General features: G+C 39.2%; 25 protein-coding genes and 2 long non-coding RNA genes across 47 annotated transcripts; 13 read left to right on the plus strand and 14 right to left on the minus strand.

Annotated features, from left to right (window-relative positions):
* The first annotated feature begins 14,024 nt into the window (after nucleotides 1-14,024).
* On the plus strand, nucleotides 14,025-17,759 carry Nup58 (nuclear pore complex protein Nup58). 5 transcript variants are annotated; one of them, XR_013082076.1, is made up of 9 exons: nucleotides 14,025-14,301; nucleotides 14,415-14,767; nucleotides 14,854-15,058; nucleotides 15,144-15,517; nucleotides 15,583-15,807; nucleotides 15,895-15,969; nucleotides 16,086-16,108; nucleotides 16,205-16,280; nucleotides 17,517-17,704. XR_013082076.1 is itself a non-coding variant. In XM_076786164.1 (9 exons), the coding sequence occupies exons 1-7, from the start codon at nucleotides 14,237-14,239 to the stop codon at nucleotides 16,100-16,102; spliced, it is 1,314 nt and encodes a 437-aa protein (XP_076642279.1). In that variant the 5' UTR covers nucleotides 14,025-14,236; the 3' UTR covers nucleotides 16,103-16,108; nucleotides 16,250-16,280; nucleotides 17,517-17,704. The 5 variants fall into 5 exon arrangements, 4 of the variants coding, with proteins under 4 accessions (XP_076642279.1, XP_076642280.1, XP_076642281.1 ...); XM_076786164.1 differs by having other exon boundaries at nucleotides 16,250-16,280; XM_076786165.1 differs by lacking the exon at nucleotides 16,205-16,280.
* A 27,580-nt stretch (nucleotides 17,760-45,339) lies between these two features.
* LOC143353119 (E3 ubiquitin-protein ligase MARCHF5) lies at nucleotides 45,340-50,284 on the plus strand. Of its 6 annotated transcripts, XM_076786189.1 has the most exons (9): nucleotides 45,340-45,662; nucleotides 45,775-45,833; nucleotides 46,309-46,527; nucleotides 46,711-46,864; nucleotides 46,958-47,166; nucleotides 47,685-48,003; nucleotides 48,082-48,247; nucleotides 48,360-50,121; nucleotides 50,154-50,284. In XM_076786189.1, the coding sequence occupies exons 3-8, from the start codon at nucleotides 46,350-46,352 to the stop codon at nucleotides 48,516-48,518; spliced, it is 1,185 nt and encodes a 394-aa protein (XP_076642304.1). In that variant the 5' UTR covers nucleotides 45,340-45,662; nucleotides 45,775-45,833; nucleotides 46,309-46,349; the 3' UTR covers nucleotides 48,519-50,121; nucleotides 50,154-50,284. The 6 variants fall into 6 exon arrangements, with proteins under 6 accessions (XP_076642304.1, XP_076642302.1, XP_076642301.1 ...); XM_076786187.1 differs by lacking the exon at nucleotides 45,775-45,833; XM_076786186.1 differs by lacking the exon at nucleotides 45,340-45,662 and having other exon boundaries at nucleotides 45,676-45,833.
* A 238-nt stretch (nucleotides 50,285-50,522) lies between these two features.
* On the minus strand, nucleotides 50,523-52,606 carry LOC143353120 (2-aminoethanethiol dioxygenase). The gene is made up of 3 exons (XM_076786193.1): nucleotides 52,258-52,606; nucleotides 51,743-52,077; nucleotides 50,523-51,647 (listed from the first exon to the last, which is right to left on the minus strand). Exons 2-3 carry the CDS (start codon nucleotides 52,040-52,042, stop codon nucleotides 51,255-51,257), a joined length of 693 nt encoding a protein of 230 aa, XP_076642308.1. The 5' UTR covers nucleotides 52,043-52,077; nucleotides 52,258-52,606; the 3' UTR covers nucleotides 50,523-51,254.
* A 51,068-nt stretch (nucleotides 52,607-103,674) lies between these two features.
* Nucleotides 103,675-105,565, plus strand: Rswl (tRNA methyltransferase roswell). The gene is made up of 3 exons (XM_076786194.1): nucleotides 103,675-104,209; nucleotides 104,337-104,889; nucleotides 105,084-105,565. The coding sequence occupies exons 1-3, from the start codon at nucleotides 103,830-103,832 to the stop codon at nucleotides 105,366-105,368; spliced, it is 1,218 nt and encodes a 405-aa protein (XP_076642309.1). The 5' UTR covers nucleotides 103,675-103,829; the 3' UTR covers nucleotides 105,369-105,565.
* A 5,802-nt stretch (nucleotides 105,566-111,367) lies between these two features.
* LOC143353122 (uncharacterized protein C05D11.1) lies at nucleotides 111,368-116,178 on the plus strand. Its single transcript, XM_076786195.1, has 15 exons — nucleotides 111,368-111,413; nucleotides 111,497-111,715; nucleotides 111,822-112,063; nucleotides 112,159-112,327; nucleotides 112,696-112,859; nucleotides 112,935-113,450; nucleotides 113,536-113,790; nucleotides 113,866-114,039; nucleotides 114,116-114,352; nucleotides 114,429-114,609; nucleotides 114,681-114,930; nucleotides 114,997-115,183; nucleotides 115,238-115,381; nucleotides 115,463-115,773; nucleotides 115,896-116,178. Exons 2-15 carry the CDS (start codon nucleotides 111,544-111,546, stop codon nucleotides 115,954-115,956), a joined length of 3,063 nt encoding a protein of 1,020 aa, XP_076642310.1. The 5' UTR covers nucleotides 111,368-111,413; nucleotides 111,497-111,543; the 3' UTR covers nucleotides 115,957-116,178.
* Nucleotides 116,179-116,224: 46 nt separating this feature from the next.
* LOC143353123 (uncharacterized) lies at nucleotides 116,225-117,401 on the minus strand. Its single transcript, XM_076786196.1, has 3 exons — nucleotides 117,238-117,401; nucleotides 116,600-116,936; nucleotides 116,225-116,498 (listed from the first exon to the last, which is right to left on the minus strand). Exons 1-3 carry the CDS (start codon nucleotides 117,297-117,299, stop codon nucleotides 116,289-116,291), a joined length of 609 nt encoding a protein of 202 aa, XP_076642311.1. The 5' UTR covers nucleotides 117,300-117,401; the 3' UTR covers nucleotides 116,225-116,288.
* A 1,773-nt stretch (nucleotides 117,402-119,174) lies between these two features.
* Nucleotides 119,175-123,002, minus strand: Rab14 (RAS oncogene family member Rab14). Its single transcript, XM_076786205.1, has 7 exons — nucleotides 122,662-123,002; nucleotides 121,837-121,949; nucleotides 120,959-121,085; nucleotides 120,759-120,876; nucleotides 120,487-120,605; nucleotides 120,278-120,346; nucleotides 119,175-120,206 (listed from the first exon to the last, which is right to left on the minus strand). The coding sequence occupies exons 2-7, from the start codon at nucleotides 121,940-121,942 to the stop codon at nucleotides 120,089-120,091; spliced, it is 657 nt and encodes a 218-aa protein (XP_076642320.1). The 5' UTR covers nucleotides 121,943-121,949; nucleotides 122,662-123,002; the 3' UTR covers nucleotides 119,175-120,088.
* LOC143353128 (uncharacterized) lies at nucleotides 122,900-126,978 on the plus strand. Its single transcript, XR_013082080.1, has 3 exons — nucleotides 122,900-123,030; nucleotides 123,768-123,886; nucleotides 125,494-126,978. It is a non-coding gene; the product is annotated as an uncharacterized LOC143353128 (long non-coding RNA).
* An 86-nt stretch (nucleotides 126,979-127,064) lies between these two features.
* On the minus strand, nucleotides 127,065-134,007 carry Mew (multiple edematous wings). Of its 2 annotated transcripts, XM_076786201.1 has the most exons (18): nucleotides 133,835-134,007; nucleotides 133,388-133,515; nucleotides 133,060-133,083; nucleotides 132,120-132,223; nucleotides 131,917-132,044; nucleotides 131,599-131,807; nucleotides 131,242-131,446; nucleotides 131,012-131,158; nucleotides 130,323-130,464; nucleotides 129,984-130,252; nucleotides 129,674-129,899; nucleotides 129,182-129,413; nucleotides 128,683-129,079; nucleotides 128,363-128,592; nucleotides 127,980-128,209; nucleotides 127,811-127,905; nucleotides 127,563-127,692; nucleotides 127,065-127,468 (listed from the first exon to the last, which is right to left on the minus strand). In XM_076786201.1, exons 1-18 carry the CDS (start codon nucleotides 134,005-134,007, stop codon nucleotides 127,238-127,240), a joined length of 3,300 nt encoding a protein of 1,099 aa, XP_076642316.1. In that variant the 3' UTR covers nucleotides 127,065-127,237. The 2 variants fall into 2 exon arrangements, with proteins under 2 accessions (XP_076642316.1, XP_076642317.1); XM_076786202.1 differs by lacking the exon at nucleotides 133,060-133,083.
* Nucleotides 134,008-134,053: 46 nt separating this feature from the next.
* Nucleotides 134,054-137,963, plus strand: L(2)k14505 (ATP synthase mitochondrial F1 complex assembly factor 2 homolog l(2)k14505). Of its 2 annotated transcripts, XM_076786204.1 has the most exons (7): nucleotides 134,054-134,189; nucleotides 134,794-134,879; nucleotides 135,033-135,226; nucleotides 135,302-135,412; nucleotides 137,339-137,516; nucleotides 137,600-137,715; nucleotides 137,817-137,963. In XM_076786204.1, exons 2-7 carry the CDS (start codon nucleotides 134,822-134,824, stop codon nucleotides 137,961-137,963), a joined length of 804 nt encoding a protein of 267 aa, XP_076642319.1. In that variant the 5' UTR covers nucleotides 134,054-134,189; nucleotides 134,794-134,821. The 2 variants fall into 2 exon arrangements, with proteins under 2 accessions (XP_076642319.1, XP_076642318.1); XM_076786203.1 differs by lacking the exon at nucleotides 134,054-134,189 and having other exon boundaries at nucleotides 134,646-134,879.
* Nucleotides 137,964-137,983: 20 nt separating this feature from the next.
* On the minus strand, nucleotides 137,984-147,090 carry Eys (eyes shut). Of its 3 annotated transcripts, XM_076786198.1 has the most exons (15): nucleotides 146,955-147,090; nucleotides 146,276-146,428; nucleotides 145,650-145,798; nucleotides 145,105-145,215; nucleotides 144,749-145,057; nucleotides 143,427-144,261; nucleotides 142,054-142,504; nucleotides 141,020-141,342; nucleotides 140,524-140,734; nucleotides 140,199-140,350; nucleotides 139,492-139,628; nucleotides 139,015-139,260; nucleotides 138,739-138,939; nucleotides 138,196-138,424; nucleotides 137,984-138,121 (listed from the first exon to the last, which is right to left on the minus strand). In XM_076786198.1, the coding sequence occupies exons 2-15, from the start codon at nucleotides 146,425-146,427 to the stop codon at nucleotides 138,025-138,027; spliced, it is 3,603 nt and encodes a 1,200-aa protein (XP_076642313.1). In that variant the 5' UTR covers nucleotide 146,428; nucleotides 146,955-147,090; the 3' UTR covers nucleotides 137,984-138,024. The 3 variants fall into 3 exon arrangements, with proteins under 3 accessions (XP_076642313.1, XP_076642312.1, XP_076642314.1); XM_076786197.1 differs by having other exon boundaries at nucleotides 138,739-139,260; XM_076786199.1 differs by lacking the exons at nucleotides 145,650-145,798; nucleotides 146,276-146,428; nucleotides 146,955-147,090 and having other exon boundaries at nucleotides 138,739-139,260; nucleotides 144,749-145,037; nucleotides 145,105-145,213.
* Nucleotides 147,091-149,756: 2,666 nt separating this feature from the next.
* Nucleotides 149,757-154,361, plus strand: LOC143353133 (SET domain-containing protein SmydA-8). The gene is made up of 8 exons (XM_076786213.1): nucleotides 149,757-150,075; nucleotides 151,072-151,344; nucleotides 152,547-152,915; nucleotides 153,236-153,370; nucleotides 153,624-153,810; nucleotides 153,884-153,979; nucleotides 154,059-154,159; nucleotides 154,230-154,361. Exons 1-8 carry the CDS (start codon nucleotides 149,851-149,853, stop codon nucleotides 154,329-154,331), a joined length of 1,488 nt encoding a protein of 495 aa, XP_076642328.1. The 5' UTR covers nucleotides 149,757-149,850; the 3' UTR covers nucleotides 154,332-154,361.
* Nucleotides 154,362-154,396: 35 nt separating this feature from the next.
* On the minus strand, nucleotides 154,397-161,062 carry LOC143353131 (uncharacterized). Its single transcript, XM_076786211.1, has 11 exons — nucleotides 160,436-161,062; nucleotides 160,179-160,254; nucleotides 159,652-160,052; nucleotides 157,911-159,560; nucleotides 156,849-157,190; nucleotides 156,387-156,695; nucleotides 155,960-156,293; nucleotides 155,715-155,878; nucleotides 155,342-155,622; nucleotides 155,157-155,274; nucleotides 154,397-155,090 (listed from the first exon to the last, which is right to left on the minus strand). Exons 1-11 carry the CDS (start codon nucleotides 160,615-160,617, stop codon nucleotides 154,982-154,984), a joined length of 3,966 nt encoding a protein of 1,321 aa, XP_076642326.1. The 5' UTR covers nucleotides 160,618-161,062; the 3' UTR covers nucleotides 154,397-154,981.
* A 158-nt stretch (nucleotides 161,063-161,220) lies between these two features.
* Nucleotides 161,221-190,552, plus strand: LOC143353139 (uncharacterized). The gene is made up of 2 exons (XR_013082081.1): nucleotides 161,221-161,348; nucleotides 190,380-190,552. It is a non-coding gene; the product is annotated as an uncharacterized LOC143353139 (long non-coding RNA).
* LOC143353138 (mitochondrial import inner membrane translocase subunit Tim22) lies at nucleotides 162,759-164,863 on the plus strand. Its single transcript, XM_076786218.1, has 5 exons — nucleotides 162,759-162,880; nucleotides 163,371-163,710; nucleotides 163,780-163,964; nucleotides 164,462-164,534; nucleotides 164,601-164,863. Exons 2-5 carry the CDS (start codon nucleotides 163,476-163,478, stop codon nucleotides 164,684-164,686), a joined length of 579 nt encoding a protein of 192 aa, XP_076642333.1. The 5' UTR covers nucleotides 162,759-162,880; nucleotides 163,371-163,475; the 3' UTR covers nucleotides 164,687-164,863.
* Nucleotides 164,701-167,688, minus strand: Septin1 (Septin 1). Of its 2 annotated transcripts, none has more exons than XM_076786214.1 (6): nucleotides 167,337-167,688; nucleotides 167,027-167,219; nucleotides 166,675-166,933; nucleotides 166,228-166,593; nucleotides 166,045-166,149; nucleotides 164,701-165,964 (listed from the first exon to the last, which is right to left on the minus strand). In XM_076786214.1, the coding sequence occupies exons 1-6, from the start codon at nucleotides 167,358-167,360 to the stop codon at nucleotides 165,829-165,831; spliced, it is 1,083 nt and encodes a 360-aa protein (XP_076642329.1). In that variant the 5' UTR covers nucleotides 167,361-167,688; the 3' UTR covers nucleotides 164,701-165,828. The 2 variants fall into 2 exon arrangements, with proteins under 2 accessions (XP_076642329.1, XP_076642330.1); XM_076786215.1 differs by having other exon boundaries at nucleotides 164,701-165,961; nucleotides 167,337-167,687.
* On the minus strand, nucleotides 168,609-171,026 carry Eif4h1 (eukaryotic translation initiation factor 4H1). Its single transcript, XM_076786217.1, has 5 exons — nucleotides 170,937-171,026; nucleotides 170,157-170,327; nucleotides 169,815-170,071; nucleotides 169,418-169,627; nucleotides 168,609-169,332 (listed from the first exon to the last, which is right to left on the minus strand). Exons 1-5 carry the CDS (start codon nucleotides 170,966-170,968, stop codon nucleotides 169,190-169,192), a joined length of 813 nt encoding a protein of 270 aa, XP_076642332.1. The 5' UTR covers nucleotides 170,969-171,026; the 3' UTR covers nucleotides 168,609-169,189.
* Mybbp1a (MYB binding protein 1a) lies at nucleotides 171,509-176,189 on the plus strand. The gene is made up of 10 exons (XM_076786212.1): nucleotides 171,509-171,700; nucleotides 171,809-172,006; nucleotides 172,095-172,490; nucleotides 172,581-173,167; nucleotides 173,252-173,364; nucleotides 173,484-174,007; nucleotides 174,072-174,719; nucleotides 174,792-175,040; nucleotides 175,121-175,554; nucleotides 175,642-176,189. The coding sequence occupies exons 1-10, from the start codon at nucleotides 171,524-171,526 to the stop codon at nucleotides 176,048-176,050; spliced, it is 3,735 nt and encodes a 1,244-aa protein (XP_076642327.1). The 5' UTR covers nucleotides 171,509-171,523; the 3' UTR covers nucleotides 176,051-176,189.
* On the plus strand, nucleotides 176,327-177,718 carry LOC143353135 (uncharacterized). The gene has a single exon (XM_076786216.1). The coding sequence runs from the start codon at nucleotides 176,656-176,658 to the stop codon at nucleotides 177,667-177,669; it is 1,014 nt and encodes a 337-aa protein (XP_076642331.1). The 5' UTR covers nucleotides 176,327-176,655; the 3' UTR covers nucleotides 177,670-177,718.
* On the minus strand, nucleotides 177,883-185,734 carry LOC143353129 (nucleolar pre-ribosomal-associated protein 1). The gene is made up of 15 exons (XM_076786206.1): nucleotides 185,330-185,734; nucleotides 184,949-185,140; nucleotides 184,328-184,607; nucleotides 183,658-184,252; nucleotides 183,292-183,585; nucleotides 182,910-183,200; nucleotides 182,500-182,820; nucleotides 182,096-182,414; nucleotides 180,833-182,017; nucleotides 179,929-180,768; nucleotides 179,733-179,860; nucleotides 179,444-179,653; nucleotides 179,108-179,334; nucleotides 178,625-179,021; nucleotides 177,883-178,543 (listed from the first exon to the last, which is right to left on the minus strand). The coding sequence occupies exons 1-15, from the start codon at nucleotides 185,418-185,420 to the stop codon at nucleotides 178,007-178,009; spliced, it is 5,907 nt and encodes a 1,968-aa protein (XP_076642321.1). The 5' UTR covers nucleotides 185,421-185,734; the 3' UTR covers nucleotides 177,883-178,006.
* Fbxl4 (F box and leucine-rich-repeat gene 4) lies at nucleotides 185,876-189,742 on the minus strand. 3 transcript variants are annotated; one of them, XM_076786210.1, is made up of 8 exons: nucleotides 189,539-189,742; nucleotides 189,097-189,202; nucleotides 188,602-188,695; nucleotides 188,027-188,480; nucleotides 187,695-187,950; nucleotides 187,252-187,612; nucleotides 186,667-186,994; nucleotides 185,876-186,600 (listed from the first exon to the last, which is right to left on the minus strand). In XM_076786210.1, exons 2-8 carry the CDS (start codon nucleotides 189,097-189,099, stop codon nucleotides 186,264-186,266), a joined length of 1,833 nt encoding a protein of 610 aa, XP_076642325.1. In that variant the 5' UTR covers nucleotides 189,100-189,202; nucleotides 189,539-189,742; the 3' UTR covers nucleotides 185,876-186,263. The 3 variants fall into 3 exon arrangements, with proteins under 3 accessions (XP_076642325.1, XP_076642324.1, XP_076642322.1); XM_076786209.1 differs by having other exon boundaries at nucleotides 189,097-189,431; XM_076786207.1 differs by having other exon boundaries at nucleotides 189,097-189,742.
* A 10,087-nt stretch (nucleotides 190,553-200,639) lies between the features above and the next one.
* On the plus strand, nucleotides 200,640-202,916 carry LOC143353141 (cell division cycle 7-related protein kinase). Its single transcript, XM_076786221.1, has 9 exons — nucleotides 200,640-200,782; nucleotides 200,830-200,893; nucleotides 200,978-201,191; nucleotides 201,301-201,394; nucleotides 201,485-201,627; nucleotides 201,704-201,818; nucleotides 201,893-202,223; nucleotides 202,332-202,456; nucleotides 202,567-202,916. The coding sequence occupies exons 2-9, from the start codon at nucleotides 200,854-200,856 to the stop codon at nucleotides 202,687-202,689; spliced, it is 1,185 nt and encodes a 394-aa protein (XP_076642336.1). The 5' UTR covers nucleotides 200,640-200,782; nucleotides 200,830-200,853; the 3' UTR covers nucleotides 202,690-202,916.
* Nucleotides 202,907-206,933, minus strand: Unc-45 (unc-45 myosin chaperone). The gene is made up of 5 exons (XM_076786220.1): nucleotides 206,640-206,933; nucleotides 206,031-206,470; nucleotides 205,611-205,940; nucleotides 205,051-205,491; nucleotides 202,907-204,966 (listed from the first exon to the last, which is right to left on the minus strand). The coding sequence occupies exons 2-5, from the start codon at nucleotides 206,451-206,453 to the stop codon at nucleotides 203,341-203,343; spliced, it is 2,820 nt and encodes a 939-aa protein (XP_076642335.1). The 5' UTR covers nucleotides 206,454-206,470; nucleotides 206,640-206,933; the 3' UTR covers nucleotides 202,907-203,340.
* A 5,614-nt stretch (nucleotides 206,934-212,547) lies between these two features.
* Nucleotides 212,548-213,309, minus strand: LOC143353830 (uncharacterized). Its single transcript, XM_076787438.1, has one exon. It carries the CDS (start codon nucleotides 213,307-213,309, stop codon nucleotides 212,548-212,550), a length of 762 nt encoding a protein of 253 aa, XP_076643553.1.
* A 6,524-nt stretch (nucleotides 213,310-219,833) lies between these two features.
* Nucleotides 219,834-222,874, plus strand: LOC143353831 (uncharacterized). The gene is made up of 3 exons (XM_076787439.1): nucleotides 219,834-219,887; nucleotides 221,165-222,386; nucleotides 222,501-222,874. Exons 1-2 carry the CDS (start codon nucleotides 219,834-219,836, stop codon nucleotides 221,795-221,797), a joined length of 687 nt encoding a protein of 228 aa, XP_076643554.1. The 3' UTR covers nucleotides 221,798-222,386; nucleotides 222,501-222,874.
* A 790-nt stretch (nucleotides 222,875-223,664) lies between these two features.
* On the minus strand, nucleotides 223,665-227,406 carry Sccro4 (DCN1-like protein SCCRO4). 5 transcript variants are annotated; one of them, XM_076786225.1, is made up of 7 exons: nucleotides 227,282-227,406; nucleotides 227,111-227,203; nucleotides 226,676-226,852; nucleotides 226,070-226,208; nucleotides 225,401-225,767; nucleotides 225,120-225,327; nucleotides 223,665-225,043 (listed from the first exon to the last, which is right to left on the minus strand). In XM_076786225.1, the coding sequence occupies exons 4-7, from the start codon at nucleotides 226,195-226,197 to the stop codon at nucleotides 224,961-224,963; spliced, it is 786 nt and encodes a 261-aa protein (XP_076642340.1). In that variant the 5' UTR covers nucleotides 226,198-226,208; nucleotides 226,676-226,852; nucleotides 227,111-227,203; nucleotides 227,282-227,406; the 3' UTR covers nucleotides 223,665-224,960. The 5 variants fall into 5 exon arrangements, with proteins under 5 accessions (XP_076642340.1, XP_076642337.1, XP_076642341.1 ...); XM_076786222.1 differs by having other exon boundaries at nucleotides 226,676-226,882; XM_076786226.1 differs by having other exon boundaries at nucleotides 227,111-227,339.
* A 43,469-nt stretch (nucleotides 227,407-270,875) lies between these two features.
* On the minus strand, nucleotides 270,876-276,074 carry LOC143353832 (uncharacterized). The gene has a single exon (XM_076787440.1). It carries the CDS (start codon nucleotides 276,072-276,074, stop codon nucleotides 270,876-270,878), a length of 5,199 nt encoding a protein of 1,732 aa, XP_076643555.1.
* Between the last annotated feature and the right edge of the window lie 7,839 nt (nucleotides 276,075-283,913).

The following is a 283,913-nucleotide window of genomic DNA, read 5'->3' on the forward strand; positions in this document are numbered from 1 at the left end:
ATTCGTTCGTATGTCTTCTGTATACCGGGGTGTCCTATCAAATCATGATTTTCTTTTAGTACAGCTTCCGTTTGCTCATCAGTTAATGGTATTATGCTTTTGGGTGCAAAAATAAATTCTTTTACTTGGTCGTTAAAATAGATCATCATTCTGTAGATCATATTTCGTTCTGTTTCGTTAAAGTCTTCTTCTTGTAGGCCAATTTTATTGTGTTCTTTGATTATTTCATGTAATTTAATTATCCATTTCGATTTGTTGTATTCTCCTAGAGTTCCTTTCGTTATCTGGTAAAATGTCAAGTCATTGGGTTTGAGGGGTAGTATTTTGGGCAGTGCGGATTCTTTATTCCACTGATCGAATAACTGTTCGTGGCTAATCAGTACGTTGCCTTTAAATGTCGTTGTTCTTGTTATCGCGTGGACTCGCGATAAAGCGTCGGCGGCGGTATTGTCTTTCCCTTTGGTATACTCGATTTCGTACTCGTATTCTTCTAATCTCAATCTCCATCTCATTAGTCTCGAGGAGGGGTCTTTGCAGTTATGTAACCATTTTAATGCTTGGTGGTCGGTTCGTATCGTGAATTTTCGTCCTAATAGGTGCTGTCTTAATCTTTTTATTGCCCAAACAATTGCTAATAGCTCTTTCTCGGTAGTCGTGTAATTCTTTTCTGGAGGGTTCAATGTCCTTGATATATAGCAACACGGGTGTCCGTCTTGTGATAGTATAGCGCCTAGTCCCTCGTTACTTGCGTCGGTTGTCAAAGTAAATGTTTTACTAAAGTCTTGGTATTTTAATACTGGGTGTTCGCATAAGGATCTTTTTAATGTATCAAAAGCGTTCTGAGTCTTGTCCGTCCAATGGAATGATACGTCTTTCTTTGTTAATTCTGTCAACGGTTTTGCGATTTTTGAGAAGTTACGTATAAATTTTCTGTAATATCCTGATAGTCCTAGGAATGATTTTATGTCAGTCGGATTCTTTGGTAATCTAAAATTTTTCACTGCGTCGATTTTCTTTGGGTTTGGCTTGACTCCTTCGGCTGTTACTATATGTCCTAAATATTCTAATTCTGGCTTTAAAAATTCACACTTGTCTGGTTGGATCTTTAGTCCTAATTCTCTGAGTCTTTGCAATACAATTGCTAAATTCTTATTATGTTGTTCGATTGATTGTCCAAAAATTATAATGTCGTCTAAATATACGAAGCAGTTGTTGTTTATTAATCCTCTTAATGCTGTGTCCATCATGCGTTGGAATGTTGCTGGAGCGTTCTTTAAACCAAATGGCATTCGGTTGTAGTGGTAATGCCCTTGCGGTGTGGAAAATGCAGTGTATTTCTTGGAAGCGGGGTTCATAGGTATTTGATGGAATCCTGAGGATAAGTCTAGTGCGGAAAAGTATTTGGAATTTCCTAATTGGGAAAGGATGTCGTCGATTTCTGGGAGTGGATATGCGTCTTGGTCAGTTAATTCGTTTAAGCGTCTAAAGTCGATTACAATTCTCCATTTTTGTTTGCCTGATGCGTCCGTCTTCTTAGGTACAACCCATACTGGTGAATTATAGGGTGAGTCCGATTCTTCGATGATTCCTTTATCTAACATTTCTTTCATTTGCCGGTTTATCTCTTGCTTATGGCATTCTGGTGGTCTATATGATTTTGTGTTTATAATTTTGTCTTCTTTGAGCGTTATCGTGTGTTTTGTCAAGTCCGTGCATGGTAAAGAGTCTGATTCTAAATTAAATACGTCTGAATAATGCAATAAAATTTTTTCAATTGGTTCGCGTAATTCATGTTCGATGTGTGAAATTCTCACAAGTTCCTTAAATTTTGCAATATGTTCGATTTCTGAAATATTCGTAATATCATTAGAGATAATGCAATCTTGCTTACCAGAGTTGATAAAGCATACTCGTGTGGGTTTTCCTTCTAGGTATACGGTATGAGCGGTGATTTGACCTGGTGGTGATACGATCGGTTTCTGCAAATGAATGGTGTTCCCGTCTAAGGTTAACGTGTTATTGGTTAAAGCATATTCATAGTTTTCAAGAAATGGTAGGCCTGCAATGGCGTCTTCTATTAACGGAAAGTTTTGTTCAACAATATAAAACGTATGTTTCTTATTCATGAAATGTATGATCATGCTTTCGTTAGTATGGTATTTGTCGGTGCCCATATAAAATGTTCGTGGTTCACATTTCACTGTTTTAAAGTCTGATCGTCTTTTAATTAGATTAATGCCTGAGCCTGAGTCAATGAGTAATTGTTCTGTTCTTCCGTCGGTGGTTCGTTGTATTGAAAAAGTGGGCAATCTTCCTGTTGTTGTGTTAACTCTGATTCGTTCGAGTCGGGGTTTTGGTATTCGTCTGAATTCTCCTCGTATATGTTGTTCACTCTCCGTGGCGGTAGGTTTTGTTGGCTGGGTACACGAAAATTTGCGCACTGGTTAGCCAAGTGTCCTATCTGATTGCACTTAAAACATTTCATTTCTCTGCGTTCTATCACAGCTCGTTGTTCTGCTCGCTGAAAGCTGTTGGTGGTTCGTGCTGGTGCAGCTCTTGGTTGGTTAAAGCTGTCGTCACGCCTGATCGGTGCAGCTGTATCCCGGCGATTGCGTAATATTGGTGGTGCAGTTGTCGGTACTCGGTATTGTGCTGAGCGTAAGCGTTTCTTTTCGCTGATGGTCGTCTCTGCCTGGAAGGCGGCTTCCTGTGCTTCCATCAAATCTTTCGGTGATGCGGCGGATACTCTTGTTTCGATGTCGTCCCTGAGGTTCAAGATGAAAATTTTCACTGAACGTCTGTTCTCCAAATCGATTGCGACTCGTCGTTCGATATCGTTTTTGTGTTCATATTGCAGTGCATATGTCAGTTCGTTGAGTAATTTTCTGAACCGGATAATGTAACTGTGCACGCTTTCTGTAACACCTTGTCGTATTTGTCGTAAACGATCTCTCGCACTGTCTGCTGTGGTTGGAATACTCACGAATTGTCGCAATGCGTCGTACAGTTCTGCGTATGTTTCGATATCAAGGTGGCGGATGCTTCGTTCTGCGTCATCTGTTATGCGGGTGGCAATGATCAAATCCAATAGTTCTTCCTTTTCTCGGCATCGGGAGCGGGCTTTTCGGATTTTCTTTATAAATCCCTCGACTCCTATGTCGTCTCTTCCTTTCAGTATTGGGATAAACTGTACTGATAATTTTGCCGAATGCGTTGATCTTTCGTAGGTATCTCGACCGGGTTCTTCTTCTTCGTCCTCGTCGTCGGATGGTTCTCTTCTTGGTTCTTTGACAGGCTTTGTCAGGTTATTCTGTTTAGAGTTCCTTTTTGTATGAGCAGTGCGTACACTCTCGTCCTCGGTCATAAATGAACCGAAATCGGATGGCGCAAGGCTTCCTGCAACTCGTAAGCTTGCTAAGCTTTTACCCAACGTTTCGATTTCTCTGGCTCGTTTGCTGTTTTCTTCATTTGCCATGAGTAACATTTTTCTCATTTCAGCAAGGCTTGTTTCTGTCTTCTCGCTTTGTATTTGCATCAGGTCAAGGAGCTGTCTAATTTCAGTCTTTTCTTCCTTTTTTTGTGCGCTTGCCATTCTTACTGATTTTCTACTTTCGCTTGAATTAGTTGAATCTTGACTGGAGAAGCTGTCCCTTCTCACTCTATATTTCACAAATGAATCCAGTATTTACCTGTATAATTCTTCGTAGTAGGTGCTCCGTAGAGTTGACCGGTTGAATCAATAGCTTTCACTTGGATTCTTTCTTCACATTGGTCGGCCCGTAATAGTGTGTTCGTCTTCTGGTGTAGCGCGTAGCCCTGATCTTATTATTCTCTCGTAGTAATAATAAATGGTCAGTTTTCCGAAGAACAGTAAACACTATCCTGGCAGGATCGCCAAAATGTCACGTAATTAATCGCGAAACTTCACAAAAAAAAGGAGATGTTGAGCCGCAGCCCAACACTCTAACTTTTATTCACAGTACAATAATACTTATCGTTACGCGCGTCCTCGCCTCCAAATCAAGACTAAAGGAGTTCGCCTTCGGGTGGTCCTTATATACTAAATTCGTTATCTTAAGCTTATCGATACTAGGAAGGGAACAGTACCGAGAACAAAGGGTTAATCATGTGCTAATTACAAAGGTGACGTTATAATGTAAGTCGTCACAAATACGCGGTCCTCCCGGTACTATCGTATTCCCGAAGATTCTACGATACCGACACAAAGAGCCTACTGCTCGGGCGCCAGGCACCGGAAGGGTGCCACGCGAAATGTAAATCTCCGGGAACCGCGAGATGGACGGAAAGCGCGGAAGGGTCGGCGGTTCGGACACTGGGATAGCGGGGGCAGCTCTCACGGCACAGCGGGTCTCGCGGGGCGGAAATAACAACGCGATAAATGGGCTCCAGTCGTGTATTTTGGGTGGTCAAATTTACAAAACCGCGGCCACGTGGCCGCACCCGAGAGCCCGCGCTCTTCATACACAGTTGCGAGAGGGTGGTCATATCGCAGCGCGAGGTGGTCGAATTTAATACAACAAATGTCCGCGCTCGTGCGGTAGTTCGGCACGAGAAATTCGCGCCCGCGGGAGCGAGGTGCGGCGGGACGCAGATGGTCGGCGCAATTACACAGGACTGTCGCGATAACCCCGAAACGGTACGGTCGCGGAGATGGTCGACCGCGGAACCGTACCGGAGATCCGGACGGCGGAATGCAGCTCGCGGCGCGAGGCGATACAATATTCGGCGAGCGAACCGACAGTAGGCCGACGCGAGAGAACGCAAGCGACAGCAAACAAAAGCGGCGTGAAAGACTGCAAATTGCGACGGCTGAGGCTCCTCCGAGGAGAGGCTTCCGTATCTTTTTCCGACGGGAAACTACGACATCACTCAAAGCACCGACGGCCGGCGCGAGAAATATGTGCGAGGCGTGAAACGCCCCGGTACACGAAAGATGGAGAACGAGCCGTGATGGCAACGGGTCCGCCCACCGACCCGCGAGCTCGCGTGGTAGCGAGGGCGCGAGGTTGACGTCGTACACTCGGGCCGTTCTCCTGCGAAACTTGCGAACCAACTCGCGATATTCTCTGAACGGACCGATAGCGTGAACCACTTACGCTTACCGTTCTTCCGCTACGACTATTTACTCTCTCGAGCCCTTTCTGCTCGGACCGCTGGTGAACGACGGGGATCCGCACCGGCACGAAAACACTACGCTCTCGTCGCGGTATCTCGGTCGCGAGTCGGAATTTCGGCGCGTCTAGCGGCTCGACGGATCCGCGACGACGGGGTCCTCGTTATCCCCACTCTTATTCCTAGTCCTTATTTTTCCTACGGGGCGCGCTTCGCACGCGGAAGTCTCCGAATACAGGGCCGTGCCCACGACAGGTCCTAGGGCCCCGGACCATGCGCGAAAAAACCTTCCGGTCGCCTGTTGCGGCCGGGAGAAGCAAAGGGGTCCGTTCTACGGTCTCCCCCCGGAGACGGCACGCTCACATCACCCACGCCGAGGCCCCGCGGTAAGTGGCGGGGTGAGGCGGCGGCAGGACCGCGAAATTCGTTTTTAGATGTTCGACGGGACCTCCGCCCCGCGTCGTCACCTCCAAGTTGTTTGTCCCGGGTGCTGCGTTCTATCCCCTTAACACCTGTGCACAGGACTTTGGTTGTTTTCTCGAAATCGGCCATAATTCGTCGTGGGAATTCCCGTGAAGCGAGGCGCCCTTCTGGGCCTCCCAGAATCCGTCGGTGCGTCGTACTCGCCCTGAAACTCGGCCGTGCTCGGCACACGCAAAAGACCTCAGTCGTCGATCGATAATCAATACGGAAGCCCCTCTGGGGACGCTCGCCGACCTCACGAGCCGTCACTGCAAAACTTGCAACGTCACAACTTATTTAACCGATAATACCACTTCTAATGCTGGACTGCAATTATTCAAGTAGAGGTAGTAACGAAATAAAAGTGTTAAATAATGAAACTAACTTTCGACGGATCTTATCCATATAATGCTATTTGGTGGCAGTAATATTGCTATTTGTACAAACGCACAGATACACAGATTCTTATATCTTGCAATGCACGTTGGTTTTTTCTCCGTCAACCGATATCGATGAAATTTTCAGTTTGTGTACCACTAACATAGAGGTAAAGACACATATTTTAAATTTTTATTGCGAATTTGAATAAAAAAGTTTTGAAAAGTGTCTAAGTCATTTTAAGTTTTAATTATAATTGTATTGTTTGCTATTTTTTATACCTTATAGTATTGTTTCTTTACATTTTATATTTTTTATATTTTATAAGCAATAAACTTTATGTATAATCATATTTATTAATTGTATTGTTAAATTTAATTTTCTGTGAGTAATTGTCAACACATATACATTAGTAACCACATCTAGACTTTTGCCCGAAATTCGGCAATTTGTCCGCACTGTGCAACGCGGCGAAAAGCGAGCAGTCGAACTCGAGGCGAGAAGGACTCTCCCCGTCTCTTTCTTTTCATATGCTGTCCTTCTTTGCGTCCGAAACTTCTGTCGTTCATTACACAAGTAAATATCATCGGAATTTTGTCATATTTGGTACCGTTTTCCTTAGAAAAATGCCACGAGTATGTTGGTGAAAGTCCGATAGAAAAATAATTAACAATGAAAAAGTTTATGTTTTTATTTAAAGGCCTGTGCTCACGCTAATCTTTCATCTTTTCCGAACGCTTCGACTCTCCACGGCTCTTTCTTTCCCATACGCTGTCCTTCTTCGCGTCCGAAAATTCAATCGTTCATTACACAAGTAATTATTATCGACATTATATCATATTTGGTTTCATATGCTATTAATCAGAAAAATGCCACGAATATGTTGGTAAAAGTTTCATAAAAAAAACGAAAAATAAAGAAGTTTTGTAATTGGATTAGTAGTGGTCTTCTGGTCTCACACCGATATAGCCGACAATGTGTGGCCCACTTCTCGGCGACGACGGTTCTCGAGTTTCGCTGACCGCTTCTCTGTGCAACATTATATCGGAAACGGATATTCTCTCCGTTTGAATGGCAGTCATTTTGGTGTGTCATAGGTTACTTATGGCAGAGTTGAGCAAAATATTTATCTAAATAAAAATTTCGAATAACGAATAAAAGATAAAAAAATGTTTATTCGAAGGTTCGAATAAAAAAAGTATCTTTATTCGACGAGTATCGAATAAATAATTTTATTCGACGAGTATTTATCCGACGAAAAAAGATAATTTTTTTATTCGAAGCGGATTTATTCGAACTTCGAATAATTTTTTCATCTTTTATCTGTATCTTTTATTCGAAGGCTTCGAATAAATCTTGGAATAACTTTTGCCGAGCGCCGAGCTTCAAAGACCCAGCGACGACAGACGACATACAATGTAAGCGGATGGAGAATCGCGCACGTATGAAAGTTTAAATTTTTAGATTTTCAACATATCCTCATAAAATTGTGACGAGCGAATGGAGGGGATTTTCCTGATGAAAATGAGGTCAAATTGCAGTGTAATCGAACAAGTTTCACTGATACGTAATGCTACAATAAAAATTACAATCTCATTAAAGACAGTCCAAATGATGTCGTGTTTGGACTCATTTTGATCGGGATAAGCTCTTCAACTCATTCGTATTAACAATATTGTTCTGATTAAAAACATAAAAGCATAAATTGCCAATAATACACGATTCTCCATCTGCTTACATTGTAGGCTGTTGGTCGGTCGCTGGTCTTTGAAGTTCCGAGCTCGTAGAGTCGCGAGATATCGGTGTGAAACAACTACCAATCCAATTGCAAAACTTCATTATTTTTCATGATTTTTTTATGGGACTTGCGCCAACTAATTCGTGGCATTCTTCTGATTAAAATGACACTAAACACGGTACAAATTGGACTGTATTTAGTATTTTTATCCGTAGATTTATTCGAAGGCTTCGAATAAATCTTCGGATAACTTTTGCCAGCTCGACGAATAAACCGCGACGACGCCCGACGAGGACCGACGAGCGCCGAACGTCGAAGACCAAGCGACTGCTAAACGGCATACAATGTAAACGGATGGATGATCGAGCATTATTAGCAATTTATGCTTTGATGTTTTTAATCAGAACAATATTGTTGATACGAATGAGTTGTAGAGCCTATCCCGATCAAAATGAGCCCAAACACGACATCATTTGGACTGTCTTTAATGAGATTGTAATTTTTATCGTAACATTACGTATCAGTGACACTTGTTCGATTACACTCGAATTTGGACTCATTTTCATTAGGAAAAGCCCCCCAATTCACTCGTCGCAATTTTATGGTGGTATATTGAGAAATCTAAAAGTTTAAACTTGCATTCGTACGCGATTCTCCATCTGCTTACATTGTATGCCGTTTGTCAGTCGCTGGGTCTTTGAAGTTCGGCGCTCGTCGGACCTCGTTGCTGTTTATTCAAGCTGGCAAAAGTTATTCGAAGATTTATTCGAAGCCTTTGAATAAAAGATACAGATGAAAGATGAAGAAATTATTCGAAGTTCGAATAAATCCGCTTCGAATAAAAAAATTATCTTTATTCGTCGGATAAATTCTCGTCGAATGAAATTATTTATTCGACAAAGATACTTTTTTTATTCGAACCTTCGAATAACGAATAAAGTTAAAGTATCTTTTATTCGAATCGTTATTTAAATAATTTTTATCTAAATAGTGCCCAACTATGTCTGGAAGTAGCGCATTCGATTCCCGGTTCGGCGAGGCGCACATTTTGCTATAACTTTTGAACTAAAAAAGATATCAAAGTGAAATTTAAACTGAAAAAATTAAAAAGAATCGGGTTTAATGGTATGTACTGAAATATATTTTGTATTTTTAAATAATTCTTTTTGTTTTTTAAATTTAATTACCCTTAAAAAATGTTCAAAACTAGTTATTATAAATATTGTTGTTCAATCTTTTATCAATCCCAAATAATTAAATTTATTAGAATATATATGCTGCAAATGAAAAACAATATCAGAAGTAGATTGAATAGGTAGCTATTAAATAGTCAAATGAAATTAGTGCTATCAACGTCGTATTTTATTAAATTAAATTTAAACTACGTTCTTACTTTTGGCTAATATTGAACTAATTTAATTTCTTATAATTAAGTTATTACATTGTTGTAGTTGTAATTGCACAGGGAAGAAGACTGATGTAGTAGAAAGAACAAGAAAAAAGTGTTTAACGAAAAAAAAAATCATTCCTTGCGGGATTCGATCCGGGACCAAAATATTCTCAGCCGGAGACGTTATGTTATTATTATTATTACATTACGTCTCCTTCGATGCACTCGCGTAACAGCCGTAATGGAATTTAGAGGAAACAACATTCTTTTGTTTCATTCATCATATGAATCCTCGACATGAGATTTAAAATTATATCAGCAACAGCGCCATTGTAGAATATCGGTTCCACAATATTAGTTCTCGATGATATGGTAGGATGTGACACGGAATGGTACGGGGGCTCTAGAGTAGGGCTGTGCGAGTACCCGAAAATGCGAGCCGAGCTTAGCTCGGCTCGATTGTGCGAGTCGAGTCGAGTACTCGCACGATGCGAGCTACCCGCACCGATGCGAGCTGCTCGCAACGAAGCGAACGGCTCGAAATAAAATCAGGCGTAAAATGACATGATGCGAGTTACAGCGGGAAGATCAGCACATCGATATTATCAAGCATTTTAGTATATTGACAATGCTAAATGTTTGCGATGTTTTATTATATATTTTGATAGTGAAATGTTGATTCAGAATTTGTATAACCCTTATTGAAAATAATTATGCAATAACAACTATTTCCTAGATTTATGTAAATAACTAGATATGAAGAACGGTATTTTATATATTCCTTTATATTATACTCCGGGGTTCAGTGTACAGTCGTAAAAATGTGTTGTTGCAAAATTGTTTATAATGTTGAAAATTAACGTTAAACTTCGTTAAATAGTTTTTGAAGGAATGGATATATAAATATTGTATAATATTGATGTGTATTTATACGAGGTCGCCGCCGCGTCTACAATGTATGCTGGCGGTTCGTCGGCGTGCTCTTTGATCGGCGTGATCTTTGGTCGGCGTGACAGCTACTAGATGACATGTAATGAAAACTCAGGAAAAATTGCGTTATATAATTGCGTTAATTGTCTAGCTAGGAAGTAGATTGAACTTTGCTGCCACTACGAATTATTTGGTAGTTAGCATGATTTTGGACCATCGTATAAAAGATCGACTGTTATCCACGGAGAAGAGCCAACAATTGCAAATTGAAAAATGATTTCGAGATGAAAATCGGTAAACTTTTTACAAACATTAAAATATTAACTAAACAGAAAGTATGACGAGTGTTGAACGTAGACATCAGATCCTTTTAAAAGGACCTAGCCTATTTATGGTCAAAACTGCCCTTAGAGGTTTTTCAATGATTAATGAACAATTCGAAAGCTGACTAAGAAAAACCCCTCTGAGTAAAATTTCAACCCCCTATCTTGCCCATGAGGTTGGTTACAGGGTAAATTAGATTTCGCGCTTCTCCGCGTATTTTCCGCACTCTGATGCTTCCTAAATTTTCTGAAAAAATGTGACATATTTTGGATTCTAAGGCTGACTTTTGATAATTTTTTCAGATTTTTTTGTTACAAACTGTGGTCGTAAAAAAATGAAAAACCTCCAAAAAATCGGAAAAATGCAGGTTTCTCAAAAATATGAAAACATACTATTCTACTGTTTAGTTCCTTGTTAAAGTACTATAACAGGCAGTGTCGTCAATTTTTTTTAGATTTTTTGTTGTGAGACATCATCGTCAAAAAACAATAAAAACCGAATTTTTTCGACGTTTTTGCTATTAGGAGGAAAGTTACATTTGTTGGTTTTATCGCAGATATATATTAAGTAATTTTTAGCATTATTAAATTGAAACAAGTAATTGTTTGACCTAAGAAATGTGATTTAAGAGAAAGAATAAATTGTATTTTGTGTGATATATACCAGAATGTTCGTAAAGTTTTGTAACATCGCCAGACGTCGAACTAAGGAGCGGATATGCTGGGGTTCTTATCCCGTCGGTGGTAAATGTTTTTTCCCATACATCATTTTTATTTTTTCAATTTCTTATATTATTTATTCATGTGATTTTAACAATATTTTTTTAATGTTCTAAAAATATTGAAGTAACATTGATTAGGCAATGAATATTTATATTATTGTGTTCGTCCACGATTTCCGCCAGATATGAAATTGCTTGTGAAAATTGGTAAAATTCCGTGAAAAGAATTTTGAAATCCACTTCTGTCATTTCCAGAAAATCAAGAAATCAATACTGTTTGAAATGGAATCTTTTTGCGGTTCCAATTGTTTTGACCATCTTAATCGGCTATGCCCTTTTAAATCTTATCACCTATACGTGCACAGTACCGAATGACAGGCTGTTGGAACTTCCAACTTGTGTGAAAGGTTGTAGACTGGCACATATTGGCACGAATGCGTACAAATATATATCAATATTATACAATATTTATATATTCATTCCTTTCAAAAACTATTTAACGAAGTTTAACGTTAATTTTCAACATTATAAACAATTTTGCGACAATACATTTTTACGACTGTACACTGAACCGGAGTATAATATAAAGGAATATATAAAATACCGTTCTTCACATCTAGTTATTTACATAAATCTAGGAAATAGTTGTTATTGCATAATTATTTTCAATAAGGGTTATACAAATTCTGAATCAACATTTCACTATCAAAATATATAATAAAACATCGCAAACATTTAGCATTGTCAATATACTAAAATGCTTGATAATATCGATGTGCTGATCTTCCCGCTGTAACTCGCATCATGTCATTTTACGCCTGATTTTATTTCGAGCCGTTCGCTTCGTTGCGAGCAGCTCGCATCGGTGCGGGTAGCTCGCATCGTGCGAGTACTCGACTCGACTCGAGCTCGGCTCGCATATGCGAGCTTGGCTGCAGGCCTACTCTAGAGCCCCCCGAGCGTGAGACAGAAAAATACATTGGGTGATTGGTCTACTCCTATACCTCGTCTGTGATAGTGACTGCTGACGACGACAATGATCGGAAAGAGAATACAGCGCTCGTAGCGAAAAATGCCGGAACTATATTTGAGCAAAATAATAGCTGTGGGATGGTTTTTCGGGGGCGGCAAATCCTTTGTTTAATACGTAATTATACAATATAATAGGCGTTGCATTGACATTGTATATGTCACCGCTAGAGCGCTCGCCGTCAACATTCTCACTAAGAACCCGGTTATTTAAGAAAATGTGTCCTTATATCTACATTCTGCCGAATATTGCAAATTACGCCTAGAAAACGCAAAAGTAGGACCTGTTCGTTCGCGAGCGCTCTAGATTTATCTTTTATCTAACGCTTTTCACCCCTGGAAAGCCCCATCTTTGCATTATCGAACAATGATTTGCCGCCTCTCGAACCCTTGCAATCTTTTTCGTTCTTGCGGATCTAGCGTTGTGTGGGGCATACCATGGCACACGCACACGGCACGCCCACGGCACACACACTGTCATTTGAGCTTCTCCTAGCGGCCGTTTGTAGCGTGAAGATCGCTAGGAAGCTTCTCCTAGTTCCTGTTTGGAGCGTGGCGACTCAAAGCCACGTAGGAAAACTGGCCCGTAAGGCTGGCAGTCTTTATATACAGGGTGGCCCACATAACTCTGAACAGCTCAATATCTCGAAAACTATGCCATTGATTTTAAAGTTCTTAGTCTTAAATTGCATGGAACTGAAGGGCCTTTCTGACTACATAAACGTGAAGTGGCCTCCCTTCCCTTTTAACGGGGGAGGGGAGGTACCTTTATAATTTTAAATGGAGCCCCCTATAAAATGTTACATATTTAGATTCTACAGGAAAAAACAAGTCAATTTTGTCTGAAACATTTTTTTGTCAGATACTTCCATGATGAGATATAACAGTTTGAAGTTTCGAGTTGTAGGTACTTGAAGCGCTCGGAAATAGCGTTATGGAATTATACGCGCTTGAGTCCTTTGCTTATTCATGAAGAAACACAAACAATAATATTTACAATTCTTGAGTTTGACTCACTTATCTATGAAAACGTTTTCAGTTTAGAGCTGTTATTCAAGCAGTAACATTGTGATTATGGCTACTTTTGACACAGAAGTGAATATGTTATTAACGTTAGGTGAATGCCAAAAAAATTATCGGCGTGCAGCAGTGATGTTTTTTGAATGTTATGGGATCAAACAATGTCATGCAACATTTCATAATTTAGAAAAGCGGGGATATGTAAAGGACAAAGTTATGTTTGAACCACCGACGACAAAAGAGGATATGAAATAAAGAATACGTGACGCTTGCGCTTCAGTGACTCCCGAAATGTTAAAAAATGTTAGAACAACTTTGATGTTTCGAGTAAATAAATGTTTACAAGCCCGTGGTGGACATTTTGAACATTTAATTTAAAGTACATTTTATTTCTTCACGAATAAGCAAAGGACTCAAGCGCGTATAATTCCATAACGCGCTATTTCCGAGCGCTTCAAGTACCTACAACTCGAAACTTCAAACTGTTATATCTCATCATGGAAGTATCTGACAAAAAAATGTTTCAGACAAAATTGACTTGTTTTTTCCTGTAGAATCTAAATATGTAACATTTTATAGGGAGTTCCATTTAAAATTACAAAGGTACCTCCCCTCCCCCGTCAAAGGGGAAGGGAGGCCACTTCACGTTTATGTAGTCAGAAAGGCCCTTCAGTTCCATGCAATTTAAGACTAAGAACTTTAAAATCGATGGCATAGTTTTCGAGATATGGAGCTGTTCAGAGTTATGTGGGCCACCCTGTATATCTCGTCGGTGGCCCGGTTCTGTTTCAGGGAAGACGACACGGTTCTGTGCCATGCTAAGGCTGAGCAGATGTCAGCACTATATCGGGAACGCCGAAAACCCGGACGTGAGCACTCTCCTATCCTCTCTGCTTTGAGGCTCGCATTTTAACACTGGGGCTGGCAGTCTTTGTAAATATCTCGTCGGTGTCTATACGTAGTCTATTTTGGAAATGGAAAGTGCTGAACAAATAAAGGTGGTGCTTTTGAATAGCTGTTCCAACGTGATTTACTTTTGAAAACAGTTTAAGGATTAGAGAAAATCTTCACGATTTAGAAACAAAAAAGTACGTATTTACTATAGAAGAATATGTTGCCTTTTAATCTCGGAACACCTGCAACATCAAGCAATACAAACTACGGATTTGGACAGAAGTAAATATCTATAAACACTTTTACATTTCCTTCTAACCTCAATATGATATTATAATACATATCGGGAAACTAAATCTATTACATAAAGTGAAAAATTGATTCGAATGTTTCAGGCCAGCAAGTGGTTTTAACTTAACTAGTACACCTTTTGGCGCAACTACATCAGCATCAACATTAACTTTTGGACCTACTTCAACACCAACGACAACTGTTAATCTTAATTTTGGATTTAGTAGTACTCCTGCAGTGTCAAACACACAAACACAGTCTACTGGTTTAGTTTTAGGAGCTAATACAAATTCCACAACTACTACTAATAGTTTATTTCCAACAACAACTATTTCTGCACCATTGTTCAGTGGACTTAGTTTTGGAGCACCTACAACAAGCAATAATTTGACATTTGGTGGTACATCGAATATACCCTCTACAGGAAACAGTACTTTTTCTGCTCCTTCTAGTACAAGTACATACAAAATATTAGATGGACTGTATTTTTTTATACTACTGTTTACACTATGAAAAATACATGTACATATTTCTCATTTTTAGCTTCGCTTTTTGGTGGACCTGCTACCAGTGATGGTTTGTTGACATCAAAAACAGTTGCTAGTACTGTAACTGCTACAAACAAAGGTTTGGGAGGCTTAGATGTATCTGCGAGTAATAAAGGCCTCTCACAAGGAAACAGTAATCCAACAACTTGCAAGGAAAATGTTTGGCCACCAGAATTAATACAAACAATAGAAAAATTTAAGTAAGATTTACATAAAATATTGAAGAAGATATACATCATATATTAAAATGGAATAAAATTAATTCAGCGGAAACTTTTATTTTAGGGAATTTGTGAAGGAACAGAAAGTATTGTCTTCTGACATAGCAAGAGGTTCTGCGAGACCATTACATAGATGTGCAGAAGACACAGCATTACTGATGGAAATTTTAACTACATTAGCAGGTTCTGTCCAGCGAGATCGTTCTGCAGCTGATAAATTGAAACAGGATACAGCAAAATCATTACAAAATGCTGAAATAGCACAAAGAACACATGATACCCCACCAGGACTACAATATGAAAATAATGCACCACTGTTGTTTTTCATGGAATTGGCTGATAATTTCGAACATGATTTAATGCTCTTTAGATCTCAAATTGAATCAACAGAAAAACATATACAAACGATGATGACCCCAAAAACTCTAACACCACAAGGTAATTTTGTTAATATTTATTTTCATAGTTTAAAAATTTTACTATAGTGTTTCATTTTCTTTTAGAGTTAACCATGGCTATGAGTAAACTTCATGAATCCTTGGTAGCTGTTGCTGGTAAATTACAGGGAGTGCATTCAAAAGTACAACAGCACAAAGAGCAATATCTGAATTTTAGAAAATATGTTCTAAAAGACAATACAAACGTTTTCGAAGATATTAAAATAGAAGGAAAAGCATCTCGAAGTAATATTGGAAAAATTACAAGTGGCCCAACTCCATTTGGACCAGGTATCCTTTTCATTGAAACTAATTAATAGTCAAAATATTATATGCCTTATATTTGTTCCAAATATTATTTATTTTTTATTTTTGCAGGAAATAAAAGTTTTCTCTCGTCAACAACATTAAATTCTAACAGATCTGGAAGTTATGAAACTCGAAATCTATTAGGTAAATAAAACGGTTGTGCTTTCATGGTATTGATATATATTTATGTTGAAAAGAAAACCCAAAAAACAACGTATTTTCGTTGTTTCAACTACCCCATAAACATCTCCTACCTTCAGGTCTTGCGTGGATTTAGTATAAGGTAGATTTACTAACATATAACACCCTTTTAGTAGTTAGTATACTTGTCTGTTAATAATGTTTGTAAACTTAATTTACAAATATTTTTTATTTCTAGCCTTGTTTCTCTTGTTGGATTTTGATTTTAATTTTGCCTTTCCAGGAAAAATGTAGAGGATCTATTTTAATTCGAGGTATTAAACTTTTACTTCAATTCTTTTGTGTATTGTCCTTTATGGGAAGGAATGTAAATTTTGTGCATCTAACATATTCCTTATATACAAAAACATATCTTTACTCGTATTATAATAAAAATAGGCATCAAAAAACGGAAGTGTATGTAGAGGCAATGAATGTTATGTTTGTTATGTGACAGCTGTGTCTTTTGTATAGGATGTCCTGCAGTTTCAGAAATTCGCCACTTCAGCGGTGGATTTTGCACACGAAAACAATAAAAAAAAGTTCATAAATAAATGCCTTATTGGACATTGTTTTCGAGTTATAGAAAGTCTTTTGTTAAATACACTGTATTTACTTGCCTTTACAAGAGTAATTTTCCGATACAATTATTCCAACATAATTCACGTTTTAACTCGAAAAGAAAAGCAAATATGACATATTATTTTCTGAACTATTTCTGTTATTTTCATGTGAAGATTCTATCGCTGAAACCCTTATGGGGCACACTGCATATGCTTTTGTGTATCTGTTTCCTTTGTGGTAATGAAAAAACATTTACTTTGACTAAAAAGTATAACATTTCTCTAAATATGTGATATCAAATACAAAAATTCTTTTAATACCTTATGTATCTATCATTTTTGTCAATATTCGTAAACACCCACATAAACACAATTCAAACTAAATAAATGCGGTCTAAAGAATTTTGTTACTTCACAAGTTTGATCCTCGCGTCATTTATATACATAAATGAGCGTATGTTTATATCACGGAACATTTAATAGTAGTAATGCCAAAACAAATAAGTATTGGGTTGAGATGAAAATTCCTGCCGTCTTTTGCTAATCGATTGACCCAAGCAACCGCATGAACTTTCCACTCAATCCAATAAAAGGTAAAAAAATTCAATACCCAATGATAAGTTTATAAGTTTAAAAAAAAATATACATTAAAATTATACATTAAAAATATACATTCAATATACTTAGTTTTTGTATTAAACAACATTAAAATATGTTTTTAGTAGATGAAAAGATTAATTTTGAAAAATCGTGAGTAAAACCGCCATATAAAAAGACATTCCAGCGACCATTTAAAAGTAGTAAACTGTCTAGTGCTGTTGATATTGTTAATAATATATTACTTTCAATAATAATTATTGGAATTTGTGCAGAGCTTTAATTATAGTATGCTAGTCAAACTATCATTTTAAGTAGATTCAAAATAATTCGGTATACATGTTGTTACAGTTTGGAGAAATACAATACCAACATCGTCTGCTACTAACATTAATCTAGGCCCATCATTGAAACCACCAACTGCAAGTTTGACTTTTAATATCCCAACAAATCTCACTGCACCTTTGCCAACAAGTGAATCAAGTTCGAGTTTTCAACTTCAAAAACCTCCTATTGGTAATAAAAGAGGGAAACATTGAATTGCGTCTACATTTATTTTTGTACTACTCTGAATTATACTTACATATTGTTTTCTACTTGATTTCTTTATTATTATGTAACATTACTTTTTCTTATATGGTAACAACCAAATCTTTTTAATGCCAAGAAAGTGTTTGCGTTTTATTTTTTTACAATAACTATAAAGCACTTTTGTTTAACTTGTATCTACAGTAACACAATGAATATTTTATATTAGAAACATAATGTGTAATCGCACAATATTTAAAAAATTTAATTTTGCAAATTATTTCATTAATTAGTAAGTTATCACAAGATATTTACCTTAATCTTATATAATACTCCTATTATAAATATAAAATTATGTTATATTTACATAAGATGTATCCTAATACATACATACATAGAACCCTTCCAGGTATAAACAATAGAAACTTTCAAGATTTAAAGCGTGGTTGTGGTTTTAGCCTTCTATGACAGTAGAGATCTAAGTCTTGATCTTGATGTGTCCTCTCTATGCTTCTATGAAAGATATACTTGGTAAAAGAAAGAAAAATTTTTTTAATTCAAAACGAATTTATTTACAATTTGATTAAACTCTTTTTGTCGGGAAGGGAGAGAAATGCTTTGTACATACTCCCTGACATGCGTCGGATCAGTTATTAGATAATATTATAGGGGAGGGGAGTACCCTCACCCAGGCTATAGTGCAAGATCAAACACACCCACTAAAATTGTCTTCTCTTGCACCTGACAAGGGAATACAGTGAATCCGGGTTAGGATCGAAACAAACAAGATAGGCAAAATCCCGAAGTTGTATGGCCGCCTAGATTCAAGAACAGGGTTTCGAATTCTATCGGCCGAAGAAGGGTCTTCATCCCAATAATTTTTTTCGACGTCGTTGGGGCCATGACTTTGAACGTCTTATTCCAAATGGTCTTTCGAGAGCGCGTTGATAGTTCCTGTTGTGCATGACACAAAAAAAATGTTTTTATGGGTTCCACTGCTGCTCAGGTAAACTATCAGTGTCTCTCCTCTACAACATCATGGAGATAGGAATCGTTTCTCTTCTTGAAACAGCTCTTGGTGAAACAGCATCACACATCCTTATATTATAGGAATATCCAAATTAGGAAACGGATTATTCCATGTGACTTAAATCATCTTTTTGGAACTATGTTTCGAATTTTGATGAAATTTAAATATGTATGTGTAGTTCAAGTGAAAATGGGAGGCGGGGGTTCAACCATCATGTTTTAATCTTCGAAATTGTAAAGCAGACCATAAAATTGTGCCATTTTGGACGTGTTTTACTAAAACTGCCTCCACAACACAATTTATATGATAGTTATTATTAAAGATAAAAACATTTTCTTCTTTTTAAACATCATCGCAAAAGACTGTTCTTCTTAAATAATTTATCATTTTACATTCGAATATCATTTCTTAATGCAAAAATATTATTAATATCTTTGTTTTGCAAATTTTACCACCGGCTCAAGTGTGACAAAATTTGAAAAAATATGGCCATATTTTACGATTCTTCCTCTTTGACATACCGTTTTTTAATTCGCGGAGCCTCAAAACTATTTATTATTTTGGATCCATAAAATTGCTGGATATTCTTTAGACATTCTGAAGTAAAGCGTTTGTCCTAAAATTACAATTTTCACGTAGTAAAAAAAAAGAAAACGGGGAAAGAGGACACGTGATATCATCTACATAATATTTTACCTAAACTGTTGGGATGTTATGCACTCCGAGCGTACAGTATAGGGTAGTACAAAGGACATTGGTTTTTCCAAGCCTGCCTGTGAATACATAGCGGTCGATCAGTCGGTGCGCTTACAATTAGCTACCTGAATCGCCGAACGTCGCGTCCTTTGCCAGTCTTATCTGGTCGCAATTTTTGAGGCTGCGCAAATTAGAAAACGAAATTTTAAAGAGGAAGCATCGAAATAACATTTTCTACCAATTATGTAAAAAAAAAAACTATTATATTCACTTCATCACCAGGTCAAATCTTTCCAGCCATGAGAAATGAATAGGCACTGTTAAAATTGGGTCATTCCACGCAACATCGAACACCTTCCTGAGGTCTTTGGGATTTTTTAAAAATTTGAATATGTTGTAGTCTTTAGTGACCTATCAACGAATCTCAAAGGATATTTTAATTTCTTAAAAATTGTTGATTTTACAAATCGATGAAAATGAGTTTTTTACAGCTTATGGTGAAAACGTAAGAGCATCTAATGAAAATGGTGTCAATTGAAAAAGATGATATTTTCTCCATGTATCCTGCAATTGCTTTAAACAAATGTTGGGAAAAATAGCAAGGGGATATTAAAAAATTTGGAAAAAATGGGGATATAGTCCCAAGTGTCCCCATGACTTGTTTTTAAAAAAGTTGACACTTTAAAATCGACGAAATTAGAATTATTTGAAGAGTGAGCACGTCGGCCGTCCTGGGCGGTATATGTATCGTATGTTTACCTTGATTATTAAGAAATTATTTGGTATGTGGCACTGTCTTACGAAAGCGGTAGCTTTAAGTTCTTAATATGCACGTTGTGTTTGGCGTCGACCGACGACGGTCGGAGTCGCCTGGGGGCCGGGATCACTCAGAAATGAGCCCGCGAGGAGGCAAGGAGAAGACGGGAGAGTCAGAATGTTGTCCTGTTGGTTTTAAATGCACTTTATTTTGTCTGTAAAGACCGTAGCCCTGCCAGTCGCCGAACAATGCACGGAAATCTTGCAGCGTGATTGCCTCTGCTTCGAATCGCGCCGAAAATCTTGAGCGGTACCTTGACGAGGGCCGCCGCGATCGGAAAATCTTCAACGCGAGTTTAGGAAAATCTTGTCGCGAGCAGAGTCACGCACCGCGATGCGGAAATATCGGCTGGTCGAAGAACAAAGTCGCGAAAAGATAGAACGAGAAATGAAACTGAATTTGACTTGAGCGAGAACTGCGAGAGAAGAAAGCTGCTCCGCCAGGGGAGAGCCTTAAATGTTCTTCGACCGGCAGACGTGGTTGTACGCTATTGGCTATGATCGATCGTATGATACCGGTAAACAACTTGGTCGAGATTCGAAGAGAGGAGGTTTACCGGCAATGAGCTCTGACAAATATTATGCGACCTCGCCCAACGGTAACGAGCGATCGCTACGCGACTCGGTACACATTACGGAGCGAACGTTCGACGGTTGTCGTTGTCGTAACGGCCAGCAACTCCAGAATTCGAATCCCGAACACGTTGGTTTGTTAGAGAAGTCCCACACAACTCAAACCATAACGCAGAAGGACTAATAGTACACGAATCAAAGCCATATTTATACATTCTTAAGACTACTTTACATTTCCCTCTCTTTTACCCTAATAATCAATAGAAATTCTTGAAAATATTCGTTTCTGCTACAAATGCTGTAATGTAAATGATCGAGGTAAAACTGTAGTGTCCGGCATTTACCTCCAGCTCTTTTCAGAGCTACCATATACAACGGGGAAAATTCCAGTGTTGATTATCTTAAGAATATACAGTTTAAAAAGGTTCCAGATTTATTTTGACCGAACGCCCAATGATCGTTGAAATTCACAGGCAAATTAGCTATAACAATTGGTATCCTTACACCGCCGTGTCGCGGTGATCAGCACCGCGTCACGCTGCTATCTGCGCCACCTTCTTTAGGTATTAATAAAATAAAAAACGACATATCCAGTAGTATTGTTCAAGATACTATACACGTTTATACTAAAAGCTTATACTTCTTCCATAACAGGCCATAATTCCTTCCTTCGCACGCCACATGCAAGACTACCTTTCATTATGCATAATTATTGTTAAATGGCAAAAAGAAAAAATCCTAAAACACGTATCCCCTATTTTAGATCAAAGATCACACACTCGAGTTTACATTCAAATGAACTAACAATAAATAAGAAAAACTGCAAATACAAATAAAATTTTTAATATATTGTTTAAATAAAAAACTTTTGTCAAAATTTTCTTGCGCGACTACATTTCCCACTAGAAAACACACAATTTAAAAAATAATTTAATTTTTTCGACCTCTGGTTTCTGAGATATCTCAAAAAATGTGGTTTTGACCCCGAACTTTGAGGGCTGTTTTTACCCCTTCAAAGTGGAGGGTTGCCTATATAAAAAAACACGTGTCAAATATTTTTCGAAGAACTACAGTGACTCAAACAATTGATCAAATGTTCGAACAAAACGAAAACAAGTCACAGTACACCTTTCCCAGAACCTTGCTGCTTGTTGATATTGTTACGAGTATCGATATGTTTCGATATCGAGACGTCGCGCCGAATGGTCTTCGTTGCCGCGTCGTCTGATTGACGACGACACAACGGAGACAAGAGAGAGTCGGTTGACGAACGTCGCTGAGGGATGTCGCAAAGCTAAGTACTCGTCCTCTCTCTTTGGTATTTCACTCGTTTTATTCTTTAAAGATGCCCCGAACCCGTAACAATATATATACGAAAAAAGTAAACATTGCGTCGGTACTTCACGACAGTTTAAGCCCTGTAATCGTACAAAGCGGACGTGTATTACGAATTTGTATATTCTGTGCATTATTTGATCGATTATTTGTGTTAAGTTCAATTGTGAAAAATTCTTATATTTTTGGCATTCCTTAGCACAAATATAATTACTGGTGAGTCATAACGTTATATTTAAACATTTGAGAATACGTTTGTGATCAAATAATTAATAAAAAAAATATTTTTAGTCATATTTCATATTGAGACCAATAAAAGCAAGTAAAATATAAGAAATTAAAAAACTATTAATATCTGGGCTTTCTCATCGCGAGATTTCTAAGAAGGTACTGTGTCTTCAGTACGTAAAACTTTAAAAGAAATCATACTAAAAAATAAAGCAGGACGAAAATCAAAGTTGTCCACTACCACAAAGCGATTAATCATACGATCAATCCGTAATGGTAGCGTTGATAATGCTGTACAGATGCAAAAAAATTTAGTCAGACACCATAATATTAACGTAAGCGCTGAAACAGTGCGTAATGCACTGCGAGAAGTGAATTTAAGAGGACGTGCAAAAATAAAGAAACCTCTTCTTACAAAGCGGCACAAGAAGCTTCGACTGCAGTTTGCCGAAAAATATAAAAATTATACAGATCTCGATTGGACACGAGTGATATGGTCAGACGAGACGAAAATGAATCGTTTTGGGGATCCGCTGGGAGATGGATGACTCACAGACGCATCTGATGCGAAATCAGGGAGCTGTAGGATGCGGAAGAACCCAATACAAAATTTGGGAGCCGCTAGGATGGTATAGTTTTCGTAACCCCGTCTATTCTACTACGTTCATTACGTTTGAGTACGTTAAGTAATTCTACGTCTCTTTCGGTTTCTCGAGATTAATTTTACTATTTCGCGGGGGCCGGTTACTACACTAATTTCTCTAAGCTCGTGAATTCCCGAGATAAGATGGATTCGTGCCTCCAGGCACTGGAAAGCGGCGTGGTTTGGACGAGATAAATAAAGTATTAGAGACCCAGATAGAGTAACAAAAGGAAGAATATTCTGTGAAGAAACTATTTACAAACGCGTAGGGCAATAAATACCGCTGTGGTAACGCGTAGAACAATGGTTGTCGGCCTTCCGTACCGAAACCTCGCAACACGTAAGTGGTTCGCAACCAACGCGTGACAAACGCTCGCTGTACGCTCGCTCGACTCTACGCCTGATTCCTGAATCTAACTAGAATGACAACTCAGTACGGATCGCGCCCCGCGATATAGCAGTTCCTGACCCGTCTGATCATCCATGCACTCGGCAAAATAATCGTACGAGTTGTCTGGATGGAGACTCACACAAAATCGCAGTCACTTCACACAACCAAGGAGTCTTCCCTTCGGCACGTTATGTGATATCCGAGCAAGCTCTCACTGAGGTAGCGGTAGAGTGGCATAGATCGTGCACAATCCGATCGAGACAATCGTTAATTTGAAATATGACTTACAAAACGATTTTGTGGTGTCTGTTCGACGCGATTATTGTTCGCTACGTGACGCGTTTCTATTCCTGCGAGACGCAGGGCACAAACTTTTACTAAAATGTGTCATACGGACACACGGCGCTTTCCATTCGCCGTCGCTTATCGATTTCGCGGCTTGCTCGCTGCAAGTTACATACATTCACGATTTAAACAAATTTCCTATTCAATATTCGAACACGGAGCAATCCCGTGATTGCTAATGACTTCTACGCGGTCGCGACCGAAAGTCACGGAGCTTCGGAATAGCGTTTCGACAGTGTCACGACGCGGTTTGTGCTCGTGACGCCTCGGTTTGAAGCGCGTACGCATTGAGAACAGGAAGGACAGTTTGCCTATCTCTGCTAGGTTAGTATGACCCCTCTAATGTTAGTTTGACACCTCGCGAACGCGTGTTTTCCGGACCGCTTTCAGACGTAGAGTGCCGCATTTGCGGCTCGCATCGACCTCCTTCGATCGTTATCGAGTGGGGATCGATGCGTGCGCAATTCGACAAGTGTCGCGATATCTCGCGGTCCTTCTCTATGTCCGGACCCGCGGTAAGATTGTATCGTGTGGGAGCGTTCAATTACTAGATTAGGATATTCGGCAATAATTAAGGGTTTATAGATTACGCGAGTTAACAAACAAGACAAATATATTCTGAATTGAAATTTGTTACAAGTGTCGTTGTTGGTGTCGCGAATGAATTTATAGGAACTATACAATTGAAGAAATTGTACCTATGATGCACGTTTTGACGTACTGGCAATGCGGGGTCAGAGAGCAATTATTGAATGCCAAATAGAATCTATACCGAACTAACGGAATCTATAAGGTTATGATTTGATTCGAAAGGGGCTTTAATCATTATCGATAGAAAGTCTCCCAGTGGTTCTGTGCAGAGTAGGCTGCATCTTGGTTCCGCATTTATCCGCGGGACCCTTAAACCTACAGTTCCCGATATAGTGCTGACATCTGCTCAGCCTTAGCATGGCACAGAACCGGTCAGTCTTTCCTGGAACAGAACCGGTCCGTCTTTTAGCATAAAACTGAACGCACTTTATTTTTTTAACCAGGATTAGAACGTACAGCTTAATTGTTTTATATGAAATATGTAACTAACATGTAAATCTTGTGTACAAAATCTCTAATTAATATAAATTAAGAATAATATTAATTGTAATGATACGTATTTTATTTTTTTCCAAGTTTGTAGTTGCATACTCTAGTTGTCAAAAATGGAAAATCCGGAAAAATTCGAACAAATACAGATCTCATATCGAAGTTTAAAAGCGACCAACCTGAATATTAATTTCATTCATTCATGTCATTTATTGTTTCCCCTTGGGGTTTACAATCCTTTATACAACTCCTCCACCCTTCTCTTACACTTACTCTAAACTTAAGCATAACCTTAACCTAACTTACCCTAACTTAGCCTACTAATCCTACCTACGCCTTAAACCTACACTTACTCAACCTTAACCTAACTTATCTTACCGCTTAACTTATATTTACTTTACATTCTACCGCCAGAAAGAGAGAGAGATCCCACAACGCCCTGTGCCTCACACAATCCCTCACTCATACATTCTCCCCCCTCCCCCATCCCTTCTCACCCCTACCCCCCTGTGGACCTCCTCTTCCGGTTGCTCTCCCAACTGTCACTCCATTCCTTTACCATTCACTCCTTTTCCATTCACTCCCCGGGCCACTCACCCACACGCCCTTTCTCTCCACTCATCCACCCTCCTCATCCATTCCTCCCCCTCACCTTCGTCTCCCAGCACCTCCCCCACCATCCCCTGCCAACCCCTTCCCTCATCTCCTCTCATACAACCCTCCCACACGTGCTCCCACGTCTCCTTCTCCCACATCTTACCAGACCCTTCCAGAATTCCACGTCCTTTTTCAGCAGCCACGCTACATTCCAGAATCTTACCTTTGCCCCTTCGCTCCTCCTCTCCCCCTTCCACCTCTCCTCCCTTCTCCCTCCCCTCCTCCTTCCCCTCTCCTTCCCTATTCTCCTCCTTGTTCCTCCAGCCAACATTCCTCTAACTCGTCCCATCTTCTCAATTTTCCGTTCACCCACATCTTCATGTACCCTATTTGTACATTCTTTCCCTCCCTCCTTGCTGCCTCCGCTTCCTTCTCGATTTTCCACCTCGCTCTTCTCTCCTCTTCCGTCATATCGTCGTCTATTCTTTCCACTGACCCCCTAAGTTTCTTTTTTCCCTCCATAACCTCTCTTTTGTGTTCTCTGCCCTCCAATCTCACCAGCACCATTCCCCTACCGTCCTTTCCTACCCTCCCTATCTTTCCTACCTCCCTGATCCCCTCGGCCTTCAACTCCATCTTCTCCCAAAGCCTGCTAATTTCCTCTCTTATGTCCACTCCCTCCACTTTCAACCTCCTGACAATCACATTGTTCCTCTTCCCCTCTCTTTCCCTCTTGTCCATCCTCAATTCAATCCTCCTTATTCAACTCCTGCTCTCCTCCCTTTCCCGTCCCCCGCCTGTCTCCTCCCACTCCCCTCTTGACTCTCCTGCGCCTCCCTTCCCTCCTTCTCCAACCGGCCCTCTACTTTCTCCACTCTTCCCTCCAACCTTTCCATCCTCTTGTCTGCTTCCTCTCTGTCCCTCTCCCCCCCTCTCCTCGCACCATCTCCTCCATCCACCCCTCTACCTTTGTCATCCTTCCCTCAATGCATTCCAGCCACTTCCATGTCTTTTCCCTGCTTGCCATCTCCTCCCTCTTCTTTTCCCTCCACCTCTCCCTCTCCCTCCCCCAGTCTTCGATCAGCTTCCTCCCTGCCTCCCTGTCTCTCCACACTGCATCCCTCAGTTCCCTCACCTCCTCTATTAGCCCCTTAAGGGCCCGTACCATCTCTCCGCCTTCCCCTGTCCCCCCCCCCCCCACCCTTTGGCGGGGATCTCTTCGTCAGGTCGCTCCTCTTGAACGTCTCCTGCTCAGCCTCCCCCCTCCCTCCACCTCCCCTATACTCCGTTTCCTCCCTACACTATCCACGCTCTCCGAACTAAACCACCTCTCCAAGTTTCCTTCCCTCGAAAGCGTCCCTGCTCTGCCTTTTCCATCCCTGCTCTCAGCCCTACCCACCCCCAAGCCTGATTCCCCGCTCCCCCACCCTTTCCGCCTTTCGTCCGTCATTCTTCTCCCCTTATACCTTTCAAACCTTCCCGCCTTCTCGTACACCTTTCCTCGTCCCCTCTGTCTCCCACCAGAGCTCGCCACCTTCGCTCCTGCTCTCTTCGCGCACGCGCTCCTGACTCCCGTCCGCGGGACCTAACCTCTTCTCTTCCTCCTCTTTCTCCCTGCCCTCCTGCTTCCCCCCTCGCTCCTTCTCCTTTCACCCTACCTCACCCTACTATCCCTTGCTCCCTTCTATCCCTTTTCTGGCACCTTTGTCCTCCACCTCACTTTACTCCACTCTCTCTCGCACTCTCATTCACACAAGCTATCAGTCACTACACACTCCTACTCAACCGGAAACGGAAGTCCCTGAATATTAATTTAATAATGAGCTATTGTCATCAACACTATCTTAAATTTTTTCATATATTTAGCTACTGTTATTATTAATTTAAAAAATTTTTCTTTCACGAATAAATATTTTTCCACCTCAGCACCATAAGATTTTTACTAGATGACTTTAAAAACACATTATAACTATTTTTAAATAATTTTACTCGAAAACATTCTAGTTTACTCTTTATTTCACCGTTCTACTAATTTTGTATGGGCTGCATTGCAGCTCTGTTTAACACTCTTTTACAACTCAATACCATGGTACCATCCATATTCAAGGAAGAACAATTTTTTGCGACGATCATTGAAAAAACAAAAGTGTTTCCTTCATTTCAGTCCTTTAGTGCGTTGGTGACGTAGCGCCCAGCACACCTACCTGTGTTCTGTGTCACATCTGGAGTTTTATGGTACGCTAACAATCCCTATTGAGTCGCAAGCCAGACCATACAAACGAATGCATCCACAACTTCCAGAGACCTGCCTCCAAAAGTAATTAAAGGAAGGCTAGGCATGCAGTGTGTACTAAACTCCTCAAAAGAGGCGGATTCCAGTCGCTCGTGTTATAAACCTCATTCGATACTTCATCGAAAGGGTGATCTTACATATTTCTGTAACAGTTCCAAGTGCATGCACTTTGTTCACTCTTCTAATGATACACTTTTTAAATATTAAGTAAATCTTTCACGCTGCTAACGGCCCTCGCAGAGTTGGGCATTATTTGGGATAAAAAATTATTTAAATAAAAATTTGAATAAAAGATACTTTATCTTTATTTGTTATTTGAAGGTTCGAATAAAAAAAAGCATCTTTATTGGACGAGTGTCGAATAAATAATTTTATTAGATGAGAACTTATCCGACGAATAAAAATAATTTTTTTTATTCGAACCTTCGAATAACGAATAAAGATAAAGTATCTTTTATTCGAATCGTTATTTAAATAATTTTTTATCTAAATAATGCCCAACTCTGGCCACAGGTGCCTTTTGGAAGGACAGCCCACCTGTTATCTAAACATTCTTTTAAAGTACTTTTTTTACAGTTGCAGAGGAAGAAACGCTCTGTATTTTAGATTTCAAGTAATTGTAGACACTTGTATGATTCTGTTATATATACTACTTTGACAAAATTAGAAAATAAAAATTATGTGGCGTGTGTAATGTCGTACAAAGCAGTTCCAGATGAATGATAATGTGTTCAGGAACTGTTACAGATATATGTAAGATCACCCTGTCGATGAAGTATCGAATGCGGTTTATGACACGAGCGACTGGAATCCACCTCTTTTGAGGAGTTTAGTACACACTGCATGTCTAGCCTTACTTTAATTAGTTTTGGAGGCAGGTCTCTGGAAGTTGTGGATGCATTCGTTTGTATGGTCTGGCTTGCGACTCAATAGGGATTGTTAGCGTACCATAAAACTCCAGATGTGACACAGAACACAGGTAGGTGTGCTGGGCGCTACGTCACCAACGCACTAAAGGACTGAAATGAAGGAAACACTTTTGTCTTTTCAATGATCGTCGCAAAAAATTGTTCTTCCTTGAATATGGATGGTACCATGGTATTGAGTTGTAAAAGAGTGTTAAACAGAGCTGCAATGCAGCCCATACAAAATTAGTAGAACGGTGAAATAAAGAGTTGTGGCGGCGACAAGCTGGCGCCACGTCTCCGCCATGTGTTTAGTTTAAGAAAGTATGTTTGTACGAATGAATATCGGGTTGCGTGCTGCGCGATAGCGTCGAGTGGATGTTTAGATGACTGGGTCGAGTGTCGCGTAGGGTGAGTGTGTTTAGTTTAGTTAAGAGTGAATGCAGACCGTGAGAATGAAGAAAGAGGGATTGTCGTGAGGATGCGTTAGCGAGCGAATGGTTAGTTCGTAAGTTTAGTTCTGTAAGAGAATTCGTCGAGAGCGGACACGCGGGCAACGCGGGTGTATCGTCCCTCTCGGAATAAAAACTAGTCAAACCACGAGCGGTACACGTTTAATTCCCGGTCACCTATCCCGACAGTAGTCACCATCCACATTGGTGACCCCGACGTGATTTCTCGGGAGTGATTTTTACGGGAATACATCGCGTGTGTTTCGGACGTGGACACAATTTCGCCTAAGGACACTCGGACATCGTGCGTAGTGCGAAGAGTGCCGGCGTGCGTGTTTTCACATTTATTTAAGTAGTGTATAAGAGTTTTTTTTAAGACAATGTCGACGCCCGATCTTTCCCCGGCAGGGGGTAGCGCGCCCGTGGTCAACCGCGTCGCGGTGAAGATCCCGAAATTTTCGCCGGCTGACCCAGAGCTGTGGTTCGCCATGGTCGAACGCAGTCTGGACGCGAGCGGGGTGACGACCGAAATGACTAAGTTCGGGTATGTCCTAGGAGCGCTGAAACCAGAGTACGCGGCGGAAGTCCGCGATAATATTCTGGCTCCCCCAGCCCAGCCGTACACCAAGCTGAAGGCAGAGCTCATCAAGCGACTGGGTTCGTCGCAGGAGCAGAAGACGCGGCGCTTCCTCGAGCACGAGGAAATGGGCGACCGGAAACCTTCGCAGTTTCTACGTCACCTGCGGACCCTAGGAGGAACGACCGTGTCGGAGGAGATCCTGCGAACCTTGTGGTTGGGTCGATTACCTGCGAACATGCAGGTCATCCGGGCGACGCAACGGGATGTGGAACTCGACCGAGTTGCCGACCTGGCCGACACCATCGCCGACACAATGGGACCTCGCCCGCAGGTAGCCGAAGCCTCCGCGTCTCCCTCGGTGCAACCTGCCTCGGGGATTTGCGAGCTGGAAGCACACCTGTGCACGAAGATGGCACAGCTGACAGCCACGTTCCAGCAGGAGCTTGCCGCAATTCGACGCGAGATGAATTCGGGACCGCGCCGTTTCAGTCAGCGACGAAACGTTCCAGGCCGGGCACGATCGCGATCCCGGGAACGCCGACTCCAACAGCGTGGTGGAAAATGTTTCTACCACTTTAAATTCGGGGCGAACGCGTTGCGTTGCGAACCCCCGTGTAATTGGTCCGCGGCGGGAAACGTGATGGGCAGTCGTTGATGGCGGCCAGCGACCAGTGCCCATCGTCGCGCCGTTTATTTATCACCGACCGGGTCTCCAAAACGCAATTCCTGATCGACACAGGCGCCGATCTCTGCGTTTTTCCCCGAGCAAAGACTCGCGGGTTCCGCGAGCGGTCTACTTACGCGTTCTATGCGGCAAACGGGTCGGAAATAGCCACGTACGAGACCATCACGTTGAGCCTCGATTTCGGGCTCCGTCGCGCGTTCGTATGACGTTTCGTGGTGGCCGACGTGTCTAAGCCGATAATAGGCGTAGACTTTCTCGCGCATTACGAACTCCTCGTGGACGTTCGTAACGGTGAAGTTTTGGACCGAGTGACATCGATGACGGTGCCAGGACGCTCAGTGCGCGGGTGCCGGCCGTCGGCGCCCACGGTGAAGACAATTTTCGGTGACTCGAGGTTCCACGGGTTACTGCAGCGGTTCCCGAACATTACGCGACCAGTGGGAACACCCGTGGAAGTAAAACACGGAACGGTGCATTACATTCGCACAACGCCAGGACCGCCTGTGGCTTGCAGGCCCCGGCGTCTCGCGCCGGACCGTTTGAGGCACGCGCGACGAGAGTTCGAGACAATGATGCGCCTCGGCATCACGCGACCGTCAGAAAGTGCGTGGTCGTCGCCGTTGCATATGGTGCCAAAAAAGGGTCAGGACGCTTGGCGACCGTGCGTGGACTACCGAGCGTTAAATGCGCGGACAGTGCCGGATAGGTACCCCGTGAAGCACATTGAGGACTTTACTCATGCGCTTCACGGGAAAACAGTGTTTTCCACCATAGACTTAGTGCGCGCCTACAATCAAATCCCAGTGGCCGCGGAAGACATTGCCAAAACCGCAATAACTACTCCCTTCGGACTATTCGAGTTCCCCTGTATGTCGTTCGGGTTACGAAACGCGGCACAGACGTTTCAGCGTTTTATCGACGAAGTGTTACGCGGTTTAGACTTCGTATACGCGTATATCGACGACATACTGGTGGCATCATCGACAGAAGAGGAGCACTTGGCCCACTTGGCGGAGGTCTTTGCGCGCCTCAACAAATACGGCGTAACCATCAACGCGGCAAAGTGCAGTTTTGGCCAGGCGCAGGTCAAATTCCTGGGATACGCCGTATCATCAGGAGGCACCAGCCCGTTGGAGTCCAAGGTTGAGGCCATCACAAACTACCCGCAGCCGACCACCGCAAAGCAGCTGAGGTAGTTCCTGGGTATGCTAAACTTTTATAGACGTTTCATGCCCAGGACTGCCCAGGTACAAGCGCCTCTTAACGACCTGCTTCGGGACAACCTCAAGGGCAGCGCCAGGGTGAGCTGGACCAGTGAAGCCGTTGCCGCCTTCGCCGAAGCGAAGGAAAGCCTAAGGCGGGCAACGTTATTAACGCATCCCCGGGACGACGTGCCGCTCGCCCTGTTCTGCAACGCGTCCGATTTTACAGTCGGAGCGGCCCTGCAGCAGCAGATCGGAAAAGATTGGCAGCCGTTGGCGTTCTTCTCCAAGAAGCTCAGTGCCACCGAGCGGAATTACGGCGCATACGACTGAGAAATGTTGGCCATATATTTGGCGGTCAAACATTTCCGGCACATGGTGGAGGGGCGAACGTTCACGGTCTACACAGACCAAAAGCCCATAACGTTCGCTTTTCAGCAGAAGCCCGAGAAATGTTCACCCAGGCAATTCCGATACCTGGATTTCATCGGGCAGTTTACCACCGACATCCGCCACATCGCCGGGGAGGAGAACGTCGTCGCCGACGCGCTGTCCAGGTTGGAGGAGGTCACAGAGCCCTTCAACTACGTCGAGTTGGCAGACTCTCAGCGGCACGACGCTGAGTTCCAGGAGTACCTGTGCAGGGAAATAAAAAACAATTTGCGCCTCGAATGGACGCGCCTTTCCGGTTCGGACACCGAGGTGGCTTGCGACGTGTCAACCGGAACTTCGCGACCTTTCGTCACGGGACCTTTCAGACGAGCCGCGTTTGACTCCGTGCATCGCCTGACGCATCCAGGTGTTAACGCGACTGTAAGGCTCGTGACGGAGCGATACGTGTGGCCGTCCGTCAAAGCCGACTGTCGGAGTTGGGCTCGCGGGTGTATTCCGTGCCAGCGCGCCAAAACAAGCAGGCATGTTTCCGCGCCGCCGGGAAGTTTTAACGCGCCGACCGGAAGATTCGAGCATATCCACATAGACATTGTGATTCTTCCGGTCTCAGAAGGGTTCAGGTATTGCCTAACCTGCGTCGACCGATTCATGCGTTGGCCTGAGGCTTTCCCCATCAGGGATCAAGAGGCTTCGACCGTGGCACGGGCCTTTTACGAGGGATGGATTTCCCGGTTCGGAACCCCGTTGCGCGTGACGACCGACCAGGGTCGGCAATTCGAATCCCGTCTGTTCCAGGCATTGTCGCAGCTGATAGGTGCGACCCACTGGCGGACAACGGCCTATCACCCGGCAGCAAACGGGATGGTGGAGAGATTCCACCGTCAATTCAAGGCGGCAATCCGCTGCCAGCAGAACGTCCGCTGGACAGAAGTTCTTCCCACCATTTTGCTGGGCATCCGCGCAGCTTGGAGGGAAGACTTGCAGTCCACCGCAGCAGAGCTGGTCTACGGCGAAACGCTGCGCCTACCAGGGGAATTCCTGACCCCACGAAGCGGAGAGTCACAGCCGCTGCCAAGGGATTCCGTCACGGGGCTGCACGAGCATTTCGCGACCCTCGCCCCAACGCCTGGCAGCAATCACTCGGCAAAACGGGTTTTCGTTTTCAAGGACCTTGCCACAGCGGACCACGTGTTCCTGCGGAACGACGCCGTGCGGGGAATCCTCCAGCCACCGTACGACGGTCCATACAAGGTCCTCAACCGAGGTGCTCGGACCTTCTCCTTGGACATCAGGGGCAAGCCAGTCACCGTCACGGTGGATCGCCTAAAGCCGGCGTACCTGCTGGCCACAGATCCAGCACCGCCGACAACAACCCGGGCAACGCGGTCAGCGTCACCGGGGCAGTTGGAAGGACCACCAACGCCCACGCCAACCGAGAGCACGGGGCAACCGCTCTCATCATCGCCATCATCGCGGAGGCCGGCGCTGCCGCCTCCCATCCTGACCTCGACAAATGCGGGCACACGCACTACACGGTCCGGGAGGAAAGTTCGATTTCCGGACCGTTTACAAATTTCGGGATCGTACAAGTGACGTTTACAAATTTCGTGATTTACAAGTTTTGTGTGTCAATCACTGGCGGGGGGGGGGGGGGGGTGATGTGGCGGCGACAAGCTGGCGCCACGTCTTCGCCATGTGTTTAGTTTTAAGAAAGTATGTTTGTACGAATGAATATCGGGTTGCGTGCTGCGCGATAGCGTCGAGTGGATGTTTAGATGACTGGGTCTAGTGTCGCGTAGGGTGAGTGTGTTTAGTTTAGTTAAGAGTGAATGCAGACCGTGAGAATGAAGAAAGAGGGATTGTCGTGAGGATGCGTTAGCGAGCGAATGGTTAGTTCGTAAGTTTAGTTCTGTAAGAGAATTTGTCGAGAGCGGACACGCGGGCAACGCGGGTGTATCGTCCCTCTCGGAATAAAAACTAGTCAAACCACGAGCGGTACACGTTTAATTCCCGGTCACCTATCCCGACAGTAGTCACCATCCACAGAGTAAACTAGAATGTTTTCGAGTAAAATTATTTAAAAATAGTTCTAATGTGTTTTTAAAGTCATCTAGTAAAAATCTTATGGTGCTGAGGTGGAAAAAATATTTATTCATGAAAGAAAAAATTTTTTAATTAATAATAACAGTAGCTAAATATATGAAAAAATTTAAGATAGTGTTGATGACAATAGCTCATTATTAAATTAATATTCAGGTTGGTCGCTTTTAAACTTCGATATGCGATCTGTATTTGTTCGAATTTTTCCGGATTTTCCATTTTTACAACTAGAGTTTGCAACTACAAACTTGGAAAAAAGTAAAATACGTATCATTACAATTAATATTATTCTTAATTTATATTAATTACAGATTTTGTACACAAGATTTACATGTTAGTTACATATTTCATATAAAACAATTAAGCTGTACGTGCTAATCCTGGTTAAAAAAATAATGTGCGTTCGGTTTTATGCTAAAAGACGGCCCGGTTCTGTTCCAGGAAAGACGACACGGTTCTGTGTCATGCTAAAAGACGGCCCGGTTCTGTTCCAGGAAAGACGACACGGTTCTGTGCCATGCTAAAGCGGCGATGTCACGAAAGTGGGAACGCCGAAACCCCGGGCGTGAGCACTCTTATTCCTCTCTGTTTATATATATATCTCGTCGGTGATTGGGGCCGTTAACGACCGCTCCCAGCACCCACCTGGCACCCACTTTGAGACTCGCAGTTTAACACGGGGGATGGCAGTCTTTCTAAATATCTCGTCGGTGCCACAATGTCGAGATATTCTCGTCGGTTGTGGAACTAAGGACGTGGAACTATTACTGATCTCAAATACGAACATCGCTACACATGCCGCACTCGCTACCTAAATAGAACATTTGCTCGTGAACTATGGAAGAAACGACAGTGACATAGGCAATAAATAAACTTAGAATGCTGACATAATGCATTCTGTAATTTCTTGGAAAATAATTATTTTTTATTGTATAATTTCATTAAATTCTTATTGCCTTCTTATTTTCCAAATTGTTCACCATTCTAATCATTGTTTTATAATCGATAGCTTATAGGTGTAGGAAATATGAAAGTAACATTACAAAAAAATAACAGAATTTAAAATTAATTTGGAGATTATTTCGATACAAAATAATGATTATTCAACAAAAAATATTCTGTAATAATTATAGAATAAAACAAAGAATAAATACATACAATCTACAACTAATGACAAAATTCAATCGTTCTTATTGTGATCCTTAGTAAAAAACAGAAAACTCATTTTTTTACTTATTTATCCGATAATACCTCTTCTAATGCTCGACAACACTGACTGCAATCATTACAGCAGAGGTAGTCACGAGGTGAAAGTATTAACTAATTGTAAGTAAATTAACTTTCGACGGCTCTTATCCATATAATGCTATTTGGAGGCAGTAAACGCACAAATACAGAGATGTTTATATCTTTCAATATGTATCGTTTTCTTCTCCGTCAACCGATTTCGATTCAATTCGTGTATCACTAATATACAGGTAAAGACACATATTTTAAATTTTTATTGCGGATTTAAATAAAAAAGTTTTGAATAGTGTCTAAGTCATTTTAAGTTTTAAGTATAATTGTATTGTTTGCTATTTTTTATACCTTATATTATTGTTTCTTTATATTTTATAAGCAATAAACTTTATGTATAATCATATTTATTAATTGTATTGTTAAATTTAATTTTCTGTGAGTAATTGTCAATACATATACATTAGTAACCACATCTAGACTTTTGCCCGAAATTCGGCTGTTTGTCCGCACTGTGCACCGCGGCGAAAACCGAGCAGTCGAACTCGAAGCTAGAAGGACTCTCCGTGTCTCTTTCTTTTCATATGCTGTCCTTCTTTGCGTCCAAAACTTCCGTCGTTTATTACACAAGTGAATATCATCGGAATTTTGTCATATTTGGTACCGTTTTCCTTAGAAAAATGCCACGAGTATGTTGGTGAAAGTCCGATAGAAAAATAATTAACAATGAAAAAGTTTATTTTTTTATTTAAAGGCCTGTGCTCACGCAATTATACACTTATTACATTCATTCGCGACACAGACAACTACACATGTAATTATCTTCAATTCAGAATATATTTATCTTGTTTGTTAACTCGCGTAATCTGCAACCTTTAATTATTGCCTAATATCCTAATCTAATAATTGAACGTTCCCACACGATACATTCTTACCGCTCGGATTGTATCAATTAAGATACATATAAGTTACGAGGCTTACTAATCTTAGATTCAATTCAACAAAGATTTATCCAACCTAGTGGCTCCCCGGTTTCGCATTGGGTGCGTCCACGAAAAGTATACCATCCTAGCGGATCCTTCATTTCGTATTGGGTTCTTCCGTATCCTAGCAGCTCCCTGGTTTCGCATCAGGTGCGTCTGTGAGTTATCCACCTTCCTTTCATATCGGGTTCGCCGCGTGTCTCTCCCAGTGACTCCCCGATTTCGCATTGAGTGCGTTCACGAAGTTTCATCCTCCTAGTAGCTCCCCGATTTCGCATTGGGTGCGTCCGCGTACCTAACTAACAAATTGAAACCATATTCCTGGGGTAACAACCCCTCGCTGGCCTCTCGCGTTGCTCGCAGCCCTGGCTCGTAACAAAACTGGTGACAGCGGTGGGATGCATTCAATTATTTTAGGATCGCTTTAAGGGGGGCGGACCGACCGAACCTGACTCCGAAAAATAATGATTGTCACGCTATGAAAGAACGGCCGCTAAAAGAAGCTAAATAGTAACATTTCTGTCCAGTAGGGGAGCTAGGAATGTTTTCCACAGTTCAATATCAATAAAATTTAAAAAAAAAAGTTCAGTATCGAGCAACATACTGTATTGGTAAAACAGAGGCCTATAGGAGCATGCACGGCGCGACAACGTGGATGGCTCTGTCGTAGCTTCGTTCGAATAGCCGTGCCGCGGCACACTCACACACCGCCTGGTCGGCGTGTACGTGTGCCTACGCCGATCGCAAGGGTCCGGTATGCCTCGAAAAATTTCCCAATAATGCAGAGACGGAGGAGAGGGTAGCTTTAGGAGAGAGAGAGAGAAAGAGAGAGAGAGAGAGAGAGAGAGAGAGAGAGAAAGAGACAGAGAGAGAGAGAGAGAGAGAGAGAGAGAGAGAGAGAATTTTCACACTGCTCATTGCAATATTGAAGCTTACAGACAAATTTTTGATCGGATTTGAAGTCAGCGTGATAAAATCTACGAGAAAAGATGTACAGAATGTCAAGAAAAATCTAACCGTGCATGGCATTGGATAAATCACAATTTTGTTTAAATATTCCAAGTTTATTTTCAAAGTTAAAACATGTTTGTACCATAGTCTCTCTATTTTTCCCTTATTTTGCAATATTTTAACTTCTAAAAAAAAATCGTAGCTCTATCTCATTTCTATCGAAAGTTCTTTGATTTTGACAGAAACTTCGTCACTTTGTCAAATATAGTGTTACGAGTATCGATATGTTACGAAATCGAGACATCGCGCCGAATGGTCTTCGTTGTATCGTCGTCACTAAGACGACGCGGCTAACTTCTCGGTTTTATATATTGTATACATATATAAAACTTTCGAAAATGCTATAAACTTTTATATATATATATATATGATATTATTCAAGTTTATTTTACGTTTAGTCTTTAGTTGTAAATTTGTATTTGTTTGTTTCTTGTCTTCAGATTTGACATCTAAAGTAAAAAAAATATGATCAATTTTGTCTAATTTTTTATGCGCTTCGTGGCATAAAATTTCATTTTGAATATAATTTTCTTTCTGACAGGAAGTAAATTCCGGCTCATTTTCTTTTTAAAAGAAGTCCTGGTAATATATGTGGTATCGGGAATATGCGGGCACCCGGTACATAGTTTTAGGATATAGACTTTAGGTGTAGACTTTAGAGACACTTTAGAACAGGCATGCAGCGAAGGCCGGAAAAAGGCCATAAAAAGGGAAAGCGACAGTGACCAGCGTTAGATTGCGAGCGACGATGGGCCTTCGGCCCATTGACGATGTTCATGCCCATATTTGGGCATGGTGAAAACTCCGGAAGGGGCGAGCGTGGGGATGAACCGAGTCTTGCGAGATGAGGGATGAGTGAGTCGTAGCAGTAGTCGTTGTCTGAGAGTCGTGTCCGAAAGTTGTAGAGTAAGTTGTAGGAAGTTGAGGGTTTTAGTTGTATAGTTGTCATCGCGTAGTTTAGATTAACAGTTAGTAGCTAAGCGCGCATCTATTGTACACCTAAGTTTATTTCTTTTCGGTTCCTTAAATAAATAATTAATTATACGTGATACCACATATATGTATAAAATTATTATAATGTTAAGAATAAACTGATTCAATATATAAATCAAATGATTTCCCTAGCTTTTGCATACACGTGACCGCCGTTCGAGTTTCATTTCAGAGATATTAGCGAAAAACTGCAAAGGTAATGTGACCACGAGTCCTGCATATACCTACGCGCCCGTGGCAATGCACGTGTTAGCATGTGTTGGTCGGCTGAATCGGGCTCATGCAGAAATCAGTTTCACGAAACGCTTGTACATTTACGGGATTGATGACATGGCAACAGTGAGGCGAAGGATGATATGTGGCAACCATGTCTAGTCGCTAGCTATCTCTCTCAATTTTCGTTTCTCTCTTCCGCGACTACTCAAGTCGGCATTTTCGAAAGTTTTATATATGTATACAATATATAAAACCGAGAAGTTAGCCGCGTCGTCTTAGTGACGACGATACAACGAAAACCATCCGGCGCGATGTCTCGATATCGTAACATATCGATACTCGTAACACTATATTTGACAAAGTGACGAAGTTTCTGTCAAACTCAAAGAACTTTCGATAGAAATGAGGTAGAGCTATGATTTTTTTTTAGAAGTTAAAATATTGCAAAATAAGGGAAAAATAGAGAGACTATGGTACAAACATGTTTTAACTTTGAAAATAAACTTGGAATATTTAACTGAAATTGTGATTTATCCAATGCCATGCACGGTTAGATTTTTCTTGACTTTCTGCACATCTTTTCTCGTAGACTTTATCACGCTGACTTCAAATCCGATCAAAAAATTTGTCTGTCACCTCAGGATTTTGAAAAAAATCGATTTATGCGAAAAGAAACTAATGAAATCACAATTTTCCCGTTGCAATGATTTCATAACCCTCTAGTTATTTTGATTCAGAGGCCAAAATGTGAATTTTGCGAGGCGTTCGAAACATGCGTGACGTCACGAGACGCTCATGCTCCTACAGGCTTCTCTGGCGGACAACATGCTGCCGAATATTGCTAATCATTTCTCGATGATGGAAAAGTAGGACTGCTGAGGAACTTTCCCGCCTAGATTGAACTTTTATCTAGCTCTTTTCACTATGGAAAAGTCCCGTCTCTGCATTATTGGGAAATATTTCCAGGCATCCCGGACCCTTGCGATCCGCGTAGGCACACGTACACGCCGACCAGGCGGTGTGAGTGTGCCGCGGCACGGCTATTCGAATGAAGCTACGACAGCGCCATCCACGCTGTCGCGCCGCGCATGCTCCTATAGGCCTCTGTTTTACCGATACAGTAACTGCTGACGATGAGAGAGATCGGGAACAGAGTACAGCGCTCGTAACGAAAAATGCCGGAACTATATTTTGATAAAATGTCAAATTTTCCTCAATGATGCAATGTTTGTGGGTTCCCGCAATCATTTGATTAATACGTAAGCATACAACGTGATTGGCGTTGCATTGAGATCCTATATGTTCCCGCTAGGCGGGAAAGGTCCTACGAACTCCATACGAGCTCTAAATCTCTCGATATTTACGATAATGTCACTCGACAACACACGAAATCAGCATGCTGCTGATATTGCAAATTACGGCAAAAAACGCAAAAGTAGGACTTCTGAGGACCTTTGCCGCCTAGATTGAACCTTTATCTAACGCTTTTGACTACAAAACAGTATTATCTTTGCATTATTAAGAAATGAGAGCGGGACTCCCGTACCCTTGCAAACTCGTGTACGGTGTACGGGATGCGCGCCGGGGCCACCGCCTTAATTTTGGGTTTTAACACGTTAAATTACTCGTAACTGAGTATCGACAATATACTAGTTTTCGCTAGTTACGCTTTTTATTAAAAATTATATACTAGTTTTCGCTAGTTACGCCAGAGAGGAATGAGAGTGCTCACGCCCGGGGTTTCGGCGTTCCCACTTTCGTGACATCGCCGCTTTAGCATGGCACAGAACCGGTCAGTCTTTCCTGGAACAGAACCGGTCAGTCTTTTAGCATGGCACAGAACCGGTCAGTCTTTTAGCATAAAACTGAACGCACATTATTTTTTTAACCAGGATCAGAACGTACAGCTTAATTGTTTTATATGAAATATGTAACTAACATGTAAATCTTGTGTACAAAATCTCTAATATTAATTGTAATGATACGTATTTTATTTTTTTTCCAAGTTTGTAGTTGCAAACTTTAGTTGTAAAAAATGGAAAATCCGGAAAAATTCGAACAAATAAAGATCTCATATCGAAGTTTAAAAGCGACCAACCTGAATATTAATTTAATAATGAGCTATTGTCATCAACACTATCTTAAATTTTTTCATATATTTAGCTACTGTTATTATTAATTTAAAAAATTTTTCTTTCACGAATAAATATTTTTCCACCTCAGCACCATAAGATTTTTACTAGATGACTTTAAAAACACATTAGAACTATTTTTAAATAATTTTACTCGAAAACATTCTAGTTTACTCTTTATTTCACCGTTCTACTAATTTTTTATGGGCTGCATTGCAGCTCTGTTTAACACTCCTTTACAACTCAATACCATGGTACCATCCATATTCAAGGAAGAACAATTTTTTGCGACGACCATTGAAAAAACAAAAGTGTTTCCTTCATTTCAGTCCTTTAGTGCGTTGGTGACGTAGCGCCCAGCACACCTACCTGTGTTCTGTGTAACATCTGGAGTTTTATGGTACGCTAACAATTGCTATTGACTCGCAAGCCAGACCGTACAAGCGAATGCATCCACAACTTCCAGAGACCTGCCTCCAAAACTAATTAAAGGAAGGCTAGACATGCAGTGTGTACTATACTCCTCAAAAGAGGCGGATTCCAGTCGCTCGTGTTATAAACCTCATTCGATACTTCATCGAAAGGGTGATCTTACATATTTCTGTAACAGTTCCAAGTGCATGCACTTTGTTCATGATACCCTCTTTGTAATTATTAAATTCAATTAAATATTAAGTAAATCTTTCACGGTGCTAACGGCCCTCGCAGAGATGGGCATTATTTGGGATAAAAAATTATTTAAATGAAAATTTGAATAAAAGATACTTTATCTTTATTTGTTATTTGAAGGTTCGAATAAAAAAAAGCATCTTTATTGGACGAGTATCGGATAAATAATTTTATTCGTCGAGAATTTATCCGACGAATAAAGATAATTTTTTCTATTCGAAGCGGATTTATTCGAACTTCGAATAATTTTTTCATCTTTTATCTGTATCTTTTATTCGAAGGCTTCGAATAAATCTTGGAATAACTTTTGCCGAGCGCCGAGCTTCAAAGACCCAGCAACGACGGACGACATACAATGTAAGCGAATGGAGAATCGCGCACGTATGAAAGTTTAAACTTTTAGATTTTTCAATATATCCTCATGAAATTGTGACGAGCGAATGGAGGGGATTTTCCTGATGAAAATGAGGTCAAATTCGAGTGTAATCGAACAAGTTTCACTGATACCTAATTTTACGATAAAAAATACAATCTCATTAAAGACAGTCCAAATGATGTCGTGTTTGGACTCATTTCTATCGGAACAAGCTCTACAACTCATTCGTCTTAACAATATTGTTCTGATTAAAAACATACAAGCATAAATTGCCAGTAATGCTCGATTCCCCATCTGCTTACATTGTAGGCCGTTGGTCGGTCGCTGGTCTTTGAAGTTCCGAGCTCGCAGAGTCGCGAGATATCGGTGTGAAACAACTACCAATCCAATTGCAAAACTTCATTGTTTTTCATGATATTTTTATGGGACTTGCGCCAACTAATTCGTGGCATTCTTCTGATTAAAATGACACTAAACACGGTACAAATTGGACTGTATTTAGCATTTTTATCCGTAGATTTATTCGAAGGCTTCGATAATTTTTGCTATAACTTTTGCCAGCTCGACGAATAAACGGCGACGACGGCCGACGAGGACCGACGAGCGCCGAATGTCTAAGACCCAGCGACTGCCAAACGGCACACAATGTAAGCGGATGGAGAATCGTGCATTATTGGCAATTTATGCTTGTATGTTTTTAATCAGAACAATATTGTTAAGACGAACGAGTTGTAGAGCTTGTTCCGATCGAAATGAGTCCAAACACAACATCATTTGGACTGTGTTTAATGAGATTGTAATTCTTATCGTAACATTACATATCAGTGAAACTTGTTCGATTACACTCGAATTTGACCTCATTTTCATCAGGAAAATCCCCTCCATTCGCTCGTCACAATTTTATGACGATATGTTAAAAAATCTAAGAGTTTAAACTTTCATTCGTGCGCGATTCTCCATCCGCTTACATTGTATGTCGTCTGTCGTCGCTGGGTCTTCGACGTTCGGCGCTCGTCGGTCCTCGTCGGCCGTCGTCGCCGTTTATTCGTCGAGCTGGCAAAAGTTATCCGAAGATTTATTCGAAGCCTTCGAATAAATCTACGGATAAAAATGCTAAATACAGTCCAATTTGTACCGTGTTTAGTGTCATTTTAATCAGAAGAATGCCACGAATTAGTTGGCGCAAGTCCCATAAAAAAATAATGAGAAATAAAGAAGTTTTGCAATTGGATTGGCAGTTGTTTCACACCGATATCTCGCGACTCTACGAGCTCGGAACTTCAAAGACCAACGACCGACCAACAACCTACAATGTAAGCAGATGGAGAATCCAGCATTATTGGCAATTTATGCTTTTATGTTTTTAATCAGAACAATATTGTTAAGACGAATGAGTTGTAGAGCTTGTTCCGATCAAAATGAGTGCAAACACGACATCATTTGGACTGTCTTTAATGAGATTGTAATTTTTATCGTACCATTACGTATCAGTGAAACTTGTTCGATTACACTCGAATTTGATCTCATTTTCATCAGGAAAATCCCCTCCATTCGCTCGTCACAATTTTTTGAGGATATGTTGAAAAATCTAAAAGTTTAAACTTTCATTCGTGCGCGATTCTCCATCCGCTTACATTGTATGTCGTCTGTCTTCGCTGGGTCTTTGAAGCTCGGCACTCGGCAAAAGTTATTCGAGCATTTATTTGAAGCCTTCGAAAAAAGATACAGATGAAAGATGAAAAAATTTCTCGTAGTTTGAATAAATCCGCTTCGAATAAAAAAAATTATATTTTTTCGACGGATAAATTCTCGTCGAATAAAATTATTCGATACACATCAAATAAAGATACTTTCTTTACTCGAACCTTCGAATAAGGAATAAAAATTTTTTTTATCTTTTACTAGTTATTCGAAATTTTTATTTAGATAAATATTTTGCCCAACTCTGCCATTTTGCATTATCGAGCAATGAATCGCGGCATCCCGGACCCTAGCTATTCTCGTAGGTACACGTACACGCCGACCTGGCGGTGTGTGAGTGTGCCGACGCACGGCTGTTCGAACGAAGCTACGGCAGGCACCATGCGACCGAATAATGCAAAATGTTGCTCGAAAATGCAAGAGTCGGACCTGTTTGATGGCGAGCGCTCTAGATTTATCATTTATCTAGCGCTTTTGACTACTGATGAACCCCATCTTTGCATTATCGAGGAATGATTCGCGGCATCCCGGACCCTTGCTATTCTCGTAGGTACACGTACACGCCGACCTGGCGGTGTGTGAGTGTGCCGAGGCACGGCTGTTCGAACGAAGCTACGGCAGGCACCATGCGACCGAATAATGCAAAATGTTACTCGAAAATGCAAGAGTCGGACCTGTTTGATGGCGAGCGCTCTAGATTTATCATTTATCTAGCGCTTTTGACTACTGATGAACCCCATCTTTGCATTATCGAGGAATGATTCGCGGCATCCCGGACCCTTGCTATTCTCGTAGGTACACGTACACGCCGACCTAGCGGTGTGTGAGTGTGCCGCGACACGGTTGTTCGAACGAAGCTACGGCAGCGCCGTCGTTTATGATGTCGACCACGCATGCTCAGATCGCCTCTATTGTCAGAGATCATGCGACCGAATCAGAGAGGATACTCGGAAAATGCCACTCGACACTGAATGTGGAAAGTGCACCCAGCTCCCCATACTGGACGAAAATGTTACTATTTAGCTTCTTCTAGTGGCCGTTATAGCGGTACTATCGATTGTTCAAGGCCACCTGGGAAAACTGTCCCTTAACACGGGGCCTGGCAGTCTTTCTAAATATCTCGTCGGTGGTACGGGTGCTCTAGAGCCCCCCGAGTGTGAAACAGAAAAATACATTGGGCGATTGGTCTATTCCTATACCTCGTCTGTGCGACGACAATGGTCGGAAACAAAATACAGCGCTCGTAGCGAAAAATGCCGGAACTATATTTTAGCAAAATAATAGCTGTGGGATGGTTTTTCGGAGGCGCCGAATCCTTTGTTTAATACGTAATTATACAACATAATAGGCATTGCGTTGATATTTTATATGTTCCTGCTAGAGCGCTGGCCCCCTACGTTTTCCATAAGAACTCTTAATCTCTGGTTATTTAAGAAAATGTGTCCTTCTATGTCTACATTCTATGTCTACGCCTAGAGAACGCAAAAGTAGGACCTGGGAGGGGGCGAGCGCTCTAGATTTATCTTTTATCTAACACTTTTCACCCTTGAAAAGCCCCATCTTTGCATTGTCGAGCAATGATTCGTCGCCTCCCGACCCTTGCAACCCTTGCCGCACACTGTCATTCGAGCTTCTCCTAGTGGCCGTTTGTAGCGTAAAGATCGATAGGAAGCTTCTCCTAGCGGCCGTTTGGAGCGTGGCGGACACGGAAAACTTGTTCGTAAGGCTGGCAGTCTTTCTAAATATCTCGTCGGTGCCCAGACTCTGTTCCATGCCAGAGTGGAAATTTCCTCTTTGTCCATGATAAAAATTGCCAAGGTTCTGTTCCATGCTAAAAGTTGCTCAGGTTTTTGTCCATGCTAAGAATAAGTAGGGGGCAGCACTATATCGGGAATACTGAAACCTCAGGCGTGAGCACTCTCATTCCTCTCTGTCATAACTACGTTCGCGTGGTCACCAGTGGTCACGCAACAACACATTGAAAAAAGTACTCAAAACGGTGTGAAGTTTGGCAATTAATTTCAGAAGCGAATTTTCAGTTTAAAATATTGGCAATATGAACAGCAATTCACATAACTTTTAGTCATTACTAATATTGGTATAAAAAGGAATTAATCTATTTGTAATGTGAATTTTAAAAACAACCATTTTTTCAGAATTGTAAACTATCAATAAAGGTTACGACATACACGAATCTTTTTTATTGTCATGTAATTATTTCTTGTTGTATTTTTAAACGATGTTAACGATTTCGTCACTTCATCGTAAATGTGCAACAGTGAATTACATATGAATGTTACTTCAGGTATAAATTAATGTTTTTTTAATTTCGATAGCATACTTGTATTGTCATTCTCTTATAATATTCTGAATATTGTTTTTGAGCTGAGATCAAAATAATACATATTAAATCGTAGAATTAATTCATCATTGAAGAAACATTTCGTGTAGTTTATAATGACACGTTAACCAGTCGGTAAGCAACTTTTAACCACATTTCGCTGGTTAAAAAAATGGTTCTGTATTTGTTATTTCAGTGTCGCGGCTTGATGTGAAAAAATCAATTGTTTCACCTGACAGAAATTTCGTTTGAGCATACGATTTTGATGTACCATTAAAATTATTTTTGCTTGTTTGCAATAAGAAATAACAAAGCATTTAATCGTAAATAAAAATATGTAGAAAGGTAAATAACCTTTAAATTAAAAAGATTCTGATGTGCAACAAAACCATATAGTGTATATGCATAACATCAAGAAATGTTCTTGAATTTTAATGCAAGTACCTGATATGACTACTGACAGTCATGTGGTCACATATACGTATTCTTAGTAATTTATTACTTCCTCTTTCTTTTCCAATGTGTCATTGAACAAATTGTCAATTCACAGTGTTTTGTAAAAGTGCACAATAGTATTGTGACATATGTTTCATAATACTTGTTTTTACAGGTGTAAAATGATAACAGAGTATTGAAAAGCTCATAGATACAATGTCAGACAACGATTCATTTCACATTTATGGGATCGATCGTCCTGGAGGAATAATAAGTATAGGATATTCTGGTATAACTGAGTCTAATATTAATCGTCTTCCAAATATAGAAGTAACTATAAGAAGGCATCTTTCTAATATAAGACCAGAAAGACAAGCTAACGCATCAAATAACGGTAAAAATTTTCATTGTTTACATTATTGTTAATGGATTCATTTGTAATCCATGATGTGTGCGAAGTACTTATTGTACATATTTTTTTTGTCAATCTAGATTAGTGTAAAAATATAATGCTACAGTATTAAAAATACTAGTATTCTAATTTTATTCTAACAAAAACACTATTAATTGTTAATAGAAGTATCCAATGTTCAAGTTGAAGAGGTTTTAGCCAATGAAGAACCACTGCCAGAACCTGCAGGAAGTACACAATCAGCAAGTGATGTAACCGATGGAGCATCTTCTCCAAATCAACCAGAAGTCAGTGTTCCAGCGGTAAACTCAGAAGATGAGTACGTATAGTATCCTATACTAATGTTTGATATGACATGAAAAACTAAATTTAAATGCATGTACATTGCATAAATAATTTTTATTCAATATAGCAGGAGATACTGTTGGGTGTGTTTTGCGACAGATGAAGATGATGCGACTGCATCCTGGGTAAAACCATGTCATTGTCGTGGTACAACTAAATGGGTTCATCAGGGTTGCATTCAGAGATGGGTTGACGAAAAACAGAAAGGACGTGCAGGCGCTAATGTAGCATGTCCACAGTGTAACACAGAATACATCATTGTATATCCAAATATGGGTTTGTTATCGTTTAATTATTCTTTCATTTGTTATGCAGGCTTTCCAAAAAGGTCAGGACCAAACTAGGTCAAGTAGGTAAAAAAAGTTCATGTAAACTTATGTCCAAAAGTCGAAGAATTATAAAAAATAGTTATAAATAAACTTTCATTGATGAAACGCCAATTACGTATTTACACGACTGAAAGTAAAACGGACGTCACAATAAGTGATAGAAGCTTTCAGCTGTAGGCCAAGTCATGTAAACATTAACTGCCAATGAGAATTATTTGTATGTGTCTGTGATTCTGTATAACGAGTCTTAAGAATAACTGCCCTGGACATCTTTGAACGCTTATAACTCTTCGGTAAAGCATTTTCAGACATAAATTTATATGAAATTTTTTTACCTACTTGACCTCACTAACACGTGGTACAGGTTTTGTCCTGACCATTTTGGACACCTTTTAATTATAAAAATGAAAACAATATAATCTTATGAAAATGGTATTTATAATAAATATATGTAAAATATTTTAGGACCTTTGGTAGTAGTATTAGACAACATTGACGGAGTAATTTTCCGAATTTGTCCGTACATAGCAGCCAGTATAGTTGTCGCATCTATGTATTGGACGGCTGTGACATATGGAGCGGTAACTGTAATGCAAGTAGTTGGGTATAAAGATGGTTTAGCCATGATGGAGCAAGCTGACCCATTAGTGTTACTAGTTGGTTTGCCGACGATTCCGATACTGTTGGTATTGGGAAAAATGCTAAGATGGGAAGATCAGGCTCTTAGCCTATTCAGACGACATGCATGTAAGGTTCCTATTCTGAGGTATTTTTTGCCAAATAGGTATGTAATCATAAATGTAAATGACTTCGATCAATAATACGTACATTGAGTTAATAATCTGTATATTTGTTATTTCAGTTATTCTAGTGATGATAGAGCCCAATTTGAAGAGATGCCACCCATGAGTGATCCAGTATCAGCAACGCGCATTCTTTGTGGAGCACTTCTACTACCCAGTATTGCCAGTATATGTGGCAAAATATTTTTCGAAAGCATACACTCCAATTTTCAAAGGACGTTACTCGTATGTGTTTGTTCGTTTGTTTTGTGTGTGTGTGTGTGTGTGTGTTGTGTTGTGTGTGTGTTAGTAGTCAAACTTTAAATAATTCTTAAAACTGTTTTATGGAATTTTACAGGGTGGTATAGCATTCATAACAATAAAAGGCGCATTCAAAATATATCATAAACAACAACAGTACGTGAGACAATGCCAACGACGTATAATGGATTATACAGATGATAATATTGCATTGTACAGAAGACAACAAAATTCTGACACCAATCAAACAAGTTAAATATGAAAGTCCGTGTGCTATTCTCGAAACACTGTACTTCCTCAGATTTAGAGGAATTCAACTTCTTAGTGTACTTTTATTATAAAGAGAAATGTCCAATGCTTAACTTTTATCTAACAATGTAAGTTTATGGGTACTATGATCAGATTTAACAAATACGTAAGATATACACATATGAGGATGGGAAATTGTTATTATACAGGGTGGACCATATAAATGGGGACACCTAAATATCTTTCGTATTTTCGATCCCATGAAATAACTTCTCAGGATAAAGTTATAATATTATAAGGGGCAAATGTAGTGAAACACAAAAAAATTTTCAGGTCATTTTTTTAATAAAATTTCAAGGTCATCGGTATTTTTTTAAATGCAACAGTATTTTTGTTTTACAATAGCATAATGGATAATAAAAAACTAAATTCAGTGGATACCATCTTTCTGATCTCGACGTGACCTTGAGCAAAAATAATCATGTTGGAGCAAGAAAAATGTAAAAGTTTAAAACTTAAGTGTTTCAGCCTGAATTATTTATTGTTTACGTCGTGATTGACAGCTATTGCTTTACAAATCATAATAACGTTCGATTTGGTGGCCATTCTCATTGATGCAATATTGCAATCTCGTAATAAATAGTTTGTAAGAATAGTCAATTTCCTGAGAGGTAATTAAATCACATGCTGCAATATCCATTGCCGCATATCTACTGGCATTGTAGGTTTATTCTTGTAGACAACACATTTTATTTTGCCCCATAAAGAATAATCTAGTGGTGTCAGATCCGGAGAACGGGCTGGCCATGCTACGGTTCTTCGTCCAATCCAGCGTCCAGGATATTTCATATGTAATACAGTTCTGGCAACTGTAGAATAATAAGTTTAGAAAATGAGCTAAAAAATAACATAAGTTAGGCTAAAACACGTAAGTTTTAAACTTCTACATCTTTCTCTCTCCAACATGATTATTTTTGCTCAAGGTTGTGTCAAGGTCAAAAAGATGATATCCACCAAATTAGTTTTTTATTATCTATCATGTTACGTAAAAAAATATACTGTTCCATTTTAAAAAATACTGATGACATTGAAATCTTATTTTAAAAATGACCTAAACAATTGTTTGTTCACCATTACATTTGCCTCTTAAAATAGTGTAACTTCGTCCTGAGAGGTTTTTTCATAGGACACTAAATACGGAAGATATGTAGGTGTTCCTATTTATATGGTCCACCCTGTATATATAATTCTAATTAGTAAATTATTATAATATATGTCTGGCATGAAATAATTAACTGTAAGAAATGTTATATCTCTTAAACATGTTAGTAGAACAACAATGATGTCTGTTCATCCTTCCTTGAATAGTAAATAAGGCGTATAAATTGAACTATGCTAATGATGGTTTTTTTTAGTGCAATTCTATTTCTTTATTACATCAAATTAACTTTTTCGCTGCAACGTTTTTTGTAATTAAGGGAGTTTATGGTTAGCAGCGAAAAGATTAATAGCTAAGAAAATAACGAAGTATTGTTTACTATATTAAAACTTTAATTTATTAGTAATGAAACTGTATATTTTCTGAAATCTGGAATGCGTACGTATCCTCTGTATCGAAAAAATACCTGAACCTACGATGTAGTGATTGCCTGTAATTTGCCAGATGTGAGAAAGAGAGCATATTCTTTGTAGAAGTTCATTTTTATTATGGATAAGTTTTGGAATAGATAACAAATTATATAATATATCCAATAAAAAATTTTACAAAGGGAACATTATCTTATGTAAATGCTTTATTTTCTGTAGATATAAGAAATTAGTAAAGATCGATTCAAATCAATAAACTGTGTTATTTTTGTAAATATAAGCAAATATGACATTACTGTGAAGATCCATCGGTTGACTTAAGTTTGTGGCACTCACAGTCGCTATTCCCAAAAATGTTCCTGGATAAAAAAAATCGCCATACAATACAAAAACGCAGGTGCTAAAGGAATTTTTCAAAAAAGAATTCTATAGTATACAAATATATTTATTAATATATTATTTTTCCGGTGATGTAAATTTTGAATAAATTAAGTACAATATTTATTTGAAAAATACTTTGCCTCGTTATTTTTAAACATTGTAGTTGTTTTTGTTTTTTCACATGTACCACACAGATAGTTAAATTAAAAAAAATATGATAATTTTTACATTATACAAAGACATACATATCTTGCTATACTTAAAATAACTACTTTTATACAAACAGAAATGTTGTTTCTATCCTATAACTAACAGATGTTCTTTTATCGCGCTTTACACATCAATTCTATGTACTATAATACATTCTTTGTTTACATCCTAGTTTTGTATGCCAAGGAAATAGTAAATTTAAAATAATGATTTATATGTAACATTTTTAATAACTATCAAACCAATAAAAATACAAAACAACATGCAAGTGATTCGTAAAAAAGAAAACAATTTTTGGAACGTTACAAAGTTTTAGCAATAATCAATAAAACTGAATACAATATTATAAAATGTAAAACAATTTTTATCGTATGAAACTTATGTGTTACTTTTAATTGATAACAAACTCATTAAAAATAAACAATAAGAATATACATTCAAGTAGAAATTAGATAATCATAAAAGCTCCTGGTACAAATAAAATTGTTCTTCAATTGTAAATGAATGCTGTAGAATGTACATTTCTTTAACAAATTGAACATAGGACACGTTTTGATGTTTCACGTCACATTAAAGGTGGCCCTGTGTACTTAAGACTTTCAGAGTCAAAATTTGGTGGTCCTTCAAATGCTAGTAATTTAACTTCTTCGATTATATCTGGCAAGTCCATGCATGATGTAGAACTAATAGTTTTGAAGAATGTGCATGGTCTTGGACCATTTCCAGAATCATCTTCGTCGTAAGGTGGACTAAGTATATCTAAAAATGCAGCAGGACCTTCGATGCATGAAATTTCATGCAAATTTTTATCCCAGGGTGTAAGAACACAAGCAGGTGAATTACTGTGCAAAGATATTGGTCGATGTCTAAATGCATCTTTTTCTTTATTTAACTTGATTATATGATCATCGTTTGTTTTCAAGGTGTAACTGTTCACTTGAACTGTACCACTAATTACCTGTATACACATTAAAATTAAAAGATACATTAGTCAACTCAGCATATATTTATATATATTTATATCTGAAAAAAGATAATATTTCATGTACATACCTTTAAAAAGCCATGCATTCCAGGGTGATCATGCATAGGCATTGTAACTCCATGTTTCAATATAAAAATTGAAATAGTCAAATCTTTATTTTCAAATATATTGATAACACACATTGGTGCGGATTGTATTTGTATAAAATCAAGAACTTGTTTGTTTAAATTGACATCTTCAGCTGTAATTTTATTCATTAAATTCCATAATTTATCAAAATTCTTTTGGCAAAGTTTGAATCCGACGTTTCTTCGTCCATCAAATGTTTTCAATGCTTGTTTCCATAAAATTTCGATCGCCGATGCCATGTTTCGAGTTTGTACTACTATTCTTCTAGAAACACCTTGTAAAAACCACATTGCTATTTCAATAATTTACTGGTAAAATATTTCCAAATAACTGGTAACTAAAGGACTAACGCTATGTAATCTTGATTATTATAATACAGACTCTTAACTAGCGTATAAAAGGAAAAATCAAAATTATTTTTAATTACAATTATATTAAAAGTTTGAATAAGTACCGTTAAATTATTATGCACAAATACGATTCACATTCAATGTTCTCCACCAAAATTTCATTGAACAAGTGTTCTATATAGAAATCAACAAAATTGTCACATTTAGAGGTTAAACGAGACGTATGTAGATTTCACTGTAGTTATGCATAACAATTTCGGAAGTGATATTACTATTTTTAAACAACAATAAACGATATTGATATATATTCCAGTCTTTTATGTACTTAATGTTTGGTCCTTGCTAATATCTCACACTTAATATGTGATTGACTACTCCATGCTAACATGGCTGTGTGATTTGATATCAACACAAGTCATGATATGTAAACATAAACAAAAACTTGGCTGTTTAAAGTCAATGCTATGTAAGCAAATATTCTATATTTTCTGATAATACATCACTGTATTAAAAAGTATTTAAGAAGAAAAGAAATCTTATTTATAAAAAAAATTTAATACATTATTATAAATATTGAAAAATGTGTATAACTATGTTGTACATATATCTGCATTGTTCAATCAAATATATAAATGCTGTCCAATCCTATAAGTTTATGTATATGCATTGTCACGTTGTCCCGATTTTCGGGCCCGTCCGACGGGAGAAAACCTGGGAAACGGCGGGTTTTTATAGGCCGTGAGGCCGGGCCACGCTCGGCCGCGCGATACGTGGTCCACCCGTGACAAACGGTATCCCGTAGACTCGATTTTCCGACGGATTTTATAAGGTTCGGGACTGGAAACGGGCGCCAGACACGCGCAAGTGTCACACGAACAATTCGTAACGAACGCGAGACGCGAATTACAATACCGAACCTACGTGACCCGCGCGAGGGCCTGAATAGCGGCAGCCGGGGCCAGGATTCTACGCGGAGGGAATACGGGACGTTTCCCGCGGCGGAAAGGTTTCTCACAATGAAGCGTACACGAGTTTGGGGCTTCGAGTTAACATTTATTTCATCCGGTCTTTACAAGGAGCTGCCGGGATCGCCCGGCAGCGGTGTAATCGAAGCCCGCGCGATTTGACAAGTTTGTACGACAGGTAGACGGTCGCTCGCGCTTTTTGCACCCGGGTATGCTTTCCTACGCGTCGAACTCGATCGCGGGCGCGATGTACGGCAGCCTCTATTGACAATTAGCCGGTCGAGAAGCGCCCGGGTTCCGATGATATACGCGGCAGCAAATGCTAAATGACTGTGGCCGTCGGAAGTAGCCGGAAAGGGCGATACGGCTTTCGTCGCGTCGTCCCACCGTGGGACGTCCCCAGATTGGATTCGCCAAAAATCGGTAACGGTACGGGCCCCCCGTCCGTTCACCGACCGACGGCCTCACCCCCTGCTCGATTCTATTCTGATCGCGATTCACGGCGAGCGAGGTCACGTCTTAAATTCGACTCGAAGTCCGGCCGATTCGCAAAAACGCTAACCGAGCCAACGCGAAAATCACAATAGTGTGGAAAAACCTGGTCGGCGCTTACCACTCGGCAACGTGGTCTAGTTCTGCTCCGCTGTCCCGGTGTTCAGCAGCCCTCTCTAATCGTATGTCTCGGCAGAACTACGTTTTCCCAAAATTACTATAAGACTGAAGCAATAGTAAAGCAACTATTCCGTACGAATTTCGGCAGCACAGTGACCTACTTCGCGAAGACTCGCCAACGCGGAAATGAGGCGTCCCCCACTATCCTACTTTTCCCTGCTCCCGCGCGACGCTCGAATCTATCGCTCGCTTTCGCGCGGCAGGGCCGCGCCCGGCGGTCCGGAGCCCTCGGCTACGGATCTATCGGCTAACGCTTTCCTGATGACACGCGTTGATTGGCCGCTTCCCTTGGAGAAAGACATCGTGCCATTCCCTCGACGGGTGCTTGTAGCTTTCCGGGACGAGGCGGCGACGAGGTCGAGATGATGTACGCCTCAGACCCGTAATTCCTCGGCGGCGCCTCCGGGTTGGCAGGCCCGGGGTCCTCCTCGTTGTCTTCCTGTAGGGCGTCCCCCGTAGCCGTCCCCTGAACGTTTTCCCTTAGGATTTTCCGCGCTCCTGGGAGGGTCGGAAAAGGATCCGGGTCCCCCTGGGACCCGGCCACGGTCCTGCAACTTCTTGTCGCGCCAAGTGGCGCGGCATTTAAACCGCGTCAATATCCAATCTGGGATCTCGGACGCTCCCAGGGAGATCGATCACGTCCACCGTTATCGCGGTGGTGCTGCCAAAGGGCGGCCCGGTCTTTCGATCTAAGATCTGAGGAACGTGGACAACTTTGCCACGTCACAACTCCTCCCCCCCCCCCGGGGAAGACCGGGCCATACCGGTGGCAGCCACCGACCAGGCTTCCGCGGGCTCGGCAGCGTAATCTCAATCTGGGAGTGTCCGCCGGTTCACAAAAAAAACTGAATTGTCACAGACAAATACCCATCACCAATATTATCTACGACAAATACTTACGGAACGAGTCACAAAGATTCGGGCGTGACATCTGCTTCCGGCCGGCACCAACTTACACCTATTCGCGAGTGCTTTAGTCGCGCGCAGAGGGAGTTCGAGGGGTTGGGTACGGTAACGCGAAATAGATAGCCGGTTCCTTTCCTTACGGCCTTTCTCGCTCATTACTTTTCGCGGCACTTCGCATCCTCGGCATTCTTATCTCCCTTCATCCTACGGCAACTCAACTTAATATACGGGCCTATTGGCGACGATAACGAACTTATCACTTCAATAAAAAGAATTTTCCTTTCGGCATCGATATAAGTCTTTACCAGGCACTGTTCTGCCTGCCCGTCGAACTTGGGGCCGCGGTTGGGGCGGGCGAGGCGGTCGGTTCGGCATCGTTCCTACGCGTTCTTCTTAGGGCCACTAAGCTTGGTGACCCCAGAGGTGATCAGGTCCACCCGCCTTCCAATTCTGTCCGCCTTTCGGACACGTCTTGATGGTATTTCCTAGGCGGCCGCAGCGAAACAGTCCGGCTCGTACAGTAGCGTGCCTTATGGTCGCGGGCTCCGCACCTCCAACACCCGTTCTGCCGGTTCCGTAGCTCCGGGGTGATCGGTCGTTGTACGGCATCGGGTGGAGGGGCCACTTTCGGCAACGTCCAGACTGTGGCTTCTCTTCGGGGTTCCCGGGAGTACGTGTAAGCGGCCGACTCCCAACGTGGCTCTACTCGGGCCTTTCGGCGCTGGTCCGTCGCCTCCTCTGCCTGGCGTCGACGGAAACTCACTAGCCCGATCCAGTATTCCTCCTCAACGGCCTGGAGGGCCCGGCTGCTGCCTCCCCCAGGGGCTGGACGGGGTCGTAAGCGACTGGTATGTCTGTTTGCCCGACCTGGTGGCGACTAACACCGCGGGGTCCAGAACTTCTGGGGGCCGCTCGTGTATTGGGGGAGCGGCACGGCATTTCGCGCTGATTTGCGACTGACCCTTCCCCTGGCGGGGTGGCCACCTCCTGTTGGCTCGGAGAACCGTCCAGCGGCAGATCCTCTATGCGATTGTCGATGGTGTCGTTTAGTCCCCCGGCTGTGGGGTCCGGCAGCTGGTCCGATTCCGGGCGCTCGTCGGCGGACTCATACGCGATGGCAGAGCTTTGTCGTTCATATGACGAAGGGAACGCTTTCAGGTCACTTATGTGGAGATCTTTGCCCAAATCCTTGCTTGCTTGCGTGGCTACTCGATACCCTACCGGCGAGATCTTTTTCGTTGCAATCACGGGCCCTACATACTTCGGCACTAATTTCGCCGCACCATGCTGCGCTGCCGTCGATAGGACGCGTTGCCGTTTTAAAACCCGGTCCCCTTTCCTCGAACTCCCGATCGCGGTGTCGCAAATTGCAGTGACGCGACTGACGGTTGTACGCGTCTGCTAAATTTTCTATTACCCAGCTCCTTAGCCTCGGCAGCTGGGCAACCCGCTCTGTCCACTTCGTTGTGGGTCCTACCTCGAAGTCTATAGGCGGTTCCGCATTCGCTCGTACGCATTTGGCCGGTCGCGGTTCTCGCCCGAAATTTAAAAAGGCTGGGGAAGCCTGTAATACCGAGTGTCGTGCTGTTGTCGGTCGGCAGCACGTCCGGGGTTCCCCATCGGGAGAAAACTAACCCCTTACGAACCTCGGCAACTTTCGGACGGGCCGCACGTCGTAGCGGGGCGCACTCAATCCATTTTGTGAACAGATCTTATATCACGAGGAGGTACGCGTGACCGGACCTGCGAGGAGGGAACGGGCCCATAATGTCGGCAGCTACCACTGACCACGGCGTGTTGATACGGCGCCGACCCATCAATCCGGAAGGGAGTGTCTGCTCCACTTTCGTGAGTTGACAGGTAGTACAGCGTCTTACGTATTCTACCGCAGTACGATACATGCCGGGCCAGTAGTAGCGAATCGCGATTCGATAAGAGGTCTCATCAATGCCCCGGTGTCCCGCTTGCGGGCTGTCATGCGCCTCCTGCAGGATCTCGGTTCGGCGTTCCTCGGGGACAACTAATTTCCATTCGTCCCCGTCTTGCCCTAATGTTTCTGCGATCAGAGGATCGGTTCTTCGGCAAAATAATTCCCCGCTACGAACGCACCAGTCTTTAAATTTTTCCGGGTTTTTCTCGACCGCCGCGACTTTTCCCTCGTACCAGCTCGCGCGTACTACGGCAGCTATCGGAGTTCCCCCCCCCCAATGACACCCCCACCTTCCAAAAACGCGCGAGAGTGCATCCGGCACCCTTCTAAATACGCGCGAAATTTTTGTACCGCCCAGACTACCGCTAGACATTCTAATTCCTTCGCGGAATATTTTCTCTCCGGCATCGTGAGAGATCTGCTGGGAGCGCGATTACTTTTTCTATACCCTCTACCTCTTGTTTTACAATGGCGCCTAACCCTACCGTGCTCGCATCCGTCTGCAATGTGAAAGGGATTTCGAAATCAGGGCACGAAAGAGTCGGTGCGGTCGCGATCGCATCCCTTAAGGTTTCAAAGGCGGTTTGTTGTCCGTCCTTCCATTCCCATTCCCGATTTTTCCGCAATAGGTTGTTCAGCGGTTCTGCAAGTGTTGCGAATCCCGGGATGAACCTCCTATACCAGGATGCTATTCCCAGGAATCGCCGCACCTGTTTCACATTTTTCGGAGAAGGATACGTCAAGATTGGTTTTATCTCATCGTTATCGACCTTTAACCCCTCGTGACTGACCACGAATTCTAGTTAACGGACTTGCTGTCGGCAAAATTCGCATTTCTCGGGATTAATTCTTAATCCGGCATCTTTAATTCGTTTTAGCACGCGGTCTAGCCATTCAAGATGTTCGTCGAACGTTTTTGTTACGACCATTATATCGTCTAAATATTCGAATGCGTGGGGTTCCATTTCTGGCCCTTTTAAACGATCTAACAAATGTTGGAAGGTGGCCGGTATTCCCGTGAACCCGTACGGTATGCGGCGGAAATGAAACAATCCTTTTCCCGGTACCGTGAACGCCGTGATTTCGCGACTTCCCGGTTCTATCGGAATTTGGAACTACGCCTAGCTGAGGACTAGAGTCGAAATGCATTTCGCAGCTCGCAGCTTGTCTAGTATTTGCGTCGTGAGTGGTAGTGGGTACGCGTCTTTCCTAAACTTTGTTTCTCCGTATCGCTTAATTTTTCAACCCTCAGCATACGGTCGCGTGGGGGTGTCTCTGAACGGAAACGTTTTCTCCGGCCGCTTCGCCAAGTACCGTATTGCCCGATGGTATTCTGCGACAATTCCTAATGACGATATTACCTCTGTTCTTAATAATATCGAAGTTTCTAGGAAAGGCCATTAATACCCGGTGTTTATGTTTTGGTTACCTCGCTCGGGCCTATGGCCTTGTCGCGGTACACATCCGAACAATGGACACCTTGTCCCAATCGGCAACACAAAAACTATCTCTAAATTCCTCGCTAATGTATCGAGTGTGTTCGCGTGTTTCGAAATTCTATCCCGGCAGCACGAATTTATCTTTCGCTACGCAGGGCTTTCCCCAGCAATTTTTACAACGTTAATTATAATTTGTCGCTAATTGAAAGGATTCGAGAATAAAAGGCTCTGTTTATAACTATAACTGGAAAAACTAAATTAACTTTATTATAAAACACAACGTCTGAGAAACTCTTCTATGACCATACAGCTCGAACGCCGGCCAACGAATAAGAAAACAAAACACTGTTCGCTTACCGGTCGCATCATCTGCGCAGCGCTTCCTGCGCAGCGTCTCCACACACACAATATAAATGTACCATATATCTTAACACGCCTCCTTACATTTATATTGCACACTTGATCTCATACATATTTGCTTACTCTACGTTTAATAGTTTCCTAAACTTTTCGAACTTTTCTCTACATAATGCTTTTGTAAATATGTCCGCAATATTTTCGTCCGTTGCAACCTTACATACTTTAATCAAATTTTCTTTTACGCTTTCGTGCACATAATGATAATGGATCTCTATATGCTTAGAGTTTTTTGTAAAATTTCCATAATTCGCAATTTCTATTGCTCCAGAATTGTCCTCAAAAATCTTTACAGGATCACACACTTTGACATTAAAAATATTAATTAACTCTCGTATAAACTTGACTTCACTAACTGCTTCAGATAGTGCTACGTATTCAGCATAAGTAGATGCTTTTGTTACGCTCTTTTGTTTCCTTGATTTCCAATCAATTACATTTCCGTAAAATCTAATAACATACCCGGAGGTGGACTTCCTGTCTACACAGTCATCAGCCCAACTTGCATCTACATAGCAGTCTATAATTTCACAATCTTTATTTCTTTTATAATTCAAACTCAATTCTTTGGTTAAATACAAGTATTTCAATATGCGCATAGCATATTTCCAATGTGTCTCATTATAACTATTTTGATATCGGCTTAAATAATTTACACTATGGCTTACGTCAGGTCTGGTGTTTGAGCTTATATATAATAGAGCACCTATTAAGTTTCTATATTTAATATCCGATTTGCAATTTTCACTCTTTTCTAATTTGAGATCTGTTTCCATAGGAGTACTATACAATTTACTGTTCTGCAGTTGATACTTACTAAATAATGACTCTATATATTTAGTTTGGCTTAACATCATTTCGCCTTTTCGATAGTCATACTTCACACTTATACCGAGATATTCTTTGACTTCACCTAAATCTTTCATTTTGAACTTTTCTGAAAGAGCTTCTTTTATACTCTGAATCTTTCTTTTGCTTTTACCACAAATCAACAAATCGTCTACGTATATTAGTAGATATATAGCTTCTACACCTTTTCCATGAGTATATAAACAATTTTCAACATTACTTTTTCTAAATCCTAAGCCTATTAAGTATTCATCAAAACATTTATACCACGCTCTTGGGCTTTCTCGTATTCCATACAGAGCTTTTAACAATTTACAGACTCTACTTGTTCCATCATTATAACCTTCAGGTTGACTGACATATACTTCTGAGCTTATTTTACAGTTAAGAAATGCTGTAATTACATCCATTTGCTCTATAATAAAACCATACTGGCAACAAAAAGACAACATGACTTTTAAAGTCTGTGCTTTTGCTACAGGAGCGTATATGTCATCAATTACATTTTTCTGTTGAAAGCCTCTTGCAACTAACCTTGCTTTAAATGTATCGTCAGACTTCCTTGCATAAACCCATTTTACATCTATGACTTCTTTTCCTTGTACTCTATCGACTAATTCCCATGTTTTGTTTTCATTTAAACTCTCTATTTCTTTGTTCATAGCTCTTATCCAATTTTTAGAATTTTTACTATTTACCGCCTCCTCAAATGCACATGGAGTGTCTATTCTACAATAGTTTACATAAATATTACTTGAACTATTCTCTGGGTATCTTATTGGACTTTTTCTTTCGCGTGTAGATCTACGTGGAAACTTTAACTCTAGGTTTTCAGTCTTTCTTTTTTCTTCCTTTGGTTCGACAGCATCCTCAAACACATCAACACTTTCATTATCACTATTATCTTCCTCTAGACTAGCATTGCTTTCAATATCATCATTGTAACTAATACCAATACACTTTTCATCCTTTTCTATAATGTTTACATGTCTAGCAACTACTATTTTGTTATTTAAAAGAACCCTATATCCAACATCGCTATATCCCAATAGAATACCCATATCAGCCTTCGCGTCCCATTTAGAAACTCTACACTGTTCTGGCCTTTTTACAAAAACTTTGCTACCATACAAACGTAAATTTTCTACATTTGGTCTTTTTTTGAAGAATATTTCATACGGAGTTTTCTTTTCTATCGTAGACGCTAACGTCCTATTTTTCAAATATGTCGCTGCACAAATTATTTCTGGCCAATATCTTTTATGCACATTTGCCTCTGCTAATAGACAACGTGCCATATTCATTATGGTTCTATTAAATCTCTCTGCAGTACCATTCAGTTCATGTACGTACGTTGGACAGCTGTTTATAATTATTCCCTTTTCTGAAGTAAATTTATAGAATTTGTTATTTAAATATTCTTTACCATTATCGCATCGCAATACTTTAACTTTCTTTTCAGTTAAGTTTTCAACTTCATTAATAAATCGTACTAAACTATCGAATACTTCATCCTTAGATTTTATGCAGTAAACTTTGGCTATTTTACTGTAATCATCGATAAAGGAAACAAAATATTTTTCTCCTTTTAAACCAGTTGTTCGAAAACTACCACAAACATCAGTATGAATGATTTCTAAGATTTCTTTGGCTTTAGTTCTATGATTACTGAAAGGTAGATTATGCATCTTATTCTCAAAGCAGGTCTTGCACTTCATGACTTCTGAACCCAAATCACCCGGAATACCTGTCAACAACTGTTGCTTACTTAATGTATTTAGATAGCCAAAATTTACGTGTCCTAACATTTTATGCCATTTTTCTTTCAAACACATGTTTACTTTATTATTGTTATTGTTGCAATTGACTGTATTTACTATCTTTTCTCTGTTATCTAATATGCTCTTTATCTTGTACGTTCGATTTTCTTTAAACGCTACAGCTATTAACTTATTATTTCCATCTATTATTTTCGCTATATTTCCCGTTGAAATAATCGTATTTTTATCTGTTAATTTTCCAAAACTTATTAAATTTGTATTCATTTTTTCCGCATAGAACACATTGCTCATTATAACTTTATTCCGCTCGCCAAACGCATTAAAATAACTCACTACAGTTCCTATTTTCGTTGCTTGTATATATCTATTATCACCTAAATATATATTGACAGGTTCTTTGAGCACAACACTTTTTTCAAAAAACTTTTCATCGTTGATTATATGATCGGTACACCCGCTATCTAGTAGCCACTCTATTGTATAGTTTTCTAACCTTTTTATCTCACTGTTCTGTGACACGTGCACTGTTGCTACCCAAGCGCTTGCGCCGAATCCGCTCTGCTCATGCGTGCTTGTTCCTTGTCGACCACGGAAACTACCGCGTCCCCTGTCGTTCCTGCTCCTTCCGGCCCTGCCTCGGCTGCGACTACGTGTTGATCCTCGCCATGTTCCACGATTGAAAGCATTATTTCCTGTTTGGCCGCCATCTTGACAGTCACGTGCAATGTGGCCGGGTTTTCCACATTTGAAACAATTTCTCTCTTGTTCCTTTTTCACAGCGAACACGTTAGATCTTGCTTCACCAATGTCATTATTATTTTTCATTTCAGCCAGTTGAATTTTGTTTTTAACATAAGCTGCTGTTTGATCCTCTTCTTTCAGAGTATCTACTAAATCACCAATATAACTGTATTGGCTCGGCAATGTGTTAAGCATATAGTTTAGCTTTTCTTTTTCATTTATTTTTGCACCCGCACTTCTCAATTCATTTATTGATTTTTCGAAGTCACCGAAAAATGTTGCTGTATCGCTATACTTTTCTAACCTCATCTTTTCTATTTTATTTCTACACACTATTTGTAAAGCCGTAGATTCCTTTAAGTATATCTCGTCTAGTTTCTTTATAATACTTCGAGCTGTAGTTTCTTCAGAGACAAATTCCAGTTGTTTATTCGATATGGCGCTATAAATATAATTTATCGCTTTCAAGTCCTTTTCATCCCAGTCTTCTTTTTCGGCTTCCACTTTTTCTCTGGTTATTACTTCTTCACATTTTTTAAGCTTTAGAAACATTGTAATCCTTTTCTTCCACATGGAATAGTTTTCGCCATCGAATACTGGTATCGTGATTTCCTTTTTGTCCATCTTGAATTGTTCTTTGTTCTAGAACGTTCCTTCGTGTTCGAAACCTTTTCTCTTTCACGATACTTTACCACTTAATCAAAAAACAGCCAATTTAACCACGCTCTGCTACCATGAAAGGATTCGAGAATAAAAGGCTCTGTTTATAACTATAACTGGAAAAACTAAATTAACTTTATTATAAAACACAACGTCTGAGAAACTCTTCTATGACCATACAGCTCGAACGCCGGCCAACGAATAAGAAAACAAAACACTGTTCGCTTACCGGTCGCATCATCTGCGCAGCGCTTCCTGCGCAGCGTCTCCACACACACAATATAAATGTACCATATATCTTAACACTAATTCTGTGTTCTTTCGCTAATTGTTTTCGCTATTTTCGCGAGATTATTTCGCCAATTTCTCGTTTCGCGTTCGCGAATATTCCTTTCACAAATGTAACGACTACCCTGACGGCACGTGGTTCCCGTCGGCACAAATTCTACGAGACGTTCCTTAAAACGTCCCTTCCATCACCGCAAATTACATGCCTAAATTACATCATTGCAATAACAAATGAAATAATCAGTACATTACAATATCATATTAACAATTTCATTTCAATATCATTCAGTGCAATTCAATAAGACATCAATAATAAAAAAAAATCTTTCAATAAGGCATCACAAATAATTTAGTTCAATATATCATCGTAAATAATTCTCCACTTCATCAAGTATTATCTTTCTATTTTTACTTGCATTGCCGAAGAAATAAATTAATCATAAAATTACGGTTTTGCGAAAAATGTAACAAAATAAATAGTGGATTGACAAAACACCTATAGACGTTACAGAATAAATTAGAAAACAGGATAATAAATACGAGGTAACAAAAATAAAATCACGGAATAACAAAATAAATTAGAAAGCAACGGAATAAATACGCGATTTACTAACTAAAATCAAAACTTAACGAAATAAATTAAGAAATAACGAAATAAAATGAAAACATAACGGAATAAATTACGAAATAACGAAATAAATACAAGAATCTCGGAGTGACTAAATCGGCAGCCAATTTAATTAATAGTGGAACTGACATTTTTAGCTTTTCATCAGTTGTACTATTTTCCTCGTAATTAATTACTCAAATCTATACTTGATTTCATGGAGGTTCACCTCATTGAATGGTCATTATACGTAGTTTTCTTCCCCTTTCATTTCCCAATTACGCAGAATGACCCTTTCTTAAATATCCATTGAACATTTCATAAATAATTTGACCATGATCGTAAATAGAATTTCACAAATCATATGTCACAGTAAATAACGTTTCATGAACAATATCATATCATCAATAGCATTTCATAAATAAATAGCATTTCACAAATACAATATGCAACATAATATCTCATTTTACATAATTTCGGTGACGTTGGCTCGCCTTGCAGCGTTTCCTATTCGTTCGCGAAACGGGTATTTGTCTTCGCGACGCGACGGTACCGATCACGTTCCGACTTTATTTCCCGGCAACCAGACAGAATTTTCGTGAGAGTCCCGCACTCTCCGCGTATCTCTTTACGATGGAAAAGCCCTTGGATAGTTTACTTTTCCGCGAGATATCCGAATGTTCGGGCGCCAATTTGTCACGTTGCCCCGATTTTCGGGCCCGTCCGACGGGAGAAAACCTGGGCAACGGCGGGTTTTTATAGGCCGTGAGGCCGGGCCACGCTCGGCCGCGCGATACGTGGTCCACCCGTGACAAACGGTATCCCGTAGACTCGATTTTCCGACGGATTTTATAAGGTTCGGGACTGGAAACGGGCGCCAGACACGCGCAAGTGTCACACGAACAATTCGTAACGAACGCGAGACGCGAATTACAATACCGAACCTACGTGACCCGCGCGAGGGCCTGAATAGCGGCAGCCGGGGCCAGGATTCTACGCGGAGGGAATACGGGACGTTTCCCGCGGCGGAAAGGTTTCTCACAATGAAGCGTACACGAGTTTGGGGCTTCGAGTTAACATTTATTTCATCCGGTCTTTACAAGGAGCTGCCGGGATCGCCCGGCAGCGGTGTAATCGAAGCCCGCGCGATTTGACAAGTTTGTACGACAGGTAGACGGTCGCTCGCGCTTTTTGCACCCGGGTATGCTTTCCTACGCGTCGAACTCGATCGCGGGCGCGATGTACGGCAGCCTCTATTGACAATTAGCCGGTCGAGAAGCGCCCGGGTTCCGATGATATACGCGGCAGCAAATGCTAAATGACTGTGGCCGTCGGAAGTAGCCGGAAAGGGCGATACGGCTTTCGTCGCGTCGTCCCACCGTGGGACGTCCCCAGATTGGATTCGCCAAAAATCGGTAACGGTACGGGCCCCCCGTCCGTTCACCGACCGACGGCCTCACCCCCTGCTCGATTCTATTCTGATCGCGATTCACGGCGAGCGAGGTCACGTCTTAAATTCGACTCGAAGTCCGGCCGATTCGCAAAAACGCTAACCGAGCCAACGCGAAAATCACAATAGTGCGGAAAAACCTGGTCGGCGCTTACCACTCGGCAACGTGGTCTAGTTCTGCTCCGCTGTCCCGGTGTTCAGCAGCCCTCTCTAATCGTATGTCTCGGCAGAACTACGTTTTCCCAAAATTACTATAAGACTGAAGCAATAGTAAAGCAACTATTCCGTACGAATTTCGGCAGCACAGTGACCTACTTCGCGAAGACTCGCCAATGCGGAAATGAGGCGTCCCCCACTATCCTACTTTTCCCTGCTCCCGCGCGACGCTCGAATCTATCGCTCGCTTTCGCGCGGCAGGGCCGCGCCCGGCGGTCCGGAGCCCTCGGCTACGGATCTATCGGCTAACGCTTTCCTGATGACACGCGTTGATTGGCCGCTTCCCTTGGAGAAAGACATCGTGCCATTCCCTCGACGGGTGCTTGTAGCTTTCCGGGACGAGGCGGCGACGAGGTCGAGATGATGTACGCCTCAGACCCGTAATTCCTCGGCGGCGCCTCCGGGTTGGCAGGCCCGGGGTCCTCCTCGTTGTCTTCCTGTAGGGCGTCCCCAGTAGCCGTCCCCTGAACGTTTTCCCTTAGGATTTTCCGCGCTCCTGGGAGGGTCGGAAAAGGATCCGGGTCCCCCTGGGACCCGGCCACGGTCCTGCAACTTCTTGTCGCGCCAAGTGGCGCGGCATTTAAACCGCGTCAATATCCAATCTGGGATCTCGGACGCTCCCAGGGAGATCGATCACGTCCACCGTTATCGCGGTGGTGCTGCCAAAGGGCGGCCCGGTCTTTCGATCTAAGATCTGAGGAACGTGGACAACTTTGCCACGTCACAGCATACATGTACATATGTGTACACTCATATATATACAGGGTGAGTCACCAAGCGTTAGCACCTCAAATATCTTTGTTGTTTCTAAAGATACGTAAAATATGGTAAGGACAAAGTTAAATGGTACAATGGGGCTGACACGATGCAAAAAAAAATTTTGTTTTTATGTCATTTTTTTGGAGATATCAAGGTCACCTTGACTTTTTTAAATGGAACCACCCTTTTTTAAACACCTACAATGATAGTCCCTTTCATTAGGAATTCAGTGACTATAATTAGTCCAAAATCATTCAAGGTCAAGGACAGAAAAAACGTATAAAACTAAAATATGGAAGCAGAATACGTTTATCACGGTTGAGACTTGTAGGAAATAGTAAACATACTATGGTCGTAGTTAAAGTAAACATACTAAGGTCCTTCAATGTTATTCAGCATTCTTATTTACTATCAGTATGTTTCCAAACGCGATTCCGCTATGTTATATTCGATGACTGAAAAGTGTGATATGATCACGATTTACTGTGAATGTAGAAAAAATGCAGTGCAGGCCCGACTACTTTATGAAGAAAGGTACCCCGAGCGAAACACTCCTTCTAGACATACTTTCACTAATACGTACAGGTTGTTTCGAAGTACTGGAAGTGTACATGCAAGACAGTACAAACGGAAGAATCCCACGACTAATGAAGACAATGAAATTAATATTTTAGCAGCTATAGCTGTCAATCCTCACGTGAGTACGAGAAAAATTGCCCGGGAAGCAGGCATAAGTCAAAGTAGCGTAATACGAATTCTGGCCCGACATAAATTTCATCCGTTCCACATATCGCTCCATCAAGAATTGCACGGGAATGATTTTCAAAATAGAATTAACTTTTGTCAATGGGGATTGCTTCAAAATCATTCATTTTTTTTCTAATGTCTTGTTTACGGACGAAGCAACATTTACTAATCATGGCTCAATTAATCTACGGAACGCCCATTATTGGTCTGTGGATAATCTGCACTGGCTGCGAGAAATTGATCATCAAAGACAATGGAGCGTAAACGTGTGGTGTGGTATTTTGAACGACAAAGTAATTGGACCATATTTCGTTAACGGAATGATGACGGGACAGAAATACGCTCAATTTTTGCAAAAAGATCTGCCAATTTTGTTAGAAGATGTCCCTTTACAAAATCGCTACGATATGTGGTACCAATATGACGGTTGTCCTGCTCATTATGCACGAGTAGCAAGAGAAACGTTGGATTCTCGATATCCAAACCGATGGATTGGACGAGGCGGAACAGTTTCATGGCCAGCACGTTCGCCTGATTTAAATCCACTGGATTTCTTTTTATGGGGTCTGCCAAAAGAGACCGTGTACACGGATGCTCCAACAACAGTTGAAGATATGCGTCAGCGTATCATCACAGCATGTACGAATATCACGTCGGACACACTTATCAGAGTTCAACATTCCTTCAGAGCTCGTTTACAACAATGTATCGACGCAGACGGCCATCATTTCGAACATTTATAAAATACAGGTATTCTGCTTCCATATTTTAGTTTTATACGTTTTTTCTGTCCTTGACCTTGAATGACCTTGGACTAATTATAGTCACTGAATTCCTAATGAAAGGGACTATCATTGTAGGTGTTGAAAAAAGGGTGGTTCCATTTAAAAAAGTCAAGGTGACCTTGATATCTCCAAAAAAATGACATAAAAACAAAATTTTCTTTTTGCATCGTGTCAGCCCTATTGTACCATTCAACTTTGTCCTTACCATATTTTACGTATCTTTAGAAACAACAAAGATATTTGAGGTGCTAACGCTTGGTGACTCACCCTGTATATATATATCAGAGAGGAATGAGAGTGCTCACGCCCGGGGTTTCGGCGTTCCCACTTTCGTGACATCGCCGCTTTAGCATGGCACAGAACCGGCCAGTCTTTTAGCATGGCACAGAACCGGTCAGTCTTTTAGCATGGCACAGAACCGGTCAGTCTTTTAGCATGACACAGAACCGTGTCGTCTTTCCTGGAACAGAACCGGGCCACCGACGAGATATATATAAAGACTGCCAGCCCCGTGTTAAACTGCGAGTCTCAAAGTGGGTCCCAGGTGGGTACTGGGATCGGTCGGTAACGGCCCCAACATCGAGATACTCTCGTCAGTTGTGGAACTAAGAACGTGGAACTATCACTGATCTCAAATACCAACTTCGTTAAACATGCCGCGCTCGCTACCTAAATAGAACATTTGCTCGTGAATTACGGAAAAAACGTCAGTGACAGAGGCAATAAATAAACGTATAATGCGTAGAATGAAAATAATTATCTTTTATTGTACAATTTCATTACACTCTTATTGCCTTCTTATTTTCCATATTATTCACCATTGTAATCATTATTTTATAATCGATAGTTTATAGGTGTAATTAATTAATTTGGAACTTATTGCCATATTTATAAAATAATGATTATTCAACAAAATATATTCTGTAATAGTTATAGAATAAAAAAAAGAATAAATACAATATTCAAGTAATGACAAAATTCAATCGTTCTTATTGTGATCCGTAGTAAAAAAACAGAAAATTAATTTGTTTACTTATTTAACCGATAATACCACTTCTAATGCTGAACTGCAATTATTCAAGTAAAGGTAGTAACGAAACAAAAGTGTTATGTAATGAAACTAACTTTCGACGGCTCTTATCCATATAAAGCTATTTGGTGGCAGTATTATTGCTATTTATACAAACACACAGATACACAAATTCTTATATCTTGCAATGCACGTTGTTTTTTTCTCCGTCAACCGATTTCGATGAAATTTTCAGTTTGTGTATCACTAACATAGAGGTAGAGATAAAAGTTTTGAAAAGTGTCTGTCATTTTAAGTTTTAATTATAATTTTATTGTTTGCTATTTTTTATACCTTATAGAATTGTTTCTTTACATTTAATATTCTTTATATTTTATCAGCAATAAACTTTATGTATAATCATTAATGGTATTGTTAAATTTAATTTTCTGTGAGTAATTGTCAATACATATACATTAGTAACCACATCTAGACTTTTGCCCGAAATTCGGCTACTTGTCAGCAGCGAAAACCAATCTGTCGAACTCGAGACGGGAAGGACTCGCCGCGTCTCTTTCTTTTCGTATGCTGTCCTTTTTTGCGTCCGAAACTTCCGTTGTTCGTTACACAAGTAAATATCATCGGAATTTTGTCATATTTGGTACCGTTTTTCTTAGAAAAATGCCACGAGTATGTTGGTGAAAGTCCGATAGAAAAATAATTAATAATGAAAAAGTTTATTTTTTTATTTAAAGGCCTGAGCTCACGCCAGTCTTTCATCTTTTCCGAACGCTTCGACTCTCCGCGGCTCTTTCTTTCCCATACGCTGTCCTTCTTCGCGTCCGAAACTTCAATCGTTCATTACACAAGTAATTATCATCGGAATTATATCATATTTGGTTTCATTTTAATCAGAAAAATGCCACGAATATGTTGGTAAAAGTTTAAAAACAAATAATGAAAAATAAAGAGGTTTTGTAATTGGATTAGTAGTGGTCTTCTGGTCTCACACCGATATAGCCGGCAAGGTGTGGCCCACTCCTCGGCGCGATGCCGACGGTTCTCGCGAAACTCGCTGTCCGCTTCACCGTGCAACATTATATCGGAGACGGATATTCTCTCCGTTTGAATGCCAGTCATTTTGGTGTGCCCAGAGTTGGGCATTATTTAGATAAAAAATTATTAAAATAACGATTCGAATAAAAGATACTTCATCTTTATTCGTTATTCGAAGGTTCGAATAAAAAAGGTATCTTTATTCGACGAGTATCGAATAAATAATTTTATTCGACGAGAATTTATACGACGAATAAAGATACTTTTTTTTATTCGAAGCGGATTTATTCAAACTTCGAGAAATTTTTTCATCTTTCATCTGTATCTTTTATTCGAAGGCTTCGAATAAATGTTCGAATAACTTTTGCCGAGCGCCGAGCTTCAAAGACCCAGCGACGACAGACGACATACAATGTAAGCGGATAGAGAATCGCGCACGTATGAAAGTTTAAACTTTTAGATTTTTCAATATATCCTCATAAAATTGTGACGAGCGAATGGAGGAGATTTTCCTGATGAAAATGAGGTCAAATTCGAGTGTAATCGAACAAGTTTCACTGATACGTAATGTTACGATAAAAATTACAATCTCATTAAAGACAGTCCAAATGATGTCGTGTTTGGACTCATTTTGATCGGGATAAGCTCTACAACTCATTCGTATTAACAATATTGTCCTGATTAAAAACATAAAAGCATAAATTGCTAATAATGCTGGATTCACCATCTGCTTACATTCTAGGCTGTTGGTCGGTCTTTAAAAAAAAATCTTTATTCGTCGAATAAATTCATTACGTGTGGAATAGAGATAACATAATTATTTTTATTTGACGCGTAACAAATCATTTTTTTATCTTTTATTCGCTGTTTGAAATGTCTATTTCAATAAAAATTTGCCTATCTTTGCTCCTACAATTATATTATTTTATATTATATTCATTCATCCACGTGATTCTCTCTCAAACTCTATACTATTCGGAATAGTACGTTAAATAAACGCTACTCTGGTTTTCAACATATTTCTGTTCCCACAGATCGATTCTTAGAACAATTATCTATAAAAAAAGTGTAAGGAAATAATGCTTGTTCATGAAATATTTTTAAATTACAATTTAAGGTATCTCATATGGAAGGAGAAATTGATTTCCCTAAAATTATGCTTTAATAATTTCTTACGTAAAATATTTTTACGAATTTTTCGTCCTTGATATTAGTTTTACTTTTAATATTTTAAATCTTAAAAAGCAACACTAAAAAAAATATCTGTTTAATTTGAATACGTTTGTCGGAGAATGTAACATTTGATAATCGATATGGTTCCGTGATGATTCACCTTCTCACCGACGGGAATTTCCTAAGTGGTCTTCTGCACCGACGAGATACCGTCGTTGGCCTTCTGTTTCTTACCCCAGCCAAAATCTATCCTAGAGGGCGGTAGAAAGCACCGCATTTTTCGAGCGACACATTCTCCCGTAAGGCTGGCAGTCTTACGGGAGAATGTGTCGCTCGAAAAATACGTGTGGGGATTTTGGGGAGAGATATGTTGAAGTGGTCTGTCTGTCGACTTCCTCTGTAGTGGTACACACCACATCGGTGAGCGTAGACTCAGACTGTCCTCCATGAACGTGGGGACTGTACGATGAGCACGTAGTACAGAAAACAGGGTCACTAGTGGCCACAGGCCACACGTTCTCGAGAGAGATATATATAGTATCGATTAATGGCGCGGAGAGGCAAATTTAAATGTAAGATGTAATCGCGTATTTCATACATACGTATTTTATTTGGGCACGATAGTTTAGAGTAGGTAAAGAAAGACCGGGAGAGTTCCATAGAGATCCTTGACGAAATTCGAGTCGGCGAGACTAATTGCGGAATCTAGAGAAAGTCACGCAGCCTCTTAGAGTAGCTTCTCCAATTCTACATAAATTAGGGATAGTCGAAGTCCGGAATCAGTTAAGGACAAGAGGTCATAAATTCTCAGTCAAGGACCTCTTGGAACTCCCTCGGACCTCTCTCTTGTTCGGTCCCACATGGCCCCACGTCCCTTGTTTTGGCGGGGCTTCACCCTCATGCGTACCCCACTCCCGTGCGTGCGCTATTAAGATCCATCCACTACCAATCACCATCAAGCAGCAACCGGAAGACGAGTGATCCGACGACTCAACGCCTAGCCAGAAGATCCCAATTTTCCTATTGGCTAAGGAAGCGAGACGAGAAGGAAGAAGCTAGAAAAAGGATTCGAAGCTCCAGGATGAGACAGAACTCATTGTAGAACTGAGGGAGTTACATCTCCAAGTACTTCTAATAAAATCTACAACAGTTTTTCGCCTTTAAACTCTGTGTACAAAGTTTATTTCTTAACTTCCACGAGCAGAGCGCTTCAGCGCTCCACGGGCACTCGAACCCACAACCAAAATCCCTATTCCACCACACTGCGACGCAACAATATGATAGTCCAAGATGGACGCGCCACGTGTTCGCGGCGAAGTCGGAACAGGTTAACTGCGTGAGGCCCACACCTCACGATTAATAAAGGTGTCAGGTAACGATCAAATAACAACGTTTATTCACCGAATGGCAACGAGGAAACTCGCGAAACAGCTAGACGCGAGATGCAAGGTCCGTCCAGTACGGACAGCGTAGTAACACGGTTATATATCAAATTCAACTCCGAAAGACGCAACTAGCTACGGCGGCGTGGTTTTCGCGAAAGAGAAAGAGTCGTCGACGAGACGCTCCTCGCCGCGGGAAACGCAGGCGCACTAACGCGTGCCGCATGGCACATGCGCGTGAGCGCCGCCGGCCCCACATACTTGTGACGTCGCCCTAATCGAAACAGGCGCCATCTCGGTAATAACTAGACATGATACCGCGCGTATTCGAACAGACACGTATTCTATAAGGATAATTTTTAAGAAAGCGCAGTTAGAAAATGTTATGTTAAGTTAAGAGGTCACTCGAGTAGGGAAAGCGAGACGCAAGGAATGCCAGCTGCAAGCGATAACGGAGCGGAACCACTTCTACTAGGACCAGGCCCGCTTAAGCGAAGGACAACGAGGAAAAACAGACCCGAGAGAAGACAGCTCTACAGCCTCCCTCAAGGACCTGGAAGACATAAATTAGTCACCCCCGAACAAGAGGCCACCTACGAAGACATCGAACGGCAATCGAAACGCACGTGGCATGCTACACGCGAGTAACCCCTCAGATTACGTCCCCTTGGGCCACTCCTTCGAGGCCTTACGCATTCTAGGCCCACGCAACTTAGGGGAGGAGACTACCCTTCTGATTGGACCTCACGACGCCCCACTATCAACGCATCCTGGAACCGGAGGTCCGATAAAAGGAACAGAGCAAAGGCCCGCGACACTCGTTTTTGATCTCAAAAATCACTTTGTCGACCCATCAACATTATTAGAAATACAACAAAGTTTTCCGACCAAGTTACGTTATAACATTTTATATCCATTTTCCCTTCCCAGATAAAGCCGCGTTCGGGAGTTTAGTACCTTAGTACTTTGAGGCGTTTGAACTCATGCCGCGAAATTGATAGATTAACCGGTTGTGCCATCTGCAGACAAGTATCGTAATTTCGGGTCCCTAATACGTACATAACAGTGGTGACAGCGGTGGGATACGCCAACTTTCGTGCGCGCTTTTTCAAAAGAACACATTTGTGACTTAGAATTCGAACTGAACTAACAGTGTATTTTAATTAAATAAGGACAATAAAAGAGTGCAGGTGAACATTGAACTGTGAATTACAAACTGAGTTTTCGTGCCACTCTTCCCTCCTGGGTTTTGGCGTGGTTTCCCCAGGGAGCGACGGGTGAATACCGGAAGAGGTGATTATCAGCGGCCACGCAAGCTAGCCTAAAGCAACCCTGAAATCACTGGCAATCACTGGATACCTGCTGCGCACCTGCCATCCTGATAGCTGCACATTCAACGTCCATTTGAAGAAGGGAACAACATCTAGTAAACGAACCTACCCTTCTGGAATTCAGTAGCAGCGGACATCGTCAACTCATCAGCAGCTCAAGTGTAAGACACACGTTCATTGTTTCTATCTCGAGTGACCAGTCAGGATTAGATTAGTTTGGTATTTAGATTAAGATAGATAATTGTCTAGTGTAAACATGAGTAACGATAGTCGATCGACTAGCTCGTGGGTTGTCGCGTGCCCGCAGGGAACCTCACGGTCTGATAGCTCCTCCGATTTCTCTCTTATCCCTTGGCGTGACCCTGAGATCATGCGAAATGAAATTGACAAACCATTTGTTCGGCCACCGGGGTATCAACTCCCATCGATTGTGTCTGAACAGTACGAAAATTCGAATATAGAGGAATTATCTTCTGCTTCCGCTGTCTCTAATGTCGAATCCGTCGGCGGATGCCAAATCTCTTTAAAATTAGCCTCGGAAATTTTGCCTGAATTTGATGGGAAGTCTACACCGGTGAAAGAGTTTACGAGATTATGCCGCGATATTTGGAAGGCGGTAAAGTTGAACGAACGGCAATTTCTTGTTAAAATAATAGAGAAAAAAGTAATTAAGGACGCGAAAAGTCATATCCGACGACAACGAGATACGTATAATCTGGAAGAATTACTAAAATCTTTGGAACGTGCATTTACCCCAAGGCACACTCTCGACACCCTCCAAACGCGTATGTCGAATATGTATCAAGAAATCGGAGAATCTGCACTCCAGTACGGGAATCGAGTCAAAGAATTATTAGACGATATACTTGACGCGATTGATGAAGAATGTGATCCGGACGTCGCATATGGAGTACGGACTAGGGCCATAGACAACGCCTGCGGTTGTTACATCACGGGATTGAGTAATACAATCGAGACTCAGGTTCGTCAAGGAAAACCCGCGATTCTCCAAGCGGCCATTGATTTGGCGATGGACGAGGAGGAACATCAAAAGAATAGAGCTCGTGTTCGTCGAAAAAAAATCGTGCGATACGATCGTCGCGAACGTGGGCAAGAACGAAGATTTGACACGAGACGTCCTCGCGAAGAAATAGAGACAGTCCGGGTAAACGAAATCCGGGCAACACGAGGCGGTGATGATCGTCGTTCACGCCTTTACTGCCATACCTGTCGGAAACCGGGTCACGCGTCAGAAAACTGCAATAGCTTCAAACGGCGGGAGGCCCTTATGTGCACTTATTGTAAACGGAAAGGTCATAACGAGTTTAATTGTTTTACTAAGCGCGATCGGGAACGACGTAGTGATAATCACCCATCATCATACATTGCACCTGGGCGTAATTTAAACTCCAATCTCGCTCTTCGAGACAGCGCTACGAAGAGTGTAGCAATAAAAGCGCGACCCGACTCTGCCAGGTTAACTACGATCTCAGTCGAAAGCGAACAACCCAACTCCCCGTCATAATTATAGATCATTGTTTTTTCCATAACAACCAGGGTTATTTCCTCATTGACACCGGTTCACAATTGAATCTAATTAAAGAAAGTGCGATTTCTCCAGAGGTTCATGTTAACACTAAAATTTCGTATCATTTGAGAGGCATTGGGACAGGAACTCGTCGAACCTATGGAGAAATTACTCTCAATATGCTGAGTGTCGAAATAAAATTTCAAGTAGTAGACCATAGCTTCCCCATAGAACAATCCGGAATTATTGGAATGGAATTCCTTACTAAACAGCAGGCTCTTCTAGCTTTTCGAGAAAATTTGTCAAGTTCACTAATCTTAGGGAATAAAGAAATTCCGTTTTGTAACCACCCTTCGTTCGACTTGCCGCCGCGAACTAAAACGTTAATTAAAATTCCTACTAAAACTCCAAATTTAAGGGAAGGTTACGTTAGGAAAATGGATTTCGGACCGGGAGTGTACGTAGGAGAAGCAATTGTTTCGCAAGATCAGGGTCATGTAAAATTGTTCGCCATTAATTGTACGTATGATCAGGTCAATATTACTCTACCTCCGGTCGAACTGGAAGATTTCGAGGCTCAACCCCCATTAGCCCGTTCTGCTCGAATCGGTAACCCAGGTATAGACAACCAACGCTCCTCTGCCGAGAGACTTTCAAAGCTTTCTGGCCTTCTTAAATTAGATAATTTGAACGAGGAAGAAAGAGTTAGTATTCTATCAAGTGTTGCTACTTACGCATACCAATTTCACTTACCTGGAGATAGATTAGAGTCCACCACCACCGTAAAACATAAGATAATTACCACCGATGAGAGCCCGCTACACACCAAACAATACAGATATCCTCAGATCCACAAGGCAGAAATTCAGAACCAAGTCCAAGACCTTCTTAACAATAAAATCATCGAACCCTCCGATTCCCCATATAATTCACCTGTTTGGATCGTGCCGAAGAAGCCGGATTCGTCTGGTGAACCTCGTTGGCGAATGGTCATCGACTATCGCAGACTCAATGAAAAAACAATTAACGACGCTTACCCACTCCCTAATATAACGGATATCCTCGATCAACTAGGAGGTGCTAAATATTTTAGCACGCTCGATTTAGCCTCAGGGTTTCATCAGGTATCTATGGACCCCTCTTCTAAATCAAAAACCGCATTTTCAACCCCTTTTGGACATTACGAGTTTAATAGAATGCCCTTTGGTCTTTGTAACGCACCAGCCACCTTCCAGAGGCTTATGGATCGTGTCCTCGTCGGTCTACAGGGTATCGAATTATTCGTATACATGGATGATATTGTCGTCTATGCTAATTCACTCGAAGAACACTCTAGAAAACTAAACACTCTGCTAGGTCGCTTGCAAAACGCTGGGCTGGCACTTCAACCGGAAAAGTGCATGTTTCTTCGCAAAGAAATAGCTTATCTAGGGCATCTGATCACTAACGAAGGAGTGAAGCCGGACCCCGGTAAAATTAAAGCCGTGAAATCGTTCCCGGTACCCTCGAATAGGAAAACAATTAAATCCTTTTTAGGATTAATCGGATACTATCGCAGGTTTATCAAGGACTTCGCGAGACTCGCAAAACCCATGACTCGATTGCTAAAAAAGAGTACTCCATTCTTCTGGAACCATGCTGCGCAAGAAGCATTTGAAAACCTAAGAGACACTATCTGCCGGCAACCCCTCCTGCAATATCCGGATTTTCGCAAATCATTTATAGTCACTACCGATGCCTCCAACTATGCCATCGGTGCCGTCCTCAGTCAGGGTGATATAGGCAAAGATCTTCCTATTGCCTATGCATCGAGAACACTGAACGACACCGAAACAAACTATTCTACTACCGAAAAGGAATTACTCGCCATAATTTTCGCTGTTAATCATTTCCGCCCCTATCTGTACGGCCATAAATTTACCCTTGTCACGGACCATCGACCTCTAGTTTGGCTCCACAACACCAAAGATCCAACCTCCAAATTAATGCGATGGAGAATCAAATTGAACGAGTACGATTATAATATCGTATACAAGCCAGGACGCGTAAATTCCAACGCGGATGCTCTTTCCCGTAACGTTCCGGATGAGGTTTTGCAACAAACGGCAGTGGAACTTCAAAGGGATTCTCACTCTAGATGTCAGGAAAAGATGCTTGTCCGCGCGGACAAAACACCGGTTACTGATATCGAAACGGGTGACGATCCTGGCAAAGTATCTCAATGTCTCGAATGTGAAGCTTCCGTTGCCGCCTGCTTCTTTGCTAGCGAGAAGTTGGCGGAAGAGATAGGAAATCTACCCCAGATAAACAACCAACTTGTATCCACCCGAACACCATCCACAATAACATCGAAATCCTGCAACAACATTTGCATGACTACTCAACAAGACAAGACAGTAGATCGTGTCCCGGGGAGTAAAGTGTGGACCCTTCTTCCTGCAACGCTGGAAAATTCGCCTGCACGCTATGTCGGTAGTTCCGGTTCTGCGCGCAAATTCCCAGACCGTCTCCAAGGACAAGCTGCAGTGCAACGAGAAGCGACGATAAAACCCGTACTCGCAACGAGGGAAATCTCGCCTGTACGCCATGTCGGAGTTCCGGTACGCGCGCAAATTCCCGTACCGTCTCCACGGACAGGCTGCAGTGCACGCATCGAGGGAAGGTATTTATGGGACACGGTTGACTCTGACGCTACCCAACCCGACGATAACCCTTTTTCAGAAGAACGAAACATATCCAACCAAGATCCACCGATCGCTGCCCGATTCAACACTAACGAATTATACACTTTAACCCATTCATGTTTTACCTACAGTAAAGATTTCCTATCTCTGAGAAAAGATCACATAGTTCATTTCATTTCGGCAAACTACGAGTTAACTTCTGCAACTAGTAATGAGTTACTCGAACAAGGGAGGTTCTCCATCCATGAATTGCGCAACGTGGATGCCAACGTAGGTGAAGCCATTGCCATCCGATCCGGTCGAACCAATATTTTCCACTTAATTACCCAAGAAACCCCCAATTCACCTACCAGCCTTACAAACATCGAATTGTGCATTCATAGTTTAAAAAATTTAATGAAGGGACTTGGCCTCTTTACTTGCAGTGTATCGAAAAATCGTAACGACTTAGATCAAATTCCTTGGATCGATATAGAAAAACTATTCAAGGCTGGTTTCTCGACGGAAGGGTATACTATCACTATATGCTCAAACGAACTAAAATTTCCCCCAAAGGACGACCAAAGTCGTATCCTTAAAGAATACCACGAGTCTGTGGTGGGTGGTCACAAAGGAATTACTAAGTTATATAACCGTGTTCGTGAAGACTTCTATTGGAAAGGAATGCGAAAAGATACCGCAGACCTCGTAAAAACCTGCCCCAGTTGTCAAAAATTCAAACTAGTAAGGAAAGGGATTAAACAACCTCTTCGTATTACAGACACCCCTCAACAGGCATTCGATAAGGTACAGTTAGACATTGTTGGACCTTTACCAGTAACCGAATCAGGTTACAGATATCTCCTCACTCTCCAAGATAATCTGACAAAATATTCAGATGCTATCCCTCTCCGAGAAATGGATGCAGTCTCTGTTGCTTCTGCACTTGCAGAACAATTTATTTCTCGTTTCGGATGCCCAAAAACCATCCACACTGATCAAGGTAGAAATTTTATGAGCCGAATAATGAAATGCTTTTGCCGCATCTTCAAAATCAAACAAATTAAATCTACAGCATACCATCCCCAATCATTAGGTTCGCTCGAACGCGCTCACCACGTCTTCATCGAATATTTAAAACACTATTGCACTAAGAGAGATTGGGATAAATGGATACGATTCGGCATGTTTTCCTACAATACATCGGTTCACGAGTCTACAGGTTTCACTCCCCATGAACTTATTTTTGGTAAAAAGGCCCGCATCCCTTCAGAATTTGCCGACGTACAACCACCCCGAACGTTTTCTCAATACTTCGACGACCTTTTCTCTACAATAACAACCGTACAAGCATCTGCCGCCCAAACCCTTAAGAAAGCCAAGGCTAAGTGTAAAAAACTTTATGACCGGAACGTCAACCCACACAAGTTTAGGATCGACGACCACGTGTACCTGCTTCACGAACCTCGAACTTCCAAGTTTGACCCCCAATGGAACGGACCGTATAAAATAACCCGATTATTTGATGATTTCAATGCCGAAATCGCAATCAACCAATCACGTATGAAGATAGTCCATACCAATAAACTTAAATTAGCCCATATTAGGCCTGAACCGCTACCCGATCCACAACCAGATCCTTGATATACCTGTAGAATATCGAGTCGAGCATTATAGCAAGGGTGCTTACGTATGTATGCATATGTATCATGAATGCGGAATATAGGCGAATAATAATATATGCATATATCTTCTAAATAAGCTGTATCGTTAGTAACACCTATTTTTATACTTAGTCATACCACATCCTTTTATAATTATAAACATCATTATTAAGATCGCTATTACTATTGTCATTTAATTTCTTTTGTGTTTTTGTATATATGCATACCTTTAATATGATTATGTTACAGTAGTTATTTTCTCTATTATTCTATATATCAAAATAAAATATCTGTCTATGTTACTAAGCATTTTAGTACCTCTGCTTTCTATAATAAATATTATTATAACTACCCCCTTTCTATACTATAATCATACTATACTATATTTTTTTTTATTGTCATCATTACTATTATTATTACTACTGTAGCAATTGGCGCTTTGCTATTATTTTTCCTTTTGCGTTTACCGCTAATTTTATTATTAATCTATTATTATTAATTATTATTGTTCCGCTTAGTTATAAGGTGTTCTACCTAGTATTAAAGTAAAAGTTGTTACTACATGTAACATCCTTTTTATTAAGGGGGGAGGTGTGACGTCGCCCAAATCGAAACAGGCGCCATCTCGGTAATAACTAGACATGATACCGCGCGTATTCGAACAGACACGTATTCTATAAGGATAATTTTTAAGAAAGCGCAGTTAGAAAATGTTATGTTAAGTTAAGAGGTCACTCGAGTAGGGAAAGCGAGACGCAAGGAATGCCAGCTGCAAGCGATAACGGAGCGGAACCACTTCTACTAGGACCAGGCCCGCTTAAGCGAAGGACAACGAGGAAAAACAGACCCGAGAGAAGACAGCTCTACAGCCTCCCTCAAGGACCTGGAAGACATAAATTAGTCACCCCCGAACAAGAGGCCACCTACGAAGACATCGAACGGCAATCGAAACGCACGTGGCATGCTACACGCGAGTAACCCCTCAGATTACGTCCCCTTGGGCCACTCCTTCGAGGCCTTACGCATTCTAGGCCCACGCAACTTAGGGGAGGAGACTACCCTTCTGATTGGACCTCACGACGCCCCACTATCAACGCATCCTGGAACCGGAGGTCCGATAAAAGGAACAGAGCAAAGGCCCGCGACACTCGTTTTTGATCTCAAAAATCACTTTGTCGACCCATCAACATTATTAGAAATACAGCAAAGTTTTCCGACCAAGTTACGTTATAACATTTTATATCCATTTTCCCTTCCCAGATAAAGCCGCGTTCGGGAGTTTAGTACCTTAGTACTTTGAGGCGTTTGAACTCATGCCGCGAAATTGATAGATTAACCGGTTGTGCCATCTGCAGACAAGTATCGTAATTTCGGGTCCCTAATACGTACATAACATACTGTAGGGATATTGGCGCTGCCGCGCCATTCCCCTAGGCACACGCCTAGAGAATATGCTCCGACGAGGTTGGCACTCTCAACCTCGGGCAATGCAGGCGAGAGAACCGCCTATGTACTCTCTCGCCGCCGGACTCTCGATCGAGACAGACGTCTCGATCCTACGCTCTCGAAGTGAAGTCGAATAAAGTTGTTTTGTTACATACACGAGTTTATCCCTATCGATAAAAAGTCTCCCAGCGGTTCTGTGCAGAGTAGGCTGCATCTTGGTTCCGCACTTATCCGTGGGACCCTTAAACCTACAATACGTGTGAGGCGGCGGCACGGTGGCGCGTGTTGTGCGCCTGCGCCAAGCGCATGGAACGAGGAGCCGCGTTTGCCGTGCGACTCTTCCTTCTTCTTCTTCGAGAGAACCTGGCTGCATACAGACGTGTTTCGCTTCGTAAAGATTTCTGCGTAGAACTGTTCAACCGTGCCGGCCTATATCTTATTATCGCGACTCGTTTTGAAGTGTCGCGAACTCTCGCTGTGAGCTTGTTAATAAACCTCGTTATTCGGTCGTTATCCGACGTGTTTATTACTCGTGAGGAGTGGGCCTCACGTGCTTAACCTATATCCGCCTTGCCGCGAACACGTGGCGCGTCCACATTGAACGCAGTCCGTCTGGACATATATTTCGTGCGTTCTCGCCAGAGAACGCGTGGCCTCCGGCCACTGGTGACCCCAATCTCTCGTGTGTTACGAGATCTATGTTCCTAGTCCCCACGTGCGTGGAGGACCGTCGGAACTTGGCAGTGCGTACACCTGTACGCCTCCACCATCCTAAAATCCCCACATACGGTGTTGTCTCCCGCCCTCTAGAATAGATTTTGCCTGGAGTAAGAAACAGAAGGCCAACGACGGTATCTCGTCGGTGCAGAAGACCACGAAGGAAATTCTCGTCCGTGAGAAGGTGAATCATCTGATCATCACGGAACCATATCGATTATCAAATGTTACATTCTCCGACGAACGTATTCTAATTAAACAGATATTTCTTTTTAGTGTTGCTTTTTAAGATTTAAAATATTGAAAGTAAAACTGATATCAAGGACAAAAAATTCGTAGAAATATTTTTCGTAAGAAAGTGTTAAAGCATAATTTTAGAAAAATCAATTTCTACTTCAAATTTCATATGGGATACCTTAATTTGTAATTTAAAAATATTTCATGAACAAGCATTATTTCCTTACACTCTTTTTTATAGATAATTGTTCTAAGAATCGATCTGTGGGAACAGAAATATTTTGAAAACCAGAGTAGCGTTTATTTAACGTACTATTCCGAATAGTATAGAGTTAGAGAGACAATCACGTGGATGAATTAATATAATATAAAATAATATAATTGTAGGAGCAAAGATGGGCAAATTTTTATTGAAATAGACATTTCAAACAGCGAATAAAAGATTAAAAAATGATTTGTTACGCGTCAAATAAAAATAATTATGTTATCTCTATTCCACACGTAATGAATTTATTCGACGAATAAAGATTTTTTTTTAAAGACCGATCAACAGCTTACAATGTAAGCACACGGAGAATCCAGCATTATTGGCAATTTATGCTTTTATGTTTTTAATCAGAACAATATTGTTACGACGAATGAGTTGTAGAGCTTGTTCCGATCGAAATGAGTCCAAACACGACATCATTCGGACTGTCTTTAATGAGATTGTAATTTTTATCGTAACATTACGTATCAGTGAAACTTGTTCGATTATACTCGAATTTGACCTCATTTTCATCAGGAAAATCCCCTCCATTCGCTCGACACAATTTTATGAGGATATATTAAAAAATCTAAAAGTTTAAACTTTCATTCGTGCGCGATTCTCCATCCGCTTACATTGTATGTCGTCTGTCGTCGCTGGGTCTTTCATGCTCGGCGGTCGGCAAAAGTTATTCGAAGATTTATTCGAAGCCTTCGAATAAAAGATACAGATAAAAGATGAAAAAATTATTCGAAGTTCGAATAAATCCGCTTCGAATAAAAAAAAATTATCTTTATTCGTCGGATAAATTCTCGTCGAATAAAATTACTTATCCGATACTCGTCGAATAAAGATACTTTTTTTATTCGAACCTTCGAATAACGAATAAAGATAAAGTATCTTTTATTCGAATCGTTATTTAAATAATTTTTTATCTAAATAATGCCCAACTCTGGGTGGCACGAGCTGCTGGGCCTGGGCCGACGGGGCTCGAAGCCGCTTATTCGAGCTGACGAAAATTATTCGAAATTCGGAAGAATTAGTCGTAGCCTCCGAATAACAGTACAGATAAAAAATGAAAATTTAATTTGAAGCTTCGAATATAAAAAAGTATTTTTATTCGTCGGATAAATTCTCATCTAATAAAATTATTTATTCGACACTCGTCCAATAAAGATGCTTTTTTTATTCGAACCTTCAAATAACAAATAAAGATAAAGTATCTTTTATTCAAATTTTTATTGAAATAATTTTTTATCCCAAATAATGCCCAACTCTGCGAGGGCCGTTAGCAGCGTGAAAAATTTACTTAATATTTAAAGAGTGTATCATTACAAGAGTGAACAAAGTGCATACACTTGGAACTGTTACAGAAATATGTAAGATTACCCTTTCGATGAAGTATCGAATGAGGTTTATAACACGAGCGACTGGAATCCGCCTCTTTTGAGGAGTTTAGTACACACTGCATGTCTAGCCTTCCTTTAATTAGTTTTGGAGGCAGGTCTCTGGAAGTAGTGGATGCATTCGCTTGTATGGTCTGGATTGCGACTCAATAGGGATTGTTAGCGTACCATAAAACTCCAGATGTGACACAGAACACAGGTAGGTGTGCTGGGCGCTACGTCACCAACGCACTAAAGGACTGAAGTGAAGGAAACACTTATGTTTTTTCAATGATCGTCGCAAAAAATTGTTCTTCCTTGAATACGGATGGTACCATGGTATTGAGTTGTAAAAGAGTGTTAAACAGAGCTGCAATGCAACCCATAAAAAATTGGTAGAACGGTGAAATAAAGAGTAAACTAGAATGTTTTCGAGTAAAATTATTTAAAAATAGTTCTAATGTGTTTTTAAAGTCATCTAGTAAAAATCTTATGGTGCTGAGGTGGAAAAAATATTTATTCATGAAAGAAAATTTTTTTAATTAATAATAACAGTAGCTAAATATATGAACAAATTTAAGATAGTGTTGATGACAATAGCTCATTATTAGATTAATATTCAGGTTGGTCGCTTTTAAACTTCGATATGAGATCTGTATTTGTTCGAATTTTTCCGGATTTTCCATTTTTTACAACTAGAGTTTGCAACTACAAACTTGGAAAAAATAAAATACGTATCATTACAATTAATATTATTCTTAATTTATATTAATTAGAGATTTTGTACACAAGATTTACATGTTAGTTACATATTTCATATAAAACAATTAAGCTGTACGTTCTAATCCTGGTTAAAAAAATAATGTGCGTTCAGTTTTATGCTAAAAGGCGGACCGGTTCTGTTCCAGGAAAGACTGACCGGTTCTGTGCCATGCTAAAAGACTGACCGGTTCTGTTCCAGGAAAGACTGACCGGTTCTGTGCCACGCTAAGGCTGAGCAGATATCAGCACTATATCGGGAACGTCGAAAACCCGGGCGTGAGCACTCTCATTCCTCTCTGGCCAAACCACGCTATAAAACTGTTGCGTCGCAGTGTGGTGGAATAGGGATTTTGGTTGTGGGTTCGAGTGCCCGTGGAGCGCTGAAGCGCTCTGCTCGTGGAAGTTAAGAAATAAACTTTGTACACAGAGTTTAAAGGCGAAAAACTGTTGTAGATTTTATTAGAAGTACTTGGAGATGTAACTCCCTCAGTTCTACAATGAGTTCTGTCTCATCCTGGAGCTTCGAATCCTTTTTCTAGCTTCTTCCTTCTCGTCTCGCTTCCTTAGCCAATAGGAAAATTGGGATCTTCTGGCTAGGCGTTGAGTCGTCGGATCACTCGTCTTCCGGTTGCTGCTTGATGGTGATTGGTAGTGGATGGATCTTAATAGCGCACGCACGGGAGTGGGGTACGCATGAGGGTGAAGCCCCGCCAAAACAAGGGACGTGGAGCCATGTGGGACCGAACAAGAGAGAGGTCCGAGGGAGTTCCAAGAGGTCCTTGACTGAGAATTTGACCTTAACTGATTCCGGACTTCGACTATCCCTAATTTATGTAAAATTGGAGAAGCTACTCTAAGAGACTGCGTGACTTTCTCTAAATTCCGCAATTAGTCTCGCCGACTCGAATTTCGTCAAGGATCTCTATGGAACTCTCCCGGTCTTTCTTTACCTACTCTAAACTATCGCGCCCAAATAAAATACGTATGTATGAAATACGCGATTACATCTTATATTTAAATTTGCCTCTCCGCGCCATTAATCGATACTCTATATATCTAGCTATGTTCGCGTGGTCAACTGGCCACGCTACAAAACAAACTTCTCCCTAACGCGCAACTGCTGTAGGGATATTGACGCTGCCGCGCCATTCCCCTAGGCACGCGCCTAGAGAATATGCTCCGACGAGGTTGGCACTGCCAACCTCGGGCAATGCAGGCGAGAGAACCGCCTGTGTACTCTCTCGCTGCCTGACTCTCGATCGAGACAGACGTCTCGATCCTACGCTCTCGAAGAGAAGTCGAATAAAATTTTCGTTACATACACGAGTTAATTATTATCGATAGAAAGTCTCCCAGTGGTTCTGTGCAGAGTAGGCTGCATCTTGGTTCCGCCTTTATCCGCGGAACCCTTAAACCTACACCAGGGGGAGGAAACTCTTATGTATGACCTTGGACCGCGTAGTTCACTTGCGAGGGAATGAACTTAGATGGCACCACGTTCACAGCCATCACGTGATTAAACGTGACTGGACAATATTGATGTTCGAATCTTTGCTGCTATTGGACGCTACTATTGCCGCGAAAACCACTGCTGTATGAATGTGTATGAACGGATGGTCTCGAATTGAGTTGTCAACTGCTGTCAATTGTTTGATTGTTGTTGCTGTGGACCACGCGGACCGTTGCTGATTTTCAACAATCTTCAGAACCAGATTTTCCAAGCTTCTTTTATATTATATATAACTTCTTTATATTATAGAAAATTCGATTAATAAGCTCAGGAAATATTGAAGAAATATTGAAAAAATACTTTGCTCAGTGTTAAATCAATTTTAGAATTAATTTTTCAAAATTGAGGGACACTTAGTGAACTTATTTTTGAGCTTATTTTTCGAATTTTACTTTGTGCATTAATTAGAACATTTTTTTAAGTTTGTTTTAGAATAGTGAGGTGCAGAGTGCAGCAGCAAGTGCAAAAAGTGGATAAAGACATAAGATACATTAAGTGAACAATTATTGTGTATAAGATACAGTGAACAATTATTGTGAAAATTTGAACATTAAAACAATGGTGAAAGCTTGTGCAGTTCCACGGTGCTCGTCGGGTGTTACTACGCTGGCATATTATTTCCCTAAAGACATGAAACAATCTGAGTCTTGGGCCAAAAAAGTTCAGTGTCCTATGATACTTAAACTGGCATGCAATGAAAGGCGGAAATACAGAGTATGCTATAAACACTTTGGAGAAGATTCATTTCTCAGAGAAAATTTTTTTGGATGCATACGATCTTTTGGGCATCAGAACATACATCCTACTCCATACGGCTTCCAGACAGCATATAAAATAATGCTAATCAATAATATTGCCTCCAGCCAAAGTGTTGGCTTCAATTGTGAAGATATCTGCAGTGGACACTTTCTGTTTACCTTAAAGAAGCTTCTAACAGAAGAAGAGCAACAAAAAGGGGACATCCAATCTGCAGTATCTGAGGTAATAATAGAAGAAAGGAGTGCTGCGGCTCAACATACCAAAGATATAGCACAAGAAGAATCGGTGGAAATTGATAATTGTACAATTATAAAGAAGATCATTTCCGTTAGCCCTCATAAGGAATGCCAGTTGTGCAAAGCATCTTTTTGCAGATTTAATGAAGATGCATCAATACAGAATGTATTGAAAAAAATGGATATATTGCTGCACAAAGCCATGCCCCATGTATATTTCAAAAGTAAACTCCAAGAATACATGGAGAACATGTTGCATGCGCAAATGAACTTTTCATTTATCAAATGTGAGCACCATGGAAACCAATTACAAAAAAGGATAATGAGTGTAAAAATTTCAAATTTTATTGGCAACTGGTGCACCAAAATTAATAATATCCTATGTGGGAAGGACGTCAGAAAACAACGAGACGCAGTATTCCAGCAAGCACAGTTGAAACACGTGAAGCTTGGAAGATCCGCGCGAAAAAAGAAAAATTAAAATATAAAAAGAATAAGGATCTAATATCGTAATATTGTATTATATTATGTTATATTTTTATATTGTATTGTATTATGTTATATTTTTATATTGTATTATATTTTTATATTGTTAATAATTATATTATATTGTATTATAATATTGTATTATTATATAGTATGTTTCGAAATAAAATATTGTTAAAATAAAGTGATTACAAAACATTTCATATCATATAAGTTTACTTATAAGTTTGAAGCAGTAATCATACAGTCACGTACAGTACAGTAGGTATATGTGTATGTGTATATATGTATATGTATGTGTGTAGAATCGTGCAGCTATATATATAGCTTTTAGTTGAGGTCATGAGGGAATGGGTCCAGATGGCACTGCTAATGTCCACACATTATACATGGGAGATTGCCCCCCCTGACCAACACTGCTGTGGGGCGGCGGCACGGTGGCGCGTAGGCTGCACGTTGTGCGCCTGCGCCAAGTCATGTAACGGAACGAGTCGTATCCGTTGTCGACTCTTCCTGCTTCTTCTCCGAGCCTTGATGGAGAGAACCTCGCTGCACATAGCGTCCCGCGCTTTCGAAAAGTGTATTCGGCGGCTTACTGCCGCTCGACCGTGCCGGTTCCGGATATGGTAGTCGCGACTCGTTTCCAGTATCGCGAGCTCTCAGTCGGGAGTTGTTAAATAAACCTTGTTACTTTTGGTTACTACCCGACGTGTTCTTTACTCGTGAGGAGTGGGCCTCACGTGTATAACCTAGATCCTCCTTGCCGCGACCACGTGGCGCGTCCATTTTGGACGCAGTCCGTCTGGACATCTATTTCGAGCGTTCTCGCCAAAGAACGCATGGCCTCCGGCCACTGGTGACCCCAATCTCTCGTGTGTTGCGAGATCTACGTTCCTAGTCCCCACGTCCGTGGAGGACCGTCAGAACTCTTCATTACGTACATCTGTACGCCTCCACCATTAAAATCCCCACACTGCATTGCGCACAACGCCACCTGAAAAGTGGTAAAGTGTTGAGCACCGCGGGGGTGAAGAGGAGTACGGGGGATATAGTACACTGGTGTCCACCGGTGTCTAACTAGTCGGCACTGGCATGTAAAGCCAGTTTCAATTCGTTTCACGGCATCTCGAATCCATAGCACAGACGAGGTATAAGGATAGACCTATCATCTTATGGGACTTCGTGTCCGATGTTCTGAAATATCGACCGTTCAAAAAATCAGAGGTTTTGGTATGCCCTCTACGATTTAGAGTGGTGAGTTTAGGAATTATATTGAATCACAAGTATCGAAGGCGTAGTTGCCAAACCACATCGGAGAATATTCGTCGCATAGTTGCCAATTTACTGTTACTGCCGTGTAATGCACAGCGCGTATTTCGGCTATTTTCCAAGTTACAGTTGCAATTCTGGAAAAGTAAACGAAACGAGATATTACATGATTAATTCAACCTGAATATTTCATCTTTGTTTAAGTACAATGCTTTCTGTTTCTATACTCATTTTAAAGCTAAATAAATGCTTTTTCAATTTATATAAATAAACTTTTATTTATTGATAGTAAACATAATAATAATTCTTGTTGAAAATTGAAATACCTATTTAACGCTATTTTTATCTTGAAATTGATTTATATGAACTGTTGTTGGCTCCTTTGAACGTTCTGCTATCAAATATAATTTTGAAAAGGACGGAAAAATATTCAAAAGATTGTCAACAAAAATTTTAATGACAGCTGTTATGCGAGGTTCCATATTAGTTACAAGTTGCAGCGTGTCTGTTATTATATGTGAACATTACATATACACTTATTAGTTCTTTTTTCCAAATATTTTCATAAGTTGTGCCAGAACTTATTAATTATAAACAATAAATCTGTATAAAATTCTGTTTATTGCTGATCTGACTTATCGTTAAATCGTAAAAGCATACAGGAGTTCAGATTTAGTTGATCTCTTACCATTATTGTTATCAGTTTTGAAGTAATTGTTTAGCAATAATAACAATATCGATAATAATTATCGATAATAACAGACATGCCGCAACTTGTAACGAATATAGAACCTCGCATAACAACTGTAATTAAAATATTTTTTTTTAGAAAATTGTATTTGATAACAAAAGGTTCAAAGAAGCCAACAACAGTTTATATGAATCAATTTCAAGATATAAATAGCGCTAAATAGGTATTTAAATTTTCAACAACAATTATTATTTTGTTTACTATCAATAAATAAAAGTTGTAAGGTAAAGGATTGCGGTGGTTGCGGAATGACAGGAGTCGGAATATCTGGAGACATAGGATATATTTTTCCAAACACGTTAGTACAAAGGATGAGGTGATAGGTTTTGTTATAAAATAGATTCTTTCAAAAGAGTGAGAGACAAAGCTAGCAACGATTAATTTAGGAAAAGATTTTATATAATACGTGATACCACCATCGGGCGTCCGCGGTTTATTTCAACCGTACTCTCCCTCTGGGAATACGACGACGACGCGGTTTCGCCTGTTTTCTCATGTCCGATCGGCGGCCGGCCTTCATGGCCGTCCTCTCCGAAACGTCTCAGGCGGCCAGGAAGCTACCCTGTTCTTTCCTCTCGGCGGGCGGCCGGCCTTCATGGCCGTCCTCTCATGTATCCAGAGAGGCGTCCAGGTGCAACTCCTGTCCTCTCCTGGGCTGCTGGGCGTCCGATAGCATTGCTTCGTACTCCCCCATCCTGTGGGCGGCCGTGGTCTTACTCGTCCTCTCCCACAGGTGCAGCTCTGCTGCTGGGCGTCCGATAGCATTGCTTCGTACTCTCCCATCCTGTAGGCGGCCGTGGTCTTACCTCGTCCTCTCCTACAGGTGCAGCAAGAGTGCTTGCTCCGCTGTAATCTACCGATATTTATATGGACTCGTTGCTACCTTTATCAATAACGCGTTACTAGGGGTCTAGAAGGTTCCAGACCCCGCGGTTCCCCTTGAACCGCCGGCCACGCTGCCTCGGCGCAATTCTTCTGTTACATCGGGGGGTGACGAGGGGTCTTGACGCTTTATTGTTTCCTCGTCGCGTTACAAAGTTTATTTATATATATTGAAAAAGCATTTATTCTGCTTTAAATGAGTATAGAAACAATTTAGATTAAAAATGATAAAAAATAATTCCTCTCCATAAAAAAATACTACTTAATTTAAATAATAATAATTTTATGTAATTTAAAATAAAATGAAATAAGAAGAATACGCTTATGTACAAGATTTAATGAAAATTTATGATATAGACGTAACGGTTATTTAAATTTTAATTAAGCTTATTATTTACACGAAAAAGGTATACTTTTTTTTCTTTAAGTAAGAGGAGGAAAGTGCCTTACGCACATCCCAGAATGGTGTAGTGTGGGGCTCAGGTAGCAGATTTTTGGCGTACCTAGACCCACTAAAAACCTGGCCTCACCCGGGACACCACGTTTTTCACCGACATTTCATGAGATAAAACGCGAAGCCGCAGGTTGCCGCAGTTGAATTTTGGATTTATTATTTACTTAGACATCTACAAACGTGTTTTTAGCATGCGCACGTTGGCACACGTTGGCGCAAGAGAGATATCACTTTTTAAACTTCATTAACGTTGCTCTTTTCCACGTTTAATGGCATTACATGTAAAACTACTCGAAGAAATTAAAAATAAATAGTTTCCACGATTGTTTCCGAGTCTTAGTACTCGAAGTAAGCCAGGAAAAAAAATATTTTTCGTATTTCTATTTTTACAGGCGCATACGGTTTCTTCAAACATGCGCTTGAGTTCATTCTGAAACCTAGGTATGCTTAGCATGGCCGAATTTAATTCATTTTTATGGAATTGCCGAATTTGATTCATCCTTGAAACGTGTTGATTTAATCCCCTACTAGTCAAAAATATAACAAATTTCATTTTATAAGACACTTGAAAATATGGAGTTTTAGCCGCTCGCAGACCACTGTGCGGCGGAGTAAGGGTACCGACTTTTATAGCCAATTCGCCTGTGAAATTCCGCAATCGTTGGGCCTTCGGTCAAAATATACCTGCAGCCTTTTTAAACTGTGAATCCTTGAAGCTGGAGTTTCCCTCGTCGTCTTTGGTAGCTCTGAAAAGAGCTTATTTTGAAAGAAGAGCTGTCCGCAAAGATTATTCCACATAATTCTGGCAATATTAATATTCTGCGGTTGTTGGGCCTTCGGTCAAAATATATCTGCAACCTTTTTAAACTGTGGATCATTAAAGTAATCGAAGCTAGAATTTCCCTCGTCGTTTGTGGTAGCTCTGAAAAGATCTGGTTTTGAAAGAAGAGCTATCCGCAAAGATTATTCTACATAATTCTGGCAATAATGATACTCAAGGATAAAATGAGAAAATCATAAATGTTCTTTGCACCAAGAACATTTAAGTACAACTACATTTGAGCAATGGAAACACGTTAGACCATCTAATTTTGTAAAGCGAACTCTACGGGATTTTCAAATTCTCCTGGCCGCTCTTCTATATATCCACTGCGGAACCAAGCATATTGAAACAGCCGTTTATAACGCGCAGCTTATAATTGGTTGTGGATTAATGTGTGTAGTTTAATAATATTATCTCTTGCGTGTAGATTGATATCAATATTTAATAATATTGCAAGATCGGAAGATCTGCCCTCTGGCAGGGCGTTACGTATGATCTCGTCGTTATATCCATTCCATGAATCAAGAAGTAAAACAGAATTTTCTGGAGCAGATGGGAGAAATACTTCAGTCAACCACGTTCTAAATAATTCTTTCGTTAGTTTACCCGATGTGGAAGCTTCAATGTGGACATTAGCTGCCGTGAACACACTTCTTCGTACACGAGGTCCTAACTGCCCTTTAACTTCTTTCAAAACAATATACAATGGCGATAGCCGTTGATTCATAAGCACTTACATAGAACGGTCAGTTCGGACAAAAGGTTGACTTCTCTCTTCAAATAAATTTGTTTACGAACGAAATACTGCAAAATTCTTAGATAAATCTAATGAACACTTGTGCAAAGTATTTTACATTAATCTTGATTGTTTGTAGGGAGGGACATCTTTCAATTTCTTCGAGATAGAAATAACGTCTGTGCGTCTAGTAGTGTTGGTGTCCGAAATTCAATTTATGAATATGTGGCTCAGACATGTAATTTTGAAAATTTTGATAGACGTCAGAAGATTTTATTAGAAAAATAATTAAACAATTTTCTATCAATTTAGTAAAAAAAATGGAAGAACAACGAACGCGATGTTGATAGATTTCTTTTAAAATGACCCGATTGGTTTGAACAACCACTGTTTGAATTTAAAGGACGCAGTGAAGGTGGACGACTAAAAAAAGGGTTTTCTGAGGCAAGTGACATGATAAATCGCAGGCAAATAGAAAGCCTGTTGACGCAGTACACCCCGGAAGAGTTGGAGTACATAGCACGAGTTGCACACAGAGCATCGGGGAATGAATTTATATCCATGGTTATATATTGGTAACTGTACACAAAGTGCTCATACAAGGTGCTGATGTGGTAGAAAGCATCCTATTATCCATCGGAAATCTTTCAGAAGATACCCAGGAAGCAACGCATAAGGAATTACGATCATTTCGCGAGTACCACACTCGGAAAATTTCTCGACGGGCCACCAACCAAGATCTCAGTGACCCAAAAGAAGCCATCTGAGGATGTTTTAAACATTTCGGATAATCTGGCAGAACAATGTTTCCAACAAAAGTTAATCAATACTCAGTTATCTATAAATCCCAATAGAAAAAATTTTTTTGATAAAAAATTATGGTCATCTTAATTTTTTAAGTAAATATAAAACTAAGTATTTTTTATTACATATTGTTGTAGCTGATGTTAAGACGAATCTTTTATTTATTGTTAACAAATATAGTAATAATTTGTGTTCAAATTTCAAAATTACAAAAGGTTATTTATATATAACCAAGTTACGTTCAAAGCTTGGCTTTGTAGTTTTTAGTAAGTTATTAAAACATTTGTCTTGTACTGTTCATGAAAATTTTCATAAAAACCATTTAAAAAATATTTATATAATAATTACTGTTCAAAGCAATGTAGTTAATTAATAATAGGAACAAAATGATGTCATCCTATAACAATAACAATACAGTTCTGAACAATGAATTTATTCGCGTATACGTTACATTTATAAAGTACATATTAATATTTGGCTGTTTACAACATTTCGAATTTTGCAGTTAAACATATTTTTTATTGTACGTACAGTTTCATTCATTTGTTATTTATACCCAACATAAAGTTTAACTAATCATAACCGAAATTAGTATTTGAAATCGTTAAAGCGTTTTAGAAAACAATATTCTATTGTATTCGCGAGACTGCAGTGACTATATATATAGCTATTTTTAATTTTAATTCCTACCACTAACGACGCTGTCAGCAGATTTTAGTTCCAGTTGGTAATACAGGATGTGACACGAAAATGGTAATGGGGTTACGTGACCCCAAAAACGTTGGACACGAAAATGCATTGGATGATAGGTCTATAATTATACCTCGTCTGTGGCATGACACAGAACCGTGTCGTCTTTCCTGGAACAGAACCGTGTCGTCTTTCCTGGAACATAACCGTGTCGTCTTTTAGCATAAAACCGAACGCACATTATTTTTTAACCAGGATTAGAACGTACAGCTTAATTGTTTTATATGAAATATCTAACTAACATGTAAATCTTGTGTACAAAATCTCTAATTAATATAAATTAAGAATAATATTAATTGTAATGATACGTATTTTATTTTTTTCCAATTTTGTAGTTGCAAACTCTAGTTGTAAAAAATGGAAAACCCGGAAAAATTCGAACAAATACAGATTTCATATCGAAGTTTAAAAGCAACCACCCTGATAATTAATTTAATAATGAGCTATTGTCATCAACACTATCTTAAATTTGTTCATATATTTAGCTACTGTTATTATTAATTAAAAAAATTTTCTTTCATGAATAAATATTTTTTCCACCTCAGCACCATAAGATTTTTACTAGATGACTTTAAAAACATATTAGAACTATTTTTAAAAAATTTTAGTCGAAAACATTCTAGTTTACTCTTTATTTCACAGTTCTACTAATTTTTTATGGGCTGCATTGCAGCTCCATTTAACACTCATTTACAACTCGATACCATAGTACCATCCATATTCAAGGAAGAACAATTTTTTGCGACGATCATTGAAAAAACAAAATAGTTTCCACAATGCAGTACTTTAGTGCGTTTGTGACTTAGCGCCCAGAACACCTACCTGTGTTCTGTGTCCCATCTGGAGTTTTATGGTACGCTAACAATCGCTATTGAGTCGCAAGCCAGACCGTACAAGCGAATGCATCCACAACTTCCAGAGACCTGCCTCCAAACCTAATTAAAGTAAGGCTAGACATGCAGTGTGTACTAAACTCCTCAAAAGAGGTGGATTCCAGTCGCTCGTGTCATAAACCGCATTCGATACTTCATCGACAGGGTGATCTTACATATTTCTGTAACAGTTCCTGAACACATTATCATTCATCTGAAACTGCTTTGTACGACATTACAAACGCCACATAATTTTTATTTTCTAATTTTGTCAAAGTAGTATATATAACAGAATCATACAAGTGTCTACAATTACTTGAAATCTAAAATACAGAGCGTTTCTTCCTCTGCGACTGTAAAAAAAGTACTTTAAAAGAATGTTTAGATAACAGGTGGGCTGTCCTTCCAAAAGGCACCTGTGGCCGATCGAGATGAAACTTGGTGAGTATGTAAAACTCAACATTCGGAATAACTTTTTCCTATACATGTAACAGCGGCTCAGCCATAGTTTCGGAGATATTCGCGGAAAACTGCAGCTGCTACTACATTGAATTTTGCCTATACGTGTACGTCCGAGGCGTGCGTATTGTGTTTCCCCGGTGCTTTTCGGAAGTACAGCCGGAGGTATAATTCAAGTTTGTTGGGGTTAGGCCGTTGAGGGGACGGAATCGACACAATGATCTTGTAGGTATGGGGCCTACCATCCAGGTAAAGAACTAGGCACGTGTATGCTGGCAAGAGGAACTTTATTTGTATCTGCACGTGGCGGCAGACTCAGTGCGACTGGTGCCTAGGGAGGACGCCGAGCGTGTCTCGGGGAAAATCCCTAGATACATAGAGTCGTGCTCCTATTTATTGGCGCCCGCTGCGTCGCCTAGCGGATGCACTAGGGAGTCAACGATACTCCCTACACCACCCCCCTCGCCATTAATGGCGGGTGAGACGCAGACAGACATGCTAATTCTGCTCTTTGGTTATCGCGCTATATATATAAAAACAAAATATAACATATATACATACATCCACGGTGCTATAACTACGAAATATATACAAACGACTATTTAAACTTTGCAGGAACAAGAACTTAGATGTAAACATAATATTTATCGGTAGACAGGAAAATTGCTCTGTCTTTGGAAGGCCCTAGCTGGTATTGCACATGATGGTTCGGTACCACTAGTTCTCGCTGACCAGAAACGCTGGCTTAAGCCTGTCCTTGCTAACGTTTACGTCGCGTTGTCCTATTCTAAGTACAAAGTTCTTATCACTACGGCTTAAAACTAAATATGGTCCCTCGTACGGTGGTTGTAGCGGTTTTTTAACCGCGTCGCGACGCACCAACACGTGCGATGCCGTGTCGAGGTCTTTGAACACGAACACCCGTCGATGACCGTGATGCGCCTTCGGAGCCGGCTTAAGCGACTTCATGTGGTCTCGCAGCTGCTCCACGAAGACGGATAGCTCCACCCGGTCGTTGCCCGCAATCAGGTCGCCGGGTAGACGCAGAGTCTCCCCGTAGACCACTTCTGCTGGTGTCGTCCCGCTGTCCTCTTTGACTGCTGCCCGGATGCCGAGCAGGACTGCCGGAAGCGCCTCCGACCAGGTTTCCTCCTGGCGGCACATGATGGCCGCTTTCAGCTGCCGATGAAGACGTTCTACGGCCCCGTTGGCCTGTGGGTGGTACGCTGTCGTTCGATGGTGTTCCGCTCCCAGCGCTCGTGCCCATGTCTTGAATAGCACGGACTCGAACTGCCGACCCTGGTCCGTCGTTATCCTCAGTGGAACGCCGTAGCGCGAAATCCAGCCCGCGAACAGCGTTCGCGCGACGGTCTCCGCGCTGATGTCAGCCACTGGAAACGCCTCCGGCCATCTGGAGAAGCGGTCGATGACGGTCACGCAGTGCGTGTAGCCCCTGGAGTGCGGCAGTGGTCCAACGATGTCCACGTGAATGTGGTCGAAACGCGCGGTGGGAGCTGTGAACTCCCCGACCGGCGTCGACACGTGTCGTGAAACCTTCGCCCGTTGGCACCGCATGCACGTCTGCGCCCAGGTGCGGCAATCCTTCTTGACGGACGGCCAGACGAAGCGCTGCGTGACCAGCCTCACGGTTGCCTTGGGTCCGGCGTGTGCCAGACCGTGTAGGCTGTTAAAGATGGCTCTGCGAAAAGCTGCTGGCACGAGTGGGCGTGCCTGGCCGGTGGAAATGTCGCAGTACACGTCCACGCTGGGCTGCTGGAGGCGGATCTTCTTGATGACCAGGCCTCGGGGGTCTGCCATCAACCGCTGCAGCTCGGCGTCCGAACCTTGCGCGTCGGCGAGCTCGTGAAAATCCACCGGTGCAACCACTTCCTCGATGCGCGATAGGGCATCGGCGGTGGTGTTCTCTGCGCCCTTGACGTGCTGCACATCTGTGGTGAACTGTGCGATGTAGTTCAGGTAGCGGAACTGAATGGGTTTGCATTTCTCCGGCTTCTGGCTGAGGGCGAAGGTCAGCGGCTTGTGGTCGGTGAAAATGGTGAAATTCCTGCCTTCCACCGCGTGGCGGAAATATTTCACCGCCGCGTACATTGCCAGCAGCTCTCGGTCGTACGCGCTGTAGTTCCGCTGCGCCGGGTTCAGCTTCCTAGAAAAGAAAGCAAGCGGTTCCCAGGTACCTTGCCGGAACTGCTGCAGCACTGCTCCCAACGCGATGTCCGAGGCATCCACCATCATGGCCAGTTTGGCCTTGGCTGACGGATGCACTAGTGTGGTTGCAGCTGCCAAAGCCGCGTCTGCCTCCGGTGTCCACTCCACGGGCTCGCTCTTCTTGCCTGATGTCAGGCAAGCCACGAGTGGAGCTTGGATGTTCGCCGCCCCAGGGATGCACCGCCGGTAAAAGTTTACCATGCCCAGGAACCTGCTGAGTTCGGCTTGGTTTACCGGCTTGGGGTAACGAGTGATGGCCTCCACCTTATCGGCCAACGGGCAAATCCCTGCTTTGCCGACCGTGAACCCGAGGAAAGGCACCTCCGGGACGCTAAATTCGCACTTTGCCGAATTTATCACTACCCCGAACTTGGCGAACCTCTGGAACAATTGTTCCAAGTGTCCGAGGTGTTGCTCTTTTGAGTCCGACGCCACCAGCACGTCGTCAATGTAAACATAAACAAAGTCTAACCCGCGCACTACCTCGTCCATAAAACGTTGGAACGTTTGCGCGGCGTTACGCAGTCCAAAAGTCATTACCGGGAATTCGAATAACCCGAACGGCGTAGTGATCGCGGTCTTATGAATGTCTGCTTCCGCGACCGGGATCTGATGGTACGCGCGCACTAGGTCTATTTTCGAAAAAACCGTTTTCCCGTGCAAACTCTGCGCGAAGTCTTGAATGTGCGGCACTGGGTAGGCGTCGGGTACCGTCCTAGAGTTCAACGCGCGATAGTCCCCGCACGGACGCCACTCACTATTCTTTTTGGGCACCAGGTGTAACGGCGATGCCCAGGCACTTTTTGACGAACGAGTGATGCCCTGTTGCAGCATATACTCGAATTCCCGTTTCGCCGCCTTCAGCCGGTCCGTCGTGAGACGCCGCGGTCGCTGCGATACGGGAGGTCCCGGTGTCGTCACGATGTGATGCTTCACATCGTGTTTCACCGCACTGCTACACACTGAGGGACGCGTGATACCCTGAAATTGTTTTAACAGCGCGTATACCGCACTGTCCCGCACCGGTGCCACGCATTGAGCCGATTCAAACCGTGCCGGTCGGTATTGTTCCGGTTACCGATAGGCCGGTGATTTTGTCGATCAACCGACGGTCCTGAACGTCCGGCAGGAGACCGAATCGGGCTAAAAAGTCCGCACCAATAATGGGTCGCGAAATGTCTGCAATAACAAACGTCCACGGGAATGCCCGGCGTAATCCTAAATCTACACTAATCACTACGTGCCCGTAAGTGTTAATTAGTGAACCGTTCGCCGCGGTCAGCAGGTAGCTCGATTTCGTTCGCGCACCGGTTACTTTTTTCCGCGGGAACACGCTGACCTCAGCCCCGGTATCGACCAGGTACTGGGTCTTCGTCGTCGCGTCGGTTACGAAGAGGCGACGTGCTGTCCTCTCAGGGCCGCTTGTCGCCATCGGCGACTCTGTAGGTCGTTTCCCGACTGGAAAGTACACGGCTTCGTGCACTTTGTCGCCTTGTCTCCGAATCGCCCGTGATACCAGCAGATGCCGCTGGGGCGAGATTCGGCCTTGGACTTCGATCGGGAACGTCTACGGTACCGGCTGCTGGGCGTGCTGCTCCTTGGTTGGCGCCCTCTGCCCTCCAGCTTGGTGGTCACGAGTGCGGCAATTTGCTCAACGAGGGCGTTGATGTCGCCGAGCGCTGCGACATTGTTTGCCGCCGCTGCTGGGTGGATCTGCGCCGGCGTGACCTCGCTGATCCGGTCCGCCAGGGCCGCCACTTTCTCGAGCTCGACGCCATCTTGTGTGGCCAGCACCGATTGCATGGCGACGGGTAACCTACTCATCCACAGAGTCCGGATGAAATCCTCCGGCACCTCGTTGCCCGCCAGGCTCCTTATGTGCCGCAGGAACTGCGACGGCGTCCGGTCTCCTCGTTCCTCGTGTTCGAGGAGCTGCTTAATCTTCCTCTGCTTGGAAGTGGAGAGCCGCGCGATTAATTCCTGCTTTAGCCGCGTATACTTATTCTGCTCCGGCGGGTTCAGCAGGATATCCTCTACTTCTTGCGCGGTTCTTACATCAAGTTGCGCCACCACGTGGTGGTACTTGGTGTCCTCTTGCGTTATCCCGCGCAAACCGAACTGGGCGTCCAGGTGCGCAAACCATAATGCTGGTTTTTCCGCCCAGAATTTCGCCATGTGCACGGCTACGGCCATGTTTTGCGCAGGCGGCTCCATATCAATCACGTCGGGGTCACCAGTTGTAGGTATGGGGCCTACCATCCAGGTAAAGAACTAGGCACGTGTATGCTGGCAAGAGGAACTTTATTTGTATCTGCACGTGGCGGCAGACTCAGTGCGACTGGTGCCTAGGGAGGACGCCGAGCGTGTCTCGGGGAAAATCCCTAGATACATAGAGTCGTGCTCCTATTTATTGGCGCCCGCTGCGTCGCCTAGCGGATGCAGTAGGGAGTCAACGATACTCCCTACAATCTGTTTATGTTTTTTCCGCTAGAAATGTGATACGCACGCCTCGGACGTGCACGTATAGGCAGAGAGGAATGAGAGTGCTCACGCCCGGGTTTCCGGCGTTCCCGACATAGTGCTGACATCTGCTCAGCCTTAGCATGGCACAGAACCGGTCAGTCTTTCCTGGAACAGAACCGGTCAGTCTTTTAGCATGGCACAGAACCGGTCAGTCTTTTAGCATAAAACTGAACGCACATTATTTTTTTAACCAGGATTAGAACGTACAGCTTAATTGTTGTATATGAAATATGTAACTAACATGTGAATCTTGTGTACAAAATCTCTAATTAATATAAATTAGAATAATATTAATTGTAATGATACGTATTTTATTTTTTTTCCAAGTTTGTAGTTGCAAACCTTAGTTGTAAAAAATGGAAAATCCGGAAAAATTCGAACAAATACAGATCTCATATCGAAGTTTAAAAGCGACCAACCTGAATATTAATCTAATAATGAGCTATTGTCATCAACACTATCTTAAATTTTTTCATATATTTAGCTACTGTTATTATTAATTAAAAAAAATTTTCTTTCATGAATAAATATTTTTTCCACCTCAGCACCATAAGATTTTTACTAGATGACTTTAAAAACACATTAGAACTATTTTTAAATAATTTTACTCGAAAACATTCTAGTTTACTCTTTATTTCACCGTTCTACTAATTTTTTATGGGCTGCATTGCAGCTCTGTTTAACACCCCTTTACAACCCAATACCATGGTACCATCCATATTCAAGGAAGAACAATTTTTTGCGACGATCATTGAAAAAATAAAAGTGTTTCCTTCATTTCAGTCCTTTAGTGCGTTGGTGACGTAGCGCCCAGCACACCTACCTGTGTTCTGTGTCACATCTGGAGTTTTATGGTACGCTAACAATCGCTATTGAGTCGCAAGCCAGACCGTACAAGCGAATGCATCCACAACTTCCAGAGACCTGCCTCCAAAACTAATTAAAGGAAGGCTAGACATGCAGTGTGTACTAAACTCCTCAAAAGAGGCGGATTCCAGTCGCTCGTGTTATAAACCTATTTCGATACTTCATCGAAAGGGTGATCTTACATATTTCTGTAACAGTTCCTGAACACATTATCATTCATCTGAAACTGCTTTGTACGACATTACACACGCCACATAATTTTTATTTTCTAATTTTGTCAAAGTAGTATATATGACAGAATCATACAAGTGTCTACAATTACTTGAAATCCAAAATACAGAGCGTTTCTTCCTCTGCGACTGTAAAAAAAGGACTTTAAAAGAATGTTAAGATAACAGGTGGGCTGTCCTTCCAAAAGGCACCTGTGGCCAGAGTTGGGCATTATTTAGATAAAAAATTATTTAAATAACGATTCGAATAAAAGATACTTTATCTTTATTCGTTATTCGCAGGTTCGAATAAAAAAAGTATCTTTATTCGACGAGTATCAGATAAATAATTTTATTCGACGAGACTTTATCCGACGAATAAAGATAATTTTTTTTATTCGAAGCGGATTTATTCGAACTTCGAATAATTTTTTCATCTTTTATCTGTATCTTTTATTCGAAGGCTTCGAATAAATCTTGGAATAACTTTTGCCGAGCGCCGAGCATCAAAGACTCAATGAGGACAGACGACATACAATGTAAGCGGATGGAGAATCGCGCACGAATGAAAGTTTAAACTTTTAGATTTTCAACATATCCTCAAAAAACTGTGACGAGCGAATGGAGGGGATTTTCCTGATGAAAATGAGGTCAAATTCGAGTGTAATCGAACAAGTTTCACTGATACGTAATGGTACGATAAAAATTACAATCTCATTAAAGACAGTCCAAATGATGTCGTGTTTGGACTCATTTCGATCGGAACAAGCTCTACAACTCATTCGTCTTAAAATATTGTTCTGATTAAAAACATACAAGCATAAATTGCCAATAATGCTGGATTCCCCAGCTGCTTACATTGTATACCGTTTGGCAGTCGTTGGGTCTTCGACGTTCAGCGCTCGTCGGTCCTCGTCAGCCGTCGTCGCCGTTTATTCGTCGAGCTGGCAAAAGTTATCCGAAGATTTATTCGAAGCCTTCGAATAAATCTACGGATAAAAATGCTAAATACAGTCCAATTTGTACCGTGTTTAGTGTCATTTTAATCAGAAGAATGCCATGAATTAGTTGACGCAAGTCCCATAAAAAAATCATGAAAAATAATGAAGTTTTGCAATTGGATTGGTAGTTGTTTCACACCGATATCTCGCGACTCTGCGAGCTCAGAACTTCAAAGACCAGCGACCGACCAACAGCCTACAATGTAAGCAGATGGGGAATCGAGCATTACTGGCAATTTATGCTTGTATGTTTTTAATCAGAACAATATTGTTAAGACGAATGAGTTGTAGAGCTTGTTCCAATCGAAATGAGTCCAAACACGACATCATTTGGACTGTCTTTAATGAGATTGTAATTTTTATCGTAACATTACGTATCAGTGAAACTTGTTCGATTACACTCGAATTTGACCTCATTTTCATCAGGAAAATCACCTGCATTCGCTCGTCACAATTTCATGAGGATATATTGAAAAATCTAAAAGTTTAAACTTTCATACGTGCGCGATTCTCCATTCGCTTACATTGTATGTCGTCAGTCCTTGCTGGGTCTTTGAAGCTCGGCGCTCGGCAAAAGTTATTCCAAGATTTATTCGAAGCCTTCGAATAAAAGATACAGATAAAAGATGAAAAAATTATTCGAAGTTCGAATAAATCCGCTTCCAATAGAAAAAATTATCTTTATTCGTCGGATAAATTCTCGACGAATAAAATTATTTATCCGATACTCGTCCAATAAAGATGCTTTTTTTTTATTCGAACCTTCAAATAACAAATAAAGATAAAGTATCTTTTATTCAAATTTTCATTTAAATAATTTTTTATCCCAAATAATGCCCATCTCTGCGAGGGCCGTTAGCACCGTGAAAGATTTACTTAATATTTAATTGAATTTAATAATTACAAAGAGTGTATCATGAACAAAGTGCATGCACTTGGAACTGTTACAGAAATATGTAAGATCACCCTTTCGATGAAGTATCGAATGAGGTTTATAACACGAGCGACTGGAATCCGCCCCTTTTGAGGAGTTTAGTACACACTGCATGTCTAGCCTTCCTTTAATTAGTTTTGGAGGCAGGTCTCTGGAAGTTGTGGATGCATTCGCTTGTATGGTCTGGCTTGCGAGTTAGCGTACCATAAAACTCCAGATGTGACACAGAACACAGGTAGGTGTGCTGGGCGCTACGTCACCAACGCACTAAAGGACTGAAATGAAGGAAACACTTTTGTTTTTTCAATGGTCGTCGCAAAAAATTGTTCTTCCTTGAATATGGATGGTACCATGGTATTGAGTTGTAAAGGGGTGTTAAACAGAGCTGCAATGCAGCCCATAAATAATTAGTAGAACGGTGAAATAAAGAGTAAACTAGAATGTTTTCGAGTAAAATTATTTAAAAATAGTTCTAATGTGTTTTTAAAGTCATCTAGTAAAAATCTTATGGTGCTGAGGTGGAAAAATATTTATTCATGAAAGAAAAATTTTTTTAATTAATAATAACAGTAGCTAAATATATGAAAAAATTTAAGATAGTGTTGATGACAATAGCTCATTATTAAATTAATATTCAGGTTGGTCGCTTTTAAACTTCGATATGAGATCTTTATTTGTTCGAATTTTTCCGGATTTTCCATTTTTTACAACTAAAGTTTGCAACTACAAACTTGGAAAAAAAATAAAATACGTATCATTACAATTAATATTAGAGATTTTGTACACAAGATTTACATGTTAGTTACATATTTCATATAAAACAATTAAGCTGTACGTTCTAATCCTGGTTAAAAAAATAATGTGCGTTCAGTTTTATGCTAAAAGACTGACCGGTTCTGTGCCATGCTAAAAGACTGACCGGTTCTGTTCCAGGAAAGACTGACCGGTTCTGTGCCATGCTAAAGCGGCGATGTCACGAAAGTGGGAACGCCGAAACCCCGGGCGTGAGCACTCTCATTCCTCTCTGGCCACGCTACACCTTATTACTCGTCTGTGGTTCAGGCTAAAAATTATACTAGAGGGTAGCACTATACCGAGGACACTAAAATCCCGGGTGTGAGCACTCTCATTTCCTCTCTGGTCTAAGCTTAGAACCGCATGTACATCAATGTACATATGAGCATGTGTAATACTGAAAGTTCGCGTCGAAAAAGATTTTTGTCTCTATATAAATTCTTTGTGATTTTGTAGTTTTTTTGTATGTGAGTTAGTTTCATTATTTTTATTTTGCCGAAGTTCTTTCAACTTTCAAAATGTTTAGTAATACATTTCGTGGATGTGTTACTATTTCAAGAAAGTTTAATCTGAATGCTCTTATTTATTCAATACAAGAAAAAAACATCGACCCAGTATTTACATATACAAAACAAGCACATCAAATTAATTATTACACATTAACAATACGAAACTGCAGTACCCAAACCAGTAAATCTAGTGAAGTGGCCCGTTACTACAAAGAAGAGGATGAGAAAACCTTAAAGCAACTTCTTACAAACCCTAAAATGTTGTTCTTGTATGAAAAATTGGAATTAGAAATGGAAACTGCACGGCAAATGAATGGTAGAGTACCAACTGAAGTGACAGCTACAGACTGGTTAATGTTACTTGCAGCAACTAGCAAATCACAAAGAAGGTTATATATTAAATTTCATATTGAAAGTGGATTATATAGTAATATGTAGTAAATGTAATATAGATAGATAGATAGCAATGTTATATAGATTATGTAGTAAATGTAATTTATTTTTACAAATATTTAGAGCATATCTTGATCATCGTTGGAAAATTGAAAAATGTAACGAAGTAGCAAAACTATCTAAACTGACAAAAGAAGTGAAAGAACATGAAACACAAGTTCCAAATGATGGTACCATATATGGACTATTTCATAATACAATGTTCTTACGTATAAGCCGTAAAGCAATGAACAATTTTTATAATAATAGGTTAATAAATGCTATAATGTATGCGCCAAAAATAGTTTATGATCTTGGGTATGACACAGATATGACAGCATATGAAGCCTTAAATTGTGCAAAGCAGTTACTATTGTCATTTGCACTAAATCGATACCATGTGGATCCTTTCAATTTATACTTATGTAATGCAAATAAATCTAGTTTAGTGATGAAGCAGTTTCATAAGGGAATACCAACTCTATATGAAGACTCTTATCCACTGTATGTCACTGAAAAGTCCTATTTGGATGTATTTGACAAGGACAAGATAGTATATCTTTCACCAGATGCTCAGACTGTTTTAGAAAAGTATGACCCTAATATGGTATACGTAATTGGTGCAATGGTAGATAAGGTAAAACATTTTATCATTTCTATATTAACTGTTTGCGGACTGACACACACTTTATGTATACGCTTATAAGCATGATTGGGCTCTTCCCCATTGAAACGGTTAAGGAAGTTAATAAGATTTGCATGATATTAGTGTATACTACGGGTAACCTATTTTATAGTATTCCCTTATATTCACCAGTATTCATTTTTTAGATCAATCCTCAACGAGTTTCATTTGCAAAAGCTAGGAAAGAAAAAATTAAAATGGCCCGACTTCCTTTAGCTGAACATGTGCCATGGGGATCTGGATCTGCAAAGAATCTCCCTCTCAATCAGGTTCTGGGTATATTATTAGACCTAAGGCGTACAAACAGTTGGAAAAAAGCACTTGAATTGCATATCCCTAGAAGAAAATTGCAACCAGCAAGAATAGCGCAAATGAGTAGACAAATAAGTGCAAGAAGAGAAATGTTAGAGATACTAATGCAAGAAAAATAATTGTTAATCATATAATGACGTTATCGGATTTCAAATAAAATATACATTTTAGTTGAGTATATTTAACTGTCACAAAAGTTAATTTCCTTCTTGTATATTAATAATAATGATATGAAACTCTGAAGTTTAATTAAAAGAATACTAGGTACACACAACAACGTAGCTTTTAAATGATTAAAAACAATGTTTTCAATTTTCGAACTTTGTTTTTTTTTATATTTTCAGTGGTTCTCAAGAAAGAAAAAATTAAAAATCACACTACTTTGAAATATATATCATATGTAATTGAACAAGCTGTATAATTTTGGTCTACACATTTACAATTAAATAATGTAATTAAAAATTGAAATACATATAAGAAAAACTATATTTCCAGTATGGACTTTCTCATCTCTCCTCTACCCGCCGACATATATACTATGGACACAGACGAGGTATAAGGATAGACCTATCATCCAATGCATTTTCGTGTCCAACGTTTTTGGGGTCACGTAACCCCATTACCATTTTCGTGTCACATCCTGTATTACCAACTGGAACTAAAATCTGCTGACAGCGTCGTTAGTGGTAGGAATTAAAATTAAAAATAGCTATATATATAGTCACTGCAGTCTCGCGAATACAATAGAATATTGTTTTCTAAAACGCTTTAACGATTTCAAATACTAATTTCGGTTATGATTAGTTAAACTTTATGTTGGGTATAAATAACAAATGAATGAAACTGTACGTACAATAAAAAATATGTTTAACTGCAAAATTCGAAATGTTGTAAACAGCCAAATATTAATATGTACTTTATAAATGTAACGTATACGCGAATAAATTCATTGTTCAGAACTGTATTGTTATTGTTATAGGATGACATCATTTTGTTCCTATTATTAATTAACTACATTGCTTTGAACAGTAATTATTATATAAATATTTTTTAAATGGTTTTTATGAAAATTTTCATGAACAGTACAAGACAAATGTTTTAATAACTTACTAAAAACTACAAAGCCAAGCTTTGAACGTAACTTGGTTATATATAAATAACCTTTTGTAATTTTGAAATTTGAACACAAATTATTACTATATTTGTTAACAATAAATAAAAGATTCGTCTTAACATCAGCTACAACAATATGTAATAAAAAATACTTAGTTTTATATTTACTTAAAAAATTAAGATGACCATAATTTTTTATCAAAAAAATTTTTTCTATTGGGATTTATAGATAACTGAGTATTGATTAACTTTTGTTGGAAACATTGTTCTGCCAGATTATCCGAAATGTTTAAAACATCCTCAGATGGCTTCTTTTGGGTCACTGAGATCTTGGTTGGTGGCCCGTCGAGAAATTTTCCGAGTGTGGTACTCGCGAAATGATCGTAATTCCTTATGCGTTGCTTCCTGGGTATCTTCTGAAAGATTTCCGATGGATAATAGGATGCTTTCTACCACATCAGCACCTTGTATGAGCACTTTGTGTACAGTTACCAATATATAACCATGGATATAAATTCATTCCCCGATGCTCTGTGTGCAACTCGTGCTATGTACTCCAACTCTTCCGGGGTGTACTGCGTCAACAGGCTTTCTATTTGCCTGCGATTTATCATGTCTCTTGCCTCAGAAAACCCTTTTTTTAGTCGTCCACCTTCACTGCGTCCTTTAAATTCAAACAGTGGTTGTTCAAACCAATCGGGTCATTTTAAAAGAAATCTATCAACATCGCGTTCGTTGTTCTTCCATTTTTTTTACTAAATTGATAGAAAATTGTTTAATTATTTTTCTAATAAAATCTTCTGACGTCTATCAAAATTTTCAAAATTACATGTCTGAGCCACATATTCATAAATTGAATTTCGGACACCAACACTACTAGACGCACAGACGTTATTTCTATCTCGAAGAAATTGAAAGATGTCCCTCCCTACAAACAATCAAGATTAATGTAAAATACTTTGCACAAGTGTTCATTAGATTTATCTAAGAATTTTGCAGTATTTCGTTCGTAAACAAATTTATTTGAAGAGAGAAGTCAACCTTTTGTCCGAACTGACCGTTCTATGTAAGTGCTTATGAATCAACGGCTATCGCCATTGTATATTGTTTTGAAAGAAGTTAAAGGGCAGTTAGGACCTCGTGTACGAAGAAGTGTGTTCACGGCAGCTAATGTCCACATTGAAGCTTCCACATCGGGTAAACTAACGAAAGAATTATTTAGAACGTGGTTGACTGAAGTATTTCTCCCATCTGCTCCAGAAAATTCTGTTTTACTTCTTGATTCATGGAATGGATATAACGACGAGATCATACTACACGATATCAATTGATATCAATCTACACGCAAGAGATAATATTATTAAACTACACACATTAATCCACAACCAATTATAAGCTGCGCGTTATAAACGGCTGTTTCAATATGCTTGGTTCCGCAGTGGATATATAGAAGAGCGGCCAGGAGAATTTGAAAATCCCGTAGAGTTCGCTTTACAAAATTAGATGGTCTAACGTGTTTCCATTGCTCAAATGTAGTTGTACTTAAATGTTCTTGGTGCAAAGAACATTTATGATTTTCTCATTTTATCCTTGAGTATCATTATTGCCAGAATTATGTAGAATAATCTTTGCGGATAGCTCTTCTTTCAAAACCAGATCTTTTCAGAGCTACCACAAACGACGAGGGAAATTCTAGCTTCGATTACTTTAATGATCCACAGTTTAAAAAGGTTGCAGATATATTTTGACCGAAGGCCCAACAACCGCAGAATATTAATATTGCCAGAATTATGTGGAATAATCTTTGCGGACAGCTCTTCTTTCAAAATAAGCTCTTTTCAGAGCTACCAAAGACGACGAGGGAAACTCCAGCTTCAAGGATTCACAGTTTAAAAAGGCTGCAGGTATATTTTGACCGAAGGCCCAACGATTGCGGAATTTCACAGGCGAATTGGCTATAAAAGTCGGTACCCTTACTCCGCCGCACAGTGGTCTGCGAGCGGCTAAAACTCCATATTTTCAAGTGTCTTATAAAATGAAATTTGTTATATTTTTGACTAGTAGGGGATTAAATCAACACGTTTCAAGGATGAATCAAATTCGGCAATTCCATAAAAATGAATTAAATTCGGCCATGCTAAGCATACCTAGGTTTCAGAATGAACTCAAGCGCATGTTTGAAGAAACCGTATGCGCCTGTAAAAATAGAAATACGAAAAATATTTTTTTTCCTGGCTTACTTCGAGTACTAAGACTCGGAAACAATCGTGGAAACTATTTATTTTTAATTTCTTCGAGTAGTTTTACATGTAATGCCATTAAACGTGGAAAAGAGCAACGTTAATGAAGTTTAAAAAGTGATATCTCTCTTGCGCCAACGTGTGCCAACGTGCGCATGCTAAAAACACGTTTGTAGATGTCTAAGTAAATAATAAATCCAAAATTCAACTGCGGCAACCTGCGGCTTCGCGTTTTATCTCATGAAATGTCGGTGAAAAACGTGGTGTCCCGGGTGAGGCCAGGTTTTTAGTGGGTCTAGGTACGCCAAAAATCTGCTACCTGAGCCCCACACTACACCATTCTGGGATGTGCGTAAGGCACTTTCCTCCTCTTACTTAAAGAAAAAAAAGTATACCTTTTTCGTGTAAATAATAAGCTTAATTAAAATTTAAATAACCGTTACGTCTATATCATAAATTTTCATTAAATCTTGTACATAAGCGTATTCTTCTTATTTCATTTTATTTTAAATTACATAAAATTATTATTATTTAAATTAAGTAGTATTTTTTTATGGAGAGGAATTATTTTTTATCATTTTTAATCTAAATTGTTTCTATACTCATTTAAAGCAGAATAAATGCTTTTTCAATATATATAAATAAACTTTGTAACGCGACGAGGAAACAATAAAGCGTCAAGACCCCTCGTCACCCCCCGATGTAACAGAAGAATTGCGCCGAGGCAGCGTGGCCGGCGGTTCAAGGGGAACCGCGGGGTCTGGAACCTTCTAGACCCCTAGTAACGCGTTATTGATAAAGGTAGCAACGAGTCCATATAAATATCGGTAGATTACAGCGGAGCAAGCACTCTTGCTGCACCTGTAGGAGAGGACGAGGTAAGACCACGGCCGCCTACAGGATGGGAGAGTACGAAGCAATGCTATCGGACGCCCAGCAGCAGAGCTGCACCTGTGGGAGGGGACGAGTAAGACCACGGCCGCCCACAGGATGGGGGAGTACGAAGCAATGCTATCGGACGCCCAGCAGCCCAGGAGAGGACAGGAGTTGCACCTGGACGCCTCTCTGGATACATGAGAGGACGGCCATGAAGGCCGGCCGCCCGCCGAGAGGAAAGAACAGGGTAGCTTCCTGGCCGCCTGAGACGTTTCGGAGAGGACGGCCATGAAGGCCGGCCGCCGATCGGACATGAGAAAACAGGCGAAACCGCGTCGTCGTCGTATTCCCAGAGGGAGAGTACGGTTGAAATAAACCGCGGACGCCCGATGGTGGTATCACGTATTATATAAAATCTTTTCCTAAATTAATCGTTGCTAGCTTTGTCTCTCACTCTTTTGAAAGAATCTATTTTATAACAAAACCTATCACCTCATCCTTTGTACTAACGTGTTTGGAAAAATATATCCTATGTCTCCAGATATTCCGACTCCTGTCATTCCGCAACCACCGCAATCCTTTACCTTACAACTTTTATTTATTGATAGTAAACAAAATAATAATTGTTGTTGAAAATTTAAATACCTATTTAGCGCTATTTATATCTTGAAATTGATTCATATAAACTGTTGTTGGCTTCTTTGAACCTTTTGTTATCAAATACAATTTTCTAAAAAAAAATATTTTAATTACAGTTGTTATGCGAGGTTCTATATTCGTTACAAGTTGCGGCATGTCTGTTATTATCGATAATTATTATCGATATTGTTATTATTGCTAAACAATTACTTCAAAACTGATAACAATAATGGTAAGAGATCAACTAAATCTGAACTCCTGTATGCTTTTACGATTTAACGATAAGTCAGATCAGCAATAAACAGAATTTTATACAGATTTATTGTTTATAATTAATAAGTTCTGGCACAACTTATGAAAATATTTGGAAAAAAGAACTAATAAGTGTATATGTAATGTTCACATATAATAACAGACACGCTGCAACTTGTAACTAATATGGAACCTCGCATAACAGCTGTCATTAAAATTTTTGTTGACAATCTTTTGAATATTTTTCCGTCCTTTTCAAAATTATATTTGATAGCAGAACGTTCAAAGGAGCCAACAACAGTTCATATAAATCAATTTCAAGATAAAAATAGCGTTAAATAGGTATTTCAATTTTCAACAAGAATTATTATTATGTTTACTATCAATAAATAAAAGTTTATTTATATAAATTGAAAAAGCATTTATTTAGCTTTAAAATGAGTATAGAAACAGAAAGCATTGTACTTAAACAAAGATGAAATATTCAGGTTGAATTAATCATGTAATATCTCGTTTCGTTTACTTTTCCAGAATTGCAACTGTAACTTGGAAAATAGCCGAAATACGCGCTGTGCATTACACGGCAGTAACAGTAAATTGGCAACTATGCGACGAATATTCTCCGATGTGGTTTGGCAACTACGCCTTCGATACCTGTGATTCAATATAATTCCTAAACTCACCACTCTAAATCGTAGAGGGCATACCAAAACCTCTGATTTTTTGAACGGTCGATATTTCAGAACATCGGACACGAAGTCCCATAAGATGATAGGTCTATCCTTATACCTCTTCTGTGGTAATACTATATTTCAAGTATGTACGCATATATAAATTTCATGAATACACACACACACATATATGTACTTATGTGTACAATATTGTACTAGAAAAACTTTTCGGCCTTCTCATTCCTCCGTATATATACATTCGTACCGTATACGATGATCCCGTATACATATATGAAAGTACAATTATACTATATTGGTATAGAGTCTGGATGAGTTCATAAGTTGAGTAACGAGACGAGTGTTCTAACCATTGGTACTTAATTACCTACATATACGTAGTGTTTGTAACGCCCTCTTGAAAATTTAAGCAATTTACGTATTGTCATACATTCGCAGTTATCGCAGCTGGATCGCTTCGAATATCGGAAAAAGTAGAATTTAACATGGCGCCTGTTGATAGTTCACCTAGAGAAAATATGGGCGGGTTTCAACTCATATGTTCCGTTAAAACTGATGATACAATACCGGTATATGTTTATAAATCTACAAATTCTGGAATTACTATTTCTATAGCAGAAGTTGATGGACCTGTTGTGTCTGGCTACTTTGGCTGTGGTAATTTTTTTTTGCTATCGTATTCATCATATTTTTTAAAAATATGAATTTATTACAATATATTCTTACTTAATATTTATACATTTACAATGTGCTTGAAATTTAGCCACTGAAGCACACAATGATGATGGGTTACCTCACACATTGGAACATCTTGTTTTTTTGGGTAGCGAAGATTATCCATACAAAGGTGTTTTAGATTTATGGGCAAATAGATGTTTGGCGTCTGGAACCAATGCAGCAACGTTCGTTGATTTCACATATTATACTATGACAACTGCTGGGAGTGAAGGATTCTTATCCTTAATGCCTGTATATCTTGAACATATACTTTATCCAACGCTTACAGTAAGTTAATTTAATAATTAATGTTATAATGCAAATATTTAAACTATACTTATCAATGCGATTTGTTTATTAATATTTTTTTAATACTTGAATAGGATTCAGCTTATATTACAGAAGTACATCATATAAATGGTGAAGGTGAAGATGCAGGTGTAGTATATTGTGAAATGCAAGGCAAAGAAAATATAGGTGAATATTTAGTATATACAGAACTAGTTCGTGCAATTTTCCCTGGTCATTGCGGTTATAAATCCCTTGTTGGAGGTAAGATATATCTATTTATTTAAATTTTTTGTTTGTATGTAATACATTACCGCATGAAAAATAACTTTTATACAAAAGAAACTGTTGTAATAATATTGCTTTGTTCAGCGTTACAGCTAAGAATTGGATTTGGTTTACAACATCCTATATTTACAAAACTATCTTATCCATACATTCTGTTCGTTCATTTTCTCCCTCTCTCTCACACACACACACTCTCACTCACACTTACTCTGCCATGCTCTATTATACTTTATTTATTGCATCCTTTCCTATTCTCTTACATTTTTGGTTTAATTTTGATTAGATTACATTCTTTTTGGTGCCCTGAGTTATGCTCTCTAAAAGAAACTATTGTATTTTCATAGGGGCATTGAAGAATCTTAGAGAAAGTACTAATAATGAAAAAGTAAAGCAATACCATAAAGACTTTTATAGGCCTGAAAATTTAACCCTGATAATAGTTGGCCAAATAAAACATGCTGATGTATTCAATGCTTTGCAACCTATAGAACAAAAAATTTTGTCAAAAGTATGTAAATGAAATTGTTTATATCTTAATTTAGTAATGTTTTCAGAAAATTATATGACATGAATAATATTTCAGGGGAATAGAGGTTTATATAATAAACCTTGGCAAAGTCCAGTACCAGCTTTTCTAGAGAGCAAAGACATAGATGTTTTTTATCCTTGTGATGACGAAGATAATGGAATAATAAATGTTGCTTGGCGAGGATCATCTGTTGATGACATATATACTTTTATCGCTTGTGATTTATTATTGAAATATCTCACAGACACTTCAGTTAGCCCACTAGAAAAAGAATTTCTTGAAATTGCTGACCCATATGCTAGTAATGTCACTTATTTTTCTTGCGAGTATGCAGTATCTCTTCTGTGTCTTGAATTTGAAAATGTACCAAAGTCAAAAATTACACTAGTAAAAGATCAATTGCTAAAGACGTTGAATGATGTGTATAAAAATGGCATCGATATAAAACGGATGAAAACTGTTGTTCATAGATCTATTCTTGAAAGATTAAGTTGCTTAGAAAAAGCACCACAGGATGCAATTGCAATGATGCTTGTTAAACATGTACTTTATGGTAAAACAGAAGAAGATGTAAGTAAATTTAATGATATATTATGATCTTTTTATCAGATAACGTTTGCATTGTTACAATCTCCTAGCCTTTAAAAATTTTTAGTTAGATCGAAGATCAAACCAAATTAAAGACCTCAAGAAATTAGAAATGGAACCAGAATCATTTTGGTTGGATCTTTTGAAAAAATTTTTGCTTGATTCTCCACTAGTAATTGTTAAAGGAATTCCTAGCTTAGAAAAACGACATGAATTGACTGAGAAAGAGAAGGAACGCGTAGCTAAACAAATTAAAGATTTAGGTGACAAAGGTCTACAACTGAAAGAAAAGGAACTAGAAAACGCTATTGCGAAAAATAATGTACGTATTCTTTTAAAGTAAAGACATACATATCTATTTCTCTCGTTTTTGATGTTTCACTTTTATCTATTTTAGGTACCTATGCCTAATGAAATGCTAAGTTCAGTACCTATACCGAGTACTGATCTCATTAGTTTTCATCATATCAAACATTTTACAACAGAATCTATCGAACAAAATTCTGGGTTTGTTTTAGAAAATCTACCGTTTTATACGTACTTGGATCATGTTAACACGAATTTCATATACGTATGTATTATCATACCATTACATTTATAAACAACTACATTATCATATTTGTGTGCAACGATAAAATTGTTTTCAGATGTTTGTTATCATGAATACTTCCTCTATTGAAAGAAAATACAGACCTTACATTCCTTTATTACTTGAAGTTATTATGGAATCCCCAGTAAAGCGAAATGGACAACTCATTCCATATGAGGAAGTAGTCGCTGAATTAGAAGCGGATACAGTAACCACTGATACAAGGATTGGAGTTGATGAAACTTCTAGATTTTCATGTGGATCATATAGTCATAGTGCTATTTTGATGTTACATGTAATTCATACATGTTTATACATAATTTTAATATCATAACCATTGATTATATTAAATGGTTGATTTCATTATTTAGCTGGAGATAAAAAAGTATTCCGACGGTGTGAGATGGATTAAAGAATTGTTATATGATACTGAGCTAACATCTAATAGATTGAAGATAATAGCTACAAAAATGGTAAACGATGTAGCTCAAGTTAAAAGAAAAGGAAGTAAAGTCGTAGGTGATCTAATGAAAGGATTATTATATAACAAAGGTAATAAAATATTTTTCATGAAATTACACATTCTTGAATGCAGAAAGTTAATATAATTTTTTTACTTGTAGACAGCAATCAATTTACATCTAGTATGCTACGACAACAGAAGTTTCTTACTAATGTTTTAAACCGTTTAAATGACGTAGAAGAACAAAATTTTGTTATATCAGAAATTGAAATTGTTAAGAAGGCTTTAACAACACCTAAAAATATAACGATGTACATAGCCACTAACGTGGACAAGTTGACTGCTGCAATTCCATCTGTGTATCTTCCGTGGACCACTCATTTCTCTGAGCTCACATCAGAAAAAACTAAGTAAATAATTTTTATCTTTTCAAAATGTAGATGTATGAATTCTAATTACATAATTTAATTATATAGACTTGAAATTATTCCGGACTCGATGCTCATGAATCCTCTAAATGAAATTTCAATTAAGGGATGCATTACAGGATTAGGCTGTATAGAATCCTCATTTTTATTGCAAAGCTGTCAATGTATAAATAATTACCAACATATAGATTTAGCACCATTGCGTGTTTGTTTGCAATACTTAACACAGTTGGAGGTGGGTAAAAAGAAAATTATATATTTGGAGTATGTTAAATTATATTTTTTATAGGGTCCTATGTGGAAACTTATAAGAGGTCAAGGTCTTTCATATGGATATAATATCTATGTTAATGCAAATGAAGGATTATTATATTTGTCATTCTATAGATCAACGAATGTTATTGTGGCTTACAAAGAAGCTAAATCAATTGTAGTAAGTATAGATTCTCATATTTAAATAATCAGAACTATAATATTTATTTAAAACATTAACTCTGTAATTTTTTCATAACAGAATATGCATATTACTGAAAATAAATGGGAAAAATTACTTTTCGAATCAGCGAAATCTTCTTTAATTTTTGAAATTATTGAAAAAGAGCAAAGTGTGGGTGATCTAGTACAACATTCGTTGTTATCGCATTTCAAAAACGTTCCGCATAATTATACACAGAAAATGGTGCAACGCATATCTGCAGTAAAAATTGAGGATATGGGTCGTATGGCAACTAAATATTTGACACCATTATTTGATCCAAACGAGTGTAAAACAACAATTGTTTGCCATCCATCCAAAGTACAAGAAATAGGTGATGCCTTTAAAGCGTAAGTAAAGAAACATTATATTTACATATGTTAACACATATTATTAAAAGTATTCAGATATTTTAAAACATATTTAGTCAAATCTGCAACTACGTCTATATTTATACATATTTTATTTACAGATTGAACCATGATCTTAAACTGTATAGCAGTCTCGAAGAAAACTACTTAAATGATTGGTAATTTGAAAGCACATTAAATTGTTCATTATTCTCTTTTACAAAGCAAATGTTACATTGTTTATAATCAAGTCATTATTATTAACCGCAAACTACACTTACATATTTAAAATATGCTTGCTGACATTTGTAAGTTAGAATAAGAACAAAAATTTAATATCTTTTCAATTTAATTATGTATATCAATGTAATATTTAATAAATTAGCTACTTTTATAAATATTAAACTTCAATACAATTTGTTGTTTTTACACTTATCAAATCTTTACAAAATCAGAATAAGTATTGTGTGTATATTAGTTATTTTTAGTAAATTACATTTAGAATAATATGAATGTTATGATACAGAAATATTTTCTATTTCTAATGATGATACACCTCTTTGTTTAATTTTTGAATATACTCCACCATAAACCTGTAAACCAAGCATTGTAATATTCCCAGTATCTAATGGCTTTGCATCTGGTACTTCTCGTCCACGATAGTATGCTTTAAAATTTGCCAAAGGTAATGTTACGGTTGAAAATGTAGTACTTGACATTGGTGCCTATATCAATAAAATGTTCACATTGATCCCAAATTATAAGTACTATTGAAAGACTATATTGAAAGACTATGCTATATAAAAGTAATACAATGTTGGTTTACCCTGAAAGTCTGTTCATATGTTATATCTTTATTTGTATGAAGACCTTCGTGTCGAAGAACAATTTTGTAATTTTCATTACTTCCTTGTCCTCTACAAGTTATTTCAATATTCTTAAAGTTTAATAAATTTAAATTCGTTCTCTTCCGTACTCCTGCAAAGCCAGCTCCATTCGGTTGTGGATTCAAAAGAGTAAAAAAAATTGCACGCTGAAAAACTTGAGTAGTTTGCAATGTCAAAACAGCTTTTGACATTCCCACTGTTCTCACAGTGTCAGATATTTCCGACCAATCATTTACATTGTCTATAGTTGTAAAGTCAACAAGTATTTCCCGAGATCTAATGAAATATTGTATATAATATCGAAAATTAAAGTGGGACAAATATAAATATTAAATATAAAAAAAAAAGTAAAAAATAAATATAAAAATAAAATAAAAAATATTAAATAAATATTAATATTAATATTTTAAATATTTATATTTTTATATTTTATTTATGTAGTCATACTTATGTAATTATATTATTTCTATTTGAACGAAAATTGGAGTTCATACTTAATGTATACACCATTTTATAACGTAGAATGGTCAAAATATAAACAAAACTGCATTTTTTCGTATTAAAATAAATGACTCACCCTTTTATCATATGGAGCATTGCAAGTATTGTGAAAAATTCAGAGATGCGAGAAAAATTCATAACTGTAGTGCTTAATAAGTAAAATATAAGGTGTGTTGTAATTTATTTACATCAGTTACACTTGCATCACTTACTGCGTATAGTTAACGTAGATATATGACTTCATTAGGAGCAATATTCACAAATGACATTCATGACAAATCAAGGCGGGAAAATTGAACTATTACGTACAGCAAATTGTGATAATAGCACAGACGAGGTATAGTCCTTATATCTTGTCTGTGATAATTGGTTTCTTTTGTAAATATACAATAAAAATAATTTTGTTTTATTCAAGATAAAAAATTAATCATATATCAAATTTCCGAAATCTGTATATGTATAAATTGCATATATCAAATGAAAGAATAAATTTATTCTGATGTTAACATGCGTATTCGTAAAAATGTTATAAAACTGAGAGAGTATAAAAAATATATATTATCTATAATAGTAGAATATTATAATAAACCTGTGATTATTACATATACGATCAGCTACATTTAAGAGGTAATCAAAGAAAACATAATTACCAATAAACACTTACCTACACATTTAATTTGTGATAAAGGATAAAGTATGCTGGAGTTTACAATTTTTTCTTTATTAGAAATAAAGTTGAGGAATTATTATGTAAATATTACGTTTAGCGGACCCAGCTCCAATGATCTGGACTTTCACGTATGTTGTGAAGAACGTCATTTTGAACAACTTTTCCATATACATACATGTACCCGTTGCTCGGCCTTAGGTTCCGAGATAATCGCAAAAAAATTTATGGGTTTGTGGATTTTTAATAAACAATACGACCGATGAGTAAAACCTTTCGGAGGTTACTCAGGAGAATAACTTTGACGACATATGTTAAGGTCAAGGTCATTGGAACTGGGTTCGCTAAACGTAATATTTACCATAAAATATTATATATTGTATTATATGTATAATAAAGTCAAATTTATTTTAACTATAGTTTACTCTCTTCATGACAGACAAATACTTTTACAATATATTAAATGGAATGCAACCGTATTCATTTTTTAAATCAGTTTTTCATTATTAATAATTAATTTCAGTTGTTTAAGTAAGAATAATATAAATAATGCTAAATAGGTACACCTGAAATTATACTTATTCTTTTACTTTATTTGGAAAATGATAATGTAGAAAAAAAATTACAATTAGATTGAAGATTTTGATGCGTTCACAACTAATACTTTTGACTAAAATCCAGTAAAATAGAAATTGCAACAGAGTTGAACATAAATTTAATATTTTGCTTCATGTATCAAGGACATTTATTAAGATAGTAAATTTCATTTTCCTGATTCCTGTTTGTACTGGTTAGTCCTTAAGAACAAGAATTTTCATCAACATCCGCAGTCTACATAATTATGATAAATCTATCTATTAATATTTTCATAATTAAGGAGAAATAATGAATAATAAATTAATTTTTATAAAAGAGAACATAAAATCCAAACAAGTTAAGATAATGTAGCATCATATTATAAAACATGTCTTATTATCAGTATTAATTACTTAAATCTTGGAATAGTGGTAACAATAACAACAAACAGTGTCCTCTCGACAGGAGCTTGGTCTTTATAATTAATGACAACCTAGTAATGTTTAAGTCAAAACCGGTAATTCACTGCTTATAAAGTAACACTGGTCCTAAAGCAGAAATTTGTCTGTGCACAACGTTTTTAAAATCGGAGTGCAAGCCTATTGTTGTAGCACACAATGTATTTACTATATATGTATCTAATATATAGTATATATTCTTCCATTCTTACATATAATGACTCTTACTGTCCACCTACATTTGTTCTTAAACTTATTTAAAGGAACGTAATTCATGCCCAGTATGAACAACTATCATATTGTTCAAGAAGTTTCTGTTTTTTTATATTTTTGTGTTTAGTAAAATATAAAATAAAGAAAAGTAAGAGTAACGAATTGGTAACATGTGTCCTGTAGGACAAAGCTGCTGTCGAGGGAACACTATATTAAAACTTCTCTCTTTCACGAACTTTGAAATATTGCAAAATTAAAAATTTTATTTAGAAACGAAGGATCTAGCGAGCTGAGAATGAAATCTATAGGTTCTTTATGAAAGGTTTATATGATATGAAAGCGGGATTATAATTATGAAATAATACAGGTGACACTAATTTGGTTATACTACTATACCATTTTATGACAACTTTTTTATGCTATTTAGATGTGTAGATGTGTTACCAACAATCTTTTGTATCTAAGCTTATAGTACAGCTTCCAAACTGTAAATTAGATAACAAACACCTTCAGATATACTCAATCTTGTTACATAAACGTACTTTACAATGGTAAATATTTATCTTATTCAACTGTGTCACATTCATGTTTATCATATTTTCATGTGATTAAGTAAATATTTCGTACAATGCACCTTGTACATGTGTATCATAATGTCCGCATGTGCAACATATTGTCTAATATTTCTTTTTTTATGGAACAAATTATAAGATCTATAGGAAATGTAAGCAAATCACAACAATTATACAAAAGCTGTAACATTGAAGAAAAATACAGAATCAGTTTTCAATACAATTTATACGTATACGTTTATACTGAGTCATGTATTCATATCATATATTTTTGTAAATTAATTCTAACTATAAAAGAACTGATGTTTATTAAGTAGATTTGACTTATTAAAGGTTAAGGGATAAAGATCAAAGACTATTTGCTTGCTATACTTAGTATAAATCATATATGCATTAATAGTACCGATGATTTCGAATATCTATATACAAACAAATAAAGACCTAACAGGAGCAAGAATCCTTTCCACCTTGTTGTTCATTAGATACACCTTGAAGATTAGTACGGCCTGGTTGACTTGGATTATGTTGAACACCTGATTCTGCTGCATTCAAGTCCAAACTGAAAGCAACAAATTGATATGTCGAAATTATTCATAAAACAAATAAAAATAGAATCAATATTATACCCACCGTCCATCTTGTATACTTTGGAATATTTTCTTTGCTGTTTCCAAAAATGCTTCTTCAACATTATGCCCTCTGATAAAGAATATAATAAACAATAAATTAATCAAAAGAACATTTATGAAGTGCATGTATATGTTACAATTAATTAGAATATACAAAAACATTATGATTGTTTAGTTAAGCATAATCTATGAATTCAATGAGCAACTTACGTTTTTGCACTAGCCTCTACAAACATAAGACCATTTTCATCCGCGAATCGCTTTGCTTCTTCATAGGTAACATCTCTCTGACCTTCCAAGTCACTTTTGTTACCAATCAAAAATATAACCTGTAAGTATAGAATGTAAAATTGTTTGTTCTCTATCTTGTGAAAATATCTTATTTACAGAATATAAGAATTGTCATTCAACGTTTGTGCATCAATTGTAGTTACACTTTACAGACATAAATACCATTATGTAAAATATCATATTTTGCATACAGTGCTTGGATTTGTTAAATTCCTTGTATCTGTAAGCCAGCTGCTAAGATGATTGTAAGTCGATCGACGAGTAATATCATAGACCATTAACGCTCCAGCCGCACCTCGATAATAAGATCTACAAAACATGGCTAATGTGTAGTTTTGTTTTACTTCTAAATTCGATATTACAAAATTTAAGAGCCGAAAGTATATGACACCTTGTAACTGCCCGGAAACGTTCTTGTCCAGCAGTGTCCCATATTTGTAATTTTATTTTCTGCCCTGCTACTTCGATAATTCTTGTCCCGAACTCTACACCGATAGTATGCGGACAGTCTGCCATAACTAAAATACAAATTTAATTTGGTTGAGAAGATTATTTTTTATTGCATTGTATAAAACAAAGCAAAGTGTATAGGCATAACTTCGGAGGTAAATTAGATATGAAATTATAGTAAAATAAGTATGTAAATATAATACAATTTTCCATACTTAAACTAACTAGGATTTATTTATCAAAATAAAATGATTTGGATAACAATTTCTTTTGTTTATGAAATGTTTTTATATATAAAATAGATACATTTTTTAATTATAAATATGTTGTATTTCACACTAAAGTGTTATAACCAGATTTTAGTTGGTAGAAACATCTGTTACTAGGAGGTACTGCATGTTCAGATAACAGAACATTCAGATAATAGAACATTCCAATATTAAGGTATACAGTTACAGAATTAATAAACTGAATCTGTCTCATAAACTGAAGTAACATAATACAAAAACAAAGCTCTGTTTTCAAAGCAACTGTTAGGAACAATAACTTTAAGTTAAATAAGCTGTTAAATATCTTTTAAATTCTTCATAAATTTAAAAGTCTAAATGTATGAAGTGACATGATACATATCTAAGGAGAATTATTCTAATAAAAGGCTATCTGTGACTTAGTTACAAAGTGAAATAGAATATACACTTAACTTACTCCTGAAACTATTTTCACATGCTTCAACATACTCTACATCTTTTGTGTAATCGACAGAGTAAAATACAGTTGTGAAATGAATATGTATATAGTTCATATAATATAAAAACTTACATTTTTTTTCAGTAAATTGATGCAATAAACAAGATTTTCCTACTCCCATATCTCCTATGATGATGTACTTAAAGATGTAAGAGTAATTATATGGACCGGTTGACATTTTGTACCTATAAACAAAATAATCTATAACATTTTACAATTTACGGTGAACTGAACTATTTTTTTATTATATTATGAGAGCGAATATTTGAAGTTTTATCTACAACATGATGTAGTATTCATTTACACATATTGAGAGCTAATTATCACTTTGATAATTATAGAAACATTTATTAGTAAGTTTTTGTAAAACTATTGTAGCAACTGAATGTATTACAGAATAATTTATAGTGCTGTAAGATATAATTGATTTGATTGTCTGGTAGAATGTTATACAGAATAAAGTATACATTGAATAACAAAATTTTATTAAGACTTCGTACTGAGAATTTTATAAACATTTTACAATGATTCATTAAGAATTTATCCACATTCAATATCATTAAAATTGCTATAATTATTTCTGTGAGTTATTATATTTTATAGAAGCATATACAGATTAACAAAGTAGAAAGCACGGAAACAATATATTGTAATTTGTACACTTGTGGAAAATTTATATTTCTGAAAAAGATACTAATAACAAAATTGTAACAACTTATAAGATCTTTGATACACTGTCATTAAGTGATATTACAATAAGCAGAAACCACGGCAAAAATTGATACGATAACGTTGTGATATTAAACTTATAAATATAGTCGTTCACAACTCAATTTTCTACTGACAACTGTTCAATAAAAAAAAGTTTCTGATGTCAACAATGCAGCTTCCACTTACCGTTTTACAGCTGACTATTATGAAATATTTTCTTATAATTGAGATGTGGGGGTGTCTAAACACTGTGGCTGCTATATAAACAATAGGCACTTGTACCAAATGTACAAACAACAATCGTAATAACGTAAATGTATTACAGTTCTTTATATCACGCGCAATATGGCAGGTCCCTGTCGTTAATAACGATGGCGGCGAATAAACGTCAAACCACCTGTCACTGATTTTGTAGCAGTCCCATGTACTGACTCACACCCATATGTTAAACTTCAATGTTTAATAATATGATAAAATTTTTACAGTGATTAAAATAAAAAATCACTCGCGAATGTAAGGCTTTTTTATTGGACAACTTTGTTAAACCATAGAAAGGTAAAGAGAGATAGGTATCTGCCCGATTATAATGACGGTAATTCTGTTAGATACAAGCGCATTCACCAATCACTCTTTTAGCTAGTATTTAAGACATTTTCCATTATAATTTAGCAATAAAACTTGAAGTATGTTAATGTAAGATTAACATTCGTTTAAATATCTATATATTTATATTATTGATACCGTATAATCCGTAATAATTATTACAAAGTATATTAAACACAAATGTTGATTCCAAAATATATTAAATTAATTCCTTCAATACTGCTACTAAAAAATGTCATAAAAAATTCCACCATAAACGTATTTGAATCATATGCAGTAATATAAATTTCTTGGTTCAATTTTTTACTATAAGATTGCCTTAAAATGGAATATATTATTCCATTTAACAATTTTTTAAATAATTCAGAAAGTATACTAAACTACACCTTGCAGTAATTTTACATAATAGTTTTGCAATTGTTTACTCCTTTTTAATATTATCATTTGTACTCACTTAATAAGAAACATAAAATTTATTGTACTTATACGGTGTGTATATATATATGTATAATAGTACTGTTACGGTAGAAATAAGTTGGATTTAAAATAGAATTTTATGCACATATTTACTTACTTATCATAATCTAATAAATAATGACTAATGACTACATATTTTAGATATAAAAGAATAAAGTCTAAGATTATAATTGTTTTCACATATGCTATAAAATTATTCCTTTTCTCTATAGCATCTTGTGACTCGGGAGACATAATATGACGATCAGAAATAGTTAATATATATACTTCTTCATCTTATGTCTGATTGGCTGTCGGCTTGTAATCGGAAATAAAGAAGGATACCGAGTGAGTGAGAAGAAATCAGAAGAAATGCATATTACGCATAGATAATCATTAGTAAGCTCATTTTCATCTTAATTTCTTTCATTCTGCATGATTCTGCACGAGTAGTGCTCTGCCCTTTTCAAAGATTTGTCTATGGTTAAGTAACGTCACGTGACGGTATATAAGGAAACACTAAGGGTATACACAAATTTAAATTTCTTCGAATTAAAAAATTGAGGCTCTTATTTCGATTGATATTATTTATTAAGTTTTTCGAATATAAGTAAATGTTCAGAAGGAATATTGTACTAACGTTTTCCCGATATTTCAACTATGGATACTATATTTATAATCTGAAATTTCATTTATTAAAAATATATACTCCCCTCCCCTCCTTGATTTGTGCCCGCTTTTTTCTTTAGTATTTTTTGCGCACTGGTGAACTATTGTGTTTTCTTCCACGTAAAAAAACGCGTGTGACAGATAATCCGCGTAAATTGAAAGGGTATAATAAATTTTATATACTTATAATATTTATTAATCAAAGTTATACAATAATAACATTCTTTTGTTGAACATTAAATGAATTTTACAAAATAAAGATGCCTCACAAATATTAATTTTATAGAACAAATTTGTTTTATAAAATAATAAATCTTTATCTTTATTTATGGTTTATAAAAGAATATATTAGATAGTCTACATAAATCTACATAATACAAATTGTATTATTATTTTTATGTATTTAGCAACACTTTGATTGCAACAAACCATTACATTCGAACTCAAGTAATGTTTGAAGCATATATATAGTATTACAGAAAGTTTCTAATAAAGAAATGAAGTGGAGAATGATTATAATACATGTCTTCGATTTTATCTACATTGAATTTCTTAAATTAGAATATGCAATTAAGTTTCAATGAACAGTCGATAACATGGATGTGGAGTAATATTATTATGACTTTTTATTAAGTACTTTTGTCAAAATATCAATCGATTTTCACTTTATTTCTCCTTTTTATAATTGTGATCTATAGGCAGTATTATTGTTTTTAGTAAAATTATTAATTACTAGCAAATATTAGATAAATTACATTAATTTAATATAAAATACCATTGCATTCATAGATTGGTATACAAATATGAAGCAGTTAGTAGGCTATAATTTTACAGTTACAATTTATGTAAATGATATGGAAGTTAGTATATGTGGTATCAGATTTATATGACTATAAAGGATAACATTGTTTTCCTTCCTACTATATTAGGTCTTTATATGATTCTTTTATGTATAGGTAGAAGAAAATGTTATGTGACATTGTGTCTTATAACTTTGTTACATTTGCTACTTATTACATCAATATGATATAAATACTTTGAGGAATGTACTTCATAGTAAAAGGATAGTTTACAAAGTTTTCTTTACCTAGAGTTCCCATGTCTTAGAAAACACAGTCGAGTACATTTTATGAAAAATTAATTTCACTATTGAGAAAGCCTATTGTACTTAGAAATACCATTCATTTTAGTAAAGACATTACTTTCTTTTTTTTTATGAATTAACGATTTATCTTTCTTCAACTTTTACAACCCCTCATTTAAAAATTCCTTGCTTTTTAAAAATCACAGACGCAGTCCCGGACGTAATTATAAATCCAGGACTGTTCAAACCAATCCCGGGCATCTGGAAATTCTATATTTCTCATACTTAAATTGTTAAATGGCAGGCCAAATAATCTTAAGTACCTGTTTGTACATTCAAACTATTTTTAAGACTTAATGTAACATTTATATACACAATAATTTGATCAATAAAATTCATAATAATTCGAAGGCACGTTTATATTAAAAAGAATTATATATACTAGTACCATGTGTGGATTAAATAAAAAATAATTCGACATTGAATGATTGTAAACATAAAAATTTTCTAAGTATCCTTAAAATGTATTACTGTTTTCTAACCCTCATGAAAAATAATTTATTACCTCTTCTCGAATAGTGTAAAGTACAAAGAAAGAACATTCAAGACATAATAAGTAATGGAAATGAATATACCAAAAAGTTTTGAGTTTCGAGAAAGTATTTAATGAATTTATTTTTATATTTATAACGTTGTAATAATTCATTGTTTCGCTAACTTAGCTTGAAAATAATTATTTCGAAATCAAATATTTCAATAATTTTTTATTATAACGTCTCCAAATAATAATTCATTAAAATAATTCCTTAAACGTGACTTTTAATGAATAATTACTATATAATGAACACAAAGCAAATACTTTACTCCTTGTAAATTACCATAAATATATTTTTTACTAGAAGAAAAAAAAAGGTAAAAATTGTGATCTATGGAGTTAGTCTTATACTGATCATGTCTTAAATAGTATAATGATACTAATTACATTGTAATGTGATTAACATGCTACATTTCAATGTTAAATAAATGTACTTTTTATATTTAACGTGTAATATGAATAGGCAAGATGTCATTTTTTTTAAAATTCATCAAAGATTTTTCTGTCGTATAAATTAAACAGTTCCATAAACTACAAAATTAAGTTATATAACATGAGATTATATAAATACATTAGACAAAACTGTGCTTTGTGTAATATGTTTGTGCGTTTGTAAGAATATATAAATTAAGCAGTATTATTGTCAAGAAGTGTTTCTTTACTATTTTATTATCTTCGTAAATGCAGAATTAAAAGCATATAAAACGTATTTAAATAAAGCATCTAAAAAATCTCAAAAAGTATTTGTGGAGATGAAATATTTGAATACTTATGACAATATGCAAAATATTACACAATTATCAATATGTAATGGCAGTTAATTTACAATTAATCTGTTAACCATCGATGCTCGTCATCCGAATTTTATTATATTTTCCAAAAAATGTTTAATATTTAATTATATTATAAAATCTATACATAATTACAATGTAAATTGTATTCTAACTATTATGCCATATAAGTTGCATGGTAATTATGTTTGTTGAGGGACAAGTTGCGTCGTAGTTTTCATTTATTCTTAATTGTATTAATATAAGAGTCCGTGATTAAAATTCTGGTGGTTAACAGATTATCTGTGCAAGTATTCCAAAGTAATAAATTTCACATGATTTTAAAAATATATATGTGTATATATGTATATGTGATTGTATGTATCTATAAATATATCAATATATCACAATCTGGATTTTAAACTTCTTGTATTTAGCTGCTTAAATACCCGCTATATACTATTTAGCTATAGCAGTCATCGTTTGTTATTTTTCAATGTAAGTACTGTAAACTTAAGTAAGCATACTAATTTATGAAAAAATGTTATTAAGTATAGAAATCATAATAAAAGTTAAAACAACTGTTTAACGTTTACATAGCGCTTCGCTTTCTGGATTATCATCCCTATGTTTTTCGAGGTTTCCCGATAGTGTGGGATCTGGCCGCCTTCTTTTAAAGAATCCACACGTTCGTAGAATTAGCGCAATTATAATAAGCAATAGCAAACCTGCTGCAACCGCTCCTATAATTATTCCAATGGACATAGATTCCTTGTCTTGTTGATCAATATGATCTGGTTGCACGGTCGTCTCAACCTGTATATTAAAACATATGAAATACAAATTAAAAAAGAAAAAATAAAAACGAAGTTAATACTTCAAACTGATGACTGTAAATTTTAACGCTTACAGATGCAACATCGTCTTTCATATTTTCTTGTTGAATCTCAACATTCGATGGTATAACTATTCTCGCATTAGAACCTATTTTCACGCTATCCACTTTAGGATAATCCTCTGCAAGCGTAGAATTCCATAATCTAGAAAGGATAAAAGTATCGTGAATACAAAAGTTAAATGTTAATAATAATAAACGTTTTTTTGTCGTCACATATTGTATTTAAATATCGCATTTATATATGTAATATTAAATGTTACCGTGCTTTAACAATTATTATTGCTTCTTGTTTTCTTTGTAAGTTATATATAAAACACGTAATATCGAAACATTTTGCAGTTCCAGCTTTGCAATTCTATAATAAGAAAAAGAATTGTTTTCATTGATGAAGAGAAGTATTTTTTATTGTAGATTTAATTAGTCGCCTACCATCGAAACTGTTTGACGTTTATGACCATCCTTATCTATGATTGTTCGTGTGTTAACAACTTTTTCTGTATCTCTTCTCATTCTTGCATTATTCGTGTGGTTATGCAATGTGGGAGAAGTAGACATTGTAGATTGAAAGATATCAATATCATCATAACTAGTATTACCTTGTAACTTTAGTGGATTAACCTGGTGATCTGGTGGTAATGTACATACACCATCACCTAAAGCTATAAATGAAATTACAATGAACATAATTAATATGTACCAGACTCACACATATTATAGTCAATGCTAAATTATTGAAAAAAACAATTGAGATTGTAATATCACAATATGTATGTATTTATATAATAAATGATATAAGATTATTGCTGCATCACCTTGTACAGTTGGCATTTCCTCTAAATATAAAAGCCATTTTCCATGAGCTTTGTCATTTGCCACCTCATAAGGCCACGAGATTCGAACTTCTAAAGTGCTTACTCTCCATGGACCTTCATTAAATACTTCATAAATATGTGAAACTTTTGGTCCAACTTCATTTAAGTGTTTTATTGCTGACTCGCCCACAACTGGTCCACCATAGGAAGCCCGTTGAATTTTTGAACTCCTATAATGTTTGTATTTCGCATATGAGTAAACATTCAATTTTTTAATCATATTACACATTTTTTGTTTGTAGTACGAATTTCGAAGTTACCCTTTAATTGACAATTCCGCACGCTTTACTACTGTTGCTTGCAATCTTGTAGGCTCCTTTTCTTTTACTTCTTTCGACGTAGAATTTGTAAATATTACAAACTCTAATTTCGATTCATTATCTTCCAATTCTTTAGGGTCAAATCTTACTTGTATATTTACCATTTTATCTTTTTTAAACGGGTTACCAATAGAACAAGCAACTAATGTAGTATTATACAAATTGCAAATTACAGAATCATTGCTTTTACTAGCAATGTAATTCAAACTGTGTGAATGAATGATGAATAACTGAGCTTCGTACGCTGATTCTCCAACATTAGATACAGTTACATCTACCACAACTTCCTCTCTTTCACCCAAAAGGAGCTCATAGATATGAGTTTTCTCAGATGAAGCTTAAAGTATTAATAATAAATATTATTTTCAAAAAACTACTTTTGTTTTTTAATCAAATCAATCTTGACATTATAGTATTTTTATTGAATTGAAGATTATACCTGATAAATTTAACCGAGCCTTCACTTGTAGATCGCTTTCACAAATATCATTATTACCACAATCTTTTTGAAAGGTTGCTTCAAATACACGTGCAGCTTCTTGCTGATTTAAAATCGGATAATTTTTTATATCAGGTAAAGGTTGTCCTTCAGCTGGCATGATTGGCTCCTCTTGTATCAAAGAGTAGTTTAACCGGAATTTAATTGGCGATTGAATGTCGCGTGTATTTTCCTAAAACAATAAAGAAACTTGTACAGGGTGAGACACCTAACTTGATCACCTCGAATAACTTCTCAATTATGCGTTGAACAAAAAATTATTTCTACAGATTTTACGTGGTAAAGTAGCATTAAACATTGCTTGTTTTAAAGCTAATAATTAATGAGATATTAACGAAAGTATGATCTGCATAAGATCGCGTTAAAAACTTGATCCCTTTAGATTCATATCATTTGTTTATTACATTGTAATAGCATAACAAATACAATTACCTTTAAGTAAATTATTTCTTTCTGACAATGTTCAACTTTCGTTGCATCTAAAGTGACAGTACGATTTATATAATGTGGACGAGAATTGCCAGCGCCAAACCACACTCTTGAGAATTTTTTAACTCCTGTGTACGTTTCAGCTTCAATGTAATAATTCAATTTCAAATTTTGCATGTCCTCTTCTTTTATAAGAGATTCTGTTTTACAACAAGCTTCGAACGAAAAACTGTAACGAATTAACTTGATGAATTGACACATATATAGAAACATTGTTATAAACGTAATGTTTTGAAATTTATAAATTACAGACCATGTATAATTTGAATCAGGGTCTTCTGGACACCCAAATTTATTAGGATCGACAGGTTCTATTTTTTCTTGATATGTACTATCTTTTTTTAAGTAACGGATATACGTGCTGATATCAATAATCTTTTTTGAACGGAGAAGTGCTACAGCATCGTTTTCATAAGCTCCAACTAATAAATCCGAATATCCATTTTGATCCATATCAATTCCCCCACTTAATGAATAACCAAATGTTTGTAATGGTTGTGGCATATCATCTGCGTGTATTACCTAAACATTAATGCGATTTCAAACAAAATTATATAATTTTACATAAATTTATATGTATAGTATGTGATACCTGTGATGGCACTGTAATTATTCCATTTTTGGCACCCAAATATATGTATACTGTCCCCTTTTCTTCATAAGGTGCACCAACTGCAATATCTTCGTAACCATCTTTGTTCAAATCTCCCAAATTCGTTAATGCAAATCCGAATCTATAATTCAGTTACATATTATTATATACTATTCATTCTTATTACATTATAAATATCTAAATGTTAAAATCTATGTATTATTACGATGAAAAAAAAATAATTAAGGACGAGTTCTACCTTTTCTCTAAATTACTCATTTACCTTACATGTTACATTAAGAAACTTGTTTTATAAAATAACTTAAATTATGTAAAAAAAAATATATAAAACCATGCTGCTAGTAACAATTTCTGATAAAAGAGTTTATGACATCTTAATTGAAACACTATGTACTGTCTGTTGCTATAAAGAAGGCAGTTGAAAGGAATGCAGGTCTGATTAGATATTAGGTATACATAACGTGTGCGCCTGTGCCGTTTCGGCTGCCTTCTTTATAACAATGAGTACTCTTACTCACGAATCTATTTGAACACTCTTTAAAACAGAATAACATTTTTACAATTGTACCAAACAATCTGATTTTTTTTAGCAATCAGGGGCATTGGTTTACTGAATGACGTGCAGAAGAAATTTCGAAAAAATTGCATTGAATATCTAGAATATATACCTCGATTCTTCACGACCAACTAGTTTAATAGGTTTATTACTTTTTTCATTATCCTTATTAGATTTCTGTAACGATGTATACACATATACCGCACCTCCTTCTGCTTTATTGAAGTAAAATGGTGCCGCAACTATAAGATCTGAAATTCTAGGAATAGAAGCAAGACAAACGTGTTAATATGTAATAATTTCTCATTTTTAATAACTAATTTTCAAAGAAGAAAGTTATACTTGTCTCCATTAACATCCGCAGATGTAATTTCATATCCGAAACTTGAAGCAAATTGTTCGCCATCCAAAATAAGAGCAACATCCATATCTGATTTAAATTCTCGTCGTGTAAGTAAAACCACTTGACCAGTTCCATTCGATCGTGGTGCTCCAGCAGCATATGCTAATCCATTACCAAAGAAATTCCCCACAGTAACAGACATGCCTATAAATGTAACGCGTATTTATATTGTTTTAAGTCAAGTTAGAGGAATTTTCGAGTCGAGTCGGGTTTCCTGAAAAGTTCGAGATTTCGATCCGGAATAAAATTCTCGACCCATTTTCGGAATCTCGCACACCTCTAATAATGGTACATACCTAAGTAGCTATACTTGCTGACAGGAGAAGAATCCTGCATTGGAGCGTTATAAACAGTATTATCTCTAGTTAAAAATTCATCTGAAATTGTAAAAAGATATAAAGTTCCTCTCCATGTGTGTGGACCTGGTGTACCAATGACAACACGATCCTCTCCAGTAAGTACACCACTAGTTCCTGCTTGACAGTATCCAAATTGTTCATGAGCTCTAAAATGTGAGAAAATATTATATTTAATTATATACTATGTATGAGTTGGAAATTATATATTGATATACTTGGTTTTAATGTATTTTTTAATTAAAATGTTTATATTACTTGTTTGTTGGTTTTCCAGAGCAAGGTTTCTTTAAATCTTGATACTTCAAATCTTGCGTTAATATGTAACATTGTCCCTGACCCCATTGTGAATCTGCTGTTTTTACAATGTGCCTGTGTGCACATACCTATAAGTATATCAAAGCTAATGAATTGAATACTTAAAAAAAAAAAATAAACATCATGTTTGAAGAAAAACGTACCATTACTTTACCTCCAGAACCTTGACTACGAACTGTTACTCCCAGCCACTGATTGTTTTTTATTTCATCATTTCCTGGTGGCTGTAGTTCATCAGATTCAGAACCTAAAAAATTTAAAACAGTTCGTTAATTAAAGAGTAAAACAGCTCTGTGTTTTTTTGTTAATTTTCAAGATTATTCATACTTAAGTACAAATTCAGGTATTACAAATAATATTTTATATCGCTTTAATTTATTTTATGTGGGCAATTCCCTTAAGCAATTTAAGAGTATTTTACAACTTAAATCATAGAACAATTTTTATTTCTTCACGACAGGCACGTATTGCATGTAATGATAGTTCTTACTAAGTAACAATGAATCCAGCTATAATGAAACCATATGTAGATACATATTACAGCATATATCAAAATGAGGGAACATTTAATTTCTAATTTTTCTCAACGATAAGGAAGCTATCCTTAAGACTACATTACATTATTATAACATGTTTAAAGATTGATAAAAAATCATTCCACATAAATTATCATGCTACAACAAATGAAAACTATATACGAAAACCTACTAAAAATAATAAAAGAAAACAATGAATAATAAATACATTATGCAGAGTAATAAGCATGTGGATATACATTTTATTAATTGCAAACAATATCATTTCAATTTTTAATTTACACACAAATGCAAACATAAAAACATTCCATGGTTAAACAAGTTGTCGCAACAAATTTAAATTAGAAACATTTTTTATTAATAGTGTGTTTGTTAGAATAAGAATGTTTTTAATCAATTTAGTATAATTAAATAATTTGTACATTGCAATATACCATGCTGATGTAACAATTTTTACAATAAATGACCAAAATTTTTGCGTAATCAATAAAATTTTGTATGACAATGATAAAATTGCCCATTCAAATAACACCATTCATCGACTTACTTGAATCATACAGAATTCCCTCTGCTGCTCGTTAACCAACACGTAATTTAACAAAAAAATAATCTTATTATGTATACAACATCGAATAAAGCTCAATAACTTAACAACTCCATAGAACAATAACATTGAAAATAACATGCAAATTGAATTAATGTTCCTAAAAATATAAATAAATTCGAACAACAATAATTTCCTCCATTATGTTTAATTTCATCTATCTTTAAAAAATGAAACACACATTATAATAAATATATATATGTTTATGAAAATATAAGTTGGAATGATAAGGAATCATAAATTGATGAATATATTCAAATTCTTTACATACTTGATCTCCCATCTGTGATCACTTGAGTACAATCCCTCTGAAATGTTGTTAATGGACATTGCCATAATGCACCAGATTTGGTAGTATTTGGTTGTCTATTTTGACCCAATGGAGCACCGATTAACATCCTGTCAATTAAATAAGTTACATTCGTTATTGTATAATATACATTTTTTAAATATTAATAATATGTACGTATTTAAATAGTTTCAAAATTTACATAATAAAAACAGTTTCCACAACAGAATTGTTAATATTTACATATAAACTAAATTATTTTTATTTTCATTATCACCAAGTCTATATCGTGTACCTATATTAAAAAATATTACTGAAAATGAAACATTATTAAATAATTGTAACATTTTATGTAGAATATAAGGACGTTAAGTTCTTATAATTTTTGTAACGATTTTAGTTGTAATAAAAAGAAATGATGATCCTTACCAACTTTTGAGGTTTTCTGATCCATCTTCCGAAATTTCTTGATGTTCGGCTACAGAATAACCAAAATAAGAACCATTCAACCCTCTTTTAATAACAGGTATTCTCGGCTCTAAATTGAATGTATATACTAAACATACGTTCAAAACAAGCCAAGTTAATTGACAAGTTTTCATTTTTGGTTAACTTTTGTCGGCCGCGCACATATAGCCTGATATACGTAGATAACTATGATTCACAAGTTTGTTTGCACTCTTGTGGACAGCACTATTTTTGTATATCTTGTTTAACTTCACCACTTAGGTAACTTTTGAACAAGCACAGGATCCACCCACGCAAGTCAAATATTTTTCATTGAGTACATACATATTATCTGTGCATATTATACATAATCGGTATATGGATGCGTACATACATACATGCATACATATGTAAATATGTATTTCGATATTTTATAGAGGGCAGCATAAATGAGCATAAATAAATTGATGGAATTTTAACTATAAGCTACGTTAATCGAATTTAATTATGTGTTACGCACAATATTTTCTAACAGTACAATATCCTACATGCAATATAAATTAAATTGGAAGAAAATAAATTTGTACAGAGAGATTTTATTTATATAAATATATTTAATTTATGTTTTAATATTGGTTATAATAGAAAATCGTAGCAGTTATATTATTAGTTTTAAAATAAAATTATTGTTTTATTATTATTATTATTATTAATACAATAATTATTGTTAATTATTGTAAGATATTATTGATATACTTAATATGTAGAAGAAAATAAACAATTTGCATTAAGTTTATAAACAGTCAATCCAGCGTGCTAGCGTTTATAAATACAATTATACATACATACATATATATGTAGGTATTATTTGGTATATGTAAGTAAAACATGCATCTAGAAAAGAGCAGTCTATATACATAAATTGTATATAACATTTACAGGGAAGAGATAATCGAATATTTTCAGAAAATGCAATACTTTAAATATAGAATATTTGCTACGGCATATTGTATAGTAAGAAATATGGGTAAGAGCACATTTTCAAATATTTATAAAAAATTGTTTTAGATCGCTCTTAACCTAATTACTTTTTCAACATCAGTATATTTAACTGTTATGTATGCAATGAATATCTTTTAGCAATTGTTAATTTTCGTGTAACATTACGATTACTTTGCAGCTACTGTAAAAAGGTTTTATAGAAACACAAATATTTTATCGAGTGGTGAAAAATTTGAAATTACACTTGATCAAAGGAAACTCAAGACACCACAGGGGAAAACATTTGAAGTGCATAGCAAACCACTTGCATTAGCAGTAGCCGCAGAATGGGATGCACAGAAAGAAGTTATTGATAGAGGCAACATGCACTTGGTAAATTTCTGTTTATATTTTATAATGTAACTTAATCGACGATATGATATTGTTGTTTCAAATCCAAATTTATAGACAGCTCTGTGTAATACGGTACTAGATAATCCTCACAAACATACAAAACTTGATATGGCAAACTATATTGTTAATTGTTTGGAAATGGATACACTATTATTTCACTCAAATGTAAGTATATTATACAGGGTGAATTCGATAAAGCAGGACACCTAAATATCTCCATTACTTTTCGTTGTACAAAAAAACTTTGTAGGACAAAGTTACACTGTTTAAAGGGCCACATATAACGGTGTAAGGGAAAAAAATTCAAGGTTATTTTTATGAGATTTCAAGGTTATCGATGTTTTTTTTAAATGGAATGATATATTTTCGTTAACGTAATGTTGTAGCTGACAAGATAACAAATTTATGCATATAACACAATATGACCTTCAAATGACCTTCAACCCAGAAAAATGGTATAAATAAAATTCAACGTGTAAGATTCATTTGATGTATTTCTGTTACGCCAAATGTTCAAAAATACATCCCTTGAGCTGCTATACATGCAAATGTATCGCAATACATAACATAATAACAGATTCGGTGTTGACAGGAGGACAATTATGATATACCTTCACCTATACGTTCGTACAGAATCGTGTTTATCCACTACTAATTACTCAGAAGACCTTCTTGCTATCAGATTTCGGGAAAGAAGATAAGATTGATATGATTTTCATTTATGGAGAAAGTCGACAGTGTTTAAGAGAAGCCGTGCAGTTGTACAAGGACCGATTTCCTAATCGTAATTGTCCATCAGTTTCCGTTTACTCCAATTTGATAAATAAATTCCATGTAACTGGTAGTGTCAAAAATAAAAAACGTACAAAGGTGAGGACTGTAAGGAATGAAGCAAACACAATTAATGTTCTGGCAGCAGTGAATACAAACCCTCATGCTAGTACGAGGCAAATCGCACGAGGAAGTGGCATTAGTCAAAAATGTCTAGTGCAAATACTCCAGAAACACAAATTTCACCCCTTTCACCTATCAATTCATCAAGAACTTCATGGTAGAGACTTTGTAAATCGTGTAAACTTTTGCCAGTGGGGATTGAGACAATTGATAAACGATAGAGCATTTTTTAATCAAATATTATTTACCGATGAAGCTTCGTTTACAAATCACGGGCAAATAAATTTAAAAAACCTGCATTATTGGTCATCTGAAAAGACCAAAGACCATGGTCCGTCAATGTTTGGTGCGGAATTTTAGATAACCAAATAATTGGGCCTCACTTTATTACCGGAACATTAAATGCAGAAAAATACATTGCATTTTTACGAGAATCGTTACCAATTCTCCTGGAAAATACACCCTTGAACATTCGTGAAAATATGTGGTATCAACATGACGGATTTCCGGCCCATTCTTCCTGTGTCGTAACACAATTCTTAAATAACAAGTTTCCAAATCGTTGGATTGGACGTAACGGACCCGTATTATGGCCAGCTCGCTCACCAGACCTTACACCCCTTGATTTTTATCTATGGGGAAAACTGAAAGACGATGTTTATAGTGAACCACCAACGGCTATAGACGACATGAAAGAAAGAATCGTTCAGGCTTGTGCGTCGATTTCCTCAGAAATGAATTACACAGCAGTACGTTCTGTAACTTCACGGCTGAATGAATGTATAGCAGCTCAAAGGAATATTTTTGAACATTTGGCGTAACAGAAATACATCAAATGAATCTTACACGTTGAATTTTACTTATACCATTTTTCTGGGTTGAAGGTCATTTGAAGGCCATATTGTGTTACATGCATGAATTCGTTATCTTGTCAGGTACAACATTACGTTAACGAAAATATATCATTCCATTTAAAAAAACATCGATAACCTTGAAATCTCATAAAAATGACCTTGAATTTTTTTTCCCTTACACCGTTATATGTGGCCCTTCAAACAGTGTAACTTTGTCCTACGAAGTTTTTTTGTACAACGAAAAGTAACGGAGATATTTACGTGTCCTGCTTTATCGAATTCACCCTGTATATCCTTTGCAAAATTGTAATGTCTTAAAACCAAAGTGAGAATTATATTGCAGGAGACTGAATTATATAAACTACAAGCTAAGAAATGGGACCCATTAGTACAATGGTTCTGTGATAATTATGGTGTAGATATAATGAAAACTAAAACTATAGAGGCTCCTACAGTGTCTACAGAAACTAAAGCAGTATTATTGAGACACTTAATGTCTTACAATGATAGTGCAGTATATGGTAAATAACTTTATTATTAACATATACAAATACAATTTAATATATACTGTTTTACATAGTAAATAATACTGTTTTATCGATAGGTTTCATGTATGGAATAGACGCAATAAAATCCGTGATTCTTACGTTAGCTGCAGTGGAAAGAGTGCTCAGCATAGAAGAAGCAGTAAAACTGTCACTTTTAGAGGAGGGTTTCCAAGTATTTATATTTGAATTTTCTTTTTGTTCATAAAATTATAATGTTTGACTTAATTATCATCTCACTCTTTACTGTTGGTGTTTTTTATTCATTTATTATAGGCTTCTTACTGGGGGTCTGTGGAATGGCATCATGATCATAACAAATACGATTTGCAGGCTCGTTTAGCTGCAGCAATCTTATTTGTGCATTTAAACTCTTGTTCAGCAACAAGTCGACCCAAAAATAATAATCAAAACATTAGTTAATATACAAAGTTTTTGTACTATGAATAAATCGGAATATAATGAAATGGTAATAATATTTTGACTAGTTCGAAGAATGACACGTGGATGAATTGATAGAGGATAGCATTTCTACTGGTATGGAACAATCCGAACCCATCCATTCTTTTGTACAAATACAGCTGAAACGATGAATATGTAGATTAATGAATGGATGAAATACTGAAGATTCCATTAAATCTAAAAAAGAATTTACCTATATGTAGCTCCATGGTTCAAACATACAGCACCATTTTTACACGAATGGCGAATACATTCGTTACGGTGACATTCTCCAACACCACGACCTGTTGCTGGACTGGAACTTGTTATTGGATAAATTGCACTAGCTGTGCGTATTTCAATGTCGAATATACAACCAGAGAAACCAGTATGAAGAGGCAGATCATGGGGTAAATACTCAAAGTTTCTTGATTTATGACCACCTAAAGCAGTAAATAATCCTTTTGTTTGCATTATACTCAATTGAAAATTATACAGAGTGGTCTCGTAACATGACGACTTCAAATAACTCGTAAGTTATTTGTTGTACGAAAAAGTTTTCAAACAAATGTTGCATGGTTTCCAGGGGGACATACAGTGCTGTAATAAGTAACTTACGCGTTATTTGAAGTCGTCGTGTCACGAGACTCACCCTGTAGATAGAAAATCCTGTATAAACCAATAGTATTTTATAATTTCGGTGATTATCTCTATTATTACTTTCAAAAAATGAAGACATAAAATTGAGAAAACAAACCAATGTAGAGAATTGGTGACACATCCAGACGAGTCATGGATCCAACCACTCGCCCAGTCACATTACCTATACCATCTACAGCGAGCCACGCGTCTCGACCTCTTCTTCCAACCCGAACTGTGTGCGCTATATAACTCTTACTTGCTGTGGCTGTTATTGTTGTGGCGCTCAAAGGAACACTCGTAAATATTCTACGTACACCTACAAAGGATAAGATCAAATTAGAAACCAAAATAAAATACGTTGGTGGAACTTTACGATGCACTTGCGGTCTACCTGCTCCTAAATCCCAAGTTAACATGATGTAACCACGAACATATGTAACGGAGAGATGATCTGAGAGCTCCCGCCGCGAACCACTTTGACCTAAGTAAGCTATTAGAGATATTTGATCGAAGGTTCGTGGTATGAGTTTCATCTTCAGCTCCATAGTGTCTTTTATAGAGTTTGATACACCGTAAGCTACATACGATGAGAATCCAGGTACGAGCACTGAGAATGATGGTCGAGTTATAACTGTATCTGGAAGTATGCAATGAAATTGCATAATTATATCTCTGTACAATTTTGTCATCCATAATGTCATCGGAAAATATCTGTTTGTTTGAAACTATTTTCGAAGTATATAATTCCTCGTGATTAAGAGGGGTAACTTATTCTACATACAACACTGGAACGTCTTTTTGTGATATTAATAATGATCAAATTGTTTTGAAGGCTGAAATGAATCGCCTTTTATGGAGACATCATTACCTTCTTCGCATAAGAGTCCATGAGTTCCAAGCGGACAGACACAAACGAAACCTGACCCAGGTGAACTAATGCAAGTCGCTCCCAATGCACAAGGACTTTCATCGCAAGTTGATCGTTCACAAAACGGACCCGTATATCTGTCCAATCAAACAATAATCTGTTTTTGATATTTTTCGTAATATCTGACATTACAATTGTTTTCGTGTTCAACAAATTTTAATATTCTCTTGAACCTTTAATTCCCAACTCGTGTTTTCTGTAGATGCTCAAGTGCTGAATACGAATCTTCCCCTGTGTAGGTTTCGAACGAATCAATTTTATAAAAAAATGCAAATTTTCAACTGTAAAGACGTTTTGCATTTTCAATAAAGCACCAATTCGCTTTATTGCATAGTATAATTAGATTACCTCTTATCTTCTGAATTTTTTAAAATTAAGTGCGTGCAATTTTCATATCATTGTGTTCAAAAGTGTCCATAGCATAATTGTATATAAAAAGAACTATTATTATTAAAGTAAAAAACATCTGTAGTTGAAAGCACACAGTTTTTTTTTATAATACTAATTTTTCTTAGAAAGATTTACAGTATTCAGAGCATAAGAATTTATAGCAAACAGTCATTGAAAGTCAGAAGTTCAAATTGGTTCAACATGTGTTGAATTACCTAATAGTGTTATTAGGTAATTCAGAAAGTCTATTATCTTACCCAGGTATGCACCTGCAACGTATTGTACCATTTGTCTCTTCGCATGCACCGAAATTGTGACATGGGTTTGAAAGACACAGAAACGATACACAATCTTCAATTTGAAATGTTTCTACGGAATTGTATATGAAGTGTCGCGGAACATCGTTTACCTGTAAAAATATTTGTGATGAAATTATGTATGTCAGTAGGAAATTAAGTGATCATAAATGTCTTGTGGTATTAACGTTGATTGAAGTGATATTTCGTTTGAACAAAAATTTTGATGCATGATCAATTTATTTAATTTTTGATGCAACGAACTTTATTAAAAAATGAAGCAAACCTTCAACGAGTCCATGCAACCAGTAAATCCCATGGAGACATGTGAAAAATATTGTGTAAATACTAACGGTATGCCTCCTAAATGTAAATTGGCATGTCGCGGAAGATGTCCCTGTGAGGGCAGTATTTGTTCACCACTAACTGCCGTAGTCCCATTGACTAGTAATCGAGCAGAGCATTTATTGGTTTCATTTCGAATAAAGTACTGAAACCTACAATTTAAAGGAAAAGTATTTGAGACATTTACATGTACTGAGAAATAATTAAATCGTGAATTTTATTAGCATACACGATTGTCGAAAAGTCGGTAAAATATTTGATAGGATTTAAAGAAATGTTCACGTTATAATATACTGATTCAAATTCTAAACACAGTCATGTTCTGTTCAATTCAGTTTTCGTAAATTACTAATCTATTCATAATAATTATCCATCGTTAGTTGAAGTTATATGAACTCCGCAAAAACAAAGTTTTAAAGAAATTTATATCACTGTACCTTGTATCAATGTCCACTACGTATCCGTGGTCGATAGACGAATCTATCTCACCGAGTAACATAGTTTCGAGTCCACAGGAAAATTGGAATTTCAGAGAGCCGTACTCCAAGTACACCAACGCGTATTTCTCGTCATCGAAATACACGTGTAATATAATACCGTCTTTAAAACTTGTTCGTAATCTCACAAAAATCCTCAGAGATGTGTTATTGTCATTTGAAACTTCTACCTCAACACGTTGCCTCACGTAAGATTTCCCGTTGAATGCTGCTCGTGTTATACTCGGACCAGTTTTGCAGTCACTACGATTCGTACAGTTGCACTGCGATAACGCAATAATATTATAATCATATCTATGCTTTATGAAAATGACAAAAGGTATAAAGTTTCCTACCCAGCGTGTACGTCTGAATTTAAAGAACATCATTTTCGTCTGAATTTATCATTCAATAAATTGTTCGTAAGATGTTTGTGACGCAATATTTAAAATGTCAATGAAAGTTTGAATTCGTTGATTAAGAGATGAAGTGTATGGCAATGTTTTTGAATATATCACATTTACAAATGTGAACGGTTTAGGCTGAATTTCACTTTCTGGGACCAAAAATTTTGCACTTTTTTTTATACAATCCTGTACATTTTGACGAGAAAATGCTAAAAATCCAAGTGTTAATGTGAGGAATTCACTGGTTCAAAAGTTATGCATGTTTAAAGTTGAGTGTGAAGGGGGCCGGCCCAATCTCGCTTGCAAATCTACGTTATCGACAACACCGTATGTTTGTGCTACCATCTAAGGGCTCCGCTCGTTAGACGACGCGCGGCGCTGAGTACATACCAACATGGTGCTCTTACCTGTTAAAAACGCTTGAAATCGCTCAACTTTACACGCGTATAACTTTTGAACGAGTGAACTCCGCGCTTTAAAACTTGGATTTTTGGTATTTTCTCGTAAAAATGTACAGGATTGTATAAAAAAAAGAGCAAAATTTTTGGTCCCAGAAGGTGAAGTTTAACCAACGATTAGGATACTCACGACGCTGTCGTTGCGTCCCGATGATACCGTGGGACTGGTGCACAATGTTCCCTGGCAATCGGTGCTACTTTGCACCGTAGTTGATGTCTGATCTCTCACGGAGGTTTGCTCCTCTTCACTTGTTGTACTAGTCTCCTCGAACATTGTCCTCGTGGATGTACTAGTTGTTGCAAACGAAGAAGTGCTGCTCATAAACGGGATTGTAGAATTTTCTAAATCCGTGCTCGAAAATCTAGATGAATGCGTAAACGTCTCTTTGTCTGTGGACGATGCAGTTGTGGCTTTCGGTACGTCTCCGGTCGACGGACTCGCGTCTGAACTTTTGTTTCGCCAGAATTCTGTGAAACTTGAAGCTGACGTAATAGTAGAGAATAAGGTGCTTTTCTCGGTTCCAGTTGCCGTGGCTTCTTCGATGGTCCTCTCAGTGGACGTAGTTACCATAGAATAATATCTGTATAAAAAGAAGGAATGTATACTGGGATGTTAAGCACGTTGCAGTTACTCTTATTTACACTTAAAGGCTATCATGGCTGAAATCCATATTTTCTCGTGCAAATTTATAGAAAAGTTTTGATCTAATTGTTAGATCAAGACTTTACTGTACTACTTTTTTCAGTATTTATTCGGATTATTTGTACTTTGCTCTATTTGCGCGTGAAATTACATTAGCGTACGGTGACAGTTCATTATAGCTTTTAAGGATCAAGTATTTTGTAATGTTATATTGCTGCGCATTTTAATTGCAACACCAAGGAAGCATGAAGTATGGTGGATCACCGAAGTTATAGAAGATTTCAGAGTGACAATTGAGCTTTGAATGTTTCTGGGACATTCAGCACAATCGAACAGAAATCAAATATTCCAAAAGGATTCTAATAAAAGAAAGGTTTCAATAAACATAACCGAATCTTCGGTTATGACTCGAATACAACAAAATTACGATAAGAATGCACATAGAGATCGATAACCCCGACAATCGATTTCTGGAATAATATTTAGGGTAAGGGATTCAATTACTAGGGGGGGGGGTGTCAATTACTGTACCTATATTAATTATATTTATTTTTAAAGCATAATGAATATTAAAAAAGACATATAACATATATATTAACTGATTTTAATGGAACAAATTCAATATCTCTTTTTTTATATATAGGTACAGTAATTGACACCCCCATAGTCATTGGGTCCCTTACCCTATTCCTAATTCCAAAAAGTAAGGATTCCTCAACTGACTTTGTAAAAGTGTCGCCTAGAGAAGGTACGAGTTGGATTGGATTCGCGTGCAACGTAATCTAGTAGTCGTTAACTAAGAGATTAATCCATACGGATTGGGTTTTCTTGGTGATACAATTTTCAAACACGCTATTTACTCTGTCGTTGGCGTGTATCTCGGCGTGTTACTCGTTTCAGAAGACATTGCCTCGCTAATGGTAATGGATGTCCCGGTTCCTTCTCTCTGATACATCGTTTCAGTGGTTGCGCTCTCGTTACGAGATGATTTCTCGGTGGCGTACTCGTTTTCGATCTTCAACGTCTGGGACGTTGCGGAGACTTCGGTCGAGACATGGGGAAATGTTCTAGGCTCTAACGAGACTGTTTCTGTTTGGGATATTTCTTTGGTTGTAATGGAATAGATCGATGAGGTGTCAGTGAGAAGCGTGTTTGCTTCTGTGCTACTGCTACTGCTGCTGCTACCGAAGAAGCCGTTTTTGTCAGTGGTCGTCGTCGTTTCGGTGAAAGGGTACCATTTCGTGAAGGAACGGCTGGTCTCTTTGATCGACGTCGAGGACTCCGTTGTCGCGGAAGCAGTCGTCGTCGACGATAAATCGGTTTCTGGCAGTGTTGGCGATCCCGATGAAAACGAGACACCGGCAGTGGTTCTTTTATCGCTATCAGTCTCATACGATTCCTCGGTCGGTGAAAATGTCGACGGTGGAAGATCATGCTGATCGCAGAATGGCCCGCTATAGTGTACGGGGCAGGCGCAGGTGAAACTGTTGATGCCGTCGATGCAGCTGCCGCCGTTCTTGCAGTTCGCGAATTTCGACTCGCAGTCGTCGTATTTCAGCTCGCACAACGCGCCGTGATAGTCTGGCACGCAGTAGCAAACCGATCGTTCATCCTCGAACAAACATACCGCGTTGTTTTTGCAAGGATTCTCTTCGCAGGGCACGACAGCTTTGTCGCAATCCTTGCCCGTGTACCCTTGAAATTATAATGAATGAAATTTAGTTACTGCAATGACAGGATTGAGGATAGTTCTCCAAGAGGAGTAGAATCGATGGTTTCTCTACTTCCTCTTCTTTACAATTTTGTTATAAATCACATGTGTGATTTAACATTCTTCGTATTAAGAATGTTTGTATGCATCTATATATGTTTATGTGTCCTATAGCGAACAAATACTATAAGGAACAAGAAAGAAGGTTTTAGAACGAATTTATTCGTTATAAGATATTTCTACATGATAGCTAGACTGCAGATCTTTAAGTAAATTCCAACTTTCATTGATTATTTTATAAAAACCAGGATGAGAAACATAATGTATCGATTACAAAAATTTCTTACGGTAAGAGTAGTGTTGGGATATCATTAATGTTTGGAAATATTTATACATGTTTCGGTGTATTTCGAAGATGCTTTAAATGCCGTAAAGATTTACAGTTCAATGGTAGTCATAATTTAGACTTACCGAACAGACAAGCACAGGTGTAAGAAGAAGGTACGTTGATGCAGAGGCCACCGTTTTTGCAGGGTGACTTGATGCATTCGTCGACATCCTCGTCGCACAGCCGACCTGTCCATCCTTTGGCAGAAGGAACGAAACAATACGTTAATTGTTTTATGGTAGTTAACGGGATCGTGGTACCTGCCTTCGGGACAACGACAGAGGAAGGAGAATCCAGGTCCCTCGACGCACTCGCCGCCATTCTTGCATATGGTGTCGTTGCAGACCGAGGCGTCGATTTCGCAGTAATCGCCTTGCGGGAAATAAAAGACGCTTTAGGACAGAGTAGAAGGTACTCTAATACAAATTCTTATGTATACCTGAATACCCGTCCGGACATTGGCAGGTGATGCCGTCGTAATCGAGGCAAGTCCCGTTGTTCAAACAGGGTTGGTTCGAGCATTCGCTGTACCTTTGTTCGCAGTTCGTGCCTGTAAACGCAATGTGCAAAGAGAACTTGTACGAGAAGAGTGTCGAAACTGTCCAAATAGATCATCGAGAATACGTAATATTATGTAAATAAATTGATTGATTAGTAGAGCTCCTCATTAGCCGGAACACAACCGAAAATAGGTGATTTCTCGAAGGACAGTGAAAAGATTTGTTATCGAGAAAAGCTTGTGGATCGTCATCGTTAAGTGAATTTTAAAAAACAGCGAAAAACATGATTAAAAAAGTGAAGTATGTCTGGTTGGGCAAACTGATTCGACCTCGTCGCTCTTACATTAACAGTTTCGTTTATGGGCTCCATGAGACTGTACAACGAAGGCATGATCATAATTTAATCATTCGTGTAAACACGGGAGCGCAGCGGCCCTGATCATCACGCATGCGATGGGAAATGAACGCAGGGATCACGAGTTACCTACAAAACCCTCGGCACAGGTGCAATTATATGCTGCAACGGCGTCGTTGCACGTCCCTCCGTTTAGGCAAGGATTGGACCAGCAGTCGTCCCAATTAATCTCACAGTTGATTCCAGTATAACCATCGATACAGTAACAAGAATATGAGCTGTATGTACAGAGTAAACGAATTTCTCATTAAACGGTCATTTGGCTTGTTTCCCTCATAATTATACAATACAACTACTTCCTTTTCAATGATACGAACATAAAATTGTTTTTAAGGGTTCACGTAAGATTTCTGGCAGAACAATGCCTAATCTATACTGTACATGTAAAAAATTCACAGTTCAGACATTATAGAACGCACCTATATTATTATGTTCACGAATAACTTTCGTCGTAAGCATTGAAAAATGATTGAAACAGCAACTGCTAATAATGAGAATAGCTAAATAAGATAGGAATTACTCGGTTCGGCGGATATTAATTATTAAGTATTTTATACCGACATAAATGCGAAAAACGGGAACAGCAATTATCAATGGTTCAAGTTATTATTTACAACCAAAGCATTTTAAATGACAAGGTACTACAAAATTGAAAACATACAATATGTGAATGGTTTCGTCTCCTGTTTATGTACCTGTTACCATCCTCTAAGCAAATGCCATACATGCAAGGCTCGCTACTGCAATTCAGTCCTCGTGTAAGACCAATCGTTAAAGCCAACACAGTCGTCAGCACAAGGGTTCTTTCATTCATGAATTTCTCAATCGACCATCTTGTGTGACGCATTCTAAATAAAAATGATGTAACTTATGTACACAGTAGAAGTCGCGGAAGACATTTTATATATTACTTTTCAAATATCGTATGTCCGAGATGAAAATCGTTTCGTTAAAATTTCTGATATAAAAGCCAATGAGTTGTTGCATATGAAGTGTTAAATTTATTTTCATTCACTGTCGACATGATTAGTATCAAACTTTCTCAATACCAGAAACACTGTGATCATAGTGTCATCGTTAACAAAAATATTAATTTTGTCGATGAGTATTAACAAAGATGGGGATACATTGAGAGAGGATCAGGGATTTAATGAATATTTAATACGAACTTCTTGTTTTTCTTTTCTAAAATAAGATAACGGATACCTAAATTGCATATATTCCATACAAACGTGTATTAAAGTTGTTACACATACGTTTACGAAGTGTACACCGTAGAAAAACATTTCATATGCACCAACCGAATAGAAGGCGCTTTTATTTCGCCCGAATCATTCACTATCGATGAATCATCCATTGCGTATCATCCATTACCTTTTTGTGTTTGTCGATCTTCAAATGAAACTAATGACACGCAAACCGCCAGTAATACGATACTTTTGTCGGTTTACACTATCCCTTCAGTGGTACTAACTCTATATAATATACATACTTGTTAGCATACAGTATTCCTCGCAGGTAGTCAGCTACCTGGTAGTCCTGGCAACGATCGTCTATACAAACGGTGTACGCTATGTTACGCCTGCGTGAAAGTCTGCTGCATCGATACACAAATTGTATTTCATTTTGAAAATATCTTAACAAATCGAACAAAACTACTGGCTTCTTGAAACATACATTTTCTTACGAAGCAGGCACCGGAGGACTGATTCTTGATTACTAAATAAGTATACAGTCGGTCACGACGCTTGATATGCACTGAATAAATTAATACCATTTCAAAGTAACATTTTGAACGTTTTGCGGACATTAACTAAAATAAACGTATTAATTAAAATAGGAAAATTCGGATAATAGTATCGATACTTTTGTTTATGCATTTATGATAAAAATGAGTCGGCGATACATGAAATAGTGGAAAGATAAAAAGGGACTTAAACGTATCAGTGTATTATCATTAACTTATTAGAATTATTAAAGGAAAAAATAAATTTTTATTTAATTCCCGTACCTTGTAATTGATGCAGAAAACGTTTATTTTGCATAAAGATCCGCAGTCTAGTCATTATAATACCGACAATAATACATATGCATATTAAAACTGTATTTCACAGAGACCTTCTGAAAACATGTCCTTTCACGCGACCTAAAGCTACACGATGACATCGCTCTCGTCACCTGCAGCTATATCTATGTGTATATAATTATGCATTCATTCATCTTTCGAGCTTCGGGTCAATGTGACGTTGACTTGGCATGCACAAGACCTTCTACAGACAAACAAATATTTGATATTCTTCCAAGTTATTCAACCACGTTCGAATTTTTCTTACCAATAAGAGGTATCGATTTATTAACAGTTTTGTATAAAAGAACAAATGAAATTAATAATTCTGAAACTTTTTATGTGTGTTTATTATACTTTCATCGTGTTCCTCAAACTCGTTCAGCTTGATTTAATTAAAAACGTGTTCTATGACAATCCTAGAATTTTATGCGAAATTCGTTTAGATTAGCCGAATACTTTTATGACCATCTGTATGTATGTACAAAATTGTGCATGTTTTTTAGACTTACTCTTTGATTTTCATTAACGGTCTTAAGTGTCCAATTAAAGGAATGAAATCGTTAGAATTAATATACAGAGTGTCCCAAAAATGTTGTATTTCCTTGAAAAGAGTGATTCCTGAGATTATTTGAAGTAACTTTTTCCTTTGCGAAAATGTTCTCCGCGGCTTCGCTAAGGAGTTAGTAATGAAAAATATGGACCAATCAGAGTGCGGCTACAGCAGACTGATTCCGGCTCGGCCAATGCCAACGCTATTAATATTTCCTTAACAACGCCGCGGAGAACATTTGCGGAAAGGAAAATGTTACTTCCAATGACCTCAGGAATCACCCGTTTCAAGGAAGTACAACATTTTTGGGACACCCTGTATATCTGTTAAACTGAACATTGCTTAACCGAACATTGGTTTGAAATCTTAAGGACATAAGTAATGGTGCACTAGACGGCTTCAAACTAGGTTGCATGCGCTGCAAGTATAGTTACCCGAATGCTCGGGGATATTTATGCAAGCTTCACGCGCCCAATCTAATTCTACACATGTAGCTTAGCAACAATGTATCATGACGTAGTTCAGCTTGGAATAAGTTATAGGGTCTAAGTTATTAAACTCTTCTATTTCTTCGATTGTTTAATGAGTTTTTCCGGCGTTGTCATTGTCCGGTGTTCGGTAAATTTCTAAAGAAAAATGATATTTAAAAAGATAATGGTATTTAAATTAGGTATACATATTATGATAGTTTATCATAATGGCTGCAAGCCATGAAGTTTTTTTTTATCAAACTATATCATATTAATTTTTACAAACACGATAATATATGTTTGTCTCTATAAGAACTCTAAGTTTTCACCTATCGGAAATAAATAATTTGCATGACTGACTCTGTGGTGTGCATTGCAAAGGTATTATGTTTAGCGTACAAATCGTTACATTCTATTTTCCTAAGTCGTTATACATCTAGTCGTAGACAATTTGATTTATTTTTGGCCATCCCATGAATTAAAGACAAATGGAGATTAATTGTACAACGGTTGCAGAATTTATTACAAATATTCTGATTTTAAAGTATGCCAGAACTAAAGTATACAAGTAACCTTTACAATATTAAACCTTTAATTTGTCATAGTTCTCGTGTAACACTTTGCGTATAAAATTACATAGGACATCAAACAAATTTTTAAAACTGTATAGATGTACAATTTTTACCAAAATAATTAATAATTCAATTAAAAACTTAATAAAACAGCGCTATTACGTAGAAAAGATTTGTAAATAAAAGATCGCGTCTTTTCTTATCATGTACTCATTCAATATCATGTGAAACATTTAAATTATTATGTTCTTCTCCAAAGGCACAGTAATTGGTACCCCCACAGTAATTGAGTCTCTTACTTCGTAAGGGTTTGTTCGTTCGTATACGTTCGATTCGTACAAATACAAACGAATAAAAGCAAAGTTTGAAATGCGCTTAATGTTTGCAAGCGATGCGTGTCGTACTTTCGAATAGCCCACGTGAATCAAGAATAGCATAACTTATGAAGAGCTAGATGAAGATAAAATCAAATATTTCCCTATTTATATTCTGGCTACTGTATATAGCAGGAGAGGATGCACGAACGCGAGCACTACCTCGAACACCGTAGCCGACGACGGTTCGTCGGTTCTTCGAAGTTCCTCTCGTTTCTTCGTGGTCGCCGGTGAACATGAATTTCCCAAGTACCTTGGATCCGGAGCAAGTGAAGGAAATGTTGATATCCCATTTAAAAGAGAACAAAGTTCTCGGTGATGGTCTGTTTCCATGGACCGTTGGCTATTCGAAATTGGGCGGCCGTGGGCTGTTCGCTACCAGGAACATCGATGTCAACGAGCTCATCTTCGTCGACGCGCCCCTAATCATCGGGCCAAAGTGTGCGGGCAATAGACTTCCGGTTGGTACCCGATCTTCCAATAATGTTACGTTGCTGCATAAGTTCTGCCCGCCATTACTTTTCCACGAATCGTTCATCATTACAACCTGTCGATTAATTATTACATTACATCCCTTCATTCACTTTCTTCTTCATTTTATTTGTAAGTTCCTGAATTGAACTGGATCCCGGTGTCATCATTGGCTACTGCCAGATAGACTTCAGATTTTCAGTATTCGCTTAGGACTAGTCACAGCTTTGTTTATTAAATTGTCAAACATATTGGAGGTTGAAAATTTCGATATTTTTTAATTACTAAAGTGTGATCACTAACCCTTGTTGGCACACTGTACTTAAGAAATGCAACAACTCAAATAATATCTTATTTTACCGAATTTTTTAATTTAAATCTATTTTACTACAAAATTGAAACGTAGTTGAATAATTAAAGTTTATTTAAGTCTTCCTGTAGTTACATTGATATACACTAAACAAGTTGCAGTATAAAGAATAGGTTCGCGGAGGCCGCGATAGTAAGATCATTGTGAATGGATATGACACCAATACTTTTTTTAAAGATAAATTCGAAAGTCTTTGATAAAGTGAGCAGAATGTAATTTTTACATACATCAGAAGTCGCCATATAAATAACATTGGAAAACACCTAGGGTAAGAGACCCAATTACTATGGTGGTACCACTTATTATGCCTATATTAATTATACTTATTTTTAAAGCATAATGAATATTTAAAAAGAGATATATATAAAGTACATACTAACTGATTTTAATGAAAAAAATTTAATATTCATATGCTTTAAAAATAAGTATAATTAATATAGGCACAGTAATTGGTACCCCCACACTAGTCGGGTTCCTTACTCTACTGTAAACGTTTGAACGTTGTTCGTAGACGTTTCAAGCGAATGGTGAAGAATTCATTTGTGGTAAACGGAGTAGTTAATTGCACGGTTGTAAACGGTTGAAGCTAAGAGTTCTAGCGTGCAAGTATCCGCAGATGTGCGTGTGCTGCTACAAGAACGAGTGTCCGCTGTTTCCGTGCGACCGTGGATGCGGCTTGCCGGTCTGCTCGGTGCGATGCGAAAATTCACCGAAGCATGTGGACTACGAATGCAAGTACTTGAGGTCGTTGGTACCAACTTGCGGAACCGACTGGTCCTGCGACCTGTTGCTGACTGTGATACCGATACGAGGATTGTTTCTGTCGGAGCAACAACGAAAATGCATGGCCGGGTTTCAGTGGAACCAAAGTCGTATCGCTTGCTACGAGGTACGATTATTTATTTTATAACACGAAATGTGAGAACAGATGATTATGAGAATATTCGAATACAGAGATTTGAGGCTCTCGCAGCCTAGCATCCAAGCATTTCGTTGAACGAACTGGTAAGTAAGAAGATCAAGTTCACTTTACTCTAGAACTTAGAAATAATTAGGCATTGATTCTTTACGTCCCAACAGTCTCACAATCTAAGCGTACGCCCCTGCTTGATTTTAGTTTTCTTGAGTTTGAAGTTATTATACTTTAACGATAGACTTCGCTGATAACGTTACCAACGAATTACTGTGTTCTGCTGTGTCTTTGGTACTGTTCAGACATGCATGTTAAGAATTCATACCCTTTCATAGGGTACGGGACCCAATTACTGTGGAGGTGCCAATTACTGTGCCTATATTAATTATAAAGCATTTTGAAAGCATAATAGATATTTAAAAAGAAATATATGACGTTATATATTAACTGATTTTAAAGAAAAAAATGTAATATCTCTTTTTTAATATTCTTTATTATGCTTTAATACAACCACAGTAATTGGCACCCACACAGTAATTGGGTCCCTTATCCTATGCTTTCGCACTATTTGCAATTTTGATTAGTTGTTATTTTTAGGTTTTCTGATTTTGTAATCATAGCACTAGGGTAGATTCAGTTTAAAAATCCGAAACGTGTGTCTGGTATACGTCAACAAAGCAATGATGCAGTCCAGTGGTTTCACTGCGAATGCAGGGTCTAAGAAGTATAGGAATAATACGTGGCTTCATGTACTTCTTACTGAAAGCTATTTTTAAATAATTGCATGCGTAGCAAATGTTCTTCTTTTCAAAGAGCATCTATTATTACCAGTAGACGGCGGATCTTCATGCAAGATAAAGCTGTTCTATCTAAGCTGTAACAAACTGGAATGAGAAAAAAAATTATTTTCTTTATTCATAGGTTTAGTAGGTTGAAAATAATATAACAATGTTTTTTAATTCTTCTAATGTTTTACTGTTTTAAATTACGCATTTTTGCCATAAATGCATCAAATCCGCAGCCTATGAATTTACGAAAGGAAGATGAGTTTGCGGGAAGTTTAACGAATCAAACTGAAATTTTACCGTACGACCATAAAAAATATACACAAATAGGTATGCAGATGGTTTTTTTACTGTGTGTATCACGATTCTAATTAATGAATTTCCGGGAACAAGACCGAACTACTGCAACGGAATGTAGCAAATCCACCGAGCGAAGAGGAACTGGAGTTAATGAAACGCGTTTGCGAAACATTCGCTACGAACGCGTTCGAAACGGTCAGCGTCCAAGATAAGGATCGTTCCTCGAGTTTGCGCGGACTCTATCCTTTGGGGTCATTGCAAAACCACTGTTGCATACCGAACACGAGGCACCATTTCGATAGCGAACAACGACTCTACGTGAACGCTACGCTTCCGATTTCCGCAGGAGATGAGCTTACTATGTCTTATACGAGTTTATTCTGGGACACGACGTTACGTCGACATTTTTTAAGTGTCACCAAACATTTCTCCTGCGCTTGCAAACGGTGCAGCGATCCTACGGTAAATCTACAAAAAAATCCTAGACTGCGGATCTTTATTTAGTTATAAGTAAATAGACAAGGCGAAATGAAAATGCAAAAATCTTTTGTGCCGTCAGTTTTGAAGAGTGTACGAGGCTTAAAAAAATTGTTAGTACGTTTATTTTACTTTGATGACAAAAAATCTTTCAGTTGATAAAAGAAACTTTTCCATTATTCTGATTTTTATAAAATAATTTTAAAAAATTTCCTTTTATCTTTTTTTATATATCCGCAAATATATTGATTTTTTTTTAAATTTCGAACCTATAACAAGTTAATGTCGTTTTTATGTAACATTAGGAATTTGGATCCAGATTAGGAGCGCTTTTATGTGCATCCGAAGAGTGTACCGGAAACTTGTTACCTCAGGAACCACTCAATATGGAGTCCCCCTGGATCTGTGATAAATGCTCCATTGTTATGAGCAATAAACAGGTGCTTATACATTTATTTAAATATTTAAGCAAAACTGAAGAGTCTAGTATTTTCTAAATTAAAATAAATAACGTTTTAACTAAATTTAAAAAAAATTCACGTATCCATACTAATTAGATCTATAGAAGAGACAGTAAATATACTACAAATAATTCATTATCGTATTAACTATTACAAAGTCTATAGATCTTGAAAAGAAGTATTATATTCAACTTCAAAAACGTAAAGAAACTATAAAGTTATTCTTTTTTAGATAATTTCGATTCGTTCTAGTTTATCAACTATAATGAAAAATGTTTTATATAAGGCTCCACGCGAGATCTGTAACTTTATGCAAAAGGAGCTTAAACTAGTGCTTCCAAACACTAATTATCTTGTTATGGATATAAAATTCCGAATTATTTCATACTACGGTAGAGCTGAAGGTGTACAATGGGCAGGTATTGAAATCGTATTAATATAATCTATTTTGGAAATATCAAAATATTTTTATTTATCAAAACACTATATTAGATTTAACTGACGCGGAGCTTGACGTAAAGGCTAAATGCTGTAAAGACTTGCTCTCCATCTTAAATACCATGAATTGTGGTGATTGCAAGAAAAAAGGTAATCTGTTTCATAAAAAAGCTTGAAATAGTTTTGCACTATTTTTTCTGCAAATAAGATAATTTTTTTAATATCTTAGGTCTGATTTTGTATGAGTTATATTGCACAAACATGGAAAAGATGAAAAGATTACGACAGCAACAGAACATTAAAAATGAACAAGCACAGTTTTCTATACAGGTGTTTATATTATTTATTTACTTATACTGCGTTACTAACTCTCATATTTACATCATGTACTTTTTCCTAGTATGATGAAAACGAGCGTTTATTGAAGGAAGCAAAGACCATACTGCAAAATGATGTTGTGGCAGCCATTAACTTCGAGTGTGATAAAAAGATTTTTAAATAATGTTAATTGTTGTTTCCAGAATAATACAAAAAAATAGACGTTTTATGAAAAATCTTTTGATGTTGAAAATCAATACTACATACATACTCTCTAAATGTGTACGAAGTTTCATTTATAAAACACCAGATAAAAATTACAATTATTCCGTTTAGGTAGATCAAATCATTTAACTGATATCATCGAAATATCAAGAAAATACTTTTTTTAAACAGTATAAGCAAAATGTTGTTAATTAATTTTTAAATTTAAGAATCTAAAATAATGCTTTTCTATAATTTATAGAAAAAAATATTATGTAAAACGCTAGTAATGTAAAGTTTTACTCTTCCAATATAGCTACTCAGTTATAATCAATCTTCGTGCTTATAATTCAGATGAAGAATATGATATAAAATTTGAGTAATATACAAAAAATATTTAATTAAGGTAATCGAAGAGCTAAGTACTAAAAAAAAATTATCAATTTAATTTTTTCCTACATTGCACCACTGAAGAGGCTAAATTGGTTGCAGTAAACAATTAACTGAACCGCTCCAGCATGGAACAAACTGATGCGACTGACAACACTTTTGCCCTATGTTACACTGATACATATAATATAGCAGCAAAGTGTAATTTTGGGAGTCATGTCCTACAAATAAACGCTTTTTTCATACAACTTGTTGTAATAAGCATTTCGCCTCTTCGTATAAAGCTGTACAAGGTCTCAAAACTTCTAAATCGTAATCCACATCCTCTTCAGTATTTACATTGCTATTCCTGTAAGAAAATGACATTAGGAATTCTGCAACATATTATTACAACATTAAAAAAAAACTTATTTACTTATACAGAAAGTCGTCCACTCCAGGTAACATATCATTATTCAGGTTATGTAACAAGCGATTTCGTGCAAGCGCCGTGTGCGTAAACGCAACATTGTGAAGGAAAAACTCTGAATGATCTGTAAATAAACATTCGACAAAATAAATATAATACATGTAAATAGTTTTCAAAAATATCAGACATACCACTTTTGCCATATTTCTTCCCCAATTTTTTCATTAAATCCTCGCCTCCGTACTTGGCAGAAATACCGATTCTATGAAGAATCGCCTTACACTGCCAACGATTTTCTGCATTTTGATTACAAATCGCAGGTCTTCGTGGCTGCGTTTCTTTTACTAGACTTTCCCAATCAACTCCCAAAGCATCTCCCAAACCTTTACCACTTGTTTTAATATCCTCTTCTAATTCACCGTCAGAAATCTCTTCGAAGTCCATAGTTTCCATATTCTCATCTTCCAGATTTCTAAATAAATTTAATGAGAATTGAATATGAACATACTACCACGTATGCGCTACTGTATAAATTTGTCACTAATAAATAATTAAAAATAATACCTAAATGACATTGTGTCAGTATTATCTTTTCCTTTAGAATTAAATACAGATTCCTCTATTGTCTCCTTCGGAGATGACGGTACCGGTTCTTGAGTCGTTGACTGTGTATCGCGTTGCGTTGTGTCTGGTGTTTTCTTTGATCGTGTCTTATTTGTATCAACATCCTATAAATATAAGTATGTTTATAGGATTAGTATATATATTTAGATTTGTCGATAAATTGGAATAAAGAGAAATACACTTACTGTGATGTCTTCCATGTTCAAAATGTCATCTGGATCATCACTAATATCACTGAGATCGCTTTCAGTATGAAGCGTTTGCAAAGACTCATCGATGCAGGAACGTTTCGGTTCAGTTGTAACAGTTTCCTTAGTTTCAGATTTTTCTTTTAACAAAACCTTTTTCGGGAAACTATCCGTAGACTTCTCTCGAGTCGTAGACAATTTACCTTCTGCCAGTTCCATTAACTTTTTATTAATAGGTTCTTCTTTCATACTACCATACAGAGACGCTTGTTTAGAAGTATGAACTGTACACTCATCTCTATTTTCCGAATTATTATAGGTTCTTCTTTTACTGAAACAAGATGAACATATCATATATTGATGCGTCAAAACACTTTTATCGGCAACACATTAGTTAAATAATGTTGATTCATGAATAACGCACTTGTGAGATGTAGACTCTCCTATGTCTATCTCTTTTGAGCGATCGTTTCTGTAATGGCCACGGATATGCACAGATTGATTATCCCATTTCCGCGTATCATTTGATTTCCAATCCGTGATAGAATTATCATACCGGGAATTCCAGTCTTCATCGTGAACTTCTGAGCGAGGAAGGCTATCCCTGCTGTCCCACAATGCTCTTACACGCCACTCTCTTTCCTCCCAATCAACGGGTCCATAAGTTCGTTCTCTGCCATGTTCCACGTCTCTGTGATGATTGTCCCAATCATCATTTGGAACATTTTCGTCCCTGATAAATAGAAAACATAAAGGATGGTAATGTGGTTTCAACTTAACCCGCTGTAACGCTATGTATTATATGGGTTATCTACAAGTTTCAAGTCTTGTTTCATTTCATTGTTAGAATTTTACGTGAATTACATTGTTGACACTGCAGACGTACCGGATTGATGTGTTACTTCTTAACTTTTCTCCAGGATACAATGGATGTCTGTGATGATGATGATGATGTCGATGATCTTCGAAGGTCGTCCTGTCTGCAGTCTGAACAACGTATCTAGATTCACGAGACCTTTCCTCGCGAATCCCTCGTCTTTCATCAAACGGACTATCGTACCGTCTTCCGTCAACAGGTTTTCTCCTCTCGTCTTCGTGAACATGATGTTCACGGTAATCCAAGTGTGTTGATGCTTCCTCTTGTTCATCCCAATGCTCGGACAACCGTCCGTAATTCCTGTTGTAGTTTCTGTCAATTTCGATAGTACGTCGCGGACTGGTTTCCCGTCTGTCAATTAATTTACATTAGCAAATGGATCATTTCGTGTCACATCAAACACTTATTATTGTCAATGTCAGCGATTCCAAGTAAAATACAAGTTCTCCTATTATAAAACAAGTTCTTCAATACTCCTAATGATTTAGACTTGTTGATGTTTTTCCCAACTAACTTCAAATTCTAGAAAGCTCTCTTAATAATCTCTACTTAATAATCTGACCGTCTGTAATCAATTTTGAAATATTCCTCAGAGTCAGTACGGCGTACTGTTGTTGGGTTTGAAGGGTTAAAAAGAAAGAAATATCAACAATGTGTTTTCACGAGAATCAGCAAAAATTGCAAAACACGAAGATCTGTATGTTCTAAACAAATTCGAAATCAGTAAACTTAAACTTCCCCCTTATTTTACGGGTTATCCTGACATCACTTACAATCATTTCACCGACATGATTTGATCGGTATCTTGATCAGTATCTGCTCATTAACACCTTTTCATCGACAATGTCAGCATTCACATCGAGTGGTCGACTTCTACTGCGTATAATGAAAATAGTGTCGATGAAAACATTATCGCCGGTGAGGTCAGGGTAACCCTATTTTACAGGCATTATAAATCATATTTGAGAAAGATCCCTGACATCAACAATAAGAAGTGAATCGTCTGACATGGAATAACGTAATTAATGTAGCATATGATCGATCATGCTGCATGCACGAATTCATTCGTACCTGGCACCAAATCGTCTGTGTCTTTCTCGATCATAATGTCCAGTATCTATCCTGTCGATTAAGTTGTCTCGTGACGTTGACAGCGCTGCTGGCGCGGATGAAGACGACGAAGATGCTATAGAGGATTGTACTGGTGGTAAGGAAGGTGCTTGCGATGGAGGCGGTGCAGTATGTACAGTCTTATCCAATAAAGATGTTCTATCTAATGATCTCTCGCGTGGAAAACGGTCTCTAGGAGAATTTACACCAGGTTTGCGAGTGGGTGCATCTTTGTCGACAGCAGTTCTATCGTATCTGCTTTCAATTCGTTGTGTGGATGTCCTGTCTCGATCAGAGAGTGCTTTCGTTTCTGATCGTTCTCTCTCCCTGTCGCTCCTACGTTCCCGGGTACCGTTCTTCTCAAAGGCACTGTCTTTTCCTACTATTCGTTCTTTGTCCCGACTGTAACGCGAGTTCTTGTCTGCAGTTATATTTATCGATGTCGGAACTAGTGGTGGAACATCTCTGTCTCTGGCTTTCAATGGATCTTTCTCTCGATCACGGTCCCGATCTCGATCACGATCACGGTCACGATCACGATCTCGATCACGATCCCGATCCCTGTCACGATCACGATCACGATCTCGGTCCCTCTCCCGGTCACGATCGCGTTCTCGATCTCTGTCACGATCACGGTCCCTGTCCCGTTGTCGTTCGCGACAACGTTCTTGCAGATCCTCTTTCTCTTTATCACGCGGATCCCGCTGATCTCGACCAAGTCTTGAATGACCTCGTTCGTCCCTTGTATGGTCTTTATCGCGTCGCTCTCTACTCTTTTGTCGTGTTTTGTCACCCACATAAGCTTTATCATCAAACTCCTTCCCAATTCGCCTGTGGCTCTCTTCTTGACTCGCCACTTGCCTGGCTCTGCTACTTTGCTCAGTCTTTCTAATGTCCTCCCTGTCCTTAGTCTTATCACTCTTGTGAGATTCACGATCTTTTTTCTCCACGTCTCTGGACCTGTTTGCGGAGATCTGTCTGTCTTGGGTCTTCGATGGTGAGGGCTCCCGTTTCGATCTCGAGGATTTCTCAGGTGTACGACTACGACGAGCTTTTGTTGATACTGGCTCTTTGGAGTGTTGATGTTTTGACCTTTCAGACGTCGGTGGTGTTCTGGAGCGTAACTCCTTGTCTTTACATTTTGCTTTAATCCTTTCATCGATTTTTAGTTTCTCATCTATCGTACGATTCTTCTCCTTTTCCTGTTCTTTGCCTTTGTCAAAAGATTTGTTTTTAGTGGTTTCTTTAGGTACTTCATCCACGTCTCGTACTTTTTTATAATGCCTGTCCTCTTTTTCCGCATCTCTAGTTTTAGTCGCTTTCGGAGATTCTGTCCTATTTCGTTCTCTAACTTTATTAGATGCAGCATGATGAGGCACAGATACAGAAGAGCCTAGTACCGCCGCTGCTGTGGATGCAACTGTTGTGGGCACTTGTATCGCTGGTGATCTTGTACGGGGTGTGGAAGAATGTTTTCTCGATGCTGAAGATGAGGTATACTTTTTAGCCGACCTATTGCCAACTTCCTTTTTCGTCAAAGTACTTTCCAGCTTACGCTTCTTCTTAACAGCAGGCTTGTCATTTTTGGTGCCAAGCCTTTTCAATTTCAATCTATCGAATACAATTAATTTTGATGTATACAATTGAACACAGAACATTTTACTTGATAAAAAGTACCTTAATCATTATACAAATAACTTACTTTCGCCTTCGTTCTTTATCTTCATCATAATCTGTAGAACCACTATGGTGCCGCTTAGATTTAATTTTTTTAACCTTCTTCCGTGAATCAGATGTTGAACTAGAAGATGAATCTTCGCTGCTGGAACTGCTACTACTGCTAGATGTACTCGAAGTATGAGAACTAGACGAAGAAGTCATTGCCTTTTTCTTCTGTCTCACTTTGTCTTTTCCATGAACTTCTTTATCCTTCTTCATTTGTAACTCTAACTCGCGCTGTAACAGCTGTCTACGTCTCTCTAACACTTTCTCGTCCTCGTATTCTAAATCTGTTTGATTCCACTCTTCAAGATTTAAATCAGGACTATGCGATGCCTTTTTTACGATCTTAGAAGTAAGCCTTTTAAACGGATCCTCAATAAGCTATGTATTAAAAATATACATATGTAAATATCTATCTGTAGTAAACATTAATATAGCCTTTATTTATCATAGAATGATCTACAATCGAAATTATAATGATATAGAGATAAAAGTTTATAGACTTACTCCTGTTGTATTTGCAATTGCATTATCCTTCTTGGCACGCTTGGATGGACTTATTAATGTGTGAGTATTTGCATATCTAGTTATAATATAAAAAAAGAAAATATTGGTCCTTTTAAAGTGAACAGATAATAATTCTTTATAGTTTAAATAAAAAAGCTGGTACTTCATATTAAACAAAAATTCAATCAGCTACATTATAGAGCAACATAACGTTCATTGTTTTTTCTTAATATTAAAAAGCTCTAAATTATACATACTTGCAAATCTTTCCATACGAACAACTGCCATTCAATGCCCAGTTTCTACAATACTCCGATGAATTTTGGCCGGCAGTAACTGCTGGTTTGGTCCCCAACCTCTCAAACACACTTGGTCGACGAGAGTCTGTATTACATTTCGTAGGGTCAACCGTTATTTTTCTTATGCTTGATTTTGACATATTATCACCATAAAACAATTATGTTTTCACAATGGAAGCACATAACTGCAGCATGCAAATATTCATTTGCTATGGAATCACCATTAATAAGTCTAGTGTTCACAAATATAAGCACAGTCCCCAAAGTATTAACCAGGTATTTCAAATCTATGCAACACAAACTTGCTGGTTATGCTCCATATGATTGTTCCTCTTATATACGTCACCTTGTTTTCTATTATAATATTTACAATTATTCTGTTTTAAGCACTCTTAAGTCCTAACCCCTGACACAACTTACTGCATACCAGGGTAGGTTTACTCCAGTTTATTCAAAGTGACACAAAGGCACTCAAAGAGGAAAGTGTTAACATAGGCGTAAAGTACTATACCAGAGGTGAAACTTTCGTCGAAATCTTTGATGTTCGCATCCCTAAATTAGATGAACTTGACACCTTATGTAGATACAGTGTTGCCACTGCTTTAAATTGATATGTTGAGTGACCACGCGAACGTAGTTATGATAGCGCTACTGTACCATATGTTTGACCAATGGCGATGGGAGGGAAATTTGAATATAAAATGTAATGTTTAGGCACAGACGAGGTATAAGGATAGACCTATCATCTTATGGGACTTCGTGTCCGATGTTCTGAAATATCGACCGTTCAAAAAATCAGAGGTTTTGGTATGCCCTCTACGATTTAGAGTGGTGAGTTTAGGAATTATATTGAATCACAGGTATGGAAGGCGTAGTTGCCAAACCACATCGAAGAATATTCGTCGCATAGTTGCCAATTTACTGTTACTGACGTGTAATGCACAGCGCGTATTTCAGCTATTTTCCAAGTTACATTCGCAATTCTGGAAAAGTAAACGAAACGAGATATTACATGATTAATTCAACCTGAATATTTCATCTCTGTTTAAGTACAATGCTTTCTGTTTCTATACTCATTTTAAAGCTAAATAAATGCTTTTTCAATTTATATAAATAAACTTTTATTTATTGATAGTAAACATAATAATAATTCTTGTTGAAAATTGAAATACCTATTTAGCGCTATTTATATCTTGAAATTGATTCGTATAAACTGTTGTTGGCTTCTTTGAACCTTTTGTTATCAAATACAATTTTCAAATAGGACGGAAAAATATTCAAAAGATTGTCATAAAATATTTTAATGACAGTTGTTATGCGAGGTTCTATATTCGTTACAAGTTGCGGCATGTCTGTTATTATCGATATTGTTATTATTGATAAACAATTACTTCAAAACTGATAACAATAATGGTAAGAGATCAACTAAATCTGAACTCCTGTATGCTTTTACGATTTAACGATAAGTCAGATCAGCAATAAACAGAATTTTATACAGATTTATTGTTTATAATTAATGAGTTCTGGCACAACTTATGAAAATATTTGGGAAAAAGAACTAATAAGTGTATATGTAATGTTAACATATAACAACAGACACGCTGCAACTTGTAACGAATATAGAACCTCGCATAACAACTGTCATTAAAATATTTTATGACAATCTTTTGAATATTTTTCCGTCCTATTTGAAAATTGTATTTGATAACAAAATGTTCAAAGAAGCCAACAACAGTTTATACGAATCAATTTCAAGATATAAATAGCGCTAAATAGGTATTTCAATTTTCAACAAGAATTATTATTATGTTTACTATCAATAAATAAAAGTTTATTTATATAAATTGAAAAAGCATTTATTTAGCTTTAAAATGAGTATAGAAACAGAAAGCATTGTACTTAAACAGAGATGAAATATTCAGGTTGAATTAATCATGTAATATCTCGTTTCGTTTACTTTTCCAGAATTGCGACTGTAACTTGGAAAATAGCTGAAATACGCGCTGTGCATTACACGTCAGTAACAGTAAATTGGCAACTATGCGACGAATATTCTTCGATGCGGTTTGGCAACTACGCCTTCCATACCTGTGATTCAATATAATTCCTAAACTCACCACTCTAAATCGTAGAGGGCATACCAAAACCTCTGATTTTTTGAACGGTCGATATTTCAGAACATCGGACACGAAGTCCCATAAGATGATAGGTCTATCCTTATATCTCGTCTGTGGTTCTACACGGCAAGCACGTGTGACGTGTGCAGAAAAATACATCGAGTGATTGGTCTACTCCTACACCTCGTCTATGGTACTACACAAAGTAGAAATTAATATATTGAACCTCTATTAAAGAATATACGATTTTAATATTTCATATCAAGAAATACTCTTTCTTACTTAGGTGATAAATTTTATGAAGTGTATAATATTTTTCAGAAATGCCATGAAATATATATACTGAAAAATTAAAATGAAATTTTTGTTTTACACTTGAATATATTCAATTTTTTACTGATGTGCAATTTAAATATATATTTTGCAAAACAATTTATATCCTTTACGTTATAATATAAATAATTTTACATACTTTCATGCGGTTATGTTTGTATACATACGTATTCATGATAAAACAAGTGTGAGCTCGTGCATTATCATTTTAATTCTCTATTTGAAACAAAGAAATGTTACTTCTGTGTTCTTATGGAAGAATATAGTTAATTATTAGAATCTGTAAAATAGCCTTTTAACATATTTTCATTTTGTATTCATTAAAAATTCTATGATGATAGGTTGTTTAGCTTCCAATATGTATAACATTTGCAGTTTTTCTTTTGTTTATAAATATTTAAATAATCTAATACTATATGCATATATATCTTATACATTTCCAGCATTTACCATCAACAGATTTGTAGGATCTCGCAGTAATTAAACTTTTCAAATATCTACCAATGTGGTTTTGTTTTCCATAAGAAGTACAAAATATTCAACTAAAAATGTTTAACATTGATCCACCTAAACCACCAGAAAATAGTGAAAGAAGAGTTTTTATAAATGACACAAATTGGGATAAAATAGCAGTTTATCTTGTTGGTACTCAACAAAGATTTAGAGAAAATATTATAATTCCACGGACAGTGGCGCCTGTACAAATTAAAACTAATTTTGAAAAACGCATGGAAAATGTAGCAGAAAGTTGTACCTTTAAAAGCATATGTAGTTGTTTTATAGGTATGTTACATGATCATGTTAAATTGTTATTGTTCAATTTATTACAATTTTTTTAAATTATATTTTTAGGGTATGCTTTGGGTGGTGTAATAGGATGGTTTACAGCTAGTGTAAATCCAAATTTTGCTAGTATCGAGAAACAACAAACTGTACGTGAAACAATTAGAGAAATGGGAAGCACAGCATCAAGTTATGCAAAGAATTTTGCCATGGTTGGTTGTGTATTTACAGCAATTGAATGCTCAATAGAATCGGTAATACTTTTATAAATTCTATATAAAACTATTCTAATTCATATTCTAATGTGCATCTGAAATTATTATAATACTTGGATGGTGATTCAGGATGCAAAAATAAGTTGAAAAAAAGAATAATATTTCTTCATTTAAGACCTTGTTTCTGAAGAAAATGCCTTTGAAAATTTGTCAAGTTTAACATAGATACACAAGCAAAATCGATAGGTCATGAACAGACGCATTAGCCGATTTCTATTCAATACTGTGCATATTCGTCGAATTCTAAAACTTGGTCAAGGCGTCAAACAAAGCGATGTTACACCTTTCTTTTGATTTATTTTTACATGTGGAATCACCACTCAGCCATTTACATCATGATTTCGGAGATACTTTGTATGTGTACATATGTAAATTATATATATATATATATATATATATTTATATGTCAATTTCATGTTGAGTTTTGCATCAGTTCATAATAATACTAAGAGTACATTTTAAAATTTTACTTCTAGTATAGAGGTAAGAATGATTGGAAGAACACGGCATACGCTGGTGGATTTACAGGTGGAATATTAGGATTACGAGGTAATGATTATTTATGTACATTAAACTGAAATATAATATGTTCCTCAATACAATTTCATATTTCAGCTGGTGTAAAGGCGGGTATAATTGGAGCAGCAGGCTTTGCAGCATTTTCAACTGCAATAGACTATTATATGAATCATAGGGAGTAAAGTTTAGACCATAATTGTCATGAATTGTAATCGGTATATTTGTATAAAAAAAGTATAAAATGCACTTTGAGTGTACCTGTATAATACATACAAAAGCGCGATCATGTTCTTAGTACAAAAATGCATACAAATAAGTACAATGGTTAAGAAAAAATAAATTTACGTAATACATTGATACTTATTTTACTTACATCATTAAAATCTTCTTAATTTTCAATCTGTTAAATATAATTCTATGATTGAAATTATCTAAATTGTTTCATATAAGTCGTACAATGAATTAAATGTCTAAGTCTTATTCAATATTAAGTAAAAGTAACATAATGCTGTTTCAAAATAAAAATAATACTTTACATATTGCAGAAACATAAACAGATCTATGTTTTCTATACGATACTGCCTATCACAGTAAAAAATAAATTTTTTAGTTCTTAGATATACTGAATTATTACTGATAACTTGATACTAAAACAGTCTTAAAGTCTTTTTGCTTTACTTAAAAAAATATACATGGAACATTGGAAGATATGGCCTGCAAACTGTATGCTTTTGTCAGTTTGTTTGTCAATTGTATAAAATATCAATACTTAGAGAACATTGACATATACATATATGTACCTATACAAAATTTGTATTAATAAGTTTCAAATTTGTTTTGATATGCAATTTTTCATATGCTTAAAAAATTGTGCTTGTTTCGATGGATTCCTTATATCGTATAGCTATTACATACTTACTATAATGATTTATCAAATTTGAATTGTACTGTATTCTTCAACTAATAAATATTTATAACAACAGTGTTACATAAATTTATTTTTATATGAGTTATTATTTCAATAATGGATCTGTAAATTGTTCTATTTAAAAGGAATATGCAAGGCACTTATCGCACACTTTTGTTTTGACTTTTGCAAGACACTCGAACATGAATATTATTCGTCTTAGTATTTAAAGAAAATACTGAATTAAAAAACGTATGTTTACATAATACGTTTGTCACAAACGAATTCATAAAAATTATGCACTCCTATTAAAACTTTATCTTGGATAGCGTATTAATTAGTTAATATATCTTTTTGGCACCTTTAATGGTGATCAATTTGTGTACCTTTATGCGTTTGTGCATATATTGTATGTAATTATGGATGCTGCTGTTGCATTTGTGCCTGCATTACTGCCAAGAGTTCTTGCATACGTCGTAATTCTGCTTCTTTTTCTTGTAAAATACGGTCCTTTTCGGATACTGTGTTAGTCTTCTCAGATTCCACAATGCTGCTAATAAAAACATTCAGTGAATTAATAAACACATCTAGTATTATAAACAAATAAATTCAGGCATACATTGTTAAACTTACGTTTGTCTGCGAGGTGGAACAGGGGCTCCTTTTGCCAACCTTTCACTACGATAATTTTCATAATGTACCTCTTGTGTTACTTCCTGTAAATCCTGCATATGTGTGCTGCAAACATGTAGAAATCAAAAGTAATCATTTTTTTTCTATTTTTGATATAATTTTTTGAGATAGTAACACTCTTACATCAACATTGTTCTCAATTTTATAAAATCACAGTGATCGGGATTCTCAACTTCTACAACACCCCATGGATACAAGCGTCCACGTACTTTACGCCCTTTCACTTCTAATAAAGTGTTTGCCCCACATACTGCAAATGGGACTGCTTCTTTGAGTTGTCTAACTTGTTCTTTATAATCTTCATCTTCGTCGCTGTCACAATCTGGCAGAGGATAGATTTTTATACCACTGCCCTCAATCTCTTCCATGACACGCTTTTTTAAGCGTAAAACTTCCTTTTTTGTAAGAACATCTGCTTTAGCAATTACTGGTACAATATTGACTTTATTATGAAGTTGTTTCATAAATTCTATGTCCAATGGTTTCAATCTAGCACAAACAGGAAATGTAAACAAATTTAGTAATTTCTCTATCATCTCTAAAATATATTCACAATCAAATGTTTCTTACCCATGACCGAATGGAGAAATGAAATAAAAGCAACAGTGTATTCTATTATCTACTATATTTCTTCTATTTAAGCCACTTTCATCGCGTAAAAATCTTTCAAACTGATCATCTATATACTGTATAATAGCTCTAAAACTATCTGTATTATCAATTGCATCTCCATAACCAGGTGTATCAACAACAGTCAACCTAAGTTTAACTCCTCTTTCTTCGATTTCCACAGTAGAGGCATCAAGCTTTACGGTTTGATTAGTTTTTTCTATTCATATAACATTAACAAATTAATAACTAACAATAGTATTGCATAGAATATTAAGTGCGTATAAAAGTATACATACAAAATTAACCTTACCTATAGCATCAGGAATTACACGTTCTGGATATAAATCAGTAAGAAATAGACTATTGACTAATGTAGATTTTCCAAGACCAGATTCTCCAACAACCATTAACGTAAATTCAAATCCTTTCTTTACAGATTTCCTATGTACTTGATTGGGTAAATTTGCAAATCCCACATATCCAGGAGATTCGAGGCTAGCAAACTGTACAACGAAAAAATAATAAATTAAGAAAAATTAGAAATAAATAATATAAACCCTTCCTTACGATGCAAAAAATATATTTCAAATCACTTTTATTCTCACATAAACAATACGTACGGTTTTTACACTTTCAGTAGACATTTTTTTCTAGAAGGATAACCTACAAAAAAGGAATTACTGATTGAATTATGCCTAAAAATATTTAAAAAATAATCAAAAACCAAATTTTAAGTAAATAGGCGTCGTATTGTGACAAAACGCGATATGACAACCATACCGAAAATGTACATGCGTCAAATAACACGGCGTAGAGTTTGTTTCACTTTACAACTTTTGTTTGAATCCACATTACTTTTTCTCTTTTGTAATGAACTAATTGATGACCGAAGTCATAAGTAACAAAACCAAACTGTTTATTGCAGCTTCATTGAAATATAAAAGATGTTGCACCGACTGTACATGAAACGTTACTGTATATCGTATATTCATGTAAAGTGGGGGAAGGGAGATATCCCTCAATTGGAAGAAATTTAGGCGTGGCAACTGAAATACCTCCAGAGTTCTATGAGAAATAAGATAACCATTTTATCTATATTATATTCTTCATCGATATAAATGATCATTAAATATGTAATTACAACTATAAAGTGTAATTTATTTTTACCATGTATTTTTTAAATATTTTAAATGTGTAAAAAATTAAATAAAAGTTGAACATCAAATTATTATCAAAAGTTATCCGAACAGATTACTTTAGTATATTTACGAGTAATTTACAAAATGTATTAAGAATATTACATGTTGTTGATAATTAAAATTACATATAACTTTTTATAGCCTATTGTCCCTTAATTTTCTGACGATACATTATGGTATTATACGTTTATCAGGCAAACGGCTACTTTATTCAGGAAATAATATCATATACAAGCATAGTTTTACATAGTATTTGTCATTATTTCAAGTTTCCCTTTATTCATTATCTTATAACCATCGATATTCTTTCCAAATGATCGACATTTATTACTAGTATAGTTAATTAATTCGTTACACAATATTATTGTTTAATAATCGACACATTATCTTCGTATCTTTTGGTGATGTACAAATTTTTTCAATCACTCAAATATCTCAATTTTTCAAAATTATTTATCTTAAGCGTGAGTAAACAAGTGTTTAATCGTTTCAATTAAATAGGACTTCATCTATTAAATAATTATTCTCAAATCATTTTAACAAGCACATACAATGATCAGTATTAAAGTGAAACGTAAAAATTGTAAGGAAGGAAAAATAATACAGATAATGCTTTGTACTCTTTGAAATAGGGATTATTTTCGAGTACAGTTTTTGAAAATACGGCTTTGCACGGGATCAAATACACATGCAACGGCTGTATATATTTTTAATAGTTTGTACATATACCCTCAGTATTATTACAAATTGATACAAAACTCAACATGAAATTGACATGGATATTAAAACTTCTGTGTCATCTCAACAATTATGATTTACACACGCGCGCGCGCGCACACACACATACATATATGTATATGTATGCATGTGTGTGTGTGTATGTATATATATACCAACACTATTGAAGCATGCATTGTGCACACAGTGTTTACTTCAAATTCCCAATTTACTATTACAATTCATTCCAACTAAGAAGTTAATGTAAATAGAGAGGGCATTAGACAAGAAAATTTTATTGTTAATTAAATATGTCAAATGCGTAGAACCTAAGACTCTCATTAAATCACCTTTTGTCCTTATGAATTTTTGGGGAAGACACTCCCCTTTAGGGGTAAATAAAAATTATCATAATTTCATTATTTCAGCTTTGAAGAGATTCTTCCCATTGTCTGTGAGGAAACTAAAAAATCTCGCATTGGTTTCCAAATCTTTGTTAGGGAAGTTCCATCCCCTCTAATTTAGGGAATCAGAAACTATTAAACATAATAATATTTTTACTTGTCGTAAGTTTTAAGTTTCTCCTCTCGAGGTTTTGCACCACCATATATTGAACTTGATTTACTTGATTCAGCAACTGCGTTGACAGGTGTCTGAATTGTTCTTGGTGCTAATACCAAACGTTTTCTTCCAGTTGTGTCTGTATTAATAAAAATATTAATAATTATTGGTTCATTTCAAATTATTAAAACACAAGAAGAAGTCGAAAAAGAAGATTAGCGAACCTGGAGGTGGATCCTTATTAAACATTTCCTCGGGAAATGGTTTTCGTTCGGTTGGCCTTGCACGAGTGGGTGGTGGCTTGGTACCGTATGCACTAGGTGGTACACTACGAGCCCAATCTCCACGACTTCCTCCACTTGTGTCTTCGTTAAACTGACTGTTTCCACCCCCTCGGCTACCCCTCGCATCCCATGAATAACCTTGCCGACTACCTTAATTAAAATAATTTAAAATGTTTTAACATTAACTGACAAATTACAACGATTAGGTATTTCATATCATTCAGAAAATTCTTAACATTTAAATATATTATAAACAGTAGCACTATAATGGTAAGTAACTTAATTTAGATATTAAATATAAAGTACAAAGAAATATATAAGTACAAAAATTGATTACCATAGTCATCACTATATCCACTACGACCACTTTCTCTTCCTCTAAAACCACCACCGCCACTTCCTCCACCTACTCCTCCTCCACTTGTGCCTCCGGTACGAGTTCTTCTGTCAAAACCACTTCCTCGGTCGTTTCTCTTACCCTCTGCTACATCTATCTTAATCAGACTACCATCGATTTCTACTGCACCATCTTTTTCTAATGCAGCTTTTAAATCTTTCAAATATTCAAATTCGACGTAACAAAAGCCCTTAAACCTGCAGAAGATAAAAGATAAATATTAATGACATCACAACTACAATCTTCTCATATCTAATATATCTCAGGTAGTATCGTACAAACCTATCAGTTTCTTTATCTTTAACCAATCTGATTCCTTTAACATTAAGTTCATTAAAGATTTTATCCACATCTCCTTGAACAACTCCATTTGGCAAATTTCCCACAAACGCAGTATAAGGTGGTTCAGTTGGTAATGGTTTTCCATTCCTACGATATCCACCTCCATAATCTCTGTATAAAAACAAAAAACTACATTCACTTAAACACATAAAGAAAGCTATTACTCAGATTATTTTGCATATTACACTATATATTTACATTATATTATATCATTTAACAAACAAAATTAACGACATCAAACATTTTGGATATTATATATTTGTGTAATCCAATACGCTCAAAATAAAATAATTTTTATATTTATGTTTAGACATATGAACTTGTAATTATAATATTAGATTAATATTAATTTCCGAAGCATAAATTTTAACAAATAATACAGTCATAATTATATTTCCGCGTTACAATAAATAATATTCTCAAAGAGACAAGTGAGATATGTTGCACAAATAAACAAATAACAGTTTCATTAATAGTGTTGCAAGTATGATACATCAATGTTTGGCCGGCCAAAATAAAGCCGCGTGTCGAAAGCACCATATCTGCAAGGTGCTGCGCTCCTCTCTACTCGAAAGTCATTTAACCTTAAAAACGCAAGATTGTCGAGGAAAGGAGGTGTTTTTTCACCAGTTTGGTGCACTAACTATATACTACCGTTACACTGTTTCAGGAAAACTTCAACGATTGTTATACACGAAAGAAATTGCAGTCTATACTTGCCTTGAATCTTCGTAACCACTTCGACCAGCCATATTGGATGCACGAAACTGACCGGGACCGCGCGGGTCGAGCGAGTTACTATGTTCAAGATGGCACTTTCCTAACCATTAAAGGATTTTAAATCATAAAACTATAGAAATCTACTTACACATTTCAATTGATAAATACAGACAATAATTTATCAAAGAATTCAAAATTTGTATCTGATAGAACAAAATGCTTAAAACTAATTAAAGTATAAATTTTTAAAAGACTAAGTTTTAGGGATGCTTTGTTAGAAAGTACTGATTTTTGTATTAATGCTGTCCAGTATTATATACTAAAATTTTCCGTTGATGGTATATTTCGAAAGTGTTGATCAAAAATAAGAAAGTTTTTTAGAAAACGATTGACAGTGTATTGTTTTTTAAACATGAAACATTAATTTCTGATTTTATATTCAATTTCTTATTTTTCTCGTTTATATAATTATAATTAAAATATTACTAATATTTACTGTACTTCTTTATTAACATTACTATATATGTATATACGTTTTAATGTAGATAGCCTTAAGATTAACGTAGTTGTTAGTTAAACGAAGTAAGATGGCAGACCAGGGAGTGCACATGGTAGAGGTTGTTTCAAATGACTTAAAAGTGAAGGAAAAAAATAAAATGGATTGTACAATTCTTGATTATTTTACAAAACTCAGAAATGAAACTGAACACGGTAGAATAAATGGTGGTATTGAACTATTGAAATATTTGCTTGGACAAAGTTCTGTAAGTGTTTATTTAAAAATAACCTCAAATCAATCGCTTTTTAAAAGCGCGAAACATGTTTATAATAGTATTTTATTACAAATGAATTGTCTACAAACGATGTTTTAGAATCAAAATGACAGTAAAGAGTTTAAGTATGCAATAAGAAGGCTAATTCGAGGTTTAGGTGCATCGAAAACCTCTTCAAGATTAGGATTTTATACAACTTTGACAGTTTTTTTAATAATGCACCCTGAAATGTCAATAGAAGACATAGTGTCTATAGTAGATAGTGAATTGCATCCAGTTAATAGTAACAACAAGGGTGTAAGTATATCACTAATTATTACATATTTTGCTTAATATCATGTATGCTTATTATCATGTACATATATGTAACATAATATTATTATAGGAAAATGCTGATATTTATATGGGACGAATATTGGTATATGGAGCATTAATACGATCTAAAATACTTTTAAAAAGTACCATTGAACTGCAAAAACAAATTATACAAGATCTCATTAAGGGAGGCAGGCAACGTAGTTATCTATCGCTTCCTTCTATTTTGTTTTTCATTGAATTTGTAAATCAAGTTGACGTGAAGGAAATTAAAAAATTAGTTTGTCCAATTGTCGAAGTAGAATTTGGTAAACCATGGTCAGAGCAAACTTTAGATACAATTTATGCTTTGCTAGTAATAAAAGACAAATATCCACTAATTGTAAACACACCATTTTGGAAGGAACATTTTGGTACAGGAGGTGTTACCAAAGAATCTTTGACTGATATAGCAAAGATATTAGTGGCAAGTATACATTAGAAATATCATATTCTTGTTTATATAATAGGTAGTTTTTATAAGAAATCGTGATTAATCTTCATCATTAACCTTCAGGATTTACCTAAAGTTATATTGTGTCATCACCCAGTATTTAAATTATTTTGCCAAAATTTAACATCAGGTGAACTTATTACTGAGTTTTGGATGTATATAGACCAGAAGTTTACAAAACCTTCAAGAATTGATGAACATTTATCTGTAGAAATTTTTAAATTAATATTGTCGAATACTGCAGATAAGTCTGTACTTCCGGCATTATTATCTACAAACTATATACAGCATATGCTAAAGAAGTTTTATGGAAATAAAAAACACGACAAAGATGAAGTACTCGTTGCATTTAAGGAAATTTTACATTTACTGGCATCGGCTACAACTAGCATTGATACTAAGCTAAAAACACAGATTGCTGTATTAAAGAAGTTAATGTTGTATCCGGGCGACTTAATGATAGAAAAAAAAACTGGTACAAAAGTGGTGCAAATGATTACAGGAAATTTGAGTTTAGAAGGCATTAAAAAGGTATCAAAAATATACAGAGATATTATTGAGAATACAATACCCAAAGAAATCCCAGATACAAAAACAAAAACATTTTGGACAAATACTGAAAGAATCTATGCTGCTCACTTATTAACAAGGTATTAAATTTTTTAAGGAGACAGTTGGAATTAGATTTTACCTTAAGAACAATGAAACATGTAGAACCAATTTCATTTCTATAGATTAATGGGATATTCAGTAACTCTTATGGAACAAGAATGGAGATTAGAGCAATTAAAATTTTTATTTACTCAAGGACTATGTGAAATGCAGAATGTTGGAGTAGATTTGGCTCGTGAGTGTAATATTCTTATGTGTATAAATTAATGTATATGAATTAATGAGCATAATACTTTTAACCATAAATTAATGCATAGTTTTTGTTTATTATTTCGTGTTATCTTTTATTTTTAGCACAACTTAAAGAAGCATTTTACCATGCATTGGACCACAAATTACCAAAATTGAATGATCTACGAAATATATTAAGTGACTTAGTTCATTATTTAGATACTCATCTGAAAAATGAAACTTTGAAGCTAAGAAATCCATTCTCAAATGAAGCAAAAACAGCTTGGGAGAAAGTGATAAATTTAATTGAAAAGTTAGAGAATAATTCGAGAAAGGCAGAGGCTGTACCAGTGTTTCATACAATGAATTTACATATGGGATTACAATTATTTTCAGACCCACGTATGGCAATCATGGCTATCAATGAACTTGAAAGTTGTTATGAAAGATTAGTTAAAAAGACTAAAAAAAGTAAAATAGCAATAAGCAAAAAAAAAGAAGATGAGCCAGAATGGGTGGAAGTAGTAGTTGATTTACTATTGTCTTTTTATTCTAAAAACGATCATTTATTACGATCACTAGTCGGATGTGTTTTTCCACACATTTGCCCATATGTAACACCAGCCGCTATACATCAAATTTTAGCTGTACGTAAATATGATTTTGCTTTGAGTATCGGATAACATTACATTTCAAATTTTTCATTTTTAGGTTTTCGATATAAGAGATAGAGAAGGCCCACTCGTAACAGAAGGAGAAGTAAATGAAAGAGACACATCGGATTCAGAATTTAATGACGATAGTGAAGATGATAGCGAAGTTGACGAAGAATTGTCTGATGAAGAAATGCAGTGTTCAACAGATAATAATGATTCTGATTCTAATGAAGAATCAATTAATGAAGACGAAGATGACACAGTCACCGATCGATTACGGATGGCGGTACGTCAAGCATTAGGTGAAGCTTCTGTTCAAACTGATGATGAGGACATTGATGTGGACGAAATTGACGATGTAGAAGGGAAGCGATTAAATGAATCATTATCAGCAGCATTTAGAATTCTACGAGAAAATCGTCAGTCACGATCGAAGAAACAAGAAAAATCAGCGCAAGCTTTGACGCACTTTAGGATTCGAGTCATTGATTTATTAGAAACATATTTAGAGTGTGGTCCATCAATGGCGATTGTACTTGATATGATACTTCCGCTTTTCGTATTATTGGAATACTGTATAAAAGATCCTCATCAAAAACCTCTTCTAGATCGAACTCGGTCTTGTTTAAAAAAATTGGCAGCTGTAAAGAAATTTCGAGATACACAAAATGTAGATGAGGATTTGCTAACAGTGATATTGAAGGTAATGCGAAATAATTTTAAAATCCATATAGCATAAAACAATTTCATAATTAAATATTCTTTATTTTATAAGGCTTTAATAGAAAAGGGAGAGAGAACAACGTCGGTTTATCAAGAAATGAGCGACAAATTGGCAGAATGTTGTACATTCCTTGTGAGATGTGCACAGCAAGCTGATGTATCTACGATATCCATAGTAGAAATTTATGCTGAAAATTTAACAGCTTTTTTCAAAAGAAGAGATTGTGTATTGTCACCAATGTTATTTAAAAGTATATTACATTTACAGTGGGAGGGTAATTGGCAACTAGCGCCGTTATTGGTAAATTTAGAAATTTCTATTTTTACAAAGTGAACTATAACTAATATGCGTCCCTAACTAATCTATATCTATTTTTTAAGGTGGATTTTGCTTTCGATGATACTATAAGGTCTTTTCGACGAAAACATGCCCTCGAATTTTTAACAGTTTTCTATCAGAATCGACGTTTGGTCCATTTAGATACAAAACATTCTGACACTAGAATAAAAATGGAAAAGAAATTATGTAAAAATGTCGTAAATACGCTTCAAGAATTATCTAATATGCACAGAGTTGAAAATAAGCAGCCTGTTCTGAATAACGGTAACGAAATAGGAAAAGAAGTTAAACAAAGATATGTTTATAATCTTTTATTATTGTTACGACATATTTATATTCAACATGCGCCTAAAGCATGGAATTGGGAAGATATAAAAAAAGCACTTATAACATACAGAGCCCATGCATCACTTGCAAAAGATACAAGAACAGCGTGTAATAGGCTAGCAGCTCAAATTGGAATTTCATTTAATGTGTAAGTAATATTCAAATAGATGCAAAAATATTTAAATATTAGTAGCCAATTATGCTGAATTGTTAATTTTCATTTATACACTTTTAGATCCGTGAAGAAAAGTGTACCCAGTCTTAAAGTAAATGGAGAAACGAAGAATGCAACAAGCGATATAAAAGATATAGAAGAAAATAGTGATACGTGTAGTAATTCAGATACTCCTACATTAGCGAACAGCGATGTGAAGAAAAAGAAAAAAAATAAGGGTAAACAAAAAGAGAAACAATTATTAAAGAAAGAAGCACGATTGTTGCGTGAGAAAACATTGTCTGAAGGTTTCGAGTCATTTAACTTCAGTGCTTTTGCTTCACATAATGAACAGAGTGAATCTGAACCTCTTCAAAATGGAAACTCTCAAAGCGAGTCGACTAGCCCTAATTCTTCACAAAAAAGGCCGTTTAAACAAACGCCAGATGGTAATAAATCCAAAAGAAGAAAAAGTATGCAAACTGATTGATACATGTAATGTACACAAAGAACTAATATGGTCATAAATAATTGTTATTTTTGTATATGCATTTATAAACATACGTATCAAAAAGTTTGTACAGTTTGAAAATATATAAATAAATCTGTAACACGATTCCCAATTATAATAGTAATTTAACTCATTTATTCTACAGTTTAGATATAACTATTTTATAAGATAGCGTTTCCTTTCCGATGCTATCACGATTTTTTAAATATTCTATACAAGTAATAAAGGTGTCGCCACATGCTTGAACAATAAACCGCGCACAAAAAGATGAATATAAAATAAACAATTTTACAAAATGTCTTAAGTAAAGGTTAACAGATAAATTCGGATTATAATTCAAAATTCTAGTAATAACTGCTCGATTTTGCATAAAAGTATCTCCATGAGGAGTTACATCACCTCGTATTTCGATGAAAAAGAAATTTACTTTAGGAAATTAATCTGTACGATTTCTCTATATGAACATCCGTCAATGGATGAATAAATCACCTTCCACATAAATTGAAAAAAATAATGCCTAGCAATGGACACAAAGTAAACACGAGTATGAAGTACGAAAATTACCAGCAGGCGAATAAAATTTTATGGTAAAATTTCAGGATAAACTGTTGAACAGGAAATGCAATTCGCCTCGTAACAGGTTTAAATCAAAAAAAGAACGATTATGGACACTAAAATTTGCCAAACTCCTTATCGATGATTTGAAAAATTATGGTCCGGCCAATCTACTTTACATGGAGGCCCTGTCCATCATAATAGGAAGGCCGATTCGAGTTTGGTTACCGGGTCGTTGTACAAAATTGTACAAAATCATAAATGGTGCACATACGAATAAAAATGAGACAGCCGTTGATGTAGAATTTCATAGTTGCAAATCTACGTACCGAAAAATTGGTCACTGGACTTTAATTGGTGATAAAGATCCAATTAATATTAAATCGCATTTGAATGGATGTTTATTCAATGTAATCGCCGCGCAAACCGGAAACAGTGCTACTGACTTAAGAAGTAGTACTGTAAAATATTTGAAAAATAATATAAACACGTTAATTGATCAAATCGATGATACTTTATCATCGAATGATAAGAACGGGGCGACATTGATGGTTGGAGGTGCACGTTACAATGGTAAATCACCTCGCGCAGCTGAAATTATTTTAGATCAGTCACAAAATGTATATTGTCATGAATGTTCACAAAAAGGACACCCGCGAGGGCATGCCTCTGATAAATACGCCACTGGTCCTTCGGATAGTGTAGAAAATTATTCGAGAACAACTAGAAGCATGAAGTCCGGTTTTTTAAATAGAGCGGACCAAAACAATGTTGCGCATTATGCGTTGAGCCATAGGGATGCGCAACATGCAATGGAAAGTTTGAATAGGGGTAAAACGAACGAAGTGGTAATGTTACCTGCGCGCGATTTACAGATCGCCGGTTGTAGCATGCCAAAAATGAAAGAGTGGTGTGATGGTAAGGAATGCTCTGATCTACTGGACATTGTGCATGTTCAGCTGGTGCTACGACACCATCAGAATAAATACGACGATCCCGATGCAGATGTATTCGTACATACTCTTTATCCAAAAAGTCGATGATACAGTAGAATTCTTATTAATCAGACAATCGAATTACTGGTTACGCGCGAAGAAAACATATGACAATAATGACAAATTTTGTAAATACTAATAGTAAACAAAAACATGGCATCTGAACCAAAATTTAAAAACTTTTGACGGTTTCTCTAATTTTTCTTAACTATATATGAATTAAGGGTAACATCATTTTATACGAATAAGATTCGCGTATGCTTCTAAATATATGTAAACATTTTTTATGTAGTACTTTGCTACAATTTTATAGACAAATTACTTTATTTGATTTTATAAAAACGTAGTTAGATATTTACAAAATGTATACAAATTTATAAACATATTATCTCATTTCGTGACTACACCATGTCCATACCATTGTTCTTAGAGAATTCTTTGCCACCTCAATTTCATTATCATTTTTGGAACAATCTACTTTGGTTACATATTCACAACCGAAACTTAATATATCTTCACATTCATCTATATCACCTAAAAGTTTTTTAGAAAATTCAAGAATTTCCATTAAGCGTTCCTTAGGAACAACCGTTTGCATGTGTTTGGACAAAAATAACTTTTGTAAAACGTTCACGTATAATATAAATACTGCGATCTTAATGTCTTTGGATAAGTGTGATTTTAAACTCAATGAAATATTTAAAAGCATTATTTTATAGTGAATAGTGTCCTCTTCCATTTTTAATATGGTATTCAAAAGGGCATCGATTATTTTTATAATAAGCTCGAGGTATTGAACTTCATGGTCCCGCAAATTCGTTGCAATATTCAACAACCACGGAAGCAATCCATGTCCTTTCATAAGAAGTATAGCAGCCTTAGTCATTTTCAGTACAACGCAAATAATTTCCAATATAAGTTTCTGAAACAAATAATACAATATGTATAAAACACCTAATACCATGCACTTTTTAAAATAGATTACAGTTAGTAATCTACTTACCTTTGAGTCAAAATCTGATAAATTACAAGTATAAAAATCTAACAACATTTTAAACAGGACACATTTAAATGCTACATCCAATTCATTTTGCGTTTTCATACCATCACGAATATTTTCTAAAATCCAACGTCTATGTGCTTTGTGTTCTATATCAGAACTATGAAACAGTTGTAGTAGTTCAGGTATTGCATTCACATCTAAAGCAGGTTTAGCCATCAGGAATATTTGTAGACGCGAATACAGAGGATGTAGCGGCTGCGTTGCGATTAAAGATGTCCTTGCGAAAAATATAGAGACTAAACAATTTAAACGCATATTATCAAGCCTTGAATCTAACGTCGCAATGCCATAACGTAACGCATCTATTAATCGCATCCGTAATAATTTTGTTTTAGAGCTATAAATAAAGAGAAGATTAAGACTTACGTTCAAATTATATAAAGAGACTGGTTATAGTTCTAATTACATTATAATTGAATGTACCTTAATCCTTCTAGATGAGTATAATATCTAGCAATGATAGTATACGCTGCCATACGAACATCAGAATGATTACTGCTACAAGCAACAAATGCTAATGCTAAAGCACCACTTTGAGCTATTTTCAAACAAGATACAACATTATTTTCAGATAATGAGTAGCATAACAACGGTAAATAAAATGCAGGGTCATATACACCGTACGTTTCACATATATGTAATTCATTAGTCTGAAAAAATTGCTTGATTAAATGAGTGTTATTTAACAATAATTAATTAGAAGAAATTTATGAAAAAAAGACATTTAAAGTATGACACTGTATATTTTAACAGACAAACCTTCAACGCTCTATTCACAGGATAATTTTGTATCGTGTTATTAATTACATCTTCATCAAACAAATTTAAAACTTGAGTGGTAGATGGTTGTTTCCACAGATTCAAATGTATTTCACTCTTTACACTGTAGTGAACAGCCGCGGCATTTCCCCAGAGGTATGGCTGATATTCATAGATATTAACATTATTATTTTCATAATACTGCAAAATCTAAAATCAATGTATATATTAACATTTTACAATATTTTTCTAAAACAAATAGTAGGACATTTATTATCAATGATCTTACAAGTAAAAGGTATTGGTCAGCTTTACTTAAAGTAGCATTATATGCTGCCAAATAAACGGGTACGTGCGCCAATGCTATAACAGTTTTGTTTTTCTGCATGAGAATCCACAGTAATTCTACTAAATCTCCTAAAAATATAATAGATTAATATAGAACTAAATTAAATTTTTTAATTTAATTTGCAGTACAATCATACTTTTTGCATTTGATGATTCTAACATAATATTCAGGAATTCCGAATGAGAAACTGTCATTTCGAATAAAGTTTTGGCATTTTCGTTATCACTATCTGCTTTATACGCAATATTACATAAAGCGCTTAAAGTTTTTAATATTGGCAGTGACCGTTTGTTGTTCTTTAATTCCTTAAGACCTAATTTTAAAGAAAACCGTGAGAATTGTAGCCATGAATGATTACTGCTTATTGTTTCAAATACAAAGTTTTCCTTCATGTCTTGCAAATGTTTAACTGTATCGTTCAACTTTTCGCAAAGAATAACTAGTTTTGCCATATTCTTCGATTCTTTCTTCAATGTCAAAGTGGTTATATGAAGCAGAACTTGTAGTAATTGCATGATAAATTTTTCATTGCCTGCATCCAAAGTTGCGCATTTTTTATACACGCTTTCGAGAATTTGTATATACTGAATTGATACCATGTCTAATTTGTCTCCTGTGTGCAAAATAGTATTGCATATTTCGCTACAATTCTTAAGATCAAATGCATTTTTAATGAAGTACAAAACTGCATTAACATTTTCTTCTATCCAAATTTGTAAATCTCTGGGATTACATAAATAGGATAGAATTTCAGCTTCATAATATATCTTCAATTTTTGTATAAATTCTTGACTCCATTTGAAATTTAAATTATTTGCTATTATTGGAAACACAATGCCACTCTCTTTTATTTTGTCAGACTTCAGCATGTATTCTGTGAAGATTGGTATAAATTTTATGTTTTTACTAATTAGAAATGAAAGTAGTTTTACAGTTGTATGTTCAATTTTTGTTGACAACAACGACGAAAACATATCTGCAAATAAAAATTAAATGAATACAATGTAAAATGATACATATTTTTATAATAATTATTTTACCTGTATCGATGCCAGCAATATTAAATGGAAATTTTGAAATGTATTCGTGCAAAGCAGATTCCCACATTTCAATATTAGTAATTTCTTTGGATTTCAAAATAAGAAGATGCGAACATAAACATTTCACAAACTCTACATCAAATTCAAGCAATGAATTATGCTGGGATTTATTTTTATTGATGCTAATAAGTTCCAAAAGTTTTGGAGTTATGTATCCATATAGTGACAAATTTATGCCATCTTTTGAAATAAACATAGAATTTTCTAATTGCATAAGTTTTTTCAGTAAATGCATAACATCTTGTATCGTTAATTGTAATAAACCCAGCAGTGTGACAATTGTTTCAACATCCATTGTATTGTCATTGATTCTATGATTATCTATCATTTTGTGTAACTGCATAAGTAGTTTATTTCTGAAGTGAGAAACTAGGGTTCTTATATTACACTTTCTATACAAATGGACCATTTCTTTACAAATATCAAGTACTGTTAGAGTTATCATATTCAGTGTGAGGTCTTTGCTCTTCTGATGAAGTGGTGAAAAATAATGCAAAATTACTGGATGAGCGAAAACAGATTTCGCACATTCTTCTACTAGTGTAGAATCATCTGGATTTTCTTTCGCAAGATACAATAAAGATATTAAAAGAATTTTATATTTGCTAATTTGAGTGGTTGATAAAAGACCTCGTTCAGCAAATTGTGTTAAATAAAACACGGTCATTTTGAATAGGTACATGATTTCATATGCTGATAAAGAATGATAAATTGTAATAATTTCATTATTATATGTGAAAGTAACTGTATTGTTGCCGCCAAATACTTCGCTTATCTGTATGCTGGTATTATCTAATAGGAATCGATTCAATTTACATATTAAATCCATATACGAAGTTACTTCTTCAACATATATAGGATCATTGTCCCTTGACCAGCTTTGCAAATACTTCTGTACTGGTAAATCTTGTATATCTTTTGTAAAATGTATTATACACTGTGGTATAGTTTGATAGTGTAATGTATGGACTAATACATAAGAGGCATAAGATAATATCGTAGGATCTAAATTTTTCGTCATTTTATGTAACATGCAACATAACAAAGGTGATATCGATGTAAAACGTTGCATATGTAAAACATCATTTTCTAAATTATCACGAATAATATTCTTATCCATCAATTCTGGAAAATAGACCAATTATAATGTATTCAAATTAAGTATAAACTCTAAATTAGATCCTATGTATAAACAAGTCTTACCGCTAAATACATCTTCTATTCGACCAGCATAAATGACTCCTTCGCTAACAATTTCGTCCGTTTTTATTATTTCATCCACATATCTATCCATATTTTTAGCAACCTTTTTTGAAAGACGAACAAACCAATCAACTATTTCTTGCTTTCCATTTAAATTTATGAAACCATTAATCCAAATATCTAACTGGTCACTACATCCTTCGAACATTCCAGTAATGTTCAGTAACATCTTTATTGTTGATTTTATACTTGAAACATTGAAGGAGTCTTCATTATTCAAAAGAGATAGTAAAAATGATAATGCATCGCTAAATACTTTCTAAAAGAATAAAAGATTTTATATAAAACGACAAAGGGATATAAATAAAATAAAGATAAATCAAAAACTGTAAGGATTTACTCACTTTCTGCGGTGAAAATTCAGCAGGATTCAAAATTACTAAAAATTGTATGGTTTTTACTCGTATAGCATTAAGTTCAATTACATCAATATCCTGTAACGTATGCAATGGATTTAAAAATGTAGTAGCTGGTACATGTAACAAAGTATGCAATAATTTAGGACATATTTCATGGTATATGTGTAATAAGTTTAAAATGGCTGCTAAGTGTTCTTCTTTCTTTAGTTCTGGAATGTATTCTTTACTAATACTGTCATGTTCAACTTCTTTTGGTGTGAACACGTCATTCCACACATCTAAGATCATATTTAAATTGGGTATATTCTGAAATGTAAAAAGTTTGTTTTATTGTAATAAAATAATCATTTTCATGTATTGTATTATGTACATATATTTAAATAATGAAAACAAACCTTTAGAATATATTCTAATATACAGTTTTTAAAAGTATCAAAATCAGTGTGTCCTTTGTAATTCATTTTTGCAACTAATAAAAATTTTTGTATCTGATTAAACATTGTTATAAGTGTAATTACTGCCTCATGTCTTACTAACATATTAGAGTAAGTTAAAGATGGCAGAATTGCATGTTTTATTACTATTCCTGATACAGTTAGTGACATTACTGCAGAAGCTAACTGAGATACATTTAATTCCAGTGAACACGTTTTAAAGCAACCCTCTGCATCTAATGATATTATTATCTGTAATGAAAATGTGAAATGAATATCTTAAAATATCCATTACATTACAAGTTTCAATAACATTTAAAGTTTTCATATTCACTATAATTACCTCCCTCACAAATTTCATTGCTGTAATCCATTTAATTGATACTTTTGGTTCAATATGTTGTTCCAGCAGTGTCAATTGCGACTTAATTAAATCTGGACATGCAGTTAGTATTCTGATCACTAAATCGAATGGTTTGTCATGTTCCCAAGGACGATCTAAACTTTGAAGTATTGTGTTTGCTAGTTGATTGTGTTTAATGTGCGATGTACCGAGTGAATGATCATGAAATACAATTCCATACCGATGGGACGTTAATAATACAATCAAGAAATCATGTACAATTTCATTTACAGCCTGAAAGTAAAAAGTTCTATATTGATGGAATGCATATCAAATTAACACACAAGTATTAAAGAAAGTAAATGCCTTTTTTTCTTCAAGATATTGTGGAACTTCGGTAGAAGAGATATGCGTTTTATTTCCTGGCCAATTATTTGGACCCTTCCAATTATAGAGATATACCAGATTTTGAATGACTGATGTTGAGAATATATGTAATTTCATGGTTTTACTGATCTTGGAATTTTGAAGAATATAAATCTTCAGTGTAGTTACTACTAAAGCAACGATGTCCTTAGAATCATATATCAAATCAGGAAATATACTAGAAAGTAGATCATGTTTATTCAATAGAGCTCTAATGGTCGATACATTTCCTTCTATCAAGAAAGCAAGAATGAAGTGGATAAAACAATTTCTTATGTTCTGATTATCTGTAGGCTTTGTCTGCCTTATAAGAGATTTAACAACTTCTGGTTGTAAACTAAGATGAGTAAGTAATTCACGTGGAAGACTACGACCTAATGAAACGACTGCAGCTAACAATTGCAGGATAATTTTTCGTTGCTTAGCATTGCTCTGAAAAGAAAGCATAGAATGTACTAATGGTAGGTGCGAGTTAATTAAGTGTCTACATGCTCCCTCTGCACTGGACTGATATTGTGGATACTCCGCCATGATTCTACAAACACATATACAAATTAATATAGATATATATTGCCATATAGATAAACATACAATGTTTAAATATACGTACTTTATCAATAGTATTCTTACTGCAGAAAAAACGGTGGTAGCAGAACCAATACCTTTCTTATCTGTGCTATCTAACAACCTTAACAATTCGAGAATATTGCCACCTGCATTTAAATATTCTGCAGCCATATCTCTTTCTTTGTTGTCATTGCAAGACTTCACAAACTGTTGTAGGTACTCTAAACTATTGATTGAATTAAAAGCAGCCTTCATGGATTTCCCATCTAATTGATTATTAATGTTTTTATCATCTTCTTCATCATTGTCCATACATTCAGTACCTAGAATATATTTTCATATTACCTTTATACTGATCATTTTGTACATTATACAGGATGATCCAAAGTTTCAAAGTTTAAGAATGGATAATATTTGTCAAATGAAGGAAAGACTCCTTAATAACTATATGTTGGAAAAACAATATTTTCAATTTTATAAACAACGTTCAAACACAATTGTTTACAACTTTACAAATATCTCTTAACTTATTAACTTCAACTTTTAACTTATGTTCAAAGAATTTTTCTGCTGTTTGGCCAATATATATATATATACATACTATCTACCCTTAGAATTCTGAACCCTTTTTTGATCATCCTATGTCATAAAATAAGTATAATACTTTGTATCGATTTTGAATCCTTAATTTTAGCATTTTGTTCAGATGTTTTAGACATTCCAAGTGAGTCTGATTCACATTTCTCTTTACGTTTTTTAACAACTCCATTTCCTTTACTGGGTGAATTTCTTTTTAATATGCTTGTATCACTACTTTCATTCATTTCTTTTACATTACCATCCGTACTGCTGGCTCCTACGTAATAAATGTCTTTTTTATTACTTATCACATAGTATAAAGAACTGACAATACTTTGATATATTTTTATGTTTTATTCTGTTGGAATTTCCAAAACTACATACACATAGAATTTAACCTATGACAGAATTACTAAATTTCTCAATGAAGTATGAATATAAATATGAAAATATCAATTAAAATTACCTTCATCTTCTAATGTAATTTTTCTTTTCCTTCTTTTCTTGACATTAATTTCATTAATGTTTAATTCGTTGTTTTCTGGTTTGAGTTTCATGCTTGCCAAAAAGTTTATTGTGTATATAATACTACATATACTTTATAAAAATTAGAGGCTATAGTATACACACTTTTAATACGTTTATCATGTCTTCAGGCATAAAAGATTTAATTTTTAATTTTGATTACCCCTTCAAAACGGAAAACAAATATTAAGATGTAAGTAACCTATATTATTAAAAAACCACGTGCGTTTCTTCGACTATGGGTATGTACATAAATACGTTATAGCCAATAGCCAATCACAGACATACCTTCACTCACAAACAATTCAACGCTCACTACATATATACATATACATATGTAAATCAATGTATAAATTGTTATATTAGCACTTACAAAAATTACTATACATGAAATAATAATACTAACAAAAATTAAATTAGTGGAAAAAAAATGTATAACATAAGTTATAAATTATTATTACAAGTTAAAAATATTTGAATTCATGTATTTGTTTCGTACTAAATAAGGTATAATTTATTGAAATCGAATAATCTAATATCTTTTTTAATGAAAATATCATATTTACATGTTTAAAATGTTTCTTACAATATACTATACAATAACACTTATTACATGAGCAACATACAAATTTTATCGAATTACAAAGAATATATTATACAATTTTTTAAATAAAAGGTGAATATAAATATATGCTAAAATTTCTTGTATTAATTGTATATAATTACATTACAGTCTTGTAGTACTCTTATAGCACTCGCATAGAAAAGAAGTTGATCTTTATATGCTTTAAAAGAAGTTTGATCTTCAAACTTTTTTACAATCAAATAACGTTAGTTTCATGAATTATAAAAAGATATTCTGGAATGGTTTTTTTTTATAACATATCAGAGCTGATAACTTGAAAACTTCTTTTAATAGAAACACGCGGAAACAATTGACGCCATTCTTGTACTATAAAATCATTAATACCATCGCAAAAACTGAGATCAATCATTTCCAATTTCGGACAAAATAAAAGAAACTCGTAACATCTATCAGGCGTGAGAGAACGTGCTCCCAACAAGTCCAATTGTTGTAATCGTTGACATAGTAAAAGGGGTTCTAAGTCACGATCCGTTAATCCTCTAAGAGCTGCTAAGAATACTTTTTCCAAGTATTGACATGAAGATAAGAGCGCTCGTAAAGAGTCACCAGGTGCACCCATGCCACCACTAAAAAGTTAAGTAATCATTAATGTATCTTAAATTGTTAAGTATTCTTTGTATTAGATAACATACCACCATCCAAAATCAATTTCACGAAGATTACTGCAATGAGATAAAGCTCTGACTCCATGTGGTGTTAAAGTTTGTGCCTTCCAAAAATCTACACTTTCCAAATATGGACATGAATTGCCTAATTGTACTGCAACTTCGTCAATATTTAAACGATCGTGCATTCCAGCTAAATTCAAATGTCGCATTTGAATATTGTTTTTCAGTATAGAACATAATGTAGAAGTTCCGATATTCGTTCTGTAAAGTTCTAAACGTTCAAGTAATTCCAAGTTTTCAAGCTTCGAAAATCCTTCGTTCTTTACTTCCATACAGTTGCGTAAACATAATTCTAAAATTTATTGTACAATAAACAATCTTCCCATTGTATAAGATAAATTAAATGAAATTTCTATATATTAGACTACTCCAAAAGTTCTTGTCATACTGTGCACACTTATTAGTGTTTTATTATTTTCTAAGCTTTTATATATTTTACCATGCCATTGATACGTTTAAAAATTATTTTGAGTTTGTATTGTGCACATTGATTAAAAATGAAACGAATTTTTGAGACATTCTAATACCACGACAATCTCTTTTACTTACCTTTTAAATTTTTACAAACTTTTGAAATTTCGAGAATGACCGCATCATTAACGAACTGACAACAATTTAATCTTAAATGTGTCAGAAGAGTTCCAGATGTATGAATAAAAGTGACGAAATCTTGATATTTAATCATATCATAATTTCCACACCATGATAAATCTAATTGTTGTAAGTATTTACATCTAGACGCTAAACCATTCAATGCTAATGTATCCAAACAATACCAGTAAGGTTTTAAATTGAGACTTGTATACAACAAAGCGTCTCTTGCAATATTGTTAAAATGTTTGTTTACTCGGCATAAGGAACATAGCGATCTCAGATCTAAATTTTTTAAAATTTTCAGTACTGTTTCGTCCTGGTAAAAATTCATTAGAAGCAAGATATAAATATCAATTTTTAAATAAAATTTATACAATACAAAAAATGATGCTACTTACTGGAAGTGCTGAAAAACTACCACAAGGTTCATATTCCGAGTCACTTAATTGTACTGGAAAGCTGTCATTAGAAGAGTTATCTTGTCCAAATAAGGTATTGGACTTTGAATATTGAATATCTCTGATCAATTTGGGAAAATCTTCTTGTAAAAATTGTTGCAAACTGTTGAATGCTTCTTCTAAGGGAGGAACAGATTGAAAATGTTGGCCTACTTTGGATACCAATTTACCCTTGGATATATTATCTACAATGATGCTGTAAGAATACGTAAATATATTAATTAATTTGGCATATCATGTAAATAGTAATGTGTAATATAATATTCGCATACCTTTTAAAAAGTTTACAATGTTTGGAAATAGTTTTTTTCAGAATTGCTAAATCTTGATTTGCCTTTAAATAATCTGGTGTTAGATTATATGTATCCTCGCTATTTTGTTCAAGATAACCCAACTCTTCTAAGAAGTCATTTAAATTTTGATTATGCGGGTTATTAGGAACAATCAATTCAGATGTTCCAATAAGTAATACAGCATCTAATTCTGTATAATAGTCTAATAAATTGTGATTAAATTCCAGTCTTATCATTTTTGTTTTAAAGTTACATAGCTGTAAACGAGGAGAAAATATGCGAGGTTTGTGAGGAACAATTTGAGGAACACCACTCCATAACTGACTCCATTTTCCTTCAGAATTTTGTGCCCACACTCCAACTACACTTCCAGGATTATAAGTTTCATATATTGAAACTCTAATCGGGTATACCTCTTGATAAAATTCTAGAACTTGTCAAAGATAGAAAAAAAATCATTTTAATGTATACTTTGTAAACTATAAATATTGACAATATTAGTATAGTCTGGCTGACGTTTGAATATAATCAAAAAATAAAAAAATTTATAATACCTATGTAATCTTGGCTGACAACATCTTCATTATTTTGTGGCATATAATCTATTAGTCTCGAAGGTGCTTTATTCCACCATGGTCCATATGTTCTCTACAATAAGAATTTTTGTAATACATTGTTAAGATACTGTTGTTGACGACATATAATACCGAAATTTATAAGTGACAAGTGTTCATATATAGTCATATAATAGTTTAATCATCTTTTATGGAACATTAATCTTGACAAGAAAGTATTTGTTATAAAGTTTAACGTTCGTACAACTTGAAACATAATATTAAGTCATACATGTATCCATTACAATTAAGATAAACCATAATATTATTTTGATTTATAATGCTTTTATTAAAATAAAATTTACTTATTAATTATACAAATATAATGCTTTGATTATTCATAAAGTTAATAGTAAAATTTATTTTTAAATTACATATAAATTTGTAACTATACATAGCTGAATAGTATGTTAAAATATAATAAATATAACATACCATAACAAAAGCTTGTGGAAAGTCTCCATAGTCTGGAAATTTACTAGGATTTCCAGCAATATTATAAGCCGTGTAAGAAATACTGATATTACTTCCATACTGAGAACTAAAATCACACACATCTTTCACAAACTGTTCAACAAATACAACAGTTTCTTCTTCTCCTTCAATATTTTCTCCACTTATCGGTATTATTTCAGCTTTTGTCTCGACATGAGATATCATGTCATTTATAATTAATCGGTAGATTTTAATTTCAAAGTTCAATTAATGTAGGTTAATTATTTTTACTTTCGTTTCTTTTCCAACGATATGTACGGTGCACATAAAAAACACTTGTGAATTAAATATTTTTAATAATTAATTGTTTGAAAATACATAAAAATAACTTTATATCTTTTACTTCCACTCCAGAACAAAAAATATTTGGTATATGACATACCTTCGATCACAATTTTTTGAAGGTACTAATCACTCGTACATTGGCATTTCTTATATTACAATAATAAAAGATAAACACCCAAATTTGGTACATTATGGTTTCAAAACGTTGTATTTCTTTTTTTTATAAAATTTGATTTGTTTCATTCCGTAATCTGTAATATACAGATAAAAATATGAAACAATATTTTAACTACAATATATGTATGCAAATCATAACAACAATGGCAACACATTTAGTCATGTGATGATTTCTTATTGGTCTGTTTGCCGCTAGGGAAAATCATACCCGTTTGCAATAAACCTGAGTACAAATTTTTGAATTTCATTAATATTTTTTATACAAGCCAATATGCTAAAAACCAGCACAAGGTCGTGTAACAATTATACTGTAACTCGATTAAGTTTTCTCATTAAAAATCAACACCGCAGAGGATTCTTATTATATATATATATACATATAGAGAGAGAGATGAAACTCTTGTCTACTCTGGTCAGAGCCACAGAGTATTCTCACAGATGCGAAACTCTTGTCCGATCCTTTAATGTTCGTGATCCCGAAATTTTGGACTTATAGCACAGACGAGTTATAAGGATAGTCCTAACATCTTATGGGACTTCGTGTCGCATGTTCTGAAATATCGACTGTTCCAAAAATCAGAGGTTTTGGTATGCCCTCTAAGATTTAGAGTGGTGAGTTTAGAAATTATATTGAATTACAGGTATCGAAGGCGTAGTTGCCAAACCACATCGGAGAATATTCGTCGCATAGTTGCCAAACCACATCGGAGAATATTCGTCGCATAGTTGCCAATTTACTGTTACTGTCGTGTAATGCACAGCGCGTATTTCGGCTATTTTCCAAGTTACAGTCGCAATTCTGGAAAAGTAAACGAAACGAGCTATTACATGATTAATTCAACCTGAATATTTCATCTCTGTTTAAATACAATGCTTTCTGTTTCCATACTCATTTTAAAGCTAAATAAATGCCTTTTCAATTTATATAAATAAACTTTTATTTATTCATAGTAAACATAATAATTGTTGTTCAAAATTGAAATACCTATTTAGCGCTATATTTATCTTGAAATTGATTTATATGAACTGTTGTTGGCTCCTTTGAACGTTCTGCTATCAAATACAATTTTCAAAAGGACGGAAAAATATTAGGACGACGGAAGGTAGTCTTTACAATTTTACATGAAAATTTGGGCATGCGCAAGTTGCTTTCGTAGTGGGTGCCGCGTTTGCTCACACCGGACCAGAAACAACAACGCGTCGACGATTCAGAGCGCTGTTTGGAGCTGTTCAAGCGAAATAAAAAGGATTTCTTGCGTCGGTATGTGACAATGGATGAAACATGGATCCACCACTACACGCCTGAATCAAAAAGATCGTCAGCTGAGTGGACAGCAGCCGGTGAAAGTCGTCCAAAGCGACCAAAGACTCAAAAGTCGGCTGGCAAGATTATGGCATCCGTAACAGGAGCGTTGGAATGAATGTATCACTCTTAAAGGAGAGTATGTTGATGAATAAAGTGGAATTTCTAAAAAAAAATTTGTTTTTCTTAGTTAGACCGGAGACTTATTGAGTGATGTGTGTTAGTACCATTTTATGTATTTAAAATATTGTTTAGAAAGTAATATGCAATACATGTAGGATTCAGAAAGTAGAGACAGTCTCAAGAAGAGAAATGGTATATTGATACATATTATATGTGTACATCGACCTGTTCGTTTTCACTTCCAAAGATTATAATTACACTAATTTTCCGCTAATGTGATTGTCATGGGAAGTAACTTCCATCGTTCATTACACGCGTAAATATCATCGGAATTATATCATATTTGGTTTCATTTTAACCAGAAAAATGCCACAAATATATTGGTGAAAGTCTCATAAAAGAATAACGAAAAATAAAGATGTTTTTTAATTGAATTAGTAGTGGTCTTCTGATCTCACACCGATATAGCCGACAATGTGTGGCCGACTCCTCGGCGACGACGGATCTCGAGTTTCGCTGTCCGCTTCTCCGTGCAACCTTATATCGGAGACGGATATTCTCTCCGTTTGAATGCCAGTCATTTTGGTATGCCATACGTTTCTTATGGCTTTCACGCGGGATGACTCTTAGGTTTCCAGCGTGCCCTGTGTATTTCAAATGGTACGCTCGGCGAGAACCACCGATTCGTATGAGTGTCAGTGAAAAGAACGGCGGTAGTGATTTACAACGATAATTTACTGTATCCGTATTTCTACCGATATCTGCATTCCTATGTAATAAATGATTTTTTGCTTTTCGATCAATGATATTATTTCTTAACTTAGTCAATGATATTACTTCTTAGAAGATCAATGATATTACTTCTTAACTTACACCGGATTATATTCCTCTTTGTACTAAACAATTTTTGGATATTATTCCGAAAGGCACCGGTGGCCGATCGAGATGAAACTTGGAGGGTATGTAAAACTCAACATTCTGAACAACTTTTTCCTATATATGTAACCGCGGCTCAGACATAGTTTCGGAGATATTCCTATACGTGCACGTCCGAGACATGCGTATCGCATTTCTAGCGGAAGAAACATAAACAGATCATTGCTTATCGGATACTTCCGAAAAGCACCGGGGAAACACAATACGCACACCTCGGACGTGCACGTATAGGCAAAATTCGATGCAGTAGTAGCTGCAGTTTTCCGCGAATATCTCCGAAACTATGGCTGAGCCGCGGTTACGTGTATAGGAAAAAGTTATTCAGAATTTTGAGTTTTACAGACTCACCAAGTTTCATCTCGATCGGCCACAGGTGCCTTTTGGAAGGACAGCCCACCTGTTATCTAAACATTCTTTTAAAGTCCTTTTTTTACAGTCCTTCACGAGATATTTCAATTTTTCAAGATAAACGAAACGCCCTGTATTTTGAATTTCAAGTAATTGTAGATACTTGTATGATTCTGTTATATATACTACTTTGACAAAATTAGAAAATAAAAATTATGTGGCGTGTGTAATGTCGTACAAAGCAGTTTCAGATGAATGATAATGTGTTCAGGGACTGTTACAGAAATATGTAAGGTCACCCTGTCGATGAAGTATCGAATGCGGTTTATGACACGAGCGACTGGAATCCACCTCTTTTGAGGAGTTTGGTGCACACTGCATGGTTAGCCTTCCTTTAATTAGTTTTGGAGGCAGGTCTCTGGAAGTTGTGGATGCATTCGCTTGTACGGTCTAGCTTGCGACTCAATAGCGATTGTTAACGTACCATAAAACTCCAGATGTGACACAGAACACAGGTAGGTGTGCTGGGCGCTACGTCACCAACGCACTAAAGGACTGAAATGAAGGAAACACTTTTGTTTTTTCAATGATCGTCGCAAAAAATTGTTCTTCCTTGAATATGGATGGTACCATGGTATTGAGTTGTAAAAGAGTGTTAAACAGAGCTGCAATGCAGCCCATAAGAAATGAGTAAAACGGTGAAATAAAGAGTAAACTAGAATTTTTTCGTGTAAAATTATTTAAAAATTGTTCTAATGTGTTTTCAAAGTCATCTAGTAAAAATCTTATGGTGCTGAGGTGGAAAAAATATTTATTCATGAAAGAAAATTTTTTTCCATTAATAATAACAGTAGCTAAATATATGAAAAAATTTAAGATAGTGTTGATGACAATAGCTGATTATTAAATTAATATTCAGGTTGGTCGCTTTTAAACTTCGATATGAGATCTGTATTTGTTCGAATTTTTCTGAGTGCTCGGGCTCAACCGTCGGCCGAGCCCGACAACAACACGGGAGCATCGACCGCGCGACCGAAAGGACCGCCACGGTCCCCAAACAAGCGAGCGCGCCCGCCAACGGTCGCCCGCACCGGGCGAAATTGAACCGAGGTCGCGCCGCGAAAAGACGGTTGCTGCCGAACCGTTCGGCAACGCTACCCCGCGACACCCTTCCCCCGTCGGGAAGGCCCGGGCGATATACACCCCGCGCACCGATGCGCACATCGAGTCGAACTGTAACTCTCTCTTGATTACGAAGCGCGCCTAGCAGCAATCACGATTCTCACCACGACTTGTAAATCGGTCAGCTAGGTTACCCCGCGTGGCGCCTCACGCCACGACCGACCGCGCACCCAGTGTGCCTGTACACTCGCGCCTCCGCGAAACTGAAAATACGTGTACATTGTTGTGAATACATTGATCGTTGTGTGTCGTAAAATCGCCGTCTTTCTTTCGTGCACGTCCCACCGTTACACCGGCAATTCCCGTCCCGAACGACGGAACATTTGGTCCTTCAAGCCGGATACGGTGACGTGACAAGGAAAAGGAAACCCTGTTTCCCCGCGTCGATCACCAGGAGATCGACGACTGCAGCTTCGTGGGTTACCAGCTCTCCCTCAGGTCTTCATCCGAGCCAGCCGCCGACGGCTAACAATACCTGCTGCCCAGTGCCGTACCAGCCGCCCACGCCGAGATGGAGGAGCTGCTAAAGGAGCAGGAGCTCGTTGTCCGGGGCATCACGAGGATCTTACCGAATTACAAGAAGTTAGGAAAGGACAACTTCTCGAAGGCAACAGCGGAGGAGCGTCTGCGTCGCCTGCGTGCTGAGTGGGAGCGCTGCCAACAGGTCCACCTTCGCCTGGAGCTCAAGGCCACAGCACTGGACCGGGAGATCAGGCCGTACTTCCGGGAGGGACATTTCGACCAGGCAGAGGAGGCGTTCGAAAAGGCGAGCGACTTTTTCTGTGAGTTCGATGAGTCTGTAAAGGTCCCGTCGGGGACCTCGTCACCCGCGCCCCCCGCCTGCGAAACCACCGCGAGCTCCTCGTGGCCGACCTTTAGCGACCTCTTCGCGTCCCTGGTCGTCAAGAACCCCGCCCTTGACGACGTGCAGCGGCTTTACCACCTTAAGGCCGCGTTGGAAGGTAAGGCCGCGTCCGTGATCGCGCACGTAAAGGTGACCGCCGCGAACTTTGCCCCGCGTGGAGAGCGGTCCAATCGCGGTTCGGAAACAAGCGCATGGTTGTCGGGTCGCTCGTGGGGGAGCTCCTGCATTACGCGCAGGATTACCCGCTGGTCGACGAAAGCGGAGAAGGTCTCGCCCGGTTGCGGGACCGCAACGCGGAAGCCCTGGCCCAGCTAGGCAATCTGGGTTGCCCCATCGAGCACTGGGACGATCTCCTCGTGCAGCTCGTGGTCCGCAATTTACACGCGTTCGCGAGCGAAGCCCCCCCCCCCCCGTCCGGTCCCACGTGGTCGCGGCTGCGAGGTCAGCGGAGGCCCGGTGCCCTAAGTGCAGCAGGAACCACTTGCTGTTCCGCTGCCCGGTCTTCCAGGGTATGTCCTCCGCGCAGAAACGGGATTTCGTGCGAAACCGCGGGTGTTGCTACAATTGCCTCCGCTCCGACCACCCCGCGAGTAGCTGCCCCTCCGCGTCCCGTTGCGCGCACAATGTCTACCCCTCGTCTACTCCCGCGATGCACGAGCCGGCGACGACGAAACCGCGCGAGGGGAGAGGGCGATCGCGAGGACGTTCCCGCTGCGCTCCACAGCTGCACGGTGTGTCCTTCGAAAGGCGCCTCCCGTGCCATACTGCTCGCTACCGCGATCGTACACGTCGAAACGAGAGATGGGAAGACGCGCGCGGTACGAGCACTCCTGGACCAAGGGTCGGAGGCAACTTTCATCTCCGAGGACCTCGTCCAGGCCTTACGTCTGCCCAAACGGCCCGCGTGGGCAGGGTGATCGCGCGCGTGAGCCTGAGAATTCGAGGTGCCGGTCGAGTCTCGCTCTCCTTTTCGTTGAGCGCGCTAGTTCTCCCACGGATCACGTACTACGCCCTCCGCCTCGAGACGGACATCGGAGCGTTTCCGCACCTACGCGGCCTGACGCTCGCCGATCCAGACCCGCGACGGTTCCTTCCCGTTGACCTCCTCATCGGCGCAGACCACTACGGTGCCCTCATTCGCCCTGACCTGCGCCGCACAGTGGTCAATTTGGGCGAAATCGGATTCAAAGTCAAAAAACTTTCGATAGGAATGAGGTAGAGCGATGAAATTTTTTTAAATGAGAGCTGAAACTTTGTAGAATAATAAAGCTGTAAAGTACCTAGGAGTACACATTGACTATCTACTAAGAGGCAACGACCACATATCTATCCAACTAACTAAGGCGACCAAAGCATTCAAAGCAAACAGTAGACTATTCTATAATAAAAACCTCCCCGGACGCACTAAAACTATCCTATACATGCTCCTAATCAGGCCCATCCTAACATATGCAGCCCCCATCTGGTGGAACACCAACCACACGACAATGGAAAGGCTGAGGATGTTTGAGCGAAAATGCTTAAGAGCATGCAATAAAATCTACAGAAACAAACACACAAACTGGCAACACTACACAAACAACACAACCCTATATAACACGGCCGACATCCCCAGAATAGACTCATTCATAATAAAATTAACCAGAGACTACCACAGCAAGTTACCCCACATAGCAACAGATCACAAAGGACCTCGCACACCCCGACATAACCACCACACAACAACAATTACACACAGGCTACCTCCCCCCTCAAGCCTTCACTTTTTGCGACACAAACGGTCTTATTCAAGACCACAACAACGTCCCAATAATTTACCACTGGTTCCGCAACAAAGCCGACAAAAGACTGGCTCTAACCTACAACGAGTACACGGAACACCCCGAAAAATTCAAATTTTCAACCTCACTACCACACCGCGACCGCAACAACTTCGACCGACTACGCTTTAAGAAATACTGGTGGCTCAATGACAGCAGTCACCACATAAGGGCTCTTCGTAGCCGCAAAAACACCGCCCACAGCACACACCAAACATCATAATCACCTTCTTACCCGTGCGGAAAAGGGAAGGGAGCACCCTGTATATAGCCCTAATATAAGTTGTACATAGCCGTTAGTTTAAGTTGTACATAGTTGTTATTATTGACATTTATTCACTGTTAACCTAGTATGTAGGATAGTTAGTAAGGATTAGCATCTAGACCGACAATGGGGTTTTCACTCTGCTACGCGAGCAGGATTTTTTTTCCCCATCACATAAAAAAAAAAAAGTAAGCACACCAAAGAGCTACCCAAGTGCAATACCATAGCATAATATAGTTCAATAACCCCTAACCTTAAGCAAACCGATTATATAGGAGAGTTGCAATCGCGTAACCAATTATATAACTAACCCGTAGAAATAATGGTTAAGTTTTCTGTATGTTTATTAGAGGTACCAATAGCATAAGATACTGTACATAGTTAAACCAATAAACATATTTTCAAAAAAAAAAAAACCGCTCTCGGGTGGGTAATCTCTGGGCTCACGTCCCCGCGAACCGATTCCCTCCGCGCCATCACGGCATCGCTGCACTGCTGCACCGACGACTGGAAGCAGCAACCGCGGGCCTTTGCGAAGTCGAGGAAGCGACCCCCCTCTCCCCCGACGAGACGAGGTACGAGGAGAAATTCCAAGCCACCGTGGCACGGCGGGCGGACGGCCGTCACACCGGCAATTCCCGTCCCGAACGACGGAACACCGAGTTTTCCATTTTTTACAACTAGAGTTTGCAACTACAAAATTGGAAATAATACGTATCATTACAATTAATATTATTCTTAATTTATATTAATTAGAGATTTTGTACACAAGATTTACATGTTAGTTACATATTTCATATAAAACAATTAAGCTGTACGTTCTAATCCTGGTTGAAAAAATAATGTGCGTTCGATTTTATGCTAAAAGACGGCCCGGTTCTGTTCCAGGAAAGACGACACGGTTCTGTTCCAGGAAAGACGACACCGTTCTGTGCCATGCTAAAGCGGCGATGTCACGAAAGTGGGAACGCCGAAACCCCGGGCGTGAGCACTGGTGAGCAGAGAGGAATGAGAGTGCTCACGCCCGGGGTTTCGGCGTTCCCACTTTCGTAACATCGCCGCTTTAGCATGGCACAGAACCGGTCAGTCTTTCCTGGAACAGAACCGGTCAGTCTTTTAGCATAAAACTGAACGTACATTATTTTTTTAACCAGGATTAGAACGTACAGCTTAATTGTTTTATATGAAATATGTAACTAACATGTAAATCTTGTGTACAAAATCTCTAATTAATATAAATTAAGAATAATATTAATTGTAATGATACGTATTTTATTTTTTTCCAATTTTGTAGTTGCAAACTCTAGTTGTAAAAAATGGAAAACCCGGAAAAATTCGAACAAATACAGATCTCATATCGAAGTTTAAAAGCGACCAACCTGAATATTAATCTAATAATGAGCTATTGTGATCAACACTATCTTAAATTTTTTCATATATTTAGCTACTGTTATTATTAATTGAAAAAAATTTTCTTTCATGAATAAATATTTTTTCCACCTCAGCACCATAAGATTTTTACTAGATGACTTTAAAAACATATTAGAACTATTTTTAAATAATTTTAGTCGAAAACATTCTAGTTTACTCTTTATTTCACCGTTCTACTAATTTTTTATGGGCTGCATTGCAGCTCTGTTTAACACTAATTTACAACTCGATACCATAGTACCATCCATATTCAAGGAAGAACAATTTTTTGCGACGATCATTGAAAAAACAAAATAGTTTCCACAATGCAGTACTTTAGTGCGTTTGTGACTTAGCGCCCAGAACACCTACCTGTGTTCTGTGTCCCATCTGGAGTTTTATGGTACGCTAACAATCGCTATTGAGTCGCAAGCCAGACCATACAAACGAATGCATCCACAACTTCCAGAGACCTGCCTCCAAAACTAATTAAAGGAAGGCTAGACATGCAGTGTGTACTAAACTCCTCAAAAGAGGCGGATTCCAGTCGCTCGTGTTATAAACCTCATTAGATACTTCATCGAAAGGGTGATCTTACATATTTCTGTAACAGTTCCAAGTGCATGCACTTTGTTCATGATACACTCTTTGTAATTATTAAATTCAATTAAATATTAAGTAAATCTTTCACGGTGCTAACGGCCCTCGCAGAGATGGGCATTATTTGGGATAAAAAATTATTTAAATGAAAATTTGAATAAAAGATACTTTATCTTTATTTGTTATTTGAAGGTTCGAATAAAAAAAAGCATCTTTATTGGACGAGTATCGGATAAATAATTTTATTCGTCGAGAATTTATCCGACGAATAAAGATAATTTTTTCTATTCGAAGCGGATTTATTCGAACTTCGAATAATTTTTTCATCTTTTATCTGTATCTTTTATTCGAAGGCTTCGAATAAATCTTCGAATAACTTTTGCCGAGCGCCGAGCTTCAAAGACCCAGCAAGGACGGACGACATACAATGTAAGCGAATGGAGAATCGCGCACGTATGAAAGTTTAAACTTTTAGATTTTTCAATATATCCTCATGAAATTGTGACGAGCGAATGGAGGTGATTTTCCTGATGAAAATGAGGTCAAATTCGAGTGTAATCGAACAAGTTTCACTGATACCTAATGTTACGATAAAAATTACAATCTCATTAAAGACAGTCCAAATGATGTCGTGTTTGCACTCATTTTGATCGGAACAAGCTCTACAACTCATTCGTCTTAACAATATTGTTCTGATTAAAAACATAAAAGCATAAAAATCTTATGGTGCTGAGGTGGAAAAAATATTTATTCATGAAAGAAAATTTTTTTTAATTAATAATAACAGTAGCTATATATATGAAAAAATTTAAGATAGTGTTGATGACAATGGTCGCTTTTAAACTTCGATATGAGATCTGTATTTGTTCGAATTTTTCCGGATTTTCCATTTTTTACAACTAAAGTTTGCAACTACAAACTTGGAAAAAAAAAATAAAATACGTATCATTACAATTAATATTATTCTTAATTTATATTAATTAGAGATTTTGTACACAAGATTTACATGTTAGTTACATATTTCATATACAACAATTAAGCTGTACGTTCTAATCCTGGTTAAAAAAATAATGTGCGTTCAGTTTTATGCTAAAAGACTGACCGGTTCTGTCCCAGGAAAGACTGACCGGTTCTGTGCCATGCTAAAAGACTGACCGGTTCTGTTCTAGGAAAGACTGACCGGTTCTGTGCCATGCTAAGGCTGAGCAGATGTCAGCACTATATCGGGAACGCCGAAAACCCGGGCGTGAGCACTCTCATTCCTCTCTGCTGGTGAGCACTCTCCTGTCCTCTCTGCCTTGTTGCGTCACCGTGTGGTGGGATGGGGACTTTTGGTGTGGGTTCGGGTGCCCGTGGAGCGCTGAAGCGCTCTGCTCGTGGAGGTTCACAAATAACTTTGTACACAGAGTTAAATAGCGAAAATAATTGTTAGAGATTTATTTAGAAAGTCTTGGAGATGTAACTCCTTCGGTTCTATAATGAGTTCTGTCGTCCTGGAGCTTCGAATCCCTTTTTTAGCTTCTTCCTTCTCGCTTCCTTAGCCAATAGGAAAATTGGGATCTTCTGGCTAGGCGTTGATTCGTCGGATCACTCGTCTTCCGGTTGCTGCTTGATGGTGATTGGCAGTGGATGGATCTTAATAGCGCACGCACGGGGGTGGGGTACGCATGAGGGTGAAGCCCCGCCAAAACAAGGGACGTGGGGCCATGTGGGACCGAACGAGCGAGAGGTCCGAGGGAGTTCCAAGAGGTCCTTGACTCGGAATTTATGACCTCTTGTCCTTAACTGATTCCGGACTTCGACTATCCCTAATTTATGTAGAATTGGAGAAGCTACTCTAAGAGGCTGCGTGACTTTCTCTAAATTCCTCAATTAGTCTCGCCGACTCGAATTTCGTCAAGGATCTCTATGGAACTCTCCCGGTCTTTCTTTACCTACTCTAAACTATCGCGCCCAAATAAAATACGTATGTATGAAATACGCGATTACATCTTATATTTAAATTCCCCTCTCCGCGCCATTAATCGATGCATATATATATATATATCTAGCTATGGTCGCGTGGTCAACTGGCCACGCTACAGCCTATACCCCTGTGCTTTCACCAGCCGTCACAGAACACAACTTATTTTACGCATGCGCACGGAAAATTGGTTTCGAAAAATGAAGTTTCGTATCTGGTAAAGTAATCTGTGACACAAAACATGTGCAATTCGTATGTTTAGAATGGCGCCAACGTACGATGATTCTGACAGGTTTTGTACACGTGACAGTTTCTTATTATCAAAGTTAAACAGCAAAATTTCGATTTTGTTGAATTAACTAAATGTTAAAGTAGTAACGAGGTTGCACGATTAAGAGTGTTTAATAGTATATAACGATTATGGAAGAAAAAAGCCTAGTTGAAGAGGATAATGAAGATGGTGAAAAACTTATTACTATGTTATTTACAAAAATTGTACATTTCGAGAAAGGGGAATTGGAACTTAATATATTTGTATTTTCAGAGTCCGACAATGTTGTTGACCTTAAAAATAGAATACCATTATTAAAAGAGTTATTTCATATACATGGAAAAGTTGGAGAAGGGACATTCAGTTCTGTGTTTCTAGCTACGCTGAAATCTTCTAATGGATCTAAAAAGTTTGCATTGAAACATTTAGTTCCTACTCGTCATCCTGAAAAGATTGAACGTGAATTATTATGTATGCAACAAATAGGGTAATGAATACATGAAATTTTTATTATAATTCATTATAAATTAATATGAAAATATAGTTATACAAATGTGCTTGCTATCAGATAATGATGAACTAAATTGTATTTTCAGTGGTAAAGATTATGTGGTTGGATTAGATCTGTGTTTGCGAAATTTTGAGACAGTGGTTTTTGTAATGCCATATATGAGACATGACAAATTTTCGGTATATTAGTATCTATATTTCAATAAAGTGTATATTATTCTATATGTAAGAGTTATAATTCAATAATACTTTAACGATAACTGTTAATAGGACTATGTACAAAATATGACTGTCCAAGAAACAAAGGATTATATGATAGCATTATTGACTGCATTGCGAAGAGTCCATCAATTTAATATTATACATCGGGATGTGAAACCTAACAACTTTTTATATGATAGATGCAATAAAAGGTGACTATTCATAACTTCTTTCTGCATAAGATATATATTAAGTAAAATTAATATTTTAACTCCTTATTTCCTATAGATACTTGCTAGTTGATTTTGGATTAGCACAAGAATATGTTGCTGAAGATAAATCGTCTAATGTTGCATTAACTAGTTCTAGTGTACAATCCATCAAACGAAAAAGATCGGATGAAGTAAAGTATTGATTATTAAAAATTGTAAGATAATATTAATATTTATATAATACATCACATTTTATATGTTTCAGAATTGCTTAAATCAATCTTTAATTTCAAAAAAGAAAGAAACAGCAGAGAAATGTCATTGTTTTGGGAAACCTAAAGTTTGTTCGATATGTACGTTGAGACCAGAACAAGCAGCTCCAAGAGCTGGTACTCCTGGATTTCGTGCACCCGAGGTTTTATTGAAATATCCTTCACAAACCCAAGCAATCGACATTTGGGCAAGTGGAGTAATGATGCTATGTATTCTTAGCAGTACGCAACCATTTTTTCATTCTCCAGACGATTGTACAGCTTTAGCAGAAATAACAACTATATTTGGATCAAATAAAATGCAACAATGTGCACATAAACTAGGTATTGTTATAACAAATGTTAAATTTCATTTATTACAAAATATTTTGTTTCACTTCTGATTTTATTTTATTTATTTTTCACGTTTTATGTATTTCTTTGCTGATCTAGGGAAAAAGATTATCTTTTGCGAAGATATACCAGGCACTGATATTGTATCTTTATGTCAGAAGTTAAAAAAGAGAAATAAAGGTTCATTGAATAATAGTAGTGATTGTAGTAGCATGTATAAGAAGGTATTTTAATTTATTATTTATTGATAAGTATAATTGAGAACTAAGCATAGGAAATAATGAAAAAAAATGTATAACATTATATTATTTTGTACATTTCAATATTTTTTAAGGCATCATTGGATATCCAATTCCCAAAAGAAGCTTATCATCTTTTATTAAGATTGTTGGACTTAGATTACAAAACACGACTTACTGCGGATCAAGCATTGCAACATCCATTCTTAAAGTTATAGCCTTTGTTGCATTACAATAATAACTTATGTTGTTAATTACTTTTTTGGTGGATTGGTATGGAAAAAATATACATTAAAATACAAACAAGTATAATTACTATTTGATTTTATTACAATTAAAAATATTGTTTAACTTGTACATACTTATATGTATGTATATAAACGTATTCATCTAATAGATGAATATTTGTATAAAATAAATAATATAGAATTTTAAAAAATAAATAGTTTCGTTTTATTAAGTAACAGTCGTATACAATATTTGATTGTTAATAAATGCAATATATGCTAGCGACTTGAACAAATCTGAAAAAAGAGTGGGCTCTTTAACGCTAAGTGATCACATTTTATACACACTTTCAAAGTTATAAAACTCGAAAGTTCTGAACCAATTGTTCTATAAAAAATTATGACAATATTGTACAGTGTAGAGCAATATTACAGTTATTGATATGAGACAAATGACGTAAAATGTGACTACTTAGCCTGAAATATCGCACCTACTACTTAAATCTACCTTCATTGCACAGTTTACTATAAAAATTCAATGACACACATCTTTTTAGGCACTTTATGGTATGACGAAATTATCATTATTGTTAAAATTATTTCATATTCAATATAAGCGTAATTAAGTGCATACTAAAAAACTTATTCAACGTTTTCTAAGTTATTTGAATCCTGAGGTGGTTGTTCTTCATTTGTACTTCTAATAAGTTTCCACTCTGCTGCTGCTTCTAATGCACTGCTAGCTATTCCTTTGATTTGTTTATTTTCTGCGGTATCGTTCTTAGTTAAAGCCATTAAAATTTCCATCACGTCAGTTTCGATTAATTTTGCTGCAACATCCTTAGTGCTTTTGATCATGTTTGAAACAATTACAACACCTCTATGTTGTAAATCAAGATTTGGATTAGCAAGTAAAAATCGTAATGATTCTAACCAATCCTTTGAATCAAATATTTTAATACAGGATTTCTTGCTAACTGATGTCAACATCGCTAACGCTCCTGCCGCTGCCAAACTTGTATCCACATCTTCATCTTCGCAAAGAATTACTAGATATTTAACTCTGTCATTTTCTTGTTCATAATATTTTATAGTATCTTCACACATCATCAAGTTATTCACAACCTGTGTGGACGCACGTTTCAGCATATCATGATCCTCAAACATATAGTTCTCTATTTTTTGAAAACCTCCTTCCTTTAATATTCGTTTTCTAATACTATCATTAATACCCGCCAAATTACATAGAGCCATTAAAGCTTCAAAGTTTTCAAGGGCGGAACATTCTTGATTTAAAAGGTTTATGAAAGGTCGAACTACTTCCATCATTCTTTGGCCAGGGAAAGCAACCTCTGGATTGATCGTAATCCCTAAACGTGCAAGGGCTTGAGATGCTTGTTTCTTTCCTTTTTCAGTTCCCTCTAAAGCCAATGGCAAAAGAGCTTTCGCTCCACCCTGTTGAACAACAATACCTCTGACTTCATGTTGACTACAAATTGCATTGAAAACACGTGCTATTAACTCCCTGCTGTTTTGACTTTCCGTTTTAGAAAGACTAACCAGCGCGCTGGTAACACCAGCTTTAGCTAGTGCAATTTCTCTTTTTCTCACAAAATCAATGTCGTCAAGTTCATGTTCCTCGGGTATATGATGTTTTGCAAATTTTGCTAATTCCACCATTTCTGGTATAATTTCTTGTTTATCATAAGCATTACACAAATTGACTAATGTCGTAACAACACCATAGATTACAGACTGATCTCCAGTTTTAGCAAGTTCTATCATTGCTTTGACCGCTTCGCCATCTTCGATAAGCTTTTCTTTAACTTGAGCGTCAAAAGTAAGGTATGACAGTCCTTCTACTGCCCATTTCCTCATATCTTTCTGTTTCTTGGGATTAATTAAGAACCTCCGACAAGCTTCTGCTAATCTCGTTGTTGCGCCATCCGCAAATGGTCTAATTGTGGCATCTGAGCCACCTGAACTGCTCAGCTTACACAAGCCTACTAATGCACGTACTTTGATAGAATCATCTTTAGATTGATATAATTTTTTCAGAATATTCACTCCTTGATTTATAATTGCAGTAGCTTTGTCTTTCTTAGATGCAGCAGCAACTATACATTCACAGGCAACTTTTTGTTGTAGTACATCGTCTGTACCAGCCATTACAAGTATCATTTCTAAGATACCTTCTCTAGCAATCACTGTGTTTCCAACATCCAATGGACCAAGCAATAATGTTGTTATAGCAACTACAACACGGACCTTTTCGAAACACAAATAAACTTATTAGAAGCATATTTTCCCCAATCAAATTTCTGAAAAATGTAAGAGAAAGTTATTCCTTACCTTGGATTCTATATCCGGATCAAGTAATTTATCTTTAATAAATTCGTCAATCGCATTTCTGAATTTTTCTTTTGCTGCATCGTAATACATGTTTTCATAAATTCTTGCTAAGCATACACTGGTCACAGTTCTAGTAGATGGTGTGATCTCCATTGAAGATTCATATTTGTATTCTTCAAGTTCACCAGCTACTTCCATTAAACGTTGTAAGCCACGAAGTTCAACTAGTCGTTCTGCCCAATTTAATGCATTATAGTGAACGTTGCGTATAATAAGTTCTATAATTGCGTCTCTAGCTAATCCAGAAATAGTTCTACTTGTTACACTGTATAATAAGCAAGACAAAATGGTATCAATTTGCTTATTATATTTGTCACATAATTCTTTCTTTGGTTTTGTATCTGGTTTATTGTCCATGCCACTGTAAGTATTGAGTATAGTCTGAAAAACATAGTTTCATATTTAGACATTATTGTTGAATTTGAGTTAATAAAGTAATGCTTTAAATTAATAAAGTAGTACTTTCTCATATTATACAATATAATAGTAGGCTTACAAACCTGCAAGCAATACTGAGCAGCATTTACTCTTTCTGTAAGTTTACTGTCAATCATTTCCAAATAGCAAGGTATACCAATATCCTTTAATATAAGTTCAGTCCGGCTAATATTATCTTTAGATAATTCAGCAATGATACGAATTGCAACTGTTATTATTTCCTCATTTTTTTCAAGTTTTAAAATTTTCATTATTTTACACACAATTCCATCCTTTAACATAATTTCTGCACCTGCCCTTTCCCTGGCAAGGACAAGCAAGTTGTTCATTGCTGTTTCTCGATTTTCATTGGTTCCTTTCATTTCAAAAGCTATATCCATCATCTGTGATACCTATAAATAATCCAGTTTATACATTATACTATAATGAGTTATAGTATAATTTCTCATACCGTATTATGTAATAAGTGTCAATATACAAACCTTGGCACTAATACGAGAATTTTGTTTGTATCTTTCTTGTACAGTCTCATGTAATCGTGCTGCAATAGGTTGAATCGCTTTATTACCTGGATCAGATGAAATAATATATCTGGCATCACGATATGCCTCTTCGTATCTTTCTAATACTTCTAATGCTTGACATCTACGAAATAATGCTTTAGGATCATTTGGGCATATTTTAAGAGATTCATCGCAATCCTTAATGGCTTTATTGTATTCTCCTTGTTTTAAATATACTGCAGCACGATTCTTATAATATATAGCCTTTTCATAGTTGTCTTCATTTGTAAGCTTTAAGGCATTCGTGTAACAACTCAATGCTTCTGACCAATTTTTTTTATTAAATTCCTCATTACCCTTTTCTTTCCATTGTTGTGCAGTTAAATTCGTTGTTTTTGTCATGTTGAACAATTTTTTAACTAAAAAATTGTTTGAACGTATATTTACTTCTCAAACGTGTTTAATAAATAAGAAACAAATATTGATGTATTATAAAACTAAATGAATGACAATTTAGAATTCAAATGAACAAAATTGAATAATACACGATAAAAACGTTAATTGAAGATAATTTAACTGTATACTTACTCAACAATAATTTGCACAGAATATGGTAACTTTTTAAAAAACTTGAGAGCTCACTTTCCACTTTGACTGTCGGCAACACTCTCGGAAGCTTGCGATGTAATACTGAGGTTGATACCGCTTTTGCATCGTGTTAAAAAGACTTTAGAAATGTCTGGATGCTGCGAGAGTATTTGGAGTTTATTTTAAACTGTGTTCGCCCCACGAACCGAACGAAAACATAATCGTTGGTTTAAAATAGGTTTCCTACACACTATAGCAATTTTGTTATTTTTGTTGCAGTACCGTTCAGGTATATACAGTATCAGCAGAGAGGAAATGAGAGTGCTCACGCTCGGGGTTTAGTGTCCCCACTTTTCCTGCATCATCTTTTTAGCCTGGAACAGAACCTGCACACCGACGAGATATATATAAAGACTGCCAGCCTTACGGGAGAATGTGTCGCTCGAAAAATACGGTGTTTTCTACCGCCCTCTAGGATAGATTTTGGCTGGAGTAAGAAACAGAAGGCCAACGACAGTATCTCGTCGGTGCAGAAGACCACCAAGGAAATTCTCGTCGGTGAGAAGGTGAATCATCACGGACCCATATCGATTATCAAATGTTACATTCTCCAACCAGAGTTGGGCAAAATATTTATCTAAATAAAAATTTCGAATAACGAATAAAAGATAAAAAAATTTTTATTTCCTTATTCGAAGGTTCGAATAGAAAAAGTATCTTTATTCGACGAGTATCGAATAAATAATTTTATTCGACGAGAATTTATCCGACGAAAAAAGATAATTTTTTTTATTCGAAGTGGATTTATTCGAACTTCGAATAATTTTTTCATCTTTTATCTGTATTTTCTATTCGAAGGCTTCTAATAAATCTTCGAATTACTTACACCGAATTACTTCGGTGACCTTACATATTTCTGTAACAGTTCCTGAACACATTATCATTCATCTGAAACTGCTTTGTACGACATTACACACGCCACATAATTTTTATTTTCTAATTTTGTCAAAGTAGTATATATAACAGAATCATACAAGTATCTACAATTACTTGAAATTCAAAATACAGGGCGTTTCGTTTATCTTGAAAAATTGAAATATCTCGTGAAGGACTGTAAAAAAAGGACTTTAAAAGAATGTTTAGATAACAGGTGGGCTGTCCTTCCAAAAGGCACCTGTGGCCGATCGAGATGAAACTTGGTGAGTCTGTAAAACTCAAAATTCTGAATAACTTTTTCCTATACACGTAACCGCGGCTCAGCCATAGTTTCGGAGATATTCGCGGAAAACTGCAGCTACTACTACATCGAATTTTGCCTATACGTGCACGTCCGAGGTGTGCGTATTGTGTTTCCCCGGTGCTTTTCGGAAGTACAGCCGGAGGTATAATTCAAGTTAGTTGGGGTTAGGTCGTTGAGGGGCGCAGTCGACTCAATGATCTGTTTATGTTTCTTCCGCTAGAAATGCGATACGCATGTCTCGGACGTGCACGTATAGGAATATCTCCGAAACTATGTCTGAGCCGCGGTTACATATATAGGAAAAAGTTGTTCAGAATGTTGAGTTTTACATACCCTCCAAGTTTCATCTCGATCGGCCACCGGTGCCTTTTGGAATAATATCCAAAAATTGTTTAGTACAAAGAGGAATATAATCCGGTGTAAGTTAAGAAGTAATATCATTGACTAAGTTAAGAAATAATATCATTGATCGAAAAGCAAAAAATCATTTATTACATAGGAATGCAGATATCGGTAGAAATACGGATACAGTAAATTATCGTTGTAAATCACTACCGCCGTTCTTTTCACTGACACTCATACGAATCGGTGGTTCTCGCCGAGCGTACCATTTGAAATACACAGGGCACGCTGGAAACCTAAGAGTCATCCCGCGTGAAAGCCATAAGAAACGTATGGCATACCAAAATGACTGGCATTCAAACGGAGAGAATATCCGTCTCCGATATAAGGTTGCACGGAGAAGCGGACAGCGAAACTCGAGATCCGTCGTCGCCGAGGAGTCGGCCACACATTGTCGGCTATATCGGTGTGAGATCAGAAGACCACTACTAATTCAATTAAAAAACATCTTTATTTTTCGTTATTCTTTTATGAGACTTTCACCAATATATTTGTGGCATTTTTCTGGTTAAAATGAAACCAAATATGATATAATTCCGATGATATTTACTTGTGTAACAAGCGATAAAAGTTTCGAACACAGAGAAGGACAACGTATGGGAAGGAAAGAGCCGCGAAGAGTATATATAACAGAATCATACAAGTGTCTACAATTACTTGAAATCCAAAATACACTGCGTTTCTTCCTCTGCGACTGTAAAAAAAGGACTTTAAAAGAATGTTTAGATAACAGGTGGGCTGTCCTTCCAAAAGGCACCTGTGGCCAGAGTTGGGCATTTATTAGATAAAAAATTATTTAAATAACGATTCGAATAAAAGATACTTTATCTTTATTCGTTATTCGAAGGTTCGAATAAAAAAAGTATCTTTATTCGACGAGTATCAGATAAATAATTTTATCCGACGAATAAAGATAATTTTTTTTATTCGAACTTCGAATAATTTTTTCATCTTTTATCTGTATCTTTTATTTGAAGGCTTCGAATAAATCTTCGAATAACTTTTGCCGAGCGCCGAGCATCAAAGGGAGTCAACGATACTCCCTACACCACCCCCCTCGCCAGTAATGGCGGGTGAGACGCAGACTGACATGCCAATTCTGCTCTTTGGTTATAACTATAATATCGCGCTATATATATAAACAAAATATAAACATATATACATAACTCCACGGTGCTATAACTACGAAATATATACAAACGACTATTTAAACTTTGCAGGAACACGAACTTAGATGTAAACATAATATTTATCGGTAAACAGGAAAATTGCTCTGTCTTTGGGAGGCTCTAGCTGGTATTGCACATGATGGTTCGGTACCACTAGTTCTCGCTGACCAGAAACGCTGGCTTAAGCCTGTCCTTGCTAACGTTTACGTCGCGTTGTCCTATTCTAAGTACAAAGTTCTTATCACTACGGCTTAAAGCTAAATACGGTCCCTCGTACGGTGGTTGTAGCGATTTTTTAACCGCGTCGCGACGCACCAACACGTGCGATGCCGTGTCAAGGTCTTTGAACACGAACACCCGTCGATGACCGTGATGCGCCTTCGGAGCCGGCTTAAGCGACCTCATGTGGTCTCGCAGCTGCTCCACGAAGACGGATAGCCCCACCTGGTCGTTGCCCGCAATCAGGTCGCCGGGTAGACGCAGAGTCTCCCCGTAGACCACTTCTGCTGGTGTCGTCCCGCTGTCCTCTTTGACTGCTGCCCGGATGCCGAGCAGGACTGCCGGAAGCGCCTCCGACCAGGTTTCCTCCTGGCGCGGCGGCACATGATGGCCGCTTTCAGCTGCCGATGAAGACGTTCCACGGCCCCGTTGGCCTGTGGGTGGTAAGCTGTCGTTCGATGGTGTTCCGCTCTCAGCGCTCGTGCCCATGTCTTGAATAGCACGGACTCGAACTGCCGACCCTGGTCCGTCGTTATCCTCAGTGGAACGCCGTAGCGCGAAATCCAGCCCGCGAACATCGTTCGCGCGACGGTCTCCGCGCTGATGTTAGCCACTGGAAACGCCTCCGGCCATCTGGAGAAGCGGTCGATGGCGGTCACGCAGTGCGTGTAGCCCCTGGAATGCGGCAGTGGTCCAACGATGTCCACGTGAATGTGGTCGAAACGCGCGGTGGGAGCTGTGAATTCCCCGACCGGCGTCGACACGTGTCGTGAAATCTTCGCCCATTGGCACTGCATGCACGTCTGCGCCCAGGTGCGGCAATCCTTCTTGACGGACGGCCAGACGAAGCGCTGCGTGACCAGCCTCACGGTTGCCTTGGGTTCGGCGTGTGCCAGACCGTGTAGGCTGTTAAAGATGGCTCTGCGAAAAGCTGCCGGCACGAGTGGGCGTGCCTGGCCGGTGGAAATGTCGCAGTACACGTCCACGCTGGGCTGCTGGAGGCGGATCTTCTTGACGACCAGGCCTCGGGGGTCTGCCCTCAACTGCTGCAGCTCGGCGTCCGAACCTTGCGCGTCGGCGAGCTCGTGAAAATCCACCGGTGCAACCACTTCCTCGATGCGCGATAGAGCATCGGCGGTGGTGTTCTCTGCGCCCTTGACGTGCTGCACATCTGTGGTGAATTGTGCGATGTATTTCAGGTAGCGGAACTGAATCGGTGTGCATTTCTCCGGCTTCTGGCTGAGGGCGAAGGTCAGCGGCTTGTGGTCGGTGAAAATGGTGAAATTCCTGCCTTCCACCGCGTGGCGGAAATATTTCACCGCCGCGTACATTGCCAGCAGCTCTCGGTGCGCCGGGTTCGGCTTCCTAGAAAAGAAAGCAAGCGGCTCCCAGATACCTTGCCGGAACTGCTGCAGCACTGCTCCCAACACGATGTCCGAGGCATCCACCATCATGGCCAGTTTGGCCTTGGCTGACAGATGCACCAGTGTGGTTGCAGCTGCCAAAGCCGCCTTCGTCCTCGTGAACGCCGAGTCTGCCTCCGGTGTCCACTCCACGGGCTCGCTCTTCTTGCCTGATGACAGGCAAGCCACGAGTGGAGCTTGAATGTTCGCCGCCCCAGGGATGCACCGCCGGTAAAAGTTTACCATGCTCAGGAACCTGCTGAGTTCGGCTTGGTTTACCGGCTTGGGGTAACGAGTGATGGCCTCCACCTTATCGGCCAACGGGCAAATCCCTGCTTTGCCGACCGTGAACCGGTGGAACGGCACCTCCGGGACGCTAAATTCGCACTTTGCCGAATTTATCACTACCCCGAACTTGGCGAACCTCTGGAACAATTGTTCCAAGTGTCCGAGGTGTTGCTCTTTTGAGTCCGACGCCACCAGCACATCGTCAATGTAAACATAAACAAAGTCTAACCCGCGCACTACCTCGTCCATGAAACGTTGAAATGTTTGCGCAGCGTTACGGAGTCCAAAAGTCATCACCGGGAATTCGAATAACCCGGACGGCGTAGTGATCGCGGTCTTATGAATGTCTGCTTCCGCGACCGGGATCTGATGGTACGCGCGCACTAGGTCTATTTTCGAAAATACCGTTTTCCCGTGCAGACTCTGCGCGAAGTCTTGAATGTGCGGCACTGGGTACGCGTCGGGTACCGTCCTAGCGTTCAACGCGCGATAGTCCACGCACGGACGCCACTCACTATTCTTTTTGGGCACCAGGTGTAACGGCGATGCCCAGGCACTTTTTGACGGACGAGTGACGCCCTGCTGCAGCATGTACTCAAATTCCCGCTTCGCCGCCTTCAGCCGGTCCGTCGTGAGACGCCGCGGTCGCTGCGATACGGGAGGTCCCGGTGTCGTCACGATGTGATGCTTCACATCGTGTTTCACCGCACTGCCACACACTGAGGGACGCGTAATACCCTGGAATTGTTTTAACAGCGCGTATACCGCACTGTCCCGCACTGGTGCCACGCATTGAGCCGATTCGACCGTGCCGGTCGGTATTGTTCCGGTTACCGACAGGCCGGTGATTTTGTCGATCAACCGACGGTCCTGAACGTCCGGCAGGAGACCGAATCGGTCTAAAAAGTCCGCACCAATAATGGGTCGCGAAATGTCTGCAATAATAAACGTTCACGGGAATGCCCGGCGTAATCTTAAATCTACACTAATCACTATGTGCCCGTAAGTGTTAATTAGTGAACCGTTCGCCGCGGTTAGCAGGTAGCTCGATTTCGTTCGCGCACCGGTCACTTTTTTCCGCGGGAACGCGCTGACCTCAGCCCCGGTATCGACCAGGTACTGGGTCTTTGTCGTCGCGTCGGTTACGAAGAGGCGACGTGCTGTCCTCTCAGGGCCGCTTGTCGCCATCAGCGACTCTGTGGGTCGTTTCCCGACTGGAAAGTACACGGCTTCGTGCACTTTGTCGCCTTGTCTCCGAATCGCCCGTGGTACCAGCAGATGCCGCTGGGGCGAGATTCGGCCTTAGACTTCGATCGGGAACGTCTGCGGTACCGGCTGCTGGGCGTGCTGCGCCTTGGTTGGCGCCCTCTGCCTTCCAGCTTGGTGGTCACGCGTGCGGCAATTTGCTCAACGAGGGCGTCGATGTCGCCGAGCGCTGCGACATTGTTTGCCGCTGCTGCTGGGTGGATCTGCGCCGGCGTGACCTCGCTGATCCGGTCCGCCAGGGCCGCCACTTTCTCGAGCTCGACGCCATCTTGTGTGGCCAGCACCGATTGCATGGTGACGGGTAGCCTACTCATCCACAGAGTCCGGATGAAATCTTCCGGCACCTCGTTGCCCGCCAGGCTCCTTATGTGTCGCAGAAACTGCGACGGCGTCCGGTCTCCTCGTTCCTCGTGTTCGAGGAGCTGCTTCATCTTCCTCTGCTTGGAAGTGGAGAGCCGCGTGATTAATTCCTCCTTTAGCCGCGTGTACTTATTCTGCTCCAGCGGGTTCAGCAGGATGTCCTCCACTTCTTCCGCGGTTCTTACGTCAAGTTGCGCCACAACGTGGTGGTACTTGGTGTCCTCCTGGGTTATCCCGCGCAAACCGAACTGGGCGTCCAGGTGCGCAAACCATAATGCTGGTTTTTCCGCCCAGAATTTCGCCATGTGCACGGCTACGGCCATGTTTTGCGCAGGCGGCTCCATATCCATCACGTCGGGGTCACCAGTTGTAGGTATGGGGCCTACTATCCAGGTAAAAGAACTAGGCTCGTGTATGTTGGCAAAGGAACTTTATTGGTATTGTAGCGTGGCCAGTTGACCACGTGAACATGGTTAGATATATGTAGTATCGATTAATGGCGCGGAGAGGCGAATTTAAATGTAAGACGTAATCGCGTATTTCATACATATGTATTTTATTTGGGCGCGATAGTTTAGAGCAGGACCGGGAGGGTTCCATAGAGATCCTTGACGAAATTCGAGTCGGCGAGACTAATTGCGGAATTTAGAGAAAGTCACGCAGCCTCTTAGAGTAGCTTCTCCAATTCTGCATAAATTAGGGATAGTCGAAGTCTCTAATCAGTTAAGGACAAGAGGTCATAAATTCTCAGTCAAGGACCTCTTGGAACTCCCTCTGACCTCTCTCTTGTTCGGTCCCACATGGCCCTACGTCCCTCGTTTTGACGGGCCCTCACCCTCGTGCGTGCGCTATTAAGGGGGCCGGCAGGAATTTGACCTTGACTGTCACGCCAATTCTCGAACGGTCCTCGAACGGTCAGTAGGGAAAACTCATTGTGGAATGGTTAAAATTTTTTTGTGGAACTACGTCGCCTCTACGAGATATCGGTAAAAAAGAATATATGCAATGCCGACTTGAGTAGTAGCAGAAGAGAGAAGCGAAAATTGAGAGAGAAAGCTTGCGACTAGACATGGTTGCCACATATCATCCTTCGCCTCACTGTTGCCATGTCGTCAAACCCGTAAATGTACAAGCGTTTCGTGAAACTGATTCCTGCCTCATGAGCCCAATTCAGCCGACCAACACATGCTAACACATACATTGCCACGGGCGCGTAGATATACGCAGGACTTGTTATCACATTACCTCTGCAGTTTTTCGCTAATATCTCTGAAATGAAACTCGAATGGCGGTCAGTGTATGCAAAAGCTAAGGAAATCATTTGATTTATATTAAATTGAATCAGTTTATTCTTAACATTATAATAATTTTATACATATTACCAGAACTTCTTGAAAATGAGCCGGAATTTACTTCCTGTCAGAAAGAAAATTATATTCAAATCTCATTTAAATGAAATTTAAAGCAACTCTTTTTATGCCACGAAGCGCATAAATGTAATAATATATTTATATTATTATATATATGTATATATATATGTCTCATATTACGATATTATAAATTGTATATATATATATATAAATGTATATATCTTCTATGTCATGCCGTATTTGTTCTAGACTACAAAAATTGGTGTGGCGCGACGGTAGCGTGCCAAGCTTTCACCCCGACGACCAGGGTTCAAATCCTGCCTACTAACGCATTTTTTAAAATTTTATTATGTTTTATCATTATGTATTTATATTTTCAATCGATTAACACGCATAAAATTGCATTCTGAATTATAAATAGCATGTATTTATTTACTAACAACAGGATTATTTACTATTATTATATATTATTATTTATATAATAATCATATATTAAATTTTATAAATTTCCTGTGATTTTCCGGATTTCGAACAAGTTACTATTACGTTTGTGTGATGTGACATAAGTTCATCTACCTTTTCTTGAACAAATGCGGTCTTTTCTCCCTTATATGATATTATCCTTTCGAACGTTGACTGATACTGACATCCTGTCTGATCCGTAATTAGAATTGCGAGGTGATATTTTTTACTACTTTCCGATAATTTTCGGCGGCCTGCTATATTTTATTCCGCGCTTCTTCATTATGGACTTCAAGCTTCATGCATCAGTCATTTGTGTACCGAGGTCATTCCACGCGAAATCGGGCACATTTTCGAGTACTGCTGTGGGATTTTGTTCAAATTTGAATATGTTGTAGTTTTTGGCGACCTATGAACGAATGTCAAAGGATTTCTCGATATCTTAAAAATTGTTGATTTTAAATAGACGTGTTAAAAAAAGGATCACCCTTTCTTCATTACATTATAAAGTCAGAAAAGTAAAACCATAAAAGTATCTACTAAAAATGTTTCCCCTTCGTAATGACCCCTTTAGAAGGATGGAGAATTGAACATTGGCTTCACAATGAGCTGGAAAAGGACGCGGAGTGTCCCCGTTTCAGGTAGGTGAGTGGTGCGCTCCGCAATACCTGCAGACTTCGTTTACGACTAGACATGTGCGGGCCGCCCGGTATTCGGGTTCGGGTCGGGTCGCAGAAAGTCGGGCGGGCTCGATTCGGGCTACCCGAGAGTTTCGGGCTGCCTGCTCGACTTTGTCGGGCGGGTTTGGAATGAATCGGACAAGTTCGAGCGAGCGAGTTATCGCGATACCTGAGATTCAACTCTGCGTTCTTATGAAATACATAATGGCAATAATGATACTTCTTTCATAGCTTAATTAACGTCATTTTTAATATACTTGGTTTTTTTCATAATTACCGTAGGTATAATTGGCAAACATATGCATAATCTTTATTTGTATTAAATTTTGAAATAATGCACGTTACACGTGAAAAATTTAAGAGACAATATTTCTGGCATTCTGACGAATTTGTTCCTCCGAATGAACTTGCATATGTATCGATAATGTCGTTAAAATATCCTTACGAAATTACATACAACTAGAACGTATGAAAATAAGGTAAATTATGACAATTTTTTACATTTTGTGCTGTTTTCTCTTAAATTTTTCACGTGAAACGTGCATTATTTCGAAATCATATATCATTGTTACCATTATGTATTTCATAAGAACGCAGAGTTGAATCTCAGGTATCGCGATAACTCGCTCGCCCGAACTTGTCCGATTCATTCCGAACCCGCCCGACGAAGTCGAGCAGGCTTCCCGAAACTCTCGGGTAGCCCGAAACGCTCGGGCCGCCCGATGTGTCATGAAGTATCGCGCGCCCGACTTTCTGCGACCCGACCCGACGATTCGGGCGCCCGACAATCGGGCGGCCCGCACATCCCTATTTACGACTAAATGACCCTTTTTTTACCTCGAGAACTATGGGTCATCCCTGTTGTAGTAATGTTTCGGCTTTTATTCAAATTTTAATATATGTAGTGTTTAGTGACCGAATCTCAAAGTATTTTTCGATCTCTTATAAATTGTTGATTTTACAGACATTTCAAAAAACGTGTCGCCCTTTTTCCATTAAATTCTAAGACTAGAACTCCCAAATCGACGATATGACCTTCCAATGACGAATAAAATTTTTTTTATCTTTTATTCGTTATTTGAAATTTTTATTTAAACATATATATTGCAGACAGTACCTTGCAGACTGCAAAGCCGACAACATGAAATTCTGGTTTTGAAGTATATTTTATGAAACCCTAATTGTCAAGTAAATAATCACCACGTTCTCGTGGTTTTCATTGAGAAATGACACCTTTCTTGTAGAACATATTCAATTCACATACAAACTCACATCTATACATAATCAATCAGAATTCTCCATTCTTCTGAAGGGTTCATTTTGAAGGGGAAATTTCAGGGAATGTGACCACATTTTTTCCAACATGTGAATCACTGGCTCATCATCGAAAAAAAACGCAAAAAAAGAATTTGTTTACATTTTCCTACACAAATAAAGTTACTTGTCATGGTCGAAAACATTATTTTACAACAGCCGTATCCTTTCCAAATTAAACAAAAAGAAGTGTAGCTGAAGTGGAGAAACAGTTCCGGTGATAATAATTCGCAAGCGAAGCCCGTTCATCGACAATGTAGGCAGAAATTTCTAAAATTAAAAACAGTAATTTCTAAAAATAGTCCTCAAGCTGCAAAAAAGAAATTATTGCTAAACCTCTTCTACTGTCACATGGACAACAACATATTTCATTCTAGTTAGTTACTGGAATATAACGGATATTTCGAAGCAACCTGGCGTTACGAGACGCGTAGCGACACGTACAAGGGTCAGAAACCTTTCCAAATTGCCGCATCAATGTTGCAACGAGCAGTTCATAAATGATCAATTGTCTTTGCCAAACGTTCAATACATGTCTGTACAGAGCCCAAATTTCGAATTTCCACCTCATCGGGGAGTAATTAACAATATTCGGCAGCATGCCGCCGGTCGCGAGGCGTACGAAACAAGCCTGACGTTACGAGCCGCGTAGCGGCAAGTGCAAGGGTCAGAAACCTTTTCAAACTATCGCTTCAATATAGCAATGAGCAGTTTATAAATGGTCAATTGTGATTCCCAAAGGTTCAATACATGTCTGTACAGAGCCCAAATTTCGAATTTCCACCTCATCGGGGAGTAATTAACAATATTCGGCAGCATGCCGCCGGTCGCGAGGCGTACGAAACAAGCCTGACGTTACGAGCCGCGTAGCGGCAAGTGCAAGGGTCAGAAACCTTTTCAAACTATCGCTTCAATATAGCAATGAGCAGTTTATAAATGGTCAATTGTGATTCCCAAAGGTTCAATACATGTCTGTACAGAGCCCAAATTTCGAATTTCCACCTGATCGGGGAGTAATTAACAATATTCGGCAGCATGCCGCCGGTCACGAGGCGTACGAAACAAGCCTGACGTTACGAGCCGCGTAGCGGCAAGTGCAAGGGTCAGAAACCTTTTCAAACTATCGCTTCAATATAGCAATGAGCAGTTTATAAATGGTCAATTGTGATTCCCAAAGGTTCAATACATGTCTGTACAGAGCCCAAATTTCGAATTTCCACCTCATCGGGGAGTAATTTACAATATTCGGCAGCATACATATCGTACATACGTAAAACTGTACTATCGATCTGCATTATCGACCGTATTCTATCGCAACGTACAGTGTTTGCCGCGGAGAGACCGTGGCGCTAGTAACCGGAACCGCAAAATTGTGCCTTTTTTCTAGTCATTTTACGTCTTAAATAAGTAATTAATTAATTAAAAATGCATACGACCGTGTTTGTACATGTCTTCGCTATGTCTGTATAGAGCCCTTTTTTCGATACGAACACTAAATCTCGCGAAATTAAGAGAATCTCTCAGCGGCAGCCATCTTGTGACGTCATACTTGCTTCAGAATTCGAATTTTCTGCCGAATATTGTTAATTACTCCGCGATGAGGTAGAAATTCGAAATTTGGGCTCTATACAGACATAAATTGGACTTTTAGCAAACACAAGTGACCACTTTTAAACTGCTCATTGCAATATTGAAGCGATAGTTTGAAAAGGTTTTGACCCATGCATAAGCATATGGATTTCAAACCCTGCCGGCTCCCTTAAGATCCATCCACTACCAATCACTATCAAGCAGCAACCGGAAGACGAGTCATCCGACGAATCAACGCCTAGCCAGAAGATTTTAATTTTCCTATTGGCTAAGGAAGGGAGACGAGAAGGAAGAAGCTGGGAAAGGATATAAAACTCCAGGATGAAACAGAACTCATGGTAGAACTGAGGGAGTTACATCTCCAAGTACTTCTAATAAAATCTACAAGTTTTTCGCCTTTAAACTCTGTGTACAAAGTTTATTTCTTAACTTCCACGAGCAGAGCGCTTCAGCGCTCCACGGGCACTCGAACCCACAACCAAAATCCCTATTCCACCACACTGCGACGCAACAGTATCTGCACGTGGCGGCAGACTCAGTGAGACTGGTGCCTAGGGAGGACGCCGAGCGTGTCTCGGGGAAAATCCCTAGACACCTAGAGTCGTGCTCTTACGTATTGGCGCCCGCTGCGTCGCCTAGCGGATGCACTAGGGAGTCAACGATACTCCCTACAACAGTATCAGACTGTACTTCTGCGATACGAATCTAGTACATAACTAGATCTCTTCTAGATCTCTCTAGAAGTTCTTTAACCTGCTTTGACCCTTACAACCCCTTCCAATTAGTGTACAGACGGTTTGACGAACTGGCAAGGCTCCATAATGGGTCAACATAGAATTATATATGCACCTTTTCCTTTTATATTTATAGTTACAATTGGGTATGCAATTCCTTGCTTATAAAAACTGATATCTTTAAATTTAAAAATTGTTTTTCTAAAAAATAGAATTAAAGAATCAAATATTCCTAAAATAAGAATAACATAAATCAAAACAATTATTTTGTACATTGCATACATAATATATATATTATAGTACCAGATAGTACTGTTTGGTATAGACTGTATTTTACGTATACAGGATGTCACAGAATTAATAGTACAACCGGAAGGTAGTTCATTTTAACCATTTTTATCATGTAGTAGAGTATATAGTGAGTCATGAACAAACGATACTCAATTTAATGGCACACATGCTTCATGACTTTCTAAATTCGTTTTACTCGAAAATAAAGTCTCTAATTGACAAAATTTCATATGAATGAATCTTTTTTTTCTCAACGAATTATTCTTTTCTTGATTGTACTCGTTTATTGAATATTGGAATACCCCGTCTATCTTTGACAATTTTTGCATTTCAATTTTACATTTGTTGTTATTATTGTTATTATGACCTGAAATGTTCGATAAAGTTTTCAAAAAATTGAGTTCAAATGGCAGGTAGTCAAATTTTAAAAACTCGCGTTACTTGTGCTCAACGTTATTTGGTATTATAAAATTAAGATGTTACAAAATTTCTTAATACTATAGTTTTATTTCGATTCAAAAATTACTTCGTAATAGAAAGATTATAAATAAATTTTAATTTCGTAATTTTGATAATATGATTATTTATGTGGAATTTTGACAGAATATAACTAGGATTTTTAAGATGAATTTCCATATAAGCTGAGAATTCTTTACTTTCGAGAAAATGCGTATAATTACATATCTACCCAGTTAGCCAAATGCCTACTCGACCAAATCCTGCTCGAAGCAGAAGAGTTATGTATTTCGTACCAAACCCTGCTCGAAGCAGAATTTGGAACTCCTGTGCTTTGATTGTGACACCAAAGTGTGTCGTGGAATTCATAAGGCAATGCGGCGGCAGATGTTTGTCACATCCATGCGAAGCCTACAGGTAAAATTCCATGCGGCATCATGCGGCATGGGAGCCAAACTTTGACTTCGTTATAGAGGGCAGGTCCGTCGCACTAAGAACGGACGTAACCTTGTTCTAACAGTAAATATCGGTAAAAATTGAAGTAAATCTTCCTGTGTAGGGTGGGAAAAGGTATTTTATTTAAGTTTCAATGCGTAATAAAGATAAAGTGATGCGTAAACACCACAATGTGTCGTGAAAGACAAAGCGCCGTGTTGTATAATTCGAAGAGCGTACGTGCGAGAAAGAGAGAGAGAGAACGAGCGCGAAGAGTGTGCGTGCGAGAGAGAAAGAACAGAGCGCGAAGAGTGTGCGTGCGAGACAGAGAGAGCGCGAGTGTGCGAGAGAGAGAGAAAAGAGCGCGAAGAGTGTGCGTGCGAGAGGAAGTGGATTCGAAGAAGATTGAAAGAAGTATATGGAAAGGGATGACGGAATATTTTTAATTCATTAATTTCTTTTAAAGCCATAATATGTATAATTTTTAATTTATGATGCGCGTATGTTAGGTGTTGCGCGTTACGCGATCATGCGCAGTGCAGTTTGCGACACCAGACTGGGAATAACAGCTCTCACGACGAAGGTGTCGGTGTTTCGACACGCGCACTGATTCCGTCTTGTTTGATTAGTGATTCCTTTGTTAGTTAATTACTAATTATTAAGTTCGTAAATTAACTCTGAAGCGGTGAAGACTGGATGAGCAGTGGATTCGAAGGAAGGAAGGATAGAAGCAGAGAAGACGCCAGATAAGTATTGCCACGTGGTATTGTTACCAATACACGTAACAAATTATTATATATTTTGTATATTCTTTATTCAGTTTTCTTTTACCCCCATGGATCGTAGAGTTTTGAAGAAGTCGGTTTTCGCGAAACCGACTATAATAAATTAAGCGCTAGGCAGAAACGAAATATTCGGCGCGAAATAACCTCAAATTTGAGGAAGTTTTCACGTGACAATAAATTACAAAATCCCCCTAATCTTGATAATCTGCAGAACATTCCCAGCACGTCTTCTTTATCCGTGCCTGTCAGTAATAATAGTAATGAAAGTCTTCTTAATATTCCCACCACATCTTCATTCACGCATGATTCGTCTTCTACCTTTTCATGCGATGATGTGGTTTGGGAATATGCTGGTACTGTTTCAGAAGTATCATTTCGTGATGGTTTAGCATCTTGCTTTGTGGACAATAATTTAACGCACACTCAGGGGAACAACATCTTATCTCTTCTACGTACCCATTCGTGTTTTTCTAGTTTGCCGAAAGATATAAGAACGCTCATTAGTATACCATGTACCAGTGTCGTCACCTCTGTGGTAGAACCAGGAGAGTATGTTCATTTTGATGTAGAGTTGGAAATAGTTAAACAGTTATCTCAATGTTCTCCAATAATTCCTGGAGAGTTGCAATTATATTTTCATGTGGATGGATGTAGTTTAGATAGTTCCAATACAATTCAAATTTGGCCTATTTAAGTCAGAATTGTAAATATCTTAAATAGTAAACCCATTGTAGTAGGGATTTATAAAGGCACTCAAAAAACAGAGGATTGTAACAATTGTCTTCAAAAATTTGTCTCTGACATAAACTTGATAATCTCAAATGGAGGCATTACGTTCCACGAGAAAAAAATTCCAGTCGTATTAAAACATTATATGTTTTATTGCTGATGCACCAGCGAATCGTCGATGGATGAAGAAGACGGTAACATATTGGGAATGTCCCAGTAGGTTATCGCTGTGCTGGTTCATTTTGAAACAGTATAGTTTATTCCAAGTTGCACATTGTACATTACATATTTCTCGTGTTATGATAAATTGTATTGTTATTATATATAGATACGCATGGAAAACAAATAACTTTATGTTATAATCAATAATATCTTCTGTGCAGTATTGTATAGTATTATTTTAGTACTCTAGACTTTATATAGTACTCACAAATATTTTTAATTATTTCAGATACCTATTTTTCCAAGAATGCTTTACTACCAGGATTACCACCGTAAGTAATTTGGAACAAATGTCAAAACAGTATTATTTTGAGTTGATTAATGAATTGAAAGTGAGTATATACATTATTCTAGAATTAAAAAAAATTTTTCTTCGAAATATATCTATTGTACAATGAGAACAGAACATATATTGCGTCCTAATGTAAGGCCCTTTTTGTTTGTAGGAAGGAGAAACTAAAAGAGTGGTGTGCTGTCCGTGCTGCCCATGCCTAATGACCTATATTATGTATTATAAATTAATTAAACTCTTCTTAAGCGCCCCCATACCTTATTTTCCATTCGAGGGTTTTATTTCCATTATTTTAAGATTTGAATATTTATTTTTTATTTTATAACAGTTTTGTTATGATAATTGAATTTTATATCATTTTTATTTCCTTCGTGTAACTTGTACAGTTCATTTTTTTAAATTTTATTGTCTATTCGTTTTCTTTCTTAAGATTATAAATATGAAACAAATAAATTTATATAATACAAATATATGTAAAATAAAAATAAATTAAGATTAAAATAAATACGTTTGTAAATTCAATTTTCCCTCTCGTCGTTTATTCCGATTTTTCCCGATATTTACTTTCAGAACAAGGTTACCCCTTTCTTATTGCGACGGACCTGCCCTCTATAACGAAGGCTGATCGAAGCCAAAGTGTGGCACGAACAGGCACATATGGTAATGCGGCGGCAGATAGATGGCACTTCCGTGTCAAATTTTAGTGGCAGATTCAAAGCATTTTGCTTACTGGGTATGACGTACATATTGAACAAACTTGCTTGGAAGGAACTCAAATAGTGACGCGCAAGCACTGACATATATATACTAGTATATAGTGTATATATACTATATATATATCAGTGCGCGCAAGTAAGTACAAGGAATTCATACACTGTGACCACAGAGTGACTCACTTTTGATTTCGGCACAATGAAAGAAATACAAAATAGCGAAATTAGGTGTAAGTTTCTAACGAATATTCACGGAATTACATTTTTATAAACTGAACTATTAATGTTTATTTACATAATTATAGATCTGTTTTAAAATTACAATACACGATCTCCTATTTTTATATCGCAGATATATTCTAAACGTAAAGCCTTCAAATACTACTTACAACCAATGTTTATTTACATATATATGCATATTAATAAATGGCGCGATTTTCAAATTTAGCAACCACAAGATAGAATCACAGACGAGGTCTGTGATAGAATGGAATATTTAGGTATAATTCAACATGAAAGAGTAATTAACACTAGTATAAAATACTAAAATGGTTATGTAAATACTATACGAGAAATCTTTATTGGATAAATAAACGAAATGAAGATATTGAAAAAAGTATTTTATTTATTTCACGTTCTTTATTACATTACATTCTCCACATGGCAGATATATTGCAGCGGCATACAATGATTTTAAATTCTTGTTTCTAATTCCTTCGTTATGTATGAGTGTATAATTGTCCATTAGATACTTTTCATCCATCAGTTTAAGATTACTATTAATTTAGAAGTTATGAGCGAAATTTGAAATTTAATTTTATATTATATCGCTAATAACATTATTTATAATAGAAGTACACATGCAGGAAAAATATACATGTACGTAAAATTAAACAAATTTGATTTAATAATTAAACTAAGTCGAAATAATAATAGAAGTGATTGCCTATATTATTATAATTTGACGGAAATTCATTTATACTTTGAATCACATGTACGTCCAAAAATTCTGCTAAATGATACAAGTAACCAGTCGATTGAATTAAAATATATTACAAGATTAGTTAAATAATCACCATACATTAATCCATTAAAATTGTCGCAAAAAATGTTATGATAAGTGCATTTCTTTGATTAGAAAACAAAAGCTAAATCGGGCTAAAAACGAGACATCAGATCGTAATATACATCAATATTTTTGATATCTATATCAAGTATAAAATGTTATGTAAAAAGTGTGTTCCGATGTGTTCTATTGCATTTCATAAAAAGTTGCAATAACTTTTAAGAAGTATACATAATATAATTTTGTTTAGAATATTGCTTAATAGATTATAAAGATCACATAATTGTTCCGCAATAATAAGAGATATTTAAATTGGACAAATTTTTTATTGAATGTATTTATAAATAATTCTATATATACATTTCTACTTAATACTTGGAATGTAACTCTTGTGTAATCGCTTGTAGATTTATAAAATGGAATAATCAAAAACAGAAAAATTATTTGTCTTATTTTGACAAGATTTTGACATATCAAAAATATTGACAATTTAGAGATATTATGGGAGGTACATTGCGAGAGTGGTACAAGTCAATTTTTTACATCAAATTTACTTTCAATCATAAGAGTCTCTGCGACAAATCTTGGATCAACTACGGTGATAAATAATTATGACTGAAGTAGTCTTTAAAGCAGAATCTATTTAGAACATACTGCAAAATCATATTAAGATAAGCTACTTACATTATTACTGATTAATAAAAAATATAGTACGAATGGTGATAACTGAAATGTTGCGAGGTTATGACATAAACAGAAATTTTGTTATTAACAAAATATGATGATAGAAGAGATGAGTTTGTTTTATTTTAGTGGACTATTTTTATTGAATGTTTCAGCTGCCTCTAACTTCTGTTGATGATTCCTTACCTCGCTGCATTTTTAACCATTCAACAAATTCATCAAGCATCACTGGCCCTGTAATAGTTACATGTGCAGTGAATGTACATAGCATAAGAAATATTTCTAACCCTCATGTAATAAAAGTACATACATGCTCCATCTAAATCATAATTAGATAAATCATGATTGATTGTACGAGAAAATTCTAAAATGTTGCACCATTGATCTTTATTAATCACTTTGTACTTTGATTGATCTAGGAACTGAGCAAATTGTGTGAAAAGTGGCCAATGTTTTCCCAAAAGTAACTGCAACATAACTCTGGCAGTTTCCATTTCCATGCTCCTTTGATCTTTGTCCTAAAATGTAACAGTATTAACACATTTATGTACCTAATGCATTTAAAAAGATATGAATTATTTGAATACTTACTCTAGCAAAATCATAAGCATATCTGTAAATTCCTTTGAACGTATGTGGATCAGTTAACTGAACCCTTAGGTGCTCAAGTTTTTGTTGTATTTTACTAATAGAATCACATTGTAATTCCGAAAGGCCTTTCAACCATTCACTTAGTGTGAAAAAACCCATTTGGCGGGCATTCATTTTATATGCAAGAACAAGCATCACTACATTTTCAGGTTCTACACCAATGTCTTCACAAAATTTTTCCATTCCTTCAGGACCAAGTGTGTCTGAATCGTCAGGTGTTGTGTATTCTCTAAACCAAGTAATACAACGCTTTTGGGAAAAAGATGAAGTACTTGAAACATCTTCCGTTTTTGTGTAACGTCTTGCACTGAAAGAAACAAAAATCATATTCACTGCCTTCATTAGTACTAAAAAATATTACCTTACCAGTTTTACTTCTGACATTGTTTTACAGAATTGAATAATATCTTTATATATTTAATTTTAGAAATATCATTACATTTTATCTCCTAGTATTATAGCTGCATTAAGTCATGTTATTTTGAACGTACATATTATAACTTTTATTAACATAAAAAATGCTTAAAAGGATAGAAAATTATAGGTGTGAAGTTCAAATTTATAATGCACTTAATACGAGTAACGATAATATGGGTAATATAGGTTTACCTAGATGTGTGTCTAAGTCGTTTTGATGGATGCCTTGGTATACCCTCGTCTTGGGCACTAGGTGACATTTCAATAGAAGAATGATGATGATTTGTGCTAGAGGGCGCTCTACGCTTGCTGCGTGGCATCCCTCTTTTAACTAAAATCAAAATCGAATGATTTTATAAATAAATACAATATGGTACATATCAAGTAACGCTTAAAATATAGATATATGTATCTGCATTTGTAGCCTTTATAAGTGTACAAAGCATAGCAACTATCACAAAGTTAAAAAGAGAGGGCCTAAAAGTAATTATTAACTTTAAAAACTCATTGATACGTAAAACAAATATATCTGTAAATTTTATTAAACAACTTTAATAACAATTAATATTTCTATATTATTAGAGTAAAAACAATAATTTTCTATTCTTTATATTCCTCTACAAGATTAGAGATGGTATTACTATAAGAATTTCTCAATTTCATTTAATGAAGAAAACAAACGAAAATAAATTGACAAAACAATCTTATGAATCAATGCAAAAAATGATATAAAACGCACAAAGAGAAATTTGCGTGTATCTTAATGCAGCACAAAAGAAAAGAAAACATTTTACTTACCACGCAGCAAAGACGCAAGTAATCAGAAAAACTAAGGAGATTCAAAAGATCCGTAATGCACCTGGTTTGAACTGGCTAAACTGACATCTCCTCTCCGTTTTACGAATTCGAGGTTAGGTTCAACAATTAATTGAAGTCTCACGTAATTTTCAACTTTCCTTACACTATTTTTGACCGCTTTATACATGAGATATTGCAAATGAATACCTAAGAGTCATTAATACATTGCGTAAGGAAAACTAATTTGAAACTACACTTGTAATGTGGAAATAGGAGTAGGTTACTACATAAAAGAGCTTATGTATGCAAATTATTTTCAGCTACGACACAAGTCGCATTTTAATGTTAGGCATTCGTAGGAAAGTGGATCGATGATTACTACATAATTATAATGAAATATATAAATGTATAATGAATCGAAGTGACCCTCCCTACCTTGTTCAACGAACCACTAGAGTAATTGCACCAGAAATGTATTTCTCACAGTCAAAAGTCAACATCAATATAAATCTTGCTTTGTAGTTCGGTCTATAAAAATAACAGTAAGCATAGTGTCAGCGTCATCAAATATTTAACGTATTTACTAGTTTGGATATCTTGTACTACCTAAACGCTGTACGGTTAAATAAAACTTATTCACAGATCCGCTTTATTTCATTTTATTGCCGTTTCGAGTCAGCATGCCTTTTTCGCAGGGATGCCAAGCACAGAATCTATTTCTCACTAGTAAGGACAACGATTGTAAAAAGAGCAAATATCGGTGAGTTGTTGTTATTTAATTTATGTTATTTCGATACTATCGATATGTATTTTAAAATAACGCAAGAAATATGATATGCAGAATATAAGATATTTTTATACATTCAAAATAGTGTTATTCGTGAATGAGACCCTTCATGGTCTTTTCAGGAATGGCATGCAAACTATAATTGTACAGTAATAATATATTCAACTTTAAAAGTTATTTACGAAATCATGAACAAAAATAATATGAAAAATATTTTATATATGGAAGAGTGAATGCGATGTATATACCGTCCCCTAACAAGTATTGAACCTATATTTATGTAATATCTGTAATATCAGTGGAGATAGTTTTTATGATAGGTATATTAGCATAGACGAGGTATAGAAGTAGACTCTACTCACCGACGAGATATACAGGGTGAGTCACCAAACGTTAGCACTTCAAATATCTTTGTTGTTTCTAAAGATACGTAAAATATGGTAAGGACAAAGTTGAATGGTACAATGGGGCTGACACGATGCAAAAAAGAAATTTTGTTTATATGTCATTTTTTTGGAGATATCAAGGTCACCTTGACTTTTTTAAATGGAACCACCCTTTTTTAAACACCTACAGTGATAGTCTCTTTCATTAGGAATTCAGTGACTATAATTAGTCCAAGGTCATTCAAGGTCAAGGACAGAAAAAAAGTATAAAACTAAAATATGGAAGCAGAATACGTTTATCACGGTTGAGACTTGTAGGAAATAGTAAACATACTAAGGTCCTTCAATGTTATTCAGCATTCTTATTTACTATCAGTATGTTTCCAAACGCGATTCCGCTATGTTATATTCGATGACTGAAAAGTGTGATATGATCACGATTTACTGTGAATGTAGAAAAAATGCAGTGCAGGCCCGACTACTTTATGAAGAAAGGTACCCCGAGCGAAACACTCCTTGTAGACATACTTTCACTAATGCGTACAGGTTGTTTCGAAGTACTGGAAGTGTACATGCAAGACAGTACAAACGGAAGAATCCCACGACTAATGAAGACAATGAAATTAATATTTTAGCAGCTATAGCTGTCAATCCTCACGTGAGTACGAGAAAAATTGCCCGGGAAGCAGGCATAAGTCAACGTAGCGTAATACGAATTCTGGCCCGACATAAATTTCATCCGTTCTACATATCGCTCCATCAAGAATTGCACGGGAATGATTTTCAAAATAGAATTAACTTTTGTCAATGGGGATTGCTTCAAAATCATTCATTTTTTTCAAATGTCTTGTTCACGGACGAAGCAACATTTACTAATCATGGCTCAATTAATCTACGGAACGCCCATTATTGGTCTGTGGATAATCCGCACTGGCTGCGAGAAATTGATCATCAAAGACCATGGGGCGTAAACGTGTGGTTTGGTACTTTGAACGACAAAGTAATTGGACCATATTTCGTTAACGGAATGATGACGGGACAGAAATACGCTCAATTTTTGCAAGAAGATCTGCCAATTTTGTTAGAAGATGTCCCTTTACAAAATCGCTACGATATGTGGTACCAACATGACGGTTGTCCTGCTCATTATGCACGAGTAGCAAGAGAAACGTTGGATTCTCGATATCCAAACCGATGGATTGGACGAGGCGGAACAGTTTCATGGCCAGCACGTTCGCCTGATTTAAATCCACTGGACTTCTTTTTATGGGGTCTGCTAAAAGAGACCGTGTAGACGGGTGCTCCAACAACAGTTGAAAATATGCGTCAGCGTATCATCACAGCATGTACGAATATCAAGTCGGATAAACTTATCAGAGTTCAACATTCCTTCAGAGCTCGTTTACAACAATGTATCGACGCAGACGGCCATAATTTCGAACATTTATAAAATACAGGTATTCTGCTGCCATATTTTAGTTTTATACGTTTTTTCTGTCCTTGACCTTGAATGACCTTGGACTAATTATAGTCACTGAATTCCTAATGAAAGGGACTATCATTGTAGGTGTTTAAAAAAGGGTGGTTCCATTTAAAAAAGTCAAGGTGACCTTGATATCTTAAAAAAAATGACATAAAAACAAAATTTTTTTTGCATCGTGTCAGCCCCATTGTACCATTCAACTTTGTCCTTACCATATTTTACGTATCTTTAGAAACAACAAAGATATTTGAGGTGCTAACGTTTGGTGACTCACCCTGTATATAAAGACTGCCAGCCTTACGGGAGAATGTGTCGCTCGAAAAATACGTGTGGGGCGGCGGCACGGTGGCGCGTCTGTTGCGCGTTTGTGCGCCTGCGCCATGTTGCATACTCTTGGGACGAGTCGCGTTCGTCGTCGATTCTCGCTCTCGACGCTTGTCCTTAGTACGAGTTAGACGTGCCACATAGCTGCTTCTTAAACGATTATATTTTGCCGTGCCGGTCGATTCTGTGTATCGTCGCGATTCTTGTCGAAGATCGCGACCGACCACCCGTGCTCTCAATAAATACTGTTGACGTTACCGTTCTCCCGTGTGTGTTACTTGCGCGGTGTGGGCCGCGCGAACGTGACCTCTTTTTCCGCCGCGACCACGTGGCGAGTCCATCTTGGACGATTGCATTGCGAACGTTCTCGTCCGAGAACGTGTGGCCTTGGCCACTGGTGACCCCGAGAACTCGCTTGCTGCGAGTTTCGTCTTTACGGTCCCCACGAATCGTGGAGGACCCGCGTTTCGCCATAAAAATCCCAACATACGGTGTTGTCTACCGCCCTCTAGAATAGATTTTGCCTGGAGTAAGAAACAGAAGGCCAACGACGGTATCTCGTCGGTGCAGAAGACCACGAAGGACATTCTCGTCGGTGAGAAGGTAAATCATCTGATCATCAAGGAACCATATCGATTATCAAATGTTATATTCTCCGACGAACGTAAACAGATATTTTTTTTTAGTGTTGCTTTTTAAGATTTAAAATATTGAAAGTTGTAACGGTGGCGTCTCGCTTGCGTGGAGGCGCGAGCGAGGCGCGCGGTCCCTCCCCTGGATTCGCTCAGCGACCAGGGTTCGTCGGGGAGGGAGGAGGAGGTGGTTTAATAACTCAGTCTGCGTTGGTAGAAAACAAAACTAATTTATTAATGGAAGAACGTTAATTGATGCAAAAGAAACAAGAAGTAATAATAAAGAGTAAATATAAAATAAAACGGGGAGCGGTCTGCTTGTTATCCGCCCGGATTTCCAGACGGTCCGGCGATGGGCTGGCGATGGCCGGTTGCCTCTCCCCCGGCCTATTAACAATTTAATAACCAGAAATAAATGGACCGTAAAGGTGGAGCCCGACGCGAGTAGCTTATCCTAATTATTCTACTTAGTCTACGAGAGAACTAGCCTAGGATAACCGCGGGACGCCGGCAAGGTTTTCGACTTCGATATCGTACGCGGGAAATACTGGACGCGGGCGAGCCGTGCTCGCTGGAACGGTGCCTGCCCGCGGACGCCCTCGGCGCGGTTCGGGTACGATCGCGGTGCGTGTAGAGAATGCGGTACGCGGGGGGCGCGGGCGAGCCGTGCTCGCTAATGCGGTGCGCGAGTCGGGCGCTCTCGGTGCGGTCCCGAGCTCTCCCGATCCTCGAGGTGTTATTTCCACCGCGGCCCAGCGAACGATAGTGAATCGACTTTGGTTTCCTGGTGGGCTGGGCACGCGGGGCGCGGAGAGGAGAGGGTAAGGAATCCGCGGAACACCCCACCCGTTGTCCCCGCCCGACAACGGCTCGAGCACGTAGGCACAGACCTAATGCCTACGGCCCGAAACCGGCGAGGGCGCTCGTCTCCGGTAGTATACCGAGAGGCGAGCTCCACACGCTGCTGCGGCCGAACGACGACTAAGCGTGCGGAGCGCGACGCTGGATCCCTGAGGGGAGAGCGGGACGCGGGAACAGGTCCGGGTGGTAGGGATGACGGTCCGGAGTGTCGTATCCTCGGTGCTCTGACAAGAGCAAGCCGGTGATCGACTGCCTCCCAGAATCCGGTCGCGGTCTCGGTTTCGCGTAGGGGACGTAAACCCACTTACGTTCTGCCGATTCCGGCGCCTCGTCGTGTTCGCCCGATGGTATACCGCGGCTAGCACGATTTGGCGCGGCTGCGAGAGGATCTGGGCCCGGGTGTTCACCCGAGAGCTGCTCCAGACCAACTCCGTCTTCGGCGGGCTACAGTGGCTACCGTGCCACAGCGCTAGCGTCGCCGGCACCAGCCGCGTGCAGGCGGCAAGAGCGAGTCGCCCCTCTAGACTGTGCGTGTCCGACGAGTCAAGGCGGATTTGCCGCCGTTGAGATTTCGCAATCTCTCTCTTGTATCAGCCTCCGTCGAGTAAAGATATAATAAAGTTTTCTGTACTACAACACGCAACAGTGTCTTCCATCCAGTTTCTGGTTACCCGGCGGTAGTAGGCCGCAGTCTGGAAATCCACTAGACCGTAAACCTACACGTATTTTTCGAGCGACACATTCTCCCGTAAGGCTGGCAGTCTTTATATATATCTCGTCGGTGACATAACTCGTCAGTCATTTGTATTTGTAGCGTGGCCAGTTGACCACGCGAACATAGCTAGATATATATAGTATCGATTAATGGCGCGGAGAGGCAAATTTAAATATAAGATGTAATCGCGTATTTCATACATACGTATTTTATTTGGGCGCGATAGTTTAGAGTAGGTAAAGAAAGACCGGGAGAGTTCCATAGAGATCCTTGACGAAATTCGAGTCGGCGAGACTAATTGCGGAATTTAGAGAAAGTCACGCAGCCTCTTAGAGTAGCTTCTCCAATTCTACATAAATTAGGGATAGTCGAAGTCCGGAATCAGTTAAGGACAAGAGGTCATAAATTCTCAGTCAAGGACCTCTTGGAACTCCCTCGGACCTCTCTCTTGTTCGGTCCCACATGGCCCCACGTCCCTCGTTTTGGCGGGGCTTCACCCTCATGCGCACACCACTCCCGTGCGTGCGCTATTAAGATCCATCCACTACCAATCACCATCAAGCAGCAACCGGAAGACGAGTCATCCGACGAATCAACGCCTAGCCAGAAGATTCTAATTTTCCTATTGGCTAAGGAAGCGAGACGAGAAGGAAGAAGCTGGGAAAGGATTTGAAGCTCCAGGATGAGACAGAACTCATTGTTGAACTGAGGGAGTTACATCTCCAAGAATTTCTAAATAAATCTACAACAGTTTTTCGGTTTTAACTCTGTGTACAAAGTTTATTCCTTAATTTCCACGAGCAGAGTGCTTCAGCGCTCCACGGGCACTCGAACCCACTACCAAAGTCCCTATTTCACGACACTGCGACGCAACATATTTGACCAGATTTGATCATTTTTGTGGATCTAGTTCCAACATTTATCGTTCGTCAGCATAGAGGGCGTAAGAAAACCAGTTGTTTACATGTGAGACACGAAACCCCATATGGTGATTGGTCTACTCCTATACCTCGTCTGTGCTCTCATTCCTCTCTGCCCGGGGTTTCTCACAATCGGTTCACTATCTTTTATTGTGGGGCCGGCGACACAGCCGCGCATGTGCCGCGCAGTAAGCGCTACTGCGCCTGCGCGGCCGGGCGATAGCGGTAACGAGCGCATTGCCGACGAGCTTTTCGTTCTCTTTTCGCGACGCCTCTTAAAGTAAACGGACGTGTTCTTTAGTCTCCGTTCTACGCCTCGTCTCTCGGCCGACGACGTCGGGTCGTCGTGTCGATGAGTATTGTCGTCGGCGTGTAGTAACTCGTCGCGGTGCCGGCTCTCTCTTTGTACACTATGTCGCGACTCGTCTCGAGTGTCGCGAGCTCTCAGTCGGGAGTTGTTAAATAAACCTTGTTACTTTTGGTTACTACCCGACGTGTTCTTTACTCGTGAGGAGTGGGCCTCACGTGTATAACCTAGTTCCTCCTTGCCGCGACCACGTGGCGCGTCCATCTTGGACGCAGTCCGTCTGGACATCTATTTCGAGCGTTCTCGCCAGAGAACGCGTGGCCTCCGGCCACTGGTGACCCCAATCTCTCGTGTGTTACGAGATCTACGTTCCTAGTCCCCACATCCGTGGAGGACCGTCGGAACTCATCGATGCGTACATCTGTACGCCTCCACCATTAAAATCCCCACATTATCACATCGTGCGAGCCATCTATGTGTACTGTGACGAACTATACATTAAGATTGCTTTCTAATAAATTCATACAGGTTCGTATGGTAACGCAACAGTAGACATTCTGGTGTACTTCACGGAATGGAAAAAGTGGGAATAGAGGAAGACCCGATTTAGCGCAGCAACAAGAACATAAAACGGCAAGAATTACTGTGCAGCATTTCAGAGTTTCCACAGCTTTTGAAAGGGATACAGTTGTAGGGAAAGGTCTACCAACTCCGCACTCGTATACACTACTTTATTCTTACTAACTATGTACACTATTTATACTTACGGCTATTCAATTACGCTAACTTATGACTACGCGGCGCGGATTGAATCTACGGCAAATCTAGAGCGAAAAGATTTGAGAGTTGGCCACGTGTTCGAGCGCGGTGCGATGCTTGCGGCTGTGCGTGGCCTGCGTGCGTGCGTGCGCCGAGTTCGCGGAAAACAGAAGGCGATTCCTCTAATCGCGGTGAACAATTGTTGTTTTCCAGATCTTGTGTGCTTTAATCCGTCTGCTTCTTGCCATGTTCAATATGTTCGGGATGGTCTTCCTTGCAGAAAGAGGTAAATATTAAAAAATAGAAAACTCTACTTAGATAGAAGATATCCCTATTATTAGTCGTATTATGTTTCCTGAACGATACACGACGCTAGCAAGAACCGTAAAATATACAATTTTTCCAATTTTAAATACCTACAGTAACTCACAGTAATATTCTGGCACTTTTAAAATGATTATGCCGTGTTCTGAATTAGGCATTGTTCCGAGTTAGTCAACGCGCAATCGATTTCCTTAAAATCAGTCGATTTTTACAGAACAAGCGAATGGATACTCGATCGATCGATGTGAATTATTAATTTTTTGCTATTCCTTGTATCGAACGCGTAATATTGTAATACAGTGTTTAGATTTTCACTCTGCGCCAAGAACTTTTAATTTGCAGTTAAGTTTCTGCTTGCTCGATTGCCTAACATAAACTCTACAAAAATTGTTGTACCCAGAGCCTCCAAGAGACTGTTATTATTTTTAACAAATTGAGTCTCTTGTTACCTACAGACATTTAGAGATTTAACTTTCCATTGCTCGCATATGGCAGTTGCAATCTCAAAACTTTGAATTTAGCGTTTCAAGCATAAACGAACGTGTCGCTTACGCTAGCAAATATTTTATCTGCATTAAGTGATATAGACTTCCATGTAAACAGTTTTGTAGAAAATCGAGTATTGATTGACGGAGTCGAGTTAATAATTATTTCGGAGCAGCAGGATGCTAAATGTTGAATTCTGTTAAAACCGTCTTTGAAACATTTCAGAGTTTCCGCGCGCGTGCTAGCGCGATCAGCTAGCGATTCAAAGATATTGTTCTGCGAAGCAATATAACAGACATTGAACGTGCCAGAAATTCAGAGTATGTGATAGGAACAGTTTGGAAATCGTTGTACTATGTTAGAAGTTACTAGGCTCTGCCCAGGTCGACATTATTTCCCGCCGTACTCGTGGGACAGATATGGAGAATGATAATCTAATTTGTTTGGGATTGGCTGCGCGTGCCGTCAGATCTCGAACGCGAGATCCACCGCGCCGCCCCACTATTGGCAGGTGCTCTTGTCGCCGCGAGATCGACGGTCGATCGACGACGAGTCGTGTCATAGGCTGTCGCCGCCGGATCGATTATCGACGCCGCTAATAAAATTCTATTGGCCCGGGTTCAAATTCTGCAAATCATCGTTCCGGCGGTGATAGAAAACCGCCCGCGACTCGCCAACGATCAGATCGTTAGTTCATCTCAAAACGTTAGCATTGCGAAACAGTTCTCTCTAAAATCGTTAATTAGTAGCTAAGACGTCGCGCGTCGTGGGACCGGTCTAGCTACATCGATTCGGTTTCGGGATTCTCCTCAGCTCAGCTGAGAATAATCATAATTCATTTGTTTCATACATTTATTGCGATTTGAAGTCCAACCGGGCAGTTGGCTTCACCCTGTACATACTCTGTAAAGTTCGTAAGTGACGATCCGCTAGACGGTAATAAAGTGCTCGTCTCGTACAGCATAGTTTATATTCCGTCCCAATCCGTAACACATTAAAATTGAAGAGGAGAAGGAGGGGGAACCACACCCGGAAGTGCGCCTGCGCCTGCGCCGCCGATGCCGGCCCCTGCCCCGGTATCGGGAGGGGCCAGCAAAAAGAAGAAGAAAAAGAAAAAGAAGAAGGGCGCCGTTGCCGGGGGGGGGGCGCTTTTGCTGCCCCTCAGGCCCCGCCCGCTCCGCTGATGGCCCCTCGTCCGGCTCCGCCCCCTGCGCCTGCACCGGGCACCCCGGCCAAGCGGGGGACCTGGGCGGAAGTGCTCGGTAGGCGGGCCATTTCCGCGGCCAAGGCCGCTGCTAAGGCCGCGGCCCAAGTCGCGGCAGCCGTCTCGGCTGGCGCCTCCAAATCGAGGAAGGCCGCTGCTCCCGCCCCTAAGGGCGGGAAGACAGCGGCCAAGGTCAAGGCTCCCCTCGATCAGCGGCGGTGACAATCACCGTCGCGGAGGGGAGCACGCCCTCTTACGAGGAGGCCATCAGGAGGGCCCGCCAGGGCGCCGTCCTCGACGCCCTGGGCATTGGGGTCCTCAATTGGAAACGGGCGGTCACCGGGGGCCTCATTATTGAGGTCCCTGGTGCCGACGGGGGCCCCAAGGCCGACGCCTTGGCGGCCAGGATTGCCTCCGTCCTGGGGGGGGGGGATGGAGGTGAAGGTCTCCAGGCCCGTTAAAAAGGCGGAGTTTCGCCTCACGGGCCTGGAGGTGTCGGTCACCACCCAGGAGGTGACGGAGGCGGTGGCGAAGGCCGGGGGCTGTGCCGTCGAGTCCGTCAAGGTGGGCGAGATCAAAGCTCCGGCCAACGGACTCGGCACTGTTTGGGTACAGTGCCCGGCCGTGGCCGCCCTGGCCATTGAAAAAGCGGGGAAGATACGCTTGGTGTGGTCCACCGCCCAGGTGGTGGTGTTGGCGCCGATTGCCGCTGCTAAGGCCAAGGCCTGGGATGAGCTCCTGCTCACCCTCCGTGACGATCCGTGGGGACCCCCGTATAAGGCGGTGCTTGGGAAGCTCCGCCCCTGGGCGTCCCCGGTCACGGAGAGGCTAGACTCGGAATTTCTGGGGCGCGTTGTGAGTACCCTCTTCCCCCCTGGTGATGGGAATGAGGGGAGGAGGGAACGCGCCCCGGGTCCGACCATTGAATGGTCGGATGAATTCCGGGTCACCGAGTGGGAGCTGTACCGGGCCGTCCGGGAACTCCGGGCCAGGGGCAAGAAGGCCCCTGGCCCCGATGGGGTTCCCGGTGGTATAATGGCCTTAGCTCTGGAGGTCCTCGCCCCGGCGATCAGGAGCGTCATGGACGCGAGCCTGCGCCGGGGAGTCTTCCCCACTGTGTGGAAAACAGCGTGCCTGGTTCTCCTCCAAAAGGAGGGGAAACCCGCAGAGTCTCCCTCTGCATACCGGCCGGTTTGTTTACTCGACGAGGCGGGCTAGCTGTTCGAAAGAATAATTGCCGCCCGCCTCGTCGAGCATCTGTCGCGGGGTGGTCCCGACCTGAGCGACAGCCAGTATGGATTCCGGAGGGGGCGCACCACAATAGACGCGTTGGAGCGCCTGCGCCTCCTCCGGGAATGGGCTGTCGCTCGGGGCAGGGTGTTGATGGCTGTGTCGTTGGACATATCGAACGCCTTCAACGCCCTGCTCTGGAAGGAGATAGTGGGTGCGATGGAATTTTTCCAGGTGCCCCCCTATCTCCGGGAGGTGGTCGGCGATTACCTCCGCGGCAGAGAGGTGGTGTATACCGGCCGGTATAGCATTGTATACTCGAGGGAGACAAATCGCGGCGTTCCACAGGGGTCGGTCCTCGGACCGCTCCTGTGGAACTTAGCGTACGACGCGGTGCTGCGGGTTGTCCTCCCCCGGATACGGGTGTCATCTGCATAGCAGATCTGGTCTATGCCGAGGGGGGGGGGGGGGGTGGGTAAGAACCAGGCACCTGTGTGAGGCCGCCCTGGACCGCGTGGTCGGGCGAATCCGGAGGATGGGGTTGACCGAGGCCGCCGCAAAGACCGAGGCGATCTGGATGTACGGATCGCCTCGGCCGTGGCGGCTACCCCGAGGACAGGACCTCCGGATTCGCGTCGCTGAAACCTCCGGCGAGGTCGGGCCCAGGATGAGGTACCTGGGCCTGGTCATAGACGGTCGCTGGCGATTCGAAGGACACTTCGAGCTCCTCGCCCCCCGACTGGAGAGGACGGCAGCCGCATTGGCGCGGCTGCTGCCGAATGTCGGGGGGCCGGATTTGAAAGTACGCCGCCTCTATATGGAGGTGGTGCGGTCTATAGCCCTGTATGGGGCCCCCGTATGGCACCGCTCGCTCGGGGCCAGCACGCCTAGCCGAAAACTCTTAGAAAGAGTGCGGCGGCGGCTGGCCCTGCGGGTCATACGGGAGTACCGCACCATCTCCACCGAGGCGGCGGGACTCCTCGCCGTGATTCCACCTTTCACTGTGGTGGCGGCGGAGCGGGCGAAGTTATACCAGATCGCCCGCTCCTTCCACCGCCCGCCGGGGGTGGAACTCACGCGCGAGGAGGAGTTGGAGCTCGAAGGCCAGAATCGCCAGGCCCGGACGGAAGCTTTTTCGGAGTGGAGGGCGCTGTTGGCATATATTTTATATATGGTGCAGGAGGCGGGGAAGGTTGACCTTCCGCCTCACGCAGGTGCTCTCCGGCCATGGTTGCTTCGGAGAGTACCTGCACAGAATGGGGCGGGAGCCGATTACGCAGTGCCACCACTGCGGCGAAGATGTCGACACGGCGAGGCATACCCTGGAGGAGTGCCCTGCTTGGGCCGGGTCTCGCCGTGTCCTGAGAGCCGCAGTGGGCGGGTGGGACCTCGCGCTGTCGACCGTGGTCGACCACATGGTCGGCAGCGTGGGGTCGTGGAAGGCGGTGGCCTTCTTCTGCGATGAAGTTATGAAGCAGAAAGAGGCCTCCGAGCGGGCCCGGGAGAGGGGCCCGGGCTCCGCGAGGAGTATCTGGGCGCGGGGACGACCCCCGCGCCGACGTGTGCCCACCAGGAGGGGGGCGGCGAGGGCGGGGAGGGCGCGGGGGTCTCCCCCGCGTCAGCAGGTGCCCCAGGTTGTGGGGGGCGGGGTGTTGTCGGCGCGGGGAGTCTCTCCGCGCCCTATTGTGCCCCCACAACTGAGGGCGGTGAACTTGGGGGCCCGGGGCGTCAGCTGACCCGGGCCCCCGGGGGGGAGCATAGCTCCCCCCGTGATAGGCCGACACCCCCCGGGTTAGTTTCCCGGTGTGGGGGGGTGTCGGTCCGTCCCTCCCCGATTGGGGAGGGGGATCCGTGGGGGGTTTGGGGAATGAAAGGGTCGGGGCGTGCCGGATCGCGCCTCCGACGGCCCTTCCTTCCGGTGGCGGCGTCTTCCTGCCTCGGCCGGGGCTGGTTCCTTCGGGACACCGGCCCCGAGCGGGGCACGAAGACTCCGGGAGCTGTGGGTGGACCGAGCTGGGGCTCGGGAAGCCCAATCCGAAGGCTCCAGGGATGGGGACACCGGGCGGGTCCCTCCGCCCGGGGTCTTATAGCGTAGGCAATGGGGGAGGCTAACCCCCTCCCCCGGGGTGTGATGATAGCTGGGTGGTGTCCTGTTGAGTACTCGCGTGATCCAGGCACCTCCCCTTTAGCTTAGGTGGGTTTTTAGTGGGTAGCCTCTGGGGATCTTCCCCAAGGGCAGCCCCACATAACCCCGGCTTCCCCCAGGGAGCCGGGGTATGCGTAAAGACATTTTCCCACGAAAAAAAGGGATCACTGTCGTGGTAGCTTCCGATTCCCGAAGACGTTTACGCGAACGAACACACGTCAATCCCGTTACCGATCCTTGTCCCGTGACCCAAGATCGTCGTCGCGATATTCGCCCCGCGATTCGACTACAGGCTCCCGGGTTACTGGAGTGTGTGGGTGCTCTCACGCCAGCGGGAAAAACGACAGCTGTACTCTCCCGTCCGAGCCGGCCGGGGCTGACAAGCGGAGAAAAAGGCGACAAAGCGAACAGGAACGGTAAGTCCACACAGTGGTTCTTCTTCGTCGTAATTATCGCGAGTTGGTTCTCGGTATTCTATAGGGGGAACAACGAGGACGGTCGACGACGATTCCGTGCCCTCGCGGTCTCGCGAGCTCGCGGGTCGTCCGTCGGACGTGCAATATCGCGTCTCGTTCCCCGGAATTTCGCGTGCCGAGGCGCTTCTCGCCTCGTGCATTTCGCTCGCACCGAATCCGTCGGTGCTGTGAGCTACGACGCCGAGTTCCCGTCGAAATACCGTACGGAAGTCTTCCTCGGAGGAGCCGCCGTCGTTAGAAATTGCAATCGTCCGTTCTTCGCGTTCTTCGTTCCGAGTTTCGTCGCATAGCGCACCGCGCACCTCCGCCACGACAGTCGCACCGTAATCGCGCCGATCACCAGCGCGCCGCGAAAACTCTCGATTCCGCGGGAGTAATCTCCCGTGCCGAATTACCGCACACGCGCGGATTATTTGATCGTTCGACTCCCACGCGCTGCTATACCGACACCGATTCGCAATCATTGTACAAAGAGCGCGGGCTCTCGGGTGCGGCCACGTGGCCGCCTGCTTGTAAAATCTGACGCCAATAAATATTGTAGAGCCCACTTTGTTTTTCCGATCTTTTCAGCCTGCGCGATCCGCCCTGCCGTGAGGGCTGTCCTCGCTATTTCCGTGTCCGAACCCCCTGTGAAGCCAATCTTATCACCTATCCGACGCATAGAGTAAACTGCACCTTGGGTCACCGTACGCGTCATCTCCTCCTGACGCATAGAACAATTACTAAGATGCCCTTTGGATTTCAAGACTCATCATCGAAGATAACGTGCCCTTTCGGACCCCCAAAACTGTATATAAAGCCCACGCCAGCTCAATAAACCAGTCCAGTTGTGAATACCTCACGCCACGCGCTGTTATTCTACCCTGCCGACTCCGTATCTTGTACTACGGTTCCGAATACGTTATTTCCAAAGTATTAATACGCGAAATCGCGAAGTAATCATTGTCGTTTCCCGGATTACGACAATTGTCCCGTGACACCCCGACCCCTTTCGCGCCTCTTGTTCTTCTCGCGGTCCTCGAAGGTTCGACTCCCGTCCTCCGCCTCGGGCGAGGGCGAAAGTCTCTCGCGTTTCGCGCGGCACCCTTCCGGTGCCTGGCGCCCGAGCAGAAGGCTCTTTTTCGGCTTCGGAAAATCTTCGAAAACGCGTTAGTACCGGGAGGACCGCGTATTCACGGCCGTACACGGCCCGGCCTCAGTGCCCGTAAATTCCTGGAGTTGGCCCCGTTCCCGTCTCACTACGCTGTGAGAAGTGCCAACGTTACAATACATAAAAATGATTGATATATAATCATCATACAATCATAACTAAATTAATGATTATTAATAACAATTTCCATCTGAATACGCATTTTTTTTGCAAAAGAAATGTATTTCATATCGTGATATTCACGAATATTATACTTTCCCTCGTTCGTTAGAAGAGAGAAGAAAGAAACAACCCTGGTTATGGTTGAGCCCGTGTTATCGACAAACGTAGACGCTGCTCGCGTGATCCCGACTATTCCGAAGAAACGGGGAAGGATACGTCGAATAATTTTAATCGATCCACGGGAAACATGTCATGATAAATGCGAAATTCGGAATGCGTCACCTGTGATCTAGAAATCGTGGTCGAGACGGATCGATAGGCAATTTCAATCTCCTGCAAAATTTTTCCATTCCTGAAATTGTAATCTGGGCTCCCGTATGCGATTTCATTTCAAGTAAGTAGTGGAAGCAATTCATTTTACACGAAAATTGTCAAGAACATTTTTTAATGGTCAATTTAACTCCTTAAACGTTTTCAAATAACGATTTGTTTAAAAAGTACCTACAATAACACTAGAACGACGAGACCTGTTGAAGTGAGTCTAAAAAATGTTCTCAAATGTCCATTTGTTTAAATTGTGCGTATATTAATACTAGAACTAGAGGCTGCGTCAAAATGACGGATTAAAAATTGTTTAACACGTTAAGCACCACGCCGGTCCCTAGTGACCGGCGCTAGACTTTCCATTCAGGCCTCGTCGGTCAGCATGGGCCGGCGGCAGACTTTTCGTTCTTGTTGTCGCCGCGCGCCACGTTACCCGTCTTCTGTTTATACTTAGGCTCGCCTATCGGCGAGCGGCCCGAACGGAACGGCACGTAAAACCGGCGTAGCGCTTAACGTGTTCATCCACGAGTGCCGAGAGACTGCGCAAACGCATTCACGGAAGATCGTTCAATAAATATATTTCAACATGTTTATGATACGTTTATCGAAACAAAATACATGAAAGTATAATAGGTACTCGTCCCACGTCTGGTACTTGAATAATGATATAAAATAAAGCAATTGAGTTGCTCAAGCACCTGCTGTCAAAACACGGAATTGATTTATCCCACTCAGCACCTGCATGGTGTTGACGGGAATAAAACGTATTTCTCTCTGTAGAAATTTTCCATTGTGGAATGTAAATTTCGTGTTCGTTCGTGCGTCATAGCATTCTCTTGAAAGCCACTTGAAAGCCATGCCCGCTCAGTTACGTTTTCCCCGTCAAAATAAATTGCAACAATAAACACAGTAAAAGCAAACGTTTCAAACGATGCACTTTAAAATTTCGAAAGGGCTAGTCGAAGAAGCCGCTCCGGCCAATCGTCTTATTTCGAAAGAAAACTGTAGGTGGTAATAAAAATTGATTCTGAAGATTGACAAAAAAATAATATGTCACTAGCATGTGAACGACGTGTTGGTCAAAGTGTTAACAAGAGATAAAATCTTTATACAGTGAATTCTCGATATATGAGAACAACACGGGTCTTGCCAGCGTCGTGTATCTTCCAGGAGACATGTTTACACTCCTCGGCGTTCGAGCCTCCGAAATTCTTGGCCCCTCACGGGATATATCCCACGGTAGTGGGGATAATTCCGCAACGTTTATCATGCAGGCCTTGGCCACATATGTAGAGAAATCACTATATATTATAAAAATACGAGATAAAGCAAAGGGAAGATGAACAGAGATAAAATGGTGCTCGAACATGTGTTCGCAAAAAAATGAAATCAAAAAATGAAATACGTCTCGGTGAAACGCGTGCTTCCAAGTAGAAAATGTCCTCTCATCAGCGTGCACTGTGCATTAATTATATATGCACCGTGTACATACTATATTAACTACCTAAAAGCTTTGAAATGTTCGAAGTGAGTCGAAAGCCGCAACACAGTTTCGCGGAAATGAAAATCCTATTAGAGAGGAGAGCGTATATCACGTAGTGACTCTAAACGAAATTCCGGTAACATAATCGCCCTTTCGTCAAGCGAATCCGATTTCGAAAAGAAAAATAAATTTAAGTCACATTCGCAAATTGCCGATGTGAAACACGCCTGTAGTGGCAAGCTTTATTGGAAGGAAATTTGTTAACAACCAAAGTTAACAAACGTGGTTCACCTAACAACGCGCGAAATTGACAAAGTCCGCCGGCAAACAATACTTATGAAATTACGAAACCGAGAGAGACGAGTCTCGTTCACTGCGAAATTGAATGATCGATGGGTACTTGGAAGCAATTGCGAAGCTGGCAAAGAGCGTCTGAATCGGGAGAAGTATTGTTATGCACTTTATATAAGCAACAGAGCTGCTGTGACATTCGACCGAGATCGGATTAATTGACTTGCAAGTTAGCGAACCGGCGAGAAACTCCTTTGCAATAATCTTTAAATTTTCTTTGGAGGACAGTTAATTACACTGCGGACTTCTCTGCAGAAAAAAATTGTATCTGCATTCTATCGATGCGACTTGTCAATAAACGGAAATTTTTATTTTATTCAAGTATATAAAATCGTGATTTTACAACACTCTGGTTATTTCTGTCTAATTTTTTCGCTGACTTGTAACTAGACTTGTAACTAGACTAAAACACAGTAGTGTGCAAATTAATGCGATCACACCAATATTTTTAATGTCTTATTAGTTTTTTAAACTTGGGAACATGACTATGTCAGTCGTAGCGGCCATTTTGTTGTACGTTTGATGAGCCAGTCTGTGCTGACCTGTTAGGTATTAACATGTCGTTAGTGGATAAGTCTGTGACAAATTACATAAATACATAATTATTTCATTTCCGCTGACAACACGTCAATACAGCTCGACAGGTCAGCGCAGACTAATTCATCAAACGTACAACAAAATGGCCGCAACCACTGACAAGGTCATGTTGCCAACTTCATGTTCAATTTACTCTGAATTTCAGAAATTTTCGACGATGTTTTCACACTATAAATGTGTAAAGGTTCGCAATTTAATTACAGTAAATTCAATACGGTCCCAAGGAACAACAATCTCTTAATTGCACTCGTACACAAGCTTATAATTAATTATAGCCGATCGAATGTCGTCTCAAAGCACGGCAATCTTTTAGCTCGCATCAAAAAAAGGCCGCTTGATGTTCAACCTCCGTTCGTTTCTCGAGTGCACTTCGCTGGTTGCTAAGGGATGAAAAGCATCGTCCATGGTCTCGCATTTTAATATCCGCGCAACGATCAGCAAGATCCTCTGTCCGACCCAGCGCGGATCGTCCGCGAGTGAAATTAGCCAGTAGGCCATCAACGTGTAAAAAACTTTGTTTAATCAGTCACGATTACAGAGAAAGGGGCATTGAGAACGGTAATCGAGCCAGAAACTCCCCAGTTAGCCAAATGCCTACTCGACCAAATCGAGTGGAATGTGTGCTGCACACATTGCGAGCAAAAGACTTATGTATTTCGTACCAAACCCTGCTCGAAGCAGAATTTGGAACTCGTGTGTTTTGATTGTGACAGCAAAGTGTGTCGTGAAATTCCTAATGAAATGCGGCGGCAGATGTTTGTCACATCCATGCGAAGCCTACAGGTTGTAGGGGCTACGTATGTTGCCGCACCTTGCCGCAGCGCTAGCGTCGCCGGCATCAGCCGCGTGCAAGCGGCAAGAGCGAGTCGCCGCTCTCGACTCTGCGTGTCCGACGACCCAAGGCGGATTTGCCGCCGCCGAGATTACACAATCTCTCTCCTGTATCAGAGAGGAATGAGAGTGCTCACGCCCGGGGTTTCGGCGTTCCCACTTTCGTGACATCGCCGCTTTAGCATGGCACAGAACCGGTCAGTCTTTCCTGGAACAGAACCGGTCAGTCTTTTAGCATGGCACAGAACCGGTCAGTCTTTTAGCATAAAACTGAACGCACATTATTTTTTTAACCAGGATTAGAATGTACAGCTTAATTGTTTTATATGAAATATGTAACTAACATGTAAATCTTGTGTACAAAATCTCTAATATTAATTGTAATGATACGTATTTTATTTTTTTTCCAAGTTTGTAGTTGCAAACTTTAGTTGTAAAAAATGGAAAATCCGGAAAAATTCGAACAAATAAAGATCTCATATCGAAGTTTAAAAGCGACCAACCTGAATATTAATTTAATAATGAGCTATTGTCATCAACACTATCTTAAATTTTTTCATACATTTAGCTACTGTTATTATTAATTTAAAAAATTTTTCTTTCATGAATAAATATTTTTCCACCTCAGCACCATAAGATTTTTACTAGATGACTTTAAAAAAACATTAGAACTATTTTTAAATAATTTTACTCGAAAACATTCTAGTTTACTCTTTATTTCACCGTTCTACTAATTTTTTATGGGCTGCATTGCAGCTCTGTTTAACACTCCTTTACAACTCAATACCATGGTACCATCCATATTCAAGGAAGAACAATTTTTTGCGACGACCATTGAAAAAACAAAAGTGTTTCCTTCATTTCAGTCCTTTAGTGCGTTGGTGACGTAGCGCCCAGCACACCTACCTGTGTTCTGTGTAACATCTGGAGTTTTATGGTACGCTAACAATTGCTATTGACTCGCAAGCCAGACCGTACAAGCGAATGCATCCACAACTTCCAGAGACCTGCCTCCAAAACTAATTAAAGGAAGGCTAGACATGCAGTGTGTACTATACTCCTCAAAAGAGGCGGATTCCAGTCGCTCGTGTTATAAACCTCATTCGATACTTCATCGAAAGGGTGATCTTACATATTTCTGTAACAGTTCCAAGTGCATGCACTTTGTTCATGATACCCTCTTTGTAATTATTAAATTCAATTAAATATTAAGTAAATCTTTCACGGTGCTAACGGCCCTCGCAGAGATGGGCATTATTTGGGATAAAAAATTATTTAAATGAAAATTTGAATAAAAGATACTTTATCTTTATTTGTTATTTGAAGGTTCGAATAAAAAAAAGCATCTTTATTGGACGAGTATCGGATAAATAATTTTATTCGTCGAGAATTTATCCGACGAATAAAGATAATTTTTTCTATTCGAAGCGGATTTATTCGAACTTCGAATAATTTTTTCATCTTTTATCTGTATCTTTTATTCGAAGGCTTCGAATAAATCTTGGAATAACTTTTGCCGAGCGCCGAGCTTCAAAGACCCAGCAACGACGGACGACATACAATGTAAGCGAATGGAGAATCGCGCACGTATGAAAGTTTAAACTTTTAGATTTTTCAATATATCCTCATGAAATTGTGACGAGCGAATGGAGGGGATTTTCCTGATGAAAATGAGGTCAAATTCGAGTGTAATCGAACAAGTTTCACTGATACCTAATTTTACGATAAAAAATACAATCTCATTAAAGACAGTCCAAATGATGTCGTGTTTGGACTCATTTCGATCGGAACCAGCTCTACAACTCATTCGTCTTAACAATATTGTTCTGATTAAAAACATACAAGCATAAATTGCCAGTAATGCTCGATTCCCCATCTGCTTACATTGTAGGCTGTTGGTCGGTCGCTGGTCTTTGAAGTTCCGAGCTCGCAGAGTCGCGAGATATCGGTGTGAAACAACTACCAATCCAATTGCAAAACTTCATTGTTTTTCATGATATTTTTATGGGACTTGCGCCAACTAATTCGTGGCATTCTTCTGATTAAAATGACACTAAACACGGTACAAATTGGACTGTATTTAGCATTTTTATCCGTAGATTTATTCGAAGGCTTCGATAATTTTTGCTATAACTTTTGCCAGCTCGACGAATAAACGGCGACGACGGCCGACGAGGACTGACGAGCGCCGAATGTCTAAGACCCAGCGACTGCCAAACGGCACACAATGTAAGCGGATGGAGAATCGTGCATTATTGGCAATTTATGCTTGTATGTTTTTAATCAGAACAATATTGTTAAGACGAACGAGTTGTAGAGCTTGTTCCGATCGAAATGAGTCCAAACACGACATCATTTGGACTGTGTTTAATGAGATTGTAATTCTTATCGTAACATTACATATCAGTGAAACTTGTTCGATTACACTCGAATTTGACCTCATTTTCATCAGGAAAATCCCCTCCATTCGCTCGTCACAATTTTATGAGGATATGTTAAAAAATCTAAGAGTTTAAACTTTCATTCGTGTGCGATTCTCCATCCGCTTACATTGTATGTCGTCTGTCGTCGCTGGGTCTTCGACGTTCGGCGCTCGTCGGTCCTCGTCGGCCGTCGTCGCCGTTTATTCGTCGAGCTGGCAAAAGTTATCCGAAGATTTATTCGAAGCCTTCGAATAAATCTACGGATAAAAATGCTAAATACAGTCCAATTTGTACCGTGTTTAGTGTCATTTTAATCAGAAGAATGCCACGAATTAGTTGGCGCAAGTCCCATAAAAAAATAATGAGAAATAAAGAAGTTTTGCAATTGGATTGGCAGTTGTTTCACACCGATATCTCGCGACTCTACGAGCTCGGAACTTCAAAGACCAACGACCGACCAACAACCTACAATGTAAGCAGATGGGGAATCGAGCATTACTGGCAATTTATGCTTGTATGTTTTTAATCAGAACAATATTGTTAAGACGAATGAGTTGTAGAGCTTGTTCCGATCGAAATGAGTCCAAACACGACATCATTTGGACTGTCTTTAATGAGATTGTATTTTTTATCGTAAAATTAGGTATCAGTGAAACTTGTTCGATTACACTCGAATTTGACCTCATTTTCATCAGGAAAATCCCCTCCATTCGCTCGTCACAATTTTTTGAGGATATGTTGAAAAATCTAAAAGTTTAAACTTTCATTCGTGCGCGATTCTCCATCCGCTTACATTGTATGTCGTCTGTCTTCGCTGAGTCTTTGATGCTCGGCGCTCGGCAAAAGTTATTCGAAGATTTATTGGAAGCCTTCGAATAAAAGATATAGATAAAAGATGAAAAAATTATTCGAAGTTCGAATAAATCCGCTTCGAATAAAAAAAATTATCTTTATTCGTCGGATAAATTCTCGTCGAATAAAATTATTTATCTGATACTCGTCGAATAAAGATACTTTTTTTATTCGAACCTTTGAATAACGAATAAAGATAAAGTATCTTTTATTCGAATCGTTATTTAAATAATTTTTTATCTAAATAATGCCCAACTCTGGTCACAGGTGCCTTTTGGAAGGACAGCCCACCTGTTATCTAAACATTCTTTTAAAGTCCTTTTTTTACAGTCGCAGAGGAAGAAACGCTCTGTATTTTGGATTTCAAGTAATTGTAGACACTTGTATGATTCTGTTATATATACTACTTTGATAAAATTAGAAAATAAAAATTATGTGGCGTGTGTAATGTCGTACAAAGCAGTTTCAGATGAATGATAATGTGTTCAGGAACTGTTACAGAAATATGTAAGATCACCCTGTCGATGAAGTATCGAATGCGGTTTATGACACAAGCGACTGGAATCCACCTCTTTTGAGGAGTTTAGTACACACTGCATGTCTAGCCTTCCTTTAATTAGTTTTGGAGGCAGGTCTCTGGAAGTTGTGGATGTATTCGTTTGTATGGTCTGGCTTGCGACTCAATAGGGATTGTTAGCGTACCATAAAACTCCAGATGTGACACAGAACACAGGTAGGTGTGCTGGGCGCTACGTCACCAACGCACTAAAGGACTGAAATGAAGGAAACACTTTTATTTTTTCAATGATCGTCGCAAAAAATTGTTCTTCCTTGAATATGGATGGTACCATGGTATTGGGTTGTAAAGGGGTGTTAAACAGAGCTGCAATGCAGCCCATAAAAAATTAGTAGAACGGTGAAATAAAGAGTAAACTAGAATGTTTTCGAGTAAAATTATTTAAAAATAGTTCTAATGTGTTTTTAAAGTCATCTAGTAAAAATCTTATGGTGCTGAGGTGGAAAAAATATTTATTCATGAAAGAAATTTTTTTTAAATTAATAATAACAGTAGCTATATATATGAAAAAATTTAAGATAGTGTTGATGACAATAGCTCATTATTAAATTAATATTCAGTTTGGTCGCTTTTAAACTTCGATGTGAGATCTGTATTTGTTCGAATTTTTCCGGATTTTCCATTTTTTACAACTAAAGTTTGCAACTACAAACTTGGAAAAAAAATAAAATACGTATCATTACAATTAATATTATTCTTAATTTATATTAATTAGAGATTTTGTACACAAGATTTACATGTTAGTTACATATTTCATGTACAACAATTAAGTTGTACGTTCTAATCCTGGTTAAAAAAATAATGTGCGTTCAGTTTTATGCTAAAAGACTGACCGGTTCTGTCCCAGGAAAGACTGACCGGTTCTGTGCCATGCTAAAAGACTGACCGGTTCTGTTCCAGGAAAGACTGACCGGTTCTGTGCCATGCTAAGGCTGAGCAGATGTCAGCACTATATCGGGAACGCCGAAAACCCGGGCGTGAGCACTCTCATTCCTCTCTGCCTGTATCAACCTTCGTCGAGAAAGGACATAATAAAAGTTCTCCGTACTACACACGCAACAGTGCCTTCCATCCAGTTTCCGGTTTCCCGGCGGTAGTAGGCCGCAGTCTGGAAATTCCCAGACCGTAAACCTACAAGGTAAAATTCAATGCGGCATCATGCGGCATGGGAGCCAAACTTTGGCTTCGTTATAGAGGGCAGGTCCGTCGCACTAAGAACGGACGTAACCTTGTTCTAACAGTAAATATCGGGAAAAATTGAAGTAAATATTCCTGTGTAGGGTGGGAAAAGGTATTTTATTTAAGTTTCAATGCGTAATAAAGATAAAGTGATGCGTAAACACCACAATGTGTCGTGAAAGACAAAGCGCCGTGTTGTGTAATTCGAAGAGCGTACGTGCGAGAAAGGGAGAGAGAGAACGAGCGCGAAGAGTGTGCGTGCGAGAGAGAAAGAAAAGAGCGCGAAGAGTGTGCGTGCGAGACAGAGAGAGCACGAGTGTGCGAGAGAGAGAGAAAAGAGCGCGAAGAGTGTGCGTGCGAGAGGAAGTGGATTCGAAGAAGATTGAAAGAAGTATATGGAAAGGGATGACGGAATATTTTTAACTCATTAATTTCTTTTAAAGCCATAATATGTATAATTTTTAATTTATGATGCGCGTATGTTAGGTGTTGCGCGTTACGCGATCATGCGCAGTGCAGTTTGCGACACCAGACTGGGAATAACAGCTCTCACGACGAAGGTGTCGGTGTTTCGACACGCGCACTGATTCCGTCTTGTTTGATTAGTGATTCCTTTGTTAGTTAATTACTAATTATTAAGTTCGTGAATTAACTGTGAAGCGGTGAAGACTGGATGAGCAGTGGATTCGAAGGAAGGAAGGATAGAAGCAGAGAAGACGCCAGATAAGTATTGCCACGTGGTATTGTTACCAATACACGTAACAAATTATTATATATTTTGTATATTATTTATTCAGTTTTCTTTTACCCCCATGGATCGTAGAGTTTTGAAGAAGTCGGTTTCGCGAAAACCGTATAATAAATTAAGCGCTAGGCAGAAACGAAATATTCGGCGCGAAATAACTTCAAATTTGAGGAAGTTTTCACGTGACAATAAATTACAAAGTCCCCCTAATCTTGATAATCTGCAGAACATTCCCAGCACGTCTTCTTTATCCGTGCCTGTCAGTAATAATAGTAATGAAAGTCTTCTTAATATTCCCACCACATCTTCATTCACGCATGATTCGTCTTCTACCTATTCATGCGATGATGTGGTTTGGGAATCTGCTGGTACTGTTTCAGAAGTATCATTTCGTGATGGTTTAGCATCTTGCTTTGTGGACAATAATTTAACGCACACTCAGGGGAACAACATCTTATCTCTTCTACGTACCCATTCGTGTTTTTCTAGTTTGCCGAAAGATATAAGAACGCTCATTAGTATACCATGTACCAGTGTCGTCACCTCTGTCGTAGAACAAGGAGAGTAAGTTCATTTTGATGTAGAGTTGGAAATAGTTAAACAGTTATCTCAATGTTCTCCAGTAATTCCTGGAGAGTTGCAATTATATTTTCATGTGGATGGATGTAGTTTAGATAGTTCCAATACAATTCAAATTTGGCCTATTTAAGTCAGAATTGTAAATATCTTAAATAGTAAACCCATTGTAGTAGGGATTTATAAAGGCACTCAAAAAACCGAGGATTGTAACAATTACACTGTCCAACACCAAAAAAATATTGCAATACCTGTTGGGTGATTCTTATACACTTTGTCATCCTAAAACCGAATCTGAAAGTAGAATTGCTCCATCACGCAACGTTTTCGAAAAATTTTGGTTCTTGTAAAAATGCCCGATTTTGATACGAAACGACGTGTTACGCAAAAACTAAACACGCGAGAAAGTTCAAATTTGAGTCAAGAGATAGAGGGGACTCTCCTCTACATACTCATATAGTCAATTATACTTTTATGTTCTTCCTAATAGTTGTAAATGGTTGTTAAAGTTTGAAAATGTGCCGACGCGGGTTCTTTGTACGCTCTATTTTTGTATTTATATGAAAAATCCTTTATCTAGCAGGAATTTACTATACAGAAGTGCATTCTACAGACATTTCTGGTAAAGAAACCATTCACGAAAAGTATTTGGTTCCCTTAATGTACGAGAAGGTTCAGAAAATGTTAATTGACAGCGTGTGCGTGACGTGTTCGCGCCAGACGGCCATTACAGCCTTTTCGCGACTCGCCAGGGCCGTCGCTATGCGTAGTCGACGTTGGTACCACTCAAGTATGTCTTTGCTTACTATGCTTAATTAAATACATTTTTTTGTCTTTTTGGGTGCCAATCATTACAAAAGATTATAAAAATACGAGTTATATTCACATTTCATTGTGGAAATGCTTAATAAAGAAAATTGAATACAAAAACTTACCTATTTCTGATGTAAACAAATTAAAAATGTTTCCGCCTTGCTTGACGTTTGTTCCTGGTATCCCGATTTTCAATAATAAGTAAATAATCCTTCTTTACTAATTTCTCCCATTTTACACACGTGTGTAAAATGGTTTTAACCTGGCTCAGGTTCGATAATATGCTATTCGCTGCTAGTTGTACTATGAAAATAGGAAGGGATCTGCCTTCGTCTGATGCTCTTTTGGTCGTGAATCTTTTTACTGAAAGGAATGTGACATCCGGTATATTTCTATTAACTAAATCATCTAATATTTCGGCGGGCTCGAAATTGCCTTCAATGTTTTTTAATAGGATTGTGATGTTTTTGTTTGATTTGGGGGTGTAAGTGAAAAACTGTATTTGTAGCTGTTTTAATGAATCGCACGCGATTTTGTGGTTGTCTAGAGTGTGAGTTTGTAGTGTATGTTTGTTGTTATTTATTCTTTTTACTGTGAAGTTTGTTATTTTTTGTTTTAGGGATGCTATTATAGGTTTTATTGTGTCTGTGAAAATTGTGATTGGGGGAGGTTTATGGCTACGCTCGCTGTCGTTTATTGATGTGTTTACGGGTGTTGGCGGCGATTGTGTTTCGGTACCTGTGTTTGGTGCCGGTTGGGGTGGCCTGGGGTCGTGTTTGCCTGCTGTGTGCTGCTTCAGCCCTTGGTTCAGTTGTTGGGATGTTTGTTGATGCGCCTGGTTTTTATCGTTGGTGGTCCCTGCCGTCGTTGCCGTTTCCGCTGACCTTGGGACATCTGGAGGTTGCTTTCGCTCCTGGTTATGTTCCTTCGTCGTGTGTTTTGTTTCCTTTTCTGATTTTTTTATGGTTTTATGCGCATCCGTGCTTGGGCAGGGTCTTTTATGTCCTGCGACGGTGCCGTCCTTTTGTCTCTTGGAGACGCTTGGCTCAGGTAAAGCCGGGTATGGGTTGGGTTCAATGTCGGTTTCTAATGCTGCAAAGGGCCTAGCCGATTAAGATGGTCAAAACTGCCCTTAGAGGTTTTTCAATAATTAATGAACCATTTGAAAGCTGACCCAGAAAAACCCCTCTGAGCAAAATTTCAACCCCCTATCTTGCCCGTGAGGGTAGTTACAGGGTAAATTAGATTTCGCGCTTTTCCGCGCATTTTCCACACTCTGATGCTTCCTAAAATTCTGAAAAAAATGTGGCATATTTTGGATCCTAAGGCAGATTTTTGAGAATTTTTTCAGATTTTTTGGATGCAAACTGTGGTCGAAAAAAATGAAAAACCTCAAAAAAATCGGAAAAATGCAGGTTTCTCAAAAATATGAAAACATGCTATTGAGCTGTTTAGTGCCCCAATAAAGTACCATAACAGGCAGTGTCCTCAATTTTTTTTAGATTTTTTGTTGTGGGAAGTCCTTGTCAAAAACAAGAAAAACCGAATTTTTTCGCCGTTTCTGCTATTAGGAGGAAAGTTACACTTGTTGGTTTTACCGCAGGTATATATTAAGTCATTTTAAACAGTATTACATTGAAACAAGTAAGTGTTTGACCTAAGAAATGTTTTAAGAGAAATAATGAATTGTATTTTGTGCGATATATACCAGAATGTTCGTAACGTTTACAACATCGCCGGTTGGCACATCGGTTTAGGCGTCGCCAGTGGCTAGGTTACCCTCGAAGAGGTAAGACGTGCCCTTGCGCAGCCTTCCGACTCAGGTACCCGCGTGGTAGCGAATAGCAGAAAGCTTCCAAGTGTCATCGCAGTGGATAAATTCGTGTGTGCAAATTAGTGCAGTGCTCTCGCTAAAGTGTGTGTACCCAGCAGGGTAACCACAATTGCAATACACGGTCACACCCATATTACAATACAGCAGGACAGTGAGTGACAAAAATCCGAACCAACAGCACAATAGAGCGTGAGTCCCAGGACCACGTGAGGGCGGGCGCCCCAACAAATGCATCGAACAGCAAAGTAACACAAACAGACGAAGTCACATCATATTCCAAGAGGTACGCACTAGACACAATCAAGATAGCCCATCAGGGCAGAGCAGACACACGCAAATCAAAATGCTGCTTCCCAGACAGCATAATAGAAGACCCGCAAACAACATTACTATTAAAACAGCTCAATAAAAACATCAGATCGCAGAGACGCCTCAACCCAGCTCCAAATATAGCAAAAAGAAAAACAACACAGTTAAAGACAACACCCGTCAGCTCAGAAATGGGCAAAATAAAAAAGTCGCTCACCACCACGCAAACACAAAAAACCGAAGTACCAGCATCAAACCACCAAAGCAGCCAAATGGACCACTTACTAAAATTAATAGAAAACCTAAATGCGACAATCGCAAACCTCACGAAACAGCTAGAGGAAGAGCGCAACAAGAACAATGCCGCAACACACAGCAGATTCGCAGATGCGAACAAAGGGCCTAGCCGAATAAGATGGTCAAAACTGCCCTTAGACGTTTTTCAATAATTAATGAACCATTCGAAAGCTGACCAAGAAAAACCCCTCTGAGCCAAATTTCAACCCCCTATCTTGCTCGTGAGGGTAGTTACAGGGTAAATTAGATTTCGCGCTTTTCCGCGCATTTTCCACACTCTGATGCTTCCTAAAATTCTGAAAAAAATGTGGCATATTTTGGATCCTAAGGCAGATTTTTGAGAATTTTTTCAGATTTTTTGGATGCAAACTGTGGTCGAAAAAAATGAAAAACCTCAAAAAAATCGGAAAAATGCAGGTTTCTCAAAAATATGAAAACATGCTATTGAGCTGTTTAGTGCCCCAATAAAGTACCATAACAGGCAGTGTCCTCAATTTTTTTTAGATTTTTTGTTGTGGGAAGTCTTTGTCAAAAACAAGAAAAACCGAATTTTTTCGACGTTTCTGCTATTAGGAGGAATGTTACACTTGTTGATTTTATCGCAAGTATATATTAAGTCATTTTTAACGTAATTACATTGAAACAAGTAAGTGTTTGACCTCAGAAATATGTTTTAAGAGAAAAATAAATTCTATTTCGTGCGATATATACCAGAATGTTCGCAACATTTACAAAATCGACAGTTGGCCGAGCAGTCAAGGTGTCGGACTACGCAGCGGAAACGCTGGGTTCGAATCCCGTCGAGGGTAAAGTTTTTTTTTCCATACATCATCTTTATTTTTTCAATTTCTTCTTACATGGTTTATTCATGTGATTTTTAAAATATTTTTTTAATGTTTTAAAAATATTTAAGAAACATTTTTGAGTAAAATATATGTAAATATAGTTTTAGAGTATCTATCACTTCCTCGATTCTCTAATTGTATATGATCTTCATTACGGTCCTCTCTAACATTCTTAATATTAAAATTCATTAATCTGGTTTCTAAGCCTTGCGTCTTCATAAATTAGGGAGGAAATGAGAAGAATTCTGAATAAATAACACGCAGCAAAGTATTGGTTTTTGTCAAATTGAAAGAAAAGGGCTACATACTACCACTATTTTTAAAGTGAGGTATCAGGTACAAATAAGACTTAGCCATTCCTCTTTATTGTAACGTACATGAGGATGTATTTCCGTTTATAGTTACTTGATTGAAAACCATCATGAAGAGGGGAGACTTTTGTATTGTCGACAGAGGTTTTCGAGATGTTACATCTCATTTAACAGGTCTTGGTTTCAGAGTTCTCATGCCTGCTTTAAAAGGTAATCGTTCTCAACTTTCGACGAAAGAGTCGAATTATTCCCGAAAAGTCACGAAAATTAATTGGGTTGTAGAGGCAATGCATAGTATACAAGATCAAAAGTACCAGCTTCTACACAAAAAAGTAGACAACAAAACCTTTCCAAAAATTGGACATAATTGGAACTGCAAAACGACTCCATTTCAAACAGTATCCTCGGTAGATACTCTGGATTTTCCGGAAATGACAGAAGTAGATTTAAAAATTCTTTTCACGGAATCTTACCAATTTTCGCAAGCAATTTCTATATCTGGCGGAAATCGTGGACGAACACAATAATATAAATATTAATTTATTGCCTAATCCAAGAAAATAATATCATTAAATTCGAAGTCAAATCGGAGTAATATAAATAAAAGTTAGTTAAAAATGTTACCTCAATATTTTTTTAAAACATTAAAAAAATATTGTTAAAATCACATGAATAAACTATATAAGAAATTGAAAAAATAAAGATGATGTATGGAAAAAAAACTTTACCCTCGACGGGATTCGAACCCAGCGTTTCCGCTGCGTAGTCCGACACCTTGATTTTTTTTTTTTTTTGAAAATATGTTTATTGGTTTAACTATGTACAGTGTCTTATGCTATTGGTACTTCTAATAAACATACAGAAAACTTAACCATTATTTCTACGGGTTGGTTATATAATTGGTTACGCGATTGCAACTCTCCTATATAATCGGTTTGTTTAAGGTTAGGGGTTATTGGACTATATTATGCTATGGTATTGCACTTAGGTAGCTCTTTGGTGTGCTTACTTTTTTTTTTTTTATGAGATGGGGAAAAAAAATCCTGCTCGCGTAGCAGGGTGAAAACCCCATTGTCGGTCTAGATGCTAATCCTTACTAACTATCCTACATACTAGGTTAACAGAGAATAAATGTCAATAATAACAACTATGTACAACTTAAACTAACGGCTATGTACAACTTATATTAGGGCTATATACAGGGTGCTCCCTTCCCTTTTCCGCACGGGTAAGGAGGTGATTATGATGTTTGGTGTGAGCTGTGGGCGGTGTTTTTGCGGCTACGAAGAGCCCTTATGTGGTGACTGCTGTCATTGAGCCACCAGTATTTTTTAAAACGTAGTCGGTCGAAGTTGTTGCGGTCGCGGTGTGGTAGTGAGGTTGAAAATTTGAATTTTTCGGGGTGTTCCGTGTACTCGTTGTAGGTTAGAGCCAGTCTTTTGTTGGCTTTGTTGCGGCGCCAGTGGTAAATTATTGGGACGTTGTTGTGGTCTTGAATAAGACCGTTTGTGTCGCAAAAAGTGAAGGCTTGAGGGGGAGGTAGCCTGTGTGTAATTGTTGTTGTGTGGTGGTTATGTCGGGGTGCGCAAGGTCTTTTGTGATGTTGTTTTCTATGTGGGGTAACTTGCTGTGGTAGTCTCTGGTTAATTTTATTATGAATGAGTCTATTCTGGGGATGTCGGCCGTGTTATATAGGGTTGTCTTGTTTGTGTAGTGTTGCCAGTTTGTGTGTTTGTTTCTGTAGATTTTATTGCATGCTCTTAAGCATTTTCGCTCAAACATCCTCAGCCTTTCCATTGTCGTGTGGTTGGTGTTCCACCAGATGGGGGCTGCATATGTTAGGATGGGCCTGATTAGGAGCATGTATAGGATAGTTTTAGTGCGTCCGGGGAGGTTTTTATTATAGAATAGTCTACTGTTTGCTTTGAATGCTTTGGTCGCCTTAGATAGTTGGATAGATATGTGGTCGTTGCCTCTTAGCAGATAGTCAATGTGTACTCCTAGGTACTTTACAGCTTTTTTATGTGGGATTTTGCATGTTGTTGTGGTGCCTGGTTCTGTTGTGCTGATTTGAAATTTGTTGCCGCCAGCTTTAATGTTGGTGGACAGGTAGTGGAGGGGCTTTCTGAATAAAATTGTCTCACATTTTTGTGGGTTTAGTTTGAGATTCCAGGTGCTATAGTATTGGTTGATTTTGTTAACTGTTGCTTCAAGTTCGGTTTGTACTATGTTGACTCGGTTGCTGGATGTGTATGTCACTAGGTCATCGGCAAATGCCAGTTCCCGCTGCCCTGCCAGGTTTATTAAATTCAAATGCATTGAGGAGGTCGCTGGTGTAAATGTTAAAGAGGATGGGAGAGTTAACGGTGCCTTGTTGGAGGCCTTCTGTTATGGAAAATGTTATTGTCGAGGTTGTGGTTCCGTCCCAGGTTATGAATTTTTTGTTTGTCGTCATGTCCCAGATTGTTGCTGTCAGCCATTTTGGGAATTTTTTCTTGTGTAGCTTGAAAATGAGACCGTTTAGCCAGACCGAGTCGAATGCCTTTTCGAGATCAAGTAGGGCTGCGCCTACTAGTTGGTTGTTGCTAATGTTGTGGTTGATGTCGGAAATGAATTTATGTATTGCGTGGGTTGTGGAGTGTTTGTGTTTGAACCCGAATTGGCTGACACTGCCAAAACAAACACTGTACAGTGTTGTGCTATTTTGTTGTTTATGATGGCTTCGTATATTTTACTTATGCTAGAGGTCAGGCTAATCGGTCTGTAACTGGATGGGTCTGTCGGGATTTTGTTTTTTTTTATGATGGGTAGGATTTTCGCGGTTTTCCATATATTAGGGAAGTATTTGCTGTTTAAGGCATTGTTGAAAAGGATGGTCAGGTGTGTGATTATTTTTCCTGGTATGTGTTTCAGGGCTATTGGGGGGATTCTGTCTGTTCCGGATGATGTTTTGTTAGGGAGTTTTTTGATGATGTGTGCGACTGTGTATGGGTTGCAGAACGGGTCGATTTCGCTGTTTGCGTCGTCTGGGCTTGTGGCGTTGTTTTGGTCGGAGAACTGAGTTATGGTGTTATTGTTGTGTCGGTCATTTGTGAATTCGTTTGTTAGTGCGAGGGTGGTGTTGTCAATTAGTTCTCTAAGTCTTGTTCCGGTGTTAAGATGTCGTGGGGAGTTGATTATTTCGTAGTATGCTCCTATGGCGTTGAGTTTGTCTGTTGGTGTTGTTAGAATGTACATGTCATTTGATGTCTGGAGGGTTGAGGTGTTGCATTGGCTTCTGGTAATGATTTGTCTGTTGTTTTGCTTTATGTGGATGGTGTCTATCGAGAGAGGGGGTTTACGTCTGAATATTGAGTTGATTTTTGGGAAGAATGTGTCGGAGTTTCTGTGGTCTATTTTTTTTATTACATTGGTCCAGTATTTGTTAATGGCTTTGTGGAATTCTGAGTGTAGTTTTTTAGTTAGGAGTTTGTGTATGGATTTTGCTGTTTTTGTTATGATTAGGTGTGCGTTGGGGTCTGTTAGGTGCAGGTTGTGTAGCATTGTGTTTAATGTTTTTTTGTGTTTTTGTAGTTTGGTGATTTTTCTATTAATGTACATTGTCGTGTTATTGCGTTTCTTGTATTGGGGGGTGTGGGTGTCTAATGCATTCTGTATGGCTTCAGATATGATAAGGAGGTTGCTGTCGATTTCTGTTGTGGTCAGGTTGTAATTGGTGGGGATCGTGTTTGTGTAGTGTCTGTCTAGGTGTTTAGTGAAGTTCTTCCATTTGGTGGCTTTGTAGTTCCGTGTTATGGGATCTGGGTTAGCGGTTGGTAGTAAGTTTGAGGGCAGGGAGAATTGCACTGAAATGGCTAGGTGGTCACTGTCGTAGGGCAGAGTACTGGCTTTCCCGTTGATGTCGTTTGTTAATACTAGCCTGGAATCTGTGAGGCAGATGTCTAGAAAAGATAGGCTTGTATGTGGGGGTGGTGGTCGTAATTGTGTTAAGTCTGTATGTTAGGTCGTGTTTGGTCTCCCATTTTTTAAAATATCGTCCTCTCTGGTTGTTTGATTTGTCACCCCAATCTGTTCGTTTAGTGTTGAGGTCACCGGCTATAATGTAATAGTTGTTGTCATCATGGAGTTTGAGTGATTGGAATAGTCGGTCTAGTTCAGTTATGTAAAGTGTTCTGTTGTCGTTTGTCGTGTATGCGCTTACTATATATAGTGTGTGGTTGTTAATGGTCTTTATTTTTATAATCGTGTATTCGAGTATTTTGTTGTCTGTTGAGGAGGGGGAGTGTATAGGTTCATGTGGTATATTGTTTTTGATTAGAATTGCTGTTCCTCCGCCTTGGGTTGCGTTGGGCCTATCTTTCCTGTAGAGCTTGTAGTTTTTGAAGGTGAGTTTGTGGGAGGAGTTGAGCTTGGTTTCCGAAAGTAATATTATGTCGTGGTTGTGTGTAAGTAGGAATTGTTTCAGATCGAGCCTGCGTGGGTGTGTTATCAGTGAGTTTACATTAATTGCTGCAATTTTTATGGTGGTGGGAGGGCTGGCGGCGTTATTATTCATTATGTTTGTCGAATAGTGAGTTTAGAACAAATTCTAATTTTTCGGTGTTAATCGCTACCTGAGTGGCTATTTGTTGTAATTGTGCGGCGATGATTGTGGCTAATTCGGACTTGAGGTTGGAGATCCAGTCGAGTGGGGGTTGCTGGGTGGTTGGTTTTTCGGTTTGTTGTGAGCTGGTCAATCTGTTGATCCTGTGGGTTTCGTTGGCGTGTGCAGGATGTTGCGTTGTGGCTGGTGCTTGGGATGTCTGCTGGGCAGTTGCTGTTCCCCTGACCATTTGGGCGAATGTGGGGTCGTTTGTGACCGTTGTCGCGATTTTTTGGATCCTGTTGGTGGTTTTTTGGTTGTTTGCGTCTTTTTTTAGTTTGATCGCGAATTTTATAAATGGGCAGCCTTTGTAGGATGCAGGGTGCCCATTTTGGCCGCAGTTGGCACACTTTAGTTGGTCGCGGTTGCCAGTGTTGGTGAGGGGGCAGTTGCCTGGCCCATGATTTTTTGCGCATTTGACGCAACGGTATTCGAGGTGACAGTTTTTGCTCGCATGTCCTAGGCGCTGGCATTTTTTGCACTGGAAAACCTGAGGTTTTCTTAGGTGCTCCCATTTAACTCGTTGATATGCGAGCGTTTTAATTTTAAAGATCGCTGCTGTTCGGCTTTCTCTGCTAAGTTGGATTAGGTGATGGTAGTTGTCCGGGTTTTGCTTGCTGTATGTGAATTTTGTGACGCTGATAATGTGGGTGTCTGGTAATTTTAGTTCTTCGATTTCGCTTTTTATGTCGGCTGGTGTGAAATTGCCTTTGATGCCTTTTACCAAGATTGATTTTGGTTTGTGCTCCCTAGGGGTGTACGTGTAATACTGGGTCCTTGTCGCAGTGAGTTTGTCGGATATTGCTTTGTAGCACTGGAGATTTCTCGTGTATATAGTATGATTGTTCTTATCGTTTTCTTTTATTGTGAAGTCCTGCTTTTGTATGTTAAGCGACAATGCGGTTTGTATTATTGTTTCTATGTCAGAGTTTACCGTATAGATTGGCGGGGGTGTGTAGGTTGTCGTTTTGTGCTGGGTGCTGGTTGGTAGTATGTTAGGGGTGTTTTCGTTTAGGTCGCTGTCGCTTTCATCTGAGAGGTGTTGGTAATGGTTGGTGAGGTGCACTGGGCTTGCATCGTTGGTGCGATTGGATGGTGTTTTTTGGGTTTTCTTGGGGATTTCCAATGGACCTCCGCTGGGGTCTTGTGTGGTTTCCGTCCGACACCTTGACTGCTCGGCCAACTGTCGATTTTGTAAATGTTGCGAATATTCTGGTATATATCGCACGAAATAGAATTTATTTTTCTCTTAAAACATATTTCTGAGGTCAAACACTTACTTGTTTCAATGTAATTACGTTAAAAATGACTTAATATATACTTGCGATAAAATCAACAAGTGTAACATTCCTCCTAATAGCAGAAACGTCGAAAAAATTCGGTTTTTCTTGTTTTTGACAAAGACTTACCACAACAAAAAATCTAAAAAAAATTGAGGACACTGCCTGTTATGGTACTTTATTGGGGCACTAAACAGCTCAATAGCATGTTTTCATATTTTTGAGAAACCTGCATTTTTCCGATTTTTTTGAGGTTTTTCATTTTTTTCGACCACAGTTTGCATCCAAAAAATCTGAAAAAATTCTCAAAAATCCGCCTTAGGGTCCAAAATATGTCACATTTTTTTCAGAATTTTGGGAAGCATCAGAGTGCGGAAAATGCACGGAAAAGCTCAAAATCTAATTTACCCTGTAACTACCCTCACGAGCAAGATAGGGGGTTGAAATTTGGCTCAGAGGGGTTTTTCTTGGTCAGCTTTCGAATGGTCATTAATTATTGAAAAACGTCTAAGGGCAGTTTTGACCATCTTATTCGGCTAGGTCCTTTCCTTCCAATGACAGTGATCGACATTTTAGCGTAAATTATTATACACGAATTTTAAGCAATGGAGAGCAAGTTGTACGAGACTGGCTAGTGTACTCTCTTTCACAAAACTGTGTTTACTGCTTCTGTTGCAAAATTTTCGGCTGTATAGTTAGTTCTCTTTCAAAGAATGGTTTTAAAAGATGGAAGTACCTCGGCGAAACTTTAAAACAGCATGAAATTTCCAAAAATCATATTCGGGCCCAAAAATCATGGCTAGAAATGAACCAAAGGTTAAAGTGTTGTAAAACTATAGATGCGGCCGCTCAAAGAATTATTAATGCCGAAACAAATCATTGGAACGAGGTGCTTCTAAGAATCGTAGTGTGGGATCAATTGCGGAGGGAAAACGAGTAGACGAAGGAAAAATAAAAGTATATTCTGTATATGAAAGGTTACACACGTGGCAGGCTCTCGTCTCCGCGCTACGCCCAACGTTCAACTGCCGCGCTTTTCGGGGCCCGCGCGCCCCTCCACACTCGCCTCACGCACTCTCTCACTCGCTCACGCACTCTCTCCACGCGTGTCGGACTGGATCGGCGGCGGATCAGTCACCACACTCGGCCATCCTGCTTGTACACTAGGGTGGACCTTAGTTGCTCTTGTGCAAAAATTTTTTTTAAATTCATTTGATGCGACCCTTGCAATCTGTTCTACTCGGTAAAAAACTAATTCCCTTCAAATTTCAAGTCGATCGGACAAAGGGAAGACGTGTCGCAACGAGTTTGTTTATGCAAAAAATTTTAATTTTGCGAAAAATGAAAAAGTACACATTTTTTCAATCCCACTGGTCATTAAACACTATTTTAATGTAATATTCTTATTATATCAAAGCAAAAATTAAATTGTTTAATGAATTTGTTTAAGCAAAATTTTTAATATTTATTTTTTAAATATTAAATTTGATCTCACATTAATATAAGGAAAAGTGGAAAAAGACAGTTAAATACTTATAATTAAATATTTTATTTATAGGCCTAATTATAATAAGAGTATAAATAATTTTTAAAAATCTGTACTTAATGTTGTTTTATCAATTTTTGGGTATTTTTCCCTATAATCGGTTACAATTTGTAATATGAATTGTTTTTCTTCTTCGTTTTTACATAACGTTAAATTATAATCTTAATTAATAATTAATAATTAATAATTAATAATTAATAATTAATAATTAATAATTAATAATTAATAATTAATCTTAATTAATTTTACTGCTCTTTCTGCAACGTCATTCACAACTTCTAATTTTGTTATAATACCTATCGCTTCGGTATAATTATTATTAGTTTCCCATAGTGCTGGATCAATTAAAAGAAAATCTGAATTTATATTGAACCGTTTGAAAAAATTATTTGATTCAGATGATACGAAATGTTGTATTTCCAAATTCGCAAGATTTTTCATTTCTATAGTCGTTGTCATGTATCTCTTATAATTATTATTATTGTTTACATTTTGTAGTGCTTGCACCATTGATCTTTTGTTTCTACTGAAACTTTTTTATCAAATAGCGCCGCATTCTCCGGTGACAAGTACCATAAATGTTTTTATTAAATTAACATTTTTGTAATGAATTATATTTTTGATGGGTTCTAGATCTACACGTGGCGCCATAGCAGCCATTGGGGTCAAAATCCACGGCTCAATATAAATGTTAATTAGAAATACACATGTATCTCTAATGCTACTATACTCTTCCTGGTTGAGAGCAAATTCGTTTCGAAAAATAAATATTTTTAAAGTGTATATTATTTTAGCCATCCACCTCGCATGGTGAAATGCGCCAGGCATTTTGAATGAAATGCCACCCAAAGGAATCCCCCCAAGAAAAATTATTGCTAATTCTAAAAGTTCTTTGTAGTCATCTCTTGGGTGACTCATTTTTGTGTAATTTTTAAAAATTTCGATTTTTTTTTGTATATCATTAATATGTTTCAGAACGTAATCGTCGTGCGTTCCCGGAATGTAATTATTTTTATTAATTTCAGGCCAACTATTTTGAAATTTTTTAAAAAGTTGAATATTCGGGCCTGTTGGCGACCGTTTGGCGCGCTCATAGCTCTACTCCGTAATGTAATAAACCAAAATATTGACAATATTGTTGAAACTTTCAAGTAAAATTTCTTATTATACAACCAAAAGATGATATTTTTATGTTATAACAGTAACTCTTATCATTAAAACATAAAATTTGAGTTGCATGTAAAATTAAAGGGAAATTACTGAAATTTTCAAACTTCAAACCGATTGCGACACCCTTTCCTGTTGTCCAATTGAGTTCTTCTTTTGCAGAACTTATTTTTTTTTTATCTGGAACAGATCTAGGGGGTCGCATAAAAAAATCAGATGGTCGAAAAATAAGGTCCACCCTATTGTACACATGTCCTCATGTGTGTCTTCGTCACTATGTGATGATAGGTCGTGGTTTTCGCAAATCCATGGTTTCATAGAATCCCTGCAAGTGGATGTCGTTCGCGGTCCCTCGTGCTCTCCGACCTTTTCAACCAGATAACGATCGTTGCGCAGTACTTTTATTATCTGATACGGACCAGGCGTTAATTGCGTTCTACGTATTGCGACCAGATCACCCTCTTTAAAACCTATATAGTCCTTTTTTCTTCTTCTGTTGTATGCCTTTCGGTTCTCATCTTGAATTCGCGCTATGGCTTCCTTTGCCTGAATACGTGACTCATCGCGTGCCTCCTGAAACACAAAAATCGCTTCTCTCTCCAAGATCTCCTTTACCTGTGGATCATCTTGTAACCTCATTCGGGTGCCTATCAACAATTGGAATGGTGACACTCCTGTACTTCTACTTGGCACATGGTTCAAGTATTGTTGCGCTCTTCCAACGTACTTATGCCATGTTTCTGCTTGTGGATGCGCGAGTTTCGTCAAAAGTGGAATGAGCGTCAGATTCACCCTTTCCACTTGTCCATTGGCTCTAGGTATGCCAGTGGTTATCATGATGTGTTGTACATCTTCTTTCTTACAATAATCCGCGAATTCGTGTGAGGAAAACGCAGTTCCTCGATTTGAAATTATCTTTCGCGGGTTTCCGAAAACTAATGCCTGTTTGCTGAGGCGATCAATTACCTCAACCGAAGTGGTTGACTTAGTGGGATATAGCCAGACGAATTTAGTGAAACTATCGACGACCACCAATATGTGCCGATAATTCTTTTTCGTGGACGCAAGTGGACCCAAATGATCTATATGGTATGTTTCTAAAGGACGATCTCCTTTATCAATCGGATGCAAATATCCCTCTAAGCGACCAGTTTTCCGTTCTGCTAGCACGCATTGGAGACAGCTCCGTATTACTTTTTCGATCTTCGGACGCATGGAGTCAAACCAATAATCACGCCTCAACAGCTGCTCGGTTTTTGCAACGGCAAAATGACCTCGTTCATGCACGAAACGAATAACATACGCTTGCATAGCCTTAGGTACGACAAGTAATTGCTCGCTATCGACCAACCTATACAACAATCCGTTCTCCCTTACATACTTTTCCGCATCATTCACTCTACTTATCCGTTCATGCAATTCTTTATCATCGGCCTGCGCTTTTCGTATTTTATGGATCACACTCGCTTCTTCTTCAACAATCGACATAGATACAGGTAACGGGTATCTACTTAGGGCGTCGACGTGACGCATAGCCTTACCCGAACGATGTTGTACCGTGTAATCAAAATCTTGCAAAAATAGTGCCCAACGGGCCACGCGCGGGCAAATATCTTTCTTCTTCAGGGTCATTACAAACGCTTGGCAGTCAGTTATAACCCTGAACGGTATACAAATTAAATAGACTCTAAACTTTTTAAGGGATTTCACCACCGTCAACACTTCGAGCTCGTAACTATGGTATTTCTCTTCGCATGGATTTGTTTTCCCGCTCGCGTAATGTATAGGATGTAGCAGGCGGTCCTCATTATCTCGTTGTAGCAGAATCGCGCCAAAACCCAATGCAGACGCGTCGGTGTGGAGTTCTGTTTCTGCAGTCGGAGAATAAATTCTTAGAACTGGATTATTAGTTAGTATTAATTTCAACTCTTTAAACGATGCTCGCTCCTTTTCTCCGAAGTGAAAATTCACTCCACCCCTTAGCATATTCGTCAATGGACGCGCAATCACGGAATACGCCGGTACAAATTTTCGAAAGTACCCGGTGAGGTCTAAAAAACTCTGTAACGCTCGGACAGTTGTCGGTTCCGCGAATTGCCTGACTGCATTCGTCTTTTGCCCGGACGGCTTCACGCTATTATTCTCTATTATGTGTCCGAGATACTCGACACAGGTTTGCAAAAACTGGCACTTACTCCATTTAATTACTAAGCCATATTCACTCGCGGTTACTAGGACTTTATTTAACCGATCTAAACCGTCTCGGTAATCTAACGCTGGTACTATAATGTCATCGAGATAAATTATCACGTCGCCGCTAGTAACCAAATCTCTAAAAATAGCATTTATATAACGCTGAAAGACGGAAGGAGAATTGCACAGTCCGAACGGTACACAGCAAAACTCATACTGACCCGTCGGAACAACAAATGAAGTGTATCTCCTACTACCCTCGTCCACGGGGACGTGAAAGAAACCGTTCTCAAGATCCAAAGTGGTAAATACGCGCTTGTCTCGTAAGCGATCAATTTGATCCTCTATGTTCGGCAATGGGAATCGATCCTTTATTATTTTTTGATTCAGTCGTCTATAATCAACGCAAATCCTCGTAGACCCATCCTTCTTTTTCACGAGCACGACTGGACTAGCAAAATCCGAGTACGAAGGTCGAACTATCCCGTCACGAAGCCACGTTTCAATTTGTGAATCTACATCTTTATTTTCTTTAACAGACAGCCATCGCGCTGTCTGATATATGGGGGTTTCGTCGTGTAACGCGATGTGCATTTTTACTCCCACCTTCTTCGTTTGTTCCGGCTTATAATTCTCGATTTTACGTTTTGCCTCTAGTTGAATTTTTCGGTCTGGAATATGGGATAAATCGATATCGTTAACCGCAACAATATTTAAGACCTCGGGAATATCCTCAATTACATTTGGTATTTTCGATATGTATATATCTCCGCCCCGCATACAAACATCTACACTTTCCAAAAAATCATACCCTATGATTATATCGTGTGGTATGAGTGTATCGCTTACCACGTGGAAAAATACATTGTATTCGTCCTCATCAATTTTGACCTTTATGCTACAGCTACCAAGTGTAACATTGTCATCCGAGCCCACTCCTCTGAATTCTATTTTATCGCTAGACAAAGGCGCGCCTGCCGACTTTGGGCACTTCGCCGCGACGTGCCCGTAGCCCTGACATTCAAAACATTTCATACCTCTATCCTTTGTCGGACACTCATCGCTCTTATGTCTCTTATGTGACACCCTAATCTCAACCAGAACCTATATTTTATATAGGAACACTTGGTCGTAAGATTAGGAAGACCACCCGCTTTTCCTCTGAAACTATTTCTATATGAGATAAGGAAAAGCGCCCCTTTTTCCTCCGATAAGATAAGAACACTCGGTTCTATCTAAAAAACTCTTTCTTAGATAAAGAACACTCCACTTTCTCCGACGCGATAAGATAAGAACACCCGGTTCTATCTTATAACTATTTTTTAGACATAATAAGATAAGAACACCCCGCTTTCTCCGACGCGATAAGATACGAACACCCGGTTCTTCCCCATTCGTCAAGACATGGGAAAAAACCCCCACTCTCGCCCAAAATCCACATATATAAGCACCCTCGAATAAAGCCAAAACAGTTGTCGTACTAAAAACCTCTCAGAACGCATTAAGTCTATCCTGAGTCCTCCTAGAATAAGATACGTCTCATTCCAACAAACTCCGAAGTCTCAGTAGTGTTCGCGTTACCACCGCGCACCGTGACACTTATCGCCACAGTAATAGCACCGCACTGTCTTCGTCGGATGCGTCAAACTGCCACTTCTAACGGGTTGTTTGTTTATCCTCGTCTCATCTCTCTCGGTTTCTTTCTTGGTCCTTGGATTAACTGCTTGCTTCTCCCTCATTTTCCCGTATTGCGTCAGTTTGTCCTTAAATTCCTTTATATTTTTTGCACCATACAGCATTGTTTTACTCAACTCATCGTCCCTGATCCCGTCTATGACGTATTGTATGACTGCCACTGCCTCCATGCTGACCTGCGCAGCGATATCCAGCATACAGTACATGTACTCGTGGTACGATTCGTCTTCTCTTTTCTTTCGTTGTACCAATTGTTTATGTACCTTGTGGCTATTCACAGACTTCGAAAATTCAGCGCGTAACGACTGCTTCAGTTCGTTCCACGTACGCGTGCACCTTTCGTAATTCACGTATAGTTTCGCTGACCCACACAAAAGTCGCCTGGCATAAATTAACTTTTGTATGTCTGTCCATTTACACAATTTCGCCGTATCTTCGAAATCTTTCAGCCAAGTCCGCAGGCTTCTCTTTCCATCTCCGCTAAATTTCTCCATCGACTCTTCTACGTCCTTGAACGTGGGGACATACGCAGCCCTGTGTCCAGCGTCTTCACAATCGCCCGATTCATATTCGGATTCATGTTCGGATTCATCTGTCTGGGCGTCTTCAAGCAGCAAAGCCGCTTTGAGTCTCTCTATCAGGTCCGCCTTATTACCTGTTGTTTTCAACTTGCGAGATTTCAACACTTCCTTCAGTTCGACCAACTTCATACGCTCTGGATCGCAATTGTTCTTATTTATCTCAGGATGGCTCTCAGGATCACTGTCGTTTCCTTGTGAGCTTGCCATCTTTTCGCACTTCCTTTTCGCAGTTCTCTTTTCGCAGTTCTCTTTTCGCAAATCGTTTCGCAGTCGTTTTCCTTGAACCGATCCCGGACGAGCCCCCAAGATTGTGGGATCAATTGCGGAGAGAAAACGAGTAGACGAAGGAAAAATAAAAGTATATTCTGTATATGAAAGGTTACAGACGTGGCAGGCTCTCGTCTCCGCTGTCCGGGCCCTCCTGCCCATATTTTATATATGGTGCAGGAGGCGGGGAAGGTTGACCTTCCGCCTCACGCAGGTGCTCTCCGGCCACGGTTGCTTCGGAGAGTACCTGCACAGAATGGGGCGGGAGCCGACTGCGCAGTGCCACCACTGCGGCGAAGATGTGGACACGGCGCGGCACACTCTGGAGGAGAGCCCAGCTTGGGCTGAGCCGCGCCCTGTCCTTAGAGCCGCGGTGGAAGGATGGGACCTCTCGCTGTCGACCGTGGTCGACCACATGGTCGACAGCGTGAGGTCGTGGAAGGCGGTGGCCTCCTTCTGTGAGGACGTGATGTCCCGGAAGGAGGCCGCCGAGCGGGCCCGGGAGCGGGCCCCGGGCTCCGCGAGGAGGGTGTGGGCGCGGGGACGACCCCCGCGCCGACGTGTGCCCGCCAGGAGGGGGGCGGAGAGGGTAGGGAGGGCGCGGGGGTCTCCCTCGCGCCAACGTGTGCCCCCGGTGGAGGGGGGCGGAGTGGGGCTGGCGCGGGGAGTTTCCCCGCGCCCTATTATGCCCCCACAACTGGGGGCGGTGAACTTGGGGGCCCGGGGTGTGAGCTGACCCAGGCCCCCGGGGGGGGAGCTTAGCTCCCCCCGTGATAGGCCGACACCCCCGGGTTATTTTCCCGGTGTAGGGGGGTGTCGGTCCGTCCCTCCCCGATTGTGGAGGGGGATCCGTGGGGGGTTTGGGGAAAGGAAGGGTCGGGGCGTGCCGGATCACGCCTCCGACGGCCCTTCCTTCCGGTGGCGGCGTCTTCTTGCCTCGGCCGGGGCTGGTTCCTTCGGGATACCGGCTCCGAGCGGGGCACGAAGACTCCGGGAGCTGTGGGTGGACCGAGCTGGGGCTCGGGAAGCCCAATCCGAAGGCTCCAGGGATGGGGACACCGGGCGGGTCCCTCCGCCCGGGGTCTTATAGCGTAGGCAGTGGGGGAGGTTAACCCCTCCCCCGGGGCATGATGATAGCTGGGAGGTGTCCTGTTGAGTACTCGCGTGATCCAGGCACCTCCCGTGTAGCTTAGGTGGGCGTGAGGTTTTAGTGGGTACTCCCCGGGGGTTCGTCCTCCGGGGAGAATCCCACATAACCCCAGCTTCCCCCAGGGAGTCGGGGTATGTATAAAACATTTCCTCACGATAAAAAAAAAAATAAAAGGCTCTCGTCTCCGCGCTACGCCCAACGTTCAACTGCCGCGCTTTTCGGGGCCCGCGCGCCCCTCCACACTCGCCTCACGCACTCTCTCACTCGCTCACGCACTCTCTCACTCGCTCACGCACTCTCTCACTCGCTCACGCACTCTCTCCACGCGTGTCGGACTGAATCGGCGGCGGATCAGTCACCACAGTAGCAATTACTAAAATGCTTGGTGTTCGCACGCGAGCGAGATAGAAATTTCGCGGCGGAATAGCTCGGGCAAGAGTACGGCTCGCGGAACTCTCACTCGTGTGCAAGAGATTGCCGTCGCGGGCGCGCACGTTTAGCTCGTAATTGGAGAAGAAGTACGGAGACAAAGAAAATCCGGAGGATACGATAGAATGGTCGTCGACCTTTAATGAGCGGACCAACGTGGTATAGCGGCGGAGAACGCGCACGTGGTAAGACGATCGCGCACGTGGTAAGACGATCGTTAGAAGACTGAGCGCCGAACCGCGGCGCGGTGGTTCGTGGTTCGCTCGCGGAATCGGTAGCGCTCGCACGCGCCGATACATTTTTGGGGCGCGTAATACAAACTTAAATTATATAAAAATTTCGATTAACAGCACGCCAAGGCCGCAATCGCGACATGCCGCCCGCCTCGTGGTGACGAAAAGTGAACAGTTGGGGGTTCGCTCGCGCAAGTGGATAGTTTGACGAGGGCGCTCGCTGCCCATTCAGGATTTCAATCAAAAGGTCGGGTGGAAACCAATCGGGTTCAGTGCAGGGGACGCTTGGTGTTCTTCCGCCCACCATGATGCCTGCAGTTACGAGGCGGCTGTCGACATTGGCAGCAGGCACAATTTGGCGAAAGGTCGGGTGATGGTCCCCGATGCGGTGCGTAGCTGAGCGACACGAGAGAGGCCGTCAGTCCCCGGGTAAGTCTGGGTGATGCGTCCCAATTTCCACTTGGTCGCGGGGAGCAAATCCTCCTTGATCAACACCAGGTCTCCCGCTTTGAGGCCCCGTGTCTTCATCGACCATTTCTTGCGCTGAAACTGGTGATGAACGAATTCATGAGACCACCGACGCCAAAAACAGTCTCGAATGTGCGACAGAAGGTGCCAGCGCTTGAGGGGAGGAGGCTGACTCAGTGAGGCAGGCTCGGGGATAGCCGTTAGGGAAGAGCCTATTAACAAATGACCAGGAGTGAGCGCGGTGAGGTCGTGAGGATCAGAAGAGAGCGCATACAGTGGTCGGGAATTGAGGCAGGCCTCAATTTGACAGGTGACTGTATACAGCTCCTCGAAGGTCAAGGTTGTTTCACCAATAACTCGTCGGAGATGGTACTTGACCGACTTCACGCCCGCCTCCCACAGTCCGCCGAAATGAGGTGCGTACGGAGGTATGAACTCCCAGGACGTCCCGTCGTTAGCCAGCAATTCAGCGTTCTGCTTGTAAAAGGCAGACGAAGCCTGGAACAGCGCCCGTAGTTCTGCGTCAGCGCCCTTGAAGGTTGTGCCATTGTCGCTTAGTAGAGTGGCAACGCGTCCTCGGCGTGAAACGAAGCGGCGAAAAGCGGCAAGGAAGGCTTCGGAGGTGAGATCTGAAACAACCTCAATGTGGACGGCTCTACTCGCAAGACAGACAAACAGACACAAATAACCCTTGTAGGACTTCCGTCCCCGGCCTGGGGCACAACGGATCCGAAGAGGCCCCGCATAATCGACCCCGGAGTTCAGGAACGGCCTCGCAGGGATCACCCGGGAGCTTGGCAGCTGCCCCATAAGCTGCGTGGCTGGGCTCGCTCTCAGGCGGGCACATTTGCTGCAGCGAGACAGGGTACGCTTAATAAGGTCCCGAGCCCTGAGAATCCAGAAGCGGCGTAGGATGTGACTCAGGGAAAGTTGTGGTCCGCCGTGCAGAGTGTCCAGGTGTGCCTGAGCCACTATCAGCTGAGTCAGATGGCTGTCCTTCGGCAGGATGATGGGATGGCGCTCGTCGAAAGGGAGCGGTGCGTTGTCTATCCGTCCTCCAACGCGTAGAAGTCCATCCTCGTCCAGAAACGGAGTGAGCCGGGCAATAGAACTTTTGCCAGAGATCGGTTGTCCTGTGCGGAGGGCGCCAAGCTCCAGCTCAAAGTGCGATCCTTGTACGTGGCGGACCCAAAAGGCAAGACTGGCGCGCAGTTCACGGGCTGAGAGCCACGGTGGTTTATCTGGTCGCCGATTACAAGGAGTCACCCTACGTAGGTAGGTAGTCACACGTATTAGGCGTGTACGAGAAGAGTATCGACCGAGCAACCCATCGAGGAATGACTCTTGGGCAACGAGGACGGTGACACTCCTTCGAGCTTCTGATTCCGCCTCAGGAGCGCTCGGACAGTCGACAATGGGCCATGCACTCGGATCCTGCAGGAGCCAGGACGGACCGTGCCACCAGAGGTCTAAGTGTAGAAGTTCCATCGGCGAGACACCTCGAGAAGCCCCGTCTGCCGGATTGTGTTTCGAGCCGACGTGGTGCCAGTGTCCGTCGGGGACAGCAGAGAGCATTTGCGAGACACGGTTGGCCACAAACGGTTTCCAGCGCGAGGGATGGCCTCGGATCCAGGCTAAGGTGACCTGCGAATCAGTCCAAAGATGTATCGGGCAGTGCGTCAAACCCATTTCGGCAACAATTTCCGGGACCAGTTCGGCTAGCAGTGCTGCTGCGCAAAGTTCCAACCGGGGAATAGTGACAGTTTTCACCGGGGCCACTTTAGTTCTCGCGCGCAGCAAGTGACAATGTACGATGCCTTCAGGCGACCGGGAGCGGAGATAGGTGGTGGCCGCATACGCTCGTTCTGAAGCATCGCGGAAGCCGTGGATTTGATAGGTGTCATGAGGAGAGTAGTTGACCCATCGAGGAATCTGCAGTTCCCGAAGCCGAGGGAGATGAGCCCTCCAAGTTCGCCAGCAGGAAGCGAGCTCCGAGGGGAGCAAGTCGTCCCAGCCAATCCCCCTCAACCAGAGGTTTTGCATCAGGATTTTTGCCGAGACGAGGACGGGAGCCAACCAGCCTACTGGATCGAAGAGCTTAGCAGCATCGGATAGGACCATTCTCTTCGTAGGAGCCTCAGGCAATGGCGAATCCGAGACGCTGAAGCACAGGCAATCTGAGGTTGGGTTCCAGCGAAGTCCTAGGGCCGATACGCCCTGCTCGTATTTCAGGGCTCCTTCGGTCATATCCACGAAGCTTTGTCGAGCGAGAGCGAGGTGCTCCGAATTGGAGGCAAACTTTGCGAGGTCGAAACCGCCCGCCTTGGCCAGACCCAGGAGTTCCCGCTGGATGCGCGTGGCTTCTTCTAGGGAGTCGGCGCCCGTGAAGATGTCGTCGACATAGGTGTTCCGTCGGAGAGCCAGGGCCCCCTTCGGGAAGCGATGCCCTTCGTCCATTGCCAATTGCTGGAGCACGCGGAGGGCCAGAAAGGGAGCCGAAGAGGTGCCGTAGGTCACCGTGAGCAGACGATAGTCCTGTACGTCTTCCTCGGGAGAAGCTCGCCATACGATTCGCTGCAGATCGCAATCAGAGGGACGAACTCGAATTTGCCGGAACATCTTTACCACATCGGCAGTGAAGGCTATGCGGTGTAATCGCCATCGAGCAACAATGGCCCAAAGCAGCGGCTGCAACTTCGGTCCGGGCAACAGCCAATCATTTAAAGAATTCCCGTGGTCGTCGCGCGCAGAGGCGTTGAAGACGACTCGGATTTTTCGTGACGGATCGCTCTTCTTGAAGACCGCGTGGTGCGGCAAGTAGCAGACCCGAGTTGAGGAGTCCGGTGGCGAGGAGGGTACGGGCTCCATGTGACCTAAGGACAGATATTCCCTCATGAAACCTACATAAGCCGGACGGACCGCAGGATTCGTTCGGTGCCGACGTTCGTTAGAATGAAGGATTCTAACAGCCTGCTTCCGCGTACCGCCTATCTGGGCGTTGTCCTTTATTGGCAGGCTCACCGAGTAGCGACCAGTGGAGTCTCGCGTCACCGTCTCCCGGAACAGCTGCTCGCAATATTCCTCTTCTGGGGACAAGAGCTTCGGCGACGTAGACTCCTCTACTTCCCAAAATCTCCTCAGCAACTGGTGAAGATCAAAATCGGACTCCGCAGCACAAGTAGGAAGCGCGGTCGAGTGACGGCCCGGTTTCGCGGGGGCCCGCGCCTGCCCGGTTATCACCCAGCCCAGAGCAGTTTTGTAGGCTGATGGAGAGCCGGCCGGACCTCGGATGGCACCGCTGAGGATCTCGCCGAAGACGTGAGCGCCGAGGATAACGTCCACGGAAGCAGCCTGATTAAACCAGGGGTCGGCGAGGCTTAAATCGCGGAGATGAGGCCACGACTCAGTGTCCAAGTCTTGCCGTGGGAGGACGGAAGTCAGCTTTGGAGCAGTCAGGGCGTCGAAAGTCAGCCGGAAGGAGGGATCCTCTCTGGAAACGAGCGTAAGAGTGACGTTGCTCTTAGAAACCCCTGCACTTACCCCGCCGAACCCGCGGATGGCTCGTATGAGCGGAGTTCGCTTGAGGTGAAGCAATTGGGCCACCCGCTCCGTCACAAATGACTCGTCCGAGCCAGAGTCCAAGAGAGCTCGCGCCATGATTCGGTGACCCGTCGACGACTCAAGGTACACCACGGCGGAGGACGTAACAGCAACGTCAGTCGTGTTGGCAGCCATGGAGGAGGAAGAGGGCACGAACTCAGCGGCGAGAACGTTCGGAGTGCGTCTTCCGTGCGAAGCGTTCACCCGTTCGGCACCATCGGCATCGTTCGACTGGAAAGCTCCGTGGATCATCGTGTGGTGGCGCGATTGACAAACACGGCACGAATTCGATGACGTGCAGTCTGCCATCTTATGACCAACCTTGAAGCAATTCTGACATAAATTCAATTGTCTCACCAATTCTTGGCGCTGGACGGCGGACTTCCTACGGAACCGAGGGCAGTACGAGAAGAAGTGGCCTGCTTGACAGAGCAAGCAGCTCCTGGTCGGCCTGTCAGAGGACTCCGAAGTGGCCTGGAGGGAGCTGACAGCGTGGCTCTTCGCTGGTGTGGCTTTCGTCGGGCCGAGGGACTTCCGAGCATGCGGAGGCGGAGCGGCAGTACGCAGAGCATGAGCTCGAGCTTCCAGGAACTCAATAATTTGACTGTACGTTGCATATACCTCCAGATCAGGGAGCGAAGTTTCCCACTCCAATCGAGTTCCTTCATCCAGCTGGTCGGCGATAAGCTGAACGAACCAGTCGTCCCAGAGCTCCGTCGGGCGATTGAGTTGTCGCAAGGCTCGCACGGCAGCATCCACTCGGTCGATGAGCTCCGTCAATTCGTCGGCGGTACCTTTGGTAACGCGAGGCAACGATAGGAGGGCCCGTAGCTGCACAGAGAGTAACTGGCGCTTGTGGCCGTACCGCTTATGCAGCTTGTTCCAGGCGGTATCATAGTTGCCATCCTCCACTTTAATATTACTCAATAGACGAAGCGCAGGGCCTTGAAGGCACGCCAGGAGATGCTGTAGTTTTATGCCCTTAGATAACCTTGGTCGATCGTGCACGAGTACCGTGAATCGATCCTTTAAGTGCGTCCACTGAGTCGGATCTCCCGAAAACTTCGGAAGAGAAATCGTCGGCAGTGGAGTCGTGTCCTGAGGCGCCTGTTCCGGAGCGGCACTCGTGCTCGGCTGAGAGGATGTAGAGGGCGACTCCAACGCCGCCATTTCCGCTTGGATCCGGGCGGAAGTTTCCGCATAGGACTCCTCGACGGTGGAAAACCGATCCTCGAGGACATAGTTGGATTTGGCCGCGTCCGGGAAACTATTTACTTTAAAATTTCCCTCGTAAAAGTCTGACCAATAGCGTTCGAGTCTTTGCTCGCAATTCGCGAAGTAGAACACGTCGCGCTTGCCTTTCGCACTCTTCTGCACGTTTGTCCAAAAGTTCAAAATGTATTTTCCGATGAGCTCTTGTCGCTCCACAACCCGCTCGAATTCGCTCATTGTTCAAAACCGTCGGATTCTAGAACGATCGATGTAACGGGTACAAGTCGGCTACACAAGAGTCAATGTAGAAAAAACCCCGTTCCGGAGCCGTGTCGAACACGCACACAGTTACACACGCGAAGAGTGTTTACTGAAAGGACGCGAGGACTCGAGACAATGGCGCGATACCGCTGCGTATGACGAGCCACGTGTTCGCGTAAGCGGCGAATTTTAGCGAGTAATTTACAGAAAACTGTACGTTTAGAGTCACTGGAGGTCTCACTTCACCTTTTAGAAAATCGACTATTCGATTTCAAGTGCTCCTAAAGGCACGGCTCGGCGCGTAACCCGCAGAAATCCGGCTCGAAGGACCAATGTTCGCACGCGAGCGAGATAGAAATTTCGCGGCGGAATAGCTCGGGCAAGAGTACGGCTCGCGGAACTCTCACTCGTGTGCAAGAGATTGCCGTCGCGGGCGCGCACGTTTAGCTCGTAATTGGAGAAGAAGTACGGAGACAAAGAAAATCCGGAGGATACGATAGAATGGTCGTCGACCTTTAATGAGCGGACCAACGTGGTATAGCGGCGGAGAACGCGCACGTGGTAAGACGATCGCGCACGTGGTAAGACGATCGTTAGAAGACTGAGCGCCGAACCGCGGCGCGGTGGTTCGTGGTTCGCTCGCGGAATCGGTAGCGCTCGCACGCGCCGATACATTTTTGGGGCGCGTAATACAAACTTAAATTATATAAAAATTGCGATTAACAGCACGCCAAGGCCGCAATCGCGACACTTAGTAAAAGTAGTCTGGCTTTTCAAGGTACAAGCGACAAGTTGTTTGAGTATAACAACGGTAATTTCTTAAAAATAGTTGAGTTGCAATCTGAATTTGATCCCATTATGGAAGAGCACGTCCGTAGAGTGCTCAAAAAAGAAGAGACTAAAGCTCACTATCTCGGGAAAAATATACAAAACGAGATAATAGATCTGCTGTATCAAAGTGTAAAGTCATATTATTGATGAAATAAAAAAATCCAAATATATTTCCATAATTTTAGACTGCACTCCTGACATTAGTAAGGTAGAGCAAATGACTCTTATAATCAGATATGTTTCAATCAATAAATTTGACGCTGATGTTGAAATTAAAATCAATGAAAGCTTTTTAGGCTTTTTACCAGTAGAAAGATCCACAGGAAAACAAATGTCTGATATTATAATTAGAGAACTTGTAACGGTAGCGTCTCGCTTGCGTGGAGGCGCGAGCGAGGCGCGCGGTCCCTCCCCTAGATTCGCTCAGCGACCAGGGTTCGGCGGGGAGGGAGAGGGAAGTGGTCTAGTAACTCAGGCCGTATTGGTGAAAGAAAACTGATTTATTAATCGAAAAGAAACGTGGTTTAAAGAACAAAAGAATAAACTCGACTTATTAATCGGAAGACGTGGTTTAATGAACAAAACAAAAGAATAAACTTGATCAAATAATAACAGGCACCGTGACGTGGTATGCGGCTTATCCGCTCGGATTCCCAGACGGTCCGGCGGTGAGCTGCTGATGGCCGGTGGCCTAATAACCAAAAATAAATAGACCGTAACGGTGGATTCCGACGCGAGTATCTTATGTTAATTATTCACTAGAACTAGCCTATCGCAACCGCGGGACGCCGGCACGGTCTTCGGTCTTGTTCGTACGCGGGAAATATTCGACGCGGGCGAGACGCGCTCGCGGGATCGGTGCCTGCCGTCGGACGTCCTCGGCGCGGTTCGGGTACGGTCGCGGCGTGTATCGAGAACGCGGTGCGCGGGGAGCGCGGGGAGCCGTGCTCGCTAACGCGGTCCTGAGTCGGGCGCTCTCGGCGCGGTTCGGTTACGGTCGCGGCGTGTATCGAGAACGCGGTGCGCGGGGAGCGCGGGGAGCCGTGCTCGCTAACGCGGTCCTGAGTCGGGCGCTCTCGGCGCGGTTCGGTTACGGTCGCGGCGTGTATCGAGAACGCGGCGCGCGGGGAGCGCGGGTGAGCCGTGCTCGCTAACGCGGTCCTGAGTCGGGCGCTTTCGGTGCGGTCCCGAGCTCTCCCGATCCTCGAGATGGTATCTGCACCGCTGCCCAGCGAACGAGAGTGGATCGGCTTCGTTTCCTGGTGGCTAGGCACGCGGGCGCGGAGAGGAGAGGGTTAGGAATCCGCGGAACCCCCCACCCGTCGCCTCCGCCCGGCCGCGGCTCGGGCACGTAGGCACAGACGTAAACCTAATGCCTACGGCCCGAAACCGGCGAGGGCGCTCGTCTCCGGTAGTATACCGAGAGGCGAGCTCCGCTCGCTGCTGCGGCCGATCGTCGACTAACGTGCGGAGCGCGACGCTGGATCCCCGAGGGGAGAGCGGGAGGCGGGAACAGGCCCAGGCGGTGGGGATGACGGTCCGGAGTGTCGTATCCTCGGTGCTCTGAAAAGAGCAGGCCGGTGAACGACTGCCTCCCAGAATCCTGGTCGCGGTCTCGGTTTCGCGTAGGGGACGTAAACCCACTTACGCTCTGCCGATTCCAGCGCCTCGTCGTGTTTGCCCGATCGTAAACCGCGGCTAGCACGAGTTGGCGCGGCTGCGAGAGGATCTGGGCCCGGGTGTTCACCCGAGAGCTGCTCCAGACCAACTCCGGCTTCGGCTGGTTCCGTCGCGATCTTTATAGCCCGAGCGCGGACCTCGTGTGCTCGTTCGCGAGCCTTCGGCGCACGTCGATTGGTCCGCGCCCGGGCCGGTTTCGCGGATTGGCGCGCGGCTGGCCCGCACCGGTGATTGGTGCGGGCTAAGGTACAACTCGGCTCGCAACGAGACACATGTGTCTCGTTGCATCCTTAATGACTTGGGTTTAAATTTGCAAGACATCAGAGGGCAGGGATACGACAACGGGTCCAATATGAGGGGCGATAAAGCAGGAGTGCAATCTAGAATTAAACAATATAATTCGCGAGCATTCTATGTTCCGTGTAGTAGCCACTCTCTTAATCTTGTTGTTAATGATGGCAAAAGCATCCTTGGAAGCCGCTAATTTCTTCAACATAGTCCAAAAAATATATTTATTTTTTTCGGCATCTACTTTTCGATGGGCAGTACTTTTAAAACATGTTCAAGGTTTAACTTTGAAACCATTGAGTGACACGAGATGGGAGAGCAGAATAGAGGCTTTAAAGCCTTTGAGATTCCATTTGGGAGATGTATACGACGCCTTGCTAAGCATTTCCGAAAACCAAGCAATTGATTATTTAATAAGAGATGAAGCTTCGGGTTTATTAAATTGTATTAAACAATTTAAATTTTTGTGTTCAATAGTTATTTGGCATAGAATATTAAATTCCATTAATCCGATAAGCAAGTTGATGCAAACAAAAAATTTTGATGTAGCCTCTGCACTTGATCTTTTAGAAAACTGCAAAATATTTTTTAAGAAGCTTCGATCGGATTCGTCCTTCAATGAAACTATTGTTGATGCAAAAGAACTTGCTACCGAAATTGATGTGGAGGCTAATTTTGGATCAACAATAACACGACACCGCGTTAGAAGAAGAAAAAGGAACTTCTCATACGAAGCACGAGATGAACCCATCACAGATCCAAAAGAAAAAGACAATCGATCGAGCACTAAATTCACTAGATACTAGATTTGAACTACTTAGTAATCACAGTAACTATTTTCAATTCTTATATAACATATACGATTTAAATACCATGTCCAAAGAAATTCTACTAAAACACTGTAAGAATTTAGAATGTATTTTAACTGATGGTGATTCTGTAGACATAAACGGGGTAGAATTAGCAGAGGAAATTTCAGTAGTATCTGCGCTTTTGGGCAAAAAAGAAAGCCCAAGCAATGTACTAAGCTTAATTTCAAAGTTAAATTTTGCTCCAAACCTTAGTATTGCTTTGAGAATATTGCTAACGATACCAGTAACTGTTGCAAGTGGCGAAAGGAGTTTCTCCATGTTAAAACTAATTAAGAACTATTTACGTTCGACTAGTACAGAAAATCGTCTCAATAGTTTGGCCATTTTGACAATTGAACATGAAATTGTTGATAAAGTAAATTTAAAAAATGTAATAAAAAAGTTTGCTGAACTAAAAGTCAGAAAAAAATGTTTTTAGTAATTTTAACATATTCGATGTTAAAAATTATATGTTTAATTATATGTTTGTGTTATGTCATGTTATGTTATATGTTTCTTTCTAAATATATACTTTTATTAAAATTTAAATAAAACGATTTTATTTTTATTTACAAAAAATATATGTACCGTTATTTAAAAAATATATATATATATTCGTAAGGAGCAGCAAAATATCGAAATATAGGGGCGCAATTTTGGCTGTAAGTGTGAGAAAAATAATGATGTTTTAAATATTCAATTAATAGAAAATTTCAGACTACCCTTGCCAGACAATTTTGCTAAAAAAAAAAGGTCATTTTGTTCAGCGCGGTGCTTAGTGCTTAAAAAGGGGCGGCAATTTGTTTTTTTGCCCGGGGCGTCGTAACCGCTAGAGCGGGCCCTGTTTACGCGTCTGTAAAAGCAAAAATTTTTAAAACATCGAAAAATCCATTGATATTCGGTTGATAGGTCATCATCATCGGTGAAATCTTGAGCGCCTCTCAAGTCGCCTTCGAACACGGCCAACTCTGTATGGCATAGGGAAAACGTGCCCCGTTCCCAGGCACGGTGAGACCCGTCTTGTATGGGTCGACTCTTATTCGTCCCGAAACTCTGAGCTCACTATATTGACCCTTAGGCAGACCTGGGAAAATTTTAATTAAAAGGAGAAATAGCTATTCGAAATAATTTATTTCCCACCTTTATTTCCATATTGCTGTTTGCAAATAAAAATAGTATTGATTCATTTGAGCCATTAGCAATTCCAAGTATTATATTTCTTTATTTCAAATATGTCAAAAGAGTGTCGGTATAAGGTCGCTCCAAACGAGACAGGCAAGATGCCGAAGTTGTTTGGGCGGCCAGATTCAAGAACACGGGTTAGAAATTTGCTGGTCGAGAATTGGTCTTCGTGCTCGAAATCTTTCCGACGTCGCCCCGACGTCGTTGGGGCCATAACTTTGAACCGTCTCGTTGTACAGAGTATAGGTACGAATGCGTGGCTGATTGGATCAGAGTGGAAGAGGCAGGCCTCGTTTCACACGCATTTCTGGCTACGGTCGAAATATTGGCTACAGCCGTCACACATACTATGTAGCGTGTGACGTCGAAACCAAAACACTGGGACTGGGGGCGCGGCTGAGATGGGCATAGGCAGACCTAACGATAGACTCCCCAAAAATGGTGACACTTTAAAAAATAGCGAAATTAAAATTATTCTTGGACGGCCGACGATTTTATACCACGTCTTTATACCATGCACATAGATGTGCGACCGCCACTGGATTTAACACCGTTATGAATTAATGAAATATAAATTGTTGGAAACATTAACTGTCATTGCTCTATGGACATCGCGAGAAAGTAGAGGATTCGTTTAATTTGGAAATGATGAAAGAGAGTATGAAGGAAGTGTAGATTCAAGCCCTAAGAAATAGGATTATTTCGGTAATATGCGGCCGGTGTAGAAAATATTCGTACACTCTTTATAGCTTCTTAAAATTGACCCAAACGTCTTGAATTTGTTGGAGATAATAGGATTAATTTACTTAGGTCTTAAATCGGACTTCCGCTTCCGGTTGCGAAGGAGAGTGCAGAGTGTGAGATACTGAGTGAAAGTTGTGTGTGAAAGAGAGGTGTAGGGAAAAGGCGGAGGGTAAAGGTGGTAGAGAGGGGCTAGTAGGGACGTTGTGCTACCTCTGCGGGGCGGCGGAGCACCGGGCTTCGGCCTGCAAGGCCGCCCCCAGGTGTCCGCTCTGCGCGGACCTGGGGAGACCATCGGGCCATAGATTCGGGGCCAAAGCGTGTGCCCCGGCTCCCAAGAGGGGCCGCGCGGCGACGAAAGAGAAGGGCACGTCTGGGGCTGCATCCGCGCAGCGGCCGCAGACGGCGCCGGGGGCCCGGCCCTCCCAGGGAGGGGACTCTGCAGAGCCCATGTTAGAGTAGGTACTTTTAATCCTACTCCGGTTCTGCAGGCGAACCTCAACCACTCGCGCGCGGCACAGGACCTGTTTGTCCAAGCCGTGCGCGAGTGGGGGGCTGGGCTGGCAGTTGCGGCGGAGCCGTACGCAATCCCCGAACACCCCTTCTGGGTGGGGGACGAGATCGGCTCCGTAGTAATAGTGGCGGGAAGCCGCCCCGGGTCCCCGTCGGTCTCCCTTCTGGAGCGGGGCGAGGGATTCGTGGCGGTGCAATGGGGGGACATCGCGGTTGTCGGGATCTACATCTCGCCGAGCTGTGGCCTCGATCAATTTCGGGGGTTCCTGGGTGGGCTGAACAGCTGCATCACGCGGTGCAGCGCCCGCCCGGTTCTCGTTTTGGGAGACTTCAATGCCCACGCGGTATCGTGGGGGAGTCCCAGGACGACCACTAGGGGTAGCGAGGTGTTAACCTGGGCGGCCGGCCTGGATGTCCGGTTGATTAACCGGGGATCCACGCCGACGTGCGTGCGTCCGCAGGGGGTCTCGATTGTCGACCTGACATGGGGGACTCCCTCGGCCGTGCGCCGGGTGTCGGGATGGAGGGTGGCCGAGGAGATAGAGATTGCGTCACACCATACGCCCATCGTCATGGACGTGTGGCCCACCCTCCACGCGCGGGATTCCCGGCCGGGCCGGGGGGACCGACGGCCGCGATGGGCCTTGAAGCGGCTGGACGCGGACGCGTTCGGGGTCGCGGTAGCCGCGGCGACATGGACGGGGCCGGCCCTGTCCGAGCTGGCGCCTGCGCAAGGGGCGAGGCGGCTGCGGGAGGTAATGACGGCGGTGTGCGACACCGCCATGCCCCGCAGCCGGTTCGCCCCCAGGAGGGCGGCGTACTGGTGGTCCGCCGGCATTGCGGAGCTCCGGCGTGCCTGCAATGCCGCGCGGCGTCGGTACGGCCGAGCGCGTAGGAGGCGCGACGACGAGGAGGCGACGGCGAGGCTCGGCGGGGAGTAACGAGCCGCGCTCGGGGTTCTCCGCAGGGCTATCGCACGGGCCAAGGCCGACGCGTGGTCGGAGCTCGTCGGCATGGTGGACTCCGATCCATGGGGGCGCCCGTACAAGCTTGTCATGAACAAGCTGCGCGCGTGGGCGCCTCCGGTGACGGAGTCGATGGACCCCCACCTGCTCGAGGGAGTGGTGGCGTCCCTCTTCCCGCGAGAGGGGGGACAACTGCGCCGCTCCCATTGGGAACAGGAGCCTCTCTCCTGGTCCGCAGAGTGGGAGGTGTCGGCCGGCGAGCTGGGCGAGGCGATGGCCTGGGCGCGGCGGGTGGGCCGCAAGGCCCCGGGCCCGGACGGGGTGCCGGGCCGCGCGTTGGTCTTGGCCCTGGAGGGGGGACTCGCCGCCGAACTCCGGCAGCTGTACAACGGCTGTCTGAGGGAGGGGGTGTTCCCCACGGAGTGGAAGCTGGGCAGGTTGGTCCTCCTTCCGAAGGGGGACAAGTCCCGGGACTCGCCCTCAGGGTACCGGCCAATTTGTCTGCTGGACGAGGCGGGGAAGTTGTTCGAGCGCGTACTCGTTGGACGCCTCGTCCGGCACCTGTTGGCGGGAGGGGTCCCCGATCTGAGCGGGGTTCAATTCGGCTTCCGGGAGGGTCTCTCCACCGTCGACGCTATTCGGCGGGTGAGGGCTCTCTCGGAGGCCTGTACGAGGGGGGGGGGGCGGTGTTGCGTTGGCGATATCCTTGGATATCGCTAACGCGTTCAACACCGTCCCCTGGGATCGGATAATGGAGGCCCTGG

The sequence above is a fragment of the Halictus rubicundus genome, chromosome 4, assembly GCF_050948215.1.
Source record: "Halictus rubicundus isolate RS-2024b chromosome 4, iyHalRubi1_principal, whole genome shotgun sequence".
Classification (NCBI taxonomy): domain Eukaryota; kingdom Metazoa; phylum Arthropoda; class Insecta; order Hymenoptera; family Halictidae; genus Halictus; species Halictus rubicundus.

What these genes read in the sequence shown, in the direction of transcription:
- LOC143353129 (XM_076786206.1), bottom strand. Translation starts at nt 185,420, where the DNA reads ATGAAACTCAAACCAGAAAACAACGAATTAAACATTAATGAAATTAAT. An exon ending in AATAGAAGATGTATTTAGCG is followed by an intron (nt 182,018 to 182,095) that starts GTAAGACTTGTT and finishes TCTATTTTCCAG; the next exon opens with AATTGATGGATAAGAATATT. An exon ending in CTGTGAATAGAGCGTTGAAG is followed by an intron (nt 179,335 to 179,443) that starts GTTTGTCTGTTA and finishes CAATTTTTTCAG; the next exon opens with ACTAATGAATTACATATATG.
- Mybbp1a (XM_076786212.1), top strand. Translation starts at nt 171,524, where the DNA reads ATGGCAGACCAGGGAGTGCACATGGTAGAGGTTGTTTCAAATGACTTA. An exon ending in ATATAGCAAAGATATTAGTG is followed by an intron (nt 172,491 to 172,580) that starts GCAAGTATACAT and finishes ATTAACCTTCAG; the next exon opens with GATTTACCTAAAGTTATATT. An exon ending in TGCTAACAGTGATATTGAAG is followed by an intron (nt 174,720 to 174,791) that starts GTAATGCGAAAT and finishes TTATTTTATAAG; the next exon opens with GCTTTAATAGAAAAGGGAGA.
- LOC143353831 (XM_076787439.1), top strand. Translation starts at nt 219,834, where the DNA reads ATGGCAGGTAGTCAAATTTTAAAAACTCGCGTTACTTGTGCTCAACGT. An exon ending in CTTGTGCTCAACGTTATTTG is followed by an intron (nt 219,888 to 221,164) that starts GTATTATAAAAT and finishes CATGGATCGTAG; the next exon opens with AGTTTTGAAGAAGTCGGTTT.
- LOC143353830 (XM_076787438.1), bottom strand. Translation starts at nt 213,309, where the DNA reads ATGGCCGTAGCCGTGCACATGGCGAAATTCTGGGCGGAAAAACCAGCA.
- LOC143353123 (XM_076786196.1), bottom strand. Translation starts at nt 117,299, where the DNA reads ATGAATTTTTCTCGCATCTCTGAATTTTTCACAATACTTGCAATGCTC. An exon ending in ATGCTCCATATGATAAAAGG is followed by an intron (nt 116,937 to 117,237) that starts GTGAGTCATTTA and finishes ATATTTCATTAG; the next exon opens with ATCTCGGGAAATACTTGTTG. An exon ending in CATATGAACAGACTTTCAGG is followed by an intron (nt 116,499 to 116,599) that starts GTAAACCAACAT and finishes TTATTGATATAG; the next exon opens with GCACCAATGTCAAGTACTAC.
- Eif4h1 (XM_076786217.1), bottom strand. Translation starts at nt 170,968, where the DNA reads ATGGCTGGTCGAAGTGGTTACGAAGATTCAAG. An exon ending in AAAGATAAAGAAACTGATAG is followed by an intron (nt 170,072 to 170,156) that starts GTTTGTACGATA and finishes TATCTTCTGCAG; the next exon opens with GTTTAAGGGCTTTTGTTACG. An exon ending in TGGATATAGTGATGACTATG is followed by an intron (nt 169,628 to 169,814) that starts GTAATCAATTTT and finishes ATTTTAATTAAG; the next exon opens with GTAGTCGGCAAGGTTATTCA.
- Nup58 (XM_076786163.1), top strand. Translation starts at nt 14,237, where the DNA reads ATGTTGCCTTTTAATCTCGGAACACCTGCAACATCAAGCAATACAAAC. An exon ending in TTCTGCTCCTTCTAGTACAA is followed by an intron (nt 14,768 to 14,853) that starts GTACATACAAAA and finishes TCTCATTTTTAG; the next exon opens with CTTCGCTTTTTGGTGGACCT. An exon ending in CCCAACTCCATTTGGACCAG is followed by an intron (nt 15,808 to 15,894) that starts GTATCCTTTTCA and finishes TTATTTTTGCAG; the next exon opens with GAAATAAAAGTTTTCTCTCG.
- Unc-45 (XM_076786220.1), bottom strand. Translation starts at nt 206,453, where the DNA reads ATGACAAAAACAACGAATTTAACTGCACAACAATGGAAAGAAAAGGGT. An exon ending in ATTCTCGTATTAGTGCCAAG is followed by an intron (nt 205,941 to 206,030) that starts GTTTGTATATTG and finishes GATTATTTATAG; the next exon opens with GTATCACAGATGATGGATAT. An exon ending in ATCCGGATATAGAATCCAAG is followed by an intron (nt 204,967 to 205,050) that starts GTAAGGAATAAC and finishes TGTTTCGAAAAG; the next exon opens with GTCCGTGTTGTAGTTGCTAT.
- LOC143353141 (XM_076786221.1), top strand. Translation starts at nt 200,854, where the DNA reads ATGGAAGAAAAAAGCCTAGTTGAAGAGGATAATGAAGATG. An exon ending in AACGAAAAAGATCGGATGAA is followed by an intron (nt 201,819 to 201,892) that starts GTAAAGTATTGA and finishes TATATGTTTCAG; the next exon opens with AATTGCTTAAATCAATCTTT. An exon ending in GTAGTAGCATGTATAAGAAG is followed by an intron (nt 202,457 to 202,566) that starts GTATTTTAATTT and finishes ATATTTTTTAAG; the next exon opens with GCATCATTGGATATCCAATT.
- Rab14 (XM_076786205.1), bottom strand. Translation starts at nt 121,942, where the DNA reads ATGTCAACCGGTCCATATAATTACTCTTACATCTTTAAGTACATCATC. An exon ending in CGTTTCCGGGCAGTTACAAG is followed by an intron (nt 120,877 to 120,958) that starts GTGTCATATACT and finishes CATGTTTTGTAG; the next exon opens with ATCTTATTATCGAGGTGCGG. An exon ending in CAAAGTATACAAGATGGACG is followed by an intron (nt 120,207 to 120,277) that starts GTGGGTATAATA and finishes TGTTGCTTTCAG; the next exon opens with TTTGGACTTGAATGCAGCAG.
- LOC143353832 (XM_076787440.1), bottom strand. Translation starts at nt 276,074, where the DNA reads ATGAGCGAATTCGAGCGGGTTGTGGAGCGACAAGAGCTCATCGGAAAA.
- Sccro4 (XM_076786225.1), bottom strand. Translation starts at nt 226,197, where the DNA reads ATGCCACGCAGCAAGCGTAGAGCGCCCTCTAGCACAAATCATCATCAT. An exon ending in ATGCTTATGATTTTGCTAGA is followed by an intron (nt 225,328 to 225,400) that starts GTAAGTATTCAA and finishes GTTACATTTTAG; the next exon opens with GACAAAGATCAAAGGAGCAT. An exon ending in TTATGATTTAGATGGAGCAT is followed by an intron (nt 225,044 to 225,119) that starts GTATGTACTTTT and finishes TAACTATTACAG; the next exon opens with GGCCAGTGATGCTTGATGAA.
- Septin1 (XM_076786214.1), bottom strand. Translation starts at nt 167,360, where the DNA reads ATGTCTACTGAAAGTGTAAAAACC. An exon ending in TGTAATTCCTGATGCTATAG is followed by an intron (nt 166,934 to 167,026) that starts GTAAGGTTAATT and finishes TTATATGAATAG; the next exon opens with AAAAAACTAATCAAACCGTA. An exon ending in AAATTGAGAACAATGTTGAT is followed by an intron (nt 166,150 to 166,227) that starts GTAAGAGTGTTA and finishes ACATGTTTGCAG; the next exon opens with CACACATATGCAGGATTTAC.
- Rswl (XM_076786194.1), top strand. Translation starts at nt 103,830, where the DNA reads ATGTTTAGTAATACATTTCGTGGATGTGTTACTATTTCAAGAAAGTTT. An exon ending in ACTAGCAAATCACAAAGAAG is followed by an intron (nt 104,210 to 104,336) that starts GTTATATATTAA and finishes ACAAATATTTAG; the next exon opens with AGCATATCTTGATCATCGTT. An exon ending in TTGGTGCAATGGTAGATAAG is followed by an intron (nt 104,890 to 105,083) that starts GTAAAACATTTT and finishes TTCATTTTTTAG; the next exon opens with ATCAATCCTCAACGAGTTTC.
- LOC143353133 (XM_076786213.1), top strand. Translation starts at nt 149,851, where the DNA reads ATGAATTTCCCAAGTACCTTGGATCCGGAGCAAGTGAAGGAAATGTTG. An exon ending in AACGGTGCAGCGATCCTACG is followed by an intron (nt 152,916 to 153,235) that starts GTAAATCTACAA and finishes ATGTAACATTAG; the next exon opens with GAATTTGGATCCAGATTAGG. An exon ending in TGAAGGTGTACAATGGGCAG is followed by an intron (nt 153,811 to 153,883) that starts GTATTGAAATCG and finishes ACACTATATTAG; the next exon opens with ATTTAACTGACGCGGAGCTT.
- LOC143353122 (XM_076786195.1), top strand. Translation starts at nt 111,544, where the DNA reads ATGGCGCCTGTTGATAGTTCACCTAGAGAAAATATGGGCGGGTTTCAA. An exon ending in TTAACACGAATTTCATATAC is followed by an intron (nt 114,040 to 114,115) that starts GTATGTATTATC and finishes AATTGTTTTCAG; the next exon opens with ATGTTTGTTATCATGAATAC. An exon ending in AATACTTAACACAGTTGGAG is followed by an intron (nt 115,184 to 115,237) that starts GTGGGTAAAAAG and finishes TATTTTTTATAG; the next exon opens with GGTCCTATGTGGAAACTTAT.
- Eys (XM_076786197.1), bottom strand. Translation starts at nt 146,427, where the DNA reads ATGCGTCACACAAGATGGTCGATTGAGAAATTCATGAATGAAAGAACC. An exon ending in ATGTCCGGACGGGTATTCAG is followed by an intron (nt 145,058 to 145,104) that starts GTATACATAAGA and finishes TCTGTCCTAAAG; the next exon opens with CGTCTTTTATTTCCCGCAAG. An exon ending in CGGGACGCAACGACAGCGTC is followed by an intron (nt 141,343 to 142,053) that starts GTGAGTATCCTA and finishes GCGTTATCGCAG; the next exon opens with TGCAACTGTACGAATCGTAG.
- LOC143353135 (XM_076786216.1), top strand. Translation starts at nt 176,656, where the DNA reads ATGGTAAAATTTCAGGATAAACTGTTGAACAGGAAATGCAATTCGCCT.
- Mew (XM_076786201.1), bottom strand. Translation starts at nt 134,007, where the DNA reads ATGAAAACTTGTCAATTAACTTGGCTTGTTTTGAACGTATGTTTAGTA. An exon ending in GGGAATTCTGTATGATTCAA is followed by an intron (nt 132,224 to 133,059) that starts GTAAGTCGATGA and finishes TAAATTTTTTAG; the next exon opens with GTTCTGAATCTGATGAACTA. An exon ending in GTTCTGGAGGTAAAGTAATG is followed by an intron (nt 132,045 to 132,119) that starts GTACGTTTTTCT and finishes ATATACTTATAG; the next exon opens with GTATGTGCACACAGGCACAT.
- LOC143353131 (XM_076786211.1), bottom strand. Translation starts at nt 160,617, where the DNA reads ATGTCAAAATCAAGCATAAGAAAAATAACGGTTGACCCTACGAAATGT. An exon ending in CAATTGCAAATACAACAGGA is followed by an intron (nt 160,053 to 160,178) that starts GTAAGTCTATAA and finishes TTTAATACATAG; the next exon opens with CTTATTGAGGATCCGTTTAA. An exon ending in GAAGAAATATGGCAAAAGTG is followed by an intron (nt 155,275 to 155,341) that starts GTATGTCTGATA and finishes GTTTATTTACAG; the next exon opens with ATCATTCAGAGTTTTTCCTT.
- LOC143353138 (XM_076786218.1), top strand. Translation starts at nt 163,476, where the DNA reads ATGTTTAACATTGATCCACCTAAACCACCAGAAAATAGTGAAAGAAGA. An exon ending in CATATGTAGTTGTTTTATAG is followed by an intron (nt 163,711 to 163,779) that starts GTATGTTACATG and finishes TTATATTTTTAG; the next exon opens with GGTATGCTTTGGGTGGTGTA. An exon ending in TTGAATGCTCAATAGAATCG is followed by an intron (nt 163,965 to 164,461) that starts GTAATACTTTTA and finishes TTTTACTTCTAG; the next exon opens with TATAGAGGTAAGAATGATTG.
- Fbxl4 (XM_076786209.1), bottom strand. Translation starts at nt 189,321, where the DNA reads ATGATATCTCATGTCGAGACAAAAGCTGAAATAATACCGATAAGTGGA. An exon ending in TTCCACAAGCTTTTGTTATG is followed by an intron (nt 188,696 to 189,096) that starts GTATGTTATATT and finishes TTCTTATTGTAG; the next exon opens with AGAACATATGGACCATGGTG. An exon ending in GAAATTGATTTTGGATGGTG is followed by an intron (nt 186,601 to 186,666) that starts GTATGTTATCTA and finishes TTAACTTTTTAG; the next exon opens with TGGTGGCATGGGTGCACCTG.
- LOC143353119 (XM_076786189.1), top strand. Translation starts at nt 46,350, where the DNA reads ATGTCAGACAACGATTCATTTCACATTTATGGGATCGATCGTCCTGGA. An exon ending in GCGGTAAACTCAGAAGATGA is followed by an intron (nt 46,865 to 46,957) that starts GTACGTATAGTA and finishes TATTCAATATAG; the next exon opens with CAGGAGATACTGTTGGGTGT. An exon ending in ATTTTCAAAGGACGTTACTC is followed by an intron (nt 48,248 to 48,359) that starts GTATGTGTTTGT and finishes GGAATTTTACAG; the next exon opens with GGTGGTATAGCATTCATAAC.
- LOC143353120 (XM_076786193.1), bottom strand. Translation starts at nt 52,042, where the DNA reads ATGGCATCGGCGATCGAAATTTTATGGAAACAAGCATTGAAAACATTT. An exon ending in GAATGCATGGCTTTTTAAAG is followed by an intron (nt 51,648 to 51,742) that starts GTATGTACATGA and finishes ATGTGTATACAG; the next exon opens with GTAATTAGTGGTACAGTTCA.